The following is a 288,358-nucleotide window of genomic DNA, read 5'->3' as shown; positions in this document are numbered from 1 at the left end:
ACTTCCCCATCCTAGAGCCAAAAGAATGTGGATATTGGCCTATTTTAATATTTTTCTAGTTCAGATAGAAGTCTATTACCCCCTAGTTCTCCCACAGATAAGCTGAGTCATTTGTAAGATTCGTTTTGATGATTTGTTCTCTCTTGGGAATTATCTGCCCAGACTGATACCTAATATGTGAAAACCATTGTTTCATGTATTTTGTTTTTTTTGTTTCAGATTTTTTGGTTATGAAAGTAAATCTGATTCCTGTTACTCTATCCTGGCTGGGAGAGAAGGCAATTTAATTTTATTTAATCTCATCTTTTCCTCTAGCTCATGAACTTCTGGCTTTTGCCTTAGCATAAACAAGTTAGAGTCAGTAACGTTTAAATTAGGTTTGGTAGCATCTCCTTGACCACTGCTCTTAAGTTCCAGAAATACTACATTCTGTTTTATTATTAGGCATTTCCACTGTATCACTTTGGCTCTGCCCTTCATGATATGACACCACTTCTCACATGGACCATTGAGTACTTGCAGTGTGGCTAATCCAAATTGACATGGCTATCAGTATAACATACACACTGGCTTTCAAAGATTTATTACAAAAAAGTAAAATATCTCTTTAATAATTTCTTATATTCATTACAGTTTGAAATAAATATATTTTACATACTATTTCATGCGCTTCTTCTTACTTTTTTAAAAAAAATATTTATTTAAGTATTTGGCTGCATTGGGTCTCAGTTGAGACACATGGATCTTCATTGGACCACAAGGGATCTTTCCTTGTGGATTACATATTCTCTAGTTGAGGCATGTCGCCTCAGTTGTTGCGGAGCATGGGCTTTTACTTGCTCCAGAGCATGTAGGATCTTATTTCCCTGACCAGGGGTCAAACCTGCATCCCCTGCCTTGCAAGGCAGATTCTTAACCACTAGACCACAAGTGAAGTCCCCTCCACCTTGCTAAAAAAAATGTTTTAAATGAGTGCACTAGAAAATTTAGTCATGTGTGGGGCTTCCATTCTGTGCTATTAGTGCTTTCTAAACTACTTTCACAAGTTGGAATCAAGATTGCCAGGAGAAATATCAATAACCTCAAATATGAAGATGATACCACCCTTATGGCAGAAAGTGAAGAACTAAAGGGCCTCTTGATGAAAGTGAAAGAAGAGAGTGAAAAAGTTGGCTTAAAGCTCAACATTCAGAAAACTAAGATCATGGCATCCGGTTCCATCACTTCATGGCAAATACATGGGGAAACAGTGGAAACAGTGGCTGACTTTATTTTTCTGGGCTCCAAAATCACTGCAGATGGTGACTGCAGCCACGAAATTAAAAGATGCTTACTCCTTGGAAGGAAAGTTATGACCAACCTAGACAGCATATTAAAAAGCAGAGACATTACTTTGTCAACAAAGGTCCGTCTAGTCAAGGCTATGGTTTTTCTAGTGGTCATGTATGGATGTAAGAGTTGGACTATAAAGAAAGCTGAGCACCGAAGAATTGATGCTTTTGAACTGTGGTGTTGGAGAAGACTCTTGAGAGTCCCTTGGACTGCAAGGAGACCCAACCAGTCCATCCTAAAGGAGATCAGTCCTGGGTGTTCACTGGAAGGACTGATGTTGAAGCTGAAACTAAAATACTTTGGCTACCTGAAGCGAAGAGCTGACTCATTTGAAAAGACCCTGATGCTGGGAAAGATTGAGAGTAGGAGGAGAAGGGGACAACAGAAGATGAGATGGTTGGATGGCATCACTGACTCATTGGACATGGGTTTGGATGGACTCCGGGAGTTGGTGATGGACAGGGAGGCCTAGCGTGCTGCGGTTCATGGAGTCGCAAAGAGTCGGACACAACTGAGCAACTGAACTTAACTGAAATAAACTGAAACCACTTTCAAACTTATTTGTAAATATCTGCTCTTAATCCTAGAACCATCACTATGTCATTGGCATTTAAAGGTCATAAAATGTGTCACAATGAAAATGGAGAGAAACCTAAAGAGATGCCATGAGGTAGAATTCCAGTTTTCTAGGAAGAGGCTCACAGTGACTTCTGCAAAACCTTTGCCACTTCCCCCTGGCTTTTTGTTCGCCAGTTTCTGCAGGTAATCTTTTCCTTGTCCTGAATTTTCCTCTGTCTATTTCAACTTAATACTTCCAGTATAGCGGGTTTCAAACATTGGTCTTTGCTGCAGTAGTAACGGAGTTACCTGGAAATTTGTTGAAATACAAATTATGATGCATTAGTGATTAAAAAACTCATCAGGTTGAGCCCAGCTGCAGATTTACTATGATCTAGAAAATGAATTCTTTTTCAGTTTGCTTGGTGCTGCATCTTGAGACAGTCTTTCCATCTTCAAGTTTTTGTTATATTCCAATTCATCATGTGATAACGGGAAGGCAAGGGGAACTTCTGCTATTTTCATTTTCTGGTTGAAGTCCATGCTAAAAAAGATAAAAAGATATACGTATCTTCTTCTTTTGATCACTGCTCTGTTTCAAGTACCTTGAATTAGAATTGTTTGTTGAATGAATGAATTCATTATTGTTGTTGCTCAGTCACGAAGTCCTAACTCTTTGCGATACCATGAACTGCAGCACACCAGGCTTCCCTGTCCTTCACCATTTCCCGGAGCTTGTTCAAACTCATGTCCATTAAGTCAGTGATGCCATCCAACCATCTCATCCTCTGTTGTCCCCTTCTCCCCCTGCCTTCAATCTTTCCCAGCATCAGGGTCTTTTCCAATGAGTTGGCTCTTTGCATCAGGTGGCCAAAGTATTGGAGCTTCAGCATCAGTTCTTCCGGTGAATATTCAGGACTGATTGCCTTTAGAATTGACTACTTTGATCTCCTTGCTGTCAAAGGGACTCTCAAGAGTCTTCTCCAACACCACAGTTCAAAAGCATCAATTCTTTGGCTCTCAGCATTCTTTATGGTCCAACTCTCACATTAGAACATGACTATTGGAAAAAGCATAGCTTTGACTAGATGGATCTTTGTCAGCAAAGTAATCTCTCTGCTTTTTAATATGCTGTCTAGGATTGTCATCTTTTCTTCCAAGGAGCAAGCGTCTGTATGAATTTAATTTCTGAGCCTCACTCACTACATTTGTAATGGTTATACAATTATATTAATTCTTACTTATAAGATATTTGGGAGAATAAATGAAGTGACAGAAACACATCCTATAATTACACCTGGCACATGGTCACACATAGTAACTGATTATTATTATCACTACTTTATTATTTCATCAGTACATACTGTTTGAGTTCTTGCTTTTTTGCCCTTATACTGTAAGTTCTCTGTGTTCAGTGACTTTGGATAATTAGTCTTTGCACATCAGAAAGAAGTATTCAGTAAATAATTGCTGAATAAATGACCTTAGCACAATGTCTGGATTGCAGTTTCTTCACTTGTAAAGCAAGAGAATAAAAATCACCCGAGTCTTTTCAGACAGTGCCTTTCACTAAACAACTTGCTAAAAAAAAAAAAAAAAAAAAAAAAAACAACTCATAGTCTGATAGTTTGAGGGCAGAGTTTAGAGAGTTTACAGACTGCTTCTTTTAGAGATATTTTCTTCAAATCTTGACAGTATCCTCAGTGAGAAACAGACATATGACTCTTGGATTTCATATTCACCAAAGCCGCTAAAATGAAAGTGTTTGTTGCTCAGTTGTTTCTGACTCTTTGTGACCCCATGGACTGTAGCCTGCCAGGATCTTCCGTCCATGGAATTCTCCAGGTAAGAATACTGGAATGAGTTGCCATGCCCTCCTCCAGGGATCTTCCTGACCCAGAGATTGAACCCAGATCTCCTGCATTGCTGGCAGATTCTTTACCATCTGAGCCACCAGGGAAGCAGGGAATGGCTATCCACTCCAGCATTCTTGTCTGAAGAATTCCATGGACAGAGGAGCCTGGTGGGCTACAGTCCCTAGGCTCACAGAATCAGACAGGACTGAAGCAACTTAGCACACACGCACATCCTGTATTTGAGTGGGAAACAGTTCATGAAGTTGCAAAGAATTGGACACGACTGAGCAACTAACACTTTCACTTTCAAAACCCTTCAATATCCTCTTGAGCTTCCCAGGTGGTGCAGTGGTAAAGCAGTAAAAAAAAATTTGGAAAAAAAATCTGCCTGCCGATGGAGGAGACACAAGAGAGGCAGGTTCGATCCCTGGGTAAGGAAGATCCCCTGGAGAAAGAAATCACAACCCACTCCAGTATTCTTGCCTGGGAAATTCCATGGACAGAGGAGCCTGGTGGGCTACAGTCCCTGTGGTCGCAAAAGAATCAGACATGACTGAACAACTGAGCACACAAAAACATCCTCTTTTCTTTTCTGTATAAACACACACACACATATTTCTTCTCCATTCCCTCTTGATTGCATTCAGTTCTATTTCTGCCTTTCTGGATCTCACCCCTAATGTATTCTTATGATCAGTCAACCAATTTTTTATAAACTGCTGAAATTTGGGTGTCATTTGGTGTGGATTGTGGTGTACAGGGTTTCTGAGAAGTTATGTGATGACTGAAGCTCGTTACAGCATTCTAAATTAGGTATCATGAGGGTGAGAACACAAACAGTGGTTCACACAACCCGGCTAAAATTCTGTATTTACCCGGTCAAAATTTCTGCACATCTCTTTGAGCAAGCATGTACTCCTCTCTGCTGTAATTTCAGTGAACTTTCTACCAGTTTCTGCAGATCCTACATTCTGTCTGGCTGACTAATGATATATTCCCTTTTTTCTTGAGCCATCCTATGATTTCACCACATAAATAGTAGCTTGGTTTCTTTCCTTGAATACTTGGAATGCTACCTTTTATTTGGATTGCCTCAGACTTCAGTAGAATGAGATCTGAGTCATGATTTATTTGACTTGTTTGAGGGCAGAAAAGCAAAGGCACATTTCTGATGAGAAGAGGTTTGCTTCTGAGAAAATAAGTTACTCATTCCAAAACCAACTACAAACTTTGTCATTGCTTCAGAATGACACAAACGGTCAGTGCAGCCACCCCGAATGGCTATACGCACCTAAAGCCACAGCCAGGCCTGGCTTTGGACAATAATCGCCATGCTGAACCATAAGGACTCGGTTTTGCCAACACTTTTGATTTTTCAAGAGAAAGTATAAACCCAGATTTGAATGTGAACTTTTATGATTTCAAAGATTGACAATGAATTAAGTTGGAAAGAACAATGTTCAAGTGCTAAACAAAGTATGTCTGTGACCAAAGACTTTTAGTTTTTAATCTCTGGTTGGTACATCCCACAGGTTTGGCATTTTTTAAATGAAATTATCTAACAGAGCACTACCACTTTCTCTTAAGTGTTCGTAGAGAAATACATCTCTCAGAACAATATTATGATAGAATGTTCTCTAAATATCTTTCCTGTTCCTTGAGAATCTAAAAAAGCAATAAAACTTGCATCGGTTTTCTGCTATGTCAATGACAAAGTGGGAGATACAAAGCCGTCTAAGGCATCATCTTTCCCTTTCCCCAAGGAAGTAATTATTTAGTTTGGAGAAACAGTATACATTCCCTCCCATAAAGTGCCATTCCTCTAAAACATGACACATGTAAACACCAGGAAATAGTTCTATAAATGCTAATAATTTTTAAGAATTCAAAGGAGGCTGTGGAAGATAAACGTGAAGCTATGTTGATCAGAGCAGACGTTATGAAGTGGAAAAAAATGGACCAGACATGAAAAAAAGGATAGAATTATACATGACATTATTTGTGAGTAAATGAGAAAACTAGTCCTTTGAGAACTAAGGGTTTATGTTAAAGAGTAAGGAGTGGATATGTGTATTCTAAGTCTGGCAAAAATAAACCAAAACCAACACATACAGCTTTTGAAAACTTATGAAGGTGGATACATTAGCCTATCTTGGGCTATTCTTATCTAATACTTTAATGTGAGTTAATTCTTTTTATTTGGATTCTGTGCTTGACAAGCAGTCCTTCAATTCTCACTTGACATTCCTGTAAACTTATAAGATTGACCCTAAGAGCTAATAGCTACATCACAGGTATTTATGCCTATATTAACAGTGAATATACATATATTCACTATTGTATACATATGTATTGTATGTCTGCTCAGTCACGTCTGACTCTTTGTGACCTTATGGACTATAGCCCCCCAGGATCCTCTGTCCATGGAATTTTCCAAGCAAGAATACTGGAGTGGGTTGCCATTTTCTACTCTAGGCCATCTTCCCAACCCAGGGATCAAACTCATGTCTCTTGCGACTCCTACATTGGCAAGTGGATTCTTTACCACTGGGCCACCTGGGAAGTCCATCTTAATCATATACATATCATCTACAGTATGTGTGTACAGATATATACATACATAGTTAATGATATATATTTGTGTGTATATACAGATTTAATACTGTTTATATATACATTTAGAGTAAGATACAACTAAGCAACTAAACAACAGCAATGATAAATTTCTGCCAAATATTTTTCAGATAAAAATTTATTAAGCTAACAGCTTACTTTTATTTTGCTCTAAAGAACAGTCAATTTTGAATTTCCTGTTTCCATTTTTATCTTACTAAAATTATTTCCAGTGGGATCAATTAATTTTACTATGGATTTGATTTGATCACCTTTGAAATCCACATTGTTTTATTCAGACTAAGTTCCTCCACTTAGAATTTTCTCTTTTATGATTATCATTTCTCCTTTCCTGAGGTCAAAATTACTGCTATAACTTTTACTACAATGTCTCATTTTTCTATAAATACTTAGACAATACCAAAATTTATAGGCCAGCCTAGCTATTTATATTTTTATTTATGTTTGTTCATTAAATCTATTTTTGGATTCAATAATATTCATTATGAGTTGGATAAGAGACTATTACTTTATTTCTTAGTAAGTCTATGAGATGATGATGAGTAGTTTTTTTTACAGACATTTCATGATTTAGTTTTTTTTTTTAGGATTTTAAAACTGTTATTAATCAGTTTATTCCATGAGCTTCTGATCACATTGTATGCTGTGTATTCACTGTTCTTGACATTGGTGGAACAAAAAACAAACAATGGGGTTAACATAATGGCATTGAAAGGTACCCCTTGATGTGCTGTCTTAGACTTTCTGATGACTTTCTAGATTTATATGATTGTCTTTTGAGTTTGGATTCATTTATTCTGCAAGTTGGAGAAGGCAATGGCATCCCATTCCAGTACTTTTGCCTGGAAAATCCCATGGACGGAGGAGCCTGGTAGGCTGCAGTCCATAGGGTCGCTAAGAGTTGGACACGACTGAGTGACTTCCCTTTCACTTTTCGCTTTCATGCATTGGAGAAGGAAATGGCAACCCACTCCAGTGTTCTTGCCTGGAGAGTCCCAGGGACAGGGGAGCCTGGTGGGCTGCCATCTCTGGGGTCACACAGAGTCGGACACAACTGAAGTGACTTAGCAGTAGCAGTATTCTGCAAGTGCTTACTAAGACTTGACCATGTGTCAGACATACCACTATGTGATTCTACAAAGACTCTACAAAGGATATTGAAACATGAACAGAAATGGGAAGACATTCAGGAGAGAGAGAGGCCAGGGAAAGCAAAGAATGATGAAAGTGTCAAATTCTGCTGGAAGCTCAAGGAAGATGGAGGTCTGAAAATGTTCTCAGGAGTTAATAACATGTTGCCAATGGATTTAGATGGGTCAGGAAACCAGATTGAAGGGTAAATGGGAAATGAGGGGGTGAAAACAATGAATTCAACAAGTTTGTGTGCAAAGAAGAAAGAAATAGAACCACAGCTGGAAAGAATGAGCAGAGGAAAAGATGTTTGTTATTGAAAGAGACATGAAGGTATTTAATTGATGATGTAAGGAAGTCTTTTCAGATAGAGAGGATGAAGTTAGTTAAGAGAATAAAGAGATGGGGAGATAGGAGTCTGTGAAGCAGAAGCACTGAGAATGAGGGCTCAGTGTTGAGGTGACCCTTACATTTCAAAGAAACAGATGTAAATAAGTAAATCCATATCATTTTTCATGGACCCCTGAAATCCAGCTTGGCATATTTCTTGACCTCTGTGCTCAGAAATCCCTACACCTGTCTCTCTTCTATTTTGGAGATGCTGCATTCTAATGGAAACCTCTGCTCTTCCCTTGCATTCGTCATTCTCTATCTTAAATTCTTCCTCTTTCCCCCCTGTGAATCCATAAAGATGTCACATCTCTATGCTTTTTAATAAAAGAGAAGATAGATGGTGGAGTCAGATAGCAGTGGATTCAACACTGACTCCATCACTCATTTTTGTAGTTTCACTTTCGACAATAACCTAAACTCTCTGAGACCTACTTTCTTATCCATAAAAGTGGATATACCATTCTTAAAATTAAATGAGAGAAAACACTGTAGGCTCTTAGAGTGTATTCCTTTTCCTTCTTTTCCCTTATAAAGAGTTCTCCCCTTCAGTTGGCAATCATCTTTGTGATTTACAAAAGCATTGCCACGTTTCTCATTCAGCCTCATCTCGCTTATATTTCGTCTGAATGCTGCTTTCCTCCTCATCTTCAGTCATCCTAAAAGTCCCAAGCACTTTAGGCCATCTGGTGTCATTCTTTAAATCAAACTTTTTGTGATAGGAGAAAAGAAAGACTGGGAGTTGGGTAGGAGAGAGGAGTTGGAGCGAAGTCACTTCTAAACTTCAATTGATATCTTATAATATAGCAAAGAATCAGAAAATATCATGGGTTAGATAGAAGCAGAAACTCTCAATCCTGGTTTCAATACCAGAGGGCATTACTGACTATCTTAAATGATATTGTTCCATTCTTCCATTAAAATTTTTTTTATAAAACAAACACTGCAGACCTTTTGCAAGGACTGGGGAGACTAGTGAATTTTTTAAAAATCAAATTTATAAAATAATAACCCTAAACCCAAGGTAACTTTGCTTCTGTGCAAATATGTTGATTTCTGAGACAGACAGTAAAACTTGGGAGCAGCCAAAGATATCTTAGCATGAACAAATGGCTCAGAGACAGATATTGGTTTTTTAACAGATCTAAATCAAATCTTGTTTTCAATGAGAGTTCTGTCTTGTCATAGGAATTTTGTACATAATGGTGAGACATGAGATATTAATAGCTGTATGTAAATTCATCACTGAACATTATTTGACAGGGGGATTTCCCTGACAGTCCAGTGGTTGAGACTTTACCTTTGCATACAGGGATTACAGGTTCTATCCCTAGTCAGAGAGCTAAGATCCCACATGCCTCACAGTCAAAAAACCAAAACATAAAACAGAAGGAATATTGTAACAAATTCAATGAAGACTTAAAAAAAGTGGTCCACATCAACAAAAGTCCTTAGAAATGTATTTGATGGGAACAAAATTAACCTCTTCATTTTAAAAATTCAGGTTCATTTTTGGATGAATCAGATCATATGTCAATACTCATCTAACAGTATGATTCTTTTTGGTCCTTAAACCATATTTCTAAGCAATTTTAAAAGGTGATTTTCAACAGGCGCATATGTAATATTTCACCTCCTGGACTGTGGGATGGGTACTTGGCTATTCATTAGGAAGTCTAGTGACATTAAAGCAAAGTACAACAAAGCCTAAACTATTTCTCTAACCCTTGAGGTGCTTGCACTATGAATACATTTAAGGGGAGTAACTGCTCTGACTCAAGATAAATACAGAGTTGAAGACAAGGGAGAAATTAAATACTGAGAAATCAGAAAAGGAAATATAGGAAAAGGCGCTATCGTACATGACACTAGAGAGTTTTTCAAGCTGTTTTTATGTAAAATAAAATAACATGCAAAATGCAACTTATTTTTTTTTAAATATGTAGGTGTTGGGAAGCATTTCCTTTTTGGGGTGGGGGCAGTTGGCTTGTGTTCACTCCCTCTAGAGCTGTGAACTCTCGCTAACTTGGAGGCTAGTCTCCTCTCACTACATCTCATTTCCAAACTTCATGAAAAATGAGGTGTCAGACACCAAAGCAATTTCAATTTGGCTAACAGTTCAAGAAACTAAACTACTGATTGCTTTGTAAAAGCCTCTGTCCTGAACAGAGTAATTGAACACTACACAGCTATTTCAGAGTAGAAAATTCAACTGATGGCTTTAAAAGTAATTGGAAAATCCTTAAATTGGCCAAAGTCATTGCCTGTTACCCTTCATGCTGTCCTGCACATGCTGCCCTGTGAGATTATTTCAGAAGAGCCAAGCTCTATTTCCCATTTCAGTTCTGAATTAGTACTTGGAAACACGTGCTCTCTCTTCCTCCTTGATTTTCTCCACACCTATTTGCTCAAAGAGCTATTTCAGATTCAAATAAAGGAAAGGTAATTTTGGTAAGACAAAGATACTCCAAAAAGAATGAGAGAATTTGAAATGCTACTGAAAACAGGTATCTTAAAAAAAAAAAAAGTTTTTCTGAGAAGAGGGTAGACTTGTAGTCCATACATCAACCTGGGGTTTTCAGGACTTAAGATCTGGGAGGTTTGCCTCAAATGACTGCCCAAGAGTCCTATGAATTTCTGAGAGGGTGTTTGTACCATTGCATGATGACCTCTGATTTGGACTTTTGCCTCTACTGAATTATTGTTTTCAACTTTGCATCGACAATTCCCATAGATGGCTCCCAGCAATGAGTGAGGTCACTAGTCTTGATTTTTAGAACAAATCTATTCACAAAGTCTTTCTCATGCACTGAAGGCTTTGCTGAAAGTTAGAGGTTTATATTTCAGGAGCAGAAAAAATTTACATAGACTGTAAAATTTTTATGCCAAACAAAGATGTTAAACATCTTTTGTTATTAAAGATCCTATTGCTGATCTCCTGTGTTTCTTGCCCATCTTTGGTCCCTTCTTGCCATCCTAACATTTCCTTTGGACTCTACTGTTCTATCTCTCTAAGGAAAAAACTCAATCCTCCTGTTTTACAAGTTTCCAGGTTTCATTGTTTTTGCATATCTAACTATCCAACTAAAATTTTGAAATTTCCAATCAGTTTTTCAATAAGGTATCATCCTTTTCCAAGTACTTTTGTGAAAAGCAGGATGGGAAATAGGCTTGGGAGAGTGGGGATCTACACCTCTTCCTGTAGCCTAGTATTATAATATTGTGTTCATGGTGACATGGGGCTTCCCTGGTAGCTCAGCTGGTAAAGAATCCACCTGCAGTGCAGGAGACCCCAGTTCGATTCCCGGGTTGGGAAGTTTCCCAGGAGAAGGGATAGGCTACCCACACCAGTATTCTTGGGCTCCCCTTGTGGCTCAGATGGTAAAGAATCCACCGGCAATGACGGAGACCTGGGTTCGATTTTTGCCAGTGCAAGAGACATAAGAAATGCCCATTTGATCCCTGGGTTGGGAAGAGCCCCTGGAGGAGGGCATGGCAACCAATCCAGTATTCTTGCCTGGAGAATCCCCATGGACAGAGGATCCCAGCAGGCTACAGTCCACGGGGCCGCAAAGAATCGGACATGCCTAAGCACAGCACAGAGGGGACATACTCGCAGTGTTTGCCTTTTAATCATGGGCTTTTGTCAGACTTCTCCATACTCTCTGAACACTGGCCACATTGGCTTTCTTGATGTTCCTTAAACTCACTACAGTAGGCAGATGTGTACATGCATGCTAAGTTGCTTCAGTCCTGTCCAAATCTGTGTGACCCTATGGACTATAACTCACCAGGCTCCTCTGTCCATGGAGTTCTTCAGGCAAGAATACTGGAGTGGGTTGCCATGCCCTCCTCCAGGGGCTCTTCCCAAACCAGGGATCAAATGGGCATTTCTTATGTCTCTTGCACTGGCAAAAAACAATGCCCCCCAAATAATGCCCACCTCTTAATCCCTGGCATCTGTGACTATGTTAGGTTACAAGGCAAAAGGGAATGATGGTTGCAGATGGAATTAATCTTTCTAATCAGTTGACTTTAGGAAGATTATCTTGGATTATCCAGGTGGGCTCAATGTAATCACAAGGATATTTAAATGGGGAGGAGGGAGGCAGAACAGGTCACTGTGATGCAGTGTGATAAGGTTTGATCTGCCATTTCTGACTTGCAAGATGGATAAAGAAAACCTTGAGCCAAAAAAGGGGAGCAGCCTCTAGAAACTGGAAAATGCAAGGAAAGGAATTCTCCCCTAGAGCTTCTAGGAAGGAAAACAGTGGTGCTAATACCTCAATTTTAGCCTGATGAGACCCAGTGTAGTTATCTGACCTCAAGGCTGCTGCTGCTGCTGTCATCTCAGTCGTGTCTAACTCTGTGTGACCCCATAGATGGCAGCCCACCAAGCTCCCCCGTCCCTGGGATTCTCCAGGCAAGAATACTGGAGTGGGTTGCCATTTCCTTCTCTAATGCATGAAAGTGAAAAGTGAAAATGAAGTCGCTCAGTTGTGTCCGACTCTTAGTGACCCCATGGACTGTATCCCACCAGGCTCCTCCGTCCATGGGGTTTTCCAGGCAAGAGTACTGGAGTGGGGTGCCATTGCCTTCTCCGATTTGACCTCAAGGACCATAAGATAAAAATCTGTGTGGCATCTTTTCATTTATTCTGCCTCTTCTCTTGCCTTTTTTTGGGGGGGAATAATTATATTTTGTGGAATTCTGCTTTATTTTCCCTGTTGGTTTTTAGGATACTTCTTTGCGCTTACATATTTAGACAGGCTGTTGCAAGGATCATAATGTACATTCCTAACTTAACATACACAGTTGCTATTTCATATGATATACAAGAACTCTATAATAATGTAGTTTATTTTACCCCCATTATTGGTGTGAGTTTTTCACATACATTTTGCTGTAAATGGTCATATACTTTTTAAAGAAAGTGAGAAAAGTTACAGTCTTTTATATTTACCCACATATTTGCTAAGACTTTTCATTCTTTCCTGTAGATGAAGTTTCCATCTGATGATATTTTCCCTTCCACCGAAAAACTTCCTTTTGTATTTCTTGTAAGTTCTGGCAGCAATGAAATCTCTTATTTTTTGTTACATACAATAGTCTTTATTTTGCATTCATGTTTGAAGAATATTTTCTTTGAATGTAGACTTCTGGGTTAACAATTTTTTCCTTAGGCACTATGAAGATGACATTTAATTGTCTTCTGGCCTCCATTATGGCTCATGAGATACAAACCAGGACTCATATGCTGGTTCCTAATGTGCAATATGCCTTTTTTTTTTTTCTGACTTCCTTCAAAATTGTTTTATTTTTTGTTTTCAGCAGTTTGACTATGATGTGCCAAGGTGTGTGCGTGTGTATACATGTGTGTGTGTACATTTGTGTTTATCTTGCTTCAAGTTCACTGAGATTTTTTGATCTAATTCAATTTTTGACCAAATTTAGAAAAGTTTTTGATAAATGTTTCTTTAAATTTTTCTCCAGTCTCTCCTTTTATTCTCTCCTTGTGGGGCTCTAGTTACTTATAAATTAGACTTTTTATACTGCATTTTGTTGCTGTAGTTGATGATCCTTTATTCTATTTTCTTGAGATTGAATAATTTTTATTGTTCTATCTTCAAGTTCACTTTCAGTTTCTTCTACCATCTCACCTCTGCTTTTAAGTCAAATTTTCATTTGACATATTTTCTAGTTCTAGAACTTCCATTGTGTTCTTTATATTTTCAACTTTATTGATGAGATCAGCTGTAAGTTCATTTACTTTGGCCCAATTTGTCTTGAATAATTTGTAATACACTAAGGTCTTTAGATATTTGTAATTGTTTCCCTAAGGTTCTCATCAGTTATCCAAGAGTTTATTTTATTGACTTCCCTTTCCTCTCTCCTGAGGGTCATGTTTTATTTCTTTAAATGTCTCATAATTTTTATTGAATAATTTTTGCATTAGTTTGCTACGACTGCCATGACAAAACACCACAAATTTGGTAGCTTAAACAAGAGAGGTTCATTTTCTTACAATTCTGGAGGCTAGAAGTCCAAGTTCAAGATTTTAGTAAGTTTGAGATTTTCTGACATCTGTCTTGCTAGCTTGCAGATGGTCACCTTCTTTCTGGGTCTTCACATGGTCTTCCTTCTACCTAATCTCCTCTTCTTATAATAACACCAGTCTTACTGGATTAGGGCCCACCCTAATCAACCAATTTTAAGTTGATTTCCCCTTTAAAGGTCCTATTTCCAAATATAATTGTATTCTGAGGTACATCTGAATTTGGAGCATCCCATAACAATGGATACTTCTCCTTCAGACTCCCTCCCCAGGACAGGTCTCCATCCCTAACTCTTTTGTCTCTCTCTTTGTCTTTTATATTTTGTCCTACCTGCTTTTGAAAAGAATGGGCTGCCTTTCTGGGTGCCTGGTATCCTCTGGGTACCTGGTGCCAGTGTTCAGAAGTTGTTTTGTGGAAGTTGCTCAGCATTCAAATGATCTTTTGATGAATTTGTGGGGGAGAAAGTGGTCTCCCCTTCCTATTCCTCCACCATCTTGAAACTTTCCAATGGAAACAGTGAGAGACTTTATTTTTGGGGGCTCCAAAATCACTGCACATGGTGACTGCACCCATGAAATTTAAAGATGCTTGCTCATTGGAAAAAAAGCTATGACCAACCTAGACAGCATATTAAAAAGCAGAGACATTACTTTACCAACAAATGTCCATCTAGTCAAAGCTATGGTTTTTCCAGGAGTCATGTATGGATGTGAGATTTGGACTATAAAGAAAGCCGAGCGCAGAAGAATTGATGCTTTTGAACTGTGTTGTTGGAGGAGACTCTTGAGAATCCCTTGGACTGCAAGGAGATCCAATCCGTCTATTCTAAAGGAAATCAGTCCTGAATATTCATTGGAAGGACTGATGCTGAAGCTGAAACTCCAATACTTTGGCCATCTGATGCAAAGAACCGACTCATTGGAAAAGACCCTGATGCTGGGAAAGATTGAAGGCAGGAGGAAAAGGCGATGACAGAGGATGAGATGATTGGATGGCATCACTGATGCAATGGACACAAGTTTGAGTAAGCTCCAGGAGTTGGTGATGGACAGGGAAGCCTGGCATGCTGCAGTCCACGGGGTTGCAAAGAGTCGGACACGATTGAGAGACTGAACTGAACTGATAACAATGAGTAACATGAAAAATACATCTTAGAACTCTTGATTCTGTTATATCTAATTCTTAAAAATAATGTCAATTTTTATTTGTTTTAAAAAGCAATAATCTCGACTAGAAAAAAATCCATACTCTCTCTCTCTTAAAGGGAGCAGCAGCTGAGGGTTTCTCTCAGCTTGTTGTTTTGTCTTCCGGCTGTTGCTTTGTGCTGAACTCCTTGAAGTCTCCCTTACACATGCTTAAGAGTAAGGGTTCAGGCACAGAACTGAAGGGTGTTTGTGCTCAGAGTTTGGAGTTCTCTCTCCTGTCATTTTCTTCTTTCTGGAATTATCCTCAAATTTTTCACCTGCTTTGGCATCCCTGAACCCTGCACTTGACCCTTTAAACCATCAAAATCAAGGCTTTCGGCTCTAATTTCTAATATCCCTGTGCTGTGTAGACTGGAGCCTTTCCTCAGGTGAAAAGCCACACAAAGAGAAATCTTATCCAGTTCAATTTCCTTCTTTCATGGTTCAACTTTCTTCCAGTTTCCATCTAATTTTATTTGTTCCATAGTACCTTCAAACGTTTGTTGCTTTAATCTTCTATCCAGAGCATATAATTTTTTTCTTTGAGAAGGTTGATCTGATGTAAGTTGTTAGCTACCACCAGAATTTTTAAATTCTTGAGTTCAATTTTTAATTTCTTGAGTTGTTTGTACAGATTTTTGATACAGAGATGACACAAGGTAAGCACACTGGATTTAAAATCCCAAGTTAATCTATATGCCATGTTAGAAATACTGCATTGAAGTGATAGACACTCAGTGTTTTCAGACAGAAACAAGAGTACATGGTAACTATGATAAAAAAGGAAGGAACAATAAAGAAAAAATGAATTAAGGTTAAAAATGAGATCCAGGCAAATGTGCAAATACAGGAGGTTCAGATAAGATAAGGAATACAAGGAAAGCCCAAATGCAGTGGCAACACCAAAGTTTACCCATTTGGGAATTCTGCAAAAGGAATCAGTAGTTGCTATGGTCTGAATGTATTCTCTCAAAGTTCATAGGTTGAATCCTACCCGCCAAATTCACGGTATCAGGAGATGAGGCCTTTGGGAGGTAGGTAGGTTATAATGGGAGAACCGTCATGAATGGGAATAGTACGTTTATTAAAGAGAGATCCCTCACCCCTTCTGCCATGTGAGGATACAACAAAAACTCTGCAACCCAGAAAAGGCCTTCACTCAACCCTGACGGCCCCCTGATCTCAGACTTCTAGCCTCTAGAAATGTGAGCAATAAATTTCTGTTTTTTGTAAGCCTCTTAGCCTGTAGTATTTTGTTATAGCAGCTTGAGCAGACTAAGACAGTAATGTAATTTAGAGGATCAGTTTGAAACATTTCCAGATGGTCAACGATGCTGAAAATAGTGAGAGGAGATTATAATCGCAAGGGAAAGAGAATAGTGGTCCATAGTTAGAATTCTATTTGTTCTAAAGGAAGAAAGGTAGATGATTGAAATAAAAGCAATAATTAAATCTGCAAGAGAAAGTGCATAGAATAAGAACTGGGGTCTGCAGATTAGAGTTTTTCATTTACATGTAGCACTATTACAGGCTCAGGGGATACAGTAGTGAACCATACAGGGAGGGTCCCTGCAGTGACAGATATTCTGTTTTCACAGAGGTGAACATACAATAATCAACAACTTAGTTCACAGTGCATATAATTTAAGATATTGATAACTGTCTTAAAGAAACATATGTTTTCAAAAGTAGGATTATGCTTCAGGGAAGTACCTCCCAGTTTTTATAACACACTAGAAAGGGAACTATTTCTATGACACAGTTGGGTAAATTTGAGGGAATATAAGAGTAATTATATATGTTTATTTATATTCATAAACACATAAGAGCTTCCCAGGTGGCTCAGTGGTAAAGTATCTGCCTGCCAAGCAGGAGACAAAGGTTCAATCCCTGGGTCAGGAAGATTCCCTGGAGAAGGAAATGGCACCAGTATTCTTGCCTGGGAAATCCCATGGACAGGGAAGCCTGGTGGGCTGCAGTCCGTGGGGTGTAAACAACTACAACATAAACATATATATACACACATGTACGTGTGCGTATATATAGTTTTGATAAGCAAATATCTATAGAATGCCAAGATTATAAAACAAAATAAGTAATGACTTGGCAAAATACTTCTAAACTTAGAATATTCCCCAAACATTTTTAATGAACGTGACTTACTATTTTTAGTGACTTACTTCTATGAACATAATTTTTTATTCTCTCGTTAAATGTATCTACAACTAGCTGCAACTTTTTAAGGATAATTTCATTAGATTGTTTATCATTATCATTGACAATAAACTTTGTTTACCCAAATAGATAATAACAAATTAAAATTTTTAAAATTAGCCACCTCAAATATTATAACAATTAAAATGATATTTAAAGAAATGAAGTTATTTTTTATCTCCTTGACAAATGCATTCTTGAAATAAATTGTGATAAAGCAAGTGGGTTTATACGTAATTAAAGTTTTTATGTCAATATTTAAAAATAACAAAGAAACTCTAATTTGCAGTTTATGAATGCCTCACTAGACAGCCATTCTGCTGCTGACTTGAAAGTCATGTTAAAGACAAAGGCGTGGGAATGTCCAAAATATGTGATAGCAGAGATTTAAGGTTGCTGCCTGGGCAAGTTCTTGCAAGTCTCCCCTAACTTTCAGCCTCCATCTTAGCTAAACAACCTGCTCCTTGACCATCACTACATGAACTCCTAAGCAGCTACAAGGCCTTTTGTCTATGACAGGCAGCAGATCACTCTTCAGGTGACTGATGAATCAAATGCCTAAGTGATTGAGTTTCTCTGACCAGGCTCCCTGTACTGTGGTACAGAGAAAAGGTGTTGCTATTGAATTCTCTGTTGCCAGGGTCATGTTGTCAGACTCTTGCTCAGCCTACTCCCCAAGCAGTCTCAGAAAAAGCTACTCAAGATTAGAGGTGGTCAATCTGAAGTTTCTAGCGACCTTAAGCTCCATGAATGACTGAAAGCTTAGGAGATTGGAGGATGTAAGAGTGCTTATTGGTTGGGAAACTGTTTTAAAGTACAGAAGTCAACAGATGGTTATTTCCTCAATATACCGGTAGCTAAAACTTATGTTTGGTTTTGTTAATCATTCTTTGGTTGTCTAACATTTTTGCTTTCTGTATTTTGATGCTCTGTTTGCATGACTGCATGACTCAGTCCTGTGTGATTCTTTGAGACTCCATGGACTGAAGCCACCAGGCTCCTCTTCCATAGGATTTTTGCAGGCAAGAATATTGGAATGGGTTGCCATTTCCTCCTCCAGGGGATCTTCCTGACCTGGGGATCAAACCTGTGTCTCCTGCATTGCGGGTGGATCCTTTACCACTGAACCACCCTGGAAGCCAGATGCTATGTCTGAAAGTGAAGTGAACGTGTCAGTCACTCAGTTGCATCGGACTCTTTGTGACCCCATGGACTGTAGCCCACCAGGCTCCTCTGTCTGTGGACTTCTCCAAGCAAGAGTACTGGAGTGGGTAGCCATGCCCTTTTCCAGGGTATCTTCCTGATCCAGGGTTTGAACCCAGGCTTTCTGCATTGCAGGTGGATTCTTTACCATCCGAGCTACCAGAGAGCCCCATGTTATGTTTGGGGACATTTAAATGTCCTTGATTGCTTTCCTTTTGTTATTGATTGTAACTTTTACTAATTTATGAAAATATCCCCTTCCTCACTGCACTTTCATGCATTGGAGAAGGAAATGGCAACCCACTCCAGTGTTCTTGCCTGGAGAATCCCGGGGACGGGGAGGCCTGGTCCCCGTGGGCTGCTATCTGTGGGGTCACACAGAGTTGGACACGACTGAGGTGACCTAACAGTAGCAGTCACTGCAATTATAACCTTACTTCATCTGGATAGAAATATCTTAACCCTGATGTCTTTTATGTTTGCCTAATAATTTGTATTCTTTTATATTTAATATTCCTTTGTCATTTTGATGTATATTTTAGGAGCCTTGGGCTTCCCTGGTGGTTCAGATGGTAAAGAACCTGTGTGCAATGCAGGAGACCTGGGTTCAATCTCTGGGTCAGGAAGATCCCCTGGAGAAGGAATGGCTACCCATTCTAGTATTCTTGCCTGGAGAATTCCGTGGACAGAGGAGTTTGGTGGGCAACAGGCCATAGGGCCACAAAGAGTTAAACACAACTGAGCGACTAACACTCACTTTCACAGTTTGGGTAGTTTTATGTTTCTTCAGGGTGTTTGTCCTTTAGAAAGGGATTTTTTCTTGCTTATTAATACTTTTTTATTTTCTAAATTAACTTGCTTGCTTTTTCTTCTGTTATTTTGCCTTATGCTTCTTCTTTTTGATCTTTCTTGGTATTTATTGCATTTTATTAAATCTTTTATTTCTGTTTTACTCCTGTTAGCCACGTAGCTTTCTCTAGAACATCTGTAATTTTATTATTCTCTTTCTATGGATATTTATGTTGATCATAAATTGTCTTCACTCTAAATATTTTAAACTCACTTATTTTTTAGTTGAAACTCTGGGAGACACATAAGTTGATATTTCACAAGACTAATTTATTTTCTGCATTGTTAAGTGTATTCATTAATTAATGCCTCCAATTCAGATATTAATTTTGGTCTGTGTTAGAAGATTTTTTTTATTTCAGAGTGCTTTCTTTTTAATCTCTGTCTTCATCTTAATGAGTTTTCTTGGTAATTTCCTATTCCTCTTTCATAGTTGCCATGTAGTCTGGCTTCTTTTAATGAAATTAAGAAAATACCATCCATATTTTTTTTTCTTTCTGACTTGAAGTTATTTTCCAATGACAAGCTTTTTCACTGAAACTTTGAAAACTGTGTTTATATATTCTTATAATCCAGTGTCATTTCTCTAAGGATCTGTTTATATATTCTTGAATGTGAAGAGATTTAGTTAAATCTAGAATTTTCTCACAGTCATGACAGTGGATATGTTAAGTCCCATTCAGTGCTCAACTGAAGGTTGACTGTTTATCCATTTTATCTAACCTGAAAGGCATGTCTTCTCTAAAAAAATTTGAAAACACATAGAAAGGCATTAAAGACACTTGCTCCTTGGAAGGAAAGTTATTACCAACCTAGACAGCACATTCGGAGAAGGCAATGGCACCCCACTCTAGTTCTCTTGCTCGGAAAATCCCATGGATGGCAAAGCCTGGTAGGCTGCAGTCCATGGGGTTGCTAAGAGTCAGACGCAACTGAGTGACTTCCCTTCCACTTTTCACTTTCACGCATTGGAGAAGGAAATGGCAACCCACTCCAGTGTTCTTGCCTGGAGAATCCCAGGGACGGGGGAGCCTGGTGGGGTCGCACAGAGTCAGACACGACTGAAGCGACTTAGCAGCAGCAGCAGCAGACAGCATATTAAAAAGCAGAGACATTACTTTGCCAACAAAGGTCCATCTAGCCAAGGCTATGGTTTTTTCAGTGGTCATGTATGGATGTGAGAGTTGGACTATAAAGAAAGCTGAGCACCGAAGAATTGATGCTTTTGAACTGTGGTGTTGGAGAAGACTCTTGAAACTCCCTTGGACTGCAAGGAGACCCAACCAGTCCATCCTAAAAGAAATCAGTCCTGGGTGTTCATTGAGGGACTGATGTTGAAGCTGAAACTCCAATACTTTGACCACCTGATGTGGAGGGCTGACTCATTTGAAAAGACCCTGATGCTGGGAAAGATTGAGGGCAGGAGGAGAAGGAGACGACAGAGGATGAAATGGTCGGATGGCATCACCAACACAATGGACATGGGTTTGGGTGGACTTCAGGAGTTGGTGACGGACAGGGAGGCCTGGCGTGCTGCGGTTCATGGGGTCGCAAAGAGTCAGACACGACTGAGTGACTGAACAGAACTGAACTGAGAAAGGCATTGATCAGGGATGGTTTATCAAGAGAACTGTTTGAAAATAAGGGGATGAATTAGATAATCACTAAAGACTAAAATTCCTTAACATTCCCACGTTGCTATTATTTATTAATGGCCTTTCTCACCTCTCATAACACCAACCTGGTAAATTCCAAGAACATAGAACAGCATGTGCCTTTGACAAGCAACTCTGCGGAAGCCTGTGTTTCTTGAACTGAATGACATCATTTCCTGGAGAATTCAAGGAGTCAACGTTTTTTAAAAAATGTCTCTAACACTCTCAAAATGAGCATGAATTTTTTGGTATCATTCTTTGCTTGGGAATTAGCGATACTAAGACAGCTGCAATAGCAAGAAAAATTTAAATCCTAGCCAACCGCAAAGTTAAATACCAGGTTTCTACTCCTCAAAACTAGGGAATGAACTGTGAACAAGCCAAAACTTGTCAAGTGCTTTAGTAATTGGAATGTGTGAGATGAGTTTTAGGGAAGGAGTGAAACGGGGTTAAATTGTCAGCTTCCATCAGGTGGCTCAGTGTTAAAGAGCCTGCAATGCAGGAGATGTGGGTTTGCTCGTTCCCTGGTCAGGAAGATCCCCTGGAATGGGAAATGGCAACCCGCTCCAGTATTCTTGCCTGGAGAATTCCACGAACAGAGGAGCCTGGTGGGCTACAGTCCATAGGGTTGCAAAGAGTCGGACATGACAGAGTACAGTGCACAAACACATCAGCATGCTTAAAGTTGAAAGAAAAACTCAAGGAGACTGGCAACATTTTCCACAATATAATTTACTTTGGTTGGCCTTCATGCTGGCAAAGAGCAGACTTGCAAAATAGGCTGCATTTCAAAAGGTCTTACAATTTCCTTGGAAAAAATAAAGAATTTTTCTCCCCAGTTCATTGGTTTTCTATCTGTTGTGTAAAGCGCTAAACTTGCATATTCAAACCCTGCAAGGGAGTAGGTGTTTCTGGGGAGGATGAGATGAGAGAAGCAGGGATAGATGTGGTTTGGGAAAAGAATAGGATGTAAATTTCAGAACAGCAAAATGACTGTCTCAAACCACTTCAGAGAGAAGGAAGTGGCTTCGTGACAACATCTCAGGTGTGGGAAGTGAGTTGAGATGCTTTTGATTCCATGGTGCGAAGAGAAGAACAAAGGGTTCTTTGCTTATCACTCAGCTGCTCAGACTCTTCCACCCTTTCCTTCCTGCCTCCCTCTCATGTTCTGTGAGTTCAGTTCTTTGGAAAATAAATCTTGCTGTTCCAGCAATTAATGTCATGCCATTTGCTCAGTAACGATGAGGATCAGAGAAATATCTCACCAGCAATTTTGATATTAATCATAAGCTTTTGAACTTTAAGTTGATGCTTGAACTCGGTGGCAATCCTTAACTTAAATAAATAAAAATGCACAAGAGAGGTTTCCATTGTAACTCAAATGCTTACAGTGTATTTGGTTTCTGTGCCATCTGTAAGGAGGAAGGAGTTCTTTGGGGCCGCTCTGCATTCGGGCACTGCTAGGTAAACACAGACTGTGAAGAATATGGAAGGTGATACCTCATTGTGCATCTTCTGTGAATTTCAGGAAAGTGTGATGCTTGCCGTTTGAGCTGAGCCTGTTATCTCTTTTCTCCACAGCTCTTTTTCACACCCATTGATGAGTCAGAAGGAGACTCTCAGAAAAAAAAAAATTTAAAAAGTGGCAGCCCAGAAGTTTTTGTTTCATGTTACATGTTGTCGTTCAGTTGCTAAGTCATGTCCAACTCTTTGCAACCCATGGACTGCAGCAAGCTAGGCTTCCCTGTCCTTCACCATCTCCCAGAGCTTACTCAAACTCACGTCCATTGAGTCAGTGATGCCATCCAACCATCTCATCTTCTGTCATCCTCTTCTCCTCCTATCTTCAGTCTTTCCCAATGTTGGGGTCTTTTCCAAGGAGTCAGCTCTTCACATTAGATGGCCAAAGTATTGGAGCTTCAGTTTTGGCATGAGGTCTTCCAATTAATTTTTAGAGTTGATTTCCTTTAGGATTAACTAGAAAAGAAGCCATGGAGAGTTTTCTGAATCAAAGAGATACTGAAATACCCCTGGTTAAAAATGGAGTTAAAGGTTTCTCCAGCATACAGAAGGCAGACTCACAGCATTTTCTTACTGATGCTCAGTTATGTAAGAAGAAAGATCATAATCAGAATGTTTCCTTGGTGAATATAGAGAACAATTTAAAGAGGAATTCAGATATTCTCATAAACAGCCTTTCAACTGAGACAGGACAACCTTGTTCCTGGGATAAGGTTCTTAGAGTCCTGTGACTAACATTACTCTCACTTGGGTAATTCTGAATCCACTCTTGATAAAATTCCAAGGCAGCCCCTTTTTTCTATGATCCAGGTTATCTGCTAGTGATTTTTCTTTTGAATTTATTTTGTACTGAAGTAACATTAGCTTCAGTAACATTGGAGGGGAAGGGGACGCCAGAGGATGAGATGGCTGGATGGCATCACTGACTCAACGGACGTGAGTCTGGGTGAACTCTGGGAGTTGGTGATGGACAGGGAGGCCTGGCGTGTTGCGATTCATGGGGTCGAAAAGGGTTGGACACGACTGAGTGACTGAACTGAACTGAACTGAACATTGGCTTACAACATTATATATGAATGTTTCATATGTGCAACATTATATACTGTATGGCTTGTATTGTGTGCTCAGTCGTTCAGTCCTGTCCAACTCTTTGTGGCCCCATGGACGTGTCCAGGCTCCTTTGTGACCCTCCAGGCTATTTTATCCATGGAATTTTTCTGGCAAGAATACTGGAGTGGGTTGCCATTTCCTACTCCAGGGGATCTGACTATTCCCTGACCCAGAGATGGAAGCTGCATCTCTTGCATTGGCAAGCAGGTTCTTTACCACTTGTGCCACCTGGGATTTCATTTATTCTTAAAATCTAGATCTTTTTATGCATGACAGAATCCCTCCATTGGCTCTAAAGCTCATTTTCCCTTTATGTTCAGCTTCCATCCTCCTCCTTTTCCTGATGTCAACACTCAAGTCTCCTGGATGCACAGTGGCAATTGCTTGAACACCACTTGTCTACCTGGTATTTAACCTTCTCTATCAATTGCTGCACTCTCCTCTGAAACAGGCATCACCTAGAAATTTTAAAACCTTCCTTCCCTTCCTGACACTATTCATTATTTCAAGAAAAATCTGGTTTCTTCCTGAAGAAAAACCAAAATTCTTTGCTTCAAAGTTTCTTTTTCCAAAACCCTATAACCTCTCTCAATACATTGTCTTGCTAGTCATCTGTCTTTCTCGCAGACAAACAGCCATTTGATAACTTTGCTGCCTATTTCCTTCTTCATCTGCAGGTGCCTAGAACAGAGACAGACTGGACGTTGGTGTTGTTCAATGAATTAAGTAGATAGAGTCAAAATTGAAGAGTTCAAGTAGATGGTGCAGTAGTACTAGAAGCTGCCCCACAGAGTGACAGCTTATGTCACTAGATATCCAATCACACTTTTTTTTTTAATGCTGTCTTTCTTTTAAAAAAAAAAAAACAACTTTTATTTATTTAATTTGGCTTCTCTAGGTCTTAGTTGCAGCATGTGGTCATGTAGTTCCCTGACCAGGGATCAAACCTAGGCCTCCTGCACTGCAAGCACAGAGTCTTAACCACTGGACTGCTGGGGACATCTCTACAATCACACTTTTCTTCTCCTGCCTCACCAGTAAGCCCTTCTTGCCTTCTTTTCCTACCTCACATGTTCTGGACAAATAGAACTTTGGAACTTTTGAGTTTTGACTATGGGTACTAGAAAAGGTGATTCTAGGCTGAAGTGGGAGGGGAATTTAGAAAAAAGAATTGATTAGGCAGAGGTATTTCACTATCAATTTTAGAATAAGAAATGAGCCACATTGAAATATGAAGCACTTCTACCAAAGGGGATCAAATCAATCATCTTCTCAGGAAAGAAAGAGGCCTTTTAATATGTGAATAAAATTTACTTTTAGAACATATAGAGCCTAACGTTTTAAAATAACAAAGTTTCTAAGTTAATACACTTAAGTCCCCTACATAAGAACCTTCAAGTTGTGAACTTACAAAGATGAGAATGTGCTTTCCGTCAATGTCAGGCATGAGTGAAATTGCAGCTTGCCCTCTGCTTGTGTTAGCTGGGTACCTAGGCTAACTTTGTTGACTCATGAACATATTGGAACTCATTCATAAGTAGGGGATTTACTGTACTGGAATATTAGGAGGAGGGATGGGGGAGGGGCAGGATTACAAATTCTCCCCCCTTGTCTCACATTTGACCTTTTAAAAGACTTCCTCAAGGGCAACCCACTCCAACATTCTTGCCTGGAGAATTCCATGGACAAATGAGCCTGACAATCCATGGGGTCAGAAAGAGTCAGACACGACTGAGCAACTATCACTCACTTAAGGGTTCAGGTCATAAAAGACAGCTTAAGTGATAGTTGAATAAGAAACTAAACCCACATGTTCCTGAAGAGACTCAGCCTCTAAAAATAAAATTTGTAACTGAAGAGTGAAGACATATAGAATCATATTATTCTATTAATAGAGCCAAGAAGGACTCAGTCTCCTCATTTGTGACATGAGAAGTTAGAATGAATGATTGCTGTATATTTTCTCTCAAGATCCTATGACATTTTGAGTCAATAGAGGACGATTTGATTTGAAAAGCAAAACTGAAATCAAAACCAAAAAGCACCTTTTCATAAAATTCTTCAGGAGCACTTCAGTGATAGATACCTGGATTCATATCAGGTGTTTGAAGAAACAATATGGTGTGAGAAGAGGCTGAGAGCAGTGCCAAGTCGCTCAGGGAAATGCACACAAAGTGTCCACTTGGTGAAAACGTATGTATGTGTATACACTGCTGTATTTAAAATGGATAACCAACAAGGTTCTACCATACAGCACATGGAACTCTGCTCAATGTTATGTGGCAGCCTGGATGGAAGGGGAGTTTGGGAGAGAATGGATACATACATGTGTGTGGTTGAGTCCTTTTGCTGCCCGCCTGAAACTACCACAACATTGCTAATTGGATATTTAGGAGGGGTGGTGTGCTCAGTCATCCGACTCTTTGTGACCCCATGGACTGTAGCCTGCTAGATTCCTCTGTCCTTGGGATTTCCAGGCAAGAAAACTGCAGTGGGTTGCTATTTCCTTCTCCAGAGGATCTTCCCAACCTAGGGACTGAATCCATGTCTCCTTCATCTCCTGCATCAGCAGGCGAGTTTTTTTTTACAACTAGCACCACATCTGGTATACCCCAACACAAAACAAAAAGTTAAAAAATATATATATATAATATAAAAAGTTGAGAGTGCTTCAATGTTCACAGCAGCACTACTTACAATAGCCAAGACATAGAAACACACACATGCACACACATACACACACACACACACACACAATGGAATACTACTCAGCCATAGAAAAGAATGAAATTTTGCCTCTTGCAGCAACACAGATGAACTTGGAGGGCGTTATGCTAAATGAAATAAGTCAGACAGAGAAAGATAAATACCATATGATATCACTTATATTTGGAAATCTAAAAAATACAAAAAACTAGCAAATAGAACATAAAAGAAGCAGACTCACAGTTATAGGGAATAAGCTAGTGGTTACAGGGAGGGAGGGAGGGGATGGCAATCTAGGGATAGGAAGAGTGGGAGGCACAAATTACTGGGTAAAAGATAGGCTCAAGGATATATTGTATAGCACAGGGAATCTAACCAATATTTTGTAATAATTGTAAATGGAAAATAATATTTAAAATTGTATACAAATAAAAATCTTATAAAAAATAAAAATAAAGAACAGAAACAATACCAAAAGAAAAAGAAGTGGATTGAGAGCAGTGCTCCATAGCCTCCTCTGTACATACAGTGCTGCACAGATCTGCTTGGCCACCTACAGTGTTCTTACCTGATACAAGTGTCTGTGATCAGGAGAGGATGTTCTTCTCAGTAGTAGAAATGGATTTAATCTCATGCATCATAACACTCTTGCTTTTTCTATGATCCAATGGATGCTGGCAATTTGATCTCTGATTCTTCTGCCTTTTCTAAATCCAGCTTGAACAGTTAGAACCAGACATGGAACAACAGACTGGTTCCAAATAGGGAAAGGAGTACATCAAGGTTGTATATTGTCACCCTGCTTATTTGACTTATATGCAGAGTACATCATGAGAAACGCTGGGCTGGATGAGGCACAAGCTGGAATCAGGATTGCCAGGAGAAATATCAATAACCTTAGATATGCACATGACACCACCCTTATGGCAGAAAGTGAAGAGGAACTAAAGAGCCTCTCGATGAAAGTGAAAGAGGAGAGTGAAAAAGTTGGCTTAAAACTCAACATTCAGAAAACTAAGATCATGGCATCCGGTCCCTTCACTTCATGGCAAATAGATGGAGAAACAATGGAAACAGTGACAGACTTTATTTTCTGGTGCTCCAAAATCACTGAGAACGGTGACTGCAGCCATGAAATTAAAAGGCTCATGCTCCTTGGAAGAAAAGCTATGACAAACCTAGACTGCATATTAAAAAGCAGAGACATTACTTTGCTAACAAAAATCTGTCTAATCAAAGCTATGGTTTTTCCAGTAGTCATGTATGGATGTGAGAGTTGGACCATAAAGAAAGCTGAGCACTAAAGAATTGATGCTTTTGAACTGGTGTTGGAGAAGAGCTCTTGAGAGCCCCTTGAACTGTAAGGAGTTCAAACCAGTGAAACGTAAAGGAAATCAGTTCTGAATGTTCATTAGAAGGACTGATACTGAAGCGGAAACTCCAATACTTTGGCCACCTGATGTGAAGAACTAACTGGCTCACTGGGAAAAATCCTGATGGTGGGAAAGATTGAAGGCAGGAGGAGAAGGGGAAAACAGAGGATGAGGTGGTTGTATGGCATCACCAACTTGACAGACACAGGTGTAAGTAAGCTCCGGAAGATGGTGATGGACAGGGAAGCCTGGTGTGCTGCTGTCCATGGGGTCGCAAAGAGTCAGACACGACTGAGCCACTAAACTGAACTGATCATAATACTCTCTTGCTTGGGCTTCTTTGTGGCCTTTGAAATAGGATTTCTGAATAGTTCAGGCACAGTCTGAGATCATGGAAGAGACTAACAAGCACCAAAGTCTTGTTTTTGTCCTCCAAGGTGAAGAGATCTCTGCAGGTAAGAGAAAGGCCACAGCAGGAAGGTTCAGTGGGCATGCATCCAGCTTTTAGGGCAGAGGTTCTCAATGTCAGCTGCATCACTGCCCCTGAGGAGGGTGTTCAAAATGCAGATGTCTAGGCCCTACTCCCAAGAGATTTTGATTTTAAAAGTTATACCTGAAGCCTGGAATTTTGCATTTTAACCAGTCGTCCAAGTGATTCTAAAGCAGGTGGTCCTCTTTGAGAAGTGCAGTTCTAGAAGTTCAGTTGATCTCTGCCTTTCCTCCTTGGTTCAGGTCCTTTGAATTAGGCCCATTAAAAGTTTTCTTTTGTTCCTATTTTGATGAAGGCAGTTTTAGAATCATAATTTACTTCTAGAATGCTCTTACTGTTATTCAAAATAGTATCACTTGGCAAAGTGGAAATGATTTTGAGAAAAGGGAACATAAAGAGCTTTTGAAAAGAAAACCAGATCGTAAGATAGCCTATTAAGCAGCGAGAATAGATTCAACTTTGAAGCTATGGAGAATTTTAGCAAATGGTCTCAATGAGGAAATGACTAATGGAGATTTGGGGAGCCAAGGGAAAGAGAGAGAGAGAGCGTATGATACTTCTGTCAGTAGTTAGACCAAGAATGTCTGCTCTGCTAGAAGACCTTGTGACACAAAGAGAGCCAGGTGACTGGGAGATTAGTGTGCCCGTCACAGACTTTTATTCACTTATCTGGAAGCCATTCCAGCTGAATTTGCGTTTCCAAGACTATGAAGAACATCCAGGGAAAATGTGCCTGGATTTATAGGAAGTCTAAAAACCTTGGCTTCAGTGTGACTATTTGGATCTTAGGCTAGAACAGCTGAGAGATCAGTTTTGTGGTCCTCATTATTAGAAGAGGTCAGAGTCCTTAATTATCTAGGCTGGGTCATGGTGGCAAACGGGCTTAGGCAAATACATGAAACTTGGCAAAAAATTTGGAAAGAGCAACAAACAGGTACAGAGGTGCTTGCCCTTCTGTCAGAAGGATCATTTTAGCAAAACAGAAAACAAACAAACAAAAATGCACGAAAATTGACAGTTGGCCAATGCAAGCCAAGAAGCATAATGACTAACAGCAAAAGCAATGGAAAATGCTGATATCTGTTCTCACTGTAGATGAATTCAGACAATCACCATGGGGAGGAGGACTCATAAATAATAATAATATTGAGAAAAAAAAAGTACTGAAGCAGGCAATTTGAGCCAGCCCTTTACTCCATGCCCTCCAGCCTACCTTTTTGGTAACTGGGGCCCAGGCCTCCTGTGTCTCTAGACTGCCCTCTGGCTGTCACTGCTGGTACTGCTCTGTCTCTTCTAGACAGAAAGTTTGCAACGTCCCTTAGAAAACAGACTGCTTTGCATCCCATTGTCTCCTTGTCCCACTCCCTTCAATTAAATCTGAAAAGCCAATAATGCTTAAATACTTCTAACAATGAGATCCTTTCTTCAAGTACAATTTCAGGCATAAGTCCAGTCCACAAAACGAATAGAATTGTTTATCTGGAAGAGGACAAGTCTTGCCGCCATTAGGCGAGTGGCCTCCAACTGGAGATAACCCCATAGAGCCCATTTAGGCAACTACTGTGACAAACTCTTGGTGGCAATGGACTTCTGTTAGTTATCTTAAGGGATACATTTGCAGTTAAGAAGAGACGTCTTGAAAATAATACACATACATCAGAACTTTTTCAGTTGGAATGGACAGAAACCCAATCAAATTAATTAAAGCAAAAGTGAGAACTTTTGTTTGTGAATCTTGCAATATTGGGTGTGGTCTAAAATAAGACTAGATACAGATGTTCAGATGACGTCAATAGGAATTGTCCCTTTCCTATTTGCCTCCTCTCCCCCTGAATTCTTTACCCACAATGTGAGTGTATCTGGATACAGGGTTTTAAGGAGGTAAGTAAGGTGAAATGAAGGGTTTCCCAGGTGTTGCGAGTGGTAAAGAACCCCCCTGCCAATGTAGGAGACACAAGAGATGTGGGTTTGATCCCTGGGTGGGGAAGAACCCCTGGAGGAGGTCATGGCAATTCACTCCAATATTCTTGCCTGGAGAATCCCTTGGACAGAGGAGCCTGTCAGGCCACAGTCCATAAGGTCACAAAGAGTCGGACATGACTTAATGACTTCGCACACAAGGTGAAATGAGGTCATGATTTTGGACTTCTACCCTCCAGAACGATGAAAAAATAAATTTCAGTTGTTTAAAGTACCCAATCTGTTGTGTGGAAGAGAGATGGGGTGAATTAGGAGATTGGAACTTAAATACACATATACTACTATGTTCAAGATAGGTAACTAATGAAAACCTACTATATAACTTAGTAAACTCTACTCAGTGCTCTGTGGTGACCTAGATTGGAAGGAAAACCAAAAAGAAGCCATATGTGTTTGTATATAGCTGACTCACTTTGCTGTACAACAGAAGCTAGCACAACATTATAAAGAAACAAGACTCCAATAAGTAATAATAATAAAAAATAACACTCAATCTTTGATATTTTGTTATGGAAACCTGAGCAGACTAATACAGATTTTGGTACCCGGAAGTGGGATAAATGCCTGAAAATGTGGACATGGCATTGCACCAGAGTAATGGGTAGAGACTGTCAGTTTTTTTAAGGTACGTGCTGGACAACCTCAAGATTGCCTTGATGGGACTGTTGGTAGAACTATGAACATTAAACAGAATTCTGGGTGAGATCTCAGAAGGAAATGAAGCACATGGCTGTTAGAAACTGGAGAAAAGATGACCCTATGGAGCAGAGAAAGCAAGGACAAATGAGAGTGTGTGGAAATGCTCGGGAAGCCCCAAAGATGCTCTGGAACTTCCTGGTCTCTCACTACCTCTAGGACACCAATCTTGATGATGAGATGACCTGAAGGAGCAGCTGGCACCCTTTGTCAGAGAGTTAACCGTGCCCTTGTTCCAGGAGTCAGCAGTCACCTTACCTTGGAGTCATTCTTTTTTTTTTCCCTAATTTAAGAATTGATTGATTTCTGGAGTATTCTAGGGAAATGCTTTGTTTCCAAAGCTTTCTCATTTTCTAAAGTTTAAATTTATTCATATAGCAATGAGAATGATAAACAGCAGATATGAGGAAGAGAGAAAAAAAAATAGATTAAGAGCTGAAAATAGAGAGAAATTGAGAGAGAGGGAGAACCAATATAGGATTTCCATCACTATCAGGAAAGATGTCATACAAGTGGGTAGGACTTTTTAAAATTGATCTTTACTGGAGTGGTGAAGCTACGTGTTGCCCTTTTTAAAGTCAGCAGGGAGAACTGACTATCAGTTATACCTAAGAAAGTGAATTGTTTGTATATATCGGGCTTCACAGTTGTCTCAGTGGTAAAGAATATGCCTGCCAATGCAGGAGATATAGGAGATGTGGATTCGATCCCTGGGTTGGGAATATCTCTGGAAGAGGAAATGGCTACCCATTACAACATTCTTGCTTGAAGAATTCCATGGATAGGGGAGCCTGGTGTGCTACAGTCCATGGAGTTGAAAAGAGTCGGACACAGCTAAGTGACTAATACTTTCACACTTTTCAATCAGCATGTTAAGAAACACCAAAGATACTATTTTTAAAGGGTGATCATCTGTTGACTACTCATTATCTGTGTAGCAAGTGCTATGCAAAGTGCTTACCAGTTATTATTTAATTCATATGACAATTCAAGATAGATCTCCTTATTCCCATTTTGTGAATAAGGATACCAAAGCTCAGAGTTGTGCCTTACCCAAGGTAGTCTAACTTTAAGAAAAGAACAAGGATTTTAACTCAGTTCTATTTGGCTGCAAACTTGTGAGAATTCCATTATTGTTTGGCAAAGCTACACCCTGTAATTCAGCAACAAGGCTGCCCCGAAGGCATACCATTTTATGCACATTTTAAATCAAGCCCCATCTTTCTCTCAATGCCTTGACAAGAATCAAGACTTTTCTGTTTGGAAGACAATTTTAGACCCTTGTTTTTTGCATTTGTTGTCCTGACTTTTGAGAAAGGGATAAATCTAGAAAGCCTTGGGATCCTTTGCTAGTTTGAGGATGAGAGGTTGGAGATAAAGCTATGAACTTTGGGAGCAGATTTTCACCGAGGTTTTGTCCCCAGATGAGAGTAAGCAGTTAGTTACCAAAGGAAAGAAGATGGAGAGGATTGATGGAAAATCTTAGCAAGATCCCTGAATATCTGAGAGCCTTATTTGGATTAGGTAAGACAGCCGGAGGAACCTGCAGCTGAGGCAACAGCCTCTACGTCTGGCAGAGTGATGAAAGCCCCAAGAAGCTAGTTTCCTGGTACATTTGTGCTGCTTCAGGCTGCTCCTCTCCATTCCTTCATACTGGACTTGCCCTTCAGGTTGTTCTCCAGTCTCCTGGGGTTATGGCTGCATAATTACTTGTGACTCAAATCATAGATTAGAGACCAAGCAGTTCCTTTTTTTTTTTCCTCTTTCTCATTCATTATCTATTGTATAAATAGTATCAGTAGTGATGTATGTGTCAATCTCAACTTCCCAACTCTTCGAAAAAGACATTTCTCCAAAGAAGACATACAAGTGACCACAAACACATGAAAAGATGCTCAACATCACTAATTATTAGAGAAATTCAAATGAAAACTGCAATGAACTATCAGCTCACATCAGTCAGAATGGCCATCATCAAAAAATCTACAAACAATAAATGCTGGGAGACGATGTGAAGAAAGAGGAACACTTATGCACTGTTGGTGGGAGTATAAATTGATGCAACTGTTACAGAGACCAAAACTTTGGCCACTTGATTTGAAGAGTCAACACATTGGAAAAGATCCTCCTGCTGGGAAAGATTGAGGCCAGGAAGAGAAGGGGCGACAGAGGATGGGATGGTTGAATGGCTTCACTGACTCAGTGGACATGAGTTTGAGCAAACTCCGGGAGGTAGTGAAGGATAGGGAAGCCTGGCGTGCTGCAGTCCATGGAGTCACAGAGTTGGACACGACTTAATGATTGAACAGCAAAGAAGTACAGAGACCAAGCAGTTCTTTCTTTGTCGACATGTTATGTGTGCCATCACCAAATACAACAGCATTAAAAAAAAATAAAACATTTGTAATGGTCGCACCTACCAGAAATTTCAGGGCCACTACAGTCACATTGTGAGAAAGATACAGGTTTGTATATGGGAAAGTGTTGCTCTGTTGGTTTGTTTGTCCCCAGCGATCCTTTTTAGTAGGTGTTCCGGGTGTGAAGCTGTTCAGAAGACCCTGGGGGTTTCCTGACTCAGGGTCTGGTGATGAGCGGGAATGCGTGTTTGTGCATGTGGGTACAAGGAGCCACTGCTTTGTGTATCTCACTGCACACTTCCTTCCTTCCTTCACCAGTTACAGATGACTGAATGCAGAATCAGCACAGCGCACATTCCCGACATCAGAGACTTTTCCAAATGGTCCTCGGGCATTTGAGAGGACTCCCTTTGTCATCTGTATCAGCAACTTCATAGTCTCAGTCATCACTTCTGAGTCTACAAAGAGTCACAGAAAAAAATACCTGGATAAAATTAAATAGAAAAAGAAGCTGTGGTTCATTTTAAAATATATATATATTTTTTCTCTCCCCAAAGTAGTGTCAATCAAGGTAAGTTGATTCACGGACAGGAAAAGACCTCTCTGTCTAGTCCGCATCTTATGTGTTCCACCTGGAGACAAAAAGTAATGATTAGTCATAAATGGTTAGCTGATGCTTCTGTATTGATGTGTGGTTTGCTGCAGCCTCACTTCCTTCACTTTGTGACATCATTTTCCTGTTCATTTCCCACAGTTGCATATGTGGGTTTATGTGATACACAGTAATCCAACAAATGGAAGAAATTATGTACCATGTCAGAGAGCTTTCAGGAATAGAATTTGGAACAAAGTGGTCAATACTTGAAGTGCTCATAAAGTAAAAATGATGATGAGATAACTGGTAAGGAATGCTTCTCAGCCTACAGTTAAAGAACTCTGCTCACCGAATGTTTTGAGTCAACTATGATGGTTCTCCTTATCGCTGATGATTTTCCTACTGGCAGCACTCAATTCTGGGCTAGAGAGCATGTTGGGCAACTGGACACATATTCATCCCACAAAGCTCGATGGGTTTGACCAAGATTGAATAGCCACCTGGGGAAGTCATTTCCATCAGCGGGACTGAAGAGGGCTTCTTTGAAGGAATGTGGTTTGTGGGAACCATAAGAAATCCAGGAGCCTTAGGTAACTGGTACAACTTTCACAGAGAGAGAAAAGAGGTATTAGAGGCTATTTCACTTGGCCAAAATGCCTTCAAGCTGGAAAATGCTTCCCAAGGTAGCTTGGGGTCACTGTAAATTCTCTAATCACTTTAACCCTGACAACCTCATTGCTCCATGATGCTTGGAGCATCTTGGACTTTCAGGGAGTGTCAGCGTGCCCCTTTACTGATGATAACTCTCACTCTGAAGAATGATACCTTGCATGATACTTTTGTTGATGTTTTCTGCTATGAGGAGCAACTCTGTTAGTTGCTGACTGAGATTCTCTGTTACTTAGTTGGGGTTTTAGCTTGACAGTCAAAATAAGGTGTTCTGCAATGCTGCACTGCTGTTTGATATCTATTCATCTTCTATGTTCTCCATGCACCTGTAAGAAGGACAGACACTTGCATGTTGAGGTGACCACTTTCATGAAGCCCATTATCCAGACAGATTTCTCTCAGAACTTATGTGACTGTAGAAGAGTGTAATCTCTTTCAGGAGTCTGACTTGTAGTCTCAAAATGCATCTGAAATAAGCCAGGGCTATTAAAGCATATATAAAGCATCTGTAGAGGATCCAGGGAACATTGTGGTAGTTTAGAGTTCATGTTGGACTCTTGTGACCCCATGGACTGTAGCCTGTCAGGCTCCTCTGTCCATAGGTTTCTCCAGGCAAGAATACTGGAGTGGATTCCCATTTCCTTCTCCAGGGGATCTTCCCGACCCAAGGATTGAACCCTGGTCTCCTGCATTGCAGGCAGATTCTTTACCGACTGAGCTATGAGGGACATTATCAGCAAAGTCTGGGAGGACAGCAGTAGATATGAGAAAATTAAAGATTTAAGCCTTAAGCTACTGGGTTATCTAAGTATCTTCAGTAGAAGTTTCAGTGTTTAAGATAGAGGAAGTGCTTAATAAATTTCTTTGGATGGATGCCAGTGGAACACTTACTCTGAGCAGAGCCTAGGGAGGGCTCTTTATACCCATGGCTAAGATCATGGCATCTGGTCCCATCACTTCATGGCAAATAGAAGGGAGAAGAGAGAAAGCAGTGACAAACTTTATTCTCTAGTGCTCCGAAATAACTGTGGACAGTGACTACAGCCATGAAATTAAAAGACGCTTGTTCCTTAGAAGGAAAGCTATGACAAACCTAGATCATGTATTAAAAAGCAGAGATATCATTTTGCTGACAAAGGTCTGTCTAGTCAAAGCTATGGTTTATCCAGTAGTTATGTAGGGATATGAGAGTTGGATCATAAAGAAGGCTGAATGCCTAAGAATTGATGCTTTCAAACTGTGATGCTGGAGAAAACTCTTGAGGGTCCCTTAGACTGCAAGAAGATCAAACCAGTCAATCCAAAAGGAAATCAGTCCTGAATATTCATTGAAAGGACAGATGCTGAAGCTGAAGCTCCCATACTTTGGCCACCTGATGTTAAGTGTTGACTCACTGGAAAAGACCCTGATGCTGGGAAAGATTCAGGGCAATAGGAGAAGCAGGCAGCAGAGGATGAGATGGGTAGATAGCATCACTGACTCAGTGAGCATGAATTTGAGCAAACTCCAAGAGATAGTGGACAGAGGAGCCTGTTATGCTACAGTCCATGGAGTAGCAAAGGGTCAGACATGGCTTAGCAACTGAACAACAAAGATACTCCAGCCTGACTGCAGATGCCTTCTGCAACTGTTGGAACAAATGCTGCCATAGAACTGGACTTTCTCTGCAACCAAGAGTCAGTGGAGCTTGATATGTGGAAGAAGAAAAAAAACATTATGATTATAGTGACTTAACCTTTAAATATGAACATTCAGAGCCTCAGCTATTCATCTATAAAATGAGATAAGGTGATATATAGGACTGAAGCAAGTACTAAAACTGTATTATATGTTATTGTAATTGGAAATGCATCTAATATATATATGTGTGTGTGTACACATATATACACTTATATACACATAAGGAAATGTAATGTGTTATCTACTCCTCACAATAACTCTGTGAGATAATAGACTGTGGCTTATTTAGATCAGTTGAACCTTAAATGCTTAACATATCCAGCTAGTAAATGATGAAACTATAATTTCTGTCTATTCTATCTGATTCCCAAACTATGCTCTGTTCTATACCTGACTCTACTTCCCTATAGGTAGTATAAATTGGGCGAGAAAAATTTAGAACCGTCAAGATTTTTTACTTTCGGCTTTAGTTGATGTAACTTAATTTTCTGCGTGTTTTCAAGAGCATCACACATAAATGAGATCGTGTACCTAATTGTCTAGTAATCTATGCAAATTAATTTGAGATTAATTCTTGTCTTTCAGAAGTCAGGTAACAACTAACATTTGTAATTGGCGAGTATGATTTTCCTCCAATTTTAGTAAATTTCTATTTTATCATTTCTTTGAAGTATTGGTGCAATTGAATTTCATATGTTTCTTTTTGCATTTTTTTTTCTTATAAGTTTATAGACCTCTTTTTCCAGAAGGAAAAGAAGTTTCTTTTCATATTTTAGGGGTGAATGAACCGCCACCATGGATAAAGATACCATAATACACAGACCCATACACATACCTCCACACAGCTACGTATATATGCATATAGGATATGTGTGTATGTAGATTATATATAATATATATTTAAAGTATAGGCATATATAATGTAAACAGTATAATATTTAGAATATTATAGAATATATATACTATTTACATTATATATGCATGTACTTTAAATATATATATGTATATTCTATATATGCGTATACACTCTATATGTATTCCCAACAGGATACGTGTGAAGCAAATCATTACTCTTAAATCTTTGATTTGTCTCCTGTGCCTACTACTTCTCTCATCCAACATAGTAATTTTCTTTCCACCCTGTTGCAAAATATACACCAGTGTACACACAGAAAAAACATTCATGAGCCCTTCCTGAGAAATTGTTTTTAAGAGTCACCTGTCATCACCCAACTTGGATCTTCTAAGCTTTGACACCAGGAAAATCCCTATATGCTGTTGCCTTTCAAGAGTCTACGAATATATCCTACCCATCAATCTAGGGCTATGTAATGTATGCTTCTCTATCTTTGCCAAAGCATAGGTTCATCCGCTTTTTATTACAGCATCTGTCTCCAGGCAACATGCCACCAGGCTGCTGAGCCGGTCTTCCAGGCTGTAGGCTTACTGTGGTGACTGGCCCCTTCGTCCTGAGTCAAAGACTTCTTGTTTCAGAGGCACAGGCTGAGGAAGAGAACGACCAGTTCTGAGCTGTTCGGCTGGGTGCACATCCTCAGTCTAAATGAAGGATGCACGTAGGTAAGGTTGATTTAAAAAGGCTCAGATGGATGGCTTCTGTGTGCCCACCCTCCAGGTCTCCTCACACTTCTAGAATCATCAGCAAATAAATGCCTGTTGTCCAGAGTTCCAGTGTAGAGGAGGGGTAACAGAGGTAACAGGCCAGCTGCATGGTCTTTCAGGTTCCACTGCTCAGGGGGTCTTCTATTCTCTGTCACAAGTGTCCCAAAGGCTGCCACAGAGCCAGCATCACCAACCAGTAACACAAGTCTACATTTCTTTCCTTTATTTATTATCATCTTTGGGAGGATTTTGAAGATGGGTTTTCCCATTGGATGGTTAAGCCTAAGCTTTGATAATGCATTGGCCTCAGGTTTATATGGACACTCACCTTATATATGTTATTGTATATTTTTCTAAGTCTTTAATTACTCATGAGTCAAAGCAAATCAAAGTTGTCTACTGATGGCAAGGATTTTTTTTTTTCCCAGTTGCTTCTGTGAGAAAAGGAGAGAGTTGAAGTGGGGGTAGTGTTGAGGCAGATGGAAGAGAATGGAGTGAACTGCAGCTGATTCTCTGATCCTTGGCCTCAGATGAGTGAGTGAGTGAGTGAGGTGGGTGGGGTCCAGACTTTTCCACCATCACCAAAACAATCACCTGTTTGTTTTTACTGTCATCATCACTAAACACAGTTTGTAAGCACTGTTTGCACCTGGTTGGAATGAATGACCACAATGTTCACGTGACTGTTCCTGAGAGTTATTGTGGGGCATGGGCACCAGCATCAGCCGGCATCGTGCCCCAGATCCAGCACAATGGAAGGTCAAGTTTATTAGTTAGCAAGCTTAGAGTACAAACTGAGGCTTCCTAGTCTTTCTCCAATCATGCAAAATCAGACAATGATAATGTTTTATGGCATTTAGATAAGTGGATAAAGATGCTCTTGGCCCCAGGCCACTGGTCCAGGAACTCTGGCAATTCTAGGTCCCATGAGGCTGCCAAAAGGTCAAAGAAAGTGGTATGTCAGCAGCAGCCCATCCATGGCAAGAATACTGGAGTGGGTTGCCATTTTCTCCTCCAGGAGATCTTCCTGACCTAGGGATCAAACCCACATCTCCTGTGTCTCCTGCCTTACAGGTGGATTCTTTACCTGCTGAGCCATCAGGAAAGCCCATCCGTGACCCAGCATTGCACTACTACCTGCCAGCTGCTGCTGCTGCTGCTAAGTCGCTTCAGTCGTGTCCGACTCTGCACGACCCCATAGACGGCAGCCCACCAGGGTCCCCTGTCCCTGGGATTCTCTTGGCAAGAACACTGCAGTGGGTTGCCATTTCCTTCTCCAGTGCATGAAAGTGAAAAGTGAAAGTGAAGTCGCTCAGTTGTGTCCGATCCTCAGCGACCCCATGGACTGCAGCCCTCCAGGCTCCTCCGTCCATGGGATTTTCCAGGCAAGAATACTGGAGTGGGGTGCCATTGCCTTCTCCGACTACCTGCCAGTAGAAAGGTGCTAATCTACATTACTGATATTAATGAACCACATGGTACTGACTGACAAAATTCCATGTTTATATGATATTTGAAGAAGTGAAGTGAAGTCAATCAGTCATGTCCGACTCTTTGCGACCCCATGGACTGTAGCCTACCAGGCTCTGAGGAGCCTCTCAGCACATGGAATTTTCCAGGCAAGAGTACTGGAGTGGGTTGCCATTTCCTTCTCTAGGGGATCTTCCCAACCCAGGGATCGAACCTGGGTCTCCCGCATTGCAGGCAGACGCTTTACCGTCTGAGCCACCTGGGAAGCCATATGTAATATTTGAGATATCTGCTAAATTAATTAATGCATTTCAATATCCAACAATTGCTAAATTCCAGTGATTGTTCCTCTGTGAATTCTAGCAGCCCAGTTGACCCTAAAGGCTCATAAAGACTGGAGAGAGAGGAGAAGTCTGTTACAAAAGATGTCAAGGTTTCATTATTACCAAATATTTCTAAAGCATGGACCCACTGTTTTCAGAATATTCAGGAATTTGGTAGGAATAATTCTACATGCTTACTCCTTGGAAGGAAAGTTATGATCAAGCTAGATAGCATATTCAAAAGCAGAGACATTACTTTGCCGACAAAGGTTCGTCTTGTCAAGGCTATGGTTTTTTCTGTGGTCATGTATGGATGTGAGAGTTGGACTGTGAAGAAGGCTGAGCGCCAAAGAATTGATGCTTTTGAACTGTGGTGTTGGAGACGACTCTTGAGAGTCCCTTGGACTGCAAGGAGATCCAACCAGTCCATTCTGAAGGAGATCAGCCCTGGGATTTCTTTGGAAGGAATGATGCTAAAGCTGAAACTCCAGTACTTTGGCCACCTCACGCGAAGAGTTGACTCATTGGAAAAGACTCTGATGCTGGGAGGGATTGGGGGCAGGAGAAGAAGGGGACGACAGAGGATGAGATGGCTGGATGGCATGACTGACTCGATGGACGTGAGTCTGAGTGAACTCCGGGAGTAGGTGATGGACAGGGAGGCCTGGCGTGCTGTGATTCAAGGGGTCGCAAAGAATCGGACACGACTGAGAGACTGAACTGAACTGAATGAGATAAAGGAAGCAACAGTTAGAACTGGACATGGAACAACAGACTGGTTCCAAATAGGAAAAGGAGTACGTCAAGGCTGTATATTGTCACCCTGCTTATTTAACTCCTATGCAGAGTACATCATGAGAAACGCTGCGCTGGAAGAAGCACAAACTGGAATCAAGATTGCTGGGAGAAATATCAATAACCTCAGATATGCAGATGACACCACCCTTATGGCAGAAAGTGAAGAGGAACTAAAAAGCCTCTTGATGAAAGTGAAAGAGGAGAGTGAAAAAGTTGGCTTACAACTCAACATTCAGAAAACGAAGATCATGGTATCTGGTCCCATCACTTCATGGGAAATAGATGGGGAAACAGTGGAAACAGTGTCAGACTTTATTTTGGGGGGCTCCAAAATTACTGTAGATGGTGACTGCAGCCATGAAATTAAAAGACGCTTACTCCTTAGAAGGAAAGTTATGTCCAACCTAGATAGCATATTCAAAAGCAGAGACATTACTTTGCCAACAAAGATCCATCTAGTCAAGGCTATGGTTTTTCCAGTGGTCATGTATGGATGTGAGAGTTGGACTGTGAGAAAGCTGAGCGCCAAAGAATTGATGCCTTTGAACTGTGGTGTTGGAGAAGACTCTTGAGAGTCCCTTGGACTGCAAGGAGATCCAACCAGTCCATTCTGAAGGAGATCAGCCCTGGGATTTCTTTGGAAGGAATGATGCTAAAGCTGAAGCTCCAGTACTTTGGCCACCTCACTCGAAGAGTTGACTCATTGGAAAAGACTCTGATGCTAGGAGGGATTGGGGGCAGGAGGAGAAGGGGACGACAGAGGATGAGATGTCTTGATGGCATCACTGACTCGATGGAGGTGAGTCTGAGTGAACTCCGGGAGTTTGTGATGGACAGGGAGGCCTGGCGTGCTGCAATTCATGGGGTCGCAAAGAATCTGACACAACTGAGCGACTGAACTTAACTGAACAGAATGAGACAAATCCCAGACAAGTCCAAAGAGTAAATCAGATGCCCCTCTGGAAATGGTAGCATGAGAGGAAGACCAGATGGTGTTGCCAGGGAACATGGGAGGTAGCTAGATGGTGTTGTCCAAGAGGTTTTCAGATTATACCAGCACTGGATAGTTGCTTTTTGTGCTAAGTTGCTTCAGTCATGTCCAACTCTTCATGAACCTATGAACTGTAGCCCACCAGGCTCCTCTGTTTAGGGGATCTCCAGGCAAGAATACTGGACTGCGTTTCCATGTCATCCTCCAGAGGATCTTACTGATCAAGGGATCGAACCCGTGTCTTTTATGTCTCCTTTGTTGGCAGGCAGGTTCTTTACCACTAGTTGCCAATTGGGAAACCTGATAGTCACAAAATAATAGATTCAGGTCACACCTTCTAAGAGAATATATGATGTGAGGATGATCTTCAGAGGAAATTGAATGTACTTGTCGTTCAAGATACATGTTTGGAGTCACTTCCTCCTAAAACTTCTTGGCTGTGTGTGAGACCCTGTCTCAGGAAAGCATCTTGTTTCCTCTTGTATAACATCCCAGCATATACCAAATGGTAACTGCTTCTTAAGAGTACAAAATCCTTAAGAGCTGGGGCCCTGTGTCCTGCATCTCTGAATCCACAGCCTCTTATAAGTACTCAATAAGCTGTCAAATGATAGAGGATGAGAAATAGGAAATTTGGGATTTATCCCCTATTCTATGAATTTTATTCACTACAGATGATAAGTGAGTAGGTGAGTGAAAGTCACTCAGTAGTGTCCAGCTCTTTGCGACTATACAGTCCATGGAATTCTCCAGGCCAGAATACTGGAGTGGGTGGCCTTTCCCTTCTCCAGGGGATCTTCCCAATCCAGGGATTGAACCCAGGTCTCCTGCATTACAGGTGGATTCTTTACCAGCTGAGCCACTAGATGATATGCTGGTATGTTATAGACAGGTTGCCCTCAATTTATGAACATTGGGGCTTTCCCAAAGTTCATTTTATTAAGTCAATTGTGAGAAATTTGGAAAGGGTTTCTTGGAGAAATGTTTTAATGTGTGGTGGGCTATTAAAATTCAGTGTAATGGAGAAAGTCACCAAAACATCAGACTCATGTAACAAGATGGAAATCTGGCCAGGAGGAGCAGCAGTCTCATAGTACAGAAATGAAAGGAAAGACTTTCTCTTCTGTTCTGGATTGGCCCTTGGCAGTGTTTTGGAACAAAGAATATTTAAGGCCTTTCATTTATTGTAGAACATTATTTTGCCTCCTCCTAGATCTGTCCTATTTCCTAAAATGCTGTACTTTTAAAAATAACCCCTTTAACTCCAATCACAACACAGATTTTCTCATTGGGTGAGATCTCAAGCTTACATTCGCATGAAACGAGCTGATCCAAATGAATCCCAGTGAAGTGAATGACTTTTCTGGGAGATGCTTGCTCTGCTGAGTGGCAATTGAGGTTAACTCTCTAAACAGTTCTTGATTTTCCCCAATTTTGCCTGGCTTAGAGGATCCACGGTTCTCTCAACAGTCTGTTATTTCATTCCAAATTTCTTGGAGTCAGAAATGCCAGGGCTGCCTTTAGCCTGGGTAGGAATGACCCTCTGTGTCACTCCTGGATCATTTATTTATAAACTGGGAACGTGCAACGCTGCTACTGTCTGTGCTCAGGATGGCTGACTAATATTCCCTACCCCAAGGCACTGGAATGCCCACTTCTCTAAACCTTCAGAAGGCAGATCCTGCCACACCCGTGAACAGCCTGGGGAACCTGAGCGCCACCCTGGGGTTTGGAGGCTCGAGTTAATGACACACAGCCCCCTGGCTGTGGTGACTGGCTATGCTGCCAAGCTTGTACAGCTGGTTGCCTGTGTGCTGGAAGATTCTGATGCCCCCTGCTGTATCCTGGCTTGCCAGGAAGAGCAGTTCCAGTGGGTTTAAGGAGAGCACAATTTATCTTTTCTCAGAGGCATCCTTGTTCCTCGGCTCCTGGCAGGTTGAACTCAGCTTGGGTTGTGGTTACGTAAGTATTGCACACTAAGCCATCTGCCTTCCCCCGGGCCCAGGCTGATTTACAAGCGAGACTATAGAGAGTGTTTGACGCTGTCATAGCTTGGATTTTACTTCAGACATGGACCTCCAGAATATTCTGTACTGTGTTCTCTTGCTCACGTGGATGGAGCGGGCATTCCATGTATTTTTGTTTTTCCTTTCTTTTTTGCCTGGAGTGTTTGTTTACCACAGCATTGTATAATACCACAGGCATTGCTTCAACTCTCTTAATCTCCTCAAATGAAGATTGCTTTTGCCTTCTGTTCTGTGGTGCTCTCTACAGCTGTTAGAAGTGTTTCAAATTTATGCTTTTATTAAATATTTAAACATGTGTTTTCAGGGATGGAACATATTCTATGCTCAGAGCTGCACCAGCAGATTCATTTTGTCTGCCGGTGGGGAGATGAATTCATGAAAGGCTATGAAGTGTCCCCAAGTAGCTAGCCACAGATGGAGATACCAGAGGTTTTATGTTATTTGAAGCTTCAGACTGGCCCTTATTCCTAGAAGACCCTTGGTTTGCAACAGTATTACAGGGCTGTGAAATCCCAGGGTCAGCAGCACAGAATTTAAACTGAAATGAAATGCATGCTAATGTGAAGTAAAATGTGTACCCTCTGAAAGAAAATAGTAACATTTAAATTCGTGCAACTGAGGCAAAAATCTTTTATTCAGTGAACAGGGCTCCTGCAAGTAAACTTTGCAAATGAGACATCTTTTCAGGTTTGTGTGGAGCTAGCCCACCCCTCTGAGTGTTTTCTGAACATCTACCATGTGCTCAGCCTGGTAGCAGAGAGGGGCTGCCTTCAGAAACAGCTTTTTTTGCCTTAAAGTAAGACAAGGTTTTGGAGAAGGCAGTGGCAACCCACTCCAGTACTCTTGCCTGGAAAATCCCATGGACAGAGGAGCCTGGTAGGCTACAGTCCGTGGGGTCGCTAAGACTCAGACACGACTGAGCAACTTCACTTTCCCTTTTCACTTTCATGCATTGGAGAAGGAAATGGCAACCCACTCCAGTGTTCTTGCCTGGAGAATCCCAGGGATGGGGGAGCCTGGTGGGCTGCCGTCTATGGGGTCCTGCAGAGTCGGACACGACTGAAGCGACTTAGCAGCAAGACAAGGTTTGTTCAAAATTATCATTTAATAGTTGATTTTTAAGGATAAAACTAACAATACCCTAAAATCTTGATGTATCTTTATAATATCCATGAGAAAAGTCATAAACATTACTTGACATGGCTGGAAAAAAAAAAAAAAAAGACATCTTCTCAGATACCCAAGAAAAATATTAGAAAATAATTTTAGAAAGTCTTGTAATTAATGCACATCCCAAGTGGCTCAGTGGGTAAAGAATCTGCAACGCAGGAGACGCATGCAGACATGAGTTCTACCCCTGGGTTGGGAAGATCCCCTGGAGGAGGGCATGGCAACCCACTTCTTGCCTGGAGAATCCTATGGACAGAGGAGCCTGGTGGGCTATAGTACATAGGGTCACAAAGAGTCGGATACAGCTGAAGTGACTGAACACACAAACACACACACATTTACTAAACGATTAGCCTCCATTTTGTAAATCATAGAAATCACGATTGTCATTATGTCATATAAACAAAAAGTATTTCTGAAAGCCTGTAATCCATATTTTAATCAAGGAACACACAATGAATTGTAAAAGGTTTTATTTCGACTATGTGTGAAATGAATCCATATTAATAAAACTGAATGGTTTTTAACTGGATGGTTTTCATTTTAAAAAATCTATTTAAAAAAATTAAGTTTATCTTTTTATTAAAAAAAAAAAAAAAAAGAAACAGCATTTTTTAAAGCCCCTATAAGTGTGCCAGAACATGAACAGCTGAACCCAATCCTGTCAGGGCATCCAAGGTTTTCTTCTGTACATTGTCCTTTCCCCGTCTACCACCTCCAGGGTAAATGATGCTATCTTCTAAAAGGGAGAATAGAGCACAAAAGGGAAGAAAGGTGCTTTGGCACCAAATAAGTAAGAACCTCCAGGAAATACCAAGTGAAGGTGACATATAGTAAGAAAAAAAAATAGTCTTAAAATGAATGTAAAATAATTTATTTAGTTTACCTTAAATGCAACAAGCATTATGATCATCATAATCATCAGTTCAGTCACTCCATCATGTCCGACTCTGTGTGACCCCATGGACTGCAGAATGCCAGGCCTCCCTGTCCATCACCAACTCCCGGAGTTTACTCAAACTCATGTCCATCTAGTCGGTGATGCCATCCAACCATCTCATCCTCTGTCATCCCCTTCTCCTCCCACCTTCAATCTTTCCCAGCATCAGGGTGTTTTCCAATGAGTCAGTTCTTCAAATGAGGTGGCCAAAGGATTGGAATTTCAACTTCAGCATCAGTCCTTCCAATGAATATTTAGGAGTGATTTCCTTTAGGATAAACTGGTTGGATCTCCTTGCAGTCCAAGGGACTCTCAAGAGTCTTCTCCAACACCAAAGCATCAATTCTTTGGTGCTCACTATTTACGACCCCCTGAACTGCAGCATGCCAGGCTTCTCTGTCCTCCACTATTTCCTGGAGTTTGCTCAAACTCATGTCCACTGAGTGCGTGATGCTATCCAACCATCTCATCCTCTGTCCTCCTCTTCTCCTCTTGCCTTCAATCTTTCCCAGCATCAGACTTTGCTGTCAAACCTTCTTCAAGCTGCTTCCCAGCCTATCTGTCTGCCTCTCACCTGTCATTATCCTCTCTGGGACCCTCTCGGCCTCCCTGCCTTCATCTCCTCTCTTTTTCCAGTGCTGGGTTTTCATCCCCAGACCCCTCATTCCAACACACTCATACAATTCAAACTGGGCCTGTTACATGTTGTCTGCTTGTAAAGTATGTTCTAACTTTGACTTAATGTTATCTCTGCCCTTACTGTTACATCATCTTTAAAAAATATATACCTTCTGTGAAAATCCCAGTGAAAATTAAAAATTAATATGCTTAGAGTTCAAATACCTTCCATCCTTTTGTTTTGCTTATTTCTTGGGGTTCAAACAGTCAATTGTCTCTTTCTGAAAGAACTTGAAAAAAAACTTCCTAGATCAAACTGCCATCTAAAGTGAAGATTTCTCTTCCTAGAGCAGCCTCTTTTGCTCTGCGTTTCTTGCTCTTAAATGTGATCACGCTCCCTGCTCCAAAATTCTGAGATTATGTCGAAGTACCTTTTGTCTGTGCTGACCAGCGTCCCGATGACTTCAGTCTTAATGGATCTTCAGGTTTGACAGTAGGTGAATGATTTAATCACTTAGCATCTTTTGAAAAGGCCAGAGTTATTTTCATGCAAAACATATGTTAAAACAAATTTAATCTCATACATATATACGTAAGTAAATAACCTTCCTCACAGTCCCTAATTATAGTCTACTTGAGGAGACAAGGCTAGCACATGTACATTAATCCCAGAACAATATAAGGGTGCTAAGCTAAGTGTTAAATCACATGAGGCTGTCAGTAAGAAACCAAGGAGTACAAGCAAGTATGGGAAGAATGAATGCTGCAGGTGTGAATAGGCAATGAAGCCTGGTCTTTGAGGACCAAAGGGATTGAATTAGGAGAAGGAAGAAAGGGAGGGCATGTAGGGATGAAGAACAATCAAATGCAGGCAAAGACACAGGGATATGGTTTTAGAGGGGTGAGGAGAGGGCGTTTAAAACATTGGCTGACAAATGAATGGCAGGAAGTGATGGAAAATAAGTTTGAGTAAGCAGTTGTTTAGTCAGTAAGTTACGTCCGACTCTTTTGCGACACTGAGGTGAGTCCTGATCATGGAGGGCTTCAACAACCAGACACCAGGAACTGGATTCTGATGCTCAGGCACTGTTGAAAATGTTATAAAAACTGAGTCTAAAGAGTATGAATTCAGGTATTTGGAAACAGTTGGGAGGTAATTTTATTTACAGATTTACAAGACAATGAGGTTCTTGTCCAGGGTTGTTTTTTTTTTTTTTCCTTTCTTTAGTAAAAGATTAAAGAATATTTTTCTTTTTCTGTAAGTCCTCTTTATTGATATTAAACAGTGTATAGATATGATTGGAATCAGTTGGGAAAAAACGAGGGTAAGAAGCCTTCAGTGTCTATCAGTACAAGTGCATATTGCTTCACTTCAACCTCCACCATTTTTTTTTAAGTATCCCAGAGGCAGAAGAAATTACAGTAAAAGCAGATGGAAGTTACCATTTAGCTTATTGTGGATAATGGATTTGGTCTCATTTGCATTAAATTAGCAGCAATATCGGAAAACCCAAGCCAAAGTCACAAGTGCTCAGGAGGTGAGCTTGTGCCCGTAGAATGACCGTTCTTGATTTGTGACATGCTTTTCCTGCAAGTGGAAGCATTTCTCTGTCCACACTACGTTTTTCTTATGTAGTAAGTGGCAAACACTCTATTTACTTGAGAAATAAATGTCAAGAGATATTTTTCAACGGGCCAGTCACACATCTATTTATGTTTATTCATTTATTTTTTATGATGAAATGTACCTGAATTAAACCAACTGGCTAAACACAGTAGATCTACTTTGCTTATTTGTCAATAATAAATACAAGTAAAATCAGCTTTTCCAGTGCTGTTTCTGTGAGTCAGCACTAGTTCTCTGCTATGCAATCTACAAATCTTGATTCAGTGGGTACTGAACCAGAATCAAAGCAGGGACTTCATGTCCTGAAAGTTTCTGTGAGCTTTGTAAGTTATACCTAGGAGAGGGCCAGTAGGCAGCGACAGTTCACCAGAGTCCCCCAAGGGTCCCCAGACTTTACTTTCATTAACGGAAGAAACAAAAGACCTGAGATAGGTTATTACAAAGAATATTGGAACATTCAGAGTGTTGCCAGAGTGGGATGAGGAAGTGCTGAAGAAATTAAAGGTAAAAAGTTTGGGGATCTGTATTTTCAAAACAGTGAGGGAAAGGAGTAGCAAGAAGGATTTAACGTATTTGTGTAAGTCCCTGTCAAGGTACTTGTGTAAGAAGCACAAACACCAGAAATCTGAAGACTAGAAAACATTTGATCTGGTGAAGAGGAAATGACAGATTAAATATCAAATGCGGAGATTGAGGTTTAGATATGTTTGTTTTTAATTTATTTACTGTTTTTATTATTGAACTATAATTACTTTACAGTGTTGTGTTAGTTTCTGCTATACACAGATATGTTTAAAATAAGACATGCTGAATTTATGAATTTATGTTTGACATTATGGTCAAGTGGGTTTAGGACTTGCAATTTAGAGGTGACCTCTGTCCATTTAAGAAATAGTTCAGGGACTTAGAATTTAGCTGATTAGAAAATTTAATCTATTGCCGGAAGAAATATCAATAATCTCAGATACGCTGATGACACCACCCTTATGGCAAAAAGTGAAGAGGAACTGAAGAGCCTCTTGATGAAAGTGAAAGAGGAGAGTGAAAAAGTTGGCTTAAAACTCAACATTCAAAAAAATAAGATCATGGCATTTGGTCCCATCACTTCATGGCAAATAGATAGAGAAACAATAGAAACAGTGACAAACTTTATTTTTCTGGGCTCCAAAATCACTGCAGATGGTGACTGCAGCCATGAAATTAAAAGACGCTTACTCCTTGGAAGGAAAGTTATGACCAACCTAGATAGCATATTCAGAAGCAGAGACATTACTTTGCCAACAAAGGTCTGTCTAGTCAAGGTATGGTTTTTCCAGTGGTCATGTATGGATGTGAGAGTTGGACTGTGAAGAAAGTTGAGTGCCGAAGAATTGATGCTTTTGAACTGTGGTGTTGGAGAAGACTCTTGAGAGTCCCTTGGACTGCAAGGAGGTCCAACCAGTCCATCCTAAAGGAAATCAGTCCTGAATGTTCATTGGAAGGACTGATGTTAAAGCTGAAATTCCAATCCTTTGGCCACCTGATGTGAAGAACTGACTCATTGGAAAAGATTCTGATGTTGGGAAAGATTGAAGGCAGGAGGAGAAGGGGACAACAGAGAATGAGATGGTTGGATGGCATCACCGACTTGATGGACATGAGTTTGAGTCAGCTGCGGGCATTGTTGATGGACAGGGAAGTCTGACGTGCTGCAGTCCATGGGGTCGCAAAGAGTTGGACATGACTGAGCAACTGAACTGAACTGAATCTAGAAAAATAAATAAAATTTTGTTTTGTTAATATTTTAGTTAAATGATTAATTTAAATATTTTCAATTATAAGAATCAAAACCTATGTCTTAGTAGCTATGATTAGGGAACCTAATGATTAAGCTCTTATATGTTTGAATGAAGGGAAGCCAGTTTCTGGCAGAATACTGGACAGCAGCACTGTATTATAGAAACCTACCTCCCAATCTCCTCTCTCTAAAATGAATTTGCTCAAAATAGCACAGCTATTAAGGGTGGGACCTAAACCCAGATGATCTGATTCTGAAATATCAATATCAATTTTGAGTCCCTTGCTTCCACTTTGCTTCCATTCTCTAGATCACATTGAAGCAACCTGCGCCTAAACTGGTCTGTCTTGGCTCAATCCTCTTTCATAGCAGAAACTTAAGGGGTTTAATCTTCCCTCCATGTATCTGTTTATACCACTCAGAGCAGCTATACTTGTTCAAACTGGTAACTTCAAATGCAATGTATGTACTTCTTAAAAATTAACAAGTGATCTTTTCATTTCCTTAGAACAATGCTTACCACAGACAGACAAATAAACTTTATTTCCGGTGGGCAAGGCTAAAAGAAAATTTGACAATAGTGTTAAAAGGAAGTGTAGCAGCTAGCCTGGGGGTCCGTGGGTACGTTAAGTGAAATACCACAGTCAGTCAGCCTCACCTTTTTCTTACCTTACACATGCCTGGGTTCCTATGAGGTTCTGTAAGGGACTCATGAGCACAGTTTTCAGTGAGCAGTGTAGTCTTCATTTCTATATTCTGGGAAGGGAGAGGTGAAGGAACGTGCTTTTGATTGTGGTAACGTATCAGTTTTTGTTCTTGTCAAAATCAGAGCTCATTCAAAGAAGCTATTAAAGTGAGTTTTATAAAGGCATTGGGACTAAGGAAAAACAAAACGTTAACAAGCCCTTTGGCATGATAATATTACCTCTAGTTCTGAGAGACAAAGAGAGGGACAAGTTAACAAAACCTAAAGATAGTGGTGGGAAGGCCCCTACCAGGGGGCTTCTCTGGTGGCTCAGAAGATAAAGCATCTGCCTACAATGCAGGACACCCAGTCCCTGGGTCAGGAAGATCCCCCAGAGAAGAGAATGGCTACTCACTCCAGTATTCTTGCCTGGAAAATTAAGGACAGAGGAACACGGCAGGCTACAGTCCATTGGGTCACAGAGCTGGATACAACTGAGCAACTGACACTTACTTTTTTTCAAAGATAGTGTGGTGCTTAGTTAGCAGCAGTAGTTGTAAATGAGATTTGGCAGACAGAAGCTGCAGCCTTCAATAAACAAAAAACAGGAAAGAAAAGAAAAAACTCAAACAACCCTAGTGATGACCCAGCCATGATGCAGCCAGGAAAATGCACTCGCCCTGATGGTCCTCTCCTTCCTCATTCTGATCTCTTTCCAGTGCCTCCCCTGGCAGAAGCCAAGCAGAAGCCAGGTGACTAGAGAGCCTGTCATGCATGCGAGGAGCTCAGTCTCCCAGGGCTCCCAGGGCAGGTTTGGGAAGTGGATCTGAGAGGCAAATAGAAAGTGCGCAGTGCGGACAAGGACTGTGGATAAGATTAAGGCAAAGTAATCTTCTTGTGGATCAATGCTGGTTATATTTGACCAATATTTGACACATTCTCTAAACTAAAGGCTCTTGGGAACAGAGATTCGCTGTGAGTAACACCCTCAGAACCTGCCAGTGACCATCACTGTCTGAATCAAGAGTTCTGACTGGACCACTTGAATCCTGGCCCATCCTGACAGGGGTCTCAGAAGGAAAGCCCATGGGGAAAACAATGGCTTTCACTTTCCTAGAGAAACTAGCAGGAGGGAGAAATAGATGAAACCAGTGAAGAAGGAGAGGTTATTTCATGGTCAAGCTTCTTCTAGGATACTGCAAACAAGAAGCAGCTCAAAAGTTTTTGCAAATGAGTTGGCAATGTCTCTTTAAAGCCAATTACACTTACTTCAGATTGAAAATGATTGTGAACCGTGTTGTTCTTCTTTTAAATCAGGGGTTTGAGGTTCATTTGTGAGAAATCAATGCAACCACATTTATCCTTGGCCTAGTATTGAAAAAAAAAAAGTAGTTACAGTAAAAATGATTCTAGTCTTTTGAAGCTGTGGGTAATGTGAGTGATACTGACTGAATGGAAATTTCAGGTTAAGTGTATGAAATGGGAATTCAATAATGATGTGGAATTTGGGTAGGGAGGGTGGTGGTGGATTTAATCTAAAGACTCATAGGTAATTTATGTGCAAAAAGATATCATTGTGTTCCAGTTAGTGATGTGACCCTGAAATGTTCATGGAGTGGGCACCATCACACTGTCACAGCCCAGCACATTTTCAGTACTGGTTAAATATATCCTGGGGATGAAATAGAATAAGGCCAGCATTGATGACAGCAAGCCTTGCAAAAACCAGCCCCGGCAGAGCAGTCCCCTTCTGTTTTCTTACTTTCAAGAACGGGCTTCAAGCGTTCATTTGAAATTTGTCTCTTAATCTGTTTTCCATTGATGGCAGCAACCGAGAAAAGTTTTCAGCCAGAAAAAGTCAAGTTAAGTCAAACCATTCTTGTGCACAGCAAGCATACAAATTGGCTATTTTTTAAAAATCAGAAGTTAACCATATGTTTTGCATTCAGAAGTGGGATTACATACTCAAAGGTTGCATTAGCCTTAAATCATCCCGTCTGAGTGCATGGGTGTGCCTGTGCAGGGGTTGGGGGGTGTGTGTGTGTGTATGACTGTTCTCTCACCACTCTGCCTTGCGGTGACCCTTGAACAGGGACAGTGGTCACAGAGTCCTCTACAGTCCCCCAAAGGCAGAGACTGTCTCTTAAGGACACTGGAGAGAGAGGTTTACTCTACAGACTCTCTGAGAGAAGATGTATGGAGTCCCAGGAAGCACAGAGAAGATTTCTACAAAGAATCTTCACTAAATAACACTTGAATAAATAAGTTCTTTTAAGATGAAAATAGGGGGTAAATAATATTCCTTGAAGTTTAAATTATTTCTCACCAACCACAGTATATGAGAAGGAGTCTCTACAGACTAGATCTGAGAACAGGGAAAGAAATAAAGGGAGCCTTCCCCTCCATATTCACACACACACACACGATTGCAGCAGTTATAGAGTTGGCTGAATTTAAGAGTAGCTCTAGAAGAGAAAACAAGACTGCTCTTCCCAGGTAGCTCAGCTGGTAAAGAATCTGCCTGCAATGCAGGAGACCCTGGTTCGATTCCTGGCTCAGGAAAGTGTCCTGGAGAAGGGATAGGCTACCCACTCCAGTATTCTTGGGCTTCTCTAGTAGCTCAGCTGGTAAAGAATTCACCTGCAGTGTGGGAGACCTGGGTTCTATCCCTGGGTTGGGAAGATCCCCTGGAGAAGGGAGTGGCTGCCCACTCCAGTATTCTTGCCTAGAGAATTCCATGGACTGTATAGTTCGTGGGGTCACAAAGAGTCAGACACGACTGAGCAACTTTCACTTCTCTAGAAGAGAGACTGCTTCAGTGTCTCAGGTACATCAGGACTCCAAAGTTGCAGTTGGGGATTTGTTTGTTTATTTTCTGAGCAATATGTGTATCCATGTGGCACTGGGCCTCTTCTTCTCACAGAGGGTGGAGCCTAGAAGTGGAGATATCCCATGAGGGCGTTGAAGAGACCAACAGGGACACTATTTCTCCTGTAACCAAGATTGGGTGAGAAGAAGTGGCATTTTGAGCCTGTTTTAGGGCAGCTGCTTACCTCAGTGTTTACAGTCCCTGGGAACCCTAGTGTATTACCCTTGAAATGCAGGTGTGTTCTTTGCTCACTTTCTTACACATATTATAGGTAAGTGAATTACCATATAACCTTTCCCAGACCTATTATGGAACCTTGAGGCAGAAACATGTGTTCCAAGGTCTTTGTGTCTCAGTAATGTTTCCAATTATCCAATTACATTTCACAGATGTTGCATCAATGTTAGGAGACTGCTGGGGGCAGTGCCTTATTTGGTTAGAGCTCTGAGACCCCCCATTCTCACCTGTAGCAAGTAATCAGAGAGGCCTGGTACAGGGTAAGTGTGATGGCAACCAGTGACCACCTGGGTTACCCTTGCTTCTCATGGAGTCAGAAAGATTGCCAACTGGGACTCTAGTTCAGGCTTGAGGTGGGAAAGAAAGAAACTTGAGTATGCATCTCCTTCCTCTCTTTCTCACTTGCTCCAACATATATGGGCATTTACATCCTCTGGACCTTTGGAGAATGATGTGACCAGATGAATTGGAGAAGAGAGTGGAAACATAGCAACAAGCAGAAGAATCTCAGCCTTTACCTAATTGCTGGACAGCATACAGTATTCAGCAGACCACCTTGGGCAGAAAAAGCTGCTGACAATGCTATAGGCGTCTAAGAAAATTTCTGTATGGTAGCCTGCCCCCTGGGTCTTAGGAAACTTCTTCTCCAGCCACAGATAAATTCAATTAAACATCTACAATACTATTTTGTTGTAATCCCTGTTATATTCAATCATCAATTTTTTAAAATTAAAAAAGTAGGCAAAGGTTTTTAAAAAAATTCCCAAGGCGTTATGGCTATGAGGTAACTCCAAAGAAGCAACTTATGGCTGCACTATGGCTGAGAGGATGAGATGGCTGGGTGGCATCACTGATGCAATGACATGAACTTGGGCAAACTGCGGGAGATGGTGAGGCCTGGAGTGCCGCAGTCCACGGGGTTGCAAAGAGTCAGACACAACTGGGTGACTGAACAACAACAACAATGGCTGAATTCAGACAGAAATTTTGCTTTATTTATTTTTAAAGTGATCAGAAATCACAGATGGGCTGACCTTTCTGTGGCTTCCATAGCAGTTTAGATGCCTCTATCATTTGTCACATTTTATGGAATGATTTCTGAATTTTTCAGCCCACAGCATACATTAAAAATTAAAATATTGGCACCCGTCATTAGGCTAAATGGATAAAGTTCTCCACAGCTAGAGGCAAAATTGGTCTAGGGCTCCAGTCACCCAGGGAACCACTGGTCTCTCCAGGACTAGGTTTATTGAGCTGAATTCTTTGAGAATTGCTTTAAGAATGTCTCCACTAGGGGCTTCCCTGATCCAGGAAGATCCCACACGCTGCAGAGCAATTAACCTATGTGTCACAACTACTGAACCTGCACTCTGGAGCCCAGGACTGCAACTCCTGAAGCCCATGTGCCCTAAAGCCTGTGCTCTGCAACAATAAAAGGCACTGCAATGAGAAGCCGTCAAACTGCAACAAGAAACTTCTTTCACCACAAGGTGAAAGAGAAAAACCTGTGCAGAAACAAAGACCCAATGTGGCCAAAAGTAAAAAAAAATTTTAAAAAAGAAAAGAAAAGAATGTCTCCACTGCCCGCAGAGCAATGGAGATGCTGGCCATTTTTGTTTTTGAAACAGACTCTCTTGTGTAGGAATGTTGTGAAACTCTGACAGCTGAAAATACCATGCAAACAGGTTAGTTTGTGAAGCCACCTTAACTGACTTGATGACACATTGATCCCAGTCTAGGCGGCGAGGTTCATTCACACTGTTACCCATTGTTTCACCTGGTCTCTGGCTGTGCAACTGCCTGAGGAGGTGAACTGTCACTGTGGTTCCTCCAGCATCGTGGAGTCTCCCTTCACCATGACAAGAAACAGTGAAAGCACATAACACTTTATTTACCTACATTCCAGTTACCTTTGATTCTAAAAGCCTCATGTGACTCCCAGGGATTCTGTCTTAATTGTGAGAGCACAATATACAGAAGTGTTAATAAAGTTAAATGGATTCCTTGCTGTTGTTCAGTTGCTAAGTCATGTCTGACTCTTTGTGACCCCATGGACTGCAGCCCGCCAAGCTACTCTGTCCTCCACTTGCTCCCAGAGTTTGCTCAAATTCACCTCCATTGAGTCGGTGTTGCTATCTAACCATATCATCCTCTATCACCCCCTTATTCTTTTGCCTTCAATCATCCCCAGCATCAGGGTCTTTTCCAGTGAGTCAGATCTTCTCATCAGGTAGTCAAAGGATCAGAGCTTCAGCTTCAGCACCAGTCTTTCCAATGAATATTCAGGGTTGATTTCCTTTAGGATTGACTGATTTGATCTCCTTGCTGTCCAAGGAACTCTCAAGAGTCTTCTCCAACACCACAGTTCAAAAGCATTAATGCTTCGGCACTCAGCCTTCTTTATGATCCAACTCTCACATCCATACAAGACTACTGGAAAAACCACAGCTTTGATTATGCAGATCTTTGTCAACAAAGTGATGTCTCTGCTTTTTAATATGCTGTCTAGGTTTGGCTAGGTTTCACTTTCACTTTTTTCACTTAAAAAAAAAAAAAAAAGAAACATGTGTCTTTTAATTTCATGGCTGCAGTCACTGTCGTTAGTGATTTTGGAGCCCAAGAAAATAAAATCTGTCACTGCTTCCACTTCCCCCTCTTTAATTTGCCATGAAGTGATGGGACTAGATGCCATGATCTTAGATTTTTTAATGTTGAACTTCAATAATATTGAACCTGAGTATAAAGATCCCAGGCTTTGATTCTGTCCATCAGGGTAGGCTATAATATCATAGTTCATTTGTCATTAATCTACATTCCATCATGATCTGGCAAGAGAGTTATCCTCACCACAGACACACCAGGAGCCCAGGATGATGGGGGCCTATCTCACAGACTTCCATAACAGAGGCGAGAGAGAGAGAGGAGGCCAAACCACATGCTGGTACTTCAAGCTTCTGACCAAATATAACACATTTCTTCTGCTCAAATTTCATAGGGTAAAAAAATGCTATGACTAAGTCCTCTTGCAGGGAGGGACACAGAATATTGGCGAACTGTGATATAGTATGCCACTGACAGTATCTGAAAGAAAGCAGTCATTAATTCAAAAAACACTTCTGAGCACCTATGTCAGGACCATTTGAAATTCTTGGAATACATTAAAGAACACAACCTACCAAGAGCCCTGCTCTAATGAAGTTTCTATTTTAGTGGGAGGAGAAAGGTAATACAACACAATAAGCATCGTGTGTAAGTAAATTATATGGTTTGTTAGAAGATGGTAAATGCTGTGGAAAAAGGAATTGTAGAATAAGGTTGGAGGGGATAGCATACGATTGGAAATGCTAGGTCAAGAATGACAATTTTATCTATTTTTAACTAAAATATAGTCGATTTATAACATTGTGATAGTTTCAGGTGAACAGCAAAGTGTTACAGAATTTTCCAGGCCAGAATACTGGAGTGGGTAGCCTTTCCCTTCTCCAGGGGATCTTCCCAACCCAGGGATCGAACCCAGGTCTCCCACATTGCAGGCGGATATACATAAGATATTGAATAGAGTTCCCTATTCTATACAGTAGATTCTTGTTGCTTCTCTATTTTATATATGGTAGTATGCATATGTTAATCCTATACTTCCAATTTATCTCATCTCCCCTTTCCCCTTTGATAAGTTTGCTTTCTATGTCTGTAAATCTGTTTCTGTTTTGCAAATAAAACAGAAAGTTAGGAGGTCGGTGATGGGGTGTCTTTTTAATTTTATTTATTGCCTGTTCTGGGGATTTTTGCTGCTTGGGGCTTTCTCTAGCTGTTGTGAGCAGGGGATATCCTTTGTTATGATGCACGGGCTTCTCACTGAAGTGGCTTCTCTCAGTGTAGAACATGGACTCTAGAGCCCGCGAGCTTCAGCAGTTGTGACACGTGGGTTTAGTAGCTGTGGTTCCTAGGCTCGAGAGCACAGGCACACCCTCTTCGTTGCCCCATGGCATATGGGATCTTCCCAGACCAGGGATCGAACCCATGTCTCCCACGTGGGCAAGCAGATTCTTTACCACTCAGCCACCAAGGAAGCCCCAGTGATGGGTTTTGACCAGAGGAGTAACATGACTAATGTGATTTCTGTTTTAAAAGGAACTGGTCTGTGGAGCACAGACTGGAGGATGTAAGCTTAACATAAGGAGACACATTAGAGAGCTATTTCGGGAATCCAGGTGAGATGTTATGGCAGCTCTGATCAGGGAAACAGCAGTGGAAATGGCAGGAAGTAGTCAGAGGAAAGAAGCAAGGGAGAGGAGGGGATAGAGGGAGGGAAGAAAGAAAGATGCATGAAATCCATCAGTGGCTTCCTACTGGCCTTGAGGAAGACTCAAGCCTTTCACTGCCTGCTTGCTGCCTTTCCAACTCTCTCCTCCCTCCCCTTTCCCTTCCCCACTGTGGCTAACTCCTTTATCTGCTCTTAGCCCCAAGTACCCTCTTTAGGTCTCAGTTTAAATGTCAAGTCTCTGACCCCATCTCTCTACTCACGCCAGATTGGGATGAATGCCCTGATACTTGCTTCCACAATCCCCTTCCTACTTTGATCATTAGGAGCATGATACGCTGTTACATCTGAATTCAGACAGCTTGTGTCACTCATCCACATACGCTCAGAGCCTAGCATTTTGTGAAGCATCCAACCAAAAGTTAGTAAGCATGCGAGTAATAAATGACAAAAAGATACGACAGCTTTATCCCGTCCATAGAGCTTTTTAACAGGGATGAAAGCTTTAAAGGCTGAAGCTGTCATTGGTGCTGGAGAAGAAGATTGCAAATGCTATCAGAAAGAAAACTCTGAACAATTCAAAATGTCTGGAACAGGGAAGGAAGTGGAAATTCCCTGTGTTCTGCTTCCTTTAACACGTGAGTGGAAGACAGAGGGTGGGTTGTGTCTGGCAGAGGCCTAGATCCTATACATTCCTTGGCCACTCCCCCTCATCCTTCTCCTTCCTGTCTTACCATTTGACAAGGAAGCTTTCTTGCTTACTTGAATTCATGTAAATCTATTTGAAACTACCTCATTCTGAAAGCTGTTTCTAGCTGCCTGTTTTTAATTTTCTGGAAACTTCAGAGAGAAAGATTTATGGTTGTGTCAAATAATTCATGTCTGAGGTAACTTAAATATCAGCATTATTTGTCCTGCTGAATATTTCCAACATGAAACAAAATATTTGTCTTTAGTCTTTGGAGGCTTTAGTGGAAATTATATGGGAATACGCCACATCTTCAATACCATTTTGATTGCTCTGTGTCCTCATGAAATGGCAACTCAATATTTCAACCTTTTCTTTCCTTCCTCCCTTCTTCTCTTTCTCTATTTCCAGATTTCTTTCTCTATATCCAGATTCACAGACAAGCAAATGGCCTAGCCAGTTAATCAAGAAAGTTTAGAGGATCAGGTTTAAGGAAGTCCAGGTAGAGAACTGTGTATGCAATTATGGGATTGGAAAGGTAGATCCTTGCATTCCATGTTTATGGTCACCAGAGAGCACCACTACAAAAGGATACCTACCACTAAACCACTAAGTACATAGGATGGAATAACATGGCCAGTTGCAGTTGACATCGGCCAACCTCTGCCACCAGACCAGTGCTCAAACAATAGTGCATGAATGGAGTAGCCCTTGTGGCAGGGATGAAGGCTATGTAAGGGTCCAACATGATATGCCTTATAATTTGAGACCAATCAGCCACTTACGGAAAGTCTTGCTATGGCACCACCACTGAGTTTGGAATCCCATTGCTAAGGGAAGTTTGTACCACAATAGTGTATTAGTCACTCAGTTGTGTCCAACTCTTTGTGTCCCCATGGATTATAGTCTGCCAGCTTCCTCCGTCCATGGAGGAATTCTCCAGGCAAGAATACTGGAGTGGGTAGCCATTCCCTTCTCCAGGGGATCTTCCTGACCCAGGCATCAAACCAGGGTCTCCTGCATTGCAGGCAGATTCTTAACCATCTGAGCCAAAAGGAAAGCTGTACCATAATAGGTCTTCCCCAAAAGATCCTTTGCTATTGGCTGAATACCACTTGTTCCTGATCCCCTCTAGAGGTTGTATCTCTGCTGTTTTTCAACTCTTTTGCCCTCTTTCCTTACTCTGAGTTTTCATGCACAGAAGAGCTAGGAGATCAAAGTAGGGAAAAGGGATTATATAGAAAGGAAATGCCTCAAGAAATAGTGGTTGTATTATTATAATTTTGTATGTCATTGTATAAGTTGTAGGTTAGTTTATAATATATATAGATATATCCTTTAATTTAACAAATATGTATTAAGCACCTACTATGCTTAGCCTACTCTTTATTAAACATGTGCTAGGATTGGACAATGAGTATATAGAGATAAATATGATAATGTCTTTGTTCTGACAAGGACTTAACTTCTTAAAGTATGTGACCCATAAGCAGGAAAGATAAGGGTTATAGGTGTTAAGAAAAACTCTGTTTAGGTAGAATAATGAAATAATTTATCCTCTAAAAGCAGCACCTTTGAGAATGAAAGGAGAATGCTAACTTGGGATAAACTGACTTACAGAAAATAGCAGAACAGCAACACAAAACAGAACAGTCTAAGAGAAACCAGGACCTAGTTTCACATTATGAATAAAATAAGGCTCACAAAGCACACAAATGAAAGAGCAGCCAGTTTCACGGGCTGATGTCAGAAATGAATTCGTTAAGGATATTTTTGAGCTGAGTCATAAAAGATGAAGTGGATATTGCAGGTGGACAGTAAGGAAATGCATTCCAAACCATGAAAAGCATCAAGGTGTGGAAGAGAAAAGAACAAACAGAAAGTGACTCAGTGTGGCCTGAGAGGGGCTTCCGAAGAAAGCATGAGACTAGAGAGTGAGGTGAGTGCAGATGATGGAGGCAGGACCTTGTATGTGATATTGGGGACTTCGGAGTTCCTCCAGTGGGCGTAGGGAGCCACTGAAGAGCTTTGAGCAGGAGAAGAACATGATTGCCTTCAAATTTTAAAAATTCACTCTGGCAGTAATGTGTGAGATGTTTTGAAGGGTTAGAACATAAAGCTATAAACATATTTCACATTTAAAGATCAATTTTGGGAGCCATCTGGGATAATGTTCATATACATGTGGTGTTTATTGGTTACCTCGCATGTTCTGGAGAGCTAAAGAATTGACACTTTTGAATTGTGGTTCTGGAGCATACTCTTGAGGGTCCCATGGACTGCAAGGGGATCAAACCAGTCAATCCTAAAGCATATCGTCCGGATTATTCATAGGAAAGACTGATGCTGAAGCTCCAAAACTTTGGCCACCAGATGCAAAAAGCTGACTTACTGGAAAGGACCCTGATGCTGGAACAGATTGAGGGAAGAAGGAGAAGGGAGTGACAGAGGATGAGATGTTTGGATGGCATCATTGACTCAATGGACATGAGTCTGAGCCAACTCTGAGAAATAAAGACAGGGAAGCATGGCATGCTGCAGTCCACGGGGTTGAAAAAAGTCAGACACTACTGAGTGACTGAACAACAACAGCCATGCTCTGGACTTTATTGGGTATTGGACCATTTAATTCGAGAGCCACTGTTGGAGTGAGTATTACTATGATGAGTTGATTGTGTCCTCTCAAAATTCATATGTTGAAGCCTAATTTCCAGTGCCTCAGAATATGGCCTTTTTGGAAGTATGGTCATTGCAAGTATAATTAGTGAAGATGAGGCCTTACAGGAGAAGGCCATGATCCAATATGACTGATGACTTTAGAAAAGGGGGAAATTTGGACACATAAAGAAAGAGGGACTGCCACATGATGATCATGGCAGAGTTCAGAATGACGCAGCCACAGTGAAGGAGCACCAATGACTGGCGGAAGTTAGGAAGGAAGCCTGGAATAGACAGCCCTCAAAAGGAACCAACTCTGCCCACACCTTGATCTCGTACCTCCAGCTTCCAGAACTGTGAGACTATAAATTTCTGTGGTCTAAGCACACAGACTGTGGTAGTTCGTTATGGTAACCCTAGCAAACTAATTCAATTACTTTTCCATCTTATAGATGAGGAAATTGAAATTCAAACAAAGAAACATGCTCACCGGATGGTAAAGAGAGTCAGGATTTGAACTGTCATCGTTCCTATCCATAGCCAGTGTTCCTTCTACCAACTGTACATCATTAATTCTTCAGTGTTGCACCAACGGTTAACATACGTAACACAGGGAAGTCATCGCTTCGTGCAGTGTTGCCTGTAGAGCTCAAATGCAGACTCTGGGCTCTGAATTCTGTTTCTCTAGGGAGCAGCTGCACTGTTACTACTATATCATCATTTTTCTTTAGCAGAGAAAATAATTATTGACTTCTTGGTGAGGGGTGGGGAGACTTTTGTAACACGAGATTTTATTCTAGCCAGAGAAGTAAAGAAAATCTCTTATTTTGGTTGATGTGTCAGTGTCAGAATGTACATGAACTGTAAAGACAAGCAGATGTGGCTACAAAAGCCAGGTTGGCATCGGAGTATTTCCTCTCATTTTCCAAGACAATAGCCTTTCTGTTGAGAAATCTGAAAATGGTCAGAAATTCTTCAACTCTTTTTATCCACAAAAGGTTGCACAATAAGAGCCAGAAATTTTGCAGATGAGTCTGTCCCATTGTTCGCATTTCAATAGAGTGTAAATATAATGCATTACATCGTTGATTGAACTTGATCTCGCTTTCTAAAATAGTTCTTACTTTTTGGACAACTTTTAAAAATCATGCCCTGGAACTTCTCAGGTGGTCCAGTGGTTAAGACTTCACTTCCAGTGCAGGGGGTGTGGGTTTGATCCCTGGTCAGGGAGCTAAGGTCGCACATACCTCAATGGCAAAAAAGCAAAACAGAAAACAGAAGCACTATTATAGTAAATTCAATAAAGACTTTAAAAATGGTCCACATCAAAAAAAAAAAATCTAAAAAATATCATGCCCTTAAGATAGGAGTTGAGTTCTACACTTTGCCACAGTCCTCAGCATTCCATAATATTTACACTGGCCCTGCAGTTCACATTTTAGATCTGTAAACATTTCAGTTTATGACCCCTGGTTTAGGTCTTTAATTTCTTATGATGTTCTGAGTTTCACGATTTGAAAACTCTAGTGTTTCATATCCAAATGATCCAATTGCAAAGGAGTTTTCATTTTCTTTTCCCCTTTTTTTAAAAACAAAAGAATGAAGACAGTCTAACATTCAGTTTACATTATATTTATACTCAAATGAGCTAATGATATCTTAGCCTAAGAAGGTATCTGGGAGAAAAATTAGTTTTGTGATTTAAGTAGAGTGCAAATTTTACCTAGTAAAAGATTTTTTCTATTTATTCTCAGAGAACACCTACTTCTCTGCTTGAGTGGTGCTATATGCCATTCATACTGAAGGATGTAGATGTGAGGATAATATTTAATTCATTCTTCTCATTTCCATGTCTTTGGGGCTTTTGTGCTAGCACTTAGCCTTAATGCCAACAAACACTAACTTTGAAGTGTCCGAAGGTTTTCTTTTTTTCCTCCTCTTTTCAAAAACATCCCTTTTCCTTTTGCACATTTACAAAATAAATCTGAAGCTAGAACCTCAAACTTCCTTTAGCCAGAGCCCTGTTTCTTTACTAATAACAGGGTTTGCTTCAACTAAGCCTCAGAGCTTGCCAGCTCTCCACCCTCACTGGATTCCAGGGAGGAGAGAGGGGGATGAAGCACACTGGTGATTGATGAGATCTTGTGGGCATGGCAGAAAATATTTCCAATTTTAATTTATTAGGCTTATATTGACAAAGAAACCATAAGCTCTTAAAAGCTTACTTCATTCACATATTTTTTGGCCAGCAAAAATTTCACCATTGCCAAGTGAAAATGCTTCCTTTATTTCTCTCACTTCTGCTGACATATAAATTTTTTTGGAAAGACTTAATTAGAATCAGAGAGCAGCTGATCCAGCCAGAACTGGTGATGGAGACAAGGTGTTTGGTAGCTGGATCTTGTTTTTTTTTTTTGCAATTTCTCTGGTTTTGCTATAGACAGGAGTTGAGGAGATCCAGCCTTTTGGCACAGGAGAGTGTCTCTCCTACTGGAGTCCATTCACTACCGGGAAGAGGAAAATGAGCACTGTATGTTTTATGCCTACAAATATGGATGCTGCTGACCTTCGAGGTTTCAAAAAGAATCAATGCTATTTTATGATGCTTGGAATAGCTGCCACTGTGGAAAAAAAAACTTACATTCTTGATGAATTCTTTTGAAAAATGATTTTTGCAATCTGTTCAGTGCTGTACTGCAAACCGGAAACAAAAGAGTTAAAGATGCTGAGAAAATAAAGACCTTCTCTAATCATGAGTTTGGGGGGAGAAGTGGGTGGATCCACTTGAAGCTTGCCAAGTCTTGCTTTTCTGTTTACTTCTCTCTTGTGTAATCGTCCTTCATGATGCTCTTGTTGATGTTAACATTTAATGAGGGCCAAAAATATGCTAAGCCCTTGGTGGTATGTAGAATGAGCAAAGCCCTTTCTCTGAGGTCTCACCTCAAGACACAAAGGGGATAGAAAAGAAAAGATGAAGATAAGAGACAAAACTATAGAATTATAAAAGATATTCTGCCCGTTGTTCTCAAAACAACACAAAATACCACTTGACACCAAATAAAAAACAAAACACAACCCACAATGAGACACATTGATTGATAGATGATGTATACCAGAATATGTGACAGGTATATTTTTAATGAATATATGTTCATGAATTTATTCTTTTACTCCCTTCATTCAAAAAATATTTATTGTATTATTATTATTACAAAGTCCTGGTCTTGCATAGGATAACAATGTGTTTCCATGACATTCCTGACCTAAAGGAATTTCTGATCTGGTAAGAGAGATAAGGACAAAATGTTGTTCAGTCATTAAGTTGTGTCCAAATCTTTGTGACCCCGTGGACTTCAGCACTCCAGGCTTCCCCGTCCTTCACTATCTCCTGGAGTTTGCTCACACTCATAATTATCAAGACAAAATATACACACAGTATTTGTTAATCAGATTACACCATGCTCTTACTAATAGGAAGTAGGTGATTCTTCCCACCCCAGTATTGTCTATTTCTCTCCATCCCCAAACCTTAGTCTGGATCTCATCATGTCCTTTCTGGTCTCCTGATTTTGGTCTTGTTCGTCTCTCATCCATTCTTGATTCAGTAGCTGGAGGACGACTTTTCTTGTCTAGAGAAGGCCTGGAGGAAATGTAGGATTTGGACTCCAGAAGGGAACTGAGAATGTTCTCAAAGGAAGAAATTCACAGATGAGGGAAGCAAGTGAAAGACATAATGAAATGAACAAATGAAACCTGTTCCTGTGCCTGAGTGTTGGGTTATGAGAAGGAAGAGGTGGTGAGAGTTGGGGAAGGCGATGCAGGCAGGGTCTTGCGGGTTACATGAAGGAGCTTATGCCTACTTTAATAGGAGAGTAATTGAAGGCATGGAGGGGTTTGCAGAAATGCATGGCATCCATTCACTCTTCGTACTTTTTCTCATCTCTCCATCTTTTTGTGTCCACTGGACGTTTTGCTCTTCCTTAACATCTACTTCTGCTTTATTGACTACACCAAAGCCTTTGACTGTGTGGATCACAACAAACTGCAAAATTCTTCAAAATAAGGGAATACCAGACCACCTGACCTGCCTCCTGAGAAAACTATATGCAGGTCAAGAAGCAAGAGTTAGAACTAGACATGGAAAAACAGACTGGTTCCAAATTGGGAAAGGAGTACGTCAAGGCTGTATATTGTCACCCTGCTTATTTAACTTATATGCAGAGTACTTCATGAGAAATGCTGGGCTGGATGAAGCACAAGAAATATCAATAACCTCAGATATGCAGATGATACCACCTTTATGGCAGAAAGCAAAGAAGAACTAAAGAGTCTCTTGATGAAAGTGAAAGTGGAGAGTGAAAAAGTTGGCTTAAAACTCAACATTCAGAAAACTGAGATCATGGCATCTGGTCCCATTCAGATCAGATCAGATCAGTTGCTCAGTCATGTCCAACTCTTTGCAACCCCATGAATAGCAGCATGCCAGGCCTCCTTGTCCATCACAAATTCCCGGAGTTCACCCATACTCACATCCATTGAGTCAGTGATGCCATCCAGCCATCTCATCCTCTGTCGTCCCCTTCTCCTCCTGCCCCCAATCCCTCCCAGCATCAGAGTCTTTTCCAATGAGTCACCTCTTCACGTGAGGTGGCCAAAGTACTGGAGTTTCAGCTTCAGCATCATTCCTTCCAAAGAAATCCCAGGGCTGATCTCCTTCAGAATGGACTGGTTGGATCTCCTTGCAGTCCAAGGGACTCTCAAGAGTCTTCTCCAACACCACAGTTCAAAAGCATCAATTCTTTGGCGCTCAGCCTTCTTCACCGTCCAACTCTCATATCCATACATGACCACAGGAAAAACCATAGCCTTGACTAGATGAACCTTTGTTGGCAAAGTAATGTCTCTGCTTTTGAATATGCTATCTAGGTTGGTCATAACTTTCCTTCCAAAGAGTAAGCGTCTTTTAATTTCATGGTTGCAGTTACCATCTGTAGTAATTTTGGAGCCCAGAAAAATAAAGTCTGACACTGTTTCCACTGTTTCCCCATTTATTTCCCATGAAGTGGTGGGACCGGATGCCATGATCTTCATTTTCTGAATGTTGAGCTTTAAGCCAACTTTTTCACTCTCCACTTTCACTTTCATTACTGCGTGGCAAATAGATGGAGAAACAATGCAAACAGTGAGAGACTTTATTTTGGGGGGCTCCAAAATTACTGCAGATGGTGACTGCAACCATGAAATTAAAAGACGCTTGCTCCTTGGAAGAAAAGCTATGACCAACCTAAACGGCGTGCTAAAAAGCAGAGATGTTACTTTGCTGACAAAGGTCCATCTAGTCAAAGCTATGGTTTTTCCAATAGTCATGTGTGGATGTGAGAGTTGGACCATAAAGAAAGTAGCACTAAAGAATTGATGTTTTTGAACTGTGGTGTTGGAGACGACTCTTGAGAGTCCCTTGGACTGCAAGGAGATCCAACCAGTTCAGCCTAAAGGAAATCAGTCCTGAATATTAGTTGGAAGGACTGATGCTGAAGCTGAAATTCCAATCCTTTGGCCACCTGATGTGAAGAACTGACTCCTTGGAAAAGCCCCTGATGCTGGGAAAGGTTGAAGGCAGGAGGAGAAAGAACGACAGAGGACGAGATGGTTGGATGGCATCACTGATGTGAAGGACACGAGTTTGAGTAAGCTCCAGGAGTTGGTGATGGACAGGGAATCCTGGCATGCTGTGGTTCCACTGTTTCACAAAGAGTTGGACATGACTGAGCAACTAAACTGAACTGAAAATGGTGCTCAAGCAATGAGTGTCTAACCCAAATCAAAGCTCCAAAGGCTGAACAATGGAATGCTGAAGTCCTCACAGAGAATCTCAAGCTAGGACCGTGTTAGTTTTCTATTCTGTCACTACAAAGCATCAAAACTGGACAGCTTAAAGCAATAGAAATTTATTCTGACATAGTACTGGAGGCCCAAAGTTCCAGATCAATGTGTGGACAGTGTGGGTTCCTTCTAGAGGCTCTGTGGAAGACTCCGTTCCAGGTGTCTCACCTGGCTTCTGGAGGTAGCTAGCATTCTTGGTATTCCCTGGTTTATAGCTTCATCACTGCAATCCTTGTTTCCATGGTCCTCTTTCCTATGTTTCTTTCCGTGTCTCTGTATTAAAATTTCCCTCTCCTTTCTCTTATAAAGATAATAGTCATTGGACTTAGGGTCCACCTTAATTCAATACAACCTCATCTTAATTGGATTATATCTACAAAATTTCTATTTTCAATTGAGGTCATATTCCCTGATGGCTCAGACAGTAAAGAATCTGCCTGCAATGCAGGAGACCCGGGCTTGATTCCTGAGTTGGGAAGATACCCTGGAGAAGGAAATAGCTACCCACTCCAGTATTCTTGCCTGGACAATTCCATGGACAGAGGAGCCTGGTAGGCTATGTCCATGGTTTCACGAGTCAGACATGACTGAGCAACTAATACTTCCACTTATACTTTTGCAGGTATTAGGAGCTATGACTTGAATATATTGTTTGGTGGATACAATTCAACCCACCACAAGAACATTAATATAAAATTTGTTCCTGCAGTAGTAAAATACCTATCGTGCCACATCAAAGCAAACATCTCCAATCAATGCACATGGGGCACCAACAAAAATACACACACACACACATCTGAAGATTAGCTCACAGTGGAAAATTACAGAGCACAAGAGGACTTGATCTATCAATGATTTACCACAAAGAAGAAATATCATGTAAAACACTAAGGAACAAAATTTCAAAATAATAAAAATATCCAAAGGATTTATAATTATGAAAAGAATCCATTGTAAAAGTAGTTATTGAAGTGTTTAAAACATAAAAGGAGAAACAGAAAATAAAATGAAAGATGAGAGGAAGAATGATGTGGACTTGTAAAAGAGAACATAGATCCTCTAGAAATGAAAAATAAGGCTATTAAAGTAAGTGGGAAATAAAGTATTTTCTGCCCTATGCTCTATCAGTAAACAAACCTTATCCAAATGCAAATTTATGAACCAAGGTAAAATAAAGCCAGCTTTTTGGAAGCCATCATCTGCTTCCTCCCCAGTGTGCTGAGTAGCTGGGGGCATATGAGAGGCATCAGATACATTTGCCATCTCTTATAGTAAACAAAGAATATGTGAACAATAAAGAATGGAGGATTGGCTCCAGATAGCTAGATGCATGAATGCTTTCAATAAGCCTGAAAGCTTCCATCTTCCAATACACAGAAGATCACTAAATCTCTTCATGTGAGAGATTTAGTTTTCTCTTAGTTAACAGTAATCTTAATATTCAGATTACCTGCCCTTTGCTGCAAACTTGTATATAGCCTCACTCTTCCCTGCCTCCTCAGAGTCAGCTCTCTCAGACCTGAGAAATTGTCTTCTGGGCTCAAGTCCTAACATTACCACCAAATAAAACCTAACTCTCAACTTTTAGATTGTGTCTATTTTTTAGTCAACTTTAGCAAAATTAATAAATCAGTTAAGCAATAGATTAGGCCTAATCAAAGGAAGACCATCCCCAAGAAAAAGAAATTCAAAAAGGCAAAATGGTTGTCTGAGGAGGCCTTACAAATACCTGAGAAAAGAAGAGAAGTCAAAGGCAAAGAAGAAAAGGAAAGATATACCCATTTGAATGCAGAGTTCCAAAGAATAGCAATGAGAAATAAGAAAGCCTTCCTCAGTGAACAATGCAAAGAAATAGAGGAAAACAATAGAATGGGAAAGACTAGAGTTCTCTTCAAGAAAATTAAAGATACTAAGGGAACATTTCATGCAAAGATGGGCACAATAAAGGACAGAAATGGTATGGACCTAACAGAAACAGAATATTAAGAAGAGATGGCAAGAATACACAGAGGAACTACACAAAAAAGATCTTCATGACCCAGATAACCACAATGGTGTGATTACTCACCTAGAGCCAGACATCCTAGAATGTGAAGTCAAGCGGGCCTTAGGAAGCACCACTGTGAACAAAGCTAGTGGAGGTGATGGAATTCCAGCTGAGCTACTTAAAATCCTAAAAGATGATGTTGCGAAAGTGCTGCTCAATATGCCTGGCCACAGGACTGAAAAAGGTCAGTTTTCATGCCAATCCCAAAGAAAGGCAATGCCAAAGAATGCTCAAACTTCCAAAGAATTGCATTCATTTCACATGCTAGCAAAGTAATGCTCAAAATTCTCCAAGCCAGGCTTCAACAGTACGTGAACCGTGAAATTTCAGATGTTCAAACTGGATTTAGAAAAGGGAGAGGAGCCAGAGATCAAATTGCCAACATCCGCTGGATCATGGAAAAAGCAAGAGAGTTCCAGAAAAACATCTATTTCTACTTTATTGACTATGCCAAAGCCTTTGACTGTGTGGACCACAACAAACTATGGAAAATTCTTAAAGAAATGGGAATACCAAACCACCTAACCTGCCTCCTGAGAAATCTGTATGCAGGTCAAGAAGCAATAGTTAGAACTTGACATCGAACAACAGACTGGTTCCAAACTGGGGAAGGAGTACATCAAGGCTGTATATTGTCATCCTATTTAACTTATATGCGGAGTACATCATGCGAAATGCTGAACTGGATGAAGCACAAGTTTGAATCAAAATTAATGGGAGAAATATCAATAACCTCAGATATGCAGATGACACCACCCTTATGGCAGAAAGCAAAGAAGAACTAAAGAGCGTTTTGATGAAAGTGAAAGAGGAAAGTGAAAAAGTTGGCTTAAAACTCAAAAACATTCAGAAAACTAAGTTCTTGGCATCCAGTCCCATCACTTCATGGCAAATAGATGGGGAAATAATGGAAACAGTGACTTTAAGTTGGGGGGCTCCAAAATCACTGCAGATGGTGACTGCAGCCATGAAATTAAAAGACTCTTGTTCCTTGGAAGAAAAGCTATGACAAACCTAGACAGCATATTAAAAAGCAGAGACATTACCTTGCCAACAAAAGTCTGTCTAGTCCAAGCCGTAGTTTTTCCAGTAGTCATGTATGAATATGAGAGTTGGACTATAAAGAAAGCTGAGTGCTAAAGGATTGATGCTTTTGAACTGTGGTGTTGGAGAAGACTCTTGAGACCCCTTGGACTTGCAAGGAGATCCAACTAGTCCATCCTAAAGGAAATCAGTCCTGAATATTCATTGGAAGGACTGATGCTGAAGCTGAAACTCCAATCCTTTGGCCACCTGATGTGAAGAACTGACTCCTTGGAAAAGCCCCTGATGCTGGGAAAGATTGAAGGCAGGAGGATAGGGATGACAGAGGATGAGATAGTTGGATGGCATCACTTGACTCAATGGACATGAGTTTAAGTGAGCTCCGGGGGTTGGTTATGGACGGGGAAGTCTGGCATGCTGCAGTCCATGGGGTTGCAAAGAGTCGGACACGACTGAGCGACTGAAATGACTGAACTGACTGAACTGAATGCAGGTGTGGGGGAAATAGACACTTTCCTCTCAATTTTATTGTAAATCTAAAACTGCTCTAAAACTTAAATCTAAGGAAAAACATGTGACAAAGAAGAATTTATCTCAGAAATATAAGAATGGATTAAAAAGAAAAAAAGTAGTAAAATCAGAAATGCGTAGAAAACACATTTTAGAAAGGAAAGGGTAGGAAACAACATGCATGAATATCTCAATTGATCTAGAAAAAGTTTTAGATGAAATCCAATATCCAGATATTACTCAATATATAGGCTTCCCTAGTGGCTCAGATGGTAAAGAAACTGTCTGCAATGCAGAGACCTGGGTACAATCCCTGGGTGGGGAAGATCCCCTCAATATATACACATACACATACACACACACTTGGCTAACTATAAATAAGAGGGAAATCCCTTAAACAGGTAAAGAATGTCTACTTAACACTTACAGCAAATGATATATCCTATTTATTTCATGTCAAAGGCTTTTTTGAAGAGTTCCAAATCATACAAGGATGCCAATTTACAAACTTTTTTTGACTTTTTATTTTGAACTAATTCTAAACTTACAAAAAAGTTGGAAAAAAAAAAACAGAGAAAGGGTTTTTTTAATATAAATTTATTTATTTTAATTGGAGGCCAATTACTTTACAATATTGTATTGGTTTTGCCGTATATCAACATGAATCTGCCATGGGTTTTTTGGTTTGTTTCTCACCCAGCATCCCCTAGTACTATTATTTTCTATGATTGTAGCACAATTATCAAACCAGGAAATTAACACTGGCACAATATCATAGGCTGAAGACCTTATCCAAATTTTACCCTTTTGCCGCTGATCTCCTTTCTCTGGTCTAATTTCCTATAAAAGAGTCCGTGTTATGTTTGCTGATTTAGAACTGTCTCCAGTGATTTGTAACAGTTCCTCAGAGTGTCCTTGTCTTTCGTGACCTTGACACATTTGCAAGTGTTGATTGACTGTTTTTTCGCAGATCTCTCAGCTTGTGTTTATTCGCTATTTTCTTATGATTGGGCTGGGGTTATGCAGTTTGGTAAGACTGACACAGAAATAAGTTGTATTCTTCTGAGTGCATAATACCAGTGGGTTCAGTACCTCCGTATGCACAAGGTGTCCCAAGTTATCAGAACAGCAAGACACCTGATTGGTTTAAGAACTGGACTCAGTAAAGCAGATTTCCTTTTTTTCCCCACAGATAATGCTTGTCTACATAGAAAAATGCAAGACAATACTCAAACCAACTATTAAAAGTAATTATGCAGTTCAGCGAGCTTGCTGGATAAAAGATCAAAATATAAACATCTTTAACATTTTTATTCACATGCATTAACCAGTCTAAAAATGTAATAATAATAGAATAAAGCATACTATAAAAATATCCAAGGTAACTAGAAGGATATATAACAAAGATATGCAAGATTTCTGTGGAAATTTGTAAAAAATTTATTGTAAAACATGAAAGAATCAGATCAGATCAGATCAGTCGCTCAGTCGTGTCCGACTCTTTGCGACCCCATGAATCACAGCACGCCAGGCCTCCCTGTCCATCACCAACTCCCGGAGTTCACCCAAGCTCATGTCCATTGAGTCGGTGATGCTATCCAACCATCTCATCCTCTGTCATCCCCTTCTCCTCCTGCCTTCAGTTCTTCCCAGCATCAGGGTCTTTTCCAATGAGTCAGCTCTTTGCATCAGGTAGCCAAAGGATTGGCTTCCATTGAGTCAGTGATGCCATCCAGCCATCTCATCCTCTGTCGTTCCCTTCTCCTCCTGCCCCCAATCCCTTCCAGCATCAGAGTCTTTTCCAATGAGTCAACTCTTTGCATGAGGTGGGCAAAGTATTGGAGTTTCAGCTTTAGCATCATTCCTTCCAAAGAAATCCCAGGGCTGATCTCCTTCAGAATGGACTGGTTGGATCTCCTTGCAGTCCAAGGGACTCTCAAGAGTCTTCTCCAACACCACAGTTCAAAAGCATCAATTCTTTGGCGCTCAGCCTTCTTCACCGTCCAACTCTCACATCCATACATGACCACAGGAAAAACCATAGCCTTGACTAGACAGACCTTTGTTGGCAAAGTAATCTCTGCTTTTGAATATGCTATCTAGGTTGGTCATAACTTTCCTTCCAAGGAGTGTCTTTTAATTTCATGGCTGCAGAGACCATCTGCAGTGATTTTGGAGCCCAGAAAAATAAAGTCTGACACTGTTTCCACTGTTTCCCCATCTATTTCGCATGAAGTGGTGGGACTGGATGCCATGATCTTCGTTTTCTGAATGTTGAGCTTTAAGCCAACTTTTTCACTCTCCTCTTTCACTTTCATCAAGAGGCTTTTGAGTTCCTACATGAAAGAATAACAAAATGCATATGAGATACACTTCATTCATGGACTAGAAAAATAGTTAAAATAAAACCTCCCTAAATTGATATAGAAATTCAAATGTTATTCCAATCAAATTCAGCATAGTTTTTCATGAAATTAGACTGCTGACTCTAAATATTATAAGAAAATAAACTGTTAAGAAGGGTCAATACAATTTGATATAAAATTTTTAAAATAAAGCTTTAGTAAATAATAATGTGCTTTTGATACAGAAATAAATAAATAGATCAACTGAAAAAAATGGAGCAGAAACAAACGTACATATTTTGGGTATGAGAGATGGCATTAAAAACCTTTAAGGAGGGACTTCCTTGTTGGCCCAGTGGCTAAGACTCTGTATTCCCAATACACAGGCCCAGCTTAGATTCCTGATCAGGGAATCTCATGTGCCGCAACTAAAGAGTTCGCATGCTGCCAATAAAGGTCCTGTGTGCTCAGTTCAGTTCAGTTGCTCAGTCGTGTCCAACTCTTTGTGATCCCATGGACCGCAGCACGCCAGGCCTCCCTGTCCATCACCAACTCCCAGAGTTTACCCAAGCTCATGTCCATTGAGTCGGTGATGCTATCCAACCATCTCATCCTCTGTCATCCCCTTCTCCTCCTGCCTTCAGTTCTTCCCAGCATCAGAGTCTTTTCCAATGAGTCAGCTCTTTGCATCAGGTAGCCAAAGGATTGGAGTTTCAGCTTCAACATCAGTCCTTCCAATGAACATTCAGGATGATTTCCTTTAGGATGGACTGGTTGGACCTCCTTGCAGTCCAAGGGACTCTCAAGAGTCTTCTCCAATGCCACAGTTCAAAAGCATCAATTCTTTGGCTCTCAGCTTTCTTTATAGTCCAACTTTCACATCCATACATGACCACTGGAAAAACCATAGCTTTGACAAGATGGACTTTTGTTATGTCTCTTATGTCTCTGCTTTTTAATATGCTGTCTAGGTTGGTCATAACTTTCCTTCTAAGGAGAAAGCATCTTTTAATTTCATGGCTGCAGTCACCATCTGCAGTGATTTTGGAGCCCAGAAAAATAAAGTCTGACACTGTTTCCACTGTTTCTCCATCTATTTGCCATGAAGTGATGGGACTGGATGCCATGATCTTTGTTTTCTGAATGTTGAGCTTTAAGCCAACTTTTTCACTCTCCTCTTTCACTTCCATCAAGAGGCTTTTTAGTTCTTCTTCACTTTCTGCCATAAGGGTGGTGTCATCCGCATATCTGAGGTTATTGATATTTTTCCTGGCAACCTTGATTCCAGCCCAGCGTTTCTCATGATGTACTCTGCATATAAGTTAAATAAGCAGGATGACAGTATACAGCCTTGATGTACTCCTTTTCCTATTTGGAACCAGTCTGTTGTTCCATGTCCAGTTCTAACTGTTGCTTCCTGACCTGCATACAGATTTCTCAAGAGGCAGGTCAGGTGGTCTGGTTTTCCCATCTCTTTCAAAATTTTCCCCTGTGTGCTCAGGCATGCTCATTCATGTCCGACTCTTTGTGACCCTTTGACTGCAGCACATGCAGCTTCTCTGTCCGTAAGATTTTTTTAGGCAAGAATACTGGAATAGATTGCCATTTCCTCTTTCAGGGAATATTCTTGACTCAGGGATTGAACCTGCGTCTCCTGCATGGACAGGCCCATTCTTTTACCGCTAACGTCACCTAGGAAGACCGAAGGAGGAAAGGATGGATTACTGAAAATGTATTTTTGAAAACTGGTTATTCCTGTTAGCTGCCAAATCATATTATATGGATTAAATCAAAATAGCAACATCCTTAAAGGTCTAAAGTTTAAAAAAAAATCAAAATTGCAGAACTTCAGAAAACAACAGAGAAGACTGTCTTAATGGCATAAATTGGGACAACTTAAAGCCTAAGTAAATAAATAAGCCATAGAGTAAAAACTGCATACAATTGACTACTCTAAAATTAAAACTTCCACACAATAAAATACATGTAAAGGAAATGAAAGGATAGGTAAAGAATACACCAGAAACTTGTAGGATGGAGAAGGAATTAGTATCCAGAACAGTGCATAACCTAGATTATAAAATGCATGTTTTTTCATACTTTATTACCTCCAGATTTGGATATATCCTACCATTGAAAAAGCAATTGGCAATAATTGATCAAGGATGTGCATGCCCTCTAACCCAGCAATTCTGCTCCCAGACATACCTTAAACCAGTGTTTTTCAAACCTTAGGTCCTAATCGTGTTCGATCATGGAATGAATTTAGTATGTCCATCTCAGAGTATAAAAGGAATAGAAAAGAAACACTTCAGAACGTACCGCAATGCTGTCTTGGCTAAATGCACGAGGGTGTGCTTTATGTGCCTTTGCGCCTGGGCTTGTGGATGACGATATACAGTGGAGTCAGGTTGTGGGTTCTTGTCAGAATGAGGTTGAAAGACACTACTCTAGAGAAATTCTCACACACATGAACAAGGAGGCATTTACAAGAATGTGCACTGCAGAACTATACTTAATAGAGAAATTTTGAAGTGTGTAAATACTCCCCAAAAGTAGAAAAGCTAGATTATGGTAAACATATAACAGAATAACATTCAACTGGCAGAATATATTGAACTAAGTCTATAGGGATCAACTTGGATAAATGTCAAAAACATAATTTTCAATGGAAGGTGTAACTTCTCAGAGGGCTTATAAAGTATGGTACCATCTTGAAAATAAAAACCATACATTTTATAAGTACAGGATTATCAGGTAATGAGGCTAGTTCTTACCTTTGGGAAAGATGGAGAGAGATAAGGGAGGAGAGATGGAGAAAGGAAAATTAAACTGTTGATCAGAGCTCTTTAATTCTGTTGTTAACATTTTTTTACTTACCAATACAAGATCTTCAGGGAGGTCCTCAAGATGACAGAGGAGTAAGATGGGGAGATTATCTCCCTCCCCACAGATATATAAAAATTCATCAGAATGTGGAACAAATCCTACTGAACAAATTCTAAATGCCAGAAGACCCCAAACCTCCAAAAAATGAAAGCCAATCTCCTTAGAAAGAGGTAGGGCAAAAGATAAAGACATAAAAGGAGACAAAGAATTTCAGGACAGGGCTGGGTAGGGGGTGTGGGCTTGTGCCCTGAGGGAGGGAGGGAGTCGTGAAGGAGGAAAAGTTTCTGCACACTAGGAAACCCCCCTTGGGCCAAGGCGGAGCTACGAAACTTCAGAATGCCCTGCAACAGTGGGGACTCAGGGCAAAACAAGCTTTACAGAAAATTTGCCAAAATGTTGAAAGTTTGTATCTATTTAGTGTTATATTTGATCAGTCCTGGGTGTTCACTGGAAGGACTAATGTTGAAACTGAAACTCCAATCCTTTGGCCACCTGATGTGAAGAGCTGACTCATTGGAAAAGACCCTGATGCTGGGAAAGATTGAGGGCAGGAGGAGAAGGGGACAACAGAGGATAAGATGGTTGGATGGCATCACCAACTCAATGGACATGGGTTTGGGTGGACTCTGGGAGTTGATGATGGAGTGGGAGGCCTGGTGTGCTGCAGTCCATGGGGTGGCAAAGAGTCAGACAATACTGAGAGACTGAACTGAACTGAACTGAGTGTTATATTTTGTTATATAGTTTTTTAAAATGCTGTATTTTTTTTTACTATATGCACTGTTTTATAGTAAAAAATAATAATACTTTTTTGAAAGCAAGACAAAGTAACACGTGTCATGTCCGTTCCATATTCCCAGCAGCCAGGACATATTTGGGATACAAAGTACTTAATCCACCGATTAGTTAACCAATGGACTTTAGGATATGCTCGTGCATGCTCAGTCACTTGAGTCATGTCCCACTCTTTGTGACCCTATGGACTCTAGCTTGCCAGGCTCCTCTGTCCGTGGGATTCTCCAGGCAAGAATACTGGAGTGGGTTGCCATGCTCTCCTCCAGGGCATCTTCCCAACCTAAGGATCTAACCCATGTATCTTGTGTCTCCTGGATTGCAGATGGATTCTTTTACCACTGAACCAATGGCAAGTCCCAGATTTTAGGACACTTGATGCCATTAGAGAACATTCTAGTACCAGATCTCACGTATGAAATAAACTGGTAGAGTCCTCAGGCTTACAGGGAGAGGGTGGGGAGAGTTGGCGGGTGACAACCTTGTGGCCAGGGTTTCATTCTTTCCAAAGTAAATCCACAGGGAAGCAGTAGGAGACTTCAGACATCCCAGACAATGTACTTGTGATGGAGATGACAGTTTGGAGAAAAACATCACTATCCTTCCTTCTTTAAGAACTCGAGGTCAGAACCAGGAAGGGATGTTCAGTCGCTGGATGCCTTTCATTGATGTCAAGAATTCCCAGGAGATATCTTTATTCCTAGAGACTGGGGGAAGGAGGAAAACACTAGGGCAGCAGGGGACCACCCAGTGTGCCTTAGACTGCAGTGCAGCTAGAGATCCAGAGAAAGGGGCTGGAGGCAGGGAGAGGCAAAGAGGGTCTCTGGCTCAGGGGAATGGCTGAATTCCTGCTCTGACCGTGTGTGGCTCTATAAATTCCACGGCAGCTCTCCTGGTGAGGAACAGAGGCAGCTGTTTGCACTCAGGACACTTCTCCTACCAGACTGCAGCTGTAATGGAGCCTGTTGCTCTCAGGGCCAAACAGAAATAGGTTCACAAAGGCACACAATTCCCTGGTTCAGAGACAGAGAGAGTTGACAGAGCAAAGATTTTTTTCACACTCATTCTTCTCTCTCTGAGATGCTGCTTCGTAGATGATGCAATTCCAAGCCCTTTGAGGTTGATTAGACATGAAAGTCTGCTTAGTAGCTGATCACAATGCCAAGGAATCAATTTGCTCCAAATGAATCTTTAGTGCTTATTACAGACAGGCCACTGTCACCGACTGGGGGAGATGGGAAGTAGAGGGTAGTTTCTTAGGTATAAGGTTATGATGTCCCTGAGTTGTCATCTTTGAAGAGAGAAATCTGATTGAGTTGACAAAGAAGAGGAATTTTTTGTTCTTTCCCTAGCAGTGTATTTGTGGGATGGGGGATGGAAAGAGATGGGCCTGTTCCCATTTGGAGAATGAATGCACTGGCAGACCAGAACAAAATGCAGGCTGGACAGAGCAAGTCCAAGATGAAAAAGGCCTCACCAGGAGAGAAATGAGTTAAGGAAAATAGTAGAGAACTAGAGAGTGTAATAAAACCTAAAAGTTACTTAGAATTTGCTATAGATTAATCACTGTTTGTCGCACTTTAAATACATCAGTTCATTTAAATGTCTAACAACCTTCAGATATAAATACAGTAGAATTATTACAGTGAATACATAGTAGAGAACTAGAGAGTGAAATAAAACCTAAAAGTTACTTAGAGTTTGCTATAGATTAATCACTGTTTGTAGCATCTTAAATACATCAGTTAATTTAAACGTCTAACAACCTTCAGATACAAATACAGTAGAATTATTACAATGAATACATTATTACAATGACTAAAGTACAGAAAGTTAAATAACTTACCTGTGAGAGTCCTGAAGTCAGCTCACCATTGTAGATGTTCCTCAATATCCCTGGGGGATTGGTTCCAGAACTTGCATGGATACCAACATCCATGGATGCTCAATGCTTATACAAAATGGCATAATATTTGCATATAACCTACGCACATTCTCTTGCACACTTTAAATTATTTCTAGGTTCTTTATCATACCTAATACAATGTAGTGAAAGTGAAAGTAGCATGTGACTCTTTGCGACCCCATGGATTATACAGTCCATGAAATTCTCCAGGCCAGAATACTAAAGTGAGTAACCTTTCCTTTCTCCAGGGGATCATTCCCAACCCAGGGATTGAACTCAGGTCTTCTACATTGCAGGTGGATTCTTTACTAGCTGAGCCACCAGGGAAGCCCCAAAATACTGAAAGGGTAGCTTATTCCTTCTCCAGTGGATCTTCCTGACCCAGGAATCGAACCAGGGTCTCTTGCTTTGCAGGCACATTCTTTATCAGCTGAGATAACAGGGCACCGCTATGTAAACAGTTGCCTGTGCATAGCAAATTCAACTTTTGCCATTTGGAACTCTGAAAAATTTTTTCAAATACTTTCAATCCTCATTTGGTTATATCCATGGGTGCGAAACCTATGGGTACGAAAGGCCTGTACAGCAGTTCCCCAACTTCTGAGAGCCTGATAGGATCACACACCCTTGCTTCCTGAAGGTAGATGTTGAACATGCCTGCTAAGTCGTTTCAGTTGTGTCTGACTCTTTGTGACTCTCTGGATTATAGCCTCTGTCTGTGGGATTCTCCAGGCAAGAATACTGGAGTGGATGGCCATGCCCTCCTCCAGGGGATCTTCCTGGCCCATGGATCGAACCCATGTCTCTTATATCTCTTGCATTTGGCAGGTGTGTTCTTTACCACTAGCACCACCTGGGAAGCCCAAAGGTAGACGTTACTTTATCCCATAAAATATGACTGGAGGTGACATGTACCACTTCTGGACAGTTTCAGGAAACAGCCTTCTTCTGTCCTTGTTTCCTTCCCCTTGCCATGACTAATCAGAGACACTTGAGACGGAGGTGTTGCCATCAGCCTGAACCCAGAGTGAAGAGACATGACCGAGTTGTGCATTGATCAGAAAGCCCGGCCTAGAAGCTTCAGCTCTTTTAGCAACTATGTAAGCAGCTATTTTGATGAATTCAATTCTTTCTTACTTAAAATACCTGCAGGGGTTTCTGTCCCCGCCCCCCACCCCCAACTGATGCTCTTAAGTAAGGACTCCTGCAGAGTCTGAGTGAATCATTCCCTTCTTGACCCTCTCTCTTGGCTTCCATGTCACTGTTCTTCTTTGAGTTTTCTTACTTTTTCCCTGTGCCCTTTGTAGGTTCAGAGCCTTCTTTCCATCCCTAAAATGTTGGTGTATTTCAGATTTGATTCTCAGGGGCTTCCTGGTGGCTCAGTTGATAAAGAATCCACCTGCAATGCAAGAGTCGCAGGAGAGGCGGGTTTGATTTCTGGGTTGGGTAGGTCTCCTGGAGAAGAGCATGGCAACCCACTCCAGTATTCTCACCTGGTGAATCTCATGGACTGAGGAGCCTGCCAGGCTACAGTACATAGAGTTGCAAAGAGTCGGACATGACTAAAGTGACTGAGCATTCACGCAATCTGCCCTTATTGTACATTTTGCCTGTAAATTTATATCCACACTGTAAATTTGTATCCAGCTGATTCCTAGAAATGTTTGACTAGGCATTAGAACTCAAAACAAAATCCATCCTCCAACACCAAACATGCTCTTCCTCTGGGGTTTCACATTGCAATGAACTACTTCACAACTTCTAAGAAACCAGTCTTCTTCAACCAACCTCATACATCACCTCCCATCCATCAATGATGTTTCTCATTTGTTCAGAAAATGTTTTTGAAACACCTAAATATAATGGGAATACCATGGGAGATGACAGTGAGCAAGATGTGGTCCAGGCCTTCAAAGAGTTTAGCTTAGTTCAGGCTGTCACCACATCTCCCTAGCCTACACAATAGTTACCTAACTGGTGCAACTCTCTGATCTACTTCATTGTGGCCCAAGTGAATGCTCACTATTGAAAACTGAGTTTAAAATATGTCTTCTCACTAAGAGAGGTCTGGATTTGAATGCCCATCCTTGAACTTGCTAGTTGTGTACCCTGAACAAATTAACTCAAAAAATTTTTCTATAACTATTCTTTTATGTAACCAAAGCATAGGGTAGCTCAATAAATAGTAGCTAACATTATTAAAATGAAAACGTGACCAGGTGACTTATATTCCCTGTGTGAATCATTATTGTGGATAATATAAAGTCCAATCTCTTTGGCATGGGGTACTAGAATCTTAATGACCCAAAGGAGGATAAATCTGCCTTTATTTTGCTCCACCTCACACTCCCGCTATGTGTTCCTGCCACACAAAATGACTTGTACAGAATGTACCTGTTACAGTCTTTCTGGGCTCCGTGCTCTTGCACAGTCTGTTCTTTCTGCCTAGAATGCTCTTTTCTTGGTCATCTTGGGCTCCTGATCATCTTTCAATTCATCCAACAACATTTTTTGGCCATTTATAACTTCCCAGACATTGCGTTAGGCATTCAGGACTCAATACAGTGTAACTCCTTGGGAGATCCTTACAATTTAATGAGAGATGCAGCCAGTAAGAAGGTCATTACAGTACCAAGTGGTGGGGAGCCATGATGGGCAGATGAAGACAGAGGAATGCTATTTACATCATATTCAAAAAGTCCTAGAAGATTTCTTGGCTCAGAGGAGACATCTGAGCTGAGTTTTAAAAGAGGAGGTGGAGGAGATGAAGAGAGAGTATAGTGAGTGCTTTTGAGAAATTTTGTCATATGGGGAAACAAAGAAATAGCGTGCCAACTCTTAGAGGGAAATGGATTAAGAGTGGTTGCTTTTTTAGAAAATAAGAAATATAAAAACATGTTTGTATAATGATATACACAACCCAATTGACCCAGTAGAGAGGCAGTAACTGATGGCAAAATAAGAGGGGAATAATTAAAGTACTCTGCTATACACCTGAAGTGAAAAAGTGACGTGAAGTGAAAGTTGCTCAGTTGTGTCCAACTCTTTGCGACCCCATGGACTATACAGTCCATGGAATTCTCCAGGCCAGAATACTGGAGTGGGTAGCCTTTCTCTTCTCCAGGGGATCTTCCCAACCCAGGGATCGAGCCCAGGTCTCCTGAATTGCAGGCAGATTATTTACCAGCTGAGCCACAAGGGAAGTCCATACACCTGAAACTAACACCATATTGTAAATCAACTATATTTCAATTTTCAAAAAAATGAGAGGGGAGAGTTGCTAGAGTGCTAGCTTTGAGAGGGCCAGAGAAGACAGGATCCAGTGTGCAAGGGGAAGGCTTGGCAAGAGTTTAGAGCCTGGAGTGGGGTAGCTGGGGGGTGTGGGGGAGGTGGGCTCATCTGCAGTAACCTCATGTCTGCCTTCTCCTCTGGTGTACTCCCTTTCATCTTTCTAGAAGCGCTTATTACCATTTTCCCAGCAGGGATGGGATTTTAACCATACCTCTGTATGCAGAAAGCTCTCAGAAATTTATCTGTGAAATGAATAATGAATGACAAATGACCTAGAGACTGCACCAGCATGTGCAAATCTAAAACATAAAACTTGTTGTCTAAAGAAAAGAATAACTGAATTACAGATTATCCTTTGGAACAGACTTATTCCTAAATTGAAAACTATCTTTAAATTTCTTTATTGGCAACAGACAATGTACTTAAATATATTGGATTTAAATAAGTTTGCAACTTTTGGGGAGCAAGTTGCAAATTCTATTTATAGAGCTGTCCACTTCCAGAAATATGTCATGTTCTACAGTGAAGTCCTCAAATTTTCATATTGTGAATATTTGCTATGAACCAAAGAGACAATGTCTTAAAGTAGAAAGATTGTATAATCGTTCATCACAGCAATGTTAATAAGAACAAAAGAACTGGCAACAAAGTAATCTGTAAGAGGAAATTAAATTATTTATTAAATTTTATAAATCCATGAAATTAATGAGTAAGGCAATAGACATAATTAATGACACAAAACCTACTTATGACATATATTTAGGGCTTTCCTGGTGGCTCAGATGGTAAAGAATCTGCCTGCAATGCAGGAGATCTGGGTTTAATACCTAGGTTGGGAAGATCCCTTGGAGAAGAAAACATTTACCCACTCCAGTATTCTGGCCTGGAGAATTCCATGGACAGAAAAGCCTGGCAGGCTGCAGTTCATGGGGTTGCAAAGAGTTGGACACGACTGAGCGACTTTCACACATGACATATATTTAAGTGAAATAAAGTTTACAAAGCCTATGTAATTTTTGTTTTAGAAAAAATATAAATTTAGGCATTGAAAAAATTTCTGGATGGATATATACCAAAGTATCACATAATTTTCCCTACATATTTGAATCATGGATGGGCTTTTACTTTTCTTTTTTTTCTTGCTTTTCTGAATTTTCTAGTTTTGGGGTGATGAAAATATAGTATTTCTGATTTTTAAATGCTATTTTTAATCAAGAAAAATGCATATTCCCTCAACTCCCTCAGTCAACATTATCCCTATATGGCCCATAGTTCTCCGCGGCTAACATCTTTAATAGACCACATTTTCCTATACTTTTCCCTTTCACAGGCAAAAAGCAGTTAACTCCTGTGTTAAATCTCTTCTGAAGCAGAAGGCTGTTCACACAGTGCTAGCATTCATCTGGGAGGAGTGTAATGGTGTGGCAAACATTTTCTCTTTTCCATTCCAGACCAGGAAATTTACAGGTGGTCTGCGTATGTCAGGAGTAAATATTCATGATCAATGGGTATCTTGACTCTCCTGAAAAATGCTCCGTGGAAGTGTGGCTGTTTCTTCAGGTGGTAAATTAGTATTCATTTATCAACTCGGAAGATTTCATTTCTACAATGCAAGCGTAAAGTTTAAAAGTAGCCTTTGGTTTTTCAATTGCAAGAAGGGAAACGTCATTGAAACTGGTGAATGCACTGTGTCTTTAATACAGAACCTATAGCATCTTCTCCAGTACTCTTGCCTGGAAAATCCCATGGACGGAGGAGCCTGGTGGGCTGCAGTCCATGGGGTCGCTAAGAGTCAGACACGACTGAGCGACCTCACTTTCACTTTCACTTGCATGCATTGGAGAAGGAAATGGCAACCCACTCCAGTGTTCTTGCCTGGAGAATCCCAGGGACGGGGGAGCCTGGTGGGCTGCCGTCTATGGGGTCGCACAGAGTTGGACACGACTGAAGCGACTTAGCAACAGCAGCAGCAGCATAGCATATTCAAAAAGTTGCTGAAGAAATATTACATAACAGGTGTTAGTGTCTCCCGGCCTGGCTGGTAATAGGTAAAAGTAACATTTTCAATTTTATGTATGTAATGCCCTCCATCTTAGCTATCCTTAATTTCCACTGTAATTTTCTCCAGAATTAACTTCCAATAGAACACAAGCTTCCTCTCCAAATATAGCCTCCACTAGCACTAAAATAGCAAGCTTTTTTTTTTTTGCTTTCTATTTCTTCTTGGTCACAATCAGAGAAGAGAGAATTCAGTAAAATTCTTCCCTTTGAGGAGCGTCTTAAGCATAATTTAATCCTTTTGGGAAAATAACAACCCACTCTAGATATGTAGCTGGTAGGGGTTTGAGCTGTTAATATTTTATGTGGCCAGTGTGTTCCTTCAGCCCTAGAATGGATTTGGATGATGCTACTGTGTGGACTTCTCCATCAGTCAGGTGATGGGAAGCAGGCAGGCTGTCTGTTTATCTCATACTTTACATTTTTCAGTGGTACTGGGGCTGAGAAGAATGCAGATATGTGTGGAATAAAGAAATGCAATACGAGAAAATTCAGTGGAATGATTTTTCAAAATAGATTCTGAGAACGGAAAAGATCTTCACATTCACGAGGGGAATGCTGAATTATAAATATATGGGGAATAAGTGTCAGAGACAAGATTGCTAGATTAATTAGATGTCAGCTGTCCAGTTAATTGAGAAAATATCAGTCCTAGTCAAAGGGAAAGAGGTTTAGATTAGATTTAGAGATTTTTCAACATAAAAAATTAAGAACAGAGCACAGGAGAGTTATGAGACTGGATGCATAATAAATATTCAGATAGTATACCTTTTTCCAACCTTCAAAGGGAGGATTTGGGGTTGAAGGGAGCAAGGAACATATGCAAAGGGAAATATAGCTCATTGAAGAGAATAAGTCTTTGGAGAAGAGAAGATCTGAGAGTTGCTTTCCAACCGTGTCTCATGGGCAAGAAATTTTATCCCTCCACCCTGTCATTGTTCTATCTTGTTTAAAATGAGAGAATTAGCCATTATCTCCTTTGAGTTTCATTATCTCTGAAAATAGACAGTATAATACCTAGTATATGATTGATGCTAAACAAATTGTACCTATAATTATTTCTGAGAATGTTCAAACCTTTCCAAGAAATGCTTGGTTACTCTGGCATTAGGATGTGAATAGCACAGTGATCCTCCAACATGTTTGTCTAATATAGCCAATGTTCTTCACTCTTTAATGAATAAACCAATGTCATATGCCAGTTAATTGATAAATAACATGTTCTTAAGCCAAGTATCATGATTCATTGTTAAAAATTATAAATGTAAAATAAGCCACGGCTTCAAAATATTTTTTGAGGAGGGCATGGCAACCTACTCCAGTATTCTTGCCTAGAGAATCCCATGAACAGAGGAGCCTGGCAGGCTACAGTCCATGGGGTCACAAAGAGTCCCAACGCAACTGAGTGACTGAACACACACATTGTTATATAAATTTAGGAACTAGGCAGAGATCAGGATGGAGAAATGGATAAGAGAGCAACAGAGGGCAAGTAGACTATCATCACAGTCTTGGGCTCTGATACCAAACAGATCTGGCTTGAAAGACTGGCTCAGCTGAGTTAATGCTCTGTGTTCCTAAGCAACTTGCTTAAACTATGTAAGTATCAGTTTCTTCAACTCTATAAATAAGTATCAGATCAGATCAGATCAGTTGCTCAGTCGTGTCTGACTCTTTGTGACCCCATGAATCACAGCACGCCAGGCCTCCCTGTCCATCACCAACTCCCGGAGTTCACTCAGACTCACGTCCATCGAGTCAGTCATGCCATCCAGCCATCTCATCCTCTGTCATCCCCTTCTCCTCCTGCCCCCAATCCCTCCCAGCATCAGAGTCTTTTCCAATGAGTCAACCCTTCGCATGAGGTGGCCAAAATACTGGAGTTTCAGCTTTAGCATCATTCCTTCCAAAGAAATCCCAGGGCTGATCTCCTTCAGAATGGACTGGTTGGATCTCCTTGCAGTCCAAGGGACTCTCAAGAGTCTTCTCCAATGCCACAGTTCAAAAGCATCAATTCTTCGGTGCTCAGCCTTCTTCACAGTCCAACTCTCACATCCATACATGACCACAGGAAAAACCATAGCCTTGACTAGACGAACCTTTGTTGGCAAAGTAATGTCTCTGCTTTTGAATATGCTATCTAGGTTGGTCATAACTTTCCTTCCAAGGAGTAAGCGTCTTTTAATTTCATGGCTACAGTCACCATCTGCAGTGATTTTGGAGCCCAGAAAAATAAAGTCTGACACTGTTATCAGTAATTAAGGCATAAATGGGTGACCAAGAGTGGAAAAGTAGCAGACTCAAGTCCTTGCCTTGACTGAAAAGAGTTGCAGTCTTATGGTAAGAACTTGGAGTGTCCGAAATGAAATCTCTAAGCAGGCATTATGTTTATAGGTATAAACTTGATTTTCTCTGACTCTTGATTAGGTCTTGAGAGCTCATTTCATTTTAAACAAATAATTTTGAGACTTATTTTTAAAGTTACTTTGAGGTATGATGGGATCAACCCAAACACTGACTTTGAAAAGCATAAATCATCCTAAACATATGCGTGTATTATTGGTATAAGTAAAAAGCTAGCATGTGTCATAAGAGAAGTGTAGATAAAATGTTATGGGAGTTTAAAAGATTATTACTTCCAGTTGGAGGGAATAGAAAGGTGACTTAAAAAAACAAAAACAAAAAACTTTCCACATTTTATCCAAACCCAAAAAAGCTATACCTAAATATAGGTTGAGACAAAGACTAGCTCTGTGCTCCAGGTCAACCAGGGGATATTTTAATACAAATAGGAATTGTGTCAAAAAAAAGCACCGTAAACCAATATTTGGTTCCTTTTTGACTTAAGGTAAAAGATTCGTTTGTATTCTTGATTGGCAGCTCTAGTATGTAGTAAAATATATTGCCAGAATGGGCTAATCAGAAATTTTGGTTCTGATATAGCTATTTCATATATGATTAGCTTTAGAGAAGAATGAAATAATTATACCAGGACTTCCAAAATATGACAAGGGCTGTAAACCAAAGACTTTTGGAAAAGACCCTGATGCTGGGAAAGATTGAAGGCAGGAGGAGAAGGGGACAACAGAGGATGAGATGGTTGGATGGCATCACTGACTCGATGGACATGAGTTTGAGCAAGCTCTGGGAGTTGGTGAAGGACAGGGAAGCTTGGTGTGCTGCAGTCCATGGGGTCGCAGAGTCAGACACAAATGAGTGACTGGACTGAACTGAAGCCTTACTAATGATCATTACAGAGAACTGGTCATCAGGTATCATTTTTTGTCTATACTCATCTGCACGAAAAGCAATTTGCCCCAAAGACTCAAAACCACTGCATAACATGACATATAGTCTGTTGAGAAAAAGAAGTACAGTTAGTTGACTCTGGAACTACATGGGGGTTAAATGTCACCAACTCCTGCACAGTTACAAATTCATGTACTGTTATCTCTGCCTCAAAATAGAATGAATAACTCATTCAAGGGCAGGAAGTTGAAACAGCTGGATAGAATCAGGACTACAACTATAGTTCTTTTTTAATTTCTTTTAATTTTTATGAACATTTCAAATATATGCAAAAGTGGAAAGAATACTACAATAAACACCAGAGTACTTAGCACCCAGTTTTAAAATTATTAATACTCAGTCATTCTTATTTCATCCATCACAAGCACATAAATTTTTGCCTGAAACATTATAAAACCAATGCAAAACATTGTATTTCACCTATGAATATTTCATTTTGCTGCACAGTAGAAACCCTAGTTCCTTTGATTCTGCACGCTGTGCTCTCTAACAGAACACAAATTGTTCCCCATCCTTACTTAATTTAAAGATCTGTAAAATGAAAACACAGATACTATATTTACATTTGAAAATCTGTGTTATTCAAGGGTCAACTGTATAACCTTAATTGTAAAAGGGCTCAGTACTCTCAAATAAAATATTTCTTATTTGAATAAGGATCAGAATAGCAGATTTTCCTCCATATACCAAAACTAAGGAATGAAAAGAATTCTTTTGCACAGATTCTATATGGTTTGTGACCTATGAATTCTCGACAAAACCACTGTGGCTCACCTATAATCTCTGTGACTCCAAGGTTGTATAACTAAAATATAGTTTAGACCTCTTGAAGTTTCCGTTGATAGACTACTTGTTTCTAAATTTTAGGTATGACAAGAATCAGTTTATCACAGATTCCTGATGCCCATTTCCAGGCTTCCCAGGTGGCTCAGTGGTAAGAATCCGCCGGCCAATGCAGGAGACACAGGAGAAGTGGTTTCGATCCCTGGGTTGGGAAGATACCCTGGAAGAGGAAATGGCAACCCATTCCAATATTCTTGCCTGTAGAATTCCATGGACAGAGAAGCCTGGAGGTCCATGGGGTCTCAAAGAGTCAGAGACCACTGAGCACTCACGCCCATTTCCAGATATTGTAACTCAGTGAGTCTTGGGTGAGTTAGTATACATCACAAGCAGTACCAAGCCATTCCAATGTTAAGTCCATAGTCTGAGAAACTTGCTGTAGATTTACTAAGATTGATATAATATCCTCCTTTAATAAAAGATCTAATGAGTATTTTCTTCCTTTACTTTCTAGAACATATTCTGTTCCCATTTTTACTCTTCCTTAAAAATGGCAATCATTTCTGGGCTAAATCTAGGCCAGGCTGTGAAAGAGAAAAATATTCCCTGTGCACAACTCTCTCTAAATGCTCAAAGCTAGTGGTTTTCTAAGTGGTGCGTACACCTTAAGAGCTGCACGAAGTGACTTACTAGGATATGGGGAAGAATTAGAGTTCTACTTTTATTCACTTTTATCTCAAAAGAAAAATTAAACTTCACCAATTTAAATGAATTGGAGCAATACTGTATATGCCTTGTTTCTAAGCAAGTGAATACGTGCATAGAGGCACGCACGCTGAAACACTTTTCACTGACAGAAATGAGTAATGAAGAGGCTGACAACCAATAGCACTAATCAATAAAATTCCCATTTCCCTAAATCTTTCAGCATTTAGTATTGCCTTGTATCATTGGTTACATTTACTGTATATATGTCTTCTGTTCCCAATTAGAATGTACACTGGAGGACAGGAACTATTTATTCAACTCTCCCCACACTCAGCACTCAGGCCCAAATTTCCACTTAGTGGACATTTAATAACTGCTTGGAGATGAATGAACTTGTCCTGTGTCTTTTGGTCTATTAGTTCTTTAATTTCAAGGTGACTGGCAATACCTCAGACTGTCCTTTCTCACCTCTTTGTTTTCTCATGTTCTGTATCCAGAACAACTCACATTCCTTCTGATGAACACATATGTCTTCTCTGTGGTTTAGCTCCAACGTTCCCTCTTCTCTGCGGGCTTTCTTACTTCCCCAGCTTCACTTAGATGCACATCCTTCCTGGCTTTCCAGAGAAACTGATACATGGCTCTTTCATAGCAAGTGCCAAGCAGTGTGCAAGCCTGAACTCTCTTTGGATTCCAAGTTTACAAAAGGACTCATGTCATGTCAATAACATAGGAGGTACTCAATGCATGTTCTTGAATAATTGGCTGAATAATAAATGAAGACCCCGAAAAACTGCCTTTATCCTTCATCTGTGGATTTTTTTTATGCTCATTAGAGCTTTTATTTCAGTTCATAGTATCTTTTCTCCCTAAATTCTAAAATATACCAAATTACGTTAAGTAACCTGGCGTGCTGCAATTCATGGGGTTGCAAAGAGTCGGACACGACTGAGCGACTGAACTGAACTGAACAAGACAGTGATAAATCCCTTTTAAATGAAGTGGCTCTAAGTAGAAATTTTTGTCGTTGTTGTTATTTTGATTTGATTTCTTTTGCTTTAATTTTTAAAATTTTAATTAAAGGATATGACTGTGGATTTTTAAAAAATCTTAGAAATATATGTCTGCAAGAGTAGATAGCATCATTTAATCACCTTAAAGTGATATTTCACAACAGCTTTTTATTTCAATGTGTGGATACAGAATTGCTGTACTAGAGCTAAAACCTTTTAAGCAATGCTTTGATTCAGTTTCTCTTCAAAGGTAGCAATTTATAAACAATTGCTGAGAAATGGTCTGAAGAATGCACAAGCACTCGAGTCCTGATGGGTTTACATGGTGATTTTAGGAAGTAAATAGATGAAGGCAACTGTAAGTAAAAGAACAAGAAATAATCTTAATAAAGTACACCTTATTAGAATAGACATTTTAAATGAATCTCTCTCCAGGTTTTCTTTATCTAAATGAATATCGGAAACAAGTGTTTGGAAATTTTCTATAAATTGTTCCAATTATTTTTAAACCTCATATTTCCTAGCAGCTTGAGAATGACTCCCTCATGTTAAGTGCACATTTCCAGAATGATTTCAGCTGAAATGTTTGCTAATGTTCTCTGGTTGCTATTCTGTATTCTATACATAAAACTCTTAGAGATTACCAGAAATTTGGGCCCCAAGAAGTAATCAGAAGACCTTTTATCCTGAAAAAGAGAGACAAAATGTTCTGATCTCTAAAGTCAGTGAATATTTATACCTACCAGTGTAAAAATATTTTATTCTTTCATTTATTTATATATTTATTTATGGCAAACCCAGTGATTTTAAGTAATGAAACTGTAAAAAGTAACTTCTATTCAACATTGTCTATAATGGAATTGGCATTTAGTAAGAAAATTGCTGTCTCATTTCCATGGCCAAATATCCATTCGCTATTGCATAGTATAATGAAAAATAGGTCTAGGTCACTTATCTGACTCAGGAAAATTTAGAAGGGCAAAAATTGCATGGAAATACAAATTTGGTAACATCAACAGTTTTGATGTCCTGCCTGATGCTTTAAACATTAGGCGTCTAACTCTAAATCTCACTTCAGTAATATACTGCCCTTCCTCTTTCCCTATTTGAAATTAAAATGACAACAAAGTGTACAGTGAGAAGAAATAGGAGTCACAACTGTTTTTTCTCCATCTGAGATGCTGGAAATTCAGAAGTTAACAAAACAGGAGTATCCCTTCGGCCAAAGAACTTCTTATCTGGGGAGACAGGAAATGAAGTAAATATAAATTAACAAAATCATTTCAAACATGAGAAATGCCTTGATGAAAAATGGATGATAAGAGAGAGGGTAACTGCTCAGTGTGGAATGGTGGATGGTGGTTCCTTCTTTGATACTGTGGTCAGTTCATACTGATTTGAGAGGACATTCATGCAGACTTGAAGGAGCAAGCCTTTTGAGAAACCAAGCAGGGAGAATTCAATTATCAAAGCTCTGTGGTAGGAAGGAGCTAGTGTAGCTGAAAGAGAGTAAGCAAAGGATTGGGTAGAGTGGGGAAAATAAGCCAGCTAATGTGGGATCATTATATTATGTACATATGTACATCTATATCTATATATCATGTCATTGTACATAATACACGATTTCTGCCAATAATACACAACCTGAATTTAATCATGAGGAAAAAAGAGATAAACCCAAATTCTGCAAAACAACTGATATGTAATCTTTAAAAATGTCAGTCCTGGAAAACAGTGAAAGACTGAGGATCTGTTCCAAATTAAAAGAGACTTAAAAAAAAAAAGAAAAGAAAATCACAATCAAATGCAGTGTGAAGTCCTGAGATTGGATACTTGATTGAAGGGTGTATGGCTGCTATAAAGAACATGACTGGGAAACTGGCAAATTTTAAATAGGAAATATTAAATAATATTATGGTATCAATGTGCACATCTGATCACTGCACATGATCTTAGAGAATATTCTTGTTCTTAGGAAACTAATGCTAAAATACTTAGAGATGCACAAGTGTAAGAAAAAATAAATGTGGGTAAAATATTAATGATTAATATGTCTGGGTAAAGTTAAGTGGGAGTTTATTGAACTATTACAGTTCTTCTCTATGTCTGGAATTAGTTGAAAATTAAAAGTTAAAAAAATGTCACTCTGGCTGCTGCTATATGAATTCTTTTTAAGGAGACAATAGAATCAGTAAGGCCAGTTAGGAGGTCTTTGAGGCCCTCCATGCAAAAGATAGTAGTGGCTTCAGCTCAGAAATGATGGCACAGTTATCTTTGTCTGATATCCACTCATCACAAGAACAAGAAGTGAATTTTGCAAGATAATAGAACCTGAGCTCAATGTACAAAATCAATAGTATTTTTATATACAAGCAATAAACAATCAGAAATTGAAATTTAAAAACACTATATACAATAGCATAACATTATGAACTACTTAGTGGTGAATCTAGCAAAAGATGTGTACACTCCACACTGAAAACCACAAAATATTCATGGGATAAATTAAAGGTATCTAGATAAATGTAGAGATATACCTTGTTCATGTCTTAGAAGGCTCAATATTGTTAACATGCTTATTCTCTCATAATTGATCTAAAGATTCCAAATATCCCAATCAAAATTCCAGAATGCTATTCCATAAAGATTGACAATTCAATTCTAAAATTCATATGCAAATGGTCAAGAATAAATAAAACAAATCTGAAAATGAAATTAAAACTGTGATTAGATACCTATTAAATGGGCTAAAGTTAAAAAGACTGACCATACCAAGCATTGGCAAACATATGGAGAATGAGCATTCGCATTAGCTCCTGGTGGGAATGTAATATGGTGTGGTTTCTTTGCAAAAGTTCATCAGTTTCCAAAAAAGATACATGTACACCTTCTATGTGATCCAGCCATTCCCTCGTATTATTTATGAGGAAAGATAATGTTTGCTCATACAAATAGTTATACACAAATGTCCAGAGCATTTATGATCATCCTAGACTAGAAATAATTCAAATTTCCATCTATAATGAATGGGTGAAAAAATTATGGTCTATCCATGAAAACGAAAACTACTTGGTAATAAAAAGTAATGAACTATGGACACATGCAGTGACATTGATAAATCACAAAATAATTATGCTGAGTGAAAGAAGAATATATACTGTCATTTATATAAAATTCTAGAAAATGCGAACTAATCTCTAGTGACAGAAAGTAAGTCAATGGACGCTTGGGCTTGGGGTCATTCAAAGGATGGAACAGACCATAAAGGATGTCTGGACACTTTGAGGGTCCTACATGTGTCAAAACTTTAAAATTGTATTTATTTTTGTAAAAATTGTACAAAAATTTTAAATTGTATATTTTAAATGTATGCAGTTGATTCCACATCACATATATCTTAAATTATGAGGCATGTGTGCTTGTTAAAGTAAATTAAAGACTATAATAAAGCATTTTAGAATTTAAAAACAAAAAGTGACTATTGAAAAATTTTCCTATGATTATATTTATTTCATTTTTTCTTAAAAACTAATAAGTGAAATAAAAAGAACAATTTTTACAGAAGAAAATTCTAAGAAGATTTGGTTATCCCACTAGTTCCTGGGTAGGTGTTTTTACCTTTTAAGGTAGCTGGAACTAAGCATTTACCTCCACAATTTATTCACAGTAAATTGTATTTAAGCTAATTTCTCATATACTCCCACAGATTGCTAAAAGCTTTATTGCTTCTTCACCTCTGATTTTTGCTGAAATCTTATTGCTAGCAACAACTATGATCAGAGTCAAGTACAACCAAGTGAAATGAAGTCATGCACTGTTTCAGTAAATGCCCTTATTTCACTGCTAATTGTCCTAAGACACTCTTTCAAATTTAACTATAACTTCTTTGTGGTTGGATCATCTTTAATCATTTATAATATAGAAAAAAGAAAAAAGCTCAATCTCTTTAGCCTCAGTTTTCTATCAAAATGAAAAATGGCATTATAAAATGTACTTTCGCAAATTGCCAAGCATCACTCAACCAATGGTTTTTAATCACTGTTATTTCCTGATTATTGCATCTCAATGAATGTCCATCCATCTGTCTAAAAGCATCACTCTCCTAGGTGTCTGTTTCTAGAAAAAGAGGACTAATAAACTTCCCAAGGTAAAAAAAAATCAAACAAACAAAACAAAAAACAACTAGTAAGTGAAGAAACTGGGCTTCAAACCCTCTCTTTCTGACACCAGTCTGTGTTTCCATTTCAGTGTTCTGCTCCCTGCAAATGTCAGTCACTGTCCCTGAAATACAGGAGATTCTTATAGTAGGTACTCAATAAATATTTCTGGAGTTGAATAGAATGGAAGCTTGTATTAGAAAGAAGAGATGATTGCATTCCAATACTTTTTTGGATGATGACATGATCTTTGTACATCTTCCTTAACAAAGAGCAACACAATTTAATTTCTCTGCAGTTTCCTGAATAATTTCCCACTGCATTTGCTATGTATCCTCCCACTGCCAAAAAGCCAGATGTTCTTTCTTTGATCTATATTTGTTCAGTAGTTGTATTGCGCATGCTATTAATTGGTCAGTAGGGGTTCATAATATTTATTCCTTCATAATCCAAACCATACTGGGAATTCCCTGGTGGTCCAGTGGTTAAGACTGTGTGTTTCCACTGCAAACCATACTAATTCTTCGAGGGCAGAGAGCAATGATATATTTGGGCCTGAAGATCTTATTCTGTAAAACATCATCTTCTGCTTACATTTGCCTTTCAAAAACATTAGAAATTTAAAATCCATATTTATTTGCGTCTCAGTTCAGTTCAGTCACTCAGTCGTGTCTGACTCTTTGCGATCCCATGAACTGTAGCATGCCAGGCCTCCCTGTCCATCACCAACTCCCAGAGTCCACCCAAACCCATGTCCATTGAGTCGGTGATGCTATCCAACCATCTCATCCTCTGTCGTCCCCTTCTCCTCCTGCCCTCAATCTTTCCCAGCATCAGGGTCTTTTCAAATGAGTCAGTTCTTTGCATCAGGTGGCCAAAAGATTGGAATTTCAGCTTCAACATCAGTCCTTCCAATAAACACCCAGGACCGACCTCCTTTACGATGGACCAGTTGGATCTCCTTGCAGTCTAAGGGACTCTCAAGAGTCTTCTCCAACATCACAGTTCAAAAGCATCAATTCTTCGGCACTCAGCTTTCTTTACAGTCCAACTCTACATTCGCATCTATTTTGTTGTAGACCTTAAAATCACTCTAAAAATAATTTCTTAAATAAAAAACCTTGTTTCTTCTTCTCATCTGAATTGTGTTCCACATCTCACTTCCTATCCAGAGAAACCAAGAAAAAATTTAATGTATGTAAACTCTTATATTTTACATAGCAAAGATATGTGCTTGTATATGTGTGTGAGAGATTTGTGCTTATTATAAAAGTGTTTTTAGCTGATATAGGTTTATGAGAGCTTCCCAGGTGGCACTAGTGGTACAGAACCTGCCTGTCAATACAGGAAATGTAACAGATGCTTGTTGATCCCTGGGTTGGCATGGCAACCCACTTCAGTATTTTGGCCTGGAGAACCCCATGGACAGAGGAGCCTGGTGGGCTATAGTCCATACGACTTAGCATGCATGTAGCACATAGGTATATGAATAATTAAAAGATCTAATTCTCCAAAAATATTTTTTGGGAAAGACCCAACATGTCATGAGTACCTACTGCTTATGTTAAGATTTTGCATAGTTTTGTTACCAAAAGAGTGTGTGGGCTCTGGCTACTCATTGCTCAAAAGTCAATAAACAGGCCAGATTGGTGGAAAGCAAAGTTTGCTTTAATTCACATGCTGGCAACTAGTCGGGGGAAGGATGGCAGAAACTTGTCCAAAGGTCAACTTCTCCCCCACTGACAATCAGTGGGGCAAGAGCTTTTATAGACAGATGGAGGGGGCTACATGCAGAAACAGCACAGTCAGCTCTGACAGTCATCTTCAAATTCGTCGTTGATGGTCTGACCAGTGTCATCTTGATTGTTTTAGGTACAGTTAATCTTCAGTCCCAGGGTCCGTTTGTTCCCATTTCTCTGAGGCCATTTCTCTGAGGCCAGTTCTTGGAATTGTGATAGCTCATGTCCTGGGTACAGTCTTGCTCATCAACTAGTTAACTTTTCCACCTGGTGTTTTGGTGCCTAAAAGACAGCTCAGAGGATATTGCTCAAAATATTATCTGTAGCCCTCGAGGAAGAACTACAGGTCCTAGACTATGTTTAATGACTACATTATTATTATTTAGTCTCCTTTGACTGTTTTCCTTTGCTTCTGCATTTCTCAGTTCTCTGATTAAACTTATTTGACTATAGTTTTCCACAGACAGAAGGCAGGCAGAGGGCATGATGAGGGGAGGGGTTCAGGACCATAGTGTCCTGCTCCATTTCAGTATGAAAGATCCTATGAAAAATGCCCAGAAAATGGAGGGTCTGAGAAATTAAGAAAATTGTCACATAGCAGTGATAGTAAGTGGCACTGTCTGGATCTTTCAATCCAATTGTCCTTATTTTAAAGTCCCACACTAGACTTACTGGGTTTAAAAGAGGATTCCCAAGAGCAGTCCTGGGAAAGCTGCTACTTTCTAATGATCCTAACACCCTCCTGAGTCCTTTCAGTCAGTTCAGTTCAGTCACTCAGTCGTGTCTGACTCTTTGCAACCCCATGGACTGCAGCATGCCAGGCTTCCCTGTCCATCACCAACTTCCAGAGCTTACTCAAGCTCATGTCCATCGAGTCAGTGATGCCATCCAAGCATCTCATCCTCTGTTGTCCCCTTCTCCTCCCACCTTCAATCTTTCCCAGCATCAGGGTCTTTTCAAATGAGTCAGTCCTTTGCATCAGGTGGCCAAAGGATTGGAGTTTCAGCTTCAACATCAGTCCTTCCAATGAATATTCAGGACTGATTTCCTTTAGGATGCACTGGTTGGATCAAGTGGGACACATTGAAAGATTGGTGGTTTAGTCATTCAGTCATGTCCAATTCTTGTGACTCCATAGACTATAGCCTGCCAAATTCCTCTGTCCATGGGATTTCCCAGGCAAGATTACTGAGGCAGGTAGTCATTCTCTTCTCTAGGGGATCTTCCCAACCCAGGGATCAAACTTGGGTCTACTGCATTGCAGGCAGTCTCCTGCATTGCAGGCAGATTCTTTACTGAGTCACCAGGGAAGCATTGGGAGATTATATATACACTGCTGCTGATGCTGCTTAGTTGCTTCAGTTGTGTCCGACTCTGTGCGACCCTAGGTACTGTGGTGCACCAGGCTCCTCTGTCCATGGGATTCTCCAGGCAAGAATATTGGGGTGGGTTATCATGCCATCCTCCAAGGGATCCTCCCAACCCAGGGATCGAATCTGGGTCTCCTGCATTGCAGGCAGATTCTTTACCACTGAGCCACCAGGGAAGCCCCATATGTACACTATGATATGTAAAACAGATACCTAGTGGGAAGCTGCTATATAGCCAGGGAGCTAGGCTCAGTGCTATGTAATGACTTAGAGGGATGGGATGGAGGGGTTGGAGGGAGGTTCATAGGGAGGGGATATCTGTATATATACATCTGATTCACTTTGTTGTACAGCAGAAACTAACACAATATTGTAAAGCAATTACACTCCAATAAAATAAAATACAGAATCAAAGTTTAGTTTAGCTGTAATGTTGACCCTAGCAAGAGACAAGAGTCCCCTCATCTCTTTGCTTCCTATTACCCATGGTGAAATTCTGGTAAACTGGTAATCATTGGAGCAGACCAGCATGTGGAAACTTGTCAGGGCATCTCACAAGCTCCCTGGGGGCCCCATCCGTGTCATGGTGGCCACTGTGAAGTCTGTGATTCTATTCTGCAAAGGCAGAGTCGAAAACATGGGGAGGCAGTTAGTGGAGAGGAGACTCATTAAAAACAGAACTGGTCACGGTGACTAAAAAAAACCAGAAAAATAGAAGAAGCAACAGGCAGAGAGCAGAAGGGTCTGAGGTCAGTGATATGTTTCATTAGCTCCTCTGGGCCTCTAATGGAATATGGATTAGTTTGCTCTGTGAAGGATGGTTAGAGCAAACAGTTGGTGGTAATGTTCTCCTTGCAGAATACATTACAAAACTTGTTCTCCTGCCGTAGCTGATACATCACCATTTTATAGTGAGACAAGCATTAGTGACACAGTGAATTTTTTCAAGGAAGAAGCTTACAGAATAAAATTGATAGAACAACATGAGGAAAGGTATTAGACAAGTTTACAAATCCTTTCTTTTATATAGACTGTACTCTCAGGACATCATGTGTCAGTTGCTTAGTCATGTCTGACTCTTAGCGACCCCATGGACTATGGGGGACCCACTAGGCTCCTCTGTTCATGGAATTCTCCGGAGTATTGGAGAATACTGGAGTGGGTAGCCATTCCCTTCTCCAGGGGATATTCCCAACCCAAGGATCAAACCTGAGTCTCCTGCATTGCAGGCATAATCTTTACTGTCTGAGCCACCAGGGAAGCCCAAACACATCATATATGCACCTAATTTCAATAATACTTTTGAGTTGTAGGACACACGAGTACAACTCCCAGTTTTTGGTTGGGAAAGTTTAGCTATTATAGTCAGTTCTCAACTCACAATGGTTTGACTTACAATTTTTCAAATTTACAGTGGTACAAAAGTGATATGCATTCAGTGGAAACTATACTTCAAATTTGGGGTTTTGATTTTTTCCCAGGCTCCCCAGGTGACTCTAGTGGTAAAGAACCTGCCTGCCAATGCCAGAGACAGAAGAGACTCGGGTTTGAGCCCTGGGTGGGGACGATCCCCTGGAGAAGGGAATGGTAACCCACTCCATTATTCTTGCTAGGCTAATCCCCTGGACAGAGGAGTCTTGTGGGCTACAGTCCACAGGGCTACAAAGAGTCAGAAACAACTAAAGCAACTTAGCACACACACACAGGGTGGTGGTGTGTAGTATGATACCCTCTTGTGAGGCTGGGCAGCTCTACAGAGCCCGCAGCTCTTGGGGCTCTGTGCCATCACCAGGGTAAACAACCAGTATACTTAAAGTTATTCTGGACCTATACGATTACTCTGTTTTTCACTCTCAGTGCAGTATTCAATACATTGCCTGAGGTACTCAACATTTCATTATGGAACAGGCTTCATGTTAGACGACTGCCCAACTGTGAGCTAATGTAAGCGTTCTGAGAATGTTTAAGGTAGAATGGGCACCCCACTCCAGTACTCCTGCCTGGAAAATCCCATGGATGGAGGAGCCTGGAAGGCTGCAATCCATGGGGTCGCTGAGGGTCGGACACAACTGAGTGACTTCACTTTCACTTTTCACTTTCATGCATTGGAGAAGGAAATGGCAACCCACTCCAGTGTTCTTGCCTGGAGAATCCCAGGGACGGGGGAGCCTGGTGGGCTGCCATCTGTGGGGTCACACAGAGTCGGACATGACTGAAGTGACTTAGCAGCAGCAGCAGCAGGGCTAAGCTATGATGCTTGATAGGGTAGGTATATTAAATGCATCTTCAGCTTAGGATATTTTCTGTTTACAATGGTTTTATTGGAATATAACCCCATCATAGTCAAGGAAGATCTGTATAACCAAATTATTTAGCCAAAGCCTAATATGGTTTGTGGCAGAAACACATATCTCCCCATAGACATAGAGAAAAGTATATGGATACCAAGCGAGAAGGGGGGAGATGGGAGGAACTGGGAGATTGAGATTTACACATTCACACTATTGATACTATGTGTAAAATAGATGACTAGTGAGAAAATACTGTACAGCACAGGGAGCTCTACTTCATGCTTTGTGGTGACCTGAATAGCAAGGAAATCCAAAAGGGTGGAGATAGATGTAAGTGTATGGTTGATTCATTTTGCTGTAGAGTAGAAATGGACACAGAACTCCAAAGCAACTGTACTCCAATAAAAATTAATTTTTTAAAAAAGAAACACAGGTCTCCCAACCCCGTTTGCTGTCAGTTACTGGTTAAACTTAGCATATTTCCCTCCTGCCAGGAAAGACTATGCAGTTTACTGTGCTTCCTAGAGGGCTTCCCACATGGTGCAGTGGCAAAGAATCCATCTGCCAATGCAGGAGATGCAGGAGACCCGGTTTTGATCCCTGGGTTGGGAAGATCCGCTGGAGGAGGAAATGGCAATATGCCCCAGTATCCTTACCTGGAAAATTCCAGGTACAGAGGCATCTGGCCACACTGGTGTGCTTTCTAGAGCTTAGCTGATCTGAAGTAAAATGTCATCATTATTTTGAATATTGCCATCATGGAAAAATAGGCAGATCTTAAGAGCGATGGTATATGCCAAAAAGAAAGAAAAGAAAATCTGAAAATTGTTCTTAAGGAGCTAAGTATCCATGAATTAGATTCAAGCTGGACCACTTTTGATACTGACTTTGATTTTTCTTGTCAACTACAAGGTTCTCTGAATACTTTTTAATTAAATGACTACAAAGGAGGAACTAGGAGTTCACCAGTGGCTTCCTTACTAGGAAACAGTTTTTACACTGCAAGTTCCATGTCTATTGTATCAGGGTCTCTTTGGAAAGAGGGAAAATATCTTTTTTTTTTTTCCTATTCAGTTATTCAGATCAGAAACAGCCTTTTGGATTAACCTGTTTGACCACAATATCTGATGAAAGTGAAAGTAAAAGTCACTCAGTCTTGTCCGGCTCTTTGCGACCCCATGGACCATACAGTCCATGGGATTCTCCAGTCCAGAATACTGGAGTGGGTAGCCTTTCCCTTCTCCAGAGGATCTTCCCAACCCAAGGACTGAACCCAGATCTTCCCAACCTCGGGACTGAACCCAGGTCTCCCACTTTGCAGGTGGATTCTTTACCAGCTGAGCCCCAAGGGAAGCCCAAGGATACTGGAGTGGGTAGCCTATCCCTTCTCCAGGGAATCTTCCCAACCCAGGAATCGAACTGGGGTTTCCTGCATTGCAGGCAGATTCTTTACCAACTGAGCTATCAGGGAAGCTGATAGAGGTCTTCAAAGAAAAAAAATTCTGATTGGAATTGCTTTGGATCTTGAGTCAATAGAAATCGGTGTGTGCAGACTTCCCTGTGTCCTGGCTAGTGTCTCATTGCCCAGTGGAAATACCACAAGAGCACTGAACAAGAGAGGATTTTTTTTTTTCTAAATTTTTCATTTCTTGGATTTTGAAATTACAAAGGTATGTTAATTATTTCCATTGTTCCCCCTCTCTCTAAGAAAAGAGAACATATTTTAATCATTATATAATATGATTCAACACATCTCTCAGCTTCAGGTAACTTTCACTTATTTGCCTTTTGAAATTTAAGTGAAATGTTCCTGTAGTGATTGATTTGCAATCTGACCCAGTTTCCTGGGCTCAAGTGGAACACAGTGTGTTGAGTTCCCCAGAGTCATGGGATTTGAAGTGGTCTGAATTCAGGCGATGGAGTTCGACAGACTTGGATTCAGTCCTCACCTTGGCCATGTACTGGCTGGTGAACCCCGGACCCTTATGTAACCACAACTGTCTGAGGACGTCTCCTAATCCGTAAAATCAGTATTACAATATGAAGCAGCCTGTATTTGTTTCTCCTAAGTATTATCTGATGCAGCACCTGAAAGTACCTAGCTAAATTAAAAGCCCACTCACTATCAATGTTAGCTATTATTATTAGTGTTTCTCAGGCTGGAATAATTGATAAGAGAATTGATATTCTAAGGATAGAAGGACTGATCCAACTGTAAAAGGACCATAACACGTCTTGGCTGATGTAATTGGAACTGGGATGGAAGAGGTGCAAGTGAGGTCAAGATAACCACTGGAAATAATTTTGGAGTAAACTGGTCAAACCAGGAGTTGGAAATAGGAATTAGTCATGGCTTTAGGAGCAAGAGTCAGAAAATGACTCTGGTTAGTGGAGCTCAAGGAGCTGATGGAGACACGGGCTCGGGAGCAATCAGGGACATAGACATCCTAAGGCTTGGGAGCAAAAAGGGAAGGTTCCAAAATCACTGACCAGAACCTACCTGGAGATGACCCCAGACACCCCAGACCCCGGCACTCCTGCCTTTGCCAATCTTTCCAAGTGCCTGGTGTTGCCACTGCACCAAGAAAGCATAAATTGTTACTCTGTCCCCTTCTTTCCCCCAGAGTTTCCAAAGTCAGAGTTCTGGAGGGGTGGGTCTGATCAGTAAAAGGGCTGCACAGAGCAAGCATAACTTTCCACTTTCTAAATGGGAGTCTCTTCCACCCACCACTACTCAGAGGGCAGAAGATCCCCAGAAAAGAAAGACAAGGAGATGCTGACCAGCCAAAAAGCTTTGCTCCCTGTAAAGAACAAGGTCAATGTCAGATGTATTATCAGAACCAAGGGTATCTGTGTGAGACCATGTGCAGTGAGATTCATGCGCAGGATGTGGTGGGGAAAGTCAATAGTTAGAGTTGTTGAGTTATCTAGTACCTGGAACTCCTCAGTGGTCTTATTTTTTCAGGTAGGCATCTGGCCTGCCCCCACAGCAGCCCCTCAGCTCTCCCCATGTGCTCTCGGAATGCTTGTGAGAAAAGTTCTAGGTTGACCTGTTTGGGAATTAAAGTGGTTTCCCTCATCTTGGTGGTTTCAACAATTCTTCCCAGGCCTGAATGGGAGAAGGTAGTAAAGGGTATTGATCTGGAAAAAGGGGACACTCATAATATAGGGTGAGTATCACTGCTCCATCCTCCCACGTCCAGCCTTAGCCAGGACTTCTGAGTTCTCATGTTTGGGGTCAGGGAAGGGGGCAGTCTTTGAATCTCTAGTCTGAATAGGAAAATAAAAATAATTCTACCAATTACTGATGCTTTAAAAAATAAACCCATGGTTTTATATAAGAGCAATATAATTTTGTCAAATATAAAATAATATAGTATATAATATAATTTTATCAAGGGGAATTTTTAAAAACTAAAGAAAACAGAAGAGTTTATTATAACATCATTCTAACAAAACCCACTTTGGGCCTTTGGGCCTATTCTCTGTCACAGATCCTCTGCTGTTAAAAGCCGTCTGCTTGATCCCTAAAATCGTACTTATAAAAGAGAAGTTAAGGATTAGCTCCAGGTGTGTGTATGCATCTTTGGAGGTTGTGGCGGAGGGGAGAGGGAACTAGCCTTGGCTATTGGCAACAGGAATGTGAGTGTGACTCTGTCATTCAAAACTAGAGACAAGGCCAACCACACATGACTGATATGAGAATTAATGGAGAGGAATAAAGCAGCAGTGAAACAGTGGATAAAATACAAACACACACGTAGAAAAAAGTAAAATCACCAAGGTTGCCACATATTTCCCTTTTCCTCCATGGTTTAGGCAACTCATCAGGAACATACAAACTCTAATTAATTATGTTTATTAGAGATAATAAGAAGCCCCAGCTGTTATTTAACCAGTATTGAAATAAAGTACTTCTTTGCTTCAGGCTCCGTTACAAGAGTTTTATAAATTAACTCATTTATCCTCTTCACAACCAATGCTGTTGTTGTTCATTCACCAAGTCATGTCCAACTCTTTACGACCCCATGGATTGCAGCACGTCAGGCTTCCCTGTCCTTCAACATCTCCCAGAGTTTGCTCAAACACATTTCCATTGAGTCGGTGATGCCATCCAACCATCTCATCCTCTGTTGCCCCCTTCTCCAGGACCACCAGGAAAGTCTCACAACGTACAGGGTGGTATTGTTTCACAGATGAGACCACTTGGTACAGACAGTGTCATCACTTACAGACTCAGGTGGTAGAGCTGGTACAAGGCAAGCCTAGGGTTCAAGTACGGCAACCTGGACCCAACTCCATTCTCTTCACCCTTGCACTATTCCACTGTTGGCTGAACTTAAGAATATTGAAAACAGAAAACAATTGTTCTGTTCCAGCCCAGTGCTCTCTTTGGAGTGGCCACAGTCTTTCTCCGTAGGAGCTAGTGTTGGCTATTGTTCTCCTGAATTCATCTGAAAAACAATTCTGAAAGAGCTGAGATTGGAGGTGAGGTACACATGAGGCAAAGTCCATGTTCCTTCTTCAGGCAGCCTGTCCTGGAAACTCAAAAGATGGTGGTGCTTAGGGTAGATTTGGTATTTCAAATGGCGTGCTCGTAGAGAGGACTATTTAACTTGAGATCAAATCGTTGCTTCCCAGAAGCATTTGGCTTAACTGAATCTAACAATCTAGCCCACACTGCTTTTTTGTCAATCTGTGAGCCATGACTGGACAAATAATTTTTATGACATGTGCGCTTCTGAAGTCATGGCTCCAAATGGTCAATGAATGAATGAGTGAAGTGTGGCTTGGAGGAAAGTGGAAAGAGGAAGCAGTGTGGCCTCTCAGAAATGATGTCATGTTCCTCCCCCTCCCACCGCCCCCCACAGTCTATAAAACATCTTCACAACAGGTGTCCTATAGAACGGCGAGACTTGGAAAACTCAGTTTCAGGCATTTGTCAACCATATATCACAAAGCTCCCTTCAGACTACAGTACTCTTGAGTTACTCCCCACCAAGTAATTAAGCTGTGTGACATTCCTTCTCCCACACTCACTCCCCTTTTCACACGTGGCTTTGTTAGGGGAACACACAGTCCTGTGATGTGTTTAGCCCTGCAGGTGTCAGGTGTAAATCTCTCTACAGGACTGGGGGACAGGCATGGTGGGAGAAACCTCTGCATGTGCTTTGAATAACTCTTTCTGCAAGAGAGACAGTTAGTGCATAAAAGGCTTTATTTCAGCTTGTCATTGGTGCTATTTAATAAAGAAATTGTCCCTAGAAAAGGAAATTGTGAACTTTGTGGTCCTTGGTATTCTTCCAGAGTTTTTACACTGAACAAACATCCACTCAGTAAGTATCTGAATTATTCTGAAAGTCTGCACAAATTCATCTGTCCAGATCCATGACAGTATCAGCTTTTCACACGTACTTCATTGTCGTAAGGCTCCAACGGGCGGCGCCATCAGGTGAGGTCACGTGTTGATCTTACTCAGCTTATACCTTTGAAGCTGAGGTTCTTGCCTTTGGGTGTTGTGAGGATGAGAGGAACGGAATCTGAGTTTAGCCACCAGACTAGATCTTAAATGACCCCTGAATTGTCAAGCCTGGAGAGTTGAACAGCTGTGTTCCCTTTCAGCAGCCAGATTGTGCTAGGGCTGCAGGTAGCAGCTTATGAGCTTTAGCTGGCTTTCTTGGTGGCTTAGATGTTAAAGAACTCACCTGCAATGCAGGAGACCCAGGATCAATCCCTAGGTCAGGAAGATCCCTGGACAAGGGAATGGCTACTCACTCCAGTATTCTTGCCTGGAGAATTCCACGGAAAGAGGAGCCCCAAGGGCTACAGTCCATGGGGTCACAGAGTCAGACATGACTGAGCAACTAACACTTTCACACAACCTTGGGAATTTCCCCATCCAGGTATGTTGAATGGCTCCTAGACAGCCAGGAAGATCTCAAGGCCCTCTCTCTCTTTCTCTCTCTCCCCTCTTTCTTTTCTGGGACTGTGGAAAATATGAAGAAATTCAAAGATTCAACAATACAAATAGTAAAAGCTCATTACAAAAATTTAGAAAAATGGAAGGGTTAAAAAAAAAAAGTAAATAGCATGAGGAAATACACAGTTTTTATTATCCTCAAAATTCTCCAAGCCAGGCTTCATCAGTACTTGAACCGTGAACTTCCAGATGTTCAAGCTGGTTTTAGAAAAGGCAGAGGAACCAGAGATCAAATTGCCAACATCTGCTGGATCATGGAAAAAGCAAGAGAGTTCCAGAAAAACATCTATTTCTGCTTTATTGACTATGCCAAAGCCTTTGACTGTGTGGATCACAATAAACTGTGGAAAATTCTGAAAGAGATGGGAATACCAGACCACCTGACCTGCCTCTTGAGAAACCTATACGCAGGTCAGGAAGCAACAGTTAGAACTGGACATGGAACAACAGACTGGTTCCAAATAGGAAAAGGAGTACGTCAAGGCTGTATATTGTCACCCTGCTTATTTAACTTCTATGCAGAGTACATCATGAGAAACGCTGGGCTGGAAGAAGCACAAGCTGGAATCAAGATTGCCAGGAAAAATATCAATAACCTCAGATATGCAGATGACACCACCATTATGGCAGAAAGTGAAGAGGAACTAAAAAGCCTCTTGATGGAAGTGAAAGAGGAGAGTGAAAAAGTTGGCTTAAAGCCCAACATTCAGAAAACTAAGATCATGGCATCTGGTCCCATGACTTCATGGGAAATAGATGGGGAAACAGTGGAAACAGTGTCAGACTTTATTTTGGGGGGGCTCCAAAATCACTGCAGATGGTGACTGCAGCCATGAAATTAAAAGACGCTTACTCCTTGGAAGGAAAGTTATGACCAACCTAGATAGCATATTGAAAAGCAGAGACATTACTTTACCAACAAAGGTCTGTCTAGTCAAGGCTATGGTTTTTTCAGTAGTCATGTACAGATGTGAGAGCCGAAGAATTGATGGTTTTGAACTGTGGTGTTGGAGAAGACTCTTGAGAGTCCCTTGGACTGCAAGGAGATACAACCGGTCCATTCTAAAGGAGATCAGCCCTGGGTGTTCTTTGGAAGGAATGATGCTAAAGCTGAAACTTCAAACCTTTGGCCACCTCATGCGAAGAGCTGACTCATTGGAAAAGACTCTGATGCTGGGAAGGATTGGGGGCAGGAGGAAAAGGGGACGACAGAGGATGAGATGGCTGGATGGCATCACTGACTCGATCGACATGAGTTTGAGTGAACTCCAGGAGTTGGTGATGGACAGGGAGGCCCGGCATGATGCAGTTCTTGGGGTTGCAAAGAGTTGGACACAACTGAGCGACTGAACTGAACTGATAGACATATATTTAATATGTTTTTATGTAGCCTTCCAGCTCATTTCTACTGTGTATGGGAGAAGGAAGGAAGGTATGAAAGTGCTAAGCCCTTCTAAGAATTTATTGTGCTTCATCTTGCAAAATGAAATAAAATTTACCATAAAATATTGTTGAAGTGTGAAGACCAAATTATAATATTTCCCATGGGCCACGCTAAAATTTAATTCTTCATATTTAGCATAGATGTCAACATCTTTTCATCAATAAATGGGTACAATGACTATGACTCACAACTTATTTTCAAATGGCTTAGAAAAAATTTATCATCTATCATTTATACAAGAGAAAGTAAGACAGATTGACTCACAGAACAAATATGGTAAGATGTTGACATTTGGGGATCTGGGTTAAGATATGTACAGAAATACTTTATACTATTCTTTCAACTTGCTTATAAAACTAAAATTCTTATAAAATATTATGCTAAATATGAAAAAGTCCATGGGGTCACAAAGAGTTGGACACAACTTAGCAACTGAACAACAATCAGTTCAAATACCTTGCTTAAAAAAAAATTACTGGCATTATTGTTGTTTTATCATCTCTGCCCATCTGAGGATGGGGTAAACATGCATTTTAGAATGCAGATTCTTGAGTTCTGCCTTTGCTTAGGATGTAGAAAGTTGTAACAGATCATCTCTTACCCTAATAATAAGAAAAGCCAAATAATCTATAAAACCATAACTTTTCCTGAACCTGTCAGAGAGCTGAGGTTGTGCTGCAGCCAAATGGATTGGTGTCTGAAGGATGACAAGGCTCTTTGAGGAGGAACGGGGCACACGGACCGTTTCATCAGCAGCAGAACCTGGGAGGAAGGTGCCTGCCACGAGAAGGGCTGAGAGAAAAGCAACTAAAAAGTCACCTGTTAAAGGCCAAGTGTGAACTAGCATATCCACTTAGAATATCCACAAGCTCCGTACAAGCCAAGTTTACACTCACATGCAAGCTCATTCCCACAAACCTCCTGCAGATGCTTATAAGACGGAAGACAACATTGTGGATGATTTTGAAGATGTGTTACACTGAAGGCGAGAAGAGCAATGTAACATACTCAGTAGCCCAACCACTGATGACAGTAACCCAAGGCACCACACTACTGTCCAGACACAAGAGAAGATGTACCCATGGCCAAGTGTAAATACTGTTTACTTCAGTTCTATGACTTTCCTACACACAATATTAGGCATTTGATAAAAAATTATGAGATATGTAAAATTAAAAACAAGGGAAGGTGCAGGCTTCCACACGTCCATTGCAGGAGATATGGGTTCAATCCCTGGTTGGGGAACTAAGATCCCACATACCACACAATATGGGGAAAAAAAGACTGGAGAAGGTGACCCACTGTGAAGACATGAATCAACTATAGAACAAGCCTTAGTGTGGAAGCGCAGGAAAAACAGGTCTCCTTCAACTCAACAGCTCAACTCAGCAAGACTCAGAGACGAAGCAGATGCTGTAACCATCAGACAGGATCTTTAAAATAACTAGACTCATAGGTTGCTGGAACACGAGCAGAAACAGACAGACTCGGGTAAACTGGACGGTGGGGAGACATCCTCGCTTGAAGAAGGGGATATGAAGAATTCTGCAAATGAATTCCTATCTCATCATGAAGAAGTCACACTTTCTCAGTTTCTACTTTCCTTCAAGTTGACTGTCATTCACTGATTCCTTGGCCATTGGGAGCCATAACTTTAATCACATGTATACCTTAAATTCTGTTTTTCCCCTCATGCCACACAAACAAAAAAGCCAGAATGCAACTCCCCGCTTTGTTTCCTCTTGAGAATATATTCTATATTTTTGGTCCTTATTGATTGCACTTTGGACATGGTAAGTGATGGAGATTCTGGCTTCTATTATTTTTCTCCAATAAGTATTGTTTTCTTCAAACAATGTAATTCACAATATCACATATATATATCACAATATACCTATATATATAAATTTTTTTAGGTACTGTACTAGAAATAGAATCTAAGATGGAAAAGGTCTTCAGCCTCATGGAGAGAAACAATGAACAAGTAAAGAAATAGGTAATGTTACCAATGTGACTGGTGTAATGAAAAGAATAAATGCAATACACTAGAGCAGGGGTCTATAAATATTTTATGTAAAGGTAAGATAGTAAAAGTTTAAACTTTGAAACTATTCAACTCAGCCATTGTAGCACCAAAGTAGCCAGAAATGATACACAGCCTAGCTGTGTTCCAATAAAATTTTATATTAAAAACAAACAAACAAACAAAACGGATAATGGGGCTGGTTTGGTTCCTGGGTCAAAATTTTCCAACCTCTGTGCAATGAAATAAAGCATACTTTATTCTTGGTAATTTTGATAGCGTGGTCACGGAAGACTTCTCTGAGGAAAAATGTTTTAGCTGAGACTTTAGGAAAAGCCAGTGTGTTCTGGGAAAAGAAGCGGTTAGCATGAGAGTTCTAAGGCATGGCAAAGGCTTGGGCTGTTCTGGGAACTGACAGGACGTGAGTGTGGCTGGAGTGTGGTCAGCAAGTGGTAAATTAAGGCTGGAGGGTGGACACGGGAGGCCATGGAGGGTTTGGGGGTTAGCGTGAGAAATCCGGTTGTTCTCTCCACTGCAAAGGGTAGTCACTGAGGGTTTTAAAATGGAGTGATGTGACCTGAAGGACAATTAAAGGTCATACAGTCCGTGGAGAAGGATTAGAAGGTGACAAGCATGAGGAACCCAGCCTGGAGGTGTTCGCAAGAATCCGGTAGATATATACACTGCCTACCGTTTGGTGTAAAGTGGAGAGCTAGTGGGAAGCTGCTGGATAGCACAAGGAGCTCAGCGCAGTGCTCTCTGATGGCCTGAAGGGTGGGTGGAAGGTTCAAGTGGGAGGGGAGGTACACAGACAAATGTCTGATTCACTTGTTGAACAGCAGAAACGAACACAACATTGTAAAGCAATTATTCTCTCCCCTTCTCTCCCCCTCAAAGCACAGAAGCTGGTAAAGACCACTGGAACTTTTACTTGGTATTTACTTAGCGCTATTATTTGTCCTATTAGATCTTATCATGCCTAGGAAGTAGTTATTGTTATTAACCAAAATTATTTACACAATTTAGGAACCAGAGAAACTTGCCCAAAGTGATGAAGCAGGGATGAAGCCCAAGGAGATGATTTCTCAGGTCTGAGGTAGCCAGCCTCCCCTAGTCCTTTGACCTTAAGTCGCCCTTCCCATCACTGCCTGTGGCTGTGTGTCTGAGTGGTTTCCAGAATCCTTTGGCTCTATCCGCCGTGACTCAGCAGTAAGCCATACCACCTTTGGCTTTGGGCACTTACCAGCCCAAAGCCCACGTTTGATCCTTTAATGCAGGGGAGCCAGTGTTCCCTGTGGGCACACCTCTGAGATCCTGTGCCAAAGGATATTAGCAGCTAAGACCTGGCTGAGTGTGTGTCAAGCACAAAGGTAATATCTTTATTCAGAAGAAATTATGTTGCAAAGGCTGAAAATGCTTTAAATCTCATTTTCTCTTTGTTCTTCATGGCTGATTGCACCAATTTCTCATAATCTTCAGAATCTAGCATTTTTTTTTTTAACCAAACAGTAAGCACTTTTTGAGATTATTACTCTCTCATATTTGATTCAATACATTTGGGGGAATAAAGGAGATTTAGAACTGGAGGTTCTTTACAAGCTCACTCAGGGCAGTAGTTTTCAAACTGTGTTCTGAGGAGGGTAAAGATTCTAGAGGAGAAAGACAGAAGCTCAAGAAGAACAAACTCTTTCAACTCAAGCTTGTTCTTTTATTTTACTTACTGAACTCTAGCTTAGATGTTCAGTGGTGTCCAACTCTTTGTGACCCCATGGACTCTAGGACTCCAGGCTCCTCTGTCCATAGGATACTCCAGGCAAGAATACTGGCATGGGTAGCCATTCCCTTCTCCAGCAGATCTTCCCGACTCGGGGATTGAACCCAGGTCTCTTATGTCTCCTGTATTGGCAGGTGGAATATTTACCACTAGTGCCACCTGGGGAGCCCACTGAACTCTCCAGTAAGATTTTAAAAAATATTCCATTGGGTAAAAATATTTGAACCTACTTACCACATCTAATGCCTTAGATTTTACAGAAAAATAAATTAAGCCCCAGAGGGATTGAATGAATTTGATTAACCACACACAAAGAGTCAATAACAAGATAAGGACTAGAAATGTTTCAGCCCTGAATTTGTCACTCAGAGAATCACTGTGGTGAAACATTTGAGAAAGTATTTCATCAACTGACTTGCATCTAACTGTTACTAGCTGTGTGTGTGTGTGTTCAGTCATGTCCAACTGTGACCCTATGAACTCTGGCCCACAGGCTCCCCGTCCATGGGATTTCCCAAGCAAGAATATTGGAGTGGGTTGCCATTGTCTTCTCCAGAGGATCTTCCTGTTTATATAAGGATTATGGCTGTCTTTTGTTTTCCTTCTTTTCACTACAAAACTTTCTCTCAGAAAAGTGACTTTTAAGGAGTTGAGAAAGAGTGAGATGAAATTTTAAAAAGACAAGTTTGGGACAATTCTCTCTTCTTCCACACTTTTGCATGCTACTCCACTAAAATATTATCCATTAAAGCAGAGTTTATGTCTGTTTATTTACCAGTGTAATCCAGAGTCTGAAGAAGAACCTTGCATAAAGAAAGAGATCCATAAACTCATGTTTAGTCTATGGATCTCTGAAGAATGGAACAACTTCTCTTGGGCTAATGGGTACTCAACCATTTTTAATGATGCAATGCCATCTGCTGGCAATGTGCATAATTACAGTTGCATCTATGAGAATACAATCTTGAGGAACATTTTTCTTCTTTGTTTTATACTGCATTAACAGTCTGGCAATCTTGATTCCAGTTTGTGCTTCCTCCAGCCTGGAATTTCTCATGATGTACTCTGCATATAAGTTAAATAAGCAGGGTGACAATATACAGCCTTGACCGACTCCTTTTCCTATTTGGAACCAGTCTGTTGTTCCATGTCCAGTTCTAATTGTTGCTTCCTGACCTGCATACAGGTTTCTCAAGAGGCAGATCAGGTGGTCTGGTACTCCCATCTCTTTCAGAATTTTCCACAGTTTATTATGATCCACGCAGTCAAAGGCTTTGGCATAGTCACGACTGAGTGACTGAACTGAACTGAAATGAACAGTGTTTTGAGAAAATATTGTGCCAACACTTTCTGTCTTTTATAATAAAATAAAAAACTATAACTTTTTAAGCCAGAAAAACCCCCTCATTTTCCCTGCAAAATGACAAAACATGTACCCTCGCCTATACTGAGAAATCTAAGCAAGACTGGGAAAAGAAAGGCTGGAAATGAACAGGTGCACCTGAGGGAGAAGGAACTGAACAATGGTGAGTGTCAACCTACATGGACATTCAGAGTCTTACTCAGAATGAGGAGATGAAGGTTCTGTGGTAAGACTCTCTTTCAGTTCAGTTCGGTTCAGTTGTTCAGTCGTGTCTGACTCTTTGAGACCCCGTGGACTGCAGCATGCCAGGCTTCCCTGTCCACCACCAAATCCCGGAGCATACTCAAGTTCATGTCCATCGAGTTGGTGATGCCATCCAACCATCTCATCCTCTGTCGTCCCCTTCTCCTGCCCTCAATCTTTTCCAGCATCAGGGTCTTTTCCAACGAGTCAGTTCTTCGAATCAGGTGGCCAAAGGATTGGAGTTTCAGCTTCAGCATCAGTCCTTCCAGTGAATATTCAGGACTGATTTCCTTTAGGTTGGACTGGCTGGATCTCCTTGCAGGCCAAGGGACTCTCAAGAGTCTTCTCCAACACCACAGTTCAAAAGCATTAATTCTTCAGCACTCAGCTTTCTTTAAGGTCCAACTCTCACATCCATACATGACTATAGGAAAAATCACAGCTTTGAGTAGATGGACCTTTGTTGACAAAGTAATGTTTCTGCTTCATAATATGCTATCTAGGTTGGTCACAGCTTTGCTTCCAAGGAACAAGCGTCTTTTAAATTCATGGCTGCAGTCACCTTCTGCAATGATTCTGGAGCCTCCAAAAATGAAGTCTGTCACTGTTTCCATTGTTTCCCCATTTATTTGCCATGAAGTGATGGGACTAGATGTGATGATCTTAGTTTTCTGAATGTTGAGTTTTAAGCCAATTTTTTCACTCTCCTCTTTTACTTTCATCAAGAGGCTCCTCAGTTCTTCACTTTCTGCCATAAGGGTGGTGTCATCTGCATATCTGAGGTTATTGATAATTCTCCCGGCAATCTTGATTCCAGCTTGTGCTTCATCCAGCCTGGCATTTCTCATGATGTACTTTGCATATAAGTTAAATAAGCAGGGTGACAATATACAGCTTTGACGTACTCCTTTCCCAATTTGGAACCAGTCTGTTGTTCCATGTCCAGTTCTAATTGTTGCTTCTTGACCTGCATACAGATTTCTCAGGAGGTCGGTCAGGTGGTCTGGTATTCCCATCTCTTGAAGAATTTTCCACAGATTGTTGTGATCCACACAGTCAAAGGCTTTGGCATAGTCAATAAACCAGAAAATGTTTTTCTGGAACTCTCTCACATTTTCGATGACCCAAAGTATGTTGGTAATTTGATCTCTGGCTCCTCTGCCTTTTCTAAGTCCAGGTTGCACATCTGGAAGTTCACGGTTCAGGTATTGCTGAAGCCTGGCTTGGAGAATTTTGAGCATTACTTTGCTAGTGTGTGAGATGAGTGCGATGGTGCGGTAGTTTGAGCATTCTTTGGCGTTGCCTTTCTCTGGGATGGGAATGATAGCTGACCTTTTCCAGTTCTGTGGCCACTGCTGAGTTTTCCAAGTTTGCTGGCAAATTGAGTGCAGCACTTTCACAGCTTCATCCTTTAGAATTTGAAATAGCTCAGATGGAATTCCATCACCTCCACTAGCTTTGTTCATAGTGATGCTTTCTAAGGCCCACTTGACGTCACATTCCAACTCTAGGTGAGTGATCACACCATCGTGATTATCTGGGTTGTGAAAATCCTTTTTGTATAGTTCTTCTGTGTATTCCTGCCACCTCTTCTTAATATCTTCTGCTTCTGTTAGGTCCATACCATTTCTGTCCTTTATTGTACCCATCTTTGCATGAAATGTCCCCTTGGTATCTCTAATTTTCTTGAAGGGATCTCTAGTCTTTCCCATTCTATTGTTTTCCTCTATTTATTTGCATTGTTCATGCAAATTGTTCATGAGGAAGGCTTTCTTACTTCTCCTTGTTATTCCTGTAACTCTGCATTCAAATGGGTATATCTTCCCTTTGCCTTTCACTTTTCTTCTTTTCTCAGCTATTTTTAAGTCCTCCTCAGACAACCATTTTGCTTCTTTGCTTTTCTTTTCCTTGGGGATGGTCTTGATCTCTGCCTCTTGTACAATGTCACGAACCTCTGTCCATAGTTTATCAGACACTCTATCAGATCTAATCCCTTGAATCTATTTGTCACTTCCACTGTATAATCATAAGGGATTTGAGTTAAGTCATACCTGTCTAGTGATTTTCCCTACTTTCTTCAATTTAAGACTCTCTTTAGAGAACTTAAAATTAATGATGAGATTCCTGAATCCCTAAGAAAATCTCAAGTTTCATTGATTATTTGGCCTGACTCTTTACAAATGAAATCTCCCCAAGGTATATCTAAGTTCTTCCCACTGTTGTTGTTGTTCGTCCCCTAAGTCATATCCAACTTTTCGGGACCCCCATGGCCTGTAGCACCCCAAGCTCCCCCGTCCTTCACTATCTCCCAGCTTTCCTCTAATTCATGTCCATTGAGTTGGTGATGCTATCTAACCATCTCAGTTTTCATTCCAATCCCAAAGAAGGGCAATGCCAAGAAATGTTCAAACTACCATACAGTTTTGCTCATTTCACATGCTAGTAGATTATGCTCAAAATCCTTCCCACCACACTTTATCACATATCCTTGGGAGCACAATTTGTTTATTAAAAGCCAGGATGAGTTGCTGCCATGTGGGATTTCTCTGAGCCTCAAGCTTGTCTTGTGAAATATGGATTGTTCTAGAGAAACTCAAAGGTTTTTGAAAACCATTAAACCATCACACCTCTTAAAACTGTTAAATCTGATAAGCATTTCAACTTTCCTATTCTGCCCATCCTTCCCCTCTTTAGGAGATAGTATCTGTGACTATGAGACTTTACATGGAAAACAGGACTTTGCAGATGTAATTAAATTAAAAATCTTCAGATGGGATTATCCTGAATTATCCAAGGTCAGCCCAATGTAATCATAAGAGTCCCCATGAGAAGGTAAAGAAGAGCCAAAGCTGAAGAAGGCAATGTGACAACAGAAACACAGAGGCTGGAGTAATACAGCTGCCAATCAAACATAGGCATCCTCCAGAAAGAATGGATTCTCTCTGGAGCCTCCTGAAGGATCCAGTCAGGCCAACATCTTGACTTTAGCCCCAGAAGACTTGGTTCAGATTTCTGGCTTCCAAAACTTTAAGGAAATAAATTTGTTTTTTTTTTTTGGCCACACCACATAGCATGTGGGGGCTTCCCTGGTGGCTCAGACGGGAAAGAATCCACCTGCAATGCGGAAGACCTGGGTTCGATTCTTGGGTTGGGAAGATCCCCTGGAAAAGTGAACAGCTACCCACTCAAGGATAATGGCCTGGAGAATTCCATGGACAGAGGAGCCTGGCAGGGTACAGTCCATGGGGTCACAAAGAGTCAGACATGACTGAGCAACTTTCACTTCACGTGGCATGTGGAACTTCCCTGACTAGGGATTGAACCGTTGCAGTGGAGGCTCAGAGTCTTAACCACTGGACCACCAAGGAAGTCTCAACAAATCTTTTTAAGAGGACAAATATGTTGTTTCAAGCCACCAAATTAGTGGTAATTTGTTATTGCAGCAATAGGGAACTGATGCTATACTTATCTTTAATAAATAAGAAGCTTTAATCTAATCATCATGCTGGCACATTTCACAAAATTAATCCTTCCTTTATATCAAATACCATACTCAAATTACCTTGATTTTGTAGCTCTAATCACCACATATTGTCATCACCTGTTTGACATAGCTGCTTCCCCCACCAGATCATGAGTTTATGAAGAAGGGTTGATTCCATTTGGTAATGTTATCTCCTACAAGGCACAGGTCCTTGCATATCATAGATGATGAATAACAGCAGGCTGAATTGAAATAAATCACATCAATAACAACTTTGATGCGAAATTGCTGAAAATGGAACTTCACTGTTATAACTATATACCCCAAGTCAGAAAGCTATTACACTATAATGACAAAGTCACCATTTATTGATTGGCCACTCTGTGACAGTTCATTTTACATATAGTTTTTAATTGCTATAACAGCTCTGAGAAATGGACAGTATTATCTTATCAGTTAGTCACACTGAAATTTAGAGATTGGTAACATGATAAATATTATTTAACAGGCAATTAGCAGAGACACAGTTCAAATCTTGAAAACATCTGATGTTGGAACCACTTTACATTCTTCACGAATAGCTGCTGCTTAGAGAGTTGAAGTGTCCACCAAAGTAGGATGAGGCGGGGGGCAAAGCAAGAGTGCCTAGGCAAGAGCAACGCTTGCTCTAGTCCCGGTGGTAGGACTGTAGATGGGAGAGTAACAGACTGGCAGAGAGAGGATCTGAAACCAGGCAAACCGAAATGTGATGATGAATATTTAATGTTAAATGTCATTTAGTTCCTGACTTGAGATTGAGTAAGAATGAATGTCATCAATCAGTAATGCTGAAGAAGCTGAAGTTGAACGGTTCTATGAAGACTTACAAGACCTTCTAGAACTAACACCCAAAAAAGATGTCCTTTTCTTGATAGGGGACTGGAAAGCAAAAGAAGGAAGTCAAGAGTTACCTGCAGCAACAGGCAAATTTGGCCCTGACGTACAAAATGAAGCAGGACAAAGGCTAACAGAGTTTTGCCAAGAGAACACACTGGTCATAGCAGACACCCTCGTCCAACAACACAAGAGAAAACTACACATGGGCATCACCAGATGGTCAACACCGAAATCAGACTGACTATATTCTTTGCAGCCAAAGATGGAGAAGCTCTATACAGTCAGCAAAAACAAGACCGAGAGCTGACTGTGGCTCAGATCATGAACTCCTTATTTCAAAAATCAGACTTAAATTGAAGAAAGTAGGGAAAACCACTAGACCATTCAGGGATGACCTAAATCAAATTTCTTACGCTTTTACAGTGGAAGTGACAAATAGATTCAAGGGATTAGATCTGATAGACAGAGTGCCTGATGAACTATGGACAGAGGTTCCTGACACTGTACAGGAGGCAGTGATCAAGACCATCCCCAAGAAAAAGAAATGCAAAAAGGCAAAATGGTTGTCTGAGGACAACTTAAAAGTATCTGAGAAAAGAAAAGAAGGTGAAAGGCAAAGGAGAAAAGGAAAGATATACCCATTTGAATGCAGAGTTCCAAGAATAACAAGGAGAAGTAAGAAAGCCTTCCTCGGTGAACAATGCAAATAAATAGAGGAAAACAATAGAATGGGAAAGACTAGAGATCCCTTCAAGAAAATTAGAGATACCAAGGGAACATTTCATGCTAAGATGGGCACAATAAGGGACAGAAATGGAATAGACCTAACAGAAGCAGAAGATATTAAGAAGAGGTGGCAAGAATACACAGAAGAACTATACAAAAGAGATCTTCATGACCCAGATAATCATGATGGTGTGATCACTCACCTAGAGCCAGACACCCTGGAATGGGAAGTCAAGTGGGCTTTAGGAAGAATCACTACAAACAAAGCTAGTGGAGGTGATGGAATTCCAGTTGAGCTATCCTTAAAAATGATGCTTTGAAAGTGTTGCATTCAATATGCCAGCAAACTTGGAAAACTCAGCAGTGGCCACAGGACTCAAAAAGGTCAGTTTTCATTCCAATCCCAAAGAAAGGCAATAACAAAGAATGTTCAAACTACTGCACAATTGCACTCATATCACACGCCAGCAAAGTAAAGCTCAAAATTCTCCAAGCCAGGCTTCAACAGCACATAAACTGTGAACTTCCAGATGTTCAAGCTGGTTTTAGAAAAGGCAGAGCAACCAGAGATTAAATTGGCAACAACCGTTGGATCATTGAAAAAGCAAGAGAGTTCCAGAAAAACATCTACTTCTGCTTTATTGACTATGCCAAAGCCTTTGACTGTGTGGATCACAATAAACTGTGCAAAATTCTTCAAGAGATGACCTGACCTACCACCTGACCTACCAGACCACCTGACCTGCCTCTTGAGAAATCTGTATGCAGGTCAGGAAGCAACAGTTAGAACTGGACATGGAACAACAAACTGGTTTCAAATCAGGCAAGGTGTACGTCAAGGCTGTATATTGTCACCCTGCTTATTTAACTTATATGCAGAGTACATCATGAGAAATGCCAGGCTGGATGAAGCACAAGCTGGAATCAAGATTACTGGGAGAAATAGCAATAACCTAGATACGCAAATGACACCACCCTTATTGCAGAAAGTGAAGAGGAACTGAAAAGCCTCTTGATGAAAGTGAAAGAGGAGAGTGAAAAAGCTGGCTTAAAACCTAGCATTCAAAAAACAAAGATGATGACTTCCAGTCCCATCACTTAATGGCAAATAGATGGAGAAACAGTGGAAACAGTGGCAGACATTATTTTCTTGGGCTCCAAAATCACTGCACATGGTGACCGCAGCCATGAAATTAAAAGACACTTGCTCCTTGGAAGAAAAGCTAAGACAAACCTAGATAGCATATTCAAAAGCAGAGACATTACTTTGCTGACAAAGATCGGTCTAGTCAAAGGTATGGTTTTTCCCATAGTCATGTATGGAAGTGAGAATTGAACCTTAAAGAAAGCTGAGCGCTGAAGAACTGATGCTTTTGAACTGTGTTGGAGAAGACTCTTCAGAGTCCCTTGGACTGCAAGGGGTTCAGATCAATCAATCCTAAAGGAAATCAGTCCTGAATATTCATTGGAAGGACTGATGCTGAAGCTGAAACTCCAATCCTTTGGCCACCTGATGTGAAGAGCTGACTCATTGGAAAAGACCTTGATGCTGGGAAAGATTGAAGGCAGGAGGAGAAGGGGACGGTAGAGGACAAGATGATTGGATGGCACCACCGACTCAATGGACAGGAGTTTGAGTAAACTCTGGGAGTTGGTGATGGGCAAGGAAGCCTGGCGTGCTGCAGTCCATGGGTTTAGTAAGGGTTGGACTCGCCCGAGTGACTGAATTGAACTGAATGTCATCTCCCCACCAGCACAAGCACAAACACATCAGACACACAAATATCAGCTGCAGTAAAAGCAAACTGAAACCTTTAAAGGCGATAGTCAGATGCATTACAAATAATCTTTGTTAATTTTTTGAAAAATACAAATACCCAGGTACTGCTATTCTTCTCCAAGGCTTCAGGTGTGTTCTAATGAGCAGCCACATTTAAAAACAACTGGATTATATGATGATCTTTTAGTTTTATCTAGTTCATTTCACTTTTTCTGTTTCATATTTAGTGTTCCCATTTCATTTATGTTTTCCAATTTCTCCATCTCTTTTTTTTGTTGTTCTTTCTCCAAACTTTATCAAGTGTAGTAGAAAAGCTTTTGTGTGTGTGTATATATATATATAGTATGTATAATATATATTTTAGAAAATTTATAAATTTTTGCTTAGCTAAAAAAATTTATTACATTTTGATTCCACTTATTTAACTTGGTATGAATAGAATGCTGGATTTCTAATTTATATTCACTCAAAATTTTGATATAATTTCATGTATTTTAGCATTTAGTATACTGCTAAAAGTCTAGAAGATCTATTATCTTAGTGATTTAAATGCTCTGATGTGATATGTTTCCTGAATATTGACTGGATTTTTCTCTCCCCAATTTGCTCAGTGTGGAGGCCGAATTCCGCCTCCTAGAGGTGCTCAGGTCCACATCCTTGGAACCTGTGACCTTTACCTTGTTTGGCCATAAGAATTTCACAGGTATGATTCAGTGAAGGCTCTTGAGATAGGAAGATTATTCATGGAATTCATAGGCCTTAAATGGGATCACACATGTTCTTAACAGAGGGAAGCATAAGGAATTACACAGAGAGAAAAGAAGGTGATGTGACTGAAGAAAAGAGATTTAACTTTAGTGATAAAGGAAGAGAATTGCCTGGCTGACACTTTGACATTGCTGTTGTTCAGTTACTCAGTCGTGTGAGTCTTTGCGACCTCATGGACTGCAGCACGCCAGGCTTCCCTGTCCTTCACCCTCTACCGGAGCTTGTTCAAACTCACGTCCATTGAGTCAGTGATACCATCTTGTCCTCTATTGTCCCCTTCTCCTACTGCTTTCAATCCTTCCCAGCATCAGGATCTTTTCTAGTGGGCTCTTCACATCAGGTGGCCAAGGTATTGGAGCTTCAGCTTCAGCATCAGTCCTACTAATGAATATTCAGGACTGATTTCCTTTAGGATTGATTGGTTTGATATCCTTGCTGTCCAAGGGACTCTCAAGAGTCTTCTCCAACACCACAGTTCAAAAGCATCAATTCTCTGGCGTTCAGCCTTCTTTATGGCTGAACCAACTCTCATATTCATGGAAAAACCATAGCTTTGACTATACAGACCTTTGTTGGCAAAGTAATGTCTTTGCTTTTTAACATACTGTCTAGGTTTGCCATAGCTTTTCTTCCAAGGAGCAAGCGTTAGCCCAGTGTAACTGATTTGGGACTTCTGGCTTCCAGAATCATAAGAGAACACACTGGTATTGTTGTAAGCAACTGAGACTGTGGTAATTTGTTCCAGCAGCCACAGGAAACTAATACACTCACATAAAGAGATTACTGCTAAGTTCAACTATGATTTAGTTTATGGAATAGGCATGCATTGACTGCTAAAAAGTATATATGGGGAGAAGGGATAGTTAGGGAGTTTGGGATGGGCATATACACACTGCTATATTTAAAAACGATAACCAACAAGGACCTACTGTATAGCACAGGGAACTTTGCTCAATGTTAGGTGTCAGTCTGAATGGGAGGGGAGTTTAGAGTTTAGGGGAGAATGGATACATGTATATGTATGGCCAAGACCCTTCACTGTTCACCTGAAAAAACTATCACAACAATGTTAAATCAGCTATGCTCCAATATAAAATAAAAAGTTTAAACAAAAAAAACAATAAAGTATATAGGTGTCTCAAATCAGTTTTTTCACTACTTTTCATTAGGAAATTGCTGGCATTATTTTATAGAACCCCAAAGACAGTTGTCATAGTTGCCTCTCTAACAACTATCAGTTTGCTTCATTTTTAAAAATACGTACATAAAGAGAAGCTCACAAGTCACAAGTGCAAACTGATGAATTTTGAAAAAGTGAAGGTTTTCATGTTATCACCATCCATCAAAAAATAGAACGTTTCCAGCTCTACAGGAATTTCCGTGGTTCCTCTTCATCAGTTCAGTTCAGTTCAGTCGCTCAGTCGTGTCCGACTCTTTGCGACCCCATGAATCACAGCACGCCAGGCCTCCCTGTCCATCACCAACTCCCAAAGTTCCTTCAAACTCACGTTGAGTCGGTGATGCCATCCGGCCATCTCATCCTCTGTCGTCCCCTTTTCCTCTTCATAGTCGCTTCATATCACCACGAGTTTTCTCCCAAACCTTACTCCTATCTTTTTCCTGTTTTGAACCTGATACAAATGAAATCAACAGCATGTAATCTTTATCAGGCTTCTTTCTCTCAACGTTGTGTTGCTGTGTTTTGTAGCTAAAGTGTCTTCATTTTCTAGACCGGGTAATCTTTTGTTATGTGATTATAAAGTGGCCTGTCTATGGCACTGTTTATGGACAATAACACTGGGGCTATTACACACAGTACCGTTATGGATATCATTGTGCATATTTTTCAATACACACAACTGTCTACTAGTCACATTGATAGACAGTGAACTAATGGGACCATAGGTATGTGACTGCTCAACCTTAGGAGTTACTCCAAATAGGTTTCCAAATTGTAGTATCAATTTATATTCCCAACAAGAATGCATCACTTCTAGGTTCTTTTGATGTTGTTTGTAAATGTTAGTCATTATGAGGTGTATATAATACCTTTGTGTAATGTTAATTTTAATTTTTTTGAAGTTCAACTCTTTTAGCCACTTCTCAATTAGGTATCTTTTTTTCAAATGTAGGATTTAAAAAATATTTTGGATATGAATCTTTTGTAGGATCTATGTATTTCAATATTTAATAATGTGCATTGTCAGTCTCTTAAATAGTGAGAAGTTCTCAGTTTAAAGTTGAAGGACAGAAATTTAACAATATTTTTGCATTGTCTCTTTAAGAAATATGTACCTACTCCAAGGTCACAAAGATTGTCTCCTATGCTACTCTTATGTATTATTTTACTTCTCACATTCAGATTTACCAATCACCTAGACTTGATTTTTCAGTGAGTGCAGTAGCAGTCAAATCTTATTTTTTCCATATGGGTATTCAATTGGCTCCACATTACTTATTGAAAAAACTTTCTATATTCCATAAGCCATTGATTTTGTCATAAGTCAAGACACTATAATGAATGTGTGGGTTTATTTATGGACTTTCTATTCTATTTGTATATTTGTCAAATCTCCTTGACAGTATCACATTGTTTTAATCACTGTAGCTTTATAATAATCTTGATACATGGCAATGTGATTTTCCAATATGAATCTTTAAGATTGCCTTATTATTAATGATCCTTCATTTTTCTATAAAAATTTAGTTTTAGCTTGTCAATCTCTACACAGAAAAAGAAAGGACACTTGGATTTTAAACAGGATCAAATTGATTGTATAGATCATTTTGAAAAGTGATATTCTTGTATTATTGACTTCTTACATCTATGAACATGGTATATAATAGACAATTTGATTCAGGTCATTTTCAATTTTTGTCAAAAATGTTTTACCTTTGTTATTGTAGAGATCTTGCACTTGGAATATTTCTTCTGGAGGCTTAATCTTCATATTGCCTAGTTTTATATTTTCATTTATCCTTTCTTACAGGGGAAAAAAAGAATATTGGTAACTTTTATGACCATTTCCTGTGTAAGACCGGCCAGTGGTCAGTAGATATCTTTTCTGTTACTTTCTTGCCCTAATGATGGATGAAAAACAAATTACAAGTTCTTCTACTTAAAGTTTCTTTGTTGTTGTTGATGATGTTGAGGGACTCTGCTGGCTTACTGTGCAGATCCCTAGTCTATTTAGAAAAATGCGTTCCTCTGTTTAAGGACTAGACAAATGCCTGGATGAGAGTTTTTGCCCAACAAAGAATTATGGGAGTAAGACCAGGAAACCTGGGCACATTTCATCTGTGAACTTTATAGATGTTTGTGCTAAAAAGAATTTAGAAATAAGCGGGGATTAGAGTCCAGTGGATTTGCCCTGTTGTTTAGCTGTGACTGAAGAAAGCAAGACTTTGCATGTTATAATTCTGAAAGCCCCTCACACCAGTGAGAATAACGGACAAAAAACAGAGACTGAAATATGGCTTCCTCCCACGACTCTGGGCTCATCACAGCCTCCTTTATCCTGCCTACAAGCGAAGTGTGAAAATCAACTGGAGGATCATGGAGAGAATGGCTAAACTTCAAGTGTTCCTCTTGAGTCAACAAGGATCATCCAAAATAGCAGAACCAAAGTTAGGAAAAAGATCCTTTGAAGGAAAAAAAATTTCCAAGTGAACTGGGAATTATTTGGAAGAATGAAAGCCACAACTATGTTAGCAATCCTTTATAGCTTTTGTGGATAAAGAAAAAAAAATCCAACCAGCACTTTGTAACTACAGACTGACTTTTCTATAACTATGGCAAAGACCTAGTAAAACATTTTCTAACTCTTGTTTGGAATCCTTGCTTGGAACTGTTCCTGAGGAGAAAATGTCCTTTTGACAATTCTGAGTATTTAGAAGACAGTCTGTGCATAGTTATCTACCAAAGTTTTTGAACAAGCAAGTTTCTGCGAAATTCAAATGAAAATGCTAACTGGAAGTGGGCTAATCAAACAGTGATAACTTCTACTTGCAGAAATAGATGTATTACTTTAAAAAAATATATAGTAAGATATTACTATTCTGGTAGCTGTATTGACCTCTAAGCTATCCAAGCATTCGCCTTACTCCACTTCACATCTCTGCATTGCCATAGATGATTTCCCAGCATCATGCCTCTGTAAATTGGTGTTTAACACAACTTAGACTCTCAGGGCCATTGAAAAGGAATCACAAGAAATAATACATCTTTAAAATGCTTCTCAGGTCTTTGGCAGTGAGTTCCGTGCTAGAACTGCCCTCCGTAACTGACGTGCACACAACTTTCTCTAATTTGAATGCAAACCGGGCCGAGACATCCAGGACAACAGTAAATAAGCTCCTCTGAGCTGTGGGGGCACGTCCAGTGTGTTTATTACACGGCACCTATTGGTTTTGTCTTTCTCACTCACCCAGCAAGAGACCCTGAATTGGCCATCTGAGGCACATTCTTGTCAACTGTCGAAACTGTTTTGCTTGCTGTCTTTGTATTTCCTGCTGATCTGTTTTGTTCTTTCCCCACTGTGGACTGTGCACAGTATTGCAACACAGCTGGGGAGGAGAAATGGGTTTCTTGTACCTATGTTAGAAGGGTCATTAATTCTACAGATTTGCTAAAAGAAAACTGGAATTTTAATTCTGATTTTCACAATGAGTAGGTACTGCCTCACTGCTGGGGCATCTTCTCTTTGGTACTTGAGTGAATTTTCCTACTACTTTTATCTGGAAAAGATTTAATTAGTGCTCTGAAAATACTTAAGTTTTTGCATATAAAAGGCATTTATTTTGGAAATAAAAAAGACACAGAATGCATGTATGCCCTTGAAAAATTGAGACTGAACAAGATCAAACATCTTGCTTGACATTTAGTTTTGGGGCCTTTGGATTCTGTGTTTAAATAAAAGTGACTGACATTTTTCTATTTAAAGATGTTAAAGAGAACTATAAAATTCCAGTGCTGAAAACATTTTAGCTCTTTAGTGGCCTCTTTTATCTACCAGATAGATAACCTGAGCCCATAGCAGATGGGTGACCTGCTAAAGTCACATGGGACAGACAGTTACCTGTGACCTTTCTTCTACACTCTGTGCTTCCTTCAGAGAAGGAACTGTTGGCTTTAGCAAAATGGGATCACTCCACCTTCATAAACCTTAAACAATATGGATTCTATATGGTTGCTTTCTCCAGTTCTTCTCATCCTTACTAGTTAACAGTATCACTGCTCACCATCCTTCCTGCAGGTTGTACCATGGCTTTCTCACTGATAGAGACTCCTAGACAGACAGTAATAGAATCAGGCTAATAAGCTGGTTGGGATCTCAGACTTTTCTTTACATGCAAGGAATTAGCCAGAGCAAAAACATACTTACCACAAATTTCATACAAAGCAAGTCTAACAAATATTTGTGAATATCAGTGAAAGCAGAGGAAAACATCCCTTGATCTCAGATTCCTCAAAGTCTGGCCACAGGGTTCCATGAGGACCCTTTCTGTTCATACATTAAATTCCTGGATTTTGAAGCCAAGTCGAGCCAGAACACAGTTTCTAAGACAGTTGCTCAAAAGCAGGTTTGTGTGCTTAATCACCTCAGACTTCAGTTGAACCTAGTTCCCTTTCCAAAACCATTAAAAAGTATTTAGAGTTAACCTTAAACTGAAATCTTCTTGTTCTTATCCTACTCGACTGTAGCATATACGGTGACATGAAGCAACGTGGGTAAAGTGTCTTGAATAGTGTGATACTACTATATTTTCCCTTTTACTTTGTATTTCTAGTCTGTATTCTTATAAACTCACCCACATTCAAGGTACTCTGAGATCTACTTTTCCAAAACATGAAATGCAAATGGACCTGGTAAACACCATATACATTCAATAAACATGAACCAAGCACCTGTTATATAGCCAGCAGTATGTTATTGTCTGTGAAAATGATGAGAATAAACATAACCCAGTGCATCAGACCTTAATATTAACGTCATGCAGTAGAAGAGCTGTACACCTAGAAAAATTTTAAAACCATAAAGACAGTATACTGTGTCAGGTTTAAGTGCTTTAGACATTGTAGGCACTTACTGTTGCCGTTAACAGTGTTACCGGAGACAATGTATCACTCTAATTTGCCAGTAATGATTACACGCAGATCTTCAGGATAAACTGATTCTTTTTTAAGTTACAATAGTTTCAAATGTGTCCGGTCTGTCAGCTCAGGCCAGTGAGCAGGGTCGCAGAGTTGGACATGACTAAAATGATTGAGCACGATGTACCAGTCACTTAAAATCCTCCACTGACTGGCTGAACTGTAGGAGATGAAGCAGGAAAATACAATAGTGCTCTAGAGATCTTTCTTTTGCCCCTAGGGTATTTAAAAATCTTTATTTTGCTATTACTTTGTTATTTTCTCACACCGTTTGATCTATGTATCTCTATTAAATTATATTTAATGTGAATATCAAGTATCTTACTCTCATTGACAACCTGAATTTATAAACATCTTTTAAAGCAATTCATGATGAAAATAAGCCAACAGAAGATATAACCTAAATGATGAAAAAAGATTTTGGGGTATGTCTCCAATTATTTGTCATCCAATTATTCAAAAATGTTTGAGATAAATCAATAAAGATTTGAGACTTTAGAATATTAAATATTTGGTTGTGAGCTTGAAATAAACTAGTTTTTCAAAACACACCAAATAAACCTATTTTGATACAATGATTTAAGGAATGTACTTGTGAAAGCTACTCTGAGGGCAAACACCAAGTATTAGCTTATTTAATTTAATTTAGCCAGGGACTTGCATTCCTGTAAGGCTGTTTCACATTTTAATTTTACTCAGATCCCCATCCTAATATTATTGTCCTTAGAACACCCAGCAGATGAAAGAGCTTCTAATTATTTTAATTAATAAAAATCAGGAAATCCAACACTGACTCCCTATCGGTCCCTTTATACTTCCTTGTCTCATCTAATAACCAGTAGTTCAACCTCAGAAGAAAGCTATGCCTCTTCTTCTTCTTTCTTTCTTTTTTTTTTTGGCCACACAGGCATGTGGGGTCTTAGCACAGCATACACAATCTTGGTTCCCCGACCAGGGATTGAACCTGCACCCGCTGTGTTGGAAGCACAGAGTCTTAAACACTGGATCACCAGAGAAGTCCCCGTATGCCTCTTCTCTTTGCCAGGGCTAACCTTCTCCCTGTAATTCTCATCCCACCCTTGCATCTTCATGTTTATTCTTATTTTTCACTAGGGAAGCAGAAAAAGAGAACAGTTAAGTATTATTCCTTGATATGAAGAGGGAGGGAAGGAAGAAAGAAAGAGGGGAAAAAGTGAGAATATGAGGAAAATTGGGGGAAGCAGAAAAGGGAGGGAGGGGGACAGAAAGAGGGAGAGAGAGACAGTACTTTTATACGAGAAAAATAGAATGTTACTCAACTGGAAACACAGGCATTCTTCCAAAACACTATGTTTGCAAAGCCCAGTTCCTTCAGATTTCAAAACACTACAAACACAGATTGGTCTGAAAATCAATAAGTGTTTCCCACCTACTTCCCACTGCTGCTCCTCTAGCTTCAACCTGCTATATGTGACTGGAGATGAAGCTTCACCAACTGCTTGCCTGTTTTCTTAACATGGCTTGGCCAGGAGTTATGAAGTTGGCTCAGAAGACCTGAGTTAGCAGTGACCAGCCAACACGCCTCACAACTTAGCACTAAGTAGGGCCGTGAGCCAAATTGGGCCTTGGCTCTCTGCAGAAGAGAGTTATCCTAAATAATCACAGCAAAGGAAGTGAGGAGGTCCTGCTCTCATCATTCAAGTCAAGTTGGCTAAATTCTGTCATTTTCTAAACCTCCCACAAAGAAAACAGTGACTATAAATGTGAAAAAAAAAAAAATCCTAAGACCAAACTTCTATGTCATATTATTGATTTGGTTCCCTTTTCAGAAGGCTGAAGACTTCCCAAAAAGGAAACCTACATTACTTTTAATTTGCCACAGAGCTTGGCTTTGCATCAGTCATCTCAAGAAAATCTAAGAACTTCAAAATGCATTAATCCCCAGTGAACTAGATCTTTCTAAAATATTCATTCTCAGTGTTTTGGCATAGTCACCCCATGTCACTAGCTTAATTGGTGGCAGGTTATTTTCCAGTTGTCAAATAATCTTTTCCTATTTAAGAGGCAGAAATAAAAACAGTCACTCATAAAGGAATTCAATAATTTGGATCACAAACAACATAGGCATTTATTTGAAAAACATTTTCCATTTAAGTAAAACGGCAAATCAGCTATAGTAGCTTCTTTACTGCTTATTCTAATCTGCACTCACAGTCATTTTTTATTCATCAAATTCAGAGATACTGCTACAGAAAACTCTTTCACAAAGTATTTAGAAAAAAATATATACAGTCTCTCTGATAGAAAGTTAATTAAAATAACAAAGCCAGGCAATATAAAGGTAAGATATAAAACAAGCTCACATTTATAAACACAAATAAATAAATATGTACAAAAGAGTCTATGCCAACATTAAACAAACAAAGCTTTACAATGCACGTCATGGTGACAACAATAGAAAACATATCGGGATCCTAGACTGACTCTAACATAATGCAGTTTACAAAAAGGAAAATGAGGAAAATTAAAAAACAACAAAAACTGAAACTCTTTTTCAACTCTCTTCCAACCCCAGAGAGTCTTAAGTTGATATTATTCTCAAAGTTAGGCTAAAATAATTTTGGCTCCAGAGCTAAATTCCTGAAGTTCTGTTCTGAGGGGGCTAAATGAAGGTGAGAACTACATGTGCAGAACTCAAGTCCACTTGCAAATGTTTCTATTCAGCTGTTTCTCCATTTTTTTTTTTTTTAATCCTTACCCGATTACTGGAAATTTCAAAAGTGGAGCTGATACTGTTGTCAAATATGAAAAAAACATTTTTCCAAGATCTGCATGAATATGAGTAGAAATCAAAGATATTTTTAAAGTTCTCACTTTAATTACTTATAACTACATAAGCACTTTGGGTAGAAATCTCACAGTTGAAAGCTAATTAAATTCTATCATCTCTAAGGCTTGGAGGAGAGTATATGAAGATTCAGTGACGAGTTAACTTTCATCTAGATGTAACCTCTGCCCAAATAGCAGCCTGTTAACATACATGCCTATGGAAAACAATGTGACTCTGCTGTAGGGAATCTTAGTAACCTCAGATTTACTATCTTTCCCTTCTGTCTGTACCCTTCTCCTGGGAAGGCCAGGCTGAGCCATGCTTTTATCTCCCAGAACAGGGTTCCAGGATGCTACAAAATGGAATGGTATGAAAACTTATTACCACATCATCACCTGTTTGGGTTTGCCAAAAACCTTCATGACTGAGGATGAGCGGAAGGTGAGACGTCCCTTGGTTGCTGTGCAGTCTGAGAGCTTTCCTATGTCTCCAACTAAGGGCTACCTGCTTCCGGCACAGAGGGAAAGGTCCCCAGGTGCTCAGTCTGGCTTCTGCCTTTAAGCAGTTTCGTTCTGCCAGAATGTCTCATCTTCTCACTTAGGCTGCTTCCAGAACCTGAAACATCTCAGATAACTCAGAGCAAATGTAAAGGTACAGCACATATTGAGACCAATTTCTAAGAAACTGGACACTCATCCATCATTTAAGAACAATTAAAATGTAGTCTCCTATACATTCACTAGCAAGCACATTACTCAGGATAGTCTGAAAGTTAGGCTAAAAGCTGCTTAATATTATGCATGGCTTATATGCAGAAATCTAATCCATAAATAACACCCCATCTATCTTGCCAGATCTCCTCTGGCTCTCATAATCAGAGGACCTATATACAAATAGTTTTCAGACTGGTAAGTGTAGACCCACATGTTTATATATTATTTTGATTATGATAAGTCACCCACCTAAGTCTCAGTTTATATTCTTTGGAACAAAACTCTTGAAAGAGGAAGTAAGAGGCTTTTCATTTGTGCAAATGGAAATATCTTAAAAGTCTCTGGAGCTATGACAAGACCATAGAGTCTCAATAGTTGTTTTTCCCAAAAGGGCAAGACTGTTGTACACAGCATGCCTAATGGAAATTCCATTCCTCCCATGAACCCATGGCTCAATATACAGTAGAGGATCAAAAATAGAGGTGTAAGAAGTTCATTCTTCAACTGCTGTGAGGTCCACTGTAATGAAACCCCAACACTAAATTTGATTCGAAAGTATAGGATTAAATTATAATTAACAATGATGTTTAAGTCGTGTCTTGAATAGGATAAATGCAACAGCATGAGTTCGTATTAACCAGGTCAAAATTTGTGAAATTCTTTCTTTCTTAGGCACATAGTGCTCTTCATGGTTAAACATTTGCGATAATGGAAGATCCACCTTTCTGAACTTTGTCAGACATCATTCTTTTGTCTCTGTAGTTAAAAGAGGAAATGCTACTGTATTCAGGGAAACTAGCAGAGATGGGACTTGTAGGCATCCAAAATAGTTTTAAATATTAGTATGCTTTTTTAAAGATTTTTTGGATGTGGACTCTTAAAAGTCTTTATTGAATTTGTTTCAATATTGTTTCTGTTTTATGTTTTGACTGTGAGGCATGGGGAATCTTAGCTCCCTGACTAGGGCTCGAATCCACACCCCACCCTCACCCCCCATGTTGGAAGGCAAAGTCCTCACCAGTGGATCCACCAGGGAAGTCCCTATTAGTATGCTTTTGCTTGTTGAGAAAGATGATGGAGCAAATGGCCATATCCAAACCTAATTATTAGGTGGAGTGTGAATAAACTCTAAACTAAACTTTTCCATAGCCTGGCCTGTCCCTTGTCCTCTAACCTTAATATTTCACCTCCCAGCCCAAGTTCTGATTGGTCAATTCAATTATATATTTAAAAAACCCTATCCCCTGTGGGTACTGAATCATGCTGCTCTCAGTAGTGACGTTTTAGTGATGGTGGAAACTCCCCCATGGAAGAAACACACTGAAAAGACAGATAGTGAATTTCACAAATGCCTTCTTCACAAAACACACTGGTCATATATATGCAGTTACCTAGGTAAGACCACGTTTACATCTGCTAGTTAAGAGTCTGATGCTTGCACATCTTCATGTTTGTGCAGACTGATTCCTCTTTCTTATATTAAAGATATCAAAACTTTGTGCTGTGGCTGAAAGTGTCTGACATGATAATATTTTTATAGAAATTATCTGAATGAGCATTGCAATAACCCTTGACCTTATCAATGACCTGATGGACAGGAATGATCGATGTTTGTTCTCCATCAGCATGAGTCAGTTTTGATGAGGACTTGTCCATGGAAGCATTGTCTGAAAGAAACGATACAAGAAATTAGGCTGCAAGATGAGCTGGTGACATGCCTGAGGGCCATCGTTTTGGACACTCTATTTTGCACATTAAAGAAGATCACAAAGGAAATAGAGCTCTGATTCTTTCTTAGTTTCGATAGCAGGCAGCACTAAATTTTCATGTTTTTCATCTTCAAGGTGCATTCGTGCATATGAATGAATGTTAATATGCCTTCCAGTAATTCGTGGGGGTTTAAGAAATGTTCTTCTAAGTGGTATTTTTCAAAGAGCCAGTGAATAGAGTCATCAGAAAATTGAGGAAAAAATATATATGGCAAATGGCTTGCACCAAGTAGTGACAGATTATATAACAATGAATTAAAACGTGCTGAAATATCTGTGGAAGAAACAATTAGATGTCTATGATATGTTTTTACAGTAATACAGAAAGGGGGAAATGTGTAGGTGGCTATGAGTTGATAGATTCAGGGGGATTTATTATATTATCCTCTCTACTTTTTATATGTGTTTGACATTTCATAATAAAATTGTTAATGAAATGTAATTTAAAGAATTTTGGAAAAGAAAAGTGAATAAAAAACATAAAAGCTATTTTGAACACATTTTCTCATGGAAAAAACTTGTGAAATGAATGCAATATAGAAAAAAGGGCATCTTTTATGAATTATTTTTAAATTCTAGAATCCAAAATTATCTTTATCAGAAATATTTTAAGTATATGTTTTCATTAACTATGCTACAGTCTCAGAATAATGTTGTTGCTGGCAGCAATAAAATCATAGCAACTAACAGTAATAAAGGATTGCTAAATACATTTCTGTCCTAAATTTCTCGGTATCACATATTAAACATTATTTTCCTAGATCCATAGCTTTCTAAAATTGGCTCAGCCAATGCCTTGAAACTCTGTCGTGTGTGTGTATGTGTTAGTTGCTCAGTCATGTCTGACTCCTTGCGACCCCAAGGACAGTAGCCGGCCACCCTCCTCTGTCCATGGAATTCTCCAGGCAAGTGTTAACTCTGTTAAACACTATTATCTATAAATACACATGACTATCTTCATGTACCCTGTGAGTATCTTGTAAATATCTGTCTTCCTCCCTCTCCCAACACATTTTGGAACAAAATTCTATCTTAAAATCAACTACAGAGATTCTACATCAGTGAAAGAGCAAATATGACCTTCTATAAAGTACTCCATCTCCTGCAGTTGTATCATCTCTATTCACTGTGGAAGAGGAAAAAATTCTATCATGAAAAACTGTGTCTAGAAATCATGGCTCAAAATGGAATGTTCACTCCACATGTTTTATGTTTTGAGTATGCTGGACCCAGTATGTGACTTAACGTTAAAAATCCATCCATAATTGGCAAAAGCCATTGCTATTGTATCTTGTTTTTGGAAATGACTCAAATTGTTCAACTGTGGTCTTGGTGTTGGAGCAGACACTAAATACAATGAAAGCTAAAATAAAAAATGGTTTGTCCATCTCACTGAGGAAGCAAGAGAGAACAGATGGTCTACGGGAAGAGTGAGCAGACTGAAGCATGGTGGGATGACCCAGGATGGGTGAGAAAAAGGCTCAGGGGTCATTATCTAAGGGTCCCTCCCCATTCAGCTCTCAGCAAGCTGATTGATTCTATGCTTTCCTTCCATTCACACATTCACTAGCCATTGGTTTTCTGTTGGGAATTTTTCTGTTTGTTTAAATCTCAATAATGAACAATTTGTACTTGATGTTTTTAGAAAACTACACATCCTCAAAAAAACCTTCATAGATACATTCATTCTATTTCATTGACAACTTCCAGAGGCACACAGTTTTTAAAGATGTTGACCAGCTCCATTCCAAATATGTGACCCAATTTTCTGGATCTTCACAGTCTAATAAAGTAAAATTCTGAGCTAGGTCTGTGTTTCTACATATATGCTATTCCCAGTTTCTGCAATTCCCAGTTATAGTTATTATATTGTGGATAATATAGATTTTTGATTATTGCTATAAGTCTGAAAACCAGGGGCTAGGGAAATGAACTATTATTTAACTGATGCTGAAATTTCAAGCAGACAAAAGTCCTCAAAAAGCAGGCTTGGAATCGACAATTTCTCTTTTATGACTTCTGTGAATGTACCATGACATATCCAATAATTCATAAGAGCAGTGAAAAGGTAAAGAATTGTACTCCATTCTACAATGAACCTCTCAAGTACTGCTTTTTTTTTTTTTTTCCTGTTATATGACCCACTAACTCCAGAGCATGGTACATTTCCTAGAAGGAGCAGCTTGCAGATACCCACATGCAGAGAAGAGCCAGCCCAGCACACGACCATTTGACAGTTCAGAAATTCCAGCTCAATGCAGGACTGTCCTTGGGCTAGCTGAGAAGTATTGTAAAGAAGAAGCCATTTTGCTGGTGCAGCAAGAGTCTTAGTTTAATCCATGCAAATATTCTATTACCTTGCAAAAAAATTCATGCATTCAAAAAAGTAATAAAAGTTTACCTGAATGATCCACTTTTGTTGAAGGAATGATCTTAGAAGACATTATCTACAATTCCAAGAAATAAACCATCTAGATATCCATGATGATATGCAGCGACTTTCTACATACCCCAAGTGACCTAGGTATACCAGCAGTCCCACTGAGAACTGGCTAGGCTGCAGAAGACTCTTCATATGTCAACTGACTGGAATGATTATACCATGAAAGTCATGTCATACCATTGACTATATCCTTATACTAGTTAACAAGAACCTGTTTAACCCCAAATGTTTGAATAGAAATGATTAACATTAGTGAAGTCTTCAAAAATAAATATCCAAGCTTTTGAAACAGTAAAGCTTTTCTTTGGTATCCCCATTTCTACAGTCCCTTTTATCTTCTAGGCAGTTTTCCCCATGATGCTATTACCAAATATTTTATAATTTCAAAATGCCCTCTGTTCCAAAATATCTACCTGTTATCTTGTTTACCATTTTAATAGTGGTTTTTCAGGCTAGCTATTCTCAGTTATATTAAGAGGAAAATAATTCAATTGGGCTAATTCCTATGCATTCACAACTAACTTATAATGCATTAAGTATTTGGATTTTAAAGGGGAGACAAAATGAGTATCTAATCTTAAGGCTGATCAAATAAAGTATAAAATTCACTCATTATAAGTACAATAGAGCCTGGCATAATAGTTGGGAGTAGCGGGCACTACTTCCCGAACAACTGAAAATCTGAGTACAATTTACAGTTGACTCTCTGTGTCTGAGCTTCCTCAGTGTCCACAGTTCTGTATCCACGTATTCAGTCAACTGGGGATCATGTAATACTGTTTGTTGTAGTTAGTACTAAAAAAAAACCTACGTATAAGTGGACCTGCCCAGTTCAAACCGTTTTGTTCAAGGGTTAACTGTAAACAATATTTTATGCCAGGGAACTACCAATTAGGTAGACTAATCTATCTCATATTATATATCTGTCATCGTGTTTCTTACACAGGTGTTTCAAGCAAGAATGCAAAGACCTCTTAATTTTAAGGAAAACTGCTTGTGTGCAGGACTCTAGTACTCTTGCCTAGAAAATTCCATGGACGGAGGAGCCTGGTAGGCTGCAGTCCATGGGGTCATACAGAGTCGGACACGACTGTAGCAACTTAGCAGCAGCAGCAGCAGCTTGTGTGCAGGACTCAAAGACTGCACCCCATTCTGGAATAGCTTCTATTTAATTCCCCAAAGTATCCCTAACTCCAAGAAACTTTAAGAACTGCTGTCCTAAGCTGCTCCAAGTTTTCAGATATTCTTTAAAAATAATTGTATTTATTTATTGGCTGTACTGCATCTTCACTGTTGGGTGGGCTTTTCTCCAGTTGTGGCGAACAGGGGCTACTCTCCAGTCGTGCGTGGGCTTCCCATCGCAGGGGCTTCTCTGGTTGCTGAGCGCTCCAGGGCGCCCAGGCTTCAGTAGTTGAGGCACAAGGGCTCAGCAGTTGCAGTTCCTGGGCTCTACAGCACAGGCTCAATAGTTGTGGCACACGGGTTTAGTTGCTCCTGGGCATGTGGGATCTTCCCAGACCAGGGATCGAACCCATGTCTCCTGCAGTGGCAGGCAGATTCTTTACTGCTGAGCCACCAGGGAAGCCCTTCAGATCTTTCTTTGACTAATTTTGGAATTAAAAAACTCTCTAAACATTCAAACTTTTTTCCGCAGTGCTATCTTGAATACCAGGCAGTGGGCACCAGAGTGGTACAAGCAGGGACATGTGGAAAGATTCAAATGTACATAAGGGTCATTTGAAATGCAAGTGTTATAATGTGAACATTTATACACACATCACGCAAATCACTCTTGCCAAATATGAATGTTTTTGGTGCCATTTTCTTCTGCCTACATTTACTAGCTAAACAAATACAAAACTTAAAAGTCATTTCCATTACCTTTTATAAGCATCTTTCATTTAGAAAGTGCTGGATACTGAGTGTTGAGAGCTGTTTGACCAAGGTTTAATTAGTATTTAAAAGTAGCATTTCTGCTATTTTCAACTGAAATTATTAAAGGAGTATACCTTTTCACATTGTTCACTGGCTATCAAGGACTGCAAAATGGTCCTTGCAGGCATATGTCATTTTATTTCACTTCACTTTGAAGCTCTTCACAGACATTGCAGTTTTTATAAATCGAAGATTTGTGTTGTCTGCTGACAGTCAAGCACAGTTTTTAGCAATAAAGTACCTTTTTAAATTAAGGTATGTACATTTTTTGACATGATTGTATTACACACAATAGACTGCAGTACAGAGTAAACATATAAGCATATATTTTTATATGGTGCATATAAGTACTGAGAAACCAAAAAATTTGTGTGACTCTCTTTATTGCAATATTCAATATATTATAGTGGTCTGAAGTCAAGTTATCTGTATATCTGAAGTTAGCCTGTGTTTTCACAGTCTTCAGAATTTTTCACACACAGGCTTAATGTCAGAAAGTGCAATCATTGTAAATATCATGAAGATTTGGTAGATGAATAAAGATACAATGTTTCTCATCATCTGTATCACTTTCCAAACATAATGTTCCCTCTTTCATATTTAATCAGTAATATAGAGAGCAATCACCAATAACACTTCCAATGGTTAGGAACTTAAGTATCTTTTTTGATTGAGGTATAATTGACATATATCAGTATTAGTTTTAGGCGTACACTATTATGATTTTATATTTGTGTGTATTTCAAAGGACTTAAGTCTTTCACATACAAGCTGGATGGTGTCTCTTCCTGTTTTCATTCCAACTTGCCAGGTAACTGTCATACTATGCTGAAATAATCTGCAAATCAATTTCTGTATTTTTTAAATAAAGATATAACTTTTAAAAACAAGATACCATACTTTTTCAGGAAAATTAAATTTTAAAGCAAATGAAGTTACAAAAATAATTGAGTTAATGACACTCTGACAATGTAGGTTCAATTTTGGTTGTAAAATTTTAAAAACAGGACAAAATATTCACAAAGGTGCTGAAGGTGCAAATAAATTTTGATTTTCCTAAGTCTAAAATAAGCACCCTAATGGGCACTGTGATCTATGAATATTTACGACATGACAGTTCTCACCACGAAAACATGATGGGAAGTGTCCCAGAGAACATCTTTACTAGCACTTTTCTGGCCAGAATGACTCACCGGTGTGGCTGTTCCTTTTGAAGTAAGTGGTAGAGCTGGATTTAGACTTGGATGTAAGGTAGGTTGAGTTAGAACCAATGGAGCTGGAGGACAAAGATTTTCCTAGATTATCAGAACTTTTCTTGATGATATTGGTAGCTGTCTTACTCCAATCTGAAAAAAATGACATCTCTCCATGAGTCTGCTTTAGAAGGGATATAGTCTGCCTCGAGGGCTTCCCTGGTGGCTCAGCAGTAAAGAATCTGCCTGCAAGGCAGGAGATGCAGGTTTGAACTCTGAGTTGGGCAGATCCCCTGGAGGAGGGCATGGCAACCCACTCCAGTATTCTTGCCTGGAGAATCCCATGGACAGAGGAGCCTGGTGGGCTGCAGCCCATGGGGTTGCAGAGTTGGACAAAACTGACTTAGCACGCATGCACACACTTTGCCTTGAAAAATCATCACCACATTATTTAAGAAACTGATTCATAGCATTGGATGTTCTGACACACTGGCAGTGAATCATACAAGAGATTGACATGTCAACAGTAACAACTCGAAGAAACAGAAAAGTTTCTTACTTTGACCTTATGTTTAAAATTCTACTTAATATCTTAAGGTTGAGAAGTAACCACTGGAGGGGTTTTTTTAAAGAGTAATATTTTTCTTCAGGGATTTTTTTATATTGAGAAAAATCTCTTTTGTCTAATAATGTAAATGAAGACTTCAAAAATATGGAAAGGTACATAGGGTACAGTGGATAACCGAGTTGTTAAATTAGACATAAAAACTTGAGCAACTCACTTAACCTATCTGGAACTCATGCTTCTTTGCAAAATAGAACAGTCAGGTCCAAGTCCTCCGGTCCCATGCAGTCTTAATAATCTAAGACTCTGACCAAGCATCTTTACACACTCCACCTTTACACCTTGCTACCACTGGGACTGGGTTGCTCTGACAATGCAAATGTGTGTGTACTCACATTTGCTTAGGTGTATCTTATTCTTTGTGATCCCATGGACTGTAGCCCGCCAGGTTCCTCTGTCCATGGAGTTTTCTAGGCAAGAATCCTGGAGTGGGTTGCCATTTCAGGGGCTCTTCCTGATCCAGGTATAGAACCTGAGTCTCCTGCATTGGCATGCAGATTCTTTACTACTGAGCCACCTGGGAAGCCCAAATCACAAACACTTCTGACCACACTCTTAATGTAAAAAGCTCGATCACCAACATGCCCCTTTACCTGAGTTGTCTGCCAACCGAAATCTACCACAGCAGAGATGCCGTCTCCACTGTTTCTGAACATTCTCCTTCATAGCACAGTGGAAGATAAATATAAATAAGCCTGGGACAAAAGAAAATATAAAACAATTAGGCAAAATGACACATCGCTAAAGACAAATCTTACAAAACACATGGATTCAATTTATTTTTTTTTTACACCCAAATCACTAAGAAACAAAGATGGAAGGAATCTTTAAGTATGCAGCTGATGTTTTAATCCTTTAGAATAGAACACAGAGGCTCAGATAAAACTAGAACAATTACATGAATCTAATTCTGTCCTTGTTTTAATCAGTATTTGTTGTGACGTAACCTAAAGACTAATCTGAAATAGGCAATATTCACTTTAAGAGACACTTAATGTTTCCCTTATATTTGTTTTAAAATTATGTGAAAACATAGAGAAAATATCCATGAGCTCATCATCTATTTCAATTTGTGTATTCTGAGCTATTTTATGTAAGCATATTATTGTAAGTCTGGGCCATAGAAAAGTGGTATTTTTACAAGTCAAAAATGGCCCCAAATCAGCAATTTCATGCAGCTCCACCTGACCTGCTTTAGTTTCTCAACATTTTAATGCGGAAGCATTTCTGTATTGTCAAGTGCTCTTCATATACTTACAGTTCGCCTGCATCGATCAAAAGCTGTATCACTCGTGCTTTGGGAGCCAGCCTCTTTTAAAATTTGCTTTTGCATTTTTACCTTCTCTTGGCTGCCTCAATTTCTACCTCTCTTCCTCCAAACTTGGTTATTCCCATTACTCACAAGCATATCCTAGTAACTCTCTTTTAAATAATCAAAGAATTTCTCCTTTGACCCCCAATCTTCTTCCAGCTTCTACTTCTTCATTCCCTTTCTCAACAAAACATCCAATGACTAACTTTTGCTGTCCCTGTTTTTTCTCATTTCTTTTCTTCTCAACCTGCTCTAAAGAGGCGACTATCCACATCTCTGAGGCCACTGTCCACATCTCTGAGACCACTGTCCACATCTCTGAGACTGTCCACATCTCTGAGACCACTAAAACTGCTCCTGTAGATCACAGGAACTCCCCTACTGTTAATTCAGTTTTCTTTCCCATTTTACTAGGCCTCTCAACAGTATTCAAAACAACTGATCACTCTCTCATTCTTGAAATACATCCTCTCTTTTTTAAAGATTTTTTTTTCCACGTAAACCACTTTTTTTAAATCTTTATTGAATTTTGTTATAACATTGCTCCTGTTCCATGATTTGGTTTTATGGCTGAGAGGCATGTGGGGTTTTAGCTCCCCGACCAAGGATAGAACACATACTCCCTGCATTGGAAGGTGGTCTTATCCACTGGACTGCTAGGGAAGCCCCTTGAAATACAGTCTTGATACCATTTTCTCCTGTGGAGGGGGTGGTTTAGTCACTAAGTCATGTCCGACTCTGAGACCCCATGGACTGTAGTCCTCCAAACTCCTCTGTCCACAGGACTTCCCAGGCAGGAATACCAGAATGGGTTACCATATCCTTCTCCAGGGAATCTTCCTGACCCAGGGATCGAACCCACATCTCCTGCATTGCAAGTGGATTCTTTATCACTGAGCCACCATCCCTGATGTTCAAAACAGAAGTGCTCTTCATCATTGCCCTCAAACAAATATATTAAACTCATTTCAGCTCAATAATTCGATAGTTCTTCCTTCAAACCTTTCCATAACAGGATCTTAACCTGCCATTCAGGTCTCAGATAAAACCCCTCAAAGAGGTCATCATCAACTGTTTCTCTTTATTTTTTATGTCTTAGCCTCTGCTCACACATCCTTGCACACACCTATTCTTGCTATGGCACTGATCAGTACCTGATATTCTTGTATTCCTTATGTATTCATTTATCTCTTTGCTTGATTATCCCTTGCTAGTAAATAATAAGCTTCAAGAACACAGGGATGCTTGTCTATCTAATGCTGTACTAGCCATTCCCAAAATAATGCCAGGAACTAAGCAGGACCTCCATAAATGTTTTGTTGAATGAATAAATATAACCAAGATTAATCACTCATCTATTTTACATGAGATAATTTAATACACACATGTACATCTGAATGTCTTAAATGTGTTTGGGTGTAGGGGCTTAAAAACAGGAGTTAGCAGAACACAAGTTAAGGAGTGACAGGAATACAGTGAAAATATATTTAAGGCAAAAGTTTCTGAAAGGTATGCAAATTAGTTGCCAAGTAATGCCTTAATAATATACCATATTAAGCAGATTATCTACATAAGTGAGGGTATTCTAGAGAGTGCAAGGGCTTAAACTGAACCTGAAGAAAACTTTGGGTAGGAAGTTAAGGGGTTTCCAACAGAATAATCTACTCAGTGACAACTAAGCACTGCTAAGCAGGAGGCACTTTGTTTTAGGAGCAGGAAATTCCAAGGGGATGATCATTGTTTTCATGGAGCACAGGGTCTAGCATGGAACACCATAAAAGTGAAAATGACTAAAGTACCTTTAATGGACATTAAGGCCTATCCATTCTTTTTGAGTATGGAGTATTCATCAAGAAAACTGTAAATTACACTGTAGCCTGTGTAACTGGAAAAGTGGGGCGAGTATTTAAAGTACTCTTATTTTACACGTACAGATAAATTTTCAAATGAGATCTAAGGCTGTGCTTTTACGTTCTATTTTTCAATATCTTAACTGAAAGTGGTCACAGTTTTACTCCAGAATAAATTACATTATTAAGAACGATTACAGAAGGGAATGTGCTGGATTTCTGCAGGTTAGACCCTGAATGCAGTGAGATGACCATGGCTGATTCTCCTCCTCCGGGTTTGGCTTGTTTGGTTATCACTGAGTGGTAGACACTTACTTAGGAGGTGTTCCACCAATTTCTATTGAACCCAGGTCTCCCGCATTGCAGGTGGATTCTTTACCAGCTGAGCCACAAGGGAAGCCTGAGAATATTGGAATGGGTAGCCTATCCCTTCTCCAGTGTAGCTTCCTGACCCAGGAATTGAACCAGGGTTTTCTGCATTGCAGGAAGATTCTTTACCAGCTGAGCTACTAGGGAAGCCCTTATTATTGTTACCATATCATTTTATACATACTTATATAAGTAAAACATTATTATGTTATTTATTAATGATATTTTATTAGTAATAAAACAATCAGTGATGAAAATATATGCTAGTGACACAATTACTTGTCTAAGATGATATCAGATAGGATGGGGAAGTTCTAATTTTAAAAGAAAGCTCTACTAAATATGAATCAAACTTCAGTCTTTCAGAAAATAAACACACACACGCACACACACACACCCTTCCTGAGGGTCCCTGTGCTATTGACAAGGAGAGAAGCTGGGCTGGGGAGGAAGAACTGGAGACAAGAAACCCGCTTGCAGCCTGGCCTGGCCTGGAGCTCAGACACGACAAGTCTCAGAGTAGGGGAAAGATTTTCCCCCACATTCAAAACTCCACAGAATCAGGACCTAGCAGGTAGAGCTATCTTCCCAGGAAGTACAGAAGAGGCACTGGGTTTGGACCTCATCTTTACATTTTGATTGAATCTGATTGGGCTTCCCTGGTAGCTCAGGCAGTAAAGAAACTGCGTGTAATGCAGGAAACCCAGATTCGATCCCTGGGACAGGAAGATCCCCTGGAGAAGGAAATAGCAACCCACTCCAGCATTCTTGCCCGGGAGATCCCATGGACAGAGGAGCTTGGTGGGCTGCAGTCCATAGGCTCACAAAGAGTCAGGCATGACTGAGTGACTAACAGTTTGGACCTCATCTTCACACTCTGACTAAATCTGATTGCCTTTTAAAGCCTTCCTACACCAACAACCCCCAAGTCCCCAACCTGCTTGCTAACACAGAAAACCCCTTTAATTAGCACTCATGCTTTGTAATACAGGTGTACACAATATAGATTGTTTTTCCTTTTGAGAATCTTTCATGTGTTGAAGAGGTGATGGCAGCTTCCTAGTACAGGGAGCAGAATGCATGGAAGTTAGGTCAGCACAGGTTACAGGTGAAGGAGTCAGAGGTGGAAAGGGAGCTCTTTGACTTGGGTTGGATCTATTTTTGTGCACTGGGGCAGGATTTGCAGAATTTGTTGTTGGAGGTATTTTTGTCCTAGAGCTGAGAATATAGCTAACCGTGTGTTTCTTAAACAATTGTTTAACAAAATCACTTATCAGAGCTGGAAAAGATTACAAACTCTAAATAAGGACTTAGGTTCTCAGGCTTTAATCCTGGCCTTACTCATGCTTGGGATTCACACTGAGCAAATGACTTTTAGTAGACGGCAGAAAATGAAATTTGCTAGATGATGTTTCCCTTAACACTCAGAAGTTTTTATAAATGTCATATATATTGGAGAAAAAACTTCAGAGCATACATCTGGTGTTTTGAATAGTGAATAGTGAAGTCACTCAGTTGTGTCCGACTCTTTGTGATCCCGTGGACTGTAGCCTACCAGGCTTCTCTGTCCATGGGATTCTCCAGGCAAGAATACTAGAGTGGGTTACCATTTCCTTCTCCAGGGGATCTTCCCGACCCAGGGATCGAACCCGGTCTCTCGCACTGGAGGCAGACACTTTAACCTCTGAGCCACCAGGGAAGCCCCTGTGTTTTGAGGACACTGGGAAAGACCCAGTTCTGGATTTGCCTCCCTGATATTAAAGGCTTCCCTGGTAGCTCAGATGGTAAAGAGTCTGCCTATAATGCTGGAGACCTGGGTTCTATCCCTGAGTCGGGAAGATCCCCTGGAGAAGGAAATGGCAACCCACTCCAGTATTCTTGTCTGGAAAACCCCAGGAATGGAGGAGCCTGGGGGGCTACAGTCCATGGGGTCACAAAGAGTCGGACACGACTGAATGACTACCATATTAAGATGTGACTTATTTTGAGGCTCTGAGGCTGACCACAGTCATACAGAAGGAGGTTAAAGCTAAGAAAACTGACTTAATAATTTTTTAGATGGTACAGTGCTACTTTATATCATAATTATACAGCATTAGATGACACTGCTTATTTTTAAGCAAACCTGAAAATACACATCTCCTGCACTGGCAGGTGGGTTCTCTACCACTAGTACCACTTGGGAAGCTAAGTTTAAGAGACATGTATATAAATTACATTCAAAATCTTATACTTCTCTAAGACTTTGTAATAGAAGTCATTTACATGCTCTGCTTCCCACAATGAATTGTGATGCTATGGGACAAAAGCAGATAACAGGCATGAGAAATCAGAATTCTTTGGGATAAATATATTTTAAATTTCCAAGGTACCATGCAGATTCTTCAGCCATGAGACAGAGTTCCATTTTTAAATCAGAATGGGACTCTCATAACAGGTTAGTTGACTATTTGTAGCAACTAGCCCTTTTCACATGTATTTAAATCAGTCTGGCAATAAATATTATCCCAAGATTATTTTAGGACAAAATATCCCGCTTAGAGTTCAGCCGTGGGAAATGTGGAAGGTAGCCACATCTGGAAGCATGCACATGCGGTATGGAAAGAAATTCTGAACACTGCAGGCGGGAGGAGCAGAAATGTAGCAGGAGCGCCAAGGGCACTTGGAGGCCAAAGTGAGAAAACAGAGGGCTGGTCCCTCTTCAGTCTTCAGGGTTTGTTTTTTTTTTTTTTTTCCATCTACTTGTGGATCTTGGTGCCAGGAGCAGAACTTAAAATCACAAAACTTTATAGAGTTTTCCTTTGGCATCCAAAAGAATCTGTTTGACTTCTCATCTCCATCTCTGTTCTTTCTATCACATGTTTTCCCTTTGAGAATCTTTATATCAACCCACATGCCTCAAAGAGGCTCTTCATACCACCTGGAAAAATATGCTCTTCTAACTTTCTGGAAAGGGCTTTAAGCTGCAACTGGGGATCGGAATAATTGACTCTTACTCCTCCCAGTGCCTTTCAGCTTTATTTAACTGATCAGGGAGTAGGAAACACTGCCCATAAACGTTGGACACTAACACGACTGAAAAGATAGAATTCAGAGTTATAAAGTCTCTGCTTCATCTTGACAGGCTGTGCTAGTTTTACGACAACCCTTTTGGGGTGAATTCGAGCCTGGAAAACCACCACTCTGATGAATCCAAGCCAGTTCCTTTGCAATAGTTTCTTCAGCTTGATAACTGCCGTGATTCTTTATCATACCCATAACAACCCAGATACTATGTTAGAGCAAGATAAAAAGTAAAACTTTCTTTGAATGAACAGATTCTTAACCAGTTCTATACCTGTTCATCCTTGTCTTCCTTGCACCTCCATTTTTGACTAACCAGAGGTATCTGCTCACTTTTAAAAATAATTTTGACCAACACATGAATAGATGATGTAATTTCTCATCTAAATGCTTTCTTCTCTGCAATCACCCTCTCTGTTTTGTTTTGTTTTTTGTCTTTTAACTTTACTGAGCCTTTCAATGGCTAAGTCAAAGATCTCTTGGTAAATGTCACATTGCACTTGAAATTATGTGGGCTATTTTCAAATATGTTTTGATATGGATTTCTAACATAATCCCACAGTGATAAGAGAACAGACTCTGTATGAAATTTTTACACCTTGGTTTATGTCCCTGGATACGTTCCAGTGTTTCCTGGTTTATAGTCTATGGGAAGTTAAATAGAATTTGTATCCTGCTGTTGTGTGAAAATTCTATAAATTATCTTAACTATGCTGAATTGGCCTACAGTGCTTTCCAGATCTACTATATCCTTCTACTTTTGTGCATATTCATTCTATAAATTTTTGAGAGTTTGATACTGAAACTCCAACTAAAAATCTTAATTTATCTACTTTAAAAAACAGTTGTAATATATAGTGGAACTATATGTAACTTTGTTCTGCATTTTCCAGAAAGTGAAAGTGAAACTCGCTCAGTCGTATCCAACTCTTTGCCACCCCATGGACTATACAGTCCATGGAATTCTCCAGGCCAGAATACTGGAGTGGGTAGCCTTTCTCTTCTCCAGGGGAATCTTCCCAACCCAGGGATCGAACCCAGGTCTCCTGCATTGCAGGTGGATTCTTTACCAGTTGAGCCACCCCAAGTCTCTTGTAAATGTGCTACCATACTTTCATACCTGTGGCGGATTCATTTCGATATTTGGCAAAACTAATACAATATTGTAAAGTTTAAAAATAAAATAAAATTAAAAAAAAATAAAATTGTAAAGAGAACAAGCAAAATAAATAAATAAATAAAAATAAAAAAGAAAGAAGAAAGAAAAAATAGCTTTTTCGAGTAAGGGTGTTGTAAGTATGTGGGTCCTGGTAGGAAGGAAAATGCAATGAATTCCACCTCGTCAAGACCTCCTGAAGAACCACACCATGGGCCAAAGCTGCTCCAAAAACACAGTAAAGGGACATCCAAGGGGGTGCTCTCCATGTCTAAACATGGAGTGAGAAACATTTGGAGAGGTCTCATCAAGTAGCAGACTTGGGTTTTGATGTCTAGTTCTTTCACCTGCCTCAGAACACATTCAAGTAGAAAGTCTTAAAAAAAAAAAAAATCCCCTATCTAAATTGTTGACTTCATAACCATTATATATAGATTATATGGGCTTATGTTTAATCTTGGTCTCTATAAGTGCTATTTAACTACTTATTTGGGGGAAAAAAGATATCCTTAGCCTCAATATTTTGGCTAGAAATTGGGTGTCCACATAGAATTCATCCTCTTTGGTTGATTTTAGCAAAAATAGGTGACTTCCTGGGGCATTATAAAATAAGTAGCTAAAGGGATCTTCTCAGATCTTTAGCCTGATTATCAAAAGTGTTAAAAAAAAAAAAAAGCCCAGGAATAGTTTCCCTTGGCCTTGAAAACAAATGCCATACAGTAAAATTTAGGAAAGCACATTTTGCATTCTTTTACTGGCCTAAAAACTCACTTTCAGTGAGTCTGGTGAAGGAAAACAAACAAACACCTTAAGTACTCATTTCCTAAACATTTCTTTACCAACTAAGGTCCATTAGCAATTCCAGCAGGCTCGTCATCAATATATTCTGATAAACGACCTAAGTTGATTTTTCATACCTGGATAGAAAAGATCCAGAAACACAGTGAAAAGAAGATTATGGATATAGGTGACTTCAGGCATATGGGATGGAATCAATCAAGAATTAATCAAACCACATGTCTGGGTCAAAAAGGACACACATCCTAGATAACTGATCTTTGACAAAAATGATCTAGATGACTTCTCAGCGTCCCATCAAGCCTGAGTCCAACAACGGCTCATATGTTCTGTTGTCACACAGATGCAGCCAGCTGGCTGCAGGACTGGGGAATCTCTAGAGTTTATGACTCCCTTTGGGAACCTCTTGAATCCTCCTTTCATTCGACAAGGTGCCCTTTAAAAAATTACTTCTCTACACACAATATGCTCTGCCAAAAGATGAGTAATTTATTTCCCTGCAGCGTGTAATGTCTTGGCCAACCTGATGCCGTTTCAGATGTGAACGGGTTTAAAGGTGGGACATCTCTTTACTTTGGCGCCAATCCGCCGTGTGTGTTGTCCATGTAATTATGGCCCAGCTTAACTATCAGGAGGTTCCTACTCCATAATTTTACTTAATTTTCTGAGTTTGCCAACAGGATTAAAATATATTTTTATTTTAAAATGATAAATATGTTTCTATAAATGATTTTTGCTAGAAAAGGTTAAGAGTAAATTTCTACTTCATTAGATGTACATTTACTAAATTTCTTTAAATAGACATATTCACTTCCTAGAAACTTTGAAATAAAAAACTGAAAAGGCAGTAATTTGTTTTATTTTTTTACTCATAGGCTTTCTCACCTAATGTGCTTTTCTATGCCCACATATGCTATGTTATAAATATTACACTGCAGGATTCAAACTGATCTTGGGAAAGTCATGAACTCTTATAAGCCTGTTTCTTCATCTATAAAATGGGGAGAATATCCTCTTTCTTGGGTACCTATTTTTCATGTTTGCTGCAAGAATTACACATCAGATCACAGATGTTATGTGAAAGTGCTTTGTAAACCATAGTGCATTATGCAAATATAAGTTATTTCTGTTGATCTGGGTATTTTAATCTTACCCAACTAATGGCAAACATGATCTCTGAGTGGACTGATGATACCCTTCTATTTGCCATGGTAGCTTTTATTTGCAGAACCATATGGTGCACGGTATACATACAGAAGATGGACTGATTATGCCTGAGACTATTAATCAATATTGTTTCATATGCATGGAAAAGGAAAACTGATGATTAAGCTCTCAGTATGGGGCTACATTTTAAATCCTGTTAAATGTGTCAGGAGAGTTAAACTTCCCTACGTACTGGAGAAGCCTAATCTAATGTTGCTGTTGTTCAGTCACTAAGTCATGTTTGACTGTTTGTGACCCCGTGGACTACAGCACACCAGGCACCCCTGTCTTGCAGAGTTTGCTCAAATTCATGTCCATTGAGTTGGTGATGCTATCTGACCATCTCATACTCTGCCACCCTCTTCTCCTTCTGCCTTCAATCTTTCCCAGCATCAGGGTCTTTTCCAATGAGTCAACTCTGCAACAGGTGGCCAAAGACTGGAGCTTCAGCTTCAGCATCAGCCCTTTCAATGAATATTCAGAACTGATTTCCTTTAGGATTGATTGGTTTGATGCCTGTGCAGCCAAGGGACTCTTAAAAGTCTTCCACACACAATTAGAAAGCATCAATTCTCTGGTGCTCAGCCTTCTTTACAGTCCAACTCTCACATCCACTCCTGACTACTAGAAAAACCACAGCTTTGACTATATAGACCTTTGTCAGCAAAATGATGTCTTTGCTTTTTAATACGCTATTTAGGTTTGTCATAGCTTTCCTTCCAAGGAGCAAGCATCTTTTAATTTCATGCCTGCAGTCTCCATCTACAGTGATTTTGGAGCCCAAGAAAAGAAAATCTATCACTATTTCCACTCTTTCCCCTTCTATTTGCCATGAAGTGATGGGACTGGATGGAACTGGATCTGTTTTTTCAATGTTGAGTTTTAAGCCAGCTTTTTCACTTAGTGTCGAATACTTCTGTACAGTAATGAAAAAATATACAGTCTGAGACACTATTTATCATTTGCATAATAAGCAGCAATGTGCACAGGCTGCATCTCAAAGCAATAACTCAATCTTGCAAGTACATCAATATCACCAAAGGATATACTATAGATGCCCAAGAGGGCTCTGGCCAAGATGCTCTCAGAAACCAGAGAATTGCCTTTTACTTCTTTAGGATGAACTGCATTATATTTCTTGACATACAGGCTAATGTTCTCAGGCGTGTGAATTATGATGTGTTTTAGTCAAACATCTGTTCTCTTTTGAATAACAATTTTGTATACTATGTGATTTTCTCAAGTTGTATTCTTTAGAATAAATTAAAATGTCTAATAAAATGCTTTGCTACTCTCACCCTAGGAAAGCAGCAAAGATAGAAAAAAGAGTTAGAAACATAATTGTGCCATGTTAAGAGAAGGTATATTTATCCATTCATCTTAGAATAAAAAATGCAATGAAATATTTGGTATATAACTTAAATGAAGTAGTAAGAGAAACAGAACAAAGCAATATATGGTGGAAAAGCAGTTAATAGTAAACCTGGTTTCAGCCTGGATTCAAGTGACTTCATTTGCTTATTCAAGTAGGTAAAATTTTAGGTAGAGCTGCACAGATTATAATAATTTTATGATATGCAGCTAACATGATTTTTTGCAACTAAATTGTGCAATTATAAATGTATCTTTAAAAATTCATAAAAAATAAAGGTAGTATTGAAAATAAAAATAAAACATCTAAAATAAAAATACACATATAAAGCTTTAATACATAAGCTACACAAATGTGAGTACTGACATAATTATACATGTATATGTCTTTGTACATACAGACATATACACATGTATTTCTAAGAATCCTGAGAAATAAAGAAGATTTTTAACATCTTTGAACCGAATTTTTAAAGACATAAACAAAAGTGAAAAGAAATCTGCTAGCAAAAGCTATTCCTCTGATACATATGACCTGACATCACTGCTCAAACACATCTTCTGTCCTCCCTGCCAGACCTCACCTCTGTAACACTCAAGAGTGACTTGTGATCTTGCCGATTTTAAGATGTTCAACTATAAGCTAAATCTGAGAAAATTAAAATTTACTTTTTTGGGCTTCCCTGTGGCTCAGATGGTAAAGCATCTGCCTGCAATGTGGGAGACCCAGGTTTGATCCCTGGGTCGGGAAGATCCCCTGGAGAAGGAAATGGCAACCCACTCCAGTACTCTTGCCTGGAAAACTCCATGGACTGTCACCTGAGGAGCCTGGTAGGCGACAGTCCATGGAGTCACAAAGAGTTGGACACTACTGAGTGACTTCACTTTGGCATAATTTTAGGTTTCAGAATATTACATTACATTATTAATCTTTGGCCATTGCTAATTCTTGCAATTCCAGGCTTCAAATCACTACAATATTGTATTAACATGAAGCTTTCTTATCCTAATCAGTGCAGAAAAGTAAGAATTTAATGACCAAACCAATGCTAAGGGTTTTGTTACTAGCACACGTGCAAATTCTCTTGACTCTGCTCATGTATCTCAGGCTCCTCCATTCCCATCACAGTCTAAAACACTGAACCATCTTACCTTACTTGGATCATTGATTGCCACAGCCTCTCATCTACAGACACTACATGGCTGCTGTAATCCATTCTCCACATTATGTCCAGCTTCACCTTTACAAAACGTGTCTCCGATCATATCAGTCCACAGGCCTCAAACCTTTTGCTCTTACACAGATCAAAATACAGAGCCTTTACCTTCCTTCTGTATCACACCCACTGCTCTGTCACTCTCCTGCTCTTTCTTGGTTCTCAGGTTATATGATCTTTCTTTAATGCCTTGAGTACACGCTATAATCGCCAATTACAGCAATTGTTTTGCACAAGAAATGCCCTCTATCTGAAATAGTTTTTACCCACCTCCTACCCCCACCTCTCATCTAGTTAATTCCTATTGATCCTTCAGCTTTCAGTTTAGGCATCATGTCTTCTGTCACATGCTTTCAACACCACCATGTATATTGTACGTGGTGACGTATTTGATTAACATCAGTCTCTCCTGGGGCTCCCCTTGTGGCTCAGCTGGTAAAGAATCCACCTGCAATGCAGGAGATCTGGGTTCAATTCCTGGGTTGGGAAGATGCCCTGGAGAAGAGAAAGGCTACCCACTCAGTATTCAGTCTCTCTTACTACAATATAAGCTCCATGAGACATGGGGACAAGTTTTATTTTGGGGGGATTTGAATAAAGAATATCAGAAAGACATCGACACAATATAGTTTGCCTAAGTTCAACCTGAGTTCATTATGTATTCATGGAATTTTTTCTTTAAACTGTCTAAATTCCACATGCTTCTTTTAATAAATCATATACTTTTAATAACCACCAAGCCTCTCACAGAAGGTTCCAAAAATGACGCAAATAAAAACCATTAAATGACTTTCCATAGTGTCTGAAGAAGCTGTTGTACAAGTCTGGCCAGTAAGGAATTGTTAGATTCATGTGCTCTGTATCATTGCCTTTTAATTTAAATTTTCTTTTTAGAAGGTGTTTTTAATATCATTGAATGTGCAGAAATCTGTTCTGAATTTATATCATTTAAAATCAGCCTTAAAAGTCAGTGATTTATGAAGAACACTGACTCGATGATGGTTTACAACATTTTTCCCTCCTGAGAGGAGACCTATGCTGGGAAAAATAAAACATCCCGAGTCTCATTAATGGAAACAGAGCTGAACAGACAACTGTAACTATTGCAGATTACTGAAAACTGCCAGGAAATTCTAAAAGCAAAAACAAGGTTGGGCTGGCAGATTAATGTGCCTTTCATGTACAATCCTGAAATATAAAACCATGGAATTTTCTAATGTTAATGGATATTTCTGTCAATATTTGTCTAGGCACTTTTATGTTGTATATTACAGAAGAGATTAAACAGAGGAAAACTCACTTTACAAAGTTGGATCCCAGTGCAGATGTATTCATATGCTACCTATTCAGTTTCCAACTTCTGGAGGTGCACTTGAGGTTTATTATTTTATTTACTAAAGATAATGAGCCCACAAAGTTCATCTGTCGAAGAAGAATGAATCTGAATAAAATTTGCTCAACTAATTAATTCATGTTTATGCCGCAAGAGTCTCGGATTGAATTTAGGCCATCCCCCAAGCTCCTCCCTTCTTCATCTACCAATGCAGTGATTGATTTATCAAGTAGTTATTGAGCACCTTTTAAGTGACAGGTTTTTAAAACAACAAGAGCTCATGAACTAGTTGGAAACTGAGGAAGATAAGCAAAACAGATACATAGGATACAAAGCTGTAAAAACTCTCCTGTAGGTAAATACAGACTTTTCTTAGAACACAGCTGCTGGGAGCATTTGCTCAGGCCATCTCACCTGTGAGAAGCACAGACCTGATTTCCACACTTTTCGTCCCAGCTGAGTCATTCAGCTTTAGTCAGCTATTCCTTCCCCACAAACCTTCAAGTGCATGACCAGTAGCTTTAGGTAAGCTGTAGTAATGCCCTGCTCTAAAAGATGCCAAACTTTGTCACCTCATTCCTACTGGTCTGTGGACTTCGTTGTGCTTCCAACATTAGGGAGTTTTAACAACAATACAGGGTATACCAATGTCTTACAGAATGTTACTGAATTTTGAAAAAAACACTTCATATTCACTTAAGGTTCAAAACTAAATTCATCCTAAAAGGGAACCTTCCTAATAGCGTTGGTGGGAATGTAAGTTTCTACGGACATTATGGAAAACAGTATGGACATTCCTCAGAAAACTAAAAAACAGAATTACCATGTGATCTAGCAACCCCACTCCTGGGCATATACTTAGACAAAACTATAATTTAAAAAGATACATGCACCCCTATGTTCATAGCAATACTATTCACAGTAGCCAAAACATGTAAACAATCTAAATGTCTATCAACAGAAGATGTGGTACTTATATACAATGGAATACTACTCAGCCATACAAAAGAATGAAACAGTGCTATTTGCTGCAATATGGATGCAACTAGAGGTTATCATACTAAGTGAAGTCCGAAAGAGAAAGACAAATACCACATGATGTCACTTACCTGTGAATCTAAAATATGGCACAAATCAAACTGTCTATAAAACAGCAGACTCACAGACATAGAGGTCAGACTTCTGGTTGCCAGTGGGGAAAGGGGAGGGAGAGGGAGAGGGATGGACTGGAAGTTTGGGGTTATTAGATTCAAACTATTACATTTAGAATGGATAAGCAACAAGGTCATACTGCATAGTACAGGGAACTATACCCAATCTCTTGGGATTAACTATAATGGAAAAGAATATATTTTTTAAAAGATTGTATATATGTGTATAACTGAGTCACTTTGCTGTAAAGCCTAGATTGGCACAACATTGTAAATCAACTATACTTTAATAAAAATGGTTTAAAAAGTTAAATTCACTCTAGAGTACACTAGGTTGTGTGTTATGGACTTAGAAGCATTACAGGAAACTCCTTGAAAGAAACCTTGTATTTCTAAACAGAACAAGCCATTTATTAGATTGTTGAGTTGACTGCCATATCTTAGGGGAAAAAAAAAAAAAGCATTTCTGAACTAGATTGTTGGTATTTATATTTAGAGCCAAGGAATCAAAGTGAATTTCTCTGACCCTGACAGAGTCTAAAGATTTTTCTGGCCAAGAATGCTACACCCACATGGTTCCATGAAGAGCACCAACACTCAGCAAACTGTGAAGAAGCCACAAAGCCTCTATGCCTTCCTTTCACTTCCCATTGGACACCTCTCATATTGACTCATGAACAAGATACATTTACCGAGCACCTACTATCTTCTAGGCATAGTTTTAAGTGCTTGGTATATACAACACTGAAAACAAATAAACTAACATTCTACCTCTTCACTTCATTCAAGGCCATTTTCACGAGCACCCACTCTGTGCCTGGAACTGTGCTCAGCACTCGGAATAGTGACTTAGAAATGCAGCATGGCGTCTGTTCAAAAGTGAAGTTGTCTACACATACGTTCAAATATGAAAGAGAAAATGGTGCGGGTACCATTTATCTTGGGCTTCTCTGGTGGCATTAAAGGTAAAGAACCCACCTGCCAATGCAGGAGACATAAGAGATCTGGGTTCCATGCCTGGATGGGGAAGATCCCCAGATGAGGGCATGGCAACCCACTTCAGTATACTTCCCTGGAGAATCTCATGGACAGAGGAGCCTGGTGGGCTACAGTCCATAGGGTTTCAAAGAGTCGGACATGACTGAAGCGACTTAGTAGGCACGCACCAGTTATCTTACCTTGTAACGAGTTGAAGATGGAGAAGAGGTACATGAAGGGGACATTCAAAGGTCCCCAGGCAAAGAAAGAAAACCCCCACGTCATGCCCAGGAGAAACGTCAGGCTGACCACGCTACGCAGGTTCCGGAGAACCTCCTCACGCAGCGTCCGGCTGCTTCTCTTGCCGTTCCTCCCACAGATCTGCACCATCACCACAATGAACATGGCGACGTTCAGGAAAAACATGAGTCCGAAATACCCGGCGCAGGTCACGTAAAATACGACAGGATCCTGTATCCAACAGCTTAAAGGAGAGGAGACAGAAAGAAAGAGATTAATCCTCACGCTCTGTTTACCTAAGAGGCTTACTTTGGGATTCTGCATACTTTACAGGTGGGCCTTCCTCAAATGCCCTTCAAGTCCCTTTAGGAAGTCACTTCATTTGGGGGACCTGAGTTTCTTCCTCGATGTTTACATAAGTTTTTTGTTTTTGTTTTCTTTTGGATAGTCATTATCTTAATACCTAGTTATTTAAGTCAACAATTAAGAAAACAAGGTAGCCTCTTAAACTCTGACTTGGTGTGAAGACATTATTGTTTGGCTCACTCTAAACCACATCTATCCCCTTTCTCTTATGGGCCTCCATTCCAGAGGATGGGAAACTTTCTCAGTTTCCTTTGTTATTTAAATGGTGGCCATGTGGACATTCTGGAGAAAGAAATGGCAACCCACTCCAGTCGTCTTGCCTGGAGAAACCCATGGACAGAGGAGCCTGGAGGCTACAGTCTATGAGATCAGCCAGACACCACTGAGTGACTAAGCATGTATGGACTTTGTTCTACAAAATGATATGGTAGCAGAGTCCACTAAGGGATTTTAAGAGAGGTATTCCTGACAGACGGACTGGAAAAGCCCTTATTTCTTATTTCTGCTTTGAACATGAATGCAAGCTCTGTGGCTGTAGTCATCATCTTCTATCCAGGAAAGGAAGATCAAGAAAGCTATAGGGTTGCTGGTCCTAACATTTTCAGCCACAAAATTAATGCTGGTTATTGCCTTCTTCCAAGTTTCTTATTATGTGAAAAGAGTAATACTTACTTATTTAAGACATACATAATTGTGGATTCCATTATTAGGAACAAAATAATTCCTATTAATATAATTGGTCTAATTGAGGCACAACCTATTGTATAACTCTGTTATTCTTTGCTGAAGCTTCTAATGCACAAATGAAAAGCTTACATCATAACATCCTTGTGAGATGAGGAAAGATATACTTGCTATTCAGAATGATATATATCTGAAAATAGATGGAAGTAATTTTAAAGGGTACTAAAAGTAAAATTAAAATACTGCAATTTGCAGATGCCCCAGTACCTAATTAATACTATGCAAGTTCTTAGGTACCAAAAATATTTAGATGAATTATTTAAGACAATTAATCTTCAAATTCTAAAGCATATGGTCATCATTTTGGTAGGTTGTGTCTACCATGGTATAACTTGACCATCCCAAAGGCAAAAGCTGTCTTGAACATCTTTGAGTCCTATAACCTGGCAAGATTCCTGGCATATAGTAAATTCTCAATTAATGAGAGTTGTTGATGGCACAACAGCTTGCTGAATCATACCTTAAAGGCCTGTAAAAGTTGACTCACATACTTTTTATATTCCCTTATTTAGAACTTATGCACTGACTTGTACCTTTACTATAGCTTATTTTAAAGGTCCCCAAATGATACGGCTTGCCCCTGCAGCTAATCTTACTTTCTATATGGAAGTCTCCCTAGAATCTGAAATTCCAGGCCAGATCATCCTTTACTTCCCACTAGCTCTCTTGGGGGCTTTTGAATGTTACTTTGGAAACATAAAAGGGAGGACCAGGAAGAAAGGAACAGGACTGGATACTGACTGGATATAAAAGTGATATCCATCCATGAAATGAGCAAAGAAATGTGGCATCACAGTCAAGAGTAAGCTCTTCATTCATTCAGTAATTCAGTCAACCCACAAATAATACTGAGTACTTAATTATGTGCTACATAAAATACAAGAAAACTAACTGCCCAAAGTGAACAGTTTAAAAATCTTAGCCTCAATAATCTCACAGTCTGAAGGGAATTTTTCAAATTATTCAAGATCCATTCTCTCCACTTTCACACAATAATCATATTGTTACTGAATCCCTCACTGTCTGATGCTGCTACTTAACTCTCTGGAAGATGCATGTGGTTTAACAAGGTGGAAGTATTAGGAAACTTCCTCAAAGAGACAGGATCTTCTAAGTCTAGAAGAGAGAATCTTAGGCTTCTTCTGAACTCCAGATGAGAAGAGCCCAACATTCATAAAAGCAGCTCACACAGTTCAGGGCTTTCAACTGAATTCATGTATGGTATAGCAGAGGCCTTGGCAAAGACATATAAATACAACTTAACCTTCCAAAATAAGAAGCTCACTATTGGCATGAAAACTCACACTAAACTTCAGGAAATGAAGCATATAGTACTAATACTCATCACAAATAAATTCCCAACAAACTTTTGTCACTTACAATTCATCACCTTGTTCTCTTCCGTAACTCTTTTTTCCATAGACTTCATTTTGCTTTCTGCTCGCTAGAACAATGGACACAACTAAGATAGGCACACCTGTTGTAACAAAAGCATGACAGAAACTTTTCTGAAACATCTGAAATTGCTTTATAAGACTGAAAATGGCAAGGGGAAAAAAAGAAAGTAAACACTCCATATTGTAAAATCAAATTTCCTAGAACTGGCAGCTTGGTTGAAAACAACAATAAAATCCCCTTTGTGGTATGAAACATCCAACTCTAATTAGCAACAGTCTAAATCTTAAGTATTCTGTTTACTTGCTGGTACCCACTAGAGTATAAGGACCTGCCCTACACTGAACATAGCACCAGAAAACGTAGTTTCATGGATGACACCCATTAGATTGACTGGGTTCAGGTTGGAAAGTAAGTGCAGCTTCATTCTACCCCTTTCTATAGGAAGAAACATCTTAAGAATAAGTTGAGAGGAAACAATGGGGGCAGAAAGTCTTTACAGTCATCTCTTTTCTCTCATGAGAATCTATATAGATTTGCATGTATATTTCAGTAGGGAAATGCTAGCCCACCTGAATTCCCTGAAAGGTGCCTTCACTGACTCCTAAGGAGGTACTGAACACCTTGCAAATGTCTCATTTCCCCCCTGCCATCTGAAAAAGATTTGTGATAAAGCTTGAAAATGCCTGCCCCAATACAGAACCCAGATAAAAGAAGAAGCCTGATTGGAAGACTGTAAACAGGCTAACATAGCCATCCGTGTCTGGCTGAGGAATCATGGTAAGAAGTTCAAAGCAAGAATTCTGTCAGTATTCTGGTTGCACTCACAAAAATAACCTTTTCACTCAGGTTTCCAAGACATGGGCATGTGTCTAGGGGCAAGAATAGTTAAGAGTCTGAGCTGGCCTTTCTATTTTGAAATATAATGGAAATCCACCACTGTCTGCCAGCTGCTTCTTCAGACTTGGGTGGGCTGGCTCTGGACACAGGAAATAAGTTGGTGGTGACTCAAGAGCTAAGGTTTTTTTTTTTCCCCCTTTAATCGTGACTTTTGTGAGGACTGTGGAACCGTTTTAAAAACACCCCTGCCTTCGGTTATGTATATCAAATGCATATCATTCACAATCATGAAGTTTCTTTTAGCAGTCCTATTCTTTCAAAATAGGATTTTCCTATGAGAACCTAGTGATTTCCAGGACAGGAAAAAAAAATGCAGGAGGCTTACCCCAGCCAACGATGCAGAATTTCAGGATGTACCGACGAATGTAAGTGTTAAATACTTTCACCAGAGCAATATACATGTGAATCGCTTCTAGTCCCATCCAGGTAAAGGCAGCTAGAAGGAAGAAGTGCAGGAGGGCTGCGATGGCTGTGCAAAGTCCATCCACATGAAATGAGGTGATCCACCTGTCCAGGAGGAAGACGAGATTCAGGAACAGCAGGGCTGTGCTGAGGTTCATCAGGATTTTGGAGGGATAATCCCTTCGTAATTTTCTTTAGGAAAAAAAGGAGGAGCAATAGAATATATGAGAATGATATTGTAAATAGATCTTTTAAGCACAGGCAGTTAATTCACATCTTATACAGCTCTGCAATAACCTAGATAGTACCATCTTTATGACATGGTTCCACTGCGAGGAGGGCCAAAGATATAAGAGTACCAGGCAAATTATAAACATTTAAAAAAAAATACTAATCTAATTTCAAAACTGTTTCCAAATTTTCTAATTGGTTACAACAGATTGATTTTTTTTTAATCCAGGAAAAATTCTAGATTTATTAGAAAAAATATTTTTGTTAAAAACCAATTTCCCTAAAATTTGTTGAAATTTCTTGATTTCTAATGAGGTCAGGGTCCTTTTTTAAAAAGACTTCCTGTTTCAAAACCAATTTTATAAGATTTATTTTGCTTTCATCTTTTTTTCATCTTGTATTTTCACAAAAGTGTTTTCATCTTTTACCATAAAAAGCAATTCATACAATTGTTATTTACTTAAATACCAATCATATGTAACAGGGTTACATACATTTTATCAATAGAAATATAGTAACTATAAATTAAGATTCTAAAGCTGGGAAACTCATGTTGCATGATACATCTCATGAGAAATCTGAACATTAAAACTGAATCCTACATGATTCACAAGGTGTATATATGTTTTTTAAAAGCTGAGACAATTCTCGTATTCATGTTTTGCAACAGTCCGCTCTGGATTTGGCAGATAGAAAAAAAAGAAAAACTTACTCAAAAGCAACATATGTCAGGAGGGTAGCTGCTGAAAAGATGGCAGATATTCCACACCCAATATAGGTAATGAAGGTGAGGATTTTAGTGTTTTTTGCATCCAACTGTGAAGCAGTTCCTTGAAGGTCCTACCAAAAACATGAGAAAGAGCTGTAATAATCTCTTTTCATGAGAACCCTGTTTTGTTTTAGTAGAAGCTTCATGACAACACTTAGAATCCAACTCCATCTTAGGGGCTAACTACAACAGTGTAAATCAATACAGGCGAATCTCATTTTAAGTGTTTGCCTTTATTGCACTTCACAGACACCGCATTCTTTTTACAAACTGAACATTTGTGGCAACTCTGAATTAAGACATTTTCCCAACATTTGCTCACTTTGGGTCTCTGTGTTGCACTTTGGTAAATCTCATCATATTTAAAACTTGTTCAGTCCATTGTTATTATATTTGTCATGTTGACCTGTGATCAGTGATCTTCAATGTCACTGCTTGATAAACTGAAGCTTAGATGATGGTGACCAATTTCTAGCAATAAAATTTTTTAAAGTAAGGTATCTATATTGTCTTTTTTTTCCTTTTAGAGATAATGACATTGCACATTCACAGGCTACAGTATTGTACAAATGTAACTTTTATATGTACTGGGAAACCCAAAAATTTGTATGACTCATTTTATCTTGATATTTGCTTTATTGCAGTGGTCTGGAACCAAACCCACAAAAATATCTCCGAGGTATGCCTGTACTGAAATTTCCACTTATTGTACTCTTGTGGATCATGCCATGAAATAAAAATGTAGCATTATTGAGAGAGTTGTACATGGTTTTTTATCATTACCTATTACCCAAGCTCTTTGCACATCAGTATAACTTGAAGAGCAAAACCATTGGTTCCCCTAACAAAAACTGGAAAGGAGGTCACTGTCTTGAATTATAAATAACCAGACCCTTCCTACCATTTGCAGGGCTGGGGTCCCAAGTACAAAGGCCACTGTGGTCCATGTGTCCAAGCCCTCAGGTGGGCCCTGGTTTCTTTGCTTGGTAGGGTGGGACTCATCTGAGACAGCCAGAGGCTGGCTGGCACGTGGCTGCCCAGTTCTAAGAGTAGTGCTGAGGCTCTTACTGTGGTCATTGCAAAGTTTGGTACATATATGGTCTTTCCTTTTCTGTTATCATAAATAAGAAGCCACCAAGAATTTTTTTTTTTTTGGGGGGGGTGTCATAGTTTTTTGATTTTTATACACTTGAAAAGTTGTTACTTATAAGTGTTAGGGGTTGGACTTCCCTGGTGGTCCAGCGGATAAGAATCTGCCTGCCAATGTAGAGGACACAGGTTCAATCCCTGGTCCGGGAAAATTCCACATGCAGAGGGGAATTCCAATGCAGAGGTGCCTGTGCACCGCAACTACTGAGCCTGCGCTCTAGAGCCGATGCTCTGCAACAAGAGAAGCCACCAAAATGAGAAGTCCGCCAACAGCAACCAAGACCCAGCACAGCAGAAAATAAAAATTTTTTTTAAAGTATTAGAGGTTGTTGTGATTAAAAAGAAGTAAACATTTTTGCATGTGAATACACAGCCTTAATTTCACTGTGCAGAAGGCAGACTTGCAAAAATTCAGGCATAATAGGAAAATCTTTCTTTTCTTCCTTAAATGGAGAATTGGACTAGGGATAAATCTTGAGTTAAGACCAACTACTCAAGCCTTGGATGGAGGAGAAAGGCAGCTCCACTATACAGATGTTTGAAAACTGAGCCTTTTTGGAAAAGGAACATGGAAGATCTGGTTTAAACTTTTAGGTCTTAAATTATGAAAAAAAAAAGTTTATAGGTTTTTCATTCTGTAATGTTAATTTTCTTTAATTGTCACCAAAATGTCGATAAAATCTGCTGTTCATACAAAAAACTCCAGGAAGTTGTTTTGTATGAGTGTATATTTACGTGAAACCACGAGTGGGACTTAATTCCAGGTTTGGTTGACACAGTGAGGAGCAGGTAACAGTACCTGTGTGATAGCAAGAAATGCACAAAGTGATGGAATTCAGCAGACACAGGGACTCAGGGTCAGAGAGGACCATCCCTACCCTCCTCTCCCAGGAATCCCTCAAACCACTGGGAGGACCTGAGATTCCCCTGGCACATGGGGTGGGTTTGAGTCAGGCCACTTGATTCACTGGTAGGTTACCCCGATCAAAATTCTGGTTACTCCAGGATTTGATGGAGCAGAGAAATATCTTGAGAACCTCCAAAGGACTCATTATTACCTCTTGAAAAATGTACAGCTCTCTGTTAGATGTTGTGGTTGACTTGCAAGTCATGATTAGAGCCACAGTTTAAAATGTAAATTGAATAAAATAATGCTCTTCACAGTTACACATTTAAACACAATTCTCATGCTGTTTTGTACTTTTAAAGAATGAAGAATATAAAGAATGAAGAATATGAAAATATTTGTTCTTCTGAACTAGCCAACATGAAAACATACTAATGTCAAAAAAGACGAAAATCGGTTTTACTACAAATACATGTAACAGAAAATGTGAAAACTTTCATATGTTTGTAGATTAGGAGATATAGTATGAATCTGGGGTATGTTTTTTTAATTTCTTATATGGTGAATGTGTCATGGGGCAAAGTAGACTCAAGGAATATCTTACACAAGTGAATAAAGAGTTTGTACACCAAGAAAGACTCTTAACAATGTCTTAGTGGTCTGGAAACGCTGAAAGGATATGGGCGCATGAGCAGAAAAGATAAATTCTGTAAAGTTTTTCTTCCAGAACTTTATAATCCTATAAAAGCAGCCACAATGGAAAATGGAAAGAGAGCAGTGAAAAATGCACATAGCCTTATACCTGTAAAACTAATTATTTCATCAAATGACAACAGAAAAAGTAATATATAATTATAAATTCTTAATATAATGTAAACAATACTTGAAAAAAAGTAATGGGAAGCCAAACTTTGGTTACTCATAAATCATCTCTGAACAGTGAATAGTATTATTGCGATCTATTTATCTAATATTGATTTACAACACACACAATCCTGCTCAAACACACACAGTTAAATACTTGAATAAATTAAGCTAAAGCTTGTATACCTAAATGATTAATGATGCAAAATCAGCATTTCATGAAAGAAAGATGCTGTCACTTTTCAAAAAAACAAATATGGAAGAAAACAGGATTTTAAAAAATTATTCAGGAAAGACATGTTATAGTTTAATTGTTCATTTTCATGGTCTCTTAGTAAATGAAGACATTAATATTTGAGGAAAGTTAAAAAGTTATTTTCTATGATTGTCAGCCTTTTTAAATGACATGGTCTTATCCTTCAGAGCTTTAAGTACTGGATTGTCAGGAAAATCACAACGGGCAGGGTTGCCTCATGACAATGGCCATTTATCAGTCCATAGGCCAAGGAGATCCATGAGCCAATCACTGCACCCCACAGCCCCTCACTGCTTCCTCTCAGTCCCATTAGAAGTGGGTGTAAGATTCAAGGGACAGACTGGATACGCATAACCCGACGTCTGTGATTCAAATTTGAAAAGCTTTACTGCCCTGGCACTCATTATTCCCATCTTCAATTAAAAAACAAATGTGGTTTAATCCCTTTATGGAAACTATACCTGGCTCTGTTTGCACGTGGACGGTGTATTTCATACCAGAAAGATGTTTACACAAACACTAGCATACCAGATTATAAAATGAAGGCGTAAGTCTATGGATGAAGTCATACGAGTTCCTGCTTGTATGACTCTCGAAAATTGACTCTTGAAAATTTGGTGGGCTGAAAAAACATACTGATGCGATCTAATTTCTGCTTAGAACTGTTGGACAGGCTGGCTAATGAGATAAAACCAGGGCCAGGGGAAAGAAGGCAGGAAGAAAGGGAGGAAAGAAAGAGAGGAAGGTCTAGTTGTGAGAGAAATGTCACACCCATCATTTCTCTGGCAGGCCTCCACACTACTCTAGTTACTAGTCTGTGCTAACAGGCGTGATCTCTAGATAGGGCTGCAGTCATTTGGGGTCACAACTGGATCACTAGTACCTGGTACAAAGTTCCATCCAAACATATGAGTGATAATATACTATAAGACAATTTTTGATGAAACTTTTCACAGCTCACTTCCATGCTAGTCAAACCCAACATTCTCTCCCTCTTTAACTTTTCTGTCTCTCTCTCTCTCCCTCCCTCCTTCTCTCTCCCCATCTCCCTAACTTTCTCTGTTAATTCAAGGGTTTCATGGTAATTTTCTTGTTTCTGAGGTTATTTGTGATTACTATTAATGGCGGGAGGTGGGGCGGGGGCAGGTAGGGGGAACAGTATTCTTTTTTATACTTACCTTGTACATTTTAAATATATGATCTCTGCCAGTTAGATTCTTATTTAAGAATCAAGATTTCAGGCTATAGATGAAAATTATTAGGAAAAAAATTTCCCAAACACATAATCCATAAAGGCTGACTCACAAAAAGAAATACGCCTTCCACAATTATATCATTTCAAAATGAGTTTAGACATTCCTCCCCTACCATCAGAACCCCAAAGTGGGTGAGGTGGTTACACAGGCAGACTGTCTCATTGGCATCTGAATCTTTGTGTGCGACACATCCTGAAGTGTTCCAAAATCCAGAACTTTCTGTGGGAAGAAGTCAACAGTGTGAAAATGACAGCCGATCAGTTCCTTTCCCAGAATGGGTGAGCTTTCCCTTGGGGAACTAGGCCTCAGGCTCTTTTGCCTTGCAGTTCATCTGCAAAACGGATACTGTTTTGAAAACTGCCAATACTTAAAATAATTTCGATTCCTGGAATCACAGGATGTTATTGCGAGCTGGCAGATAGAGATTAGGTGGTGGTTTTCAACTGTGTCCTATGGAAGTGCCTCCTCAGGGAGACTGCAAAAATGTCAATTTTTAAAATTCAAAGTATTTGAATATATATTTTACTTATTTAATGTATGTATATTGAGTATATCTATAAGACATATTTATTTAGTAGATCATATTTTATATAAATATATATTTAACTTAAATTTAACATATTTAACATAAATATATTAATGCATGAATTGATGCGTAATTTATTTAATATATTTCAAAGTCAATTTCCATGAAAAGAATATTCCTTTCCAAATATGTTACATACTAACAAAGTAAAGTATGCCAATTTCTTCTTGAAATGAATAAAAAGTTACTGAAATAAGAATTCTCTTCCCAAGCTACCTAAACTAAATTTTGCAGCTCAGTTGCCATCACACTTACATTGTGACTCACTCTGATCTGAGATGGAATTAAAGGAAATGGAGGTGTCTAACAAGGTTTAAAATTCAGTTGTTATTAAGACAGCCAATGTTTTAAAACTTACCATTTTTGTTCAAATCCCAGAAGGCACAGATGGGATGAGCCATTGCCTATATTAACATAAGAATAAACATGTGAAACTCTGTTTAAAATAAATGAAAAAAAAAAATCATACAATTTGAATATGGGAAATGAGTAAAAATGCTAAGCTTTTCACAAAGGAATAGATCACAGTTAGTCACAGCAATAAAATCCAAGAACAGCAGGCAGTTTAAGGGGTTTGCTCTCACAGACTTCAAATGGAAATCAACTCTAGCTCCAGAGGAATCATCACCTTATCCATTTATCTGCAGGTTACTAATTATGTCTCATCGTAAAGTGCAATTCTAAGCATTTAGTGAAGCTCTTTACACTAAAATTTCACTTCATCTTCAAAATTCTCTTTTATTTCTAGGTATATGCCCAAAAGAATCACAAGCAGGGACTCAAACAGATATTTACACAACCATGCTCAGAGCAGCATTATTCACAATCGCCAAAAGATGGAAGCAGCAAAAGTACCCATTATGAAGATAAGCAAAACGTGTGTGTGTCTGTGTGTGTGAATGTATGCAATGGAATATCATTCAGACTTAAAAATGAAGGAAATTATGATACATGCTATCATATGGATAGAACTCGAAAATACCAAGTGAAATAAGCCAATCACAAAAGGATAAATACTGTATGATTCCACTTATATGAGATATCAAAGTAGTCCGTTTCATGGAGACAGAATAGAAAGGCAGTTTCCAAGGACTGAGAGAGGAGGGATGGGAGGTGTTTCATGGGGACATAGTTTCAGTTGGGGAAAATGAAGAGGTTCTGGAGATGGATGTAGTGATGGTTGCAGAGCAGTGTGAATGTACCCACAGAGCTGCACACTTAGTAATGGTTAGAATAGTAACTTTTATGTTATGTATATTCTACCAATACTTTGGCCACCTGATGCCAAGAGCCAACTCACTGGAAAGAACCCTAGTATTGGGAAAAATTGAGGGCAGGAGGAGAAGGGGGCGATAGAGGATGAGATGGTTGGATGGCATCATTGACTCAATGGATGTGAATTTGAGCAAGCTCTGGGAGACAGTGATAGACAGGGAAGCCTGGCATGCTGCAGTCCATGGGGTTGCAAAGAGTAGGACACGACTTAGCTATGGAACAACAACATATTCTACCACGATAAAAAAAAAAAAATTCTTTATGGATGAAGGAGCTGAAACAAAGGAGGCCAAAGGGTAGAACAGGGAAGTCTCAGAGGGTTCCGTGACAAAGCAAGGCGAATTCTTAGTAGACTTTAATTCCAAGCCTTACTCCTTATCAGCTGGGTCACTTCCCGCCTGCCTTCCTGCCTGCCTAACAGTCGAACTGTGACTGGGAGCCTCTATAAAACAGGGGAACACTGTGGTTAGGCCACTGAGGACAATAAGAACCCCCACATAATTTTATAAAATAAACAGATGAAGCAGGAAAAAAAAAAAAAAAGCAACATTTGCCAAGATTTTAGACAAGCACTAACCTCTCAAAAAAATAAGTCAACTCTCTCCTGTTTCTCCTATTTCCCTTCTGCTTTCCCAGCTTCAGTCATCTTTGACTTTAAAAGGGCTTCCCTGGTAGCTCAGCTGGTAAAGAATCCGCCTGCAATGCAGGAGACCCTGGTTCGATTTCTGGGTCAGGAAGATCCTCTGGAGAAGGGATAGGCACTCCAGTATTCTTGCCTGGAGAATTCTATGGACAAAGGAGCCTGGTAGGCTATACTTGCAAAGAGTTGGATACAACTAAGCAACTTTAACTTTCACTTGACTTTAAAAAGACAACAAAAACCTTTAATGACACAATTGTGTACTGTGTCTAAATCTAATTTAGGTGAAGTACTGGGTTGGCCAAAAAGTTTGTTCAGGTTTTTTGTAAGAGGCACAAAAATACGAATGAACTTTATGGCCAATCCAATAATTATTTGTTGCTGTTGTTCAGTGGCTAAGTCATGTCTGACTCTTGGCAACCCCATGGACTGCAGCACGCCAGGCTTCCCTGTCCTTCACTATCTCCCAGAGCTTGCTCAAACTCATGGCCATTGAGTTGATGATGCCATTCAACCATCTCATCCTCTGTCAGCCCCTTCTCTTCCTGCCCTCAATCTTTCCCAGCATTAGGATCTTTTCCAACGAGTTAGCTCTCCGCATCAGGTGGCCAAAGTATTGGGGCTTCAGCATCAGTCCTTTCAATGAATATTCAGGGTTGATTTCCTTTAGGATTGACTGGTTTGATCTCCTTGCTGTCCAAGGGACTCTTAAAGAGTCTTCTCCAGTACCACGGTTTGAAAGCATCAAATCATATGTCGTTTCTTAAAAGGAGTGGCTCTTTCCTTCACCCTTATTCCTCTTCAGATGACTGAATCCTAGATAAGACTAAATCTCCCTCCTCCATCCTATGGCCACCATCTACTGTGACATTACAGGACTACCGGACTAGCTGGTTTCCCCTTTGTGGAAAACAGCCCCCGACAAGGTACAAGTTACTTCTAACCAAGTTTTAAAAAATGCCTCAGAGTTCTATGAAACAGTCAGCCTCTGTCCCATGGCTGTTTGCAGCTTTTCTTTACCTGAGTTCTTGTGTGTTTGATCTTTATCTGAACAGGATCCTTCAGACCCTGGATAGTAATGTTTCCAATACTGCATGCCATCACATAGCTCACTAAGGTGCCTTTCTTGGTTCCTACATCCTTTTAAAGACAAAAAAAAAAAAAAAATGTATTAGTCAGAAGTACACCCTTTTATTTTATTTTGGTGCTCCAAAGTAAGCAATCTGTCAGCACTTCTTGCACTTAAGATCTTCAGTTATAGAACATCCTGTTTATAAGATCAAACTGCTAGCTTTCCTGAAAGAGCTCTGCTATTTCCCTTATTATAATAAATACATTGAAGGAACCTTAGAGCCAATGCTGTAAGATAATGTTCATAAAACTTCATTCTTGATTGCTGTGACTGATGTCAGCCAGTTAACATCTGAAACAATGCAAACTCACAAATAATATACACTCATAAAAAGCTGCGAGACAGTTAGATCATTTCCCTACCATAAAAAGTAGATGAAGTTGTTTTCCTCTAAAGAAATAACAAGGAAATATGGTGTGAAAAATAAAAGTCAATTCATCTTTCAGGTTCATGACAACAGTCTGAGTGTTTACTAGAAGTAAAGTGAGTGAAGCTAAAGTCTCTCAGTCGTGTCTGACTCTGTGATCCCATGGACTGTAGCCTACCAAATTCCTCTGTCTATGGAATTCTCCAGGCAAGAATACTAGATGGGTTGCCATTCCCTTCTCCAGGGGATTTTCTCCACCCAGGGATGGAACCCAGGTCTCTTGTATTGCAGGCAGATTCTTTGTTGTCTGAGCTTCTAAGGAAACCTGAGTGTTTACTAAAGTGAAGTGAAATGAAAGTCGCTCAGTTGTGTTTGACTCTTTGTGACCCCACAGACTACAGTGTCCATGGAATACTCCAGGCCAGGATACCGGAGTGGGTAGCCTTTCTCTTCTCCAGGGGATCTTCCCAATACAGGGATAGAACCCAGGTGTCCTGCATTGCAGGCAGATTCTTTACCAGCTGAGCCACCACGGAAGCCTGAGTGTTTACTAATCTAAACCTAAATGTAATTCTACTGGATTAAAACTCCACCAGAACTCCTACCATCTCCAACTGTACACTTGATGGTGTCTGTAGCTACCACTTCAAAGTTAAGGTTGTCAGGAAATCAAATTAATGAATCCGTGCTGCAAAATGCCTGGGAACAATAGGTTATCATCACTTTCTCTTTTCCTTTGTATTTCTTGTTGAACCTCCTCAATTTCTCTATTACAGCTTGTAAATCAGCCCTTTTGGAATAACTACAGGATTCCTTCAATGCTACCTAGTTCTCAGCACCCAGAATATAGCTTTTTATTAGGATTGTGTGCTCTCTCTCTCAATAAGGGGGCTATGGTTTGGAGATATCCAGCCTTTCCAGTAAAGAGGAGGGGTGGGAGAAATTAAAGAGATTGAGACTGACACATATACACTATTGATACTATGTATAAAATAGACAACTGATGGGAATGTACTGTATAACTCAGAGAACTCTACTTGATACACTGTACTGTCCTAAATGAGAGGGCAATCCAAAAGAGAGGGGATATGCATACATACACAGCTGATTCATTTTGCTGAGCAGTAAGGCTTCCCTGGTGGCTCAGACAGTAAAGAATCTGCCTGCAATGCAGGAGACCTGGGTTCAATGCCTGGGTGGGGAAGATCCCTTGGAGAAGGGAATGGCTACCTACTCTAGTATTCTTGCCTGGAGAATTCCATGTACAGAAAGGAGCCTGGTGGGCTACAGTCTATGGGGTCACAAAGAGTCAGACAAGACTGAGTGACTAACACTTTCACTTTTCAGAAGTTAATACAACATTGTAAAGCAACTATACTGCAATAAAAATTAATTAATAAAAAAAATACTTATTCCGTTCCCTTTTTGAGGGGAGTACCATTAGAACCTTCCATGTTTTTCAGTCTTCTATAAATTTACTTTAAAAACCAAACTTATGTTTCCTAACAATGTCGAGGATTGGGAGATGCCAAAGGAGAAGGAAGTGATGAAGATGAGACTCGAAATAGTGACTGATCTTGTAACGCTAGGACTTCCTCCAGCGCCCACCTCTCCTCTCAATGACCTCTTCTCCCACTATTCACATCATCCAAAACCTACTGCATTTTTTTGTATTATTATTATTTGCTGGGGTTTGGCAGGTACACCTGGAAGTGTGTAGGATCTTAGTTCCCTGATCAGGGATTGAACCCAGGCTCCCTGCATTGGAAGCGTGGCATCTTAACCACTGAACTACCAGGGAAGTCCTCTCCTATTATTTTAAAAGGTGCCATTGTTACACGTCTCCAACAACTTTAACAAATGCATTTTTAAGTGTTTGTAGCTATTAAATCCTTCAGAGCAATTGCATGTAGTTACATTCCTACTCAAAAATTGTATATAGCTTGTTCTTAAAGCATTTGCTAATAACATTTTAAAGTGTTTCGAGTTAATGACTATAAACAGTTCCATGTTCCTCCTTTTACTTCCCCATAGCCTCCTTTGCCATTCTTCCAAATGTGATGCCTAGCACAGTGAAAAACATTTCTACTGACTTTGAAACTTGCAGCTCTGTCTTACATAGGTCACACTGTTTGATATACACAGGTATCCTCAACATAACAGGTAAAACTTTTATTGACAAGGCTCAGTGAAACTGCTCAAAATGAGCTGTACTTTCAAAGGCAACCAGAGGTCATCAGTGTTTGCTGGCAGGGGACTTACTAGTATTTGGAAACGATGCCAATAAAAATGATAATATGTGCTCAGCACAATGCCACGCTACTCGGGGGATGTGGGAAGGCCAAAGGCCATTTGAAATACTAATGGGAAAACTGATTAAAGCCAAGAATGCTGCTCATTATGTAAACAGTGCTTCCCGCTGAATCAAGAAAAAAACCTTTCCTTTGGCAGACAATTTCTTTAACTCTGAAGATCTAAATTGCTGGAGAGCATAAAATACTTAACAAAAGAAATAAGAGATAATAACTTCTCCACAAATTGCATTTCTAATTGCATTACGCAAGTCTTAATCTGATTTATTCAAAAAACTTAAACGAACACATGTTATTAATAAGTATATGATTATCAGAAATAAAGTATTTAGAGTTATGTTAAATAACTTTTTAAAATATAGTAGATTAATTTTTCTATACCTCTTGACATATTTTCGAGAAACCTGAACTTTTATCTTTCATTTTAAGCAAGAAAACTATTTCTGATTGAAAAATAGTAAGTTAATGAACACTTACCTGGAAAAGTCCAGTTTTATTGAAGAAAGTAAATTGTGCTCTTTTAACTAATACAGAATCCTCTTCACTTAGGTTCTTTAGTAAGTTCGGAGGCAAAATGACAGAAGCCAAAGGATCCATTTGTCCACTTTTAAAATCCATCTGTCATACACACAGACACCAGTTGAGTAAATATTTTTAAATTGCAATGATAACGTTACTCCCTAGGACAGTTAAATTGCAATGATAATGTTACTCCCTAGGACAGTAACTGCCGTCATCAAAACTCAGCTTGGTCTCCTCTTTACCTCCACCAGCCTCTGCCCTCAGTATGAGTCCCTTGCAAAGGCCTGGATCTTATTCGAGTTTTACAAATGTGGCAAAACAAGAAATGTACTGAGTTTAACTCAAACCAAGAAATCTACAAATCAGTTGACATTTTTAAGTATAAAGATTAGATTTGCACATAATAGATTTTGAGTTTTTCTCAAAACACACTGTGAAAAAATAACTACCAGAAAAAAAAAAAAAAAAAAGACTGGAATTCATTTGTTTTATTGCTGAGAATGAGTATCTTTTCACTGAGGAAGCAGCTGAAGTTTTATGAGCGTTCTTGGGTATCATTTTTCCTGAACCCACAGATCACGCCAAAGAGTGTTTTCCTGCAAATGGACCTGAAATGAGACTGACACTGACTGCTTTTTAACTCTTAAAATGCGAAACAGAATTACTCCAAAAGAGCCGCTGGTCCAAATCAGAAAAAAAGTTCTTCCTTATATCCAGATTTTTAAATATTCTATCTTGAATTATCTCCACAGTTAAGAAGCATGACATACCAGCCACTTAGGTGTTCTCCCACGTCAAGGGTGATGTTTCAATCATTTCATTTGCCCATGTGGCTAACACTGTCTAGTACATAAGAGGAACTTGACAATTATTTGCTGAAGTGTCACTTGAACAGGTCAGAGAGGATCTCCATTAATCTGGCCCCGAATTTCTTGTTCAGTCTCATTTTCATCTGTCATTCTTAGCCTTCTATACCTGGAGAAGGCAATGGCAATCCACTCCAGTACTCTTGCCTGGAAAATGCCATGGATGGAGGAGCCTGGTGGGCTCCAGCCCATGGGGTCGCTAAGAGTCGGACACAACTGAGCGACTTCACTTTCACTTTTCACTTTCATGCATTGGAGAAGGAAATGGCAACCCACTCCAGTGTTCTTGCTTGGAGAATCCCAGGGACGGGGGAACCTGGTGGGCTGTGGTCTATGGGGTCGCACAGAGTTGGACACGATTGAAGTGACTTAGCAGCAGCAGTGGCCTTCTACACCACCGTTTTTCAAAATACAATCCTCACACCAGCAGTACTAGCAAATACCTGGGAACTTGTTAAAAGTGCAAACTTGAGAGATCCACTCGGGACCCTAAATTAGAATCTCTGGAGATGGGACCCAGAATTTTTTTTTAATTTATTTATTGTTGGCTCTGCTGGGTCTTCACTGTGGCACAGGCTTTTCTCTAGTTGGGGCAAGCAGCGGCCACTCTCTGGTGGCGGTGTGGGGGCTTTTTGCCGTGGCTTCTCTTGGGTTCTTTGGTAGCTCATACAGTCAAGAATCTGCCTGCCTGCAGGAGACGCAGGTTTGATCCGTGGGTCGGGAAGATCCCCTGGAGAAGGGAAAGGCAACCCACTCCAGTATTCTTGTCTGGAGAACTCCATGGACAGAGGAGCCTGGTGGGGCAAAGAGTCACACACGACTAAGCAACTTTCACTTTTCACTTTCTCTTATTGCAGGTTTCAGGAGTTGCAGCACATGGGCTCAGTAGTTGTGGCTCCCAGGTTCTAGAGGACAGACTCAACAGTTGCGGCACACAGACTGAGTTGCTCTGTGTCATGTGGGATCTTCTCAAACCAGGGATCAAACTTGTGTCTCCCGCATTGGCGGGTAGTTTCTTTATCACTGAGCCACCAGGGAAGCCCCAGCAATCTGTTTTGGTAAGTTCTCTAGGTGGTTATAATGTAATAGTTTGAGAAATACTGGCACACCAGGCATCTTCCCTTCTTTGGGTCCTTAAAAAGGTCTTTCTTCTGACTAAAGGAAAGTGAAAATCGTTCAGTCGTGTCTGACTCTTTGCAACCCCATACTTATACAGTCCATGGAATTCTCCAGGCCAGAATACTGGAGTGAGTAGACTTTCCCTTCTCCAGGGGATCTTCCCAACCCAGGGATCAAACCCAGGCCTCCCGCATTACAGGCGGATTCTTTACCAGCTGAACCACAATGGAAGCCCAAGAACACTGGAGTGGGTAGCCTATCCCTTCTTCAGGGGATCTTCCCTATCCAGGAATCAAATCAAAGTCTCCTGCATTGCAGGTGAATTCTTTACCAACTGAGCTATCAGGGAAGCCCTTTCTTCTGATTAAACTAATCCCATATCCCACTCTCAGTAGGGTGGTACTCACTCATAGTTTAACATTTAATTCCACTATCACCTCCTGGAGAAGGTAAGCTGAAAGTATACCTCCTCTCTGAGTCCACATGCCTTATGGCTACTGCTGCTATTAATTTTAGTCAGCCTTCAGACTTACCTTCCACCCCTAGAACCAAGATCTTCTTGCCATAGCAATTAGCAGAAGATCAGAGATTTTTGTCTAATTGATTACAGAAACCACTAACTTATTACCTGGAAGTATGATTCATTATTGCTTGGAAGACCAATGCTAAAATTTGAAACTTCATTGGTCTCTGGGGACACAGATGATACTCCAAGAGCCAGATTCTGAGTTGTGATATTCATGTGTGTTGTGCTCTGTAGGTCTATCTTGAAGGCCAATTCATCAATTGTTTTTAAAGCTCTAAAGAAATGACAATAGCACTGTTAAGGAACACATTTTAGGTACTTGCACACATTTTAGGTACTTGCACACATGTGATTTCCTGCAGGACAAAATACAAACCAAATAAAATCATCCTTAAATCTTTTGATCTTAAAAAAATTTTTTTTGACCTTAATACGAATACCCATTAAATTAATTACCTCATATCAGAATAATATCAGTTAAAACACTGAATTCTAGAGATAAACTTCAAGAGAAATATATACTTTAAGGAAAAGCAACAATAAAGTTATCCTAAACAAATACTCTGTTTTTCATGTATTTTAGCCTTTCTTTCCTCATACAAAAAATTCTCTTCCTACTTTATACTGAGTGAGAATCAAAGGAAATAATATGATAAAAGTATGTTTTTGAATTGCAAGACCCTGTAAAAAAAGTTTGTAATTATTATATGCATAAGGTAAGTTAGAGAATACATTCTAACAAATATAAAATTTTCATCAAAGAAATTTGGTTGAAAGAAAATAGAAAGGAAAAATATCTCAGTATTCATGCATACTCAGCTACTCAGTCATGTCCTGCTCTTTGTGACCCCATGTACTGCAGCCGACCAGGCTCCTCTGTCCATGCAATTTTCCAGGCAAGAATACTGAAGTGGGTTGCCATTCCCTCCTTCAGGGAATCTTCCCGACCCAGGGATTGAAACTGTGTCCCCTACATCTCTTTCACTGGCAGGCAGATTCTTTACCACTGAGCCATCTGGGAAGCCCAAATATCTTAATACTAACACATTAAATGAAATAATTGGATATAAATTGAATTATGTAAAAATAGGTATATTTCACCCTTCCCTAGGCATTTTCATTTCAGAAGTATAACCGTCACAGAGTAGTGGCTGTTTTGTGTCACAGTCCATGGAATAATAGACAACAATGACCACATTATACCTAAAAGATGTGAGCTGAATGTTTGCTAAGTATCTCCTTTGCAAGCAAAAAGTGTCATAAATTTATATGTATATATAACATATTCTAAATATAAAAATTATATTTATGCTAAATATATAAATATACACAATTTATCTTTTGAATTTATACCAGTTAACATTTTTCGGATTAAAAAATGAAATACCAATAATGTCTTTCTGGAACTATTTACATTACCTAGCCAGGTGGGCAATCCTAATCAAATTATTTTCTCAAAAAAACACAAACAGAATTTTGAAGTACATTTTGTGAATGATCTTAGGAAATATCAGTGGATCTTCTAGAGATTTAAATTATGGAAGCTGGGCACTGAGCATTCAGATCTGTGAGAAACTACACAACAACATCTGTATCCAATAAACATTACTCTCTGGAAGAAAAACAAACAAACTTACTCAGAAGACGACTCAAGCAAATCACTGTCTGGGCTGGTTAAAATATTGGAAAATATATTCATTAAGGTTGAGCCAAGCGTTATATCAATGTTTTCTTTTTCATTTACAATCCTTTTGACCTTTTCTACGATGCTGGTGATGTTGGCCGAGCTTAATGTCTGCCCATCACTAGTTAAATTTAAAATCTCATTGGCAACTTCATTTGCTTCCCCTAAAAATAGGACAGAAGAACAACATACAGTTTGACGTGGGTATTCTGAGCAGTTCTAGGAATCCAAACCATAGTATAACATCTCACTTCACAGTAAAGCAGCAAATCAGGTTCCCTGTGTGTGTCCCTTAGCACGGTTTTCACAGGACAACAGTATTTCTTTACACACACAAACTAATTACTCTCTTCAGTGAGACACAAACTGTGCTTATAAGCAGCGTAGGTAAATAACGTGGAGAGACCAATATTCACACATAGTTCTAAGTGAGATGCCCGCAGAGTCACTAAATAAATATGTATTTGCTGCTTAAAAACACACACACACAATTTTAATATACATAGTCTCCAAAATTTTCTTACTATTGTTAATCTACTACAGAATAAGTATAGCAGAAACTCAGAATGAGCAAAAACAGTATTTTCTACTTTAAGTGAGTCAAACAATCATTTGCTGAGCTTTTAATATCATAATGGTATCAGGACATGATACCACAGAACAGAACGTGTCCAAAGAAGATAAAAACCAAGAAACTTGAGGTCATCTTATTTTCCTTTGGAGAAGTGAAGACATCTCTCACTTACTTGAGCAATTGGAGATATCGGGAAGCCCCCAGATGGCTACAGAAGTGTTGTTAGGGTCATCATAACTATAAAACAAAAAATGTAAAAGGTTTGGCAGACATGACATTACAGCTGACAAAAGCAGTTAATAATAAGCTTTAGAATTTCCCTTGTATCTAGGTAAGTTTCATTTGAAGACTATAACAATGGACATAAAATTCATATTAAAAGTTCTTATTGGGGAAAAAAAATCATGCACATGCATCAGGGGAAAAAAAATACTAGCAATAGCCTATATGCTAGCATAGGCTCCATCAGGCTACTAAAGTTAAAAGCATAGTTGTTAATGTGGATCAAGCACCACTTGAAGAACTTTCTAGATAAAATCTCATTTTGATTGCACATAACTCTGTAAAGCAGATTATAATCCATGTTTTATAGATGAGGAAACAGACTTAGATAAATCAAGGAATTTTCCAAGGTGTCACAGGCAGGAAGAGACAGAACCACAATTCAAAGCCAAGTCCCTTTCTTTCCTCTCCACCACTTTTCAAACCCAGCAGTGGGGGCAAAGTATTTCTACATGGGAAGTTTCAGTGTCTGAACTTCCCTGCAAGAAAATTCTCATTGAAGGTGGGGTGGAGGGTGAGGAATTGGATTTGGCTTATTCAGTGAATCCTCTGTTAATCTGTCTGAGGTTTCCATTCAACAATTAGAGAAAAATCCACACCCTGACAGTCTCCACTAGCAGACTGCCCTAACCTGGATCTTGTCTTTCTTCTTTCCGATCTCTCTTTTCCCCTCCAGTGATGACCACTCCAAAGATTTAAAAAGACTTGGCATGTCATGTCTCTTATATGCAAGTCATGTCATGTAAATGCATGTCATGTCACGTATATGCTGGCTCTGTTCACCAACTTTGCTCTAGAACTTCCCTCTGGTTTTCAAATTGCTCCATCTTTCTTTGAAGAAGGCTAAATTAGCATGCTGCTTGAAGAGAAAAAAACACTTTTCTTGGTAACCTACCTTCCTCATCTTTACCTCACATGGATTTGACGTACAAAGAGATTCCTGTCCTTCTTTCCTATTAATATACACCGCATGGGAACTATGGAACAGCACCTGTAACTCTGGAAAGTAGGTACACGGAGTTTGCTGGCAAGAGTTAAGAAAGTATTACCATGTTCGTGAAGCAAAGAAGCCCGGTTTCCCTAGACAGGGAGTTCTGTACTCAGAAGGTTGGATGCTTGGCCATTTATAGCCTTTGGGTTTCTCATCAGCATGACATACACCTATGTGAAAATAAGATTCAACATGAGAAATATTAATCTATTTCTTGAAATTAGAGATGCAAGATGAGAGCAAAACAACAATGTTGGTAATTAGGTATTTATTCCATGCAATACTGAAATAACAGGTTTTTACGTTCAGAATTTATAAAAGTTTATGCTATGCTAAGTCACTTCAGTCGTGTCCAACTCTGTGTGACCCCATAGACGGCAGCCCACCAGGCTCCCCCGTCCCTGGGATTCTCCAGGCAAGAACACTGGAGTGGGTTGCCATTTCCTTCTCCAATGCATGAAAGTAAAAGTGAAAGTGAAGTCACTCAGTCATATCCGACTCGTAGCGATCCCATGGACTGCAGCCTACCAGGCTCCTCTGTCCAAGGGACTTTCCAGGCAGGAGTACTGGAGTGGGGTGCCATTGCCTTCTCCGTATAAAAGTTTAGAAGCTATGAAAAATAAACATTAGCTGCATTTCATATTCAAGATTGTATCTTAAAAAATCATCAAATAAAAACACATACTTATGCGAGTATAAAAATGAATCAGACAATATTATTCCAACATAAGTCATTTGTAGATAAAATTATTAAATAGTTGTTGTTTAGTTGCTAAGTCATGTCCAACTCTTTTGTGACCCCATGGACTATAGCCTGCCAGGCTCCTCTATCTATGGAATTCTCCAGGCAAGAATACTGGAGTGGGTTGCCATTTCCTCCTTCAGGAGATCTTCCAACCCAGAGATTGAATCCGCATCTCCTGCAATATCCTGCAACAGCTGGCGGATTCTTTACCACTGAGCCACCAGGGAAGCCCCTAGTAAAGCAGATTTATTGGGAAACAAACAAACAAAAAAAACGACATAAAATGGAAACTATCCTGAAAAATTCAAATGTAATTTGATCTTTTTCAAAGAAAAAGCCTACAAAATAGTGCCTCAACAGTGTTGCTGTTGAGTTGCCAGCATGTTTAATAGAAACAACCTCTGGTTGCTCTGAAAGCATGTTTCACCCGGCAATTTTCTGGGGGAATGGCAAGAAGATAGCTGTAGGCCACACATCTTGCACACATACCTTCACCTCAAATCATCCCACTTATTGTCTAAAAACTGTCTGGGTGAGAGCTATGACATAAATAACTCAGACTTTACACTTTAAAAATATAAAAATAAAATCACTATATTGATAACAACAAAATCTCATATTTCAGTACTGAAAATAGCAAGTTACATGAAGACTACCGGAAACCAGTAGTGTAGTTACCAGTTGAACATTTAAATAACTTTCCGATCTATATTCTGAGATTTTCTTTTCCCAATTGGTAGAAATTTTTCTATAGAAGCAAGGTCTCCTGCATTGCAGGTGGATTCTTTACCAGCTGAGCCAAAAGGGAAGCCCAACAATACTGAAGTGGGTAACCTATCCTTTCTCCAGCAGATCTTCCCGACTCAGGAATCGAACTAGGGTCTCCTGCATTGCATGCAGATTCTCCACCAACTGAGCTATCAGGGAAGCCCTAAGGACTTCCCTGGTGGCTCAGACAGTAAAGCGTCTGCCTATAATGCGGGAGACCTGGGTTCGATCCCTGGGTCAGGAAGATTCTCTGGAGAAGGAAATGGTAACTCACTCCAGTATTCTTGCCTGGAAAATCCCATGGACAGAGGAGCGTGGTAGGCTACATTCCGTGGGATCGCAAAGAGTCGACTGAGTGACTTCACTTCACTTTCTACAGAATAACAATACATTATGGAATTTAAGTGGTATAAGTAGCATTGTGCTCAGTCCTGACTCTTTGTGGCCCCATGGACTGTAGCCTGCCAGGTTCCTCTGTTTATGGAATTTTCCAGGCGAGAGTACTGGAGTGGGTGGTCATTTCTTCCTCCAGGGGATCTTCCTGACCCAGGGATCGAACTTGTGCCTCCTGAACTGGCAGGCAGATACTTTACCACTAGCACCACCTGGGAAGCTCTAAGTGACATAAATTACATGTCCAAGTGTGCAGAGAGAGCTGTTCAGGGATTCCTCAGCCTCTGAGGAACAGAGACAAGGCTGGTCCTCATGGGCTCCTTTGTCACATACAAACTACATTCATCAAGCTCCTTCTTTGTGGAGACCCCTATGTGTGAAAGGGGAGCCTTTGTACTCTACTCAGCCCCCTGTATCCTCGAGGCACTGGTTCCAGAAAACACGTTCCTCCCCCCGCCAGTACTGGTATCTGAGAAAGCTCATTTCCCTGGTGTAAAATGTAACAACATTTGCAACAACCTATATACATCCTCCTGTATGCTTTATATCATCACTAGATTACTTACAATAATAAGTACAGTGTAAATGCTATGTACATATTTTAAATACAATGTATATGCTAGGTAAACAGTTGGCCAGGCGTGGCAAATTCAAGGTTTGCTTTCTGGAACTTTCTGAATTTTTTCCCCCAAATATTTTCAATCCAAGGTTGGTTGAACTACAGATGCAGACCCCATGGAGACTGTGTATGCTGACACATTAGAGATGAGGGTTTCCTCAGAGAAGCAAGGATGCCTGCTTCCTTGTTGCACTGCGATTCTGGCTGCAGTCATAATCATGCTTTTAGAGGCTGAGGAATATCTGCTTCACTCACTTCAACTTCCTGCGTGCGTGTCTAAGGAAACGTGTCAAAGTTTCCCTTTCTTTTGAGCTCTACTAATTCACCTGATTAGCTGTCATCATAACATTAGAACGACTACTTTACTTTTTGTTATCCAATTTTTTGAGCCATTTACTTTTCTCAAAGATGCCCATCAAGGTGCATTCATTTATTTATTCATGCATTTAAATGCTCAGGAATGTGCTGGTTGCTGGGAAGGAGGTGGGAAGTGAGAGTGTTGAGAGAAAAATAAGATGTGTTCTCATGCCAGAGGAAATTTCTGGTTAAAGAAAATATATATGAGAACACAAACAAGTCCAGTCAAATTCAAGAGTTTTCTATACCGATGGTACTCTAGGTCTGTGGACAGTACGAGGTGGAGGCTCCCAGGCAGTGATAGCTATTTGTACATAATGATGTCAGAAAAGGCTTCACAGAAGAGGCAACTTTGGGCTGTCCTTCATATCATGTAGGTGATCATCAGGTGGGCAGTGAGAGGGGAGGAAAGAAATGGGCAAAGAAAGAAAAGAGCACAGCATGTCTGGGGAACAGCTGGCAGCACCACACCTATGGCTGGAGATTAGGATGTGAATGGCGTCCAGGTAAGAAATCAATCTAGGTTTGGGATAACTCCCAGAATTTTGGTCTATTCCTGCGTAGATGGTGATATCATTAACAGAGACAGAGAACATAAGAGAAAAGGATGTCTTACAACAAGAAATTGTCTTTTATAAGGTTTACTTTATTGGAGATCCCATATGCACATACACACACTCTCTTTAATTCCTAAAGTTGAAGCCAACTCTGGTCAAGGTTATCTTGGCATTTTGCTCATATTCTTAGTATTTTCACAGCAGGTTCCTAAAATAGGGTATCAACTTCCATCTGCCTCTTCATTCCCTTGGATTCATAGGTATCAAGGTGCTATCTTTTATGCTAAAGTTGTCACCCATTTGTTAACAATGTCACCAACAAGATGAACTTTACCATCAGAAAAATAGCTTTAAATAAGTAAACACATGAAGAATATTTTTGTTGATTTTGTTTCAACTTAACCTGTTATATAGTCACATAAATACATATAATAAAACAATTAAAGGCACTTACCCAGTTGTCTCACATTCACTTTATGTAGCCTCAAGCCCTCATCCAGGGACTCATTATTTCTTAAAAGCTTCTGCTGAATGGTTCTTCCTTCTAATGTGGGATTGTTGGTAGCATTATAAACCAAAAGGGCCAAAATCACCAACCTAGGAAAACAATTCAGATAGAATTGTTGTTGCTGTTGCTGACCAGTCAAATCATATTTTGGTGGAAAAACAGAACATTTGCATACAGTAGTAAGAAGGTAACTGTGAAGTGTTGAGATTTAAGAAATACATCAAAGTATTCAAAGACTGCTGTCCCTGTACAAATTATAACGCTAAAAAATGTTTAAAAATTATAACCTTAAAAAAATATCAATATGAACATTTTATAGAATACTGCATGTATTATCTATCTTATTACCCCATTTCTTTTAATAAATACTTTAATATTTTATGCATACATGCAAGAAAGAATAATATTTGTGGTTAATTCTACACTGTTTCTTTAAAGTCAAAAATAAAGTTTTTTAAGAAAAATTAGAATTTCAACTAATCTGATTAAACAATTAACTTTTAAATTACTATTATTATTTACTAATATGTTGCTGTTTCTCCAGAACTGTGACAAAATGCTTTTCTATCTCCATGAAGCATTTACTAGTACTCTGTACACTGAAAAGTTACAAAATAAGTACTAGAAATTCACTTAGTAATTGGCTGGCATGTTACTGAAGAAGTTGATATATTGCTTGAACTGGCTTGTCTTTAAAAAGAAAGTATCTCTATGGGAAGCAGAGATATATATCCTAAAACCCCCACCAAAACTCTGGTTCTACAATTTAAAGTAATATAATTTCCTGTTCACTTGTAATCACATACACAGTCAGAAGGGAAAGCAAAAGATGCCAAAGTGAACCCAGTAGCATTGTTTCTGAAATAACTATGAAGTCCTCAGAGGAGAGGCAGTAGCATATTTGATTTATGAAATACTATGGGTATCAACATAAATGAAATAGAGTAGTAACATATTTGTGATGCTAAAAAGAAGAAAAATAAGTGAAATCTTTAATAGTCCACGTTAGGTGAAATTTTAAAATAGCCCTATTTTCCCTCTAAATATCTGTAGTTCACAATTCTCATAGTTCACTCTTAAGAGCTATTTATCTCTAAAATCACTTACTGCTTACTTTTCAGATAGGAGTCATATTTTAGGATGAGAAAAACACAGATGTGAATATAATGTTGAACTGTTATATCATAATAATTTTTAAATGACCTATTAAAAAAAAAAAGTATCCCTTGATTAAATTATTGTTGGATGCTAAACTTCACCATTCCAGTAACTGAGAACTTAAGAGTTGGCAACGTGAACTTTTACTTTCCTTGAATATTGAGAAGACAGTACGTTTGGATGGTACTGACCCAAATTCAGCAATTCAAGAATGACCGTGCATTTTCACATGTCTTATCTGTGTTGTTTTCCTCTCTCATCCTGGAAACTGAAACTATTTTATGGTTCTGCAAAATCCAGTTCTATCTGTTGTTACTATCAGTCATTCTTTAATTGAATAAATCAGTCTCTGTGGCTCTGGTTTCCTGTCTGTCTAGGCCATAGAGTATGATAGCATTATCTAAAGCTAGGGTTTGTGTTAGGTGTTACAGTTCAATTGAAAGGAAAGGTTGGGGAAAAAAAGAGTGTGTGTAAGACTAGTACATTGTAACTTTGAGAAAAACTATGAGAGATCACAAAGGTTCATCCATGAGCATAAAAGCAACAGAGAGCAGAAAGGAAAGATGGAGATAAAGATGGGAAGAACACATTTTAAAGCAAAGCCAGAAGCTCATACCAAAGAAAAACAAAATGTATGGATTTTCCCATATAATTTTTTATAAAATTACCCATTGACGTTACAGATAGGAAACTGAGATTCCACAATATTAAATGTCTTTCCCACAAGAGTTTCTAAGGTGTGGACACATACTCATGATGACTAATTTTACTATCATCAGGAAATAGAAAAATCACAGTAAATGGGACCAGAGCATGGGAGTATGAAGTCAGAAATCTTGGCTTCTCACATTGGCTGGTTGATGTTGGGCAATTTATGTGGTCTTAGTTTTGTCACTGGTTGAAGGGCAGGACACTACCTGCCTTATCTATGGCGGGGGTAACTGGTAGAGAGAAGCAAATGAGCCAATGAACAAGACAGTGCTTGGAATCATAAGGTGCAAATGAAAGGAGATGCTGTGATGAAGGTTATAAAGATGGTCAGGATGAGGGTGATGATGCTTCCAAAGGGCATGAGTTTAATATATTTTATACTTCTGGAAAATATTTTATTTGGTTGTTCTCATAAAATTGCATTATTAGACTCTGAGCTTGAGTCCTATGAAGAGGGTATAGCACTGGAGACACTTTGAACTAGGGCTGCTCCAACTGCAAGACAAAGTGTCCAGCGAAGTTATCCAGGTAATCGTGGATCCATTATTCCAGGTTCAATATGATCTAGCAGGAAGGTTTGGAGAAGAATTTATTTGGCTAAATCAAGGAGAAAAATCCTGTTACCATCAAGAAGACAGTGTTAAGATACATTAAACACATTACTCTGATCTTCAGATCATAAAGAAAAAGGAACAATTCTAGAAAATAAACAATAACTTTCCCTAATCAGATGGTCCAATCCAGTCTGTTGAATATACACAGAAATGGTAAATTTGAAATATAATCTTAAAGACGTGTGTTTTTCTAATGAATAGAGAAACATGTGTTTTTCTGAATAGAAAAAAAAATAAATAAATAAGAAAACTCTCTGGTCAACTCTCATATGAAATTTTATTACTAGCTTCTCTTATAAGAATATATGACCTGAAAAGAAATATATTCCATCCCTATAGTTGTAAATACACAGATCAACTCAGTCAATTGAAACTGGGTAACAGATGTGAACTTTTGCTTTTCAACTGCCTTTTTTTATTCTGCAGATTTGCAGTATATGACCTGACACAACTTCATGTATTTTACTTGGGAGTTTACATTGTTTTTTTACTACAGAGCACTCTTGAACAGTTGGTCTTTAAATGCCAACTATTTATATATGGTGAACATATCTATTACATTACCTGCTTGCTTAAGTCATGACCTTGATATAAATTCAAAAATGAAGACTTCAGAAAATTAGCTGATGGCTTTGGATGCTGAAAATATTTCAGCACCTATTACCCATATTATTAGATGCTACTGTACATAAGTACTTAAAATAACACTATAATTATTTTTTTTCTTTGAAGGTCTATGAAATATCAAATAACAGGTAATAGGTTATCATAAACTGGAATTATCAATACTAAAAATAATAAATGTTCCAATTCTGAATTATTTTTTTTTTATCAGATGTATATCTCTACTGAGTCTGCTTATATTACAGTTTTAACTACAGGAAAAAAGGAAGATTTGTTCATTAGGGCTAAAGAAATAATTTAAATGTGCTACTCAAAATAAACATTTCTCTCCTACCTCCTTGATTTTATTTCTCTACAAGACATTCAAAACAGAGAACACAAGAAAAGACGTCACATTTTCTGCGAGATCTTGTCAGCGTTACCTTTGGTCAGTCACAACGCTTCTCCTCACTTTAATCTTGTCCTCTCCAGTGCTCAGGTGAAAACTGTAAATACAAACAGGAATATTTGTTATCAGGGCTTCCCAGGTGGCACTAGTGATAAAGAACCCGCTTGTCAGTGCAGGAGATGTAAGAGACAAGGGTTTGATCCCCAGGACACAAAGATCCCCTGGAGGAGGGCACGGCAACCCAATGCAGTATTCTTGCTTGTAGAATCCCGATAGGCAGAGGAGCCTGGCGGGTTATGGTCCACAGGGTCGCAAAGAGTCAGACTCGACTGAAGCGACTTAGCATGCATGCGCGCATATTCATTATCAACTTCATCTGCTGCACCATCAGCAACAAAATTTGAGGAGGTGAGAGGAAGAGGCAGAGAGGACGTTCTAAGCCAGTGTTAGCAAATGTGTCTTTAGAGGTCCTAGTTCCTTTTAAGCCTGAGACAAATCAGCTCCATGGCCAAATAAAACTTGGAACTACATGCCTTCTCTCTCTTTTGAAGATTTTATAATGCATATCAGTACATGAAAGAACCTGAGATGCTCGGATATACAGAAACTTGCTCCTGAACTAATTTCACTCTTTGATCCTCTTTTCTGTGAGATATATATTATTGATATATCTCACGTTCATAGAATACATGTTTAGGGCTTCCCTGGTGGCTCGGACAGTAAATGAGAGAGACCTGGCTTTGATCCCTGGGTTGGGAAGATCCCCTGGAGGAGGACATGGCAACCCACTCCAGCATTCTTGCCTGGAGAATCCCATGGACAGAGGAGCCTGGTGGGCTATAGTCCACGGGGTTGCAAAGAGTCAGACATGACTGAGTGACTAAGCAAAGAACAGCACAAATACACTTTAGAAACTATAAAACTATAAAATCAAGGTGCAGAGGAAGACAGGTAGATAACACAGGTGGAAAATCTCTTCTGCTAGAGATTCATGGAGTATTTAAATAGAAGATTAGTGAAAGTTAATTTTGAAAGGCTAGGTTGCAATCACACTGTAGATGTCTTACTTTATAGAAAAAATGGTCTTCAAACAGGTGCATGCAAACCAGGGAGTGCTCTTGATGATCTATTGATGTGTGAGAAGCAACTAATTTCTATTTATATTACATGATACCATATATTGGTTAAGTAATATACACATACACACATGCATACATAAAATTTATTTAAAATTACAAATATATTTTGGGAGTACTAAAAAAGCTAAATTTTTAAAAAATTATTGAGATCCACAATCAAAATTTTTTTAAACCATTACTGCACTATTGAAGCTTTTTGTGCAAAGCAATGATATATAGTTATTTAGAAAGATTATGAGTATAGTGTGTATTTCTGTATTTTCATGTGTATGTGTGTGTAGGTATAACCACAGAGAGAGAGTGGTATTAAATTAGACACTCTTGTTTTTTTGCATGTGGCAGAGGGAGGGGAGGGCATGTGGGATCTTAGTTCCCCTAACAGGAATCGAACCTGTGCCCCTTGCAGTGGAAGCACAGAGTCTTAACCACTGGCTGCCAGGCAAGTCCCCTAGACACTACTTTCTATTTCTCAATTTATTCTGTCACTTACCTGATATTAACCACGTAAACAGTGTAGTTCCAATTCTGGAAGGTTGAATTGAGCTGAAAATACAATGGAAATGGTGAGTTTGAATTAACACTTTAAAAAAAAAGAAACTTAAATCCAGTTTCTTCTCTCCCATTAATTGTTACTGGAATAAGACCCTGCGAAAATTCCAAAGAGCTAAAGGAATGAAAGAAAGGTACAGATAACAGTTACTGAGGCACTGTATGCCAAGAAATTTACCAATGTCTTTTCTTTCATTCTCACAACAGCTAATGAGATAGGTATTATCTGCACTATCCTCCCACCTATTACGCAAAGAAACTAAGCTTCACGGAGATGAAACAGCTCACCCAGCTGCAACTAAGAAGTAACCGATCCCAGATTGGAACCCAAGTCTATCTGAATGGAAACATTATACTTTCCTCTTTAGCCTATATTACTAGGGCTTTCTCTATAATGGGCTTTCAAGTTAGCTGTACCACTGAGAACTGATCCACAACAGAGTACACAGGAAAGACCAGCATAATACACACCTTCCACATTCTTCATTCAACAAACACTGAGGTGCATTAACACATGTTTTTCTAGCAATTATCATCTTATAAGAATATCAGTAGTAAGAAAAATAATAAATTAACAATATAGACCTTTAAAAACAAAGATAAGTTCAACATTATGGAGAATTGTGTTATTGATAATTATGTGGTCATTTAACAATTTTTATGGGTCTCAGCACTAAACTTTTTAATGAAGCAATGGATTCCTCTCCATGAAAAACAAAAAAAAAAAAACCTTCCATACGTCCAATACAATCACAAAATATTTTGATTTCTTTACTGACATGAAATTCTCTTATTTATATATCACCTCCAAAGAGGTTTTTTAGGTCTTGTTTCATACACACATTTAGCCTTCCTTGTGAGCATTTTTAAATTGAATGTAAATTCTAGGAAATTCTGGAAAGAAGCATTAAATTATTTTTAAATTGTAAATAGTAATAATATGAAATAGGGACACCACTTATACCTTCTCTGTTACCAAACACCTGCTTTCGTATCTTATGTCTTAAGGAGAAATGTCCATTTAAATTTAGTTTCATATGAAAAACGATGCTATGTTGAAAACCATGCATGAAATAAATATAAATGTAAAATTATACCTTGCCTAAAGCATAAACTCCCCAATGAATGCTGATTTACAGAATTAATAACATTAGAAGTGGTCCATTTGAGAATGAGAATAAAGAATTCTATCTTTTGACTAATGCAACATTGAAAATCAACTATACTTCAATAAAATAAATTAAAAAAACTTTATCTTTTGAAAACATTCTGACTTTAAAAAAGCAGAAAGAATGTGAAAGAAAATGGGATGCAAGATTAAACTCATTCAGTAAAGCCCTCTCTCCATTTAGAAATTCAATACATCTAGTGTTTGAATTAGCTGCTAAGGTTAATATGTCATTTCAGAAAGTTGACAGTAGTACTTTTCTTTGATTTCTACTAGATTTTACTTCCCTGCTTCAATTTTTGTAACAGAGTTGTTAATTACATACTTTTGTTTTCTGTGGGTAACTTGTTGCAAAGGGTGCAGCCTTTAAAAATAAAACTATGTTTTCCTACCATTCTTCAAATATATATACATATACACATACCTGAAAAAGTATATATACTTATATATATATAAAGTATTATCATCACTATCTGTCAGTGTATGGTTTAACATTTTTTTGCTACCGAGGCCACATTTATTAGAAATGCGGCCTTGGTATATGCCCTACCACATAAGAAATCCATTTTTCTTACTTCAGAATATATACCCAAATGACAAATTACTTTTTCCACAAAAATTGTCTGAACTGTAGTAGTAAATAAAAGCAGTACAAGGTCCCAAAATATGCTGTAGGTAGGAAATAAAATAATAAAAAATATAAACCTATGGGAAATTAAATTTTTGATATTATATCAGAGAAGGAAAAAATCATTAACATGTATTTATAATGTGTATTTATATATTTATATAATGTATATATATAACATGCATTTATAAAATAATAAAATAAAATGTTTAGTTTTTAAAATTAGAAATTACCAAAATTTTCACCAATAGAATATTGGTTAAATATATTATAACCCAAATATCTAGTACAGTGTAGACTGCTGTGTACAATATTCTATTTTTAATGTAAAAAGAAAAACATAAGAATGTATAGTCATTTTCTTTTACATTCATAAATTCTCAGGAAAAAAAAACAAGAAAAATGCACAGTGATTTCCAAGCACATAAGTTGGTTTCTAGGCAGATGAGTGTCAAGGATGGGTGGAAGATATTCATGATATACTTTTTATACACTTGGTTTTTGAATCAAGGACTCAAACAGTGCTAAAAATGTACGACTATTACAGTAAATAAAGATACCTCTCAAAATACTTTTCTGTTTGTGCTGTTCTTTTCTTCTTTGACATAATAGCCCATTAGGCTCACTTTCTTGTCCTTTATTCAACAATACCTCACTTTTTATTCAAAAGTGCAATACTTCACTTACACTTCCATACATTTATAATGAACAGTATCTTTATTTCAGTATGATCTGTGGGTTCAGTTAGACAGTAGAGTCTTTCCCAGATTTCCAGAGATTAGTTTAAAGCCCAAAACAGAAATTTTACAATCCACTTACCCATTCGGCCACCTTGCTCTGTACTTTCACCTCGGGGTGAGGAAGGATGTTTTGAAGCACTATGGAAATTCTATAAATAATCCCATCTGTCCATTGGAAATAGGATTCAGTCCATTAGTTATATTTTACAGTCATACACTTATCAGCTTACATTTATAATGACATAATTTCACACAAGGGCTTCCCTTGTGGCTCAGCTGATAAAGAATCCACCAGCAATGCGGAAGACCTGGGTTCAATCCCTGGGTTAGGAAGATCCCCTGAGAAGGGAAAGGCTACCCACTCCAGTATTCTGGCCTGGAAAATTTCATGGACTGTACAGCCCATGGGGTAGCAAAGAGTCGGACACGACTGAACAACTAAGAAATGCCTTCTACATAGGTACAGAAATTTTCTGCACAGGTTATTTTCAGTCACCTTGCAACTTTTTAGAAATAGTTATCATTTAGTTTACTTATAGATAAGTCATTGCTTCTAAATTATCACCTATATATGTTCCTTCTTAATTCTTAATTCTATACATTTCTCCCTACTGTCTGTTAAATGATTTTTCATGTACAATTTGATTTCCTGTAACCAAAAATTATCCTTTTCTAACATTATGAAGAATGATAGTTCGAGATGTGAAAACTTGAGTAAGATGATGGACAGAACTTAATTTGGAAACGAATAGGTATCACGTATTTTTCACCCACAGACCCTTATTTTCTCTATCCTCTTTCCCCTGCCCCACTAAAGCATTTTCTTCTACTTAAGTTGTTGGGTTCATTTTCACCAGATTTTTTCATCGAAATTCCGTAAGTGCAGTCAATTGTTATCAAGTTAAGGAGGAAAAAACAAACAATATTTGCAGATGGACTTTTAACTGGACTTGCTTGTAAAAGACAATCCTATGTCAGAAGGAAGTTGTGCTTTTTTGCAGGAGAGAAGTGCAATCTTTAAAGTAGTCTGCCATACATATATATTTTTCTTTTTTTTTTTAATGAAAATCAAACTGACCAGCCAGGGTTTGCTAAATTTCTCTAGATATGTGCTAAAGGATATCTTACTACAAATAGTAATGAGAAAAGGACTCTTTAAATATGGTAGATCATGCAGAGAAAAAAAGTTGATTCTTCATTATTGTCAATCAATCATCTATCTCCGCGCTTATAAACATGAGTAAAATACACATGTTGTTTGTTGTTTAGTCGCTCAGTCATGTCCTGCTCTTTTGTAACCCCATGGACTGTAACCTTCCAGGCTCCTCTGTCCATGGAATTTCCCAGGCAAAAATACTAGAGTGGGTTGTTATTTCCTTCTCCAGGGGATCTTCCCAACCCAGGGATCAAACCTGTATCTCCTGCATTGTAGGTGGAGACTTTACTGCTTACTGCTGAGCCACTGGGGAAGCCAAAATATGCATAGCAAATGTAAAAATATATTATTAAAACAATGGGGAAAAGATTTAATGAAGATTTGGGGGAAGTAGTACATAAAAGTACAAAAGTATGTCTCCTAGGAACTCCCAAATCTACCAAAATGCAAATTCCAGTCACACTCCTAAAGGAAGGTTTTCCAGTATAGGGGTCAGAAACTCATGCTTTAAAAAAAAAATCACCACTCTCAGATGTAATAATATGTCTGTGAGATCAGTGTAAGTCCCAGGATATTTAATTTATGCATACTAAGTTATTAGAAGTCCAGCTTCTAAAACTCTTCAGATATTTTAATAACCTTGACTTTATCTTCCTTTAAAAAATATTCTGAATGAAAAATTACAGGAGTGTATGTAAAATAAATGATAATAAGTCAGGCAAACAAATAAACAAACAAATTTACACTGTAGACCTTATCATATCAAATCGTGGACATTCTGAATGACTCAGAAGGAATTTAAGTTCCAGAAGTCCAAGATTCTACACCAATGTTAGGAATCAAGGGGTATTCTGTGCATGTTCCCTGATGCCAGTTAAGTATTAAAACTGACAAGCTACCACTAGATGGAGACCTAAAGCGTGTGTCTGTGTTAGGAATTGCAGTCTTGCCCTCTCAGGAGAATCCTGCAAAATATTAAAAATGAGTATTTTAATCACTCACATTTCTGAAATTTTACAGAAGCATCCAAACATTTAAGATTTTTTAATTTAAAATATTTCTCACTTCTTTTTCTAATTCACTGTTTTTATAAATGAGAAAGACATTCCATATCAGAGTCAGTCTAAATCCCTATAGGACTCTTCCCAGTGTTATGTTGTTTATGGCAAATAAAATCTATGACTATACCAAACCACCTACTCCTAAGTGCTGGAGATTCACCCATGCTATGGATCTTTTTTCATATAGTCTTGCTTCAGAAGCCTCAGAATGAGATATTTATATATTCAGCAAAAATTATTCAATGCTGTCTACTTGTTATACTTATTTAAAATTTTTGGATAATGTAGTCAACAAGTAATCCGAAGAAATGCCCAAGAATGAATTGTCAAAGCAAGATAAAATATCCACTGAAGGTCTGGTGAGAAAGGTTTTGGACTGCAGCAAAATAAGTGGCTTAAGCATTGCCACTGCAGAAAATGCACAGTTGAGACACCGATGCAGACTTTTCCAGGTCATTCTGGTAATCAAGTCACCTTCTCCTACAAATCCTATGGTTTCTCAATAAGAAAGCTATTCACAAATCTTCATCTGTTCCAGAGACTTCAAAAGCTGTATGTATTGTCCTAATAATTGACATCCCAGTCTAAAGAATGCATGACACTTTTTTCCAATTAGATGACTCTTCCAGCCCCACAAAACTTCAAAGCAGAAACCATTACTTGCCATAACAGATCTGGTATCAAAACATATGCCTGGCTGTAGATCTTTTCCTTTTTTAATTTTCTTAACACTCTTCTCAGAATTTCTTGGAACATTTAGAAATGAGACTATTCTCCATTCAAGGGAATGAAGTAGGTTTGAAAAGGTGGGTTTTAAAATACACATTTGAAAAGATAGATTTTAAAGTAGAAATTAAATGCTATTTTACATTCAAGATGACTGCTTTGACTGGTGCAGAGGCAATTATAGTAGACAGTGGCATTTATCATATGACTAGAGTACTGCTCATCACACATACAATTTCTTTAAGTTATTTGGCATATAAAGCTAGATTGATTGTTGGGTCCACATGAATACCCTTAGAGTGAATTTTTTTGAGTAGTCAAATGTATGTGAGAAACTAGAAGCAGTGATACAATTTGCACTTGTAGATTTTTAGAAGAATAATAAGGACTAACAAAGTCAGTTTCTTACTTTGATTGCTTGTGCTAACCTCACAAAAGTTTAATATTCAGCAGCAGTACAGTGATGCTTCAAGCATAGAACATATGATTTGGAATGGAAATAATAATAAGTCCAAGAGCTTTTCTTGGGAATGCAGTAGAAAAGGCACAAAGGTTATTTGTGGGAATACCTAAGTTGTTCCTCATATAGAAATATGTTTGTGAAAAGTAGCTTAAAAGATAAGATTTTCTTAGTATATAATCTGAACTATCAGATTAAAATCCTATTGAAAAATAACAAAAATAACTTTATGCAAGGGAATAGGGACATTTCACTAAAGCCATGAAAACAAATTCTCTTGATGTACTCAAAAAATACATCTGATTGCCAAACAATTTAAATCCCTCTTCCCTCACCACACCAGCATATCATGACTAATGAATTAGATTTCTTTGATAGTAGATTTCTTTGATAGTGCAGAGTTTATAAGACTGGATAAGGTAGATAACAGATCTGATAGCTGTGTATCTTTCTTACAGTGAACAAAACAGCATTCTCTAACATATCAGATCTGAGGCCTGAGAATGTTTACTACATCAGTTTCCCAAGAAAAGTGTATTTGAAATTGCTGATAGCATGTGAATGATCTCAGATAGTCTAGAATAGGACATTAAATCCCATTTATTCACAAGGTAAACAAGTAATTCTCTTTTCAATTATTTCAAATTTAACTACACCAAAGACAAAAAACTTAATTACAGTGGGTCTTGTAACCCTCCCTTTTTAAAAAAATAATGAAGGCTTCAAGTGCTGAGATGTGAGAAGGCAATTGGATATAGAGAGAATTCAGTAGCGTTGTTTTCATTATATTTATTTTCACTTTACATTTCTATTTTAAGACAAGCAGTACTAGTTTCAGTTTATAACTGTGATATTTTCCCATATAAATATAAATGTTTAAGTAAAAAAGTGAGTCAATTTTGGGGGGAAAAAACCTATTATAAATAGTAGAGACGGTTCAAGGATGTGGTAAAATTGAGATGCTGCATAAATTTGAGTACAGAATTTGAGACTATTTCTACAACATGAGGGCTTTCAAATATTTTTAAGTGCTCAGATTACATTTTTATCAAGAAGATCTGAATTCGAGTTTTCTTTCTTTAAAGTGGCCAAATCAAACCATTTGAACTGATTCTAACATTTGCTTTTTTTGTTGATACGCCCATGAAGGCTATGACGCAGAGAGAGATGGACTGAACAAGGCTCTCTTCAAGAATGTCAGAAATGACATGATTGAGTGAATACAGCTCCACTCCACCAAGTCGAGGACTCTGAAGCATCATGTAAACGTTCTTGGGCAGTAGAGGATGTGCCAGTCCTGGAGGGCGAATGCCACAGAGGCTCTTTGTATGTTCATACAAAGAGTGAAATACTTAGTTAGAATTATAATATTCCCATCTACTGGCTAGAGTCCATGTGAAATATGCACTGGAAATTTCAGCTGCTTTTGCTTTCTTGGGGGTTGCTGGAATTTTTGCTCCATCATAAATCTCCTTGGCCTAACTACCAGAATAACCATAAACACTTCCCTGAATCGATGTCTTTATAACCCTAATGAAATTTATATCTACGTTTCATGTAAAATATTCCATACTTTCAATTTAAATGTCCTTACAGAGGAAGTTGGTGTAACTTCCCAAAGCCAGAAGAAAAAGGGAAAAAAGGAAACTATGCCAGTTCCTCTTCTCTGGGTTTGGTCCCTGGTGATACATCACAGATGTCTTGGCCTTGCAAGTTAAATGACTGAGGTTGAGCAAATGCCTTTGTTTCTAATACCTCATATTTGAGAATATTACTTGTGTTTGAGGCAATGATGTGGTCACCTGATTGGAATTTCGCTTTTTCAGAAGAAACTGAAACCACTTACTCTGAATTACCAAAAAGCTATGTATGTAGTCAATATAGGTAGCAGATTAAATAATCAATCTGACATTTCCCCGGTTCATTTCTTATCTTATGTAACTTTGCAAATTATAAATAATATAAACAGAAATGTATTTGCACAAGGAAAAAACAGGAAGTATTGGCAGTTACTTGAAGTTTTGTCAGTCAAAAATTGATTTATGATTTAGTTAATATCCAATCACATTCTAACTATGGTGTGTGTGTGTTAGTTGCTCAGCTGTGTCTGACTGCGAATCCATGGACTGTAGCCCAGTAAGCGCCTCTGTCCATGGAATTCTCCAGGTGAGAATACTGGAGGTAGCCATTATTCCTCAATAAATAAAAACAAAGAGCAAAGTATTACTGTATAAAAATGATCTAAATGTCACAAATGTTTGAACATAACGTTGGCCTCAGTGAGAAATTAAATTACTAAAATTATGTAGTTTTTTGAGATTACAAAATTCTTTAAAACAGGTTTCTTTAGAGAATAACCTGGCAGAACTCCATAAATACTTTCTTCTTGGATCTCTAGTATAATGCAAACTCATTCCATTTAACTAATGTCTTTCCCTGAAAGCTTCCTTTGAAAGAAATTTTAGCTAAAATTCAGAGATGTGATACTAGATGTGTACTCATTCCATTGGTTATTTGGGGAACTCCAGGCAATCAAATGATATTTATTTTACTAGTCTTGCAGATGTACAAATGTACCAATTGATTTTAACAACAGACACTTTGTTGGAACATTAGATATTTCCATCTTTGGAATACAGGTGTTCATCAAGTCAGACATACTACAAATATAAAAGGTAACGATTTCTTACCATTCCTTTGTTTATCGGTTCTGTTAGTAACAGGCATGTTAGTGGTGACAGTGGGTGATGTAGTACTAGGAGGGTTTACAGTAGCTGGTAATAAAGATGAGAAAGATGTAATTTTGCAAAAAGCACATGAAAGTTAATATGGATAAGCAATCTATAATTGATGCATGAAAATATACAGAGGAGGAACAGAAACCATTTCTTGCCACTAAACACAAGTTTCAAGGTTATAATGTATAAAATGAAGCAATGCCTTCTATAGCACATTAAGAATCTGTTCCCATGGTCTTTGGTGCCATCTTGTACAAGAGTCTGGAACTGGCACAAAGAGAATGGAGAAAGAACATTCGATTCTAGACCTAAGTTTGCTATCAAGAGGCTGATGATCACACAGTAAATGAATAAACCTTCCTAGAACTCAGTCTCCTAAGTCTCTAACAAGAAAGGCTAGAGAAGGAAGTCTGAGCACCACCTGTCAGCTTGAAAATTATCTAAACTAAGTCAGTCTTTCTGATACACTGAGAGTAGCAAAATAAAATTTCAGAAGAAAATATACTTCTCCTAGAGAAGATAAATGTGAAGGAAAAAAAGAGAATGAAATGGATGACATCAATCATTTAAAGATTCCAATAACTTTACTAAACAATGATGGACAAAATGGATTTCATAAGGGCAAGCCTTACAGGAGGGATTTTTCAAAGCAGTATGTCAAAGCTATGTTTCTGATTCTACTAAAACTCAAATATTAAACCCTATGTAATGTTTTGATAATATCTTTCTAAGGGATTCTGGAGGAACAATGTAAGTAGTAAAATAACTATACATATAATTTTCCTTTGAGTTTATCTTAGGAGTATATTTGTATAAGATGTACATTTCTATGTACAATAACTATTTGTTACATATTTCTTTTAAATGGGCTTCCTTGGTGATTCAGATGGTAAAGAATCCATCCACCTGCAACAGGGGAGACCTAAGTTTGATCCCTGGATTGCATCTTTTAATTAGAAAAAAATTACCTAAATTTAAAACATTTCACTAATTATAAAAAGAATTACCTTCCAAAGGATCTTTAGAAAATATTGAATTTCTTATTCAAAATGTCTATTCTTAACTAAAATAACTTTTTCATTCAAAAATAATATACAACACTTAAGAATGAGGATTCTTTTTGAAATCTTTTATATTTTTAAATTGTGAACAATCAGTTATATTTATGTAATGCAAAATACATCTAAGTCTCAGATTAAAAAAAAAATTAAATTAAAAAAAACCTTCACGGCTTGAACTAAGCAAAATTAAGGCTTTTTAAAATTTCATTTAACTATTTTAAAACCACACTGAGTTCATCAAAAGAAACTACTTAATGGCTTTATTATCTTAAGGTAGTCATCAACAATAATATCAAGAGATAATGTCTCAGAAAAAAAAATAATAATGAGTTGCACCCTTTCTCCCTGCCTACCCTACTTCCACACTGGAACTTTAAAAGAGAGCTTAGGTTTCTATTCACTTAGTCTCACTTCTAACCCGTCACTTTAATCCTATGACCTTCTTAATAAAAGATCCAACTTTACAAAAGACATGGTCATGATTCTTAATGTGGCATATAGAAATGCTACTTCAAAAAGAAGTATATAACAGAATAAATGGATGGAAATGGGTCATGGATAATCAGAAGAAGCAATGATAAAATTAAAGCAAAATATTTTAAAATTTATGCAACTATGGATTATTCAGCATGCAACTATTCAATACATAATATATAATTATAATACTGATCATAGTATAGTCATTATGCACTGTAATAATTAATAAAATTACATTCATATGAGTAATAAGATAACTATTTTTATCTTAATATTTAAGTTACATTGCACATCATAAATTGCCTCATGGCCTTGTCTTAAACTTAATTGACTATTCAACTTAATTTTTCCTCTTGTTTTTTAGACATGAATACTTTTTCAAAATATCGTATGGCTATATTTATACTGGACAATATTTTTGAGAGGAAATAGAGGGAAAAAAATGAAGTCAACCCTTCCTAATAGCATATAATTATTCACATTTTAAAAACTCAGTGCTTTATGGAAATGTGGTCATCCAGTGTGTGAATGCATTCTTTCTCTACACTGTGCACCCACACAACTAAAACACATCCAGAAATTCTTCTGGTTTGCTGGTTTCTGGCCTCTCCAGTGAAAATGAAGATAAAATTCAAAACAATGACAACTACATTTTCCAAAACAGCAAGTAAGAAACAGACACTCCAGAGGACGATGTTGACTCCCTACCTTGGCAGAGGGTCCCCAAATCTGCACAGCTGGCTAGCTCTGCTGCTGGGAGTGGAATCAGGTAGGAACCTTGATCAACACAGAAAGATTGCACAAATATGACTTATGATTTAGTGATATTATCCAGAAAAAAATTTCATTAATCATTTGGTTGGTGTGAAAGGAGCAGCCCTGGAAGAGTCCACCAGTAATATTTTAACATCAAGAAAGTCTCTGTGTCTTAATTTCCACAAATGTAAAATCAAGCTACTGAAATTTCTCTCAAAATCTTTAACTCAATCTACTGACCCTAACCACACATGAAAGGAAAAGAAGTGCAGCTACCCCTTAAACTGTGCATAAAGAGTTTAGGACCTTTTCACAAAACAAATTATAAAGCTTTGGTGGAAATTCATACAAATGAAACAATAAGAACATGAAAGATAAGTTTCCAAAAGTGAACATGGATATTATTAATGCTCATAAAATACATATTTTTGGTTCACAGGTCCTAGCACATACTAGCTGCAATTCCAGAAATAAATTTCCGTGACTTCAGTTTGGTCTCTGTGCCTTTTTATTTCAAGCTTTGCCTGACTCATCCTCAGCAGGAAACAAATTTTGAGCTGATTTTCTAGTAGGAATAGTGGATTTTCTCTGTTGCACTAAATCTCTCTCTGGCTATTAACAGGCTTTTATCAACAGGTTGAGGCTGAGGAAGATGGGATAAACTTATCAAAAAGCATATTTTACTATGATTAAGGATAGAAGAATAAATACAAACATATACATACACATAAATCTTTGGCCACCTAATGTGAAGAGCCGACTTATTGGAAAAGACCCTGATTCTGGGAAAGACTGAGGGCAGGAAGAGAAGGAGGAGAAGAAGGATGAGATGGTTGGATGGCATCACGGACTCAAAGGGCATGAGCATGAGCAAACTCCGGGAGATAGTGAAGGACAGGAAGTCTGGATGCTGCAGTCCATAGGGTTGCAAAAAGTCGGATATGACTGAGCAACTGAACAACAAGAAAATGCACATATATGTACGTACACACGTATATTGAATTTTTAAAGAACATTTCTATCATAGTAACTATATTCTAATATTTGAACATTTTCCAAACTTCCTGTGGCAATAGTACATGAAGACAGAGCAGGTACATGAGCCAACAAAAGATGTCTAATTAGACTAACGGTGTGCATGAGCAGAAAGCACCCCAACAATTTAGCAGCATCTCAGGAGCATAGTTTCTTCATTCTTAATTGCCTCAAGGAACTGGCCCAAAAGAAATCATTTTATTTTAGAAAGACCCAACCCTTGGGCCTCTGGTCTGTGATGTTAGCTGACAAGAAGATTTTATTATAGACCTTTACATGTTCATTCAATAAACATTCATTCGCCATTAACAGTATGAGAGACAGGGAGGCCAGAAGAATGCTTTAAAACTATGTCTCTGCTCTCAGAGAGACATGAATGGGAGGTGGCTTCACAGTTTTCACAGAGAAATATAGATGCATAGTGGTCCAAAGGAGCATGTGACCAGCAGTTTGGTGAGAAGGGTGAATAAAAAATCCTTTACAAAGATTAACTGGAAATATGAGGAGTCACTATACTGATCAGAGGATAAGAGACTAGAGATGGTTATTACTGGCAGACTGAATTACAGAGACAAATTCCAAGAAAAAGACTTCCCAGGTGGCGCTAGTGGTAGAGAACCCACCTGCCAGTGCAGGAGATGTAAGAGATGTGGGTTCAATCCCTGGGTTGGGAAGATGCGCTGAAGGAGTGCATGGCAACCCACTCCAGTATTCTTGCCTAGAGAATCTCACGGACAGAGGAGCCTGGCAGTCCATAGGGTCACAAAGAGTCGGATGCGACTGAAGCAACTTAAGCACGCACACATGCACACCAAGAATGTAGTCAAACCATCTGTGAACCCAAACGGCATGGCATTTCTGGAGTAGGACATTTGTAGAAAATTGGTAGGAATGATCAGATATAGAGGCAACAGACAGCTGTACAGGGCCTTGTAGAATGCAGGCACTATGAATTCTGGGACTTTGTGTCTTTCTTCCAGTGGTGTATCCCTCACACATAGTAGCTGGGTCCTCAAAGTTTACTGAATAAATTACTGAATGCATTATGAATGACTGTAAACATTTTGAACTCTTTCTTAAAGGAAACGGAAACAAACAAAAAGGAACTTGGTGAGAAAATTAGATTTAAATCTAAAACAATATCCTTTGAAGCTCCAAAACTAACTAAAAGAGAGGAGATACAAGAAGCCTGAATAAGACTAATAATTCAGGCTTCATATCACGCGTCCACTGAGGATGGACAGAAAGAGATGGATACAAGACTTGAAGATGGAATAGACAGGATTTATTTAGTGACTAATTGAAGAATGGAGAAAGAATAGGAAGAACAGAAGAAAATTTTTCTAATTTTCAACTTGAGAAATTGGTACATAATGGTCTCAGACAGTAAATACTGGAAGAAAAGCAAACTCAGGTGGTGTGGGCTAAAAGTAAGTCCAGTAATAGGAACTGAGGTACCACATGTCATCTGGTACATGAGCAGGTGTACATGTTTTTGTAAGAGATCTAGCAAGGAAGTACTCCACAGAAGCTATAGATGTGTTTGAGATCACGTGAGCTAGGGTGTAGATTTAATGGAACCACAGATTTCCTATATTTAAGTATCAGATTTAAAAAAAAAAAAAAAAAGAGAAAGAGCTATAGATTTGAGAAGGCAAAAATAGCTCTTGTCAATGATTTTACAGAATTCAAGTTAAGAAAGTTTCATGGCTGGCATGGCCACATCGAGTATACAGTAAGGTCCACAATGATAAAGACTGAGAAGACCCTTCACTTTGGAATTTTGCTAACAGCTCTACAGAAATTCCCTTCAGTAGCGTGGGAACAATGAATTCTAGATGTCCAATGTGTGAGAAGTAAATGCAAAAAAGAGGAAGCCTGGCTACGAAAGGAAGCAGAGATCGGGTGGGTAGGGGGCGGTGCTAAAGATTAAAAACGTAATAGCAAGTGTACTATGGAGAAAGAGTATGTGAGAGGTAGAAGCTGAAGCCAGCCTAGAATTCGATCTTGAATGTTTTCTGCCCGTTATTTCTGTCCATCACACTGAACTGATGCCCCCTTCTTGCAGGACCTTACTTCTCCTTTAGGTATTTACATTTTAGTAAGGAACTTTTGAACACTAAAAAGCTCTTAAAACTTAAAATGACTGAGGAAATCTCAGCCAACATAACATGCAAGAGAGGAGACCCTTGGACGGAGTTCCTGTGCTGCTCAAATTACACACAATGTTGGCAGACACAGGCTCCTAAGGCCACTTCTGGCACTGATAGAGTATCTCTGGAAGACAAAGGGAGATAAGGGAACAACATTGTGGGAAAGAAGCTTTCAGGCTAACTACACATCCACCGCAGGGTATCAAAGAGCTGAGAGGTGGAACTAAGGAAAGAAAATCAGAAGACTTAGGATTTAGAGTAAGATACTTAACAATTTTCTTTAACATTTCATCAGTTTGATTGTATGGTAGCAAGTCTAAATTTCATTTGTGACATACTTGTCATGGAAAATTGTAACATTTGCTTCTGAGTATTATCAGTTGTTCCTTCCTGGGTACTTTTAGTTTAGCAAATTTACAATGCTTTATATATACTTTATAAACACTATTTTAGGATGATTCAGTATAGCAACAGAAATTACATTTGAAGTTTGTTTCAGTGAAAATGGTTCAAATCCAAGTGACAGATTTAATTAGAAAGGTCTAGAATACTGATAAATGAAATCTTACATTACAAATACACCAAATTACATGAACAAATACTTAAAATATTAAAAAATGTGCACAAACTTTTCATTTGCAGTCGGTTCAGTTTCTGGCATATCCACATAGAAAAGTCATTTTTCCAATCAATTTTTCTAGGTGGAGAGATTTACAAACCAGAAGACTGTTAAGGAAGAAGAGACAATTCTTTCTCCTGGATATATTTATCATTAAGAAATTGCTTTCAGAATATGACCTATTTATAGCCTCTCGTATTTGTGGATACTACAAAGGGATTTAAAGGTATTTACTTAATATTAGCCGCAAAAATTAAAGCCAAATTTCCTTTAAAAATGTAGTCTCTGAAAAAGGGCAGTTGACGAAAAGCTATAAAGCTGTTAATCTTTCTTCTCTGTATTTTGTTCTTCCAAAATCTTGCTTCAGAGAGGAGTCAATATTTGTACAAGTTGTAGTAAAAAAAGACTGACGTAGCTAACCACTCATCTCACACCCTCAGTTCAGTTCAGTTTAGTCGCTCAGTCGTGTCCGACTCTTTGCGACCCATGAATTGCAGCACGCCAGGCCTCCCTGTCCATCACCAACTCCCAGAGTTCACCCAAACTCATGTGCATCAAGTCGGTGATGCCATCCAGCCATCTCATCCTCTGTCGTCCCTTTCTCCTCCTGCCCCCAACCCCTCCCAGCATCAGGGTCTTTTCCAATGAGTCAACTCTTCGCATGAGGTGGCCAAAGTATTGGAGTTTCAGCTTTAGTATCAGTCCTTCCAATGAACACCCAGGACTGGTCTCCTTTAGGATGGACTGGTTGGGTCTCCTTGCAGTCCAAGGGACTCACAAGAGTCTTCTCCAGGACCACAGTTCAAAAGCATCAATTTTTCGGTGCTCAGCTTTCTTTACAGTCCAACTCTCACATCCATACATGACCACTGGAAAAACCACAGCCTTGACTAGATGGACCTTTGTTGGCAAAGTAGTATCTCTGCTTTTTAATATGCTGTCTAGGTTGGTCATAACTTTCCTTTCAAGGAGTAAGCGTCTTTTAATTTCATGGCTGCAATCACCATCTGCAGTGATTTTGGAGCCCCCCAAAATAAAGTCTGACACTGTTTCCACTGTTTTCCCATCTATTTCATGAACCTCCAGATGTTCAAACTGGTTTTAGAAAAGGCAGAGGAACCAGAGATCAAACTGCCAACATCCTCTGGATCATCGAAAAAGCAAGAAAGTTCCAGAAAAACATCTATTTCTGCTTTATTGACTATGCCAAAGCCTTTGACTGTGTGGATCACAATAAACTATGGAAAATTCTGAAAGAGATGGGAATACCAGACCACCTGACCTGCCTCTTGAGAAGTCTGTATGCAGGTCAGGAAGCAACAGTTAGAACTGGACCTGGAACAACAGACTGGTTCCAAATAGGAAAAGGAGTACATCAAGGCTGTATATTGTCACCATGCTTATTTAACTTATATGCAGAATACATCATGAGAAACGCTGGGATGGAAGAAGCACAAGCTGAAATCAAGATTGCCAGGAGAAAAATCAATAACCTCAGATATGCAGATGACACCACCCTTATGGCAGAAAGTGAAGAGAAACTCAAAAGCCTTTTGATGAAAGTGAAAGAGGAGAGGGAAAAGTTAGCTTAAAGCTCAACATTCAGAAAACTAAGATCATGGCATCTGGTTCCATCACTTCATCTCACACCCTACTTAATGACAATCCAAACAATAGTTGACAAAGCTAAAACTCTCATGTGAGTTGCACTAGTAAGACAAATATTAATTCCTTTCAATTTCCTCTTTGTAATTGTTACTAAATTGAATTCAAATTTTTCATAAATGTATTTAAAATTATTTTTGGATGCTGTTTATGCTCATAAAGAATTTGGGCATCTTCAAAGGATAAAGTCCTTTGTAAAAATAAGTGATTTCATCTTTGTTATTTAAAAAAAAAAAATTCAGTCGCCTAAAAATACTACACTCAATAATTTGTTAGGAATGAAGGGAAGGAGCCAAATGTGAAATCAGAGTTTTATGGCTCTGAGGGAAAGAATTGTAACAATCGAAAATGAAAGGATAGGAATCCAAGAGCTGATGAAGTCTTAGTAATTAAGTGTAAAATTTCAGAGAGGAAAACAAAAGTCCATCCAAATCCAAAAATGTCTAGAAAAGAAAAACATCAAAGTTGGATCAGATCAGATCAGATCAGTCACTCAGTTGTGAATTATATCTTATCTCTACATTCACAGTGGTTAATAAATGGAAGTGATTAATAAATGCTTGTTAAATAAATGTAATTTGTTTGAACTTAAACTATTCATTGAGTTATACACTACCACTCCTCAGGAAAGTCCAGTCATCAGTAAAATAAATAAAACTGGTATAGAAGGCACAGTCTGTTCTTTGTGAAAATTGATGGACGTTAGCCACCTAAAACTGAATCATGGGCTTCTCTGATAGCTCAATTAGTAAAGAATCCTGTCTGCAATGCAGGAGACCCTGGTTTGATTCCTAGGTCAGGAAGATCCACTGGAGAAGGGATAGGCTACCCACACCAGTATTCTTGGGCTTCCCTTGTGGTTCAGCTGGTAAAGAATCCGCCCATAATTCCGGAGACCAGGGTTTGATCCCTGGGTTGGGAAGATCCCCTGGAGGAAGGAAAGGCTACCCACTCCAATATTCTGGCCTGGACAATTCCATGGACTGTATAGTCCATGGGGTTGCAAAGAGTTGGACATGACTTTCACTTTCACTTTCAAACCTGAATCATAACACAAGCAAATGGTTGAGCCTATAATTAAAGAGTCCATTAGGGAAACCATCTATCCACCGAGGTTATAAACCCAGTACTATTTAATAAAATTGTCTTAAGAAAATAATGATGATATAAAAAGAAAAAGAATTGTTGCTAAAGCATTTCTTTCTGAAAAGGACTGACAAGATTAACCATGTTTTAAAAAAAAAACCTGCTGTACATCATAGTTCAATTAAAAAAAAAAAGCCTGCTGAAAATTTCTTAATTAGATATATTCCCTAACTGTGCTTAGAACAGCATGGGAAATAAAGGTACAACTATGAAATTATTTAAAAACTTATTAATAACATGTTGATTTTATTGCCAGGATAGTCAATACCTGAAACAAAAGGCAGGATGCTTTCAAAGGAGTCAGTTCATTTCCATCATCTTATTTCCATATTAAAATTTACTTAGCAAGAGACCTTTGGAAAAATCAATTCATTTTCTGTCACAAGTTGATTCTGGTATGAAAGTTCATATTTAACAGATATTGTCAAGCCAATGGAATGTTAGGCATGAAATTCTATTTTCCCATTGGCTACTGTACTGATCATTAGTTTGGGGAAATTACCATTACCATAAACAGAAAGCCATGGTGTTCCGGAAAAAAGGAAAGGTTAAAATGTTAATAGAGCACATATTTTTTCATTTATTCAAGTTTTGCTTAAGTAACAAGCTTAGATATAATCTCTTGTTACAGGTATTTCCTGTCAGTTAATAAGTGACTTGGGTTCTTCAACTCCCAAAGCTTATGATTAAGCAGCAGGAAACTCCCTCCCCCGTTATTACTCCTGAAACACAGTCCAGGATATTTGAATGTACGGAACGGGGGTTCTGAGAGTCACTGTGGAATGTCAAGAAGAGGAACTCAGACACTGACTCTGTAAGCTTGTGTTATTCCTTTGAACTCATTTTGAAAATTTACCGATGGCTAAGCTCCACAAGCATATACCTGATGCCTTCCAATAATCATAAGGCTTGGAAGGGAGTCTTAAAGACTGTGTTAAAGAAAATATGAGAATTCCCAAATATAAACCCTGGGCAAAAGGACAGGAGATGTGCATTTTAGCCTACCAACTGGCTCAGCCACTTATTTTTTCTAAGCTTCGATTTCCTATCCTGTTTAAAGTGAAGGGAGTGGCCTAATTGGGATTCCCAAACATAAGTACCTCCCAGGGCCAGAAACTAATCTAAACAGGGCTGGGGGGTGGTAAGGGCCAAGAGGACTTGGAAAGCCCCTTCAAAGGGGTCGTCACCATTTAGCTCCAGCTGTGTTGGTCAGGCAGACAGACCAACATATAAGGTACATATATTTTTTTAAACCAGGGAATCCAAAAATTCATTTTTATGTGGGATCTAGTTTTTTAAAGTTGAAAATCAATCCTTATTTAAAAGCACTGCATGGAAATGTAAATAAATGAAAACAAATCAATGTTGCCACTACTCAGGTCTATGGGCTAAATGAGCTCTAACTGACTGGCCTGTTATCTCTGGCTCAAGAGATCTAGCGGGTCTTTCCCAGTATTGTACAAGGTGTGTGCTTCAGAAAACGAGACCCTTTGATTTTTTTGGTGTAGTTTCAGGGGTTCGCAGATTTTCTTTAGGATGGTGGGCCAGGTCACCTCTCAGAATCAGTCTACTCTGCACTGGAGCACAGAGGCAGCCCAAGGTGATACAAAACCTATGTTCCAATAAAACTTTATTTACAAAACAAGTGACCTACCATAGGCCCTTCTCATTTGCCAATGCCTGGCCTAGAGGATTTCTTAGGAGAAGTTTAGGAATTTTGTATACTAGATTCCTCATATTTTATTATAATAAGGTATTAAGCACTAAAGGTGGCGGAGGGGGCGGGAACCCTTATTAATTTTGTTTAAAACAAATACCATGCTAATACCTGAGAAAGCTAGTGTTCTGGCCAGCAGTGCTTTCTGTAGCCAGAGATGGCTCCTGGGCCACTGTCCCCCTCATCTGGACAAGAATTGGCTCGCCTACTTTAGCAGTACATCTCGTCTTCTAGTTCTGCTTATTCTCAAAGACAGTTTAGGGAAACACGGTTCTAAAACTGAACATTTTGGCTTCAATTTCTGACTTGGCTACTTCTTAATTAAATGACCTTGGAGAAGTTACTTAACCTCTTTGTACCTCAATTACTCATCTGCAAAATGGGGTTAATCATAAAACTCACATCATGGGATCTGTGTTGCAGGAATAAGTTACAATGTGTAAAGTGCTTAAAACAGTACCTAGAGTACAATACATATTAAAGCATCATCTAACTATTTAGAAATTATTAATATACATAGCCAAATTCTTTTCCTAATTTTCTTCTGATGGTTATCATTCTCAAATACTGACTCATAGAAATGCAAATGTTAAATAGTCTATGATTTTTAAATAATGGCCAATGATATGATGAAAACAGGGCCCTAAAGATAATCACCTTGACTGCAGGAAGTGTACCACTGCCCTCTCCTCACCGTTCACCACCCCACACACTTGATTTTTCTCAATTTCCTGCTGAGTGAAAGACTTCTCAGGAGTCCCTGAAGGTTGTCCTCTGTAGCCAGTCTCAGACTGAGAGGATGTTGGTTCACACCGTTAACTCTTACAAAGTTCCAGAGTCTCCTTCTGGAACAGGGCTGTGGTTTACCCTCTTTTCAACAACCCACAAGGAAACATCTCTCAAGTGACATCACATAACAACCTCCCACCATCTGCAGGAGCACCGTGGACCACACCGAGAGATGGGCTGCCCACACAGGCAGGTGGGTGACGGGAGTTCCCCAGGCTGGAAGGGCAAACATAGGTCAAGGATATAGGACAGGGGGCCTCAGGTCTTCATGCTGCTGCTGCTGCTGCTAAGTCGCTTCAGTTGTGTCTGACTCTGTGCGACCCCATAGACGGTAGCCCACCAGGCTCCCCCGTCCCTGGGATTCTCCAGGCAAGAACACTGGAGTGGGTTGCCATTTTCTTCTCCAATGCATGAAAGTGAAAAGTGAAAGGGAAGTCACTCAGTCATGTCCAACTCTTCGCAACCCCATGACTGCAGCCTACCAGGCTCCTCTGCCCATGGGATTTTCCAGGCAAGAGTACTGGAGCGGGGTGCCATTGCCTTCTCCACAGGTCTTCATAGTGGGTCCTATTTTGTTGAAAGTATTGGGAATCAAGTTGTGATAGAATTCCCTGCAAAATCACTTACAGATGACTTTGAATATTAGGCCCCTTCTTTCCCTCCTTTACTGAGAGTTAACTCTGCAACTAAAGAACATGTTATCCACACTTTAGATTTAGTCTTGGGACATTGAAAATTGATAATGAACTTCTATTTTTTATATGTGACTCAGTCCTAGAGTAAAATAAGGACTTCCATTGACTTATGTACATAGGGAGTACTTTATAGAAGTCTTTCTTAATTTAACTTTTACAACATGGAATTGTATCTCTAAATATTTTGCAGTTGGCTACTTACAATAATAGTGCATTTAGAGTCTCTAGAAGAACAACCAAAAAGAGAAGAGTATTTGAAACAAACAACAAGTGCTCATTTTCAAATAAGTGGGGGAAAAAAGTTAAAAGAAAATTGATAATTCCTGATTATCAAGATTTTCCATAAAATGGACCGTTCTGATGTTGGCTAAATACATACCATTCTTTAAGGTGATGGTTGTGTAAGTAATGTAATGGAAACTGCATTCCAGGATGACAAAGATCAGTTTTTCACTATACCATCTTTGTGATTAAAAACTGTAACATTAATTTCTTTTGTTCTGGTCCTGGGGTTAACATTTCTATCTAAGACACAATAATTGTAACTGTTGTTTATGCTTGGGGAAAACTGTGTGATATTTTATGGCATAGGAAAAACTTAAAAATAGTAAGACCGAAAGCTTTAGTTGAATATGTATGGCTTGCAATCATATACAAAGATGTCTGTCTATATAATTTCTTGTTGACAAACATATTCACAGAACAATGGAAAAAAAAAAAAAAAGTGACTATGCCACAAACTTACCACAGCTGAGGTTGCTTTCAGCTTTCAGAGCTAGGGTTGGGATATTCCAGAAGTCATTTTGCCAGTCCACCACATTCCCCTTCACACTGCAGCTGAGGTTGGAGAGGATTTTGGAACTGATGGTAAAATTCCAAAGTCGAAAGTTATAAATGTCCCCTTTGAGAGAGCCAATGTCATGTTGATTGGAGCCCAGCAACAATTTCCCATTCCCGGGAATAACTTTACCCATGGAAGAATTGCATGAAACTGTTCCATAGTTCCTTTTGAAATTTACACCAACGGAACCCAAAGAACTACTCCAAGCAATGCAGAGCTGCTCGAAGCTTTCTGTGAAAATATCTTCCTTATCTTTCACAGGTAAAGCACTGTTTAGTAAGCATTTTGAGCCAAAAAATGATAGAAAGTAGCCACTCTTGGTCTTTCCGAAACTGAGCAGTTGTGGGAAGGATGCATCTGAGTAGGAGAAAGCTGTCCATTCGCTGTCTTCCTTGCCGATTTTGGTTGCTTCAAAGCAGAGTGTGAAAGCTCTGAGCTCTGGAATAGAGACACTTTTTGCAACAGATACCTGGTAAGAATCAAGCGACTGGGGTAAAATGACCTTTTGATTCCTTAAGGACACGGCAACTAGAACAAAACACAGTAACAGATAAAGCATGTTAACTTCGGACATGGACTAAAAAGATGTAAAATGTCTGAGACCTCCAACCTCCACCCTCTCTACTAATTGGCTTTTACCCACCGTTTGCACCACCCTCTCCCCTTTCTCTGTCCACTGCTCTCTATTGCCAACCCAGTACCATATGCCAATACCAATACCAATAAGAAACCCCACGCATTTTAACTCTAGTCACAGTTGGCTCTCACACCTAAATCTTCCAGTTATAGCTTCCAAAGTGATATGGGTTTTTTTTTTTTTTCTTTTTTTAAATCCCTGAACTGAAGGAGATTTTAAAAATTAAGGAAACTACTGGTTTCAGGAAAGTTCATACATTATGATTTTTAAAACTATGTTTCTTTTCAAATAATTATTAAACACAATAGCTAATAGTTCTATTTTTCACTAACGATCACCTTTAACTCTACCCAAACACTCCTATGCTACCCTTTCCCTTTGGACACCCCATATCTTACTAGTCTTCCCCATATCAGGCTATTTTGGGATCAAAGGCAAAGACAATTCCATCGAGTAGAAGGAGTCTAGTAAAAAAAACAAACAAATAAAAATGGCATTTAAAGATACATTTCCTTGACTTCTGGGCATGTGAACTAATTTCTGAGATAATACAGAGCAATGGTTCAAGGGCAGACATTGGATCTCCCTTGGCCAAGTCATTCTGCCTTAGCTCCCATGTCTATAAAATGAAGGGAAAGGCAACAATTATATATGTGGTTAATGAGAATTTAATAAGGTAATACCTGCAAAGCGCTAGAGCAGTACCTGTGCCAAGCTGTATATAGCTATTACTGATTACTAATATAGATGACTATTATTACGTGCATAATAAAATTAAAATAAAAATGCATTAGCCTAGTCCTTCTGTGACATACATAGAATTATTAAGTAATACAATGGATTTCACTCTGGGCTTATACAATAGACACTGGTAAACATTATGTACTGACTTGAGAGAGAAGTAGCTGTTTACACTGGCTTCATATGAATGCTGGTTTGAATATATTTTTATTACACACCAAGAATAGCTCTATAGTAAAAAAACATCCTTTTAAGTGTAAATTTTCTGGTCAAAAATCCATGATGGAGTTTAATGAATCATGATTGTTTAGTTCACTTCTTAAATATAAAGCAGTATACAGGTCTACTTGGGCTTCCCTGGTGGGTGGTAAAGAATTCAAATGCATGGGAAGCATATTCAATCTCTGGGTTAGAAGATCCCCTGGAGAAGGAAATGTCAACCCACTCCAGTATTCTTGCCTGGGAAATCCCATGAACAGAGGAGCCTGGTGGGTTACAGTCCATAGAGTCACAAAAGAGTCGGACACAACTTGGCGACTACCTGCCCAAAAAGATATAGTATAAACCCAGTATTCTATATGAATTGTGAAAATAAAAAGGCTGGGAGGAAATATGTCCATCAACATTTTATTAGTAGTTATGGCTGGGTAGCAGATGTATAGGTAATTATTTTCAAATTTCCCATAATATTTTATAATCTTAAAACATTATTTGAAAAATTAAAGCATGTATGTTTCAGTTAACCACATATATATCTAATGTCAATCACAGACAGTAAATAAAGATGTCTAACAAAAACACAATTGTAATAGAAGGGTCAGGCATTTCCATAGTGCTGCCTTTCTTTTTGTTTCTTTTTTTGATATATAAAGCCTACTTAGGCAGCTCAGGATGGAAAAAAAAATTATTACTAAATCTCATAGTCTTGAAACTTGAGTCTTCCTTAAGCACAGAAAGGTTCTGGAGAGAATGGTTCAATTTCAATGTTCTGCTGTGCCAGAACCTAGGAAATATGTCTGATAAAAGTATATTTCTTTCTTTCAATTAGACATTTTCAAGGGGCTTTCCTCAGGCTATGCCATTTATTAGCTTCAGTTACACAAAGTTCATTTTACATGTTAATGTATATGTTTATTTCTTATATTTGTTCTCCAGGATAATTCCTTAAAAGAGCAACATCTTGAAAGCCTAAAATAAAATGATTTATAAATAAGAATACTTTGAATGTTTGCTGGAGAGATATTGGAATTAGATTCAATTATTAGCTGTGGGATATTCACAGAATCTTTCAAACAGCATGTAAGCACTAGAAAAGAATTCAGCTCTCCTGCAACCAGATTTTGAATCTGGTAACTATATATTGCTAATGAGAATGCTCAGAAAATACGAATAGATTCCTGCCTGCCTTCAAATTCTAATCCTAATCATTCATATTTATATTGCTAATGAGAATGCTCAGAAAATACGAATAGATTCCTGCCTGCCTTCAAATTCTAATCCTAATCATTCATATTTATATTGCTAATGAGAATGCTCAGAAAATACGAATAGATTCCTGCCTGCCTTCAAATTCTAATCCTAATCATTCATATTCACATAAAACAGCATAACTGTCCTCTGGGCCTTTTGTTTATTGTTGAACTTGCTAAATGAAAGCAGAGGTTTGGCGTCACCTCTGGTTTACATACCTCTGACGTAGCTGGCATTGAAACCTTTCTTCTGGATGCTAAAGTCACTTGAAAAAGACACATGCATCTCATTCACACTTGAGTTAAATGATAGGCCTTTGGCAGTTGCTCCACAAAACTTCGTCTGGCTCTCTCCATTATCAAGGGATAATGAGTCATAAATGCAATTGGGAGCTTCTTCAATGTCGAAGTCATTAAATGTTATCTGAATGATATAGCCCGTGGGGGCTCGGAGGGTCCACATGCAAGCCTGGCTGTTGGGGTAGTCATTCGGGTAGCACGGAGAAGTAAAGGTCCCGGAAGGGTTGGAGAGGACCACCCTGCAGTTGGCACATGCCCATACTGTTGGCCAGACAAAAGAGAGACGGAGAGAAGGGCTGGATCAGAGGCGTGCAATAAACCAAGAATACCACACTCTGGGGACAATCAAGCAGCAAACATTTTAAAATAGCAAAATATAATCATCAACATTAAAAGGAAAATGAAACCATCTCAAGGAAAAAAAGAAAAACCAAGAGAGAAACAAAAAGTAAAAGAAAAATACAAAATTTTAGAGCAATGATTTTTTTAAACTTGGGGGAGGGTCATAAACCCTGAGAATCTGATAAAAGTCAGGGAAACTCTCTCCAGTAAAATGTACAGAGGCCCCTGCACCTGGCATACAATTTCAGGGAGTACATGAAGCCTTAGGAGGTAACATTGGATTTCACAAAGGTTCACTGACTTTAATCTTAAAGGATTAAGAATCTCCACTGAGCTAGGGTGGAGGGGATTTTACAGAACCATAAATGCAGAGCAATATTACAAAACTTGGAAGAGAAAGACTTAGGAAATAAATGTTTAAAGAGAAAGCTAGCTAGTAGTACAAAAAAATTTGACAAGTTATTATCATCTGGCAAATCGCATTTTTTTCTAAAATTCAAATACACAGCATCACCTTGTATGTGTGAAATACTTATAGTTTTGAAGAATACTTTCACTTCTTCCACTTGTTTATTTTAGTTGGCAATTATATACCTCTATGATTATCTCATTTACTCATCCACTCAGTGAATATTTATTGAATGTCTTCTACATGACAGGCGCTATTCTAAACAGTATATACCATGAGCAGGAAAGACAAAGTCTCTGTCTGAATGATTCTTACACTTCTTTGGACCCAAAGATACAAACCATAGTATAATGACAGATAATGATTAAGAGGTAGAAAGAAAAGTAAAGCAATCAATTATTTCTCAATTATTATTTACCTAGGGCCCGGTCACCAGCTAGAACCAGAAACCAAGATCTACTGTCTTTCTATTTAGTGATGCTTTTGAAATTAATATTCATGCTGCTTTTAAACATTTATGTAAATGTAGGCAGCAGTCTCATTTATTCAACATTCTGGATAAATAAACTGTCAAATAATTGATGACATACACTTTCAAACAATAAAAGACTGCTGCTGCTGCTGCTAAGTCGCTTCAGTCGTGTCTGACTCTGTGCGACCCCATAGACGGCAGCCCACCAGGCTCCCCCGTCCCTGGGATTCTCCAGGCAAGAACACTGGAGTGGGTTGCCATTTCCTTCTCCAATGCATGAAAGTGAAAAGTGAAAGAAGTCGCTCAGTTGTGTCCGACTCTTAGCGACCCCATGGACTGCAGCCTACCAGGCTCCTCCACCCATGGGATTTTCCAGGCAAGAGTACTGGAGTGGGGTGCCATTGCCTTCTCCAAATAAAAGACTTCTACTATGTTAATGGAACTCACTCTCAACTTACTGTGTTCTTCCCTCTTTTACTGGGTTGAGTAGAATGAATATACAATAACTTTTCTTAAAAATGGTAGTTAGTGTAAATATTACTTATTCTTCTATGATGTGGTGATATCTTCCAGGATTTAGATGTGTAATGTTACATTGCTCAAGTTAGAGTTTTCTTTTTTCCTGTCCTTGGGGCCACCTTGTGTTATGCAGGGGTTTTGCCAACCGGCTCCACAACCATTCTTTCTAACTTGTTCTCCATCCAGCTCCTCCTCCATAAATCTCCAACACCTTTTACAGAGCTGAGGATAGACAGGGAAAAAGATCTATGATCATCAAATGTTGGCCAAATGCCTTCTCTTACCCACTCCTGGAGCACCGTGCTCCTCTCCTTGTAGCATGATTAAGAGCAGCTGGGTGAATTCCTGGCGTGAGATGATTTTGCTTACTGTCTGGATCTCCCACTATTCTCTAGGCTCAACAAGCAGAGGTTTGGTACTGTCATAGTCACCATCTGACCCCTCAGGACCTCACAGCACCCCTGCCACCTGGGAGGCCTTTGATAAAATTTGTTAAATTTCTGAACAAATAAATGAGTTACGCAAAGAGTTGGACACGACTGAGCAACTGAGGGCACATACACACAAATGAGTCACATGACTAAATTAAAGAATGACTGTGGTATATGAAACTGTCAACCAAAATCTAAGCCCCAAAAAAGAGTGCATCATATCTGAGATATCTCTTTGGATGGGGTTTTGAGGCTATTTCTTCCAATGATCTCACTCATGGCATGAGACTGAGATGATGAGGGCCTATCTCTCTGACATGTTTAGCTTTCTGTGACTGTACCCTGGGCTCAGAAGCAAGAACTAATCCTAGTAGATTAACAGTAAAGTATCCAGCAAAAGGCACTGGAGATTACAAAAGAAAAAAAGAAAGGAAAATAAGATACAATCTCTGAGTCATCCCAACATGCAAGCAGGCAGCATTATTTTTCCATAATAAGATGCTATGCCCTACATTCCTTACCCAACTAATGTTCATGATTTCCTTTACATTATTTTTACAAATTCTTCTAGAGAGCTAATGAAAGATATAAAAAAAAGTCAATCTGACTCACCACACTGACCACGTGACCTTGAACAAGTTAATCTCTCTGTACCTCAGTTTCACCACTTTTAGTTTAGTAGCTCAGTCATGTCTGACTCTCTGTGACCCCATGGACTGAAGCATGCCAGGCTTCCCTGACCATCACCAACTCCTGCAGTTTGCTCAAACTCATGTCCATTGACTCAGCGATGCCATCCAACCGTCTCATCCTCTGTTGTCCCCTTCTCCTCCTGCTTTCAATCTTTCCCAGCATCAGAGTCTTTTCCAATGAGTCAGTTCTTTACATCAGGTGGCCAAAGTATTGCAGCTTCAGCTTCAGCATCAGTCCTTCTAATGAATATTCAGGACTGATTTCCTTTAGGATTGACTGGTTTGACCTCCTTGCAGTCCAAGGGACTCTCAAGAGTCTTCTCCAATACCACAGTTCAAAAGCATCAGTTCTTCGGTGCTCAGCTTTCTTTATGGTCCAACTCTCACATCCATACAGGACTACTGGAAAAAACATAGTTTTGACTAGATGGACCTTTGTTAGCAAAATAATGTCTCTGCTTTTTAATATGCTGTCTAGGTTGGTCATAGCTTTTCTTCCAAGGAGCAAGCGTCTTTTAATTTCATGGCTGCAGTCACCATCTGCAGTGATTTTGGAACCCAAGAAAATAAAGTCTTTTACCATTGTTTCCCCATCTATTTGCCATGAGGTGATGGAACCAGATGCCATGATCTTAGTCTTTTGAATGTTGACTTTTAAGCCAGCTTTCTCACTCTTCTCTTTCACTTTCATCAAGAAGCTCTTTAGTTCTTCTTCGCTTTCTGCCATGGTGGTGTCATCTGCGTATCTGAGGTTAATGATATTTCTCCCATTAATCTTGATTCCAGCTTGTGCTTCATCCAGCCCAGCATTTCTCATGATGTGTGCTGCATATAATTTAAATAAGCAGGGTGACAATATATAGCCTTGACGTACTCCTTTCCCAATTTGGAACCAGTCTGTTGTTCCATGTCCAGTCCTAACTGTTGCTTCTTGACCTAAATACAAATTTCTCAGGAGGCAGGTAAGGTGGTCTGGTATTCCCATCTCTTGAAGAATTTTCCACAGTTTGCTGTGATCCACACAGTCAAAGACTTTGGCATAGTCAATAAAGCAGAAGTAGATTTACACTGACATAAATAAAAGCACCCACTACCCATGGTTATAGGGAGGACTGGATAGATTAGTTTCAGAATGTCCTAGAAACTGTACTGGCCACACACATAGCACTATTTAAGTGCTGGCTATTATCATCATTGCTATAACAAAATCTGTGCATCAATAATTTAAGAAAAAAAAGTAACATCCATCTTAACAGAAACTCTTTTTCCTTTAGACACCCATTGTGATAGGAAAGACAGGGAAGACTCCCATAATCATCATTTAAAAAAGCATGTAAAGCATTCTTCTACATGATTCTCATCTACAGTAGCTAAATTACATTTAGACATAATGCTACCAAATAGCGATGATCTTAATTGGATGAAATGTCAATTAAACTAGGCACAATATCATCATGTTCATTATACTGATGTTTATAGATCCCAGCAAAGGGTTTTCACATAGGTTATTTCACTTGGCATCATAACCACCCTGGGAATTAGTATCTCCTCCATCTACAGAAGAAACAAATAAGGCTATTATAGATTATATAAATTGCCAAAAGTTACATGTCTAATTGATAGGACCAAGGTTCAAACCAGCTCTTCTGAATGTAAATCCAATGTTTTCCCAGAGAAGGAAAGAAGTTGCCAAGATTAAACAAAAGACACAGCAAAGTGATGAGTTCAAGTCTTGTTTTAAGAGATAATGCTTTTTAATGGGTAATTTCTTAAACATAGTGTAATCACCCTGTTTTTGTTGTTGTTTAGTCATTAAGTTTTGTCTGACTCTTTTGCGACCCATGGACTTAAAGACCTCCCAGATCCTCTGTCCAAGGGATTTCCCAGGCAAGAATACTCAAGTGGGTTGCCATTTCCTTCTCCAGTAATCACCCTAAAATTAATATATTTTAAGAAACTAATTTTGAAATATTTGAGTAAAAATGTTCAGATCAGATCAGATCAGTTGCTCAGTCGTGTCTGACCAACTCTTTGCAACCCCATGAATCACAGCACGCCAGGCCTCCCTGTCCATCACCAACTCCCGGAGTTCACTGAGACTCAACGTCCATCGAGTCAGTGATGCCATCCAGCCATCTCATCCTCTGTCATCCCCTTCTCCTCTTGCCCCTAATCCCTCCCAGCATCAGAGCAAAGAATGTTAGAGAGTCTAAAATGTAGTGCTTTGGATTTGTCCATTGGAGCAATAAAATATCACTGCTAATTGATCCCTATTCAAAGAGCCAGTACCCAAAGAAATTATTCTCTCTTGAAGGCGGGGCTACATAAAAAGATGGCACAGTAGCCATTGAATAAGGTCTTGGGAAAACCAGAGTTAACATCCTTTAAAAGCTACCCAACTCAAAACATCTGGCTCAAGTTGTTCTCAAAGACAGATATAATAACACATTCACACCCATACTTTATAAAAGCAAAGTTTTCAGATAATCTAAACAAACAAACCAAATTCCACCCTTGGTTCTTGCCTGTGCTTGCAATGTTGAGTAATAATTCACGTCTGCTTATTTTCACAAAACTTTATTCCTCAAAGAAACTCAAATCTGAACTGGAAAACCTCCGTTATGACAAAGGCTATCTCAGTTTATATAGAATATTTAGACATAGATTTAATAACTATTATCTCATTTTACCTGAGGTTTGGATTCTGACTCCACCTTTGCTGCAAGTACTTCTCTATAAATCAAATACTATGTTCTTTAAAATCCAAGACAGGAGTATCAGATCCCAAGAGATAAATCAAAAGAGATCAATTTTAGCTGCTTTCAACACATATCTGTAGATGAAATAACTGATAATCCTATACTGTGTTAAATGGTGAACAAAATGAATGCACCTAAATTAAATCTCGGGTTTTGTTTTGTTTAATCTGAATGTGTGTAAAACTGGCACTAGTGAATTTGTTGGACAACTTGGCTGGTGAAGAAGCATCTCTAGAAAATTTCCCTTCAGTTGCCTGCTCATTTTGCATCTCTTCGAAGTCACTGTTTGAATTCTCTGTAGGAATCTCTTAAACGAATTGCTTAAAAAGGTTTAAAATATTTAGCAGCCTTGGTAGTTTCTGCAGATGAAACCTAAGGGCAGCAACTGAGAGCTCTAGGGCTTGATGCCTCAATCATTACCAAGCCAGGGGAGCCACGCAACATTTCCCCTGATCAAGTGGAATGCACCAGATACATCACGAAATGTAAAATATAAATAATACTTTGGATGCTGGCAGGTGTTAAATAACTGATAATATACAGAACTGAATGACATCATCAAAGTATTTAAATTCAAGTGATTTTAGGCCTCTTTGTGTATTTTTTTTCAGGATGGCAAGGAATCTGAAGGCAGTCTGGCTGTGACATCTGCGTTTCTGTTAATGTGACAGACTTGGCAAGCATGCCTGGGCTCCTCACCACTCCTCTTCAAGCTCGGCGCTCAAAGATAGCGTTTCCGCACTGGGAAAAGTCACTCTTTCACCAAGGTTTCATTGGTCGTTCCACCCTCCTGCTAGAACAAGCTAGGACATCTGTTTGCTCCCAAACTCGTCCTAAAGCACTGGTTTCCCCGGAGTTAACCAGAAAATTGTCTGATTTTCCTCTGTGATGTTTCAACCTGAAAATATTCTTCAGAAACACCACAAATATGAAAGTACTGCAATAACTTGGGCTAACTTGGGCTTCCCCAATGGCTCAGCAGTAAAGAATCCACCTGCCAATGCAGGAGACTCAAGAGACTCGGGTTCAGTCCCTGGGTTGGTAAGATCCCCTGGAGAAGAAAATGGCAACCCACCCCAGTATTCTTGCCTGGGGAATCCCGTGGACGGAGGAGCCTGGCAGGCTACAGTCCATAGGGTCGCAAAGAATCAGACACAAGTGAGCATGCATTCTGCTATTCTGCTGCAATAACTTAAACATGGAAAAGGTCCCACTCTACTTAAATCAGTTCAATTAAGTCTGACCTCACTAGAACAGGGGCTTCCCTGGTGGCTCAGAGGTTAAAGCGTCTGCCTGCAACGTGGGATCCCTGGGTCAGGAAGATTCCCCTGGAGAAGGAAATGGCAACCCACTCCAGTATTCTTGCCTAGAGAATCCCTTGGATGGAGGAGCCTGGTGGGCTACAGTCCACAGGGTCACAAAGAGTTGGACACGACTGAGCGACTTCACTTCTTCACTTCACTTCACTAGAATATGAACAAGAAGTTGAAATGAAGGTCCCTTCATGAGGCAGCACCATTAAACTTGAATAATTTTTTGAATCTCCAAAGAGATCCAGAGGCACAACACCCTCAGACACATTTCTGTCTTCTGTGATACTGTTAATGTTTAAACTTTGAATCCTCTTTCCATAATCACCTTGGCATGAGAACATTCCCTATATAACTGCAAAAGGTAATACTTTTGAAGATCCAAACAAGAGAACTACTGTAAATCATTCTAGAGTCGGCTGAGCATGTAGATATATATCCTGTGTAAGAGGATTAAGAACCCAAGCACATGTGCATGCATTTGCACACACGCCCACACACATTTTCATGGGAAACTATTCTCTCTTAAGCAATCGTTGCGTCTTTCTCCAGCTGTTAAAAACACAATCTAAAGGCAATGCACCATTTTAAACAGTCTAAAGCTGCCTGCTTATAACTTACTCTACCTTCTAGTTAATGCATTCAAGTCTCTTATCCCCTTCCTTCCTGCACTTCAAGCCCCTAACTCTGAATTAATCTAGCCATGGACCTTCTCGCTCTCTATGCACTCATAGACTTCTGTATACTGCTGAAAGAATACTCAAAATCAGGCAGATTATTTTTACTAAAGAGGATTCCAATGTGATCTCACTCACCTTCTTCAACATTTGATGCCTCTGAACACTCCCTGATTCTGTGTCCTCCACTCAGTTCCCACTGTCTCCTTGATCTCCTCCTGCCTTTCTCTCTGCCCTCTCTGAGCACACCTCTGCTCTACTGGCCCTGACCTCAGCCAGCGGCACAGCATCAGCTGGGAGCTTGTTAGACCGAGATTTTCTGGTGATTCCCAAGTACACTAAAATCTGAAAAGTGCTCCTTTAAGTAATGCTGCTGCTGCTGCTAAGTCTCTTCAGTCGTGTCCAACTCTGTGCAAACAGGCTCCCCTGTCCCTGGGATTCTCCAGGCAAGAAAACTGGAGAGGGTTGCCAGTTCCTTCTCCAATGCATGAAAGTGAAAAGAGAAAGTGAAGTCACTCAGTCATGTCTGCTTCTTCGCGACCCCATGGACTGCAGCCTACCAGGCTCCTCTGTCCATGGGATCTTCCAGGCAAGAGTACTGGAGTGGTTGCCATTGCCTTCTCTGCCTTTAAGTAATAACATACTACAAAATCAATTCACAATCTCCACACATGCACCTGCTTCCAAGAAGATCTATCTGCCCCTCCTGCATCTTTCTTAAAATTTTATTTTATTATTTTATTTTTGGCTGCGCTGGGTCTTCATTGCTTTGTGCAGGCTTTCTCTAGTTGTGGCTGGTGGGGGGCTATTCTTGAGGTGAGTAGGCTTATCACTGCCGTGCCTTCTCTAGTTGCAAAGCACCAGCCCTAGGCACTCAGGCTTCAGTAGTCGTGCAGCATGAGCTTGGTAGTTGTGGCTTGTGGGCTGTAGAGTGGGGGCTTAGTTACTCCACGGCACGTGAAATCTTTCCAGACCAGGGATCAAACCTGCGTCCCCAGCACTGGCAGGTGGATTCTTATCCACTGTAAACCTGGGAGGTCCCCTCCTGCATCTCTTAGTCATATTTGCACCATAACCCCAGAGGAGGACCTCTTACCTGAAGAGAATCAAATCAGGGACTTGGTTGCTCAGTCAGATTACCTCTCTATAAAGTTAGAGACACAAATTTTTCAGAGAATGATGAACAACAGAATGACAAAGTTATATAAACACAAAGGTATCAGCATCCTTTGCCACTTGCAAAGATAGATGCTGATGAGCAAATAGAGAAAAGAGAAAGAGAGAAAATGTAAGAACAGAGAGATAAGGGAAAACCAGTCCTCTGAAAAACAGACTCTCATTTCTAGACACTCCATGTCCACTCACCAATGGAGGAGCTGTTCTTTGTGGCTTGTCCTTGGATCCTATGACCAGAACTCTCCTACCATTGACGCTTCTTCTCCTGATCCATTGTTTGTAGATTTCTGATCCATACAACCAAGTCTGCCCCAAGCCAACTCTTATAGGGCTCTCTCTCCTCTGTCTCCAGTTCTTCTCTCCTCACTCATTCTTGCTGGGTGATCTCATCCAAACATAGGCCTTCCTTATGTCCAAAAGCAGATGACATACATGTTCTCCAAACCACACTCGTGCATGTCTGCTCAACATCTCTACTTGGACACTTCACAGATTCCTGGATCCAAACACTGTTCCTCCAACCACTTATTCATGTTCTAAGTGTTAGTTGTAAGAAAATCAGCCAAACTAGGACTCTGAATATCCCTTCTCTCTTCTTTCCTCTACGCCCCTTAAAGTGGTTTGTCAAGGGCTATGACATCATTTTCTTCACGGTTCTTTCATTTCTCCCCTTCTTTCATTTCTGTGGCCACTTAGTTCTTATCTTTCTTCCCTTAGAAAAAAGTTCAGTAACTAGTCTTTTGATCAATAGTCTTGTTATCTCTGACTTATTCCCCCCATCACTACAAGAAATATCTATGAAAATGCAAGTATAAAAATATTTCCTCTAATTCAAAATCTTCTCTGAAATCCAACAAAGCAAGCGTCTTTGAATGACCATATAGTGCTCCATATCTGTCCTGTTTGAATTTTCTAATTCATCACTCAACAATCCCCAACACCCATTTACCCAATAAATAGTTATCAAGCAGCTATGTGCCTGGCTCTGTGGTCTGATACTGAGAATAAATTGTGGGCAAGATATAACCCCAGATTTTATGGAAGGTATGCTGCTGCTGCTGCTGCTAAGTCGCTTCAGTCATGTCCGACTCTGTGCGGCCCCATAGACGGCAGCCCACCAGGCTCCCCCGTTTCTGGGATTCTCCAGGTAAGAATACTGGAGTGGGTGGCCATTTCCTTCTCCAATGCATGAAAGTGAAAAGTGAAAGTGAAGTCGCTCAGTTGTGTCCGACTCCTAGCGACCCCATGGACTGCAGCCTACCAGGCTCCTCCATCCATGGGATTTTCCAGGCAAAAGAGTACTGGAGTGGGTTTCCATTGCCTTCTCCATTATGGAAGGTATAGATTACTGCAAATACAGATAAATAAGTAGACAGTGATAATACAATGTGAAAATTGCTCTGATAGTGCATGCGTATGTGCTCGCTCAGTTGCTCAGCTGTGTCCGACTTTTTGTGACCCCATGGAGCCCACCAAGCTCCTCTGTCCATGGGATTTCCCAAGCAAGAATACTTGAGTGGATAGCCATTTCTTCCTCTAGGGGATCTTCCTGATTCAGGAAGCAAACCCACATCTCCTGCGTCTCCTGCACTGGGACACAAATTCTTTACCACTGAGCCACATGGGAAGCCCATGATGGAGCACGTAGACGAGTAGATAACTGCAACTACCTAGGTTTAGGTTTTGTAGAAATAGAACCATTTCTAACAGATGAGAAAGAAACTGAGACCTAAACATGCAGCAGATAAGTTGGCCAATGGAAGAGGGGAGGCAGAGGAGAAAAAGAAAAGAGAGTTCTGCACAGTAGGGTCACCAGGTTGCATCAGCTTGTGGGTGAGAGAGAGCATGAACTGTTCCAGTAACTTAAGAGTTTTGTTTAGCTGAAGCAGAGTGTACAAAATGGGGAGAAACATTAGATAAAGATGTCAAGGTAGGCCAAGATTAGATTCTGCAGGGTTTTGCAAGCAAAGCTAAAGAAAAAAATTTTTAATGTAATATGAGCAGTAGGGAAAATTAAAAGGTTTTAATTATGCGAAAGTAAAATAATCAGATTTGTACTTAGCACATTTTTAAAACCTCACCCTTGTGCACATAAACACACAATTACCAGTGAGCAAAAACTGTTGTAAGAATAACTTCAGCCTTATGCAAAGGGTTTGAGAGATGACAAGGAGAGAGACAAAAGACAGAAAACTATCCTGGCAGTTCGTTTGTGGAAAGAAAAAATCAGTCACAGTGGTAAAGGAAGATTAATTCTACCAAGATTCAGTGAAGCAAAGCCTAATTGTTGATGGGTAAGATTAAAACGCAGCAAAATGACCAATCTAGTGTTTATCAAAGATGTCTTACTTTGATCTATTATCTCTTAAAAAAAAAAAAAAAAAAAAAAAACAGAACAGGAAACTATAAAAAAAAACACTCACCTAATGTTCATTTCACTTAAGAATGCCACAGAAAACCTGGGATTATCTAGGCAGCATTGCAGGGTAAAACTGGTTTATGTTAGTATTACCCAGAAAAGTACTGCTAAATCTCACCAGCATAAGTGGAGAATGTCTTAGCCTCATAAAAGCTAATTATAGTTCTAATACCCATCAAGGCAATGATGTCATTACTGGCTAAACAGCACATGACTAATTCCTTGAGCACTGAAGGCAGCTAATGAGATATCCATGTAAAGTACTAGGACTATACTTGCTCATGGAGAGATGCTCAAATAATATTCATTTAGAGTGTTGTGACTGTCGTTATTATTTAATAGCAGAGCATGTTAGGCATATTTTGGTTCATTCATTCATTTATTTATTCAATTTTCTGGGCCCCTACTTCCATTCATTTTCAGTTTTCTTTTAAATATCTTTACATTTATGTTTATCAGAGGATGGTCAGAGGGAAAGTAGGATTAAAAGGTCCTTTTTATTATGGTTGCAGGTGTGGAACCTGAAATTAATAGCTAGAACTAGTTTTGATTTTAGAAACTTGCCCTCCAAATAAGTTGGGACAATATATTAGGGAGAAGATGGCAGTAGGTAAATGTGCATCTTAGCTCAAATTTTCCAAATGAGCCTTTAATTTGAGGATAAAAAAAAAACAACACTCAGATTTGTGCACTTAAATGGGAGCAGTTTAAATAGTCAAGGTTTGGAGCAAAGCAAATTATCAATGCAACTGGATAATTCTGTCCCTTTATGCAGTACTTTTTAATGTAAACAACTTAGTAATAAGGAAGAACTGATGTAAAAATTATATAATATAGATTTTAAAAAATAAAGAAAAATGTTTTTCAGTAAAACTTTCCATCCATTTTATACATAAATAGGTTGTTTAAATACACTGTCTAACTGCCTTAAGTTAATCCATCACTGGAATTAATTACTTTTCAAAATATTTATACAGTGTTAACTTTGCACATAAATCTCAAGTATAATATATTAGAGAAGTGTGTGTGTGAGAGAGAGAAAGAAATAGATTATCTCAAGTTTTAGTAAATTCTAAAGTGGGACTTTGAAAAACTGTTTCTTAGTCCAGCTCCTTTCTAGCTAACTCACAAGGTCTAGCTGATTAAAAAAAAAGTTATTATTATGGAAAAAAATCATTATAGCAGGAACAATATGCTTATGAAGCTAAACTAGAAGCTTTCTCAAGATCCTTTCCAGATCTAAAATTATTACCATTCAAGGTATTTTCTTAATGTGAATACATGTCATATACACCCATATAAAGTCATAAACCCATCTTCTCTGGAGGTGAAGAGAAATAAAAATAACTGTAATAACAACCGGCAGTTGTTAGTAGTGAATGACTACTTTGTGCCAGGTGAGAGGGGATTAAATTGTCTTCTCCTTGAAAAAATCTATGGTTATGTGAATAGTTGGGACACATGACAAGTGGATCACAGTGGGTTCTGCTCTTGGCTAGTGACTGGCCTTGGTTTCCATATTTGAAGGAAATGTCTTTTCTGGTTCTAAAACTCTAGTGGAGTGATGGATCAGAGCTTCAGGTGCCCCTCCCCTGGAAGAAACTTCTGGGAGAGTCATGAAGACATCAGGTGCTTCCCCAAGGAAAGCACAAGAGATTATAAGGAAGAGGGTCTTTTTGAGTATTCATGAGTCTCAACTTGTTTGTGTTATTTGTCCACATTGGAGCCATAAATCAGCCAATGCAGGTTGAATGCAAGTGGAGCTTAGTGCTCAGCAAACATCCTGGCTTCTGGGATATATTCCGACTGCTCAAGAAATTTCCACATCTTGCTAACACTACTTATTGTGCTATTTTGATATTGTGGCTTAGAGTTACAGAGCAAGTTGTGACAGATTGTGAAGATTCAGAGTGTGGTTACATCAAGGGAAAAAAAATCACCTCCCTTCTACTTAATATAGCTGCTTTTGTATGTTCTTGATGCCTACCAGCTTACTTTATAAAAGAAACAAAAATCATCTATTACTTTCATAAAGTTAATACACTTACTGAGCAATGAGGCTGAACTTTGGTCTGCTACTCTATTGCCAAAATGTTTATCTAATTTCAAACTGCACTGGGCTGGGGACAAGGCGATGTAGGTGTAACACTGTACAGCCTCTGGCAGGTTATTTACATCCAGGCAGCTTCATCAACTTCTCCACAGTTAAATGGCTTCATCCCTGCCCTGGGGAGCCTTCACACCAATCACCAGCCTGCAGCAAAAACACACTGGAAGAAGTTCACAAAGTTCACCACGCTGGATAATTATAAGTTTCCAGGATAGTATGAAAGTCTACTTGCTTACTGTCCTCTTTCAGTCAGCTTTATTTTTAAACTGCTGAATGGGAGAGTGACTTGTTTACAGGTGAGTGAATAAAGTCACACCTGCAGGCAAGACAGAGAGAGGCCAAATCACCAAAAGCGGGTGGGTTGGGTGGTCTACATGGCAAACAGGGTAGCGTGTTTCCCGTTGGAGCTGCTGACCTAAGAAAAGAAGTTGCTCAGTGTGCAAGAGGGCTGAGCCGGGCAGGCACACCTCTGCTGCTGGAGAGTGCTGGAGGACTCAGGCTGCTCAGGACTCTTTCACTGGCTTCTGGGGAAGCTGAGCCATCACTGGCTCTTCTGTAAATTGCTTCTACGCTCACAATCACCATTTAGCTTTGAGAGTTGTTTGTGGGAAGTGTTGTGTTAGTCGCTCAGTCGTGTCTGACTCTTTGCGACCCCATGGACTATAGCCTGCCAGGCTTCCCTGTCCATGGAATTCTCCAGGGCAGAATACTGGAGTGGTTTGCCATTCCCTTCTGCAAGGGATCTTCCCGACCCAGGGATCGAACCTGGGTATGCTGTATCACAGGTGGATTTTTTAGTCTGAGCCACCAGGGAAGCCCATTAGAGGGAAAGGGAAATATTACTTTAATATACAGATTCCTTTTATGATCCCATTTAGAACAGCAAGTACGGAAATTTTGTAGGGCGTTATCTAAGGAAGTTATTTTGAAATAACAATAGGTATAATACTATTCTTGCTCAGTAGCAAGTATAATACAAAGCTCAGTCACCCCCAACTCATCAGACTGAGCCCCAGGAATTAATAAAATGACATTAAGAAGGTCCACCTTACAGAAAAACTCAAAGGGAAATTCCAAACAATGGTAATGTGGGATTCCAGTATAAATACAAAACTCTGGATAGACACATATCGTTTCCCAGGGAAGTATATATGATGGGAAGGCCGTGTGCCATTTTGGCATCAAATCTCCATCCAAAAAAGATGAGAAACTTTAGGTTTCTCTATTCCTTCATAATAAATTAAACTAAATAAGAGATAATTTAGATAACAGATCTTTTCTGAAAATCATTTGCTAAGATAATTTGAGTAAAATCTCTACTCAAGGCAATCAAAATGATTTTCTTCTCCAATAACTTTCTGTTTGGGGGACAATCAAGACATTAGGCATTTTTCTGAAGGACCACTCAGCCAACGTGGTTCTGTCCCAAGTAGAAGGACTGCTAGCCTCACTGTGCAAAATGAGCCAAAACAAAAAAGTCAATTGAGATTTTAATTAAAGTTAGTATTTGCTTGTGAAGTGACATTAATAGTTTGCACATACGTGATTTTCTTGATAGGAATACTTTTTAAAATTATCAAAAATATTTTTTCTCCAACATACATCTTTTTCAAGGATAATATTTTATGATGTTTTACAATTATTTTTCTACAAAGCTGAAAGTCATGATTCAAAAGTGAGCAAGGCAGAAAATGTTCCTTGGTCACTATATGTTTCATAATAAACAACAGTCAAGAAGAAATATATGACCCATGCTTAACTTAAAATGCAGGCCAAAGCTCTTGGCTAAAAGATAAAAGAAATGTTCTAAGTGACTGTATGAAAAACTTAGTGTATAGCAACAAATGCAGGATCGTATCTAGTCATTAGCAATTCAAACATAGCAAAGACCCTTTTCACAGAAGAACATGGGCAAAGCAGACCTTTAAGGACAGCCTATCTTGTCATTTCTGTTTACTACATTTAAACATTTGCTCACGGGAGAGCTGAAAATTAAGCACCTATAGTTCACATAAGGTCTTTTGGAAGCAAATCTAAGTTTCCATTTGAACTGGCTTTGGAGTTGCTCCTATGCCAACATCTGTACAGCTGTTCTCAGTACATACACCCTCCAAAAACCAGACTAGAAATAGCACACGGCCTGGCTGGAACTCTGTGCACAGCGTTTCAGTCAAAGACAGCACTGTCCTCTAAAGCACATTATTCAACAATTAGATTTGGGCTGCTGAAGCGAAAGGACAAAGGCTCCACTATATCCTGTGCAGTTCTATCAATTTGCTTCATGATGTCATTTTTAGGTACAGCCTTTCCATTCACAGTCTGATTTACAGGGTTTCCAGTGATGTAGAAACTATGCAAAAAGATGTGCGTCTACCTCTTAGGCTACAGGCTTTCTAGAAGTATAAAAAAAATAAAGACTTCAGTAAGAAAACTTCATGTCAAAGTAACGTTTCTATCAAAACCATTAATAAAGGTAAATTTTAATGTTAATGAAACTTTAATGAAAAAAAGTATATCCACTTGTATCCTACTTGGTACAACATCCAAAGAAAGTAAATGTGCTGATTCTTTTTGCTGCCTTCAGTAGACTGGAAAAAATTTAAGAAATAAAAATAAAAAAGAAAAGATAATGGCAATGCTCAGCTGATTTGATCCTGGAATTTCGGGAAAGGCTGGACAGAACACTCTGCACTAAGAATGTTTGATATAAAGTGATTAAACCATCTTATGAGTGGCATCTTGTTAGGTATAATTGGAATAGCATTATGGCAGATTAAGCTATCACCTTTTCCTCTCAACCTCCTTTGGTAACCGGGGTAAGGGAATATAGGGAAGTAATACAGGGAAGTAAAAGAAAATAGATTTTAGACATAGCTTGAGTGGGAGCTCTTTGCTGTCTTTTCCCTCTTTGATTCTTTGAGTTATATCCAATAAAAATGGAAGTAGAAGGGGAAAAAAAAACAAATGGCTATCTCTAAGATAACTAACTTATCTTGGGTTCATTCTGTAAAACTGCTAATGCCAGTACACAAACTTACAAATTCCCTTCATCCTACAGACAAAGGCTTGGGGTTTTTTGTTTGTTTGTTTCGGTTTTAGGAGGGAAGATGAGAAAATCTGAAAATCCTGTGATAAACACTCTGAAATTCAACACTATTTTTCTTGGCAGCCTTCATCTAATTTTATTTGCTTGCTTTCTTTGTCAGGTTTTTCTATGGATTAAACAACACGAATTCATAACATGAGCTAGGCTAAAAAAAATAAAGAATCACAAAGGACAAAGTTCTACATGCACACACATAATATGTTCCCCTTCTGGACACATATAGGATATAGATGCAGACAATTTCCATAAAGTCAGGGCGTATGGCTACTTGATTCACTGCTAAATATCCAACGCTCACTGTTAGGCATGGCAAAGATTCACCGCTCAAATACCCAGAAATTGAGAAACACACACACACACACGTACTTCAAAATACATACACAACATTAACATATACGCTTTTACATATATTTTAGATATATGTATTATAAGATTAAAAAAAAATCAGAATCCTTATAGAAAAAAATCAAGTCGGACACGACTGAGCGACTGAACTGAATCAATCTATACTTACACAGCACATACTAAGTCTAAAGAATACGTTGTAAGCATTAAAGAGGAAAATAATTTACTTTGGGAGAAATAAGAAGCCACAGTAGTTGCTGTTCAGTCACTCAGTTGTGTCTGACTCTTTGTGACGCCCTGGACTGCAGCATGCCAGGATTCTCTGTCCATCACCAACTCCCTGAGTTTACTCAAACGCATGTCCATTGAGTTGGTGATGCCATCCAACCATCTCATCCTCTGTTGTCCCCTTCTCCTCCTGCCTTCAATTTCTCCCAGCATCAGGGTCTTTTCTAATGAGTCAGCTCTTTGCATCAGGTGGCCAAAGTATCGGAGTTTCAGCTGCAGCATCAGTCCTTCTAATGAATATTCAGGATTGATTTCCTTTAGGAGTGACTGGTTTGATCTCCTTGCAATCCAAGAGACTCTCAAGAATCTTCTCCAATACCACAGTTCAAAAGCATCACTTCTTTGGTGTTCAGCCTTCTTTACAGTCCAACTCTCACATCCATACATGACTACTGGAAAAATCATAGCTTTGACTAGACAGACCTTAGCAGAGAGGTCACAAATTTCCCAAAGTAGGAGAGTCACTTGTATGTAAGGCCAGTTGTTGACATTATACATTTTCTCATCTTAAACCATCCAGATCTCTAGTCTCAATAACATTTAGCAGAATATCACTTTGTGTGGAAAGCTAGGTGACCTACCTGATGCCTCTCATTTTACAGATGTGGAAGCTAAGGCCCAGAGTTACCAACTGACTTGCCAAAAAGAACACTATGAATTAAAATAAAAATGAGAATTGTTTCTGTTTCCCAACTATGTTAAATGCAAATATTTTCTAATATGTATATGCCTGTGATATATTTAAATGCAGAAAATAAATTTTAGCATGCCTATAGGGCTTCCCTGGTGGCTCAAATGGTAAAGAATCCACCTGCCAATGCAGGAGATTCAGGTTCAATTTCTGGGCAGAGAAGATCCCCTAGAGAAGGGAATGACAACCCACTCCAGCATTCTTGCCTGGAGAATCCCATGGACAGAGGAGCCTATCTGGCTCTAGTCCATGGGGTTGCAAAGGAGTCGGGCACGAAATAGTAACCAAACAACAACAGCAACAATCAAAGTATACCGTTGATCAATGAAACTTCCTATATTACCATTAATACTTAGAGTAATTTTTAGGAAACTTTTTCTTCTTTTTTGATGAAGTCTAAACATCTCAAAAGAAAATCTTATGTTCAAATATTGCTTTGCTCATGATCCATAAATATTTTTTCAAGCAAAGAGAGCAAGGTATTTAGTCACCAAAGTATACTTTGTATTCACACTGAGGTAGCAGATGCTTTCAAATGATGTTAGGAAAGAAGAGAGAAGTAAATTAGAAAAGGATATTTTTCATTATCCTATTTTTACCAATCCAAAGATACACACTGTTCCCACTGAAAAAATGTGCTGTCGTATGCCTATATCTAAATTTGCTTTTTCCTTTTGATCTTTTAACATTTGATGCAGAGTCCAATTATAAGACGGCTCAGTTGATCAAAGACGGACTGTCATACTCCCTTTGATGCATCCTCTAGAGGGCTTAACAAACACCATTTTAAAAATATACTGTACCAGAACATAAACCTATCACTCATGTTTGTTTTTTATTGAATTTCTGGTAACCGAGTGGTGTGATGATTCTCAAAACCTGAATTCCACCACTCCATTACCATGTAGCTAATGGGTTCAGAAAAATCCAACCACAAAAACATAATCACAGTAGTTCTCTGTAAAGTGGTACCTGAAACCTCATTGATTACGACACTTAAAATATTCCCTGTGAAGGTCAAATTCAAAACATATTTATGAAAAATAAACCTTTATGTTTAGATTTTAAATCTGTTGGCCAGAAAAAACATGGTAATTTGGTCCAAAATATAAAAAACGAACATAGAAATCCAGGAGAATATTTAGCTACCTTATTCAAATAAAAACTCTTGTCTGTACTTGAAAGTTATAATGAAGAGCTCCCCAGGAATTTAGAAATCAGATTGTTCTTTAAAGCATTAAATTTTAACTCTTTTGCATTGATACCAATAGACAGAGTCTACTGGTCTTAGAAAAAGAATCTTAGAAAAAGAATCTTTCTGAGACCGGTAAGATATGACTGTTATCAAAATGAATGTGGAGAAATATTCACAATATGGTAAAAGGAAAATCTAAGAATTCAGTGGTAATACCTATCTATGTATTATACTAGGCCAGCAAGAAAATCCTAGAAAATGGCCCAGAGTCCTTGTGCCACTAAGACCAAGACTCTCATGAAATGGAAACACAAAGTTCATTTCTACTGATAGTGTTAAACACTGGATTCATCACAATCTTTTCATTCATACTCAGACCACTTCTAGTTTCTTCTTTAGGTGTGCCATCCACTCTTCTGGCTCCTCTGATAGATATTACCCATTATATATCAAGAAACTGGCTCATTAAGATTTGGTTTCTCAAGTAAAGCGATATCCCCATGACAGCCAGGCAAGTAGGGGTAATTTCAAAAATATTTAACAATCCATAACAACTTGGGCTCCAACCAATTAGAGGAGATATTGGCCGGGAAGGTGGCCATAAAAAACAGGTGAATACCATCAGGTTTGACTCAGATTTCTGTACTCATTTTTCTTATCCCTTGACTTGTACATAAACTTTCAGTTACTTGTCCTCCCTCTTTTGCTATGAGATCCATGAGCACAGGGACTTATTTACCACTGTATCCACAAAACCTAGTCTAATTCCTGGTCCTGGTCCTGAAAATAAATAAAAGAATGAATGAATGAAAAAATGAAGGAACAAGTAAATATTAGTTTGGGTGAATCTACCATTAAGAGACGGACCCATTTTCACAGTGGGCTCAAAATGAAATTTCTGAGCCTCCAAGACTGAGTGATAGACTAATTCACCAAGGACACCTTCAGGGAGGTCACCTGAGGAAACAGTTTCAGCATCCTTCCTGCAAGCAGACCACTATCTTGACCCAGTCTTTCAGATACCCTGGGGATTCCCCCGCTCCACACACACACAGAACCTCCAGTGAGATTACCAACATAAGAAAACTTTACATTCTTTGTCTTCTCAACACAAATCTAAGACATAACAACAGCCAACACATTTAACGGATTAAGATCCCAAGTCAATTTTGCCACAAATTAAAGTCTGGATGAATTTAAAAGTTTGATTGCTGAAACAGTCCCTTTGACCATGTAATAATTAAGCTTCCCTTTTCAATTTGCTGTGCTTTAGTCCAAGACTACACTACCTGAGTGTCATCTTACTCTCCCTTATTAACATTACTCAGGATGGAATTACTTGGAATGCCTTAAGGAAAACTTCAATATTGCTGTAATGAAAACATTTACAACAAATATGACCAAGGCTTAACATATTTAGTATAGAATTGGTTAAAAAAATCACTAGAAGAGAAAATGTTTATAATGGAAAATTAACTATACAAATCATTCAATATGCCAATCCAAATAAAGGAAATCCAAATGAGACATTATGTTTTCTATCAAACTGGCAATGGTTAAAGCAATATTACCCAGTAGTGATGAGAGGCTCATTAGATAAACACTGATACTCTTCATTGTAAAACTGTACATATGTATTTACCTCTGCTGCTGCTGCTGCTGCTAAGTCGCTTCAGTTGTGTCCGACTCTATGTGACCCCATAGACGGCAGCCCACCAGGCTCCCCCATCCCTGGGATCCTCCAGGCAAGAACACTGGAGTGGGTTGCCATTTACTTCTCCAATTTACCTCTACTTAGAAATAATTTTAAACCTCCAGAGAAGTTGCAAAAATAACACGAAGAACTCTTGACACAGAATCACTTATTATAAATATTTACCCCATTTGTTTTATCATTTTTCTTATCTTCTCCTTTCCACTGTCTGTAGACACACACACACACACACACACACACACACACACACACTCTTTTCCCTGAATCATCTGAAAGTAACTTACATTTACTGGGGCTTCAGGGTTTATTTATTTAATTGAAATTTTTGTTGAGGTATTTGTTGATTCACATGCAGTTTTAAAAAATAATACAGAGACAGCCCAGGTACTCTACCCAGTTCCTCCCAATGCTGACATTTTGCAAAACTAGAGTACAATATCACAACCAGGATACCGATACAATACACCTCTCTTTTTCAGATTTTCCCAGTTTCACATGTGTTTGTGTGAAGGTGTGTGTATTTCTCATGATTGCTTAATTTCATCTATGTAAAGTCAGTTATGTGTATTATAGCTCAAGTAAGGGGCAAGATTTGTACAGATTTCAAGAATTATAAACCTTTATGCTTTTTTAAAGTGAGGAGTGAACCCAACTTAATAAAAGAACTTACTTTAAGTAATATAATAGCACTTCATTATTTAGGCTCAAGAACATGATCTTTAACCAGAAGATGAAACAAAATTATAAGCAGGCTTAAATAAACCAAATTACCATGCTTTTTAGTCTGGAAGAATTGAGGCATTCTCTGTGCTACTCCTCATGTCCCTTCCTGAAAAGATTTGCCATAGAAATACAATTGGGATATAGAGACAGAAGTTAATTCTGACTATTGCTAATATTAAGAAAATTAGTACCATGTTAATTTCTCCACCAATTTCAAAATCTCTTCACTAGTTTCTCTTTAATTGTGACTTTCTAGAGGAGTCAGTAGGAGTAAAGAGGTGTAAGACAGTAAGTTTTTTTTAATTTATTTTTAATTGGAGGATAATTGCTTTACAATGTGGTGTTTGTTTCTGCCTTACAACAATGTGAATCAACCATAAGTATTCATGTATCCCCTCCTCTTGACCCTCCCTCACCCCTCCACCCCGTTCCACCCTCTAGGTCATCACAGAATACTGGGGAGGTTTTTTAGATTATTTCAGTGATGCGTTTGGATTAAATGGTATCTATATTCCTATAAACCTGGAGAAGGAAATGGCAACCCACTCCAGTATTCTTGCCTGGAGAATCCCATGGACAGAGGAGCCTGGTGGGCTACAGTCCACGGGGTCACAAAGAGTCGGACACGACTGAGCGACTTCACACACATTAGCCATGTTGCCATTGGGGAAAATGCAATTTTAGTTGATGACATTATCTGATCATAAATTTATGTTTCAACACAAAATAAGTCATCTTAAAGAGTACATTCAGAACATGCTGGGAGTGGGGTGCCAGGATTTATGATATTCTATTTCCTCCCTTTTTGTGGGTCACTAAAAATCCACATATTTAACTGACCTGTAAATTAGACTATTTTGAATTCAAACAGTGTTGATCATTATATGAATAAGATTTCTTAACCAAAAAAGCAATAGGTTTAATACAGTGCTTTATATTTACAAATCAAACTTTTGTTCAGTATTTTCATTATTTGTAGCATCTTTATAGCTATCAGCCAACAAGTATAAGTAGAACAGTTTTCATCATGGCTATCAAAGATAACAAGATATTTTTTCAAGTTATGTACATTTCCCCTAGTCCGGTTCCTAACTAAAAACTAAAGAAAAATTAAAGACAACTGCACTTTTATACGGAGAAGGCAACGGCACCCCACTCCAGTACCCTTGCCTGGAAAATCCCATGGGTGGAGGAGCCTCGTAGGCTGCATGCAGTCCATGAGGTCGCTAAGAGTCGGACGCGACTGAGCGACTTCACTTTCACTTTTCACTTTCATGCATTGAAGAAGGAAATGGCAACCCACTCCAGTGTTCTTGCCTGGAGAATCCCGGGGACGGGGGAGCCTGGTGGGCTGCGGTCTCTGGGGTCGCACAGAGTCGGACACGACTGAAGTGACTTAGCAGCAGCAGCACTTTTATATCAAAAACTCTCAATGCATCAACAAATCTGTAACATCTATTTCTTTCTCCTTTGCCACTCTTTAGGAAATTTCTCAGTCATGCAAAGCTTTTACTGAAAAATGAGTTATTTCTCAAGTCCCCTTGGACTTTTATAATTTGCAGTATTTTACAATCTGATTGTTGAATGAGTCATACTTCTGATATTTATTGGCGCTGACTTGACTCTCAATTCTCCTAATCTGTGATTCCACCTTTCTGCCTTGCTCTAGCCGCTTTACCTGAATTATTTGAAGTTGAAGTAGAATCAATTCATTTCTTAATAGCTCCATCATTTAAAGAGATCTTCAAATATCCTAATAGTTATTAATATGTTTTATTGCAAGGACAATTTGATAACTACAATTCTAGACTCTCATAGAATGTCAATCATAATGTTAGATATATTCAAAAGTAGCATGTGTGTGTGTGTGTCCTCTCCATCACCTTTCAATTTTAGATCTTATCTACCAACTATTGCCTAAAATAGAATGGAAACAGCTTTTTATCTGTAGTTTTAAGGCACCCAGTTACTTCAACAAAAGTTTCTGGAGGAGGCAGTACCCAGTAGTATCAATCATCTAAATAAAATAGCCATTTAACTAGTTAATGGTAAAACTTTCTAGACTGTCTAGCTTTGAAAATTTCCTTCCTGTGAGAGTCCTTTAAATAATATTCCACACTATTTTCTTTAAAATATGTCCATAACTAAATACCAATTTACATGCATCCGAAGGATAAATCATGTTATATCTTTTCTTTTGAGATTGGATATTTTGTATGTACTGTAGACATGACCTGGAAATAGTGAACCACATGAGGTATTAAAATGCACGTACAATATTCAGACTGTAATCATAAAGCATTTCAAATACTTTTACTACTAAGTTATAGTATAAAGAAAAACTGGTTATCACATTGTTAGATGGTTTCTTCTCAAGTATGTTTCTTTCACTTGAGCTCATGTAGTATTTTTCTTATCACTAATACTCTGGAAACAAAACAATCAATGACTCCATCTAGAAAAGACTTTTTCTCCTCTTTACACAGAGTAATAAATTCAAAATAATAAATCATGTATCAGCATGTAAGCTAGATCTTTCTGATTTCCCTATGAATGCCCTTTCAAGACTTCCAACCAAAAAAAAAAAAAAAATCCAGTAGGAACTGTAGCTATTTGTTCAACGAAGATATCTTTCATACATTTCATTTAGTATTTTGATAAACTGTAGAAACAGGAATTCAGTGCTATAAATTTTAAGTACTAGCAAAGTACCATATAAATAACTATGGGGTAATATAAATCTTAATGTTTCATTCCAGGAGAATGTAAATTAAGAACTTCCCCATTTTGTTTTCTTTTGCCAGATAATTCACACAAAATGTCTTAAATTTTTGTACCTTATTAAAATAAATAGTAAACTGCAAATTTTCACATCTCTGGATCTGGCTATTCTAAAAGTTTGTTGTTTAGTTGCTAAGTCACGTCTGACTCTTTTGCAACCCCATGGACTGTAGCCTGCCAGGCTTCCCTGTCATGGGATTTTCCAGGAAAGAATATTGGAGTGGGTTGCATTTTCTTCTCTAGGAGATCTTCCTGACCCAGGGATAGAACCCATGACTCCTGTTTGGTAGGAGGACGATTCTTTACCACTGAGCCAACAGGGAAGCCCAATCTAAAAGTTATGGATAATTAAATATTATGATGCTTGGAAACTAAACATATTTTTCCAAACCAGATAACTTTCCTTCTCTTCTTTAATGGTAATTAAAATATTAAGACTAATTTCATATTCAAGTTTTAAAATTTATAATTTAATACTTATACTTTATAGATTTTTTAATAAACTAAAATCTATATAATGTTTATCTAAAAACTTTATCTTTTTATCTTTCATAGAACAATTTCACTAAACTAGATCATTAGGGAGAAATCATAATTTAAAATAAACAGCAAATAAAATCTTATTCAAAGACACTGGCTGCACCTCCTCATTTTTATTAAGTGATAAATATAATTTGTTTTCTGAATGTTATTTAAAGTAGGATTTAATATTTATTTGCTTAAAGATGGTTCACTATTTCCAGATACTGAATTTTTGAAAGATACTATGTTATTTTCTTATTTCCAAGTACTGTCTTTACTCGAACAACCACATAAGTTCTGAAAAATCCCATGGACAGAGAAGCCTGGTAGGCTGCAGTCCACAGGGTCACAAAGAGTCAGACATCACTTAGAAACTAAACAACAATAAGTTCTTCGTGACTATGAATAATACACAGATGCTTATCAAGGTATCAATAAAATTATTAAATAAAAATACAGAAAAAGCAGGATATTAACTTTATACACAGTAAGGTCAAAAACGTATCTCATTTTCACAGAAAATACAGAGAATACATTTATAGACAAGTATTTTTTTATCCGTTAATATCAACAACCCATTCATGTATATCTGGGAACCATGTTGGGGTACATGTACAAGTTATATAGCATATGAGTAAATCAGAAGTCAGAATTTCATCTGTATTTGTAGGAGAAATTTCACTCATCTAAATATGTTTGTAAATAAATAAAACTGATTTTTTCCCATTATCTTTCTTCTTCTAAATAGTTAAATATATATTTACTCTGGGGAAAATGACAATTTATGACAGATGACTATGAATGAAACTGATTTTATTCATTTATCTACCATGTGATTAGTTTTGTTAAGAAATTTTGGTAATCTTTTAAAATTGCTTATAAGGTTAGCAAACTTAAAAAAAAAAGTCTGAGGAGAACAATGGAAACAATTTTACTACCAGGTCTGTGGTTTACTAATTTTGACTTTGGTTAAAAAAAAAACAACAACTGAAATAGTTAATTATGAAAATTTCTTTATGCTTTATTTAGTTGGTAAAGCTTTAATAAGAATGCTCAAAAAAATGGGAGTTTTATAATAAATATTATCAAGTTAATGGTAGAGATCATTTCTCCTGAAATTCTTTTTAAAAGACTATACTGTGCGCCATGGACAATAAAAATTGTTCAATTTCCCCTTGTTTATTCAGAACATTATAATTTCTCATTTTAAATAATGATCACTGTACTATAGCATAAATAAGGATTGGGAAAGCATTGCAGAATTGGGTCTCCTCTGGAATTTGACTTTTGGAATAAATTCCTGAGAGAAACTTAGTTTCCTAATGTTCTTCCTTTCAACAATTTTCTCTTTGCCTCTGGAGAATTTTTTTCCACTCAGATATATGCTGTCTCTCTACACTTGTTATATCTCTCCAAAACTCCTACTACCGACTTGCCTTCCACTCTAATTTATTCTGTCTTTGCACAAAGGTCTTTATGGCATCATGCCCTGATGACAAGCTACGTTGCCAAATGCTGAAACTATGGGCCTCTTAAGAGGTGAACTGCACCAAAAGAAGTGTTTTCTAAATTAACCCTAAATGGCAAGCTTTCCAGGCATGGGATCTGATTCAGATTACACTTTTGACATTCATTTCAATTAATGAAGTTCTGGTGATAAAGTTTTGTTTGTTTTTTAATTGTTTTCATTGGTTAAATGCTCATAAAATTATAGAACTCTAATTGGACGGAATTACAGAGTGTAAAGTCCACTGTTTCATTTTCTAACCTATCAGAGAGGAGGAGAGGAAGAAGAGGCAGGCACAAAGTGCCCAAGGCTACAGAGTTTTACTCAACAGCTTAACTGTGATTAGAATTTTGCTCTCCATTCACATTTCCAAGCAAAGGATAAACCAAGATCTTGATTTTTTCATTAAAAAAAGTGGTCATTAAGTTCTTACACTATGCTAGGCGGCCCAATTAAAGCAGATGCTATTAATAACCCTGTTGACACAGGGAACTATATTTTCTATCCAGTGATAAACCACAACGGAAAAGAATGTGAAAAAGAATACATACATAAATAATTGAATCAGTGTCCTGTACAGCAAAAATTAACACTATAAATCAACTATACCTCAATAAAATAAATTTTGATTCTTAATAACGAGTAAGGATATATTCTTTTGACTGTTTTCTTCATATATCCAAGGTTTTGTTTTACATGATGTACATGTGAGCAGTTATGACTATACACTCTAATCTTATTTAACTATAAATGCATTCATGCTCAGTCTTATCTGACTCTTTTTGACCCTATGGACTGCAACCCACCCGGTTCCTCTGTCCTTGGGATTTTCCAGGCAAGAATACTGCAGTGGGTTGCCATTTCCTCCTCCGGGGGATCTTTCCAACCCAGAGATCAAACTGTCCTGCAGTGCAGACAGATTCTTTATCATTTGAGTCATCCTAGAAGCCCGCTTTAAGTGTACTTCTAAATTCTTACAAGTGCCCTTAATATCATTAAAACCTCCTACAGTTTTAACAGAAGAGCCTGGAAGGCTACAGTCCATGGAGTCGCAAAGAGTCAGACACAACTGAGCACACACAGTGAGTTGAACGCACACATTGGGAATTGAATAAATACAGGGTTATTCACAAACAGGGAGACTTGTACACAGTAGATAATCAATAAATATTTGGCAATATACAAATTGCCACAGATGAACATTTACTCTCAGGAATACATTTGCATTTCATACTGTCTTCCTTGCAAAATAACTTGCAGCAAATGTTGGTACGAAAGCATAACTACACTTAACTCCCACTTCTAATGTTTCTCTTTTCACAGACGTGTAGTTACTTACAGGAAAGACTACCTGGTCCCACTGCATATATAAGCTACTGTTAATATGCAATGTTTATGATGAACAAGATTTTAACTTTATTAAACAAGACTGACTTAGCACTGCTTAACTAATGTTTGTCTGTAGGTCCGGAGCCAGAATTTCCAATGCAAACCACACCTGCAAAACACATGCATAAATAAAAATGTAACACAAAAGGGAATGCTTACCCTATTATGCTAAAAAGTAATACATGAGAATAAAAGCAAAAAAAAAGAAAAAACCACCTGGTTTCTAAAGTTTCATTGGTGTAAGGCAATCCAGAAACAATTATTTGGCATTAAATCTAGAGAGTTGTAATGAAAAGATTAAGTGGGTAATTTCATAGTGGTTTTTATTTTGTACTTCTAGTAAAGTACACAATAATCCTTAAATTCAAAACATCCCAGGAGCATGGACAGTTTGAAGAAGGCCTGTTTGTGATTGCCAAGTGCGATAGAGCACTGCATGAACTTAGCTCTTGATATCACAAGAGGTTTCTGTTTTTCAACAAAAGACAAAAGTCAGTAAGAACATGGGATGACAAGGCTGGGTACCCAAGCAAAGGAGAAGAAAAGCCAAAGTTGGTCTTGGTACTCATTCTCAGCACTGAGCAGGGAAAGAAGAGATTCTAATTTTAGTGTGGTTCTAGAAAGCTCTGAGATTAGCCCTTATATAACTGTGCTTGATTGATAGTTCCTAAATCAAATTCTTAGTTTCAGTGCTTCATGCCAATTTTTACTCTCTGCAGGTATCCAGCTTCTTTGAAAGCATTCACATTGTTGTTATAAAACCAATGCCAAAGGGCAGTTTACAGTCTAGAAGGGATTCTCTACCTGGCTGGTCCTTGCATAAGCTCCAAGTGGTCTATTAACCTCCAGTAAGTGATGTGAAGGTGTGGACACGGCAAGTGGTCAGACTCTCAACAGGGACCCTGACTCAAAACTGTGAAGTACAGTATTAACAAATACAAATGTTTAATATCCAAGGTTTACACAATAGCTAAGACACATTACAAATTAACAAGTGTTCTGAATGTGAACACTTCAGTATATAGAGGTAAAATTCTTACAGTAATTTAGAGAGTCGATACAACATCAATTAAATCCAGTGGGATGTGGATTGTGTTTGTGTATACAGAGGTGTGGGGTGAGGGGATTTGAAAAATTTCTAAACCTCTTAGCTATTGAGAGAAAAGTCTATTTATATTTGGGGTGCTTCCAAGTTTGTGTGTGGGGGGGCTGGGTGGATGGATGGATAGATGACAGGTGTTATTATCAAAAGGACAAAAAATAATTTAAATGGTTCAATTACACACCAGATGAAATTAAGAATTGTATTTAACTTCTTTAAGATAAGGATTATAGTGTATAAATCTAATGATGCTAATTATAACTGTTTATGAAATGGTAATTGCCTTGAGAACTCTTTGTATTAAAATGATATCAAAGAAAATTAATTTAGATATTTTAAAGTTTTAAAGCTAATATGAATCTGATAATATATCAATGCAAAGCTTTTAACTATTATTTAAAGTATTTGCTTTAAATTTTTAAATTTATGGAATATGATAAATAGTCTCATTTAGAGTCTTCATTAAGAATTAAATTATTGAACTACAACCAAAGAAAATTAGATTTTTCTCAACATAGTTTAAGACACAGCCTTAATATTATTAAATTGTCATTCTGACAATGAATTTTTTATGCCCTGTATTTCTTTCATTTCAATATAATGTCAAAGATACAGGACATAAGAATTTCATTGTCAGAATATTTTTTAATTTCAACATAAAAATTATATTTAAATTCAGTGTCAGACAAGTATATAAAATTATGAGACATTAACTATTCACTAACAATATTCGTTTCACATAAGTCCCTAGGGATCCCTCCTGAGATGCTCTGGAAAGCAGTAGAAAGCCACATCCCTCAGGTAGGCAGGTACCTACTAACGCATGGGAGGGCGGAGTCAAGTGGAGCATACCCAGTTATGCCTTCCACAGATTACCAATCATTTAAACCCAGGAATAAAATCAGCTTGGAGCTCCCTTCACAGGGAGGAACCATCAAAAGAAAGAGATGTTTCTCCCCAACATACACCATTGCCATTTCTCTGGGTTGTTGTGGTTTCATTGTTTGAGTCATATTGCAACAACCAGAAGAGCTTATATAAGATTAAAACAGAACCACAATCTATTTTGTTTTAATTATAACTTCCAAAAGACCAAGTGCAAAATTCTTAAACTCTGAGCTGCAAGCTCTTTTTGGTTACACAGTAGCGAACTCACAAAGAATACAATGGTCTCTGAAGTTTATTCAAAAAGGGGGGAAAAAAAGTCCCTACAGAGGCACCCCCTGGTGGAAGGGACATGCACTGGTGGAAGCAGGCTGCCCAGCTGGTCCTGAACCCCTCCGCGCTTCAGCTCTCTCACTCACACTGGTCTCCAATGTCTCTATGTTCTAAGAAGTACAGCATGACTCAGGGATGGAGGGTATCGGATATGAAGCCATACTGTCTGAGGGTGCTTTCTCGGCTAGCTCTTCTATCCATCTGAGCTTGGACAGTTGTAAGATGTCTCACAAATTCAGTTTTGCTCATCCATTGAACAACAATAATACCACCCCTCTGAAGAGATTGTCATAAAAGATGATAATATAAATGATGTAGTTATACATCACGTCCAGGACAGTAACTTAGAACATACCTCAATATGTATGCCATGACTGTTACATTGTTATTAGTAGAATAGTATATTTGATTACCAGTAGCATATACTAACTGGGTTGCCATTGCCTTCTCTGACAGCACATACCATCAGAGAAGGTGATGGCACCCCACTCCAGTATTCTTGCCTGGAAAATCCCATGGACGGAGGAGCCTAAAGTCCATGGGGTCGCAAAGAGTCGGACACAACTGAGCAACTTTCCTTTCACTTTTGACTTTCATGCATTGGAGAAGGAAATGGCAACCCACTCCAGTGTTCTTGCCTGGAGAATCCCAGGGACGGGGGAGCCTGGTGGGCTGCTGTCTATGGGGTCACACAGAGTCGGACATGACTGAAGTGACTTAGCAGCAGCAGCAGCAGCATATACTATAGCTGCTATGATGTAATAGGTGAACTATTTGAACCCCAAACTGAAGTTTCAGTTAAGGCAGTTGTTTTACCTATCATATAAGACAGCAAAATATAAGATAGCGAATCTTTTAAGTAGTCCCCAACTACAGTCTTATCTGTAAGTATAATAAAACTAGTTATGAGGAGGAATTTGTACTTTCTGAACTACTCTTTAGAGCAAAGTCAGTCTTACAACAAAGCTATCACATGCACATTATTTCAGAGATAACTAACTAGGTGTTTTGTGCCAGTATGTCCCAATCATCTACTCCCTCCCCAAAAAGGAAAATAGGAACAACGCTGTCCTCCAATGGAGCTTGATTCAAATCTATAAATTTAGTCTGCTGTGAAGTCTTTCTCCTGAGAGAAGTCTGAGCAGCAGTGTAGGGAAGGGCAGAGAGAGGCCTTGTTATCACCCAGAAAGGAGGGGAAAGACATCGTGAAAGTCGCTCTGAGTAACAAATACAACTGTGACTAATGTATTATTTGGCTGCTTTTTGTTCCTTCACATTTACAAAATTATATGGTCACTCCAGTTTCCGAGCTCTTGAAGGGTGGTTAGAATTCTCCAAGGAAACTTCCAACTTGGGTCTGTCTTGACTTCCCACCTTTGTGGTCTCTAAGAGTATCGCATGTTCTTGAGGTTGTGTTCTTCCTCAGCCTCCAAGAAATACTCTTGGGTTTTCTCCTTATTCATTAAGTTTGCTTTTATTACTACCTTCTCTGATTATTTTCCCTTCTCTTGCCTGCTCAAAGGTTTCTTTTCTTTTCCCTGATAGTCTAAGTCATGTCCAACTCTTTGAGACCCCATGGACTATATATTCCATAGAATTTTCCAGGCCAGAATACTGGAGTGGGTAGCCTTTCCCTTTTCCAGAGGATCTTCCCAACCCAGGGATTAAACCCAGGTGACTCCTGCATTGCAGGTGGATTCTTTACCAGCTGAGCCACAAGGGAAGCCAAGAATACTGGAGAGGGTAACCTATCCCTTTTCCAGAGGATCTTAATGACCCAGGAGTCGAAAGGGGGACTCCTGCATTGGAGGGAGATTCTTTACCAACTGAAGTACAGACTGGTTCCAAATTGGGGAAGGAATATGTCAAGGCTGCATATTGTCACCCTGCTTATTTACTTATAGGCAGAGAACATCATGCCGAGCTGGATGAAGCACAAGCTGGAATCAAGATTGCTGGGAGAAATAACAATAACCTCAGATACACAGATGCCACCACCCTTATGGCAGAAAGTGAAGAACTAAAGAGCCTCTTGTTGAAAGTGAAAGAGGAGTATGAAAAAGTTGGCTTAAAACTCAACATTCAGAAAACTAAGATCATGGCATCTGGTCCCATTACTTCATGGCAAATAGATGGGGAAACAATGGAAACAGTAAGAGACTTTATTTTGGGGGAATTCCAAAATCACTGCAGATGGTGATTGCAGCCATGAAATTAAAAGACGCTTGCTCCTTCGAAGAAAAGCTATGACCAAGTTAGACAACATATTAAAAGGCAAAGACATTACTTTGCCAACAAAGGTCCGTCTAGTCAAAGCTATGGTTTTTCCAGTGGTCGTGTATGGATGTGAGAGTTGGACTATAAAGAAAGCTGAGCGCCAAAGAATTGATGCTTTTGAACTGTGGTGCTGGAGAAGACTCTTGACAGTACTTTGGAGAGCAAGGAGATCATACCAGTCAATCCTAAAGGAAATCAGTTCTGAATATTCATTGGAAGGACTGCTGCTGAAGCTGTAACTCCAATACTTTGGCCACCTGAGTGAAAAACTGACTCATTAGAAAAGACTGATGCTGAGCAAGATTGAAAGCAGGAGGAGAAGGAATTGACAGAGGATGAGATGGTTGGATGGCATCACCAATTCAATGGACATGAGTTTGAGCAAGCTTCAGGAGTTGGTGATGGACAAGGAAGCCTGGCGTGTTGCAGTCCATGGGGTCGCAAAGAGTCAGACACGACTGAGTGGCTGAACTGAACTGATAGTCTCATCTTTGGAATTTCATTGCATTTTAGGTTGTGTTCTCCATGTAAATAATTCCCAAATCTGCATCTCCATTCTTCACCTCTGTCCCATTCACTGGTTCTGCATTTGTGGCTCCAGATGGACACGAGGGCAATGATACCTTCGAAATCCTTTTCTCCCCCATAAATTTCCCATTTCAATTAAAGGCAACTCTGTCCTCCCAGGAGCTGATTTCTCACTACTTCTGCTCTAGACTGTAATTTTTCTCACCTAGACTTTTTATCCCTCCCTTCTCTTTTCTAATCCTTCCTTCCCACCATAACCAAACTAACAGTTATGAAACAAAGCTCATTATCATATCCATCTCTATTTAAAAAATAAAAAAAATTTGCAAAAGAAATTAGGTGTCCACCAAAGCCTGAACATATGAACCTGAAATCAAGTTCCTCCATTCCCTAACATGAATTTCTGATTGTTTCCCCTCAATACTGTCCTCCAATCAGCTATAGGAAAGGACAGTATTTGCCCTGTAGCCTCTGACACATGTCTTTTGCTTACTCTGCAGAAGTTTTTTCCTCCAACAGAATTATACAATACAGGCACACCTTGGAGATATTGTGGGTTTGGTTCCAGACCACTGCAGTAAAGTGAAATATTGCAATAAAGTAAATTACATGAATTTTTTTGTTTCCCAGTACACATAAAAGTTATGTTCACACTGTACTGTAAGTCTATTATGCATACAATAGTATTATGTCTTAAAAAAAACACAATGCACATGCCTTAATTTAAAAATACTTTATTGATTAAAAAATGCTAACCATCATCTGAGCTTTCAGCGAGTTATAATCTTTTTACAATAGTAACATCAAAGATCACTGATCACAAATCACCATTATAAATATAATAATGATGAAAGAACTTGAAATTTTGTGAGAACCACCAAAATGTGACACAGAGACTCTAAATGAGCAAATGTTTTTGGGACAATGATGCCACGGGCCAGTAAGACTTGCTCAATGAAAAGTTGCCAGAAACCTTCCATTTGTAAAAAACACAGTATCTGTGGAGCACAATAAAGTTAAATGGAATAAAATGAGGTGTGCCTATATAAATGTAACAGATAAATTCTTTTCCAGATGCATTTATGTCCATCACAAATCACCTTCATTCTGTTGAGATTTATAATCACTCCAATGGGCTTTATTCAATATGACTTTCAAAAGAATCTCCTATTCTGGCTGTTTTCCTCTAACATATATTATTTTGAATTTCATTTGATTACTTTCGTAAGAGGTTTCCCTGGTGGCTCAGACAGTAAAGAATCTGCCTGCAATGTAGGAGACCTGGCTTCGAAACCCAGGTCAGGAAGATCCCCTGGAGAAGGAAATGGTTACCCACTCCAGTATTCTGGACTGGAGAATTCCATGGACAAAGGACTGTCAAGCTAATCTTATTTCATAAGCCCCAGTCCCTCACTGTGTATATTAAAGTATATTTATGAAAATCAGTAAACCTTTGAGTATGAAAGAGAAATAAGGTGTAACCAAAACAGTCACAGAATCACAGAGTCTTGGCAAGGAACCTTCAGGTCCATCACAGTTCATCATGATGTGAACAGTGACCCTCTGCTGGAACCCCCAATGGCACCCCTGCCAGACAATGTTCTGGCTGCTGCCTGATTCTCCAGCAGGAGGAAGCTCATTTCTTTAGAGGATAGGACATTCCATTGTTGGCAGCTCTTATTGTTAGAAAGTTCTTCCTTACTCTGGGCCAAGACATACTTCCTGGTAACTTTCCCTCATTACTCCCAGCTCTAGTGCTACAAACATTTGGCCTTCTGTTATTCTGGAAAGTTAGGTAATAGGATCCCTACAGTCTGTTAACGTTTGCAAAGCCAGTGTATTGTTTTATGGGGCCTGGGATGGCATAGTCCGGATATATGCCATATGCCAAACCCTAACCAATGTCATATACGTCTATTCTGTCTGGTAATGTGGATTCGTTTTACCTTTCTTCTTTTTTTTTTTTTTTTACCACTTTCTTCCTTTGGCCAAACTTGCTGTTTTGATTCTATTGCCTACATGAAACGGCATTTTTTTTTCCTAGCTGCCCCACTGGATTATTTCTTCTACCCTCTGTCTTTCTGCTACTGACCATATTTCTAGCATTTCCAGTTGAGAAGTCATACTTTGAGTCTCACTGTGGAAACATCTTAAAACTACCAGAGAACAGACGGCTGTACCCATTCATTGGGAGTTACTGGAAAATCCAGTCTCCTTCCCCAGTCAACAATCTTGCATCATTAATTGGCAATAATTTATACCAGCTCTCCTTCAGCTAACACCATTAGTTTATAGATATATTGCCCCTTGAAAAAGATTAGCAAAAATCCATTTGAATTAAGGGGAATGATAGTGTGGACAGGACACAGGATTGGAGACAGAAGGCCTGAATCAAGCCCTCCCTGCCTCAAAGACCCTAAGGTGATGATGGGCAAATCAATTAACTTCTCTGCAGTTCAATTTCCTCATCCCTAAATAACAATAATAAACTACATACCAGAGACATCTATCCTTGTTTCAGCCACACTGTAGCAAGACATGGGCATTTTTACCTTCATCCTCAAAGATCTAAACATTAAATTCTGTTTCCAAGTTCCCAGGACCCGAAACCTAAAGATGATGAAGGTGAGTTAACAATCCAGTTGACCTGATTCCAACACCCACACTTGCATATAACACACACTAAAATGAGGAAGAAGAATTTGCTGATAATCAAGGCCTATCATATTTTAGGATTCTAATGACATATGCAAATACTTAGTGAATAGTAAAATAGTTTAGAAGGGATAAAACCCTGTCAAACCAACAGTGAATATGCTTGGTGATAAATTAAAACGAGTCATCATACAGTCCTCTTTTTCTAGTCATCGGGGCCTCTCATTCTGTCTGAAGTTGTTTCCTGGGTGGGTCTAATCACTGAGACATTGATTACTTGACAAATTCAAGAAAGAAAATAACTTCACGTTGTCTCATTAATCAAGTCTTGTATCATATACTCTCTTTGTTGTGACATGGGAGGCGAATGACAGGATCATACTTTTCCAGTGTTATCACCATTTGGATGATGTAAGACTGTTCAAACACCTCTGAGTCAGTGAGGTGAGAGCCAGGCTATTTTTATGCTCAGCAGACTTCCTAGTGTAGGTAGCTAGGATGGAAACTAGACGGCTCACTGACACTCCCACTTGTTTCACCTTCTAAGCATCTGGACAGAAGTCCTTCCCTAAAAGATTTAAGAGCTCCTATTGGCCTCTTCCTTGTGCCATAATCCTTCAGACCACACTACAGTTTTTCCCTTGTTTCTCTGGAGTGGGAGAGAAAGAGCCTCAAGGACGTTCCTACTAATTCACATATACAGAGAAGGAAGGTCTGGATAAAACCCCAAAGATTAGAAAAACAGATGTATTGATATATAAAATAAACATTATCTTTATCTCTCTTGCAAAAGCTATCATTTCTTGGCTTGGTCAATAATTGTGTTTTATGGCCACACAACACCCAACCTTCACAGCAAGATTTATGAGGAAAGGAAGTCATTTCCTCGAGAAACTGCCTTAGAATGAGGTAGCTCATTATCTAAGCCAGCAGAATGTCAACTCTGCTTAACCCAGACTTCCTTCACAAATGAGGCGAAAAACATCCTGGTTAAAAACATTCTAGTTTAGTGGAGAATAGAGAAAGGTCATCAAGCCAATATTCACATAATCTACTTTTATTAAAAATAAAAACTTTCTATCTCTATGGAAAGTCATCTAGTGTTTACATGTTTACATTTCTTCATGAACTGAATTAGAGATTAGTGAATTGAGAGTATCACTAATATGCCAGAACATGCTACTACTCATCACTATGCTAGCAAGTTCAGTATCCACATTTTTTTTCAAGGAAGGAAGGGAAGCTATTACATAATACAGAGATACAGTCATGCTATAAAGTAAGCAACAAGGGGTAATCTACCCATGTGTTGACATTAAATTCTGTTACATTTACTTTTAGAAGAACTGAGTGCCAGACCTTTTTCTGGAACTCCAATAATATATATTTTAGATTTGACAGTATTTTGTTCTAAAGATCTGTATTTAATTTCCCCCTTGTAAAGCTCTCATTGACACAAAGTATCAATACAGTCCTGAATCGTAAAAATGCAGCTAACTTTTGTGAGACAACAATATATCTCTGCATCTCATTAAAAGATGGCCTAACACAGGACAAAAAAATTAACATGAAAACATGCCAAATTCCACAAGCTGTGAATTAAGTTGATTAGTTAATGGAGAGGGGGTGGGAAAACTAGTGACACATATTTTCCTACTTAGTCATAAATACACTAAAAAAAAAGAGAGAAGGAGAGCAATTTTTAAAAAAATAGAGCAGAGGGCAATAGTTTTCATGAACTCTTCTCTTCCATTAACCCTGCTAAGAGTGATCAATATTGTTGCTTTAAAATTGTCTTAAATATATACCAATCTAGATCTATAGTCTGTGAACACAGTGCATTTCAGAACAATTTCCATCTATGAAAATAAAACGAGGTTAAGTTAAAGACATTTCTAAGAAGTTTTCTTTTAGCATCCTTTTCAGAGGGTCATGTCATTGTTGGATTCCCACTGCATTTTCGTCATTGAGAGTGATGATTATACCAGCAAACACAGAACAGAAGAATCTTTTTTCATTTCTGACCCTGCAAGATGAGATCACAGAAAGCCTCACACAAAGCCCATGGGCTGCAGGACATGTTTCACTGGGCCTAAAAAGACACAGCCCTCTTCACTGTGACTTTCTTTGAACTACAGGCTTTAAAGGAGCCGTAAGGGTTGAGGTGGGTGGGGGTGGAGGGAGGAAGGGAGGCAGGGACAGAGGCAAGAAGAGGCAGTGTATCTTCTCAGAACTAGAGGCATCCGGATGGCCAAAGTTAGGAGTGAATGGGGAAACACTAAAATATCCAGGACAATTGAAAAACATTAGCCTTTAATAAATTTTTTTTTTTCCTTTCCTGTTATATCCACATCACTCACAGCATTTCTGACCTCAACTCCAAAGGAGAGTGGGCTTCATCAGTGACTTTCAGGCAAAGGCAAGTTTTGCTTCTGTCCTGCCATGGGCAAAACTGTTGATCAACCCCCGTTATATAAATGAAGCTCAAAACACTCTTTTTGGAAACAATTCTCAAATGTCTTTACACGGGCAAGAACTCCATGCTTTAAAAAATATTGCGCTACGGTTCCTCTGACATATAATAAATTGAAAATTGACTTTCTGACATACAAAGAACATGTTTTTATACTCTAGTAATAAAAATGGAAAGAGTAAGTTGTAAATTCCTCCTCCTCAAAACCCCAAATGAAAGACCATTAGGGAAAAAGGCATATAAACTGTTTTCAACTTTCAGCCCACTGAATGCATTCAATACTACACGGTTGTAAGAGATCAAATCTGTCTTCTCAAGCATATTTTGTTTCTTTTCCTCAGGGGAAAAAGCAAGGTATCAAATATCATCTGTTTCTTGATGCTGAACAGAATATAGAAAACCCTGACTCCAAAAATGGATCTGGTGACCTGGTTATATGACACTAAGGGTTAGGGGAAGACCTTTTCTTAATATGGTTTTCATGATTAATGAGTGATATTACCATATTTACTCCCACATCTTTCTGGCTTGCAGAAGCCCTTCTGTCTTGAGAATACCATCAAGAAAAAATGTTTTCACCACCTAATTTCTAACCTCCCCTTACCCTGTTTTCTGCTTATAAAAAAAATTGCAGTAGCAAATTAAAAAAATTTTTTTTCAGCAGAACATTTTTTTTTTCCTTGCCAGGACCTGTTAAAGACTAAAATAAAGGAACCAACAGCTGCTGGCGATGGTCTGCAGTGAAAAGTAAAGTTCAAGACCAACACTCACATACCTAGCCTTTGCACGGCTGCCCTTCCCCTACCATCTTTTTTCCTACCCTCTTCCCATTATAGGTGGCAGATTAGTGGCAGATGTATGACTATCACAAACTTATGGGAGGAATAAGAAAGCTTAAGGAGTAAACTGGAAATGCCTCAGCTACATAAGCAGTAAAAGAACCAATGTTTAAATGAAAAAAAAAAACTTTCAGCTAAGGAACACCTTTCCACCACTTCCAGGGTCCTCATTTACCTTTGTGTGGATCACAAGAGCAGTGACTCGGGGATGGCAGCTTTCTACAAATAATACTTATTCACCGAAATAAAGAGGAAACACTCAAAATTGTAGATTAAGGTCAATGAGAAATGTCATGGATTTATACAAATAGATAAACATTGCAGCAGACGGCTGATGCCCAAAAGTTGGATGCTTATGTCATCACTTACTTCCCTTTCAAAAGTGAAAACATTAGAGGAGAAAAAGGAATATTACATTGAAATGAATTTTTAGCACAAACATTCTCTTTATGCCACTTTAAGCTATTATTAGGTTATTAAGATAAACAAGCAAGCAACATTTAGAAAGGAAAAAACAACTGCTAATGAGACATGCACATTCCTGCACTAACCCCGGAAAAGTCTTCCCAACTGGTGGTTTTCCCTAAAGTTCATTTTTAAGATCCTTGGTTGAAATAAAATATTATTTCTCAAAATAATATTTACTTGGTGAATAACTATTCACCCTGCTAACAATATAGCAAACACTTCATTGGTACTTTCCAAGAGATCAGGCTCTGCTCAATATGTTACATGGATTCTTTCACTGAATTGCCACAATGACCCTAGGAAGTAGGAACTATGGTGACTTCATTCCACAGAGAAGTAATTTTTCCCAAGGCTGTATCCCCGGTACACAAGCAAGAGTACCAGAATTTCCAACTCACAGTTTGACTTCAGAGCCCATGTACTGAACCACTGCGCTCTCCCATCTCAGGCTCCACATGAGGGATGCGGACATCAACAAGAACAGTGTTATAAACGCTAGACAGACTCCTTGGATACATCAAGAAAAAAATGAAACTTAATTAACCAGAATTTCAACTGCAATGAATGAGTTAAAACAGCTGACCTCAAACTTTAGCCTGCGTGGGAATCGCTTTGGAGGGCTTGTTTACAGGCAAACTGCTGGACCCCACACCCAGAGTTTCTGAGTCAGTAGGCAAGGATGGGGCCCAAGAATGTACATTTCTCCCAAGTTCCCAGATGATACTGATAGTGTTTGGCCCAGGACCAGATCACACTTTAATTACCACTGGTATAAAACATCACTCTGGTGATACTTTGATTGAAACATAAGGGGTGAATTTTTTGAGTACTATTACTGAATCAGGCATATAGTACATACCCTGACTCCTACTTAAGGAGATGAGGTAAATTTAATCAGAAAAGGATGGGCATGTGAGGGTGTGGACTCTTCATAGCCTCTGCTTGTTTGGTATCTGTGGGCCATTTAGGGATCTGTGGTGATGGTGGGTTAGTCGCTAAGTCATGTCCAACTCTTGCGATCCCATGGACTGTATAGACTGCTAGGCTCCTCTGTCCATGGGATGAGCCAGGCAAGCATACTGGAAGTGATTGCCATTTCCTTCTCCAGGGGATCTTCCTGACCCAGGGATCAAACCAGGCTCTCCTGCATTGCAGGCAGAGTCTTGATCAACTGAGCCATCAGGAAAGCCCTTGGGGATCTACTTTTCACATTAATTAAAGAACCTGCAGTAGGAGCCACAAGAACTATGTTCTGGTTCTTATGCTACACAATTATGATTAAATATTCAATTCAGTCTCCTCTGGAACATAGGAACAATAATTCCCTTCCTTTTTTTTTCTTCTTAAATACACCAAAGAGCAATATACAAAATAAAGCAGCATGACTGAGACACTGATTTAATTTGATTTAATCTCAAAACATAGGACTTCTGTTTCTTTAGAGAAGATTACTTTTTATACAAGTTTATGATTATTGATCCTAATGATGAGTTAGGATTAGAGCATATTTTAATTCAAAAATTTCCTAAAAAAAAAAAAAAAAAAAATTCCCTAAAGAGAGACAATGAAAGTGGAAAAACTGAAAAGGAGTTTACCCTTTATAAAAATAATTGACTTTTAAATAATAAAATGAAGAGAGACTGTTTACACAATCCTCTTGAGATGAATGAATAGGAACAGAAGAAAAGGTGGGGTAACAATTAAAGCCAGGTACAAGAGTTCTGTTGTTACACAGTTATCAAGAAAATGGAAATAAAAGCAAAAATGAACAAATGGGACCTAATTAAACTTAACAGCTTTTGCACAATGAAGGAAACTATAAGCAAGGTGAAAAGACAGCCTTCAGAATGGGAGAAAATAATAGCAAACAAAGCAACTGACAAAGAATTAATCTCAAAAATATACAAGCAGTTCAGACAGCTTAATTCCAGGAAAAGAAATGACCCAATCAAAAAATGGGCCAAAGAACTCAACAGACATTTCTCCAAAGAAGACATACAGATGGCTAACAAACACATGAAAAGATGCTCAACATCACTCATTATCAGAGAAATGCAAATCAAAATCACAATGAGGTACCATCTCACACTGGTAAGAATGGCTGCTATCCAAAAGTCTACAAATAAATGCTGGAGAGGGTGTGGAGAAAAGAGAACCTTCTTACACTGTTGGTGGGAATGCAAACTAGTACAGCCACTAAGGAGAACAGTGTGGAGATTCCTTAAAAAACTGGAAATAGAACTGCCATATGACCCAGCAATCCCACTGCTGGGCATACACACCAAGGAAACCAGAATTAAAAGAGACACGTATACCCCAATGTTCATTGCAGCACCATTTACAATAGCTAAGACATGGAAGCAAATGGATAAGAAAGATACACAATGGAATATTACTCAGCTTTTAAAAAGAACACATTTGAATCAGTTCTAATGAGGTGGATGAAACTAGAGCCTATTATACAGAGTGAAGTAAGTCAGAAAGAAAAACACACCAATACAGTATATTAACGCATATATATGAAGTTTAGAAAGATGGTAACGATGACCCTATATGCGACATAGCAAAAGAGACACAGATGTAAAGAACAGAATTTTGGACTCTGCGGGAGAAGGTGAGGGTAGGATGATTTGGAAGAATAACAGTGAAACATATATATTACTATATGTGAACTAGATCACCAGTCCAGGTTTGATGCATGAGACAGGGTGCTCAGGGCCAGTGTACTGGGATGACCCTGAGGATGGGATGGGGAGGGAGGTGGGAGGGCGGTTTAGGATAGGGAACACATGTACACCCATGGCTGATTCATGTCAATGTATGGCAAAAACCACTACAATAGTGTAAAGTAATTAGCCTCCAATGAAAACAAATAAATTAATTTTTAAAAAAGGTAATACATATTTCCTAGACATATCTAACAGCCTCAGAACTTTATTCTATGTCTGCACTAATAAAATCTGTTTCTTACTAGCACTGATTTCCCATATTGTGTTCAGAAACAACATTTCCTAATATAAAAGGTGAACCTCACTTGCTAAATTTGAATTAGGGGATTTTTACAGTTTAAACAGAAAGTTGTTGTTACAAGATTCCCAGTTCCTCCTAGTCCTCAAAGACTTAATAAAAACAGAAAACTAAATTCCTCTTTTTCTTGTCCTGTCATTCTTTTAGTTGAAGCTGTGGCTCATTTGTTTCATCCTTATTTTACAAGGTTTTGAAAATTAAAACAATTAAAAAATCTCCCACTGGCAATTACATTACAACTGAAAAGAACTTAATAAGTGTGAATAACCAAAGTATTAGAGCAAGATGGAAAACTAGTCTTTCATAACCAGACTGAGATGAGAAATTATAACTTTTACAATACTCGTGATTTGGTACTGATTCATTAAATAATGTATGGAGACTTTTCTGCATGCCATCAGTTTCTGACAGAATGATCTGTGTCAATTAATCTGAAAAGGATTCTTAAAGTGAGAAGACTTCTAAATGAAAAACAAATGTATGCAAATATAAATCCCACAAATGGACAAAAAGGGTTCACCAGCCCCCCAGTACACACACACGCTCTCCCCAACCTTCACACAACCTGATTGATGGCCTTTTCTACAGATGTGTTTCTGTGATCACTTCAGCCATGAAGCCTCTGTTTCCACCTAATATGTGAGTTTTGATAACAGATGATCTCAGTCTCACAGGATGAGTCTGTCTCTGCACCACTAATTTGAAAGAACAGGGAACAGTCAAGGGGTACATAAGAACAAAACAACTCTGTTCTGGACAAGGAGTCAGCATTCAGTGCAACACTCATCTTGAAACACATTCAAGACCAAAAACAAAAAGAAGACAAAGAAGATGCTAAGGGCCTGAAAATGATAATAATATTGCATATTATAAATAATTAGGCTCAATTTGATATGACAATTTTGCAATGGTATGTATAATAACCACATGATCAGTCATGTCTGACTCTTTGTGAACCTTTGGACTATAGCTGATCAGGCTCCTCTAAGAGTCTTGTTAATCTTTAACTCCTGTTTCTTTTTGTATCAGTTCAGTTCAGTCACTCAGTTGTGTCCGACTCTTTGCGACCCCATGAATCGCAGCACGCCAGGCCTCCCTGTCCATCACCAACTCCCGGAGTTCACCCAGATTCACGTCCATTGAGTCAGCGATGCCATCCAGCCATTTCATCCTCTGTCGTCCCCTTCTCCTCCTGCCCCCAATCCCTCCCAGCATCAGAGTCTTTTCCAATGAGTCAACTCTTCGCATGAGGTGGCCAAAGTACTGGAATTTCAGCCTCAGGATCAGTCCTTCCAATGAACACCCAGGACTGATCTTCTTTAGGATGGACCAGTTGGATCTCCTTGCAGTCCAAGGGACTCTCAAGAGTCTTCTCCAACACCACAGTTCAAAAGCATCAATTCTTCGTCGCTCAGCTTTCTTCATAGTCCAACTCTCACATCCATACATGACCACAGGGAAAACCATAGCCTTGACTAGACGGACCTTTGTTGGCAAAGTAATGTCTCTGCTTTTGAACACGCTATCTAGGTTGGTCATAACTTTCCTTCCAAGGAGTGTCTTTTAATTTCATGGCTGCAATCACCATCTGCAGTGATTTTGGAGCCCCCAAAAATAAAGTCTGACCCTGTTTCCATTGTTTCCCCATCTATTTCCCATGAAGTGATGGGACCGGATGCCATATGTTAGTTTTCTGAATGTTGAGCTTTAAGCCAACTTTTTCACTCTCCTCTTTCACTTTCATCAAGAGGCTCTTTAGTTCCTCTTCACTTTCTGCCATAAGGGTGGTGTCATCTGCATATCTGAGGTGATTGATATTTTTCCCGGCAATCTTGATTACAGCTTGTGCTTCTTCCAGCCCAGCGTTTCTCATGATGTACTCTGCATAGAAGTTAAATAAACAGGGTGACAATAAACAGCCTTGACGTACTCCTTTTCCTATTTGGAACCACTCTGTCGTTCCATGTCCAGTTCTAACTGTTGCTTCTTGACCTGCATACAGGTTTCTCAAGAGGCAGATCAGGTAGTCTGGTATGCCCATCTCTTTCAGAATTTTCCACAGTTTATTGTGATCCACACAGTCAAAGGCTTTGGCATAGTCAATAAAGCAGAAATAGATGTTTTTCTGGAACTCTCTTGCCTTTTCGATGATCCAGCGGATGTTGGCAATTTGATCTCTGGTTCCTCTGCCCCTTCTAAAACCAGCTTGAACATCTGGAAGTTCACGGTTCACATATTGCTGAAGCCTGACTTTGAGAATTTTGAGCATTACTTTACTATGAAGCCTTTACTTCTATTTAATTATTCTTTTTGGTAAATTTCCCAGAAATTAATCAGAGATACAGCATCATCACCCTGGATGAACTAGCACAGACTAGTTTTAAAAATCAAACATCTATTTTTAATTTTAGTAAAATTTATAAATACTCATTTGAATGAGAAGTATATCATATAAATTGATGAATGTTTAAAAGCACTGGCTACATAATGTTTCTAAATAATGCATACTGAGACTATTTTAACTTGATTTAAAAGAATAAAGCACAAGCACAATGAATTTTGAAATATTTGGTCATAAAAAAGTCAACAGTACCAAGTCCAAAATGTACTAATTCCTATATTACAAAAAAATAAGCTCCAAGATGGTTGTTTGGATTTTAGAATGTTTTTTTCCCATGGAAAGAACATTATAAAATTCAGTTAAAATCCCAGGCCAACTCATAACATAGCTAAGGCAAAATTAACAGCAGCCCAGAATCCCAAATCTACTTAACACCCTAGAGCCTCAGCCCAAGATTCTGTTAAGCTAGGAGCCTTCTGGGAAAGGTACAGAATATAAAGATCATGGAAGCTCCAGTGCCTCCCCCACATCCCCACTCCCACAGTGCTATGGAAAGGGGAGGAAGGCGGGTTACTTTAGGAGGTGTGCTGGAAGCTGAAACCTACCGCAGGGACAGCTCAGTCAAGAAAAGACAGGAAGAGGAAAACTTCACAATATTGGACTCTCAGGCACGTTGTTTCATTAAAGCCAGAGTTCTCATGTTATTAACGTCATAGGAAGTTTGTCTTAAGTACTATATAAATTGGAGTACACAAACAGAGCCAAAATGAATGAAATGCAGACTAAGCCACCAGGGTCTGCAGCACTCTGAACAGTTCAATAAATCTACTCCAGTATGATAACTAAAAAGGACGGTTGTGTCTTGGTCTACTTTTTCGTGACACAGCTTCGTGCTTTTCACATCAAACCCATAGAGTGGATGGGTTACCTTAATCTTAAATGTCTCCTTTTAAATAATGTACTTTAATTCATTCACATTGCAATACCCATACTCTCTTAGTTTTGTGAAGAAGAAGAAGACATAGCCCCCACATTCTAGGCACTCATTAGCAATAAAAAAGCAAATATAAATATGAATAAAAATAAAACACAATCCAGCAATAAAACACAGAATAAGTACAAATTATTATAGAACTCCAAAGGAGAAATGGGAAAAGAATTGGAGATATAGAAAATATTTCCTGCTTCATTTCTACCTTTAAAATGTTATCTAACAAGTATATATATATACATGAAAATTAAGGGAAAAAAACCTACTCATCTTACCAGCCTCATTTTAAATGTTCCCCACATGAGGAAGCATTTAACACAAGTCTTAAGATCAGGAAGCACCTTGCTGCTGCTACTGCTAAGTCACTTCAGTCGTGTCTGACTCTGTGCGACCCCATAGACAGCAGCCCACCAGGCTCCTCTGTCCATGGGATTTTCCAGGCAAGAATACTGGAGTGGGCTGCCATTGCCTTCTCCATGTAGCAAAAAAGGAGAAAGGAGTTTTAGACTGAGGAAATAGTGTAAGGAGGACTTAGAGGCAGGGAGATATATGAAATATCAGAGAAAAATATATTCTCCAATTTATCTATTTCTTAGATTATGAATAAGGAACCTTCGAAATAGCTTAGAAAATACTAGTAAAGAATACATGGTGAAGGATCTCAAATGTTAATCCATAAGGGCAGTAATTAACTCAGCAACCAAAAGCTCTTCAAGGTTCCTGAGCAAATAACCTTCCTTCCTGCTGGTTCCTGCCAGCCACAATAAAAGATCCTGCGTGTTGCAACTAAGAACTCCATGTTCTTAGTTTACACGAAATGGTTTACACAAAATGTTTACACAAAAGTGGTTTATTACTAGCTTACAGATGAAAACAGGCATTAATAGCACCAGTTTTTCTATTATTACAAAAGTTGAGGTAAGAAACCATCAGGCTCTACATAAGAACGAAGAGCATGGACTTCCCTGGTGGTCCAGAGGTTAAGAATCTGCCTTGCAACGCAGGGATTGCAGGTTCGACTCCTGACTGGGGAGCTAAGATCCCACATGCCATGGGGCTACTGACCCCATGTGCCACAACTAGAGAGCAGCCTGCCAGCCACAGTGAAAGATCCTGCATGCCACAACTAGGAACCAACATAGCCAATAATTAATTAATTTAAAAAAAACCTTAGGAGGAAAAATAATGAAGAGCATTCAAAAGACCAAGGAGATACAAGAGATGTTCCCAGATTTAGCAAAAGATTAGGCTTTACAGGGGGGTTCCCTAATAGCTCAGTTGGTAAAGAATCCACCTGCAATGCAGGAGATCCCGGTTCGATTCCTGGGTCAGGAAGACCCCCCTGGAGAAGGGATAGGCTACCCACTCCAGGATTCTTGGGTTTCTCTTGTGGCTCAGCTGGTAAAGAATCCACCTGCAATATGGGAGACCTGGGTTCAGTCCCTGGGTTGGGAAGATTCCTTGGAGAAGGGAAAGGCTACCCACTCCAGTATTCTGGCCTGGAGAATTCCATGGACTCTATAGTCCATGGGGTCACAAAAAGCTGGACACAACTGAGCGACTTTCACTTCACTTCACTTCACTTCACTTCACTTGGGTTTTACAGAAGTGTTGCTAAGGAAGAGTCAAAGATATCATTGGCACTTTGATTCTGGAGGGAAGAAACATTACAGTAGTAACACTGAAACCAGGAAAAAGCAGCTCAGACTGAAGAATACCTTAGGCTGCAGCCCAGAGATCCACAAGAGGCTCTCCTAGCCAACATGCACTTAACCGATGCCTCAGGTTAAACTACTTCGATGACTTTCTTTGTAAAACACTGAATGATGCAGCAAGTTGAATATTCAAAGCTAATGACCCTCTGAATAGCTGTTCCCATTAGTTGAGTTGGGCTTATTAGATGATATTTGTTACTATTTTTTCCAGTTATACTTCATATTCTAGTTATGAAATTTACTGTATTTTACATGACTCAATAAATATACAAAAGTAAAAGGATATATAAGCCTATGAAAACTTGGTCAAATCATTAGAAAGATTTTGAATAAAGGTAAATAAAAATAGCTGTTTAATAATGACTAAATGATAAAACTCAAAAATAAGGATTCTGTGCTCAGATCACTTCATAAGCAATCTCTCTTCACTCTAAAGGAGTCAAAATTAAAAATCACTGTGCCATATGTAAACTATATCTCAATAAAACTGGAAGAAAAAAAATCAATGATGACACTTCATGGGCATGATTTACTCAAGAGAGACAGCACTCTCCAATTAACAAATCAGTCCTCAAAGAAAAGAACTTTGCTGTGTATCAAATGATTGGCAAATAAACGCAAGCTTACATTAAGTTCAGATAAAGTGGTAGGGACTCCTGCTTCAGCCATAATGAAGTAACAAGTATTGGACTTCCCCTCCCAGCATACAAACATATAAGTGGACAAAATACATGAAAAAAACGTTTTCAGACATTGGATAACTGACAAAACAAACCTCTGATGCTTAACAGAAAGAAACACAGGAAGTATAAGCCCCATATTTCTGTCTGACAGCACTTTCCGAGCAATTGCACAGGTAACTAATTAGAGAGTGGTGGCTTCACAAGATAGAAGAGCCATAAAATCTCCCCTACTCTATCATTATGTAGGCTTGATTTCAAAGTACGACCAGTGTCTTAACAATATATGAAGTTTTTTTTTTTTTTAAGAAAAATAAAACGCTGCCCTATCCGATGGGCATAATTAACTTATAACGCTAGCACAGGTCCCACTTACTAAAACATCAGCTAAATCAGCTTAATTGTAAACTTCTCTGAAACTCAGAAATGAGATGAGACTTTAAAATGTAAAAATTGAGCTTCATCTTTTTTTAACACTTACTGAAGTTTAAAATGATGCCATTTTCCCCCTTTGGATTTCCTCAAATTATCCACCCAATAAGGATACATTCTCTCTTTCAGAAGATGTCTTTGTATAGTCTGGGATCTTAATATTAACAGTTGATGATTACTCGTTCCATTATTTTGATTCCATCAATGGCTACATTCTCATTACACCCTTCCCAGGCAAACAGTGACCTTCATCCAGGGACACAGTCACCGCAGGTGCATCTTCTGAAATGAGACTGCCTTGACTGATGCTTTCAACCCACTATTTACCCACGACAACCTCTCAAGTCAGGAACCAGAGCAGAACAAATAACCCCTCAGAAAGCATTCACCAGGTGCTGAGTCTGCTCTAGGCTGGAATTTTTAAGTGTTTGTAATTTACTTTCGGGTTCATGCTTTATATTTGCTGAGCAATCAACTTTACAAAAAGATTTGTGGAGTTTTTCACAAATACCATGTGTTTGTGAAACTAGTACAAATCCCTTTATACTAAATGATAAATAGTTCTGTTAAGATAAAATGAACAGAAAGAAAAATATGAAAAAAGAAAAATAACACTACAACTAATGGAGTGAATGTTCTTGAGGCTTCCTTTTTTCTTTCATTTTTATTAAGAGTAACAAGCCAATAATATCAATAAATCTCCATTAAGGTATTGGTCAAGAAGCAAAATCTGATAAGTAATTATATACTGATCATTGTATGTATTTTTATTAAATGAAGGAAAGACTCACAGAAAAGGTCTGCCAGGTAAAGATACAGTTAAGTTAAACTTTTGAATATAGAGGCTAAAGGAGGGTGAAATGAAAGCTTAACTGGAATTAGGTGAGGTTTCATCCTTTGCAGAAATGTCTACAAACAGAGATAAAAGAGTATTTGTAAGTACTGAAAATATCTGAATAAGCATATCTAATTCATAAATAATAAAACTAAATAACCCTTTCCTGCTAGCCAAACAAAACAGAACAAAAGCCAGAAAATCAACAAAGAGGTTGTATTTTAGAAAGCTGTTATTTAATTCTTTATATAGCTAATAAAATCCTGACAATTCTGGATATATCAGAGGTCTACTTATTGTGTCCTAGAACTATTCTGGCTTTCCAGGTAACTCAGTGGTGAAGAATCGCCTGCCAATGCAGGAGACTCGAGTTTGATCCCTGCGTTGGGTAGATCCCCTGGAAAAGGAAATGGCAACCCACTCCAGGATGCTTGCCTGGGAAATCCAATGGACAGAGGAGCTTGGCAGGCTACCATCCATGAGGTCACAAAGGGTAGGACACGACTTAGCGACTAAACAGTAGCAGCAGAACTATTACTAATATTTTTTTCACTTAGCTGAGACTTCTTTTTGAGGTGTAACTGACACATGCTAAAATGCATAGATTTTAAGTGTGCTGTTCAATCAGGTTTGAGGATGAATACCCCTATGTAACTACATTCCAACCAAAATCTGGAACATTTCCATCAACCCAATGTATCTTGAAGTGTCTCCTTCTAGTCAGTTGCTCCCTGGAACTCAATCATTCAGTGTAACCATTTTCAACCACCTTCTGCCTGATTTTGCCAGAAACAGGATCTGAAAAATCAGGCACACATGCTTCACTACAGGTAATAACTGTCTCCTCCCACCTAGAGTCCACAAGGAATAAAGCTCTAGTATACACACTGAGAAGGTATTTCTGAGTAGAAAAGAACGTCTTGGCAAAATTTTAGTTCAGAGTCAGCATTTAACTCATGTTACTGATGGATCAAAGTACTCAAAGAAACTTAGCAGTGTCAGTGGTATCGAAGCAAACTTTTCATTCTCATCATTAGCTTAGAGGCATCAAAAAAATCAGTAATACCATGGTATGTGCAGCTCAAGTTTTAATAAAATCCAAAGTAGGTTTATATTTTTTAAAATGTACTTTTCAAAGGCAGTTTTCTCTTCAGCAACACAGGATTCACTTGTGTTTTTAACCTGAAATAACCCAATAGATTGTATTGATGACTAGGATTATTAAGATATAAATATTCAGATGGTACTATGGTCTTACTTTGGAAAAAATTAAAAGTTATCCTTTAATAATAGGAGAAAAAAAGTTCAATTTGATGATTAGACTTCAAATCTGATTTTAGTTTCCAGATGAATAACAAAACTGGTTTAGTTTCTATATTCTGCCCTAAGAGCTAAAAGACTCCTTGGTAGTTCAGCTGGTAAAGAATCCACCTGCAATATAGGAGATCCTGGTTCAATTTCTGGGTCAGTTCGATTCCTGGGTCGGGAAGATCCCCTGAAGAAGGGATAGACTACCCACTCCAGTATTCTTGATTCCCTGTAGCTCAGCTGGTAAAGAATTTGCCTGCAATGCGGGGGACCTGGCTTTGATTCTTGGGTTGGGAAGATCCCCTAGAGAAGGGAACGGCTACCCACTCCAGTATTCTGGCCTGGAGAATTCCATGGACTGTATATGTATAGTAATTATTATACAATTTTATGAAATATCCCCCCTTAAATAGCTGGTCTTCCATAAAGATAGAAAGGTTGAACCCCTAAACATCTCAAAGGACTCTTGAGAGTCCCTTGGACTGCAAGGAGATCAAACCAGTCAATCCTAAAGGAAATCAACACTGAATAGTCATCAGAAGGACTGATGCTGAAGCTGAAACTCCAATACTTTGGCCACCTGATGTGAAGGGCTGACTCATTGGAAAAGCCCCTGATGCTGGGAGAGACTGAGGAGAAGGGAGTGACAGGGATGAGATGGTTGGATGGCATCACCAACTCAACGGACATGAGTTTAAGCAAATACCAGGAGATAGTGAAGAACAGGGAAGCCTGGTGTGCTGCAGTCCATGGGGTTGCAGAGTCAGACCCAACTGAGCATGTACTCACACACACACACACACAGTAGGGCAAGCGCTTGACCACTTGATGGCATTATAAAGCTAGAGAGCTGTGACATTACATCAAGTAAGGACTGTGGACTCTATCCTGTGGGCGATGAGAATCTTAGGGGAACTTCATCAGGGTGGTGGCATGATTCCAACTGTGGTTTAACAGAAACCTGGATGCAAGGGGATGATCAGGAGCTCACACAATATTCCTGGTGTAGATGAGAGCCCCAGTCGTTAAAAAGTTAACGAAGGCATTTCCAACCTAGATTCAGCAACTGTTGATCACAACAAAATAGGAGTTTGAGCATGAAAGAGAAAGCATCTAGTGTGTCTAAAATTTTATTAATATCTCCAGCTTTTTGATGTATCTATGAATGCAGTTCACTAAGGAGGAAAGGAAGGCTGCCATTTCTGAAGTAAAATGACATGATAGAGAAAAAGCATAAACTACAGATTCAATAAACCAAAGACAATTCTACTACTGAGTTACCTAACTGTCATCTAAGGAAGTTCTTACCCTCTGCTCCTCAAGCATACCTTTCTGGTTACACGTATCTTACTGAACTACAACTGACAGTGACCTGGCTATCCTCTAACTGAGCTGGAATCCCTCATTCAGTTTCGATAGCACTTTTCCTCCAGCTACATCCTCCACCGTCTGGCCTCCCCATTACATGTCTACGTTCAGTCTTGAGTCTCTTCTGCAGAGATCCTTATTCTAGAAACAGGAAGTACTGATCCTTTCATAAAATCACTTTCAGTGCACTTGTGGGTTCGTCCTTGACCTTTTCTCTGCCTACATTGCCCTTCTCCATTTCCATATTCACTTTCTATCTTCTTGCTTTCAGTTAAGGTCAGAGATGATACTCAGTAGGGATGAACCACTCCCACAACTGCATCAGATTTTACAGCCAGCCCTCCAACCTGATTACAGAGCAAGTTCTTCAAATGGTGAATGACAAAGCCATACCATTTGGTAAATATTTTTTCATCACCCTTGATACAAGATGGAGTTTTAACACTACCTCCTGTGTGCAAACTTTTCTGAGATCTCTTCTGTTATCCCTTGATATCAGAGTCACAATTTTATTAGACCACATATCACAGTCCTTCCTGTTTGTCTCATGTCAGTCTCCCCAACAACACTAAAACTCCATGACTTAGTTCTGCATAGCCAGGACTTTGATAAGAGTCTGATACATATCTGATACACACACACAGTACTCAAAAATTATGGAATTATGATAACATAGCCCTTAGAGTTTAAATGCATTTAAAAGGAGCAATATAATTACATGTTCTCTGTAACTCCTTTAAGTACTATAGTGCTCTCACAAATGTCAAATGTACTTTAATAATATTGGGGGAGGGAAAGGTTCTGATTAAGCATACCAAACTTTTAGATTTGCTAGACTCACTCTTTCCTCCGCTGCTACTCCACCCTGTAAAACACACTCATTAAGTCTAGAGTAAGTTTTTTTTTTCCCCTCTCTTTTTGGTTCTTTTCCATTTTGTTCTTTTCCACATTCTTTACTTACTAAATACTATTATATTGCAATCTTAGAAAGAAGAGTACGAAAAAGCACATACATATTCTACTTGTTGAAAATAAAAGGAAAACTGCATAAAAAATTATTCATTTGAAAGTAGCAGAAAATTTTGTACCTGCCAAAGCCTACAGTTCCAAAATTTGTCTTATCTAAGAAAGTTACCGGAGCGTGGGCGGCTGTGACAGCGCACCCAAGGCCGGGGCGGCGGCCGGGAGGAGCAAACCCACGTCCAAAGAGCGGTGGCTTCGTGGGTGCTGGAGGGCCTAGAGGAGCTATTCCATGTTCAAGGTTGGGAGGGGTGGCGGTGAGGAGATACCCCTCGTCCAAGGTAAGGAGCAGCGGCTGTGCTTTGCTGGAGCAGCCGTGAAGAGATACCCCATGTCCAAGGTAAGACAAACCCAAGTAAGACGGTAGGTGTTGCAAGAGGGCATCAGAGTGCAGACACACTGAAACCATAAGCACAGAAAACTAGTCAATCTAATCACACTAGGACCACAGCCTTGTCTAACTCAATGAAACTAAGCCATGCCCTGTGGGGCCACCCAGGACAGGCGGGTCATGGTGGAGAGGTCTAACAGAATGTGGTCCACTGGAGAAGGGAATGGCAAACCACTTCAGTATTCTTCTCTTGAGAACCCCATGAACAGTATGAAAGGCAAAATGATAGGCTACTGAAAGAACTCCCCAGGTCAATAGGTGCCCAATATGCTACTGGAGATCAGTGGAGAAATAACTCCAGAAAGAATGAAGGGATGGAGCCAAAGCAAAAACAATACCCAGTTGTGGATGTGACTGGTGATAGAAGCAAGGTCTGATGCTGTAAAGAGCAATATTGCATAGGAACCTGGAATGTCTGGTCCATGAATCAAGGCAAATTGGAAGTGGTCAAACAGGAGATGGCAAAAAAAAAACAGGAGATGGCAAGAGTGAACGTCGACATTCTAGGAATCAGCGAACTAAAATGGACTGGAATGGGTGAATTTAACTCAAATGACCATTATATCTACTACTGCGGGAAGGAATCCCTTAGAAGAAATGGAGTAGGCATCATGGTCAACAAAAGAGTCCCAAATGCAGTACTTGGATGCAATTTCAAAAACGACAGAATGATCTCTGTTCATTTCCAAGGCAAACCATTCAATATCACAGTAATCCAAGTCTATGCCCCAACCAGTAACGCTGAAGAAGCTGAAGTTGAACGGTTCTATGAAGACCTACAAGACCTTTTAGAACTAACACCCAAAAAAGATGTCCTTTTCATTATAGGGGACTGGAATGCAAAAATAGGAAGTCAAGAAACACCTGGAGTAACAGGCAGATTTGGCCTTGGAATATGGAATGAAGCAGGGCAAAGACTAATAGAGTTTTGCCAAGAGAACGCACTGGTCATAACAAACACCCTCTTCCAACAACACAAGAGAAGACTCTACACATGGACATCACCAGATGGTCAACACCGAAATCAGAGTGATTATATTCTTTGCAGCCAAAGATGGAGAAGCTCTATACAGTCAGCAAAAACAAGACCAGGAGCTGACTGTGGCTCAGATCATGAACTCCTTATTGCCAAATTCAGACTGAAATTGAAGCAAGTAGGGAAAACCACTAGACCATTCAGGTATGACCTAAATCAAATCCCTTATGATTAGACAGTGGAAGTGAGAAATAGATTTAAGGGCCTAGGTCTGATAGATAGAGTGCCTGATGAACTATGGATGGAGGTTCATGACATTGTACAGGAGACAGGGATCAAGACCATCCCCATGGAAAAGAAATGCGAAAAAGCAAAATGGTTGTCTGGGGAGGCCTTACAAATAGCTGTGAAAAGAAGAGAAGTGAAAAGCAAAGGAGAAAAGGAAAGATATAAGCATCTGAATGCAGAGTTCCAAAGAATAGCAAGAAGAGATAAGAAAGCCTTCCTCAGCGATCAATGCAAAGAAATAGAGGAAAACAACAGAATGGGAAAGACTAGAGATCTCTTCAAGAAAATTAGAGATACCAAGGGAACATTTCATGCAAAGATGGGCTCGACAAAGGACAGAAATGGTAGGGACCTAACAGAAGCAGAAGATACTAAGAAGAGATGGCAAGAATACACAGAAGAACTGTACAAAAAAGATCTTCACGACCCAGATAATCACAATGGTGTGATCACTGACCTAGAGCCAGACATCCTGGAATGTGAAGTCAAGTGGGCCTTAGAAAGCATCACTACGGACAAAGCTAGTGGAGGTGATGGAATTCCAGTTGAGCTATTCCAAATCCTGAAAGATGATGCTGTGAAAGTGCTGCACTCAATATGCCAGCAAATTTGGAAAACTCAGCAGTGGCCACAGGACTGGAAAAGGTCAGTTTTCATTCTAATCCCAAAGAAAGGCAATGCCAAAGAATGCTCAAACTACCGCACAATTGTACTCATCTCACATGCTTGTAAAGTAATGCTCAAAATTCTCCAAGCCAGACTTCAGCAATATGTGAACTATGAACTTCCTGATGTTCAAGCTGGTTTTAGAAGGGGCAGAGGAACCAGAGATCTAACTGCCAACATCCTCTGGATCATTGAAAAAGCAAGAGAGTTCCAGAAAAACATCTATTTTTGCTTTATTGACTATGCCAAAGCCTTTGACTGTGTGGATCACAATAAACTGTGGAAAATTCTGAAAGAGATGGGAATACCAGAGTACCTGACCTGCCTCTTGAGAAACCTATATGCAGGTCAGGAAGCAACAGTTAGAACTGGACATGGAACAACAGACTGGTTCCAAATAGGAAAAGGAGTACATCAAGGCTGTATATTGTCACCCTGCTTATTTAACTTCTATGCACAGTACATCATGAGAAACGCTGGGCTGGAAGAAGCACAAGCTGGAATCAAGATTGCCGGGAAAAATATCAATCACCTCAGATATGCAGATGACACCACCCTTATGGCAGAAAGTGAAGAGGAACTAAAAAGCCTTGTGATGAAAGTGAAAGTGGAGTTTGAAAAAGTTGGCTTAAAGCTCAACATTCAGAAAACGAAGATCATGGCATCTGGTCCCATCACTTCATGGGAAATAGATGGGAAAACAATGTCAGACTTTATTTTTTTGGCCTTCAAAATCACTGCAGATTTTGAAGGTGACTGCAGCCATGAAATTAAAAGACACTTACTCCTTGGAAGGAAAGTTATGACAAACCTAGATAGCATATTCAAAAGCAGAGACATTACTTTGCCAACAAAGGTCCGTCTAGTCAAGGCTATGGTTTTTCCTGTGATCATGTATGGATGTGAGAGTTGGATTGTGAAAAAAGCTGAGCACCGAAGAATTGATGCTTTTGAACTGTGGTATTGGAGAAGACTCTTGAGAGTCCCTTGGACTGCAAGGAGATCCAACCAGTCCATTCTGAAGGAGATCAGCCCTGGGATTTCTTTGGAGGGAGTGATGCTGAAGCTGAAACTCCAGTACTTTGGCCACCTCATGCGAAGAGCTGACTCATTGGAAAAGACTCTGATGCTGGGAGTGATTGGGGGCAGGAGGAGAAGGGGACGACAGAGGATGAGATGGCTGGATGGCATCACTGACTCAATGGACATGAATCTGAGTGAACTCCAGGAATTGGTGATGGACAGGGAGGCTTGGTATGCTGCGATTCATGGGGTCGCAAAGAGTCGGATACAACTGAGCGACTGAACTGACTGACTGAACAAAGTTACCTTCCTAATCTCTCACTATGTATAAAACTTACCTACTAAAATTGAAAAAAAATACAGACGAATCTGAGGTAACTATTAAAACGATGTGTAGGGTACTCTTTCTATCCCCTTCTGATGCCTATGTCAGAAGCTTTTTCTATCTCCTTTATACTTTAATAAAACTTTATTACACAAAAGCTCCGAGCGATCAAGCCTCGTCTCTGGCCCCGGATTGAATTCTTCTCCTCCGGGGGCCAAGAATCCCGGTGTATTCGTGTGATTCAACAACAACCTTTCAATAGCATGCCTGCAGAAACTGTACGTGGTGGAACCTTGTGGCCAGCTAGGTCAGGAAACAAGCACACATTCCAGCACACCTGCAGCAGTCAGCCCCATCACAACAAAAAGTTGCATGCAGCCTACTTAGAGAACACCCCTGAAGCATCTCACTGTGGTGGCCAGAGAGGAGTTTGTTGCTGGATCCCATAGAGCCATTCCTACCTATGGCCACTTCACCAAGATTGAGAGACATAACACACATACCTGAAAAAAAAAAAAAAAAACAGAAATTCGGCAATATGAGGACACATATGAATATTGAATATTTTCTAAATGAAAGAATAAGGCAAAACCTTAAAAAAATAAACAAAATAGAGAGAAGCAACTTACCCAATACAGAGTTTAAGGTAATGATCATAAAGATTCTCTCTGAACTCAGAAGAATGAATTTTCACAGTAAGAACTTAAAGAGTTAAAAAATATAAAGAAGAACAAATCAGAGCTGAATGACTGAAATGAAAAATGCACTAGGGGAAACAATGGGAGATTAGATGATATAGAAGAGCAGACCAGTGATAAGACAAAGCAGGGGAAATCACTCAGGTTGAACAGAAAGAAGAATTAAGATAAATGAAGATAGTTTAAGGGACCCCTGAGACAACACCAAGCATTCTAACATTCCATTCTAGGGCTCTCAGAAGAAGTGAATTAGAAAGGGGCAGAAAACTTATTTGACGAAATGATAGCTGAAAACTTTCATAACCTGGAGAAGGAAACAGACATACTGGTCCAGGAAGCACAGACTTCCAAATCAGATGACCCCAAAAAGGTCCACACCAGGACACATTATAATTAACATGGCAATATAAAAATTAAAACTCTTAAAAGTAACAGGAAAAAAGTAACTAGTTACATACAAGGGAACTCAGATAAAACTATCAGTTGACATTTTAGCCCAAATTTCACAGGCCAGAAGTGAGTGACATGGTATACTCAAGGCACTGAAATTTAAAACAAAACAAAAACAAACAAACAAAAAGAAACCTTTGACCAAAAATATCCTAGTTAGCAAAGCTACCAGTCAAAATGGAAGGAGATATAAAGAGCTTTATACACAAGCAAAAGCCAAGGGAGTTTTCCACCACTAAATGATCTTAAAAGAAATGTTAAAAGGATTTTTCTAAGTGAAAAAGAAAAAGCCAAAACTAGAAATACAAAAATTATGAAAGAAAATATTCTCACTGATAAAGTAGCAGTATCAACCACTTAAAAAAAACTAGTAGAAGATTAAAAGACAAAAGTAGTAAAAAGAAAAAAAAAAAAAAAAAAACGATGTGTATATCAAAAAAAAAAGACCCTCTCTGTAGCAAAATGAATCGACCTAGAGATTATCTTACAAAGTGAAGTAAGTCAGATAGAGAAAGACAAATACCACATGATATTACTTATACGTGGGACCTAAGAGGATGAGAGGGTTGGATGGCATCACCAAGTCAATGGACATGAGTCTGAACAAACTCTGGGAGATGATGAAGGACAGGGAGGCCTGCTGCTGCTGCTAAGTCGCTTCAGTTTGTCGGACTCTGTGTGACCCCATAGGCGGAAGCCCACCAGGCTCCTTCTGGCACGCTGCAATTCATGGGATCGCAAAGAGTCAGATATGATTTAGCAACTGAACAACAATAACAACAAAAAGCAGTTCTGATGAACTTACTTACAAAACAGAGACAGATTCACAAAGACAGAAAACAAATTTATGGTTACCAAAGTGGGGTGTGAAAGATTAAAAAAAAAAAAGACTATACACACACACTCACTCTATGATTAAACTGGAGACTGAGGAGGCCTTCATGGTTTTTAGTAGAAAATTCTCTTCAATATTAAGATTCCTTCTGCATTCTTTCTTCATCGCCAGTGATGGCAATTTCAAAGGACAGCTGGTTTTATCTTTTGGCAAGCGATTACTAAAAGCCATTTAGTACTTGAAACATCAACCCCAAAATATTCAGACTAAGTCTGTTATCACTTCCAAATGACCACTCTATCCAAAGACCACCATTTCATTCCTACTGACTTCACTGTTCCAAAGTAAATGTACCATTTAAGTCATTTTTTTTTTTAATTCTGTAAGACTTTTCCTCTCTCAAAAAGACCAAGCTGTTACACCAAAGCAGCACTGTGGTGGCTGACTCAAAGGACATGAGGCCACAGCTGCAGCCCAGCCAGCCTCACAGAAGCCTCACATAACACAGTGGAGCAGAGATGCTCTAAAACATTCCTCAGATTACTAGAGACTCATCACCAGCCTGATCTGCCTGGTCTACAAACTGTTTACCAACTCTCTCTAAAGGATGACAGCCAAGCCTGGAGACAAATGTGATCTGACCAGTGAAGGGGAGGACTCTGTACAGTGCCCTCCCTTTCCTAATGCTTCATTCCTAAGTGGTGTCAGTGTCCCTGGACACCCGTCACACCGCTTAGTCATGTGATACTGTCACCGTGGTGACAAGAGGAGTCACCCCCATTCCACATTTATGTAATTGACTTTATGACCCCAGTGTAAGATTTCATATTTACCTACATCAAATTCAGATCATTTCACAGGAATATGAGGTAACTTATCTACAGGGAAGATGCATCAAAGAGACTTCTGTATGTAACTTTCTGAGGTTTGCTATTCAGTCACACTGGCTCTTCTAAACTGAAGTGTAAAATGGGAACACAGCCTTTTAGCTGAAAGCCTCAGAGGGTAATTTGGAGCATTTTGACCCTGACTGAAGGAAAGAACCCACAAACATTTATCATCATATGATTTTCTGTTTGTCACTTAAGCATTACTCTGGCGCTTTCCTCACTTGATAAGAATAGTTTACACAAGTAGATCCTTATTTCTGACCTTCCAGATATACTTATTTAGTAATTAATGCAAAGATACTGGAGTGGGTTGCCATTTCCTTCTTCAGTGAATTAATGACATATTCATACTAAAATGGCTAGGAAAAAACAAAACAACTAGGAGATTTATAAAAATATTATTTTTCTATGCATTGGAAAGCCTGTTGAGCAAATACAAAACATGTATAAAAGATGTCTAATAGTCCGTCACAGATTGCGATGTAACTGATAGAATAATGGCCCATTCTATGATCATGAGAAAAATGAACATACAAACACATCCAAAAAAAGCACAAGCTTTCTTTAGCTCAATCATCTGCCTTCCAGAACCGTGCAGTGCTCTGGGCTAGAAAGTACACAATTCAGGTCAGACTGTACTTTCAGAAACATTTCCCCCTTTAGCTGTTGCCCTATAGTAGATATCAACATAACACTGAGTTTTGAAATAATCTGCTGATGTCATCGATTTTCAGGAGCGAAGGGAGGCTCCTCCCTCAGCGCTCGTGACTAAGACTATCTGTGTGGAAACAGCCTCCTGGTTGCTAAGGAATTCATTGGCTCTTGGCTGTTTGTTTCCCACTCTGTTTGAAGCCACAACCTTCTGTCTGCTTGAGATATCATCATTCATCTTCAGAGCTATAGCGTGTAACGCTACATAAAAAGAGGTTCTTATTTGAAACACCATTTGGAGATTCTTATCAAGTGAAGGAACAGCTAGAGTAACGGTCGTAATTAACAGAAAAGTGTAATATTCATAACATGTCAACAGTCTCTCTGGCCAATATTTTAATGCGTTTTTTTAACACCAAAGCATTTCATCAAGATTTTTTGTTTCCCCAAATTACTAAAATAATACACGCTCACTGTAACAAGGCAAACAATTTGTAGTTGTATGAAGTTCCATCGCTTTCCTGCTTCTCACTCCCACCCTAAAATAATCCATTTTATGCCCCTGTAATAATCCATTTTAAAACCTGATGTGTATCATTCCATGTTTTATCCCAAAAGACAGAGCCGCCATGTTAGTGCATGCCTTTTACCCAAACTTTGATAATACTGGATGTTATCAGCCTTCCTAAATATTATCAAGGAGTGGGTAAAAAACAATCACATTTTGTAATTTGTACTTCTGTGGGGCCAGTTTAAATATTCAAAGGTCATACTGCTGTAGTTCTTCTTAAAAATTATATTCATCAGCTGTCAAAAGACAAGGCATTCTTTTTCTTTATTACTTTTTAAAATCCTGAAGGGTATAAACCTTGTATACTATTTGCTTTGTAAATGTCCACAAAACTACAAATGTTAACTTGCCTAGAAGACTCAAAGTTGTAGTTCTATGTTATGAGGTAAAGTGTGGATATTATCAGAATCAAACTATAGGATCCTAATTTTTAATCATCCGAACTAAGTGTCAATCTCAACAATCAAGAGGTTTTGCCAACCCTCCAATCCAGCTATAGCAGTCAAATTAACAAAACATTAACAAGCAGAAGAGTAACCAAAATCAACAGGTTATCACTAAAGGTAAAACGAGAGTGACCACAAGGCTCCTTTGTATTGGGGGATAAGCAGGCTTATCTGAGATGGTAATGATTAAGGCCTGAGTATCAAGAAAGAACCAAGATTAGGGAGAAAAGGGTACTGAGAAAGCACAGTCAAGGAATAGAAAGAACACGTGTCTAAAAAACAGTGACTTTAGGAGAGAATAGCAGGAAGTAGGAGGTATTGGGAAAGACTGAAGGCAGGAGAAGAAAGGGACGACGGAGAATGAGATGGTTGGATGGCATCACAGACTCGATGTACATGAGTTTGAGCAAGCTCCGGGAGTTGGTGATGGACAGGGAAGCCTGGTGTGCTGCAGTCTATGGGGTCGCAAAGAGTCGGTCACGACTGAGCGACTGAACTGAGCTGAGGATGTACTGGAATGCATGAGAGTGAAGCAGATTTGGGGATAGGAGGTAGGAATCAAGAATCTTGTTCACACATGTGAAGTTTGAGGCCTATTATACATCCAAGTGCCTGAGGACAGGCAATCCAAGAGGTAACTCCAGGGTCCAGAAAGGGGCTCTGGCCAAAGATAAAGATAAGTACTGAGGAGACACTGGCAATCAAGATGCCACTTAAAAACACTGGATTCAATGAGATCATCCAGGGGTCATCCATAGAAGTGAAAAAAGTCAGAGTTCCTATACAGAGACAAAAATCACAGTTAAGCATAAAATATCGCTTTAAAAATATAGCGATATTACACCATGATTTAAAGATAGGACTCTGAAAATTAGATATATTGATAGTAAAGTTTTAATATGCATTATTTTCATGAACCCTCTACTGAGTTAAGGCAAAAATTCTGTATAAAAATGCCAGTAATAGCCCCTAAAGTACTTCTGTGAGTTCAGCTATTCATGTGGAAGGCGGTGGCATTTTAAGTGAGTCACGTGTAAGACGTATAGATACAAAATATGCTGGCTTCATGAGTAAACACAGGTAACTCTCTGTCACAAAGCCTTAGGTGATACACACACCATGTGGAGTAATAAGAGAAATTCCTTCAAAAGATTTCTCGTGTCAGACAGTAACTTAAAAATACATTTAAGCACTCTGATTCCCGTACCCTTGAGAATGACAGTCTCCTGAAATTGTACATCCCAGGTGCTTCCCCTGCCCCACCCTGGTCTCAGCTCAGTTGACCTTATTTGTTTAGTCTAAAAACATGGGTTTCATGTAATTTATTCACATGATAAGAATAATGAATGTGCACATATCAATTAGCATACTGACATCTAAAAGAAAAAGTCCCAATTTGATTCTTGAAGAAACCTTGAAAATTTACAAATGCCATGACCTAACAAAATGAAAGTAAACAGACCTCAACTAACTTTAATCTCCTAATTCATCTTACATCATGTAATTGACTCTTGGAGAAGCACTTTTGAAAGTCAAGAAGTAGTTCAACTGTACATGATAAAACCCAACATATATACAATTTTCAGATCTCTTTACAAGCATGCTTCTTCTTTCTGACAATGAAAGTAACAGAAAAATAGACTTCTAATGAAACTGAAACAAATATACCAAAAAACCACTCAAAGTTCAGTTTTGTTTGGAAACCATTAAACATTAAGTACCAGGGATTTTCCAACTAAGTAGCTGAAACTCTTAAAATACGTGATGACTTGGGAAAAAAGTATTTATATATTAAATACTCCAGTTGAATATCTTGATCTATGAATAAGCAATTTTAGCAATCTATTTCCATGATTTGTTATATGTATTATTTATAATAACATACAGGTATATTATAAATATGGAACATATGAAATCTTGAGTAAATTCCAAGTAATCAGTATATAAGACTTCATGAGTAACGATTTCATTCTAAAGGAAAATATAATAAACTGAATAAATATAGCTGTTAAAAAAAAAAAAGCAAAATAAAATGGGCACAAGAGAAATTCAGTTTGCTCAAGCAACAAAATCAGGTAACTTTTAAAGATCATTAACATTCCTCAGGTTCCTATTGTCTCATTCACATAACTAGCTGTTTATAGAAAATTTGGCTTTCAATAACAGCTAAAAAGGCCTTGTTTCAAAGTTGAGAAAAAAATTGTACTCATTTCAAAAATTAAATATCTTCATTCCAAAAGTACTGTAATTAAAATAAACTTTGTCACATCATTTTAAGGCGACTACTTCATGGTCTAAAAACTTAATTCCAAATTCCTGTCTCATACATGGCAATAAAATCAGAATAATAACAAAGTCTCTACTTTTCGTAAAGAACTGAATGAAAACTTGAAAATAGAGTTAAGTGCTGTATATTCAGTCGTAGAACACAGCTAGCACACTTTTAATGTCAGGTATGTAGCTATCTTATCATTCAATATGGGCTAGATAAATAAATAAAAGAAATGTAGCGAAGATCAAAGAAAATAAAACGATAAAGTAATAGAATTCACACATAATTCAAGAGGAATGAGAGGCCCATAGAGCCTGTAAGGACAGAAAAAGTCAACAAATAAAAGGCACACTTACACTGAAGGCAATGTCATCATTATTAAACACAGAGTTTTAAAGAAAAAGTCTTACTTACCTGAGAGAGGAGCATACACAAGACACAAAGCAAATAAGAACAAAAGAGAACTTGGCTTCCATTTCCAATGACAGCTCCACATTCGGTCTGAGTGAAACATCCTGCCATGAGAGAAAGCAACGATCAGGACACTTAGGCTTAGTAAAGCATTCGGTCAGAAAACGTTGTAGGTTTCTGGCAGGGACTGAGAAAGAACTTTTTCCCGCCTTGCTTCCAAATAAGAAAAGAAACCTTGAAGATGATAAACTAAGGATTCCCTTTTAAGCTAATTAGCTAAAAGAAAAAAACCCATGCATTTTATTTGCTACTTGGTGACAACTTCCTTATCAGAGGTATATAATAGATGATTCCTGCAAAAAGATGGGGAAGTATTCTGATAATTCAAGGGAAAAAATCACTTATTTAAAAAAAAAAAACAATTCTAGCATCAATCTTCAGCATCATCAGTCACATGCCCATCTGAGTACCAAGAGGATGCTTTTATCAACCTCTTCTATAATCTCCCAGAAATTTAAACTCTAAGGAAATGTTTTTATTTTATAATATCTGCTGCTTTACAAGTGGAAATATTAAAATCAAAGCACCCAAACTTTTTTCTTTCCTCTAAAATTAAGTACTGAAGCTTAACTAGTACTAATGTTAGTTCTAAAATTATATATATTAATAGTTATCAATGTTTTTAAACGGCTAGTAAATACCAAGTATTGAAGAAACTAATAAATGACATTAAATGGAGGGGTGGTGCTTTGAAGACCGTCAATTCTCTGTACAATAGTCTTACCTCTAAACTCAAAATTATGCTTAATGAGTTAGATGGGAACATCCATATTATTTTGGCTGAAGACAGTGGCATGCTACCTTCCATTGACGTAGCCCTATCAAAAGAGGCAGACCACTGAAGGGGGCAGTGGGTGTGAAAGGCAGTCACAAAAAGGAACCACGAATGAACTGGTGAGCAGGAGAGTCACGAAGCAGGAAGAAAGGTGAGTGGCAGAAGGAAACCTCCAGATCTTAAAATCCCAAGAGTTACTTTCATTATAAGTGATAATTGGGAATCATTTTATTTCTAAAAGAGGAGCAACTAAAACAATGCTTTGGAGTCAGAGTAAAATACTTCTTTACCTGAAGGTTGCTTATCTGGAAAAAATGTATAATAAACAGAAAATCAGAAAGTGGTAACAGAAATACTTGAATAATAAAAATCAGACATTAAACTGATTCTTGCACTTGCCTCAAGCCTGCCCTTCTAACTTATCTGAGAGACTGTTAAGTAGAGACTACTTAAGTAGCAAAGAGAATAAGCTCTGGAGTCAAGACAGACCTGAGTTTGCTACTGATGAACTAGGTAATCCTTGGAAAATTGACTTGACCACCTTGTACCTCCTAGTTTTCACCTGTAAAACAGGAACATCAATCTAGTCCATGGAGCTGGTGGATGATTAAGTCAAATCATGTCTTTTAAGAAATGTGTCTAACATTCAGCAAGTGCTCAGTGTTGTTGTTGTTTAGTCGCTAAGACGTGTCCGACTCTTTTGTGACCCCCTGGACTGTAGCCCAGCAGGCTCCTCTGTCCATGGGATTTCCAAGGCAAGAATACCGGAGTGGGTAGCCATTCTCTTTTCCAGGGGATCTTCCCAACCCAGGGATCAAACCTGTGTCTCCTGCACTGGCAGGCAGATTCTTTACTGCTGAGCCACCAGGGAAGCCCAAGTGTTCAATAATATTAGCTATTTTTATTGTTACTATCATCCTGAGCATTTTAATATATATGTGGTTATTCTGTCAACAGTGAAGTAAGAAAAAAAAGGACTTTACCAAGAAGAGACAATAAGATCAATATTATAAACCAACACCAATCTATTGACTTTGTAGCTATTTCTGGGATCTCCTTGGAACAAAGATGAAATAGACTATTCAAGTATGCCATGAAAGAAGAAGTTTAAAATAGTATCTGATTCTGTTCATGTTATTTTATAGTCACCAAACTAGAAGCCCCAGCATCACACAGCTCTTAGCAGAAACCAACTCTACACAAGAAAAAGGCTACATAGTACTTTTGCACAACATTGTAAATCAACTGTACCAATAAAAATTTTAAAATATTAATGTAAAAGGTATTTTTGAATGGGAGGTATATTTTCAAATACATCCATCCAAAATATTTGAAATTAAAAGCAGTGTTACTGCTTACATGAGAAGCAAGATGTTCTAGTGAATCATTCGCCATGCTCAATCGCTCAGTTGTGTCCAACTCTTTGTGACCCCCTAGACTATAGTCCGTCAGTTTCCTCTGTCCATGGGGATTTCCAGGCAAGAATGCTGGAGTGGGCTGCCAATTCCTTTTCCAGGGGATCTTTGCAACCCAGGGATCAAACCCATGTCTCTTGCATCTCCTGCATTGGCAGATGGATTCTTTACCAGTGTGCCACTTGGGAAATCCCAGTGAGTCATTGATAATAACAAAATGATAATGGATGTGAACTCTGGAATAGCACAGATAGTTACATCCTGGTACCTCTATCTACTGTGTGTTTTGAGGGGGCAAGTACTTTAAATTCTGAACCTATTTTCTCTTCTGTAAATAGAATATTACAGAAAGAACTAGATTAACATTGCATAGAACTTAACGAGGGTTTTGAAAAGGGTGGCCAGTAAACCTTTGTCTCATGGAAAGTTCATTCATTTGGAAGAAGGGCCCATTTTCCATTGATGCTGGATTTATGAGGTGTTTCCCATTCATGCTGAGCGTGGAAAAGTGTACTTCTGAGACTAAAGAACAATCATATATTCAAAGAAATTTAGAGCTGGAAGGGCCAGAGATAAAGTCTAACCTCTTCGTTTATGGAGGAGGAAACTGAGGCCCAGAGAAACAAACAGGCAAACCAATGAAGCCTGGATGGTAGCCTCATAGACATTAACAGAAAGAATATTAGCCCAGGAGAAGTGAAGCTTCTCAATCTTTGTGGCACATGACAATCTTCCTTTATCAGCATCAGGACACTATTAGTGAATAGTGCCCTTCTCTTATGTTCCCATGTCTTCTAAACAATACTCAGGGAATGACGTTCCTTAGTTTGGTGACACTCAATTTCACGGTGTCTGTTTCACGTGCTCATGCAACTTTCTTTTGCTAAAAAAGGTGCTGACACTTAGGAGTTCCATATTCTCTCCTGAAGCTATTTTACAAAAGCTGCCTACAGTCCTATTAGACAAGAGCCGCAAATGGCAACCAAGAGCTTAATGCATTCCAGTTCTCAGGACTCCATCAGGTTGTACAGCAAAGGAACCCAGGACAGGGCAAGCACTTGTACCCAACATAAACCATATGACACGCCAACTTTCATCCACTTAACTGCTTACTGAAGAACAGAAACAAATAAATTAAGAATAGAACAGAGGGAGGAAAGCACTGTCTGTCTTCTCAAGGGATCACTTAGCAAACACACATCCCTGGGATTTAAACAACTTTCTCACAAGAATGGAAAATCCTGAACAGGGTTACTAAGGTTCCAAACAGGAACTACAAAAAAACAGAGTATAATTTTGTGTCACTCCAGTTGTGGTCTCAGCGTTCTATTGAAAAGAACAGGAATAGTTTTTAAGTAAAACAGAGTCATAGACTTCCATAACCTGAAAAGAATCTAAAAGTTATGGAATAAAACCCATCATTTCACAAATGAAAAAACTATGATGTTTAAGCTACTTGCCCAAGATCACATAATCAGTGATAGCAAAATCAAAAGGACCTCCTGGGTCACCTGGCTTCCAACTCAATGGTCCTTTTTGAGAACCAAGCTAACTCTATTGGAAACTCACTCTTCAACGTATATAGACTGCAAGATGCAACGTACTTAAATCTTGCATCAGAAAGTTTTAGAACTCAGCCCTTTTATAGGAATATAGACACCATTTAATCCAAACGCATCACTGAAATAATCTAAAAAACCTCCCCAGTATTCTGTGATGACCTAGAGGGTGGAATAGGGTGGAGGGGTGAGGGAGGGTCAAGAGGAGGGGATACATGAATACTTATGGTTGATTCACACTGTTGTAAGGCAGAAACCAACACCACGTTGTAAAGCAATTATCCTCCAATTAAAAATAAATTAAAAAAAAAAAAAAACTACTGTCTTACATCTCTTTACTCCTACTGACTCCTCTAAAAAGTCACAATTAAAGAGAAACTAGTGAAGAGATTCTGAAATTGGTGGAGAAATTAACATGGTACTAATTTTCTTAATATTAGCAGTAGTCAGAATTAACTTCTTTCTCTATATCCCAATTGTATTTCGATGGCAAATCTTTTCAGGAAGGGACATGAGGAGTAGCACAGAGAATGCCTCAATTCTTCCAGAATAAAAAGCATGGTAATTTGGTTTATTTAAGCCTGCTTATAATTTTGTTTCATCTTCTGGTTAAAGATCATGTTCTTGAGCCTAAATAATGAAGTGCTATTATATTACTTAAAGTAAGTTCTTTTATTAAGTTGGGTTCACTCCTCACTTTAAAAAAGCATAAAGGTTTATAATTCTTGAAATCTGTACAAATCTTGCCCCTTACTTGAGCTATAATATACATAACTGGCTTTACATAGATGAAATTAAGCAATCATGAGAAATACACACACCTTCACACAAACACATGTGAAACTGGGAAAATCTGAAAAAGAGAGGTGTATTGTATCAGTATCCTGGTTGTGATATTGTACTCTAGTTTTGCAAAATGTCAGCATTGGGAGGAACCGGGTAAAGAGTACCTGGGCTGTCTCTGTATTATTTTTTAAAACTGCATGTGAATCAACAAATACCTCAACAAAAATTTCAATTAAATAAATAAACCCTGAAGCCCCAGTAAATGTAAGTTACTTTCAGATGATTCAGGGAAAAAAGAGAGTGTGTGTGTGTGTGTGTGTGTGTGTGTGTCTACAGACAGGGGAAAGGAGAAGATAAGAAAAATGATAAAACAAATGGGGTAAATATTTACAATAAGTGATTCTGTGTCAAGAGTTCTTCGTGTTATTTTTGCAACTTCTCTGGAGGTTTAAAATTATTTCTAAGTAGAGGTAAATACATATGTACAGTTTTACAATGAAGAGTATCAGTGTTTATCTAATGAGCCTCTCATCACTACTGGGTAATATTGCTTTAATCATTGCCAGTTTGATAGAAAACATAATGTCTCATTTGGATTTCCTTTATTTGGATTGGCATATTGAATGATTTGTATAGTTAATTTCCATTATAAACATTTTCTTTTCTAGTGATTTTTTTTAACCAATTCTATACTAAATATGTTAAGCCTTGGTCATATTTGTTGTAAATGTTTTCATTACAGCAATATTGAAGTTTTCCTTAAGGCATTCCAAGTAATTCCATCCTGAGTAATGTTAATAAGGGAGAGTAAGATGACACTCAGGTAGTGCACTCAAGTTTTATTGGCATTTTTAGTTATGACTGAAATGGCCTTTAAATGTTTATAGCCCCAGTCACTTGCTGTGCTTCTTCACGTCGTCCAATGCAGATAATGTTTTAATGTCATCCAATTAGAAACAAAGTGGAAAGATGCAATTTTGCCCAAGCATGCCACACACACTGAACAAAGTCTTTTTTTATTTAGTCTAAAGTCTAAATGGTCTCTAGAAACTTTTGATCATCGCATTAGAAATGTAAACCCTTGTAAGACATGGGCAGTCAGAAAAAGTCAGGTTTAAGGAAGTAGCTGTCAGTTTATTTTTAATATGTAAACTGATTCTCTTTCAGATCATTATTTCCAGAAATCAAAGTGACGTGTCCACTTGGGCAGTAAAACTACAAGCTTCTAATATTTCCCATAAGCCAAGAGACAATAGCCTCATTCACCATTCACACTGGAAAAGCACAATGTCATGTAATTTATATAAGCCATAAATGGAACAGTAGCTTCATGCAGCTTGAGACCAATTAATGCAAGTCTTGCTAAATCTACTAAAATTTAAAATTATGCAGCCACTACAACTCCAAAGTATATTTGTAAAGTCTCTAATTCCACAACTTGAGTGTACTAATATATAAACACTCTTTATCCACAAGAGTAGGCAGAAAACATATTCAAACAATTCGTATATTTGAATCTATCAAAATTAAAAATTTAAATTATAATTACATTTTCAATGAGATAGTAGGAATATTTACCTTGAAAAGGGTATTACTTCCATATATCCTAATATACTGATATCTAAAAAGAATCAGATAATCTTAAACCATTCCATATGAATTATAACCAGGAAAAAAGAAAAAGTTGCAATCTGACAAGAAATGGAAAAACATTCTGTCAAAATAGCTCAATAAAAAACTTGAATCAGAGTAATAATTTTGTGATTAAATATCCATGCTTGTACTGTATAATGACATTAAGATTTTTTAAAATCATATATAATCAAATGGACTACATAATTTCATAACCAGGAAATTTTAACATTACTTGATCAGTTTCACATCTTTTAAAACCTGGTATTTATATTTTTTTTCATGTATAATGTAGTTTTTCCCCCATAAGGTCCAAATCACCTAGGAAAGCTTATAGAAAGCTAGACAAACATCTGCTATTAAAACCCTTACTATGTATTTTCAGGAAAAACTGAAGCTTAAAACAAACTCACATTCATTCAAAATGTGTTGCCTGTATATAAGAATAAGTCTTATATGAAGCTATTTGGCCACATCCCAAAATAAATTCTTTCAGGTTATACCTTGCTGATCCCACTGGGTAAATGAAAGTTTCAAACTCACAGGTGTGGAATGACTTCACATGCAGTTTAATAAAAATAAGTGGTTCCTTTCTAATTATACCGCTCACTACCAGGAACAGACCGGCCAAGGGCTAGGCTTCTGGACACTAACCCTTTTTCCTATTTTGAAAATGTGTGCTGGAGGGAGTAAGGCAGAAGGTCCAAGGAATGGAAAAAGGCAGGCCTGAGGGGCAGGTTTTTTCCCAGGTATTAAATTGAAAGAGGAAATTTAAGTGGAAATAAGTAAGGCTCCAAAAGTTGGGGGAAGAAGGGTGTTTATCAATTTCTAGAAACTCTTGTATATTAGTCAGTGGAAGGGAGTTAAATGTCTGTCCAGATGTCTGCCCAAGATTAAACAAAACACCAGAGGGAAAATTATATGTTACAAGAAAAAGTAACTTCTGAGTTGGCCACAAAAATAAGCTGGGTCTTTCGAGAACAACCTTCCTTTTTCCATTTTGGAAGGCAAAGCTAATTGGTGCTGGGGGCCCTTCAGCGGGGTCGCCCTGAGGCACCTCACCACTTGGAGGACAAGTCCATACAAACAAAACACATCAGGTTTCTCTAAGCGTTTCCTCGCCCTACACCCCCCACTCCTGCTTCTACACAAGCCTCTTCAAGATCCTATCACGTAAAATGGCATCTTCTTTAAGGACTTTTTAATCTGTCAAGTACACGGAGAACCTTTTCTGCGCGCTTTAAAAAAAAAAAAATCATTCAAACAACCCAAAGATCCAAGAATAACTTCTACAGTCAAGGGTGACAATGTGTAAAGTCAACATTCTCTCCGCATACTAGTACCTTCCAAGCCCCCAGGTGCTGATCCAGGAGAGCGCCTTCTTGGCAGGGCCCGGCCCCTGGATGGAGCGACCGCGCCTGTGACTTCTTGTTGCATTTGAATCGAAAACGTTTTCCCCATTCTTGAAGCCCTGCCCTTTTTTATTATGCTTTACGCCGCCCAAACGTGAGGTTTACCTCTGGCTGGGGAAAAAAAAAAAAAAAAGCCAGCCGCACACACATGTTACAGCTCCGCCTGGCAAAACAGCAGCTCACTCCTCATTGCCTCGAGGGGCGAAGTGAAGACAAACCGGTTTATTCTGTCGGTGTTCAGTGCGGCTGAAGTCTTTACAAAGCCGTGGTGTCGGGGACCGGGAGTTAGGGGGCAGGGCAAGGGGGCACAGGTAAGAGGTGTTAAGGAATTCTGAGCTGAAAGGGGAGGGGGGGTACTTACATGTTGGCATCACTGCGCTGGGGTCCCCAGGGGCCGCGCGGTCATGCTCCACCACCTTCACCAGGCTCTGCGGCTCCGAGTTCCCCCGATGAAGCCCCTACCTGGGCCGAGCGCGGTGGCCGGACCCTCCTCCTTCACGCTCTTTCTGGAGAGTTCATCGGCGTTTCCCGGGCAGCTCCGGGGTGGCGCAAGGTGGAAGGTCGGCGCCGCGGAGTTCAAGTGCGGATCGTCGCGGCCAGGGGGCGGGCGGGGCGGCAGGTTCCTCCTTACGGAGAAGTTGGAGGAAAGTTAGGGCGAGAACGTGGAAGCGGCTGGGTCCGCCTTGGAGCCGGTGCTGGGTGCTCGGGGTGCCCCGGGGGCTCCCAGGGCGGCTGGGTGGGCGGGAAGGTGGAGGGGTCCGCTGGCGTGCGGCAGCACGTGGTCACCCGCTTTGTGGCTCCAGTCTCCCCCTCTACCCCGCCCCGCAGGCTCGGGTTGCTCCCGGGACCGGTCCACCCCGCCCGCGCTTCCGGCGCCGAGTGTGCCGGACCAGGGGCTCAGGTGCGGCTGCCCCCGCGGCGTCTGGCCGGGCCCCGCGCGGCCCTGGGGCGGCCCCAGCCTCGCTGATCCGCCGCGGGGGCCGTCCCGGAGGCGCGGCCGCCCCACCCAGGATCCCAGCCCCGGGGCTGGAGGGAAGAGTCTGGCTGCGGGGTGGGAGAGGAACTCCCCAGGCTGGCAGCGAGGGGCAAGTTGCTGGGGCCGGAGTGGGTGGGAGACTGGCTCCCGGCCCGGCGCGGCTGCCCGGCGGGGGAGGGGGCGGGGCAGGCCCAGAGGTCGCCCGAAGCCGGGCGCCCTGAATTCAGGAGACCCTCCCTGCGAGACCTGAGCAGCTCGGAAGGCCCGCGGGGATGGGGACATCTCCTCCCTGTCCCCCCGGGATGCAGCCCACCCGAGTCTGCACGGAGCCCCGCCGCCAAGTTCCCGCGCCATTGCCTTGCTTTCTCCTTTTTTGTTTCTTGCTTTTCAGTCCCTTTCTTTGCTCTTCTCCTTGCTTTTCTTTCATGTCTTCCCCCTACTCCTCTCTTCTTTTGTTCTTTTTCTAATGATTATCAGGGTGAAGGGTGAGCCGTCTGTCCTCAGCGCGCACCCAGCCACCCCATACCATCACCACATCTCCTGGTCCCTGCTGGGAGAGAGGGGGTGAGAGTCCCTCAGAGCGCCCTTCTCCAATCAAGGATGAAGACCAGCCTTAAGAGGAACCTGCGGAAGCCGCCCTATTCCTATGGCCAGCACAGAAATACACCACTACCTTCTCCCACTGATTGTTGACACCTGTAATTTCACCTTTGGGCTTAGAATTTTGTCTTCTGTTGAAACATATCTAAGAACTCCTAAGGAGTGGTAACACTGTAAAGCTTTGACATTGCCTTTGGTTTGAATTGTTCAAATCCCTTCTGGAAAGAAGCTGATAGGCAGCAGAAACAGCCTGAGAGATCTGAGAGTGGTTGCAGGGGGGTTAAATGAAAGCGAAAACTGGGCAGGGCAGGTGACAAACTGCTTGCTCCACAGTCTGGCCTGGGACCCTCCTTCATCCCCCTCCTGCTGCTTCACTGGGACTCAGGGATAGGGCTGGACAAGTCATGCTTTCTTTTAAAATCTGCATCACAAAAAAAAAAAAAAAAAAGAAGAAGGGATATTAACATGGGACTGACTAGATGTTCACCTAATATTCAGCAGGATTGATTTGCAAATGCAAATCCAATTACTCAGTGGGCAAAGTCCACTGCCTGGCCTCCTATAAAGTAGCTGCTTGGCAAAGGGATCTGGACACACCCCCTTGGAAATGAGAAGAGGAAAAAAAGGACTCACACTTGGAAACATGTTCCCTCACCCTTGGGTACCACCACCTAATCCATGAAAATACAGAAGGCAAAACCAAATGCTAGTGCTGTATACGCATCCAGAGCCCAGCGTGAACTGTGAGCATGCACACACAGGCCACAAGCAGAAGTGCCAAAATCTGTACATGACATTGATTGGCTAGTGATACAGACTAGTAGGAGTGGAAAAGAAGAGGTAGAACAGGACTTGAACACAGATAGCTATCTGCACAAAGGATGCTGGAACACTGCCACCAAATCTGGAGGCCTGAAAAATCCAGGGTGTGTTCTTCTTGTGACTTTCATCAGTATTTATTTTGATGAATAAACCATATGACTAACAGAGACATTGAATTGTAGCACTTAGTTCAGTGAAGTTGAACAGTTCTATGAAGACCTGCAAGACCTTTTAGAACTAACACCCAAAAAAGATGTCCTTTTCATTATAGGGGACTGGAATGCAAAAGTAGGAAGTCAAGAAACACCTGGAGTAACAGGCAGATTTGGCCTTGGAATATGGAATGAAGCAGGGCAAAGACTAATAGAGCTTTGCCAAGAAAATGCACTGGTCATAGCAAACACCCTCTTCCAACAACACAAGAGAAGACTCTACACATGGACGTTACCAGATGGTCAACACCAAAATCAGATTGATTATATTCTTTGCAGCCAAAGATGGAGAAGCTCTATACAGTCAGCAAAAACAAGACCAGGAGCTGACTGTGGCTCAGATCATGAACTCCTTATTGCCAAATTCAGACTGAAATTGAAGCAAGTAGGGAAAACCACTAGACCATTCAGGTATGACCTAAATCAAATCCCTTATGATTAGACAGTGGAAGTGAGAAATAGATTTAAGGGCCTAGACCTGATAGATAGAGTGCCGGATGAACTATGGATGGAGGTTCGTGACATTGTACAGGAGACAGGGATCAAGACCATCCCCATGGAAAAGAAATGTGAAAAAGCAAAATGGCTGTCTGGGGAGGCCTTACAAATAGCTGTGAAAAGAAGAGAAGCAAAAAGCAAAGGAGAAAAGGAAAGATATAAGCATCTGAATGCAGAGTTCCAAAGAATAGCAAGAAGAGATAAGAAAGCCTTCCTCAGTGATCAATGCAAAGAAATAGAGGAAAACAACAGAATGGGAAAGACTAGAGATCTCTTCAAGAAAATTAGAGATACCAAGGGAACATTTCATGCAAAGATGGGCTCGACAAAGGACAGAAATGGTAGGGACCTAACAGAAGCAGAAGATACTAAGAAGAGATGGCAAGAATACACAGAAGAACTGTACAAAAAAGATCTTCACGACCCAGATAATCACAATGGTGTGATCACTGACCTAGAGCCAGACATCCTGGAATGTGAAGTCAAGAGGGCCTTAGAAAGCATCACTACAAACAAAGCTAGTGGAGGTGATGGAATTCCAGTTGAGCTATTTCAAATCCTCAAAGTTGATGCTGTAGCACTTAAGGGAGACTAAAATTCTAGTGTCCAGTCCTCTCATATTACAGATAGGAAAATCTCAGAGATGTGACACCTGCATAAACTATCTGGCAGTGACCAGGAACTAGGACCCAGGTCTCCAGACTGAAGTGACCAGGGGCTAGGACCCAGGTCTTGCAATTCAAATCAGCCTTTATTACACAAGACTATTCCAAAGGAATTTAAGTTCCATTCATAGAATATTATTAAAGCAAATATATTTATTATTTCACAGTCCTCTGGTTCAGAAATCTGAGGAGAGCTAAGTATAATGTCTCTCATGAGACTGCAACAAAGGTGTTGGCTAAGGCTGTGATCTTATCTGAAGGCTCGACTGGGGAGGGATCTGCTTCCAAGTTCATACAGGTAGTTAGTTGTTCTTCTTATAGAATTCTAAAGCTAAAAGGAACCAGGAAACGTACAGGCAAAGAAATAAATATAAATACCAAATTTATCGGAATTCTCCAGAGAAATGGGGTGTATATATGTGTATAGAGAGATTTAAGAAATTGACTTAACATGACTATGAGGTAGAAGTCCAAAATCCACAGGGTAGGCTAGCAGGCTGGAGACTCAGGAAAGAGTTGCAGTCAAGTTCAAAGGCAGTCTGCTGATAGAATTCCTTCTTGCAGAAGGTCAGTCTTTCTATTCATGCCTTCAAGTGATTGGATGAGGCTCACACATATTATGGGTGGGAGGCCCACCCACAATGTTCTTTACTAAAAACCCAGTGATTTCAGTGTTAGTGTTATCTGAAAACCACCTCTGTCACCTTCTGTCTCTGTCACCTTCACAGAGACATCCAGAATAATGTTTGACAAAATATCTGAACACTAAGGCCTAGCCAAGTAGACAGATAAAATTGACCATTACAACAGAAACAAATATATCTTCAAGATAGGAGTAGCATACTTGGTGTGCTCTTATAAGTTAAATGTTCATAAACATATGTACTAATAGCAAGTCAAAGTGTTAGTCTTGCAGTCCTGTCTAACCCTATGGGGTCCCATGGACTATAGCCCACCAGGCTCCTCTATCCATGGAAGCCTCCAGGCAAGTATACTGGAGTGGGTAGCCATTCCCTTCTCCAGGGGATCTTCCCTACCCAGGGATCAAACCTGAGTCTCCTGCACTGCAGGTGGATTCTTTACATCTGAGCCACCAGGGAAGCTAATATTTCTGCACAATTACATGAATCATAGTTAAACTATATTAAAAAGCCAGTGCTTGTCATTGGTCAGTACATTGGTAAAATCTGTGTATTTTGATACTTTTATCCTCAAACTAAGGATTTTTTCATTCCTTTGAAAGGGAAATGAAGTGTGCAGAGGTGAGTACATAATCTTATAATGCAATAACCTCGGTTTAAAACTTGGTCTTTTAATTTACCGGCATTATAAACTCTGCCAGTTTACTACATAAACTGTGTTATGCTGATTATACTTACAATTTTTAACTCATCAGCAGACTCAGTGAGCTAAAGATACAGAGCATCCAGCATATTTCCTGGAATTCGGTAATATCGGTTGACTCCGCCTGCCCCATATATCATCCTAAAATGGAAATTGCCAGGCCACATTCCTCCGCAAACAGGAATCCTCTGACAGCATTCCAGACAAAATGAATATTGAACATCTGTTTGAATCCTCAGCATTGATGAACACTCAACTATGAGAAACTTCCTCTTTCTGTTGATTGAATCAAACATTCATGCCATCAACTTCTATTCAGAACAAGGACATGCTATCTTGCACAAAAAGCCTTTTAAATCTCTGAAGACAGCTATCATCTCTGCCCTCAGCCGCCCTTGTTCAGCCCTACTTGTTTTAACCATTCAGTGCCTGACTCCTCACTACCCATGTGAATCACTCTTCCCTACAGACATATAAGTCATTATAAGCCCACGTGAAAAATGTACTCTAAGTATATTCCACACATCATCCCTGATGAGAGTGAGATCCTTACCTTTCCTGAACTAGACATTGAAAGTGAAAGTGAAGTAGCTCAGTCGTGTCCGACTCTCTGTGACCCCACAGACTGTAGCCTACCAGGCTTCTCCATCCATGGGATTTTCCAGGCAAGAGTACTGGAGTGGATTGCCACTTCCTTCTCTAGGGGATCTTCCTGACCCAGGGATTGAACCCAGGTCTCCCGCATTGTAAACAGATGCTTTACCATTTGAGCCACCACTAGACATTACTCTTGCGTAAATAAAAGTTAGTATTGACCTTTTGAATAGCCACATAAAATATTTATAGTTGGGATAGGAGTTGTCTTTATTATATTGATCTTCCACTATGTGCCAAGAAGTATATACATTTTATTCTAACAAATCAAAGTTGTTCAAGATATTATCTTAGTCTGTAAATAATTCAACCCAATTTTTGTTTTAATACCTTCTTCTGCCTTAACTATTTTGATTCCTCCCCTTTCACCAGGCTTGTTACTTTCTTCAGCAGGGGGAATAGAAGAAAAGTAGTCCTTGATATCTTTTTATTTTTTTTGGCTGAGACCCACAGCTTGCGGGATCTTAGTTCCCTGAGCAGGAATAGAACTTGGCCCCTCACAGTGGAAGCGCAGAGTCCTAAGCACTGGAAGTGGTCCTTGATTTATGTGTGGTAGCAGGTACCGTGCTGTGTGGGTATTAGTTTACACAGGTTGTCAGTGAGGGTCCTTCAGGGTCAGGCTCTTCGTTGACTCCCTGATGGGCTATCACTGTCCTTCAGCATTGTCCCTGCCAGGAGCCCTCCTCTGGGGCCGTGGCTCCTCTCTGGGTCTCTAATTGAGAGGCAGCACAGGAAACCATGCCACTCTCTCCTCTCAGTACCTCCCACCATCTCTCTTCCTTCCCTTCCAACCTGAGAAAAGGAAAATAGCTTCTCTTTCTCTGCTGTGTCCCAACATTTTGCCTGTATCTCAGCTCCTCTCTGTTCTCTTGGTGCTTAACATTATGAAAAACATGAGAATTCCTTGGTGATCCAGTGGTTAGGACTCTGCACTTTCACTGCCAAGGGTGTGGGCTCAATTCCTTGGTTAGGAACTGGCACCCCACAGCCCCTGCGGCCAAAAGAAAACTTATGAAAAACAAATGCAGGCATCCTGAATCCCCTCTATTTTCTCCTCTGCTCCATCATTTTCAGAAGCTATGCTTATACACTAGCTAGACACTTGAACAGGGAGCGGGAGAAGGGGCAATAAGCAGAAGAAAAAAGGAAGACGGTTAATCTCCCAAAAATATCATGCCTCCCTCAATTCATTATCTTTATAAGTGATTGTTATTCCTATTTAAAGACAGGAAATTAAAGTTCAAGATGATTGAGTAAGTTACCCGAGATCACACAACAAGCAAGGGGAGGCTGGGCAAACACCAAGGACTGAGTGACTGCTTTGCCCTCTTGGCTTCTCTTCAGTGTCGGCCTGAGTCTTTTCACAGGAGCTGTCATCAAGTCAGAAAGCCCGTCCTGCCTAAATCACTGGTCTGAATCCATGACCAGTTTGCCGAGTACATCTTATACTTTTGCATTCAATCCACTGTATCAGTTTGAAGAAATCAACTTGAAATTTGATTCCTTCGCTAATCTTAACAATCTTTTCCAAGCTCTTGCTACATGCAAAGTTAATCATTTTGTTTCCTGTATTTGGAATATATAAATGATGAAGTTGACCCATGCATAGCCCCTACGGAATTCCATGAGGGATCTGATTCCTGGTGATACTGATCTACTGATAATCAACATTGGAAGGCACACGTTTTGAACCAGTTGTTAATCCATGTTGCCTTACTGTCCCACACACTTTCTTCAATGGGAGTTCCCAATTTATCACAAAAGACTAAACGCATCAGTAAATTCATATAGCTTTTATTGTCTCTTGACCTGTTAATCTAGACTGTCTAGTCATAAAGCCAGAATGTGAGTTTGACTATATTATATTTTCTTTTTTTTTGACTGTGTCACATGGCTATGGGATCTTTCCCCCAAAGCAGGGATCAAACGTGTCCCCCCTGCACTGGGACCTGAGTCTTA

The 288,358-nt window shown here is 39.2% G+C and overlaps 1 protein-coding gene and 1 non-coding gene across 10 annotated transcripts; both read right to left on the bottom strand.

Annotated features, from left to right (window-relative positions):
• Positions 1 to 39,522: 39,522 nt before the first annotated feature.
• Positions 39,523 to 39,594, bottom strand: TRNAC-GCA (transfer RNA cysteine (anticodon GCA)). Its single transcript has one exon. It is a non-coding gene; the product is annotated as a tRNA-Cys (tRNA).
• An 88,236-nt stretch (positions 39,595 to 127,830) lies between these two features.
• Positions 127,831 to 281,408, bottom strand: ADGRG6 (adhesion G protein-coupled receptor G6). Of its 9 annotated transcripts, XM_019967516.2 has the most exons (26): positions 280,990 to 281,408; positions 272,993 to 273,093; positions 209,162 to 209,503; positions 206,000 to 206,623; positions 195,388 to 195,456; positions 193,094 to 193,177; positions 187,080 to 187,165; positions 184,406 to 184,458; positions 182,811 to 182,873; positions 179,228 to 179,370; positions 175,393 to 175,504; positions 174,234 to 174,298; positions 173,441 to 173,651; positions 171,906 to 172,077; positions 169,248 to 169,388; positions 165,980 to 166,099; positions 163,403 to 163,448; positions 162,571 to 162,677; positions 158,030 to 158,157; positions 157,010 to 157,278; positions 155,770 to 155,866; positions 153,240 to 153,523; positions 137,829 to 137,930; positions 136,611 to 136,763; positions 133,441 to 133,486; positions 130,804 to 130,937 (listed from the first exon to the last, which is right to left on the bottom strand). In XM_019967516.2, coding segments are annotated over exons 1-25 (3,588 nt in total). In that variant the 5' UTR covers positions 280,992 to 281,408; the 3' UTR covers positions 130,804 to 130,937; positions 133,441 to 133,472. The 9 variants fall into 9 exon arrangements, with proteins under 9 accessions (XP_019823073.1, XP_070652365.1, XP_019823076.1 ...); XM_019967514.2 differs by lacking the exon at positions 133,441 to 133,486 and having other exon boundaries at positions 127,831 to 130,937; XM_070796264.1 differs by lacking the exon at positions 133,441 to 133,486 and having other exon boundaries at positions 127,831 to 130,937; positions 157,010 to 157,191.
• Positions 281,409 to 288,358: the final 6,950 nt, after the last annotated feature.

This window comes from Bos indicus, chromosome 9 (assembly GCF_029378745.1).
Source record: "Bos indicus isolate NIAB-ARS_2022 breed Sahiwal x Tharparkar chromosome 9, NIAB-ARS_B.indTharparkar_mat_pri_1.0, whole genome shotgun sequence".
Taxonomy (NCBI): Eukaryota; Metazoa; Chordata; class Mammalia; order Artiodactyla; family Bovidae; genus Bos; species Bos indicus.
This window is presented reverse-complemented; position numbering and strand designations above follow the sequence as displayed.

Excerpts from the sequence above, each read along its gene's own strand:
- ADGRG6 (XM_019967514.2), bottom strand. Across the intron at positions 182,874-184,405 it reads GTTTACGTGGTTAATATCAG|TTTTCACCTGAGCACTGGAG; the intron begins GTAAGTGACAGA and ends TTGTATTTACAG. Across the intron at positions 162,678-163,402 it reads CTGGGATTTGAACAAAAATG|AAAGTTCTGGATTTTGGAAC; the intron begins GTAAGTTTTAAA and ends TTCTTCCCACAG.